We start from the raw sequence: 271,492 nt of genomic DNA on the forward strand, positions 1-271,492 counted from the left end.
AAATGTTAAATACTATATCCCTATCTCATTTAGCTGATAAGTGATCAATTCTCAATGTTTTTTTAAGGGCTACTAATGGGCACGGTTACATCCGTCTAATAGGATGATAATGAAATAAAAATATAATATGTAATATTGTTCTAATTATAAATTGTCACATCAATTTATACAAAAGAAAAAAAAAAAAAAAAAAAAAACTATAGTAAAGTGTCACCCTCATTTGTTTTAAGGGGGCATATGAAAACAACAGGAAGGAACTTAATCCTTAGCAGCCGCTTTGCATTTTTAGCATGAATCAAACGCTAAAAAATATCTTTAGGTCGAAACAAGCTTAAGCGGATAAAAGTCCCATTTTATTGACTTTACAAAATCCTCACACGCTTCTTAGAGAAGTGGTACTTTGGGAAGGAAGGTTGGGGTTCTGAGACTTGAACAGGCCCTTATTTTTCTTCTGCTGTAGGTCAAGCATCGTCTTCAGCTGCCTCCCTCGTTCATCAATCAGCAACAGTAAACTCCTCTGAAACTGATCCAGTGAAGCAAAGAAAGTCTAGTCAACGGTAATAATAACAAAGTCAATTCAATTCTTGTGAGATCAAAATCACATTTGGAGAAACAGAGACAAAATGATGAGCATATGGATGATGCAGAGGGCTTCTTATACTTCCAAGTTCAGAGAGAGATACCATACATAGAGTTGCATGCAGCAAAGATTCATTTATTTAATTATAAAAAGGAGAAGAAAAAGAGAGAGAGAATTGTTATATATAAACAAAATTAAGGCAAGGAAGCTATTGAGACATTTGAAGGTAAAATAGTTGTTTTGAATATTGAGACATTTGAAGACAAAATAGTTGTTTTGAATTAAATTAATGTATTATTTACTTTCATAATTCTCATATGTTACATATTTATTATGTAACTCTCATGATTCTTATAAGTTACATATTGATTATGTAACTCTCCTAATTCTCATAGGTTATATATTGGTTATGTACCTCTTCTAATTCTTATAGGTTACATATTGATTATGTACTTATTGTATTCTTGGCCTCATTCAACTATAAATAAGCCATTTTATTGTACAATTTCAATCAAGTAAAAGAAAGATGTAACCAAGAAAAGACTTTGACGTGTGGATGTAGGGCATAGGCTGAACTACCTTAATCTGTATCTTTCTTCCTTCGGAGTCTCAGACAACGATTTTTCTAAACTCAATTTTTCCTCAGCCATTTTTATTCATTTGCTCATTTTGCAAGGGCTGAAACATCATCTAAAGCGATTTCTTTCATTTGAGAGCAATGATTCACATGGGTCACTTAATGATCCTCATTATGTTCATCACTCGGATAGTCCAACAATGGTGCTTGTTGCAACTCTTATGTCCGGAGATAATTATTGCACTTAGATTCGTGCTATCGCTATGGCTTTATGTGCCAAAAACAAAGTGGGTTTTGTGGATAGCATCTTGATGAAGCCAATTTCACCTAATGATCTTCCTCAATGATAAAGATACAATGATATTGTCTTTTTATGGATTCTCAATTCTGTTACAAGTGACATTTGTAATAGTATTTTATATACAGGTTAAACAATCGTCGATGTTCAAGTCCCAGCCATAATCGCCGTTGTCGGCCAAAGAAGCCGATGTTCATGTTCTGGCCATAGTAGCCAATGCCGGTTAGAGTTGCCAAAGTTTAAGTTTTGGTTATAGCAGCCGATGTTTTAATATAGGCCATAGTAGCCATTTTTTAGCCCCTTTGATGTTCAACACCAAACCTCAACGTATGTGATCTACCGTTGGGTTTGTGGGGGCATATTGAGACATTTGAAGGTAAAATAGTTGTTTTGAATTAAATTAATGTATTATTTACTCTCCTAATTCTCATATGTTACATATTTATTATATAACTTTCATGATTCTCATAAGTTATATATTGATTATGTAACTCTCATAATTCTCATAGGTTACATATTGGTTATATAACTTTTCTAATTCTCATAAGTTACATATTGATTATGTACTTATTGTATTCTTGGCCTCATTCAACTATAAATAGGCTATTTTATTGTACAATTTCAATCAAGTAAAAGAAAATTGTTGCCAAGAAAAGGCTTTGACGTGTGGATGTAGGGCATAGGCTGAACCACCTTAATCTGTATCTTTCTTCCTTACTTTTTCTCTTTATATTTTTTTTATATACTTTAACAGAAGCATTGCCTCAATTTTGCATGCGGTAAGATTTGTTAATCACATTTCTCCCCATGATAATCTAAAGAGATGAAAGGATGAAAGAAAAATACAAAATTAAGGTGGTTCAGCTTATGGCTTACGTCCACATGTTAAAGCCTTTTCTTGGCTACATTCCATGATTATTTGATTGCATACAAGACTCTATTTATAGAGATATAGTTTGAACGTTACACGTTTCTTTTACTTCAATTCATGCTATCGCCAATAACCATCATATGCAAACCCAAACGATACAGTTTGGCAATAAAGTGATACAATACCTCCAACTGTTCATGAAGAAGCCTTTCAACATCAACTTGCCATTGGGGTGCCTTGTTGATTTCCATATTAATGCTGCAAGAGAAGTTAAGTAGGGTTAAGACACATTGGAGTGCCCTGTTTCACAGGTTTGCATGTGCTGATTGAAAGGAAAGACTAAAGAGGAGAGAATAGATGAATAGTAAAGATTATGAAGAGAAATTTAATTTATTTTATGACAACTTATTGAAATGATGATGGCTGTTGGTTAATTAGGAATTTTACACATTCATGTGAAGCTTAGGCATGCCATTTGCACTAGCTCTCTCAGATTTTTCTGCAATCGAAACAGGTAGTATTATCAGTTAACTACCTAGAAAACTACTTTAATTAGAGAGGACACAACATAATAGTAAATTTGAACAAACTTACATGAAAAATTGATAAAAATAAATTGCTAAAGACAAAAACAGAGACAAAAAGCATATACCGACGGCAGATTCTGGCATGTATTGTGTGGTTCGATATTTCTGCCATGCAGATGCAAAAGAAATGGTAAAGAACACAGTACAAGGTTTCAAAATAACATCCATAGTTGTTATTTAAGAAAGCACTTATACCTGCAAATGACTTTTCACATGTGAAATGGTCAATATATTTGAGTCCATCAACTTCAGAATTGCTTTTGGAGTTGCCTCTGTGGTCGATTGATGAATAAATATTGCATGATTACTATTATTATGGGTGTCTTTCTCTTTGTTTTTTCTTTCTTTTTCAAATTAGAAAAAGCTCAAATCAAATTACTTACTTTCAGCACCACCAAGGAGATTGACACAGCCGACAAACTTCTCATGAAGATCTTGGGTCCATCTGATCCGTTTTTTACTTGAAATACCTGCCCTGGATGATGAACTTTTGCGACCCTGTTTGGAAACATCATGCAACATGTTATGATCATGCTTAAAAAAAACATGATTGCCACACAAGGGAGATTTTACATGTGATTGCAAGGTGTCTGTCGTGTGAGAGTGGGAATCAAGGGAAAATTTATCCCCAGAAGATTGATAGAATGGGATTTGTGGAAGATTGCAAGTGCTGGGAAGTTGTGAGCACAACAAAGGGGAATTGTGTACTTCATGCTCATGTTGTTGAAGGGCTGTGTAACTTTCAGCTCCATAAAACGCAAAGGCCATTGATTCTAGAGGATGCTCAAAGTTATGCCCTTGTGATCCTTCCCTCATGGCTGGAATATTACTGCAAACCTCCATGTTCCATGGCTGTAGATAATCATTTTGTTCAGACGAATAATCCATGAAATGGGTGAATTCAAGCACTTGGAAATGAATCTTCCCTGTCCTCTTTGAGTGATCTACAGCTGATAGAAGAATCTTCCCTGTCCTCTTTGAGTGATCTACAGCTGATAAAACTAATATATACAGGAATGGCAACCGGGGTATCCACAAACCACTTAAATAATGTTCTCTCACTTTAAGATTCCAGTTTTGCGAGTACGAGGGAATAAAAAGAAATTGGTTAAAGTAATGAGGATAGGCAACTTTTTTGTTAAATCACTTATTATTCCTTCTCATACGTGACTTCAAACTCTTGGTAAGTGTTTAAAGCGTAGAGTTAAAGATTCAACTTCATGACCGCGTTATTCCCAAAATTTAAAACTAGACATAAGCATGTTTGGGATTGCATTAAGGAATTTAGAAAGTATACGTTTAGTACCTAATAAGTTGTATCAAACAAAAAGTTGATACTGTTTTTTACCATTTGAGCTTTGTTGTTGGGGTGCCCTACCCTTTTGTGTTTATTTATGTGTTGTTTTAGTTTGTTTTAGGTTTATTGTTGAGGAGTCCACCCCTTTTTCGTTTCTAGGATCTCTCACTTCTTCTGATCCGAACTGGGAAAGATTCCTTCATGTAACCCTTTCCTTATTTAATTAAAAAAAAAAAAAAAAAAAAAAAAACAAAAAATTGGTTTGTTTGGTAAAAAACTCAAAAAATATTTTTTTTGAGTTTTTACTCTTAAAAAAAAAAAGAAAAAAAAAAAGGCTAAAACACACTTACGAAAAAAAAAAGATTTAAAATGAAGATTTTTCTAAAAAGTTTTTTCTAACTTTAAAAAGTTATATTTCCTATCGTAATCCAAAATAGTTTGGGATTTGTGTCAAGGAGTTTAAAAAATATTTCTAGTACAGAAAAAGATGTGTTAAGCCAAAATGGATCGGTTTAGTAAAAAGACTGCCTTTTTTTAAAAATATATATATATATATATATATATTTTTGTTCTAAAAAAACTTAAGGCTACGTTTTGAAGGAAGCTTAAAAATGAGACTTTTTCTAAAGAAATTTTTCAAGCTTTTTCTATAGACAATAATTATATTTTTTAACTCAATCTCAAACATGCTCTAAGTCTATTATATCTAGGTTTTATCAAAAAATGTTGGTCTTAGAAGAAAAATCATCAAATGTTTTTTGAAGACACTGTTACAATTCTACTTATCATAAACTTTGGATCTCAAAGCATTTTAGGACGGTAAGTGACTTAGGTTAACACTAAGAGATGACCTTAAGTACTGGTTAGATTGGATCTCCACAAAACTTATGATCAATTAAGTTGCGAGAGTAGAGAAATGAATAGTTTTTAAACTTGAAAAATAGTTACCTTTTACGAAACTAGTCATGAGCTTTCGTTTGAATTGTGAACCCAAAATGTTACTCCTGAGAGCTTCGTTTGAATTACCTTCTTCGAAGCACGTTCGATAGTTCAAAGCACGTTTAAGGGTGTTATTTTGTTGGAATAATCTGTTTTTAAATGAAATTGCAATTTGTGGAGTATTTGGGTTTGCAATTTTAAAAACACAAGTTTAAAAATTGTGAAAAAATCCCTAGTCTATAACTAAGTTTGTTTGTTTGTTTTTTTTTTTTTTTTCTAATCTATAACTAAGTTTGTTTGAATGCAAATAATCTGTTCCCACACGACTTGGAAGGATTTTATTTTATTTTATTTATTTATTTTGCACAATTTTAGGGAAATTTGTGTCACAAATTTCTATAAATTCATGTCATTCTCATGACTGAGATCAGGATCTTTAGAGATTTCTCTACACATTTTTCATTGAGCCTATAGGTTATGGAAAGAGAGAGCCTTGAAAGATCCTAATGAGAGAATTTGAAAGACAATATTGTGTTAAGAGAAAAAATCATTGAGTGGGTGAAAGTGTAGTGCTTGTATTTTCTAATAGTGATATATATATATATATATATATATATATATATATATATATATATAATTCATTCTTGAAAACCTTCTTAGAAAAGAGGGAGTAATTCTATATATATCATTTTATCATATTTTTTATCTCCACAAAGTTGAAAACATAAATGATTTAATATTTAAAAGACACAAGTTTCTTGCAAACCAGTGTCTAAAAGTAACATGCATTCTTAACACGTGAATTTTTTTTTTTTTTTAATAGCATGTGTTCCTCAAGTAATGTTAAGGACCTTCTTTTTATTTTTTTAAAGTTGATATAACTTTAAAAATCATTATTGAATTTGAGATAAATTATTATTGGATCAAAAGATAAATCAACTTTGAGAAGATAAAAAGATGAGAAATGTTACAGTTTCTTTTAGTGTTCTCACAATCCTACATGGATATTGTTTTCTTTAAAAAAAAAAAAAAAAAAAAGTCTTTAACATTACATACTTTTTTTGATAGGTTAAAAAACATATATCAAAAAGCAGATCTGTAAAAGTTTTCTAAAAATCCGTTTTTATGTAAATTGAAAAGAGAGGATACCAGTACGGCAGTACTCTCAGATTGTTGTTGCTTGCACCTGTACAATCACCCTGCCCACTTCAACTTATAAGTTGTACTAACTGGTAGGCGGCCAGTACACCTTTAATGGTCAACCACATTAGTCGTACATCACGACCCAAGAAGAAACACTCGCAAAGTGCTGGATCGGACCAGACCTAAAAATTAAAAAAAAAAATTCTCAAAATTAATTATAATATTCTTATTTTTAACATTACATTAATTATTTTTTTATTATTATTTAAATAAAAAAATCACTATAAAACAATTTTTTTTTTTTTACTTTTTTAATGTAAAACATTCTTACTTTTTTCTCTCATATCAATCAAATCTGCTACAATATCGTTTCATTCTCTTTTTTCCATTCTATTGCCAACCACAACCTCAAAGCACATCTTTTCCATTCTATATAAAACATTCTTACTTTTTTCTTTTTTTTTTTCTTTTTCGGTGTTTTTCAGATTTTACATGTATATTATTTTTTATAAAATAGAAAAACTTACTGTATTGGTCTGTAAAAAAATATAAATAAATAATATTCACGTAAAATTATAAAACTATTAAAAAAAGAGAGAAAATGTTAGGTATTCTTCTAGTATTTTCCTGGTATCCTCCTAATTGTGATGTGAATTTTAAAATCACCAATAGATTAAAAGACAATAATGATAATCTTAATATAAATTCAACGATAATTTTAAAAGCCACGTCATAATTGGAAGAACACTAAAAAAAACACCTAAATTTCCCTTAAAAAAAATAAAATACCAAAAAAATCGTAACATTTTTCTATATTAAAAACGGTAACATCCCCTCTGGGAAAAAAGAAAGAAGCATGCATGTATATGGTGGATATTGTTGAGAACGCACGCATGCGAAGATGGAGCAAAATTAAGTACACAACAAAACGACATGGAACCAACGGTCACTTGCACAGTTTGAGGAATCTAGTAAATAAACTATATATATATATATGTACGCACACAACTCACCAATCCACTCACACACTGGAGTCAAACGTGGATATGTTGGTGTGTGACCATGCTATTGGTTGAGGATCTAAAGAGGAAATTGGTGCTCACTGCTCAATTATTTGTTTACGTATTTTAAGACATGGAAAAGCACAAAACTGGCTCTTCGTTTATCTTATAAGTTGATAAGAATGAATGAATTTAATTATTTTATTTATATTTTAACCTATACCTGATTTATGTTGGATGTCGGTTGAGCCTAGGGGCAGTGGTGTACCATATTTGGATGCATCATAATGCTCTGAAGAAAGGAAATACCATTTTATCCAAGGAGCAAATTTTGAAGAAAGTTAAATGGGAGGTACATATAATAATTAATAAGAAATGTTTAGCTTCATTAAAAAGTTTATTTTTTGGCCATTTTAATCTTAGGTGGCATGGTCAATTTTAAAATTAATAGATTTTAAACAATAAATTAATAGATTTCTGAAAAATAGATCATGCTACCTAAGATTAAAATGACTAAAAGATGGACTCTTTAATGAAGCCAAACATTTCTCTAGTATATATATAGCTAAAGGGAATTAATTTCAAGCTTTTATGTCATAACTCTAAAGATCCTGGGAGTTGTGGCTTGCTGATTTTTTGGCTACTGTATGTGAAGCTAGCTGTTTGGTTTGTTGTTGGGCAATATGTCTGCTGTGGGACTTTGCAGGTGGTGTAGGTTGTCTTTGGTTAGTGTTTCATTTACACTTTAGTTCAGTTGTTTGTCTCTGGTTCCTTTATTTTTGTTCTTACTTCCTTTTTAAATCTTTAAAACCACACATACGTTTTTAAAAAAAGGGTTTTGGTTCGAGGTATTACAATGTGACCCAATAAGGTTGGCTAAAAGAGAGGCTGTGGGTGGGAGGAGATCCATCAATTGGAGATACTGTCGGGGAAAAAGTCGTCAAATGATAGTGATGGAGAACGGAGAAAGAATATTAGTTTAAAGTTAGTATTATTTTGTAATGGTTTTTAATATTTAATTAGGTTAAACACTAAATATTCCATGGCGTTTCATTACTTTATTTTTTCTCCCATAGAGTTTGATTTTTATTACAGGAGGTTCCTGTGGTTTTGATAATAGACCAAATTTGACTTAACAGAAATCCACGTAGACCAATCAAATGTTGACACGTGGCACTTACTTAAAATTTTATTATTATTATTATTTTTAAATTTAAAAAATGTATATTTTTTTTTAAAAAAAAGAAACAAAAAATTGGCCACCCCCTTGGCTCCAAGGGGGTGGCCAAAACCACCCCCAGTGGGTACCGAGCCACCCCCTTGGAGCTTAGGGGGTGGCCGAGCCACCCCTAGTACCCACTAGGGGTGGTTTCGGCCACCTCCAATTATTTTTTCTTTTTTTTAAAAAAAAAAATATATATATATATTTTAAATTTTAAAAAAATAAGTGCGACGTGTCAACATTTGATTCGTCCACGTAGATTTTCGTTAAGTCAACTAACGGTCAACTGACAAAAGGACTAATTTGGTCTATTATCAAAACCATAGGGACCTCCTGTTAGGGGTGGACAGATTAACCGGTTACCAATTACTGGCCGTGTACCGGTTTCAACCGAACCGATATTAACCGTAACCAATATACTGATATCCTTATCGGTTAAATTTTTTATACCAGTATGCTTATCGGTTTGGTTCGGTCCGATTAGAAATTTCATATCGATAAACCAATATAAACCGTTAAGTAGAGATGCCAAAACGATGTAGTTTTTGGATTATATATATACCTATGTAACCTTATCTTAATTTGGGATTTGGTAGGTTTGACTTTTTTTCTACTGATGGCATTGGATGAGATTTCTTTGCCTTTAGTGAAAGCATTTTTCATTAATTAGTTTTGTTAGTTTAATTAGCATTCATTATGTTAATTAGTCCATTTGCTTTGGAAAAATGTATTTTATAATATAAAAAAAAGTTGTAGTGGATCAATATAAAAAAGCTTCAATTTTTAGTCAAAAAAAAAATATTTGGGTCCCAACAAAAAGTATTTGGGCTCTCAAAAGTCAAAAAAACTCATTTTTGGCCCAACAAAATAAATCAATATAAAGCCCACAGTTAAATCGATTAACCGGTTTAACCGAACCGTTTAACCGTGTACCGTTATAATCGATAATTTCGGTTAAAATTCTTATTGGCTCGGTATCGGTTAATAAACCGTTTAACCGAAAATTATCGGTTAATAACCGATAAGAGCCAAAACCGGACTGTTTTGACCGATACTCAGGCCTACCTCCTGTGATAAAAATCAAACCCTATGGGGGAAAAAATAAAGTAATGAAACCCCATGGGGTATTTAGTATTTAACCCTATTTAATTTATTAAATATTAGAGTTCTTATTTAATAATGATAGTTATTTTGTTCTTTGAGAATTGTGATTACTCTTTTATGTGGTGAGATGCCAATCATTTACCTTTATTTTATTTTCCTTCCGTCCTGCTTCATATAGAGTTCTCATTAATTTGAGACGGTCCTTGTTACGGGTCTTTCCATATTAGGCTAGCCGTATTAATTTTATGTATTGGGTTTATATTATGTTAGCATAAGTCGGCTAACCCTAGTCGTATTAGGTTTATGATATTGTCTTTATTTTATTACATGCAAGAGTCTTGATGACTCAGCCCTAAAAATATTGTAATAGTTTGCCTATTTAAAGGTCATTATGTTATGAATAAAATAACCAGAGAATTAATCACAAACCTTGTGTTTGAAAGGTCTAGGTTCCCTTAGAACCTAATTTATCCCGTTGCGAACTTAGGTTCGTAACAGTTCTGGACTGGCAGCATCATGGTTAGTTTTTTTATTGCCACAGGAATGATCCCAATTTGGTGGATCATTAGGACGAGAAAATGAAATGGCTTATAAGCTTTTCTATATTTTCTCTCTACTTTGTTTTATAATACAGACAGACCCCATGAATTATGAGCTGAGAAAAAGAAGAAAGAAATGCCACACACTAGTACTCCCACTTTCACTCACACACTTCCTAACATGTCGGTGAAAATTGTCATTTGATTCAAAATTTAATAGTAATCTATATCCAAAATTTAATAATGATTTTCACTATCACATTGTGCACTTGAGAGTGTGTGTAACATTTCTTAAAAGAAAATATAATTTGTAACATGAACGCTAGTAATGACAAAATCATTATAAGTAAGATGTAGCATATATAACAAAATAAAATTTGGTTGCTTTCAATGTTAGTAAAGATTATTTAATCGTGCGAGGTTTCATTTTATTTTATTTTTGCCGTTATTACTTCATCCGCAGTTAGTATTAGAGCTAAACTACATATCTCAGAGAGAAGCGGTATACTTTTCAAAAATTTTCTTTAAAATATGGTCCTTTAATAATGTGTTACAATCTTATATAATCTATTATTTTGAAAAATTGGTCATTATCTCATGAAATTGCGACACATCATTTTGAGAATATATTTTGGAAAAAAAAATTTAGAAAGTGTAACATTTCTCTATCTCGTATACATGTATAATAAGTATTCCCATAAACTTGTCGTATCAAAACCTAATTAAACATCTTCAGAACTTGTTTGTTGGTCAATTTGGGACAAGAGTACTTCTGAGTTGTGTCTCTTGAACATGCTCTTATATCTACTTTGTAGTTGGTCAAACATCATCTTGAGCTGCCTCCATTCTTCTTCAATCAGTGACTGTAAATTTTGTTGAAGCTGATCACCCACAGAAGTAAACAACAGTAATATATCAGTTCTACAAGCACTACAAAAAAGTATTATTTTTTGACTACCCGTTTTTGACATGTTAGGAAGCCCGACACGTCGCTAAACTTTAGTGACGTGTCAGTATTGACGTGTGTCGGACATTAAAAATAAGGGTGTCACTAATGAGGATTTTTTGACGTGTTACTGTTTGACACATTACTAATTGGTGATGTGGCAAAAAGTGGATTACAGTAGACACGTCAAAAAATCCTTTTTTCTTTTTTTTTTCTTTTTTTTTGTAGTGAAGGAATTTCTAAACCGTGGTTACATTAAACATTAAGAGGCTAATTAAGGAAGTTGCCCAATTTTATTAAAAGACGTTAAGTAAAGAGAGACAAGGTTTATTTGAGCATTCAGTAGAATCAGTACAATGATATTAGAATCTGTTCATGATTGTGGAGGAAATATTTGATTTTGTTTTTTTAGCATTTGTTATGAATCGAATGGCGGATGACTTATCGAAGAGGTGGGCAAATTTCTCTCTAAACGGTTGAGGCGTGTGATTTTCAAGAGTTGACTGCTAGAGGGCGGGATTGTGTTGTTGGGAAACTGATTTCAGATCGGTACGTGAGTAAGGAAATGGTCAAAAGTACTCTGCAACGATGGTGGAGAGCAACTGGGAATATGCTGTTCAAAGTCTTGGGAGAGAATCTATTCATCATTGAATTCGAGCATGACAGGGACAAAAGAAGGGTTTTGGAGGGCCGCCATGGGTCTTTGAGGACACTATTTTTCTCGTGGAGGACTATGATTACTGTATCCCGCCAGCCGATTTCAAGTTCGGCAGGGCCTCTTTCTGGATCCGAATGCTACACTAGCTGCTGGGGTGTATGGGGAGAGAGGTTGGATTAAAGATCGGATCGACGGTTGGAATTGTGGAGGAAGTGGACACGGATGCGGGTGGGGTTGGTTGGGGGAATACCTAAGGGTTAAAATTTTCCTGGATCTAACAAAGCCCCTCTCAAGTGGACGTAATCTTTCAATATGAAAGGTTACCCAGAATCTGCTTCTAATGCGAAGTAATTTGTCATGGCCCCGAAGGTTGCTTGAAGAGAAGTGAGATGAGAAATATGAACGATACTACACAATATGGCCCTTGGCAGAGAACCCGATCACCGCCAAGGAGAACGGTGCGGAATATAGGCAGTTTTGTTCCAAAACATGGCAGAACCTTTGAGGAACCCCAAGCTTCAAAAAGACACTCACGGCGAGGAACTAGCGGAAGTCGGAGGGGGGAAGAACGGAACAGGGGCAGAAACCACGCCGACGATAAGGAGGAAGGTGTAGGGGTATTTCGGGAAAGAGACCAATCTCTACAAAAAAAAGGAGAGAGGCGGATATTTAGGCAAAGATCGTGGAGGGGGCGATGGATATTCCCAATGTGAAACCCAAACTGAGAAGGAAAGATTCTCATCAACAGATAGTCAACGCATGGGTTTTCAATGGGTGCATGATGGACAAGAGGACTCTGAGAAGGGGAACAGGATCCTCTCCAATCCATTATGGACTGGAGAATATCCAGTTCATGGCTAGGATTTCATCTCAGAAATCCTATCGCCACAAATGGGACACATATCCCACTAATAAAAATAATAATAAAATATTATTTTAAATTAATAAAAAAAAAAAAGAAAAAAAAAGAAGGAGGTGGCTGGCCTCCTCCATTTTGGGTAGGGTGCCACCCCCAATGGCCGGCCAGGGGGTGGCCAAACCACCCACATAGGCCATGGGGTTGGTTCGGCTACCCCCAGGCCGGCCATTGAGCCACCCCCTACCCAAAATGGGGGTGGGCGGCCACCCCCTATGGTGGCCAGCCATCCCCTTCTTCTTCTTTTTTTCTTAATTTTTTTTTTAATTTAAAATAATATTTTATTATTATTTTTATTAGTGGGATATGTGTCCCATTTGTGGCCATAGGATTTCTGAGATGAAATCTTAGCCATAAACTGAATATTCTCCAGTCCATAATGGACTGGAGAGGATCCTGTTCCCTGAGAAGGAAGGGAAGATGAATATGGAAAAGGATTTTAATGCCAAAGATATGCCCAAATTTAAGACAGCTACATGGAGGGGGGATAATTCAAAAAATAATAACAAGATAAATGAGGATGGTTTGGAGCCTAGAGTGATGCACGATCATAATGGCAGCCTAGCTGTAAATGATGTGGGCCGAAAAGGGTATGGGGACAAAAGGGCCAACACTGGAGGAGTATACACGGGCTTAAGTTTTTTTTGAAATAGAAAAAACAGTAAAAGAAGCCGAAGCCAATGCTTCTACGGGTATTGAGACTGGAGATATAGCAAAGGCCTTGGTGACTTAGAAACGCAAGGAAAGGGATTAGTTGGAGGGACCAGTAGAAGGAAAAAAAAAGACAATGAGCTAGGTGACAGTGGCAGAAACGCGACGATACCGAAAAAGGGACGAAAAATAACAGTGGAGAGTATTGTAACAATTGAATCGGGATTGGCGGTGGCTGATGTTCAGCCCCGCTGACCGCAATGATCATATTCAGCTGGAATTGCCGGGGGCTTGGGGACCCCTGGACAGTTCAAGATCTTTGCCGGATGGTGAAGGATAAGAAGCCCGACTTGGTGTTCCTTATGGAGAACAAGCAACGTAAAAGCAAGATGGAGACCGTAAGAGTGAAACTGAGCTTCTCCCATATGTTTGTTGTGGATTGTGTAGGGCGAAGTGGGGGATTGGGACTGTTATGGAGAGAAGAGATGAACACCCTGGGATTGTTTTGGAAATTCACAGGGTTCTATGGACACCCTGAGACTCTTAAACGATATGAGGCATGGGGTTTACTCAAGCATTTGGCCAAAATGGACCCGACTCCATGGATGTGTATTGGCGATTTTAACGAAATTGTTAATGGAACGGAAAAATGGGGAGGGAGTGTAAAACAAAGGCACCAAATGCAAGCTTTTCATAAAACATTGGAGGAGTGCAATTTGTTAGACTTGGGTTTTTTTGGACCCAAATTTACCTGGAGTAATTGTAGAAAGGGGAGAGCCTTCATCAAGGAGAGGCTTGACAAAGGAGTAGCAAACCTGGAATGGCAAAACTGTTTTCCGGAAGCTATAGTGTCGGTTGAAGCTGTAATATCGTCGGATCATTCTCCCCTAGTTTTAAGCCTCCAAAAAAATTTCTGGCTGCATAAAAAAATAAAAAGATGGCGGTATGCAGATGGTTGGGCAGGGGAGGATGGCTTTAAAGAAACTATCATTATGGCATGGGAGCAGACCATGGGAAATCAAGTGCGGTGGGACCGCTTGGAATATAAGTTGAATGTATGCATGCAAAACGTAACTGAATGGAGAAAATTAGCTCCAGGACTGAAACAAGGGACAGTTTCAGGTTTACGTGATAAATTAGTTGAGCTTCAGGGGAGCGAAAATATGGGGGCTCATGAGGAAATAACACGTTTGAAACGGGAGATCCAAGTGCAATTAAATAAAGAGGAGTTATGATGGAAGCAAAGATCAAAAATGGACTGGCTCAAACATGTGGATAGGAATATTACCTATTTTCATGCATGTGTCAAGTCTAGGAGGAGGAAAAATAGAATTGAAAAAATAAAGGATGCAAATGGGCAGTGGTGGCATTCTCCAGAGGAGGTGGGTAAGGCCTTTACAGATTATTTTGATCAATTGTTTACAGCCGGCAGTGAAGGGGATTTGGATATATGTCTCCAACATGTAGAAGCCTGGGTTCCTGAACACTTGAATGGAGAAATTATGGAAGAATTTACAATGGAAGAAATCAGCTTCGCTTTATTTCAGATGGCGCCCTCAAAAGCCCTCGGACCGGATGGGATGACTGCTGGCTTCTTTCAACAAAACTGGACCATTATGAGGGAGGACGTTTGTAAAGGTACACTAGCTATCCTCAATTCTGGAATTATGCCGAATAATTTGAACTTGACGCACATTGCACTTATCCCAAAGACACTTAACCCGGAATGTGTGACTGAATTCCGCCCTATAAGCCTTTGCAATGTCTTATATAAATTAGTCTCTAAGGTGCTGGCTAATAGGCTTAAAAAGGTACTTCCACATATTATTTCCCCGACCTAGAGTGCCTTTATTCCAGGGAGATTGATTACAAATGACATCTTAGCGGCATATGAAACCCTCCACACCATGCATACTAGCATGTGGGGAAAAAAAGGGTTTTATGGCTATTAAGTTGGATATGAGTAAGGCTTATGATTGGGTGGAATTGAGGTTTCTAGAGGCAGTGATGAGGAAAATGGGTTTTGGTGCGAGATGGATTCAATTGGTGATAATGTGTGTCTATTCGGCCTAGTTTGCGGTATTGATAAATGGAGAACCATGTGGCCACATCACTCCTACGAGAGGAATCAGGCAAGGAGACCCTATTTCTCCTTATTTGTTCCTACTATGTGCAGAGGTGTTGAGCTCTATGGTGACTGCTGCAAATAGGGTTGGGCTATTATCCGGGGTACCTACTTCTAAAAGAGGACCTAAGATTAGCCACCTCTTTTTTGCAGATGATAGTTTGCTATTTTGTAGGACTATTATTGCATAATGGAGTAATTTGTCGGCAATCTTGAAATTATGAGGAGGAATCGGGGCAAAAAATGAATAGCAACAAAACCTCTATTTTTTTTAGTCGCAATACTCCTGTGGGGGAGAAGGAAATTATAATTGAGTTTACAGGAATTCCCACCACAACTAGGTATGACAAATAGCTGGGACTGCCAGCTTTGGTGGGTCGATCTAGAATGAAAGCTTTTCGGAGTTTAGCAGAGAGGGTGTGGAAAAGACTCCAAGATTGGAAATTACGTTTTCTCTCCTAAGCTGGGAAATAAATATTGTTGAAGGCGGTAATACAAGCCATGCCCTCGTATTGTATGAGTGTATATCTTCTCCCAAAGTTTTTATGTTTGGAGATTAACTCTCTTATGACGAGATTTTGGTGGGGACATAAGGAGAGGGATAAAAAAATTGCTTGGATGAGTTGTAGTCGTATGGGGATTTCGAAGGCACAAGGTGGTTTGGGTTTTCGGGACCTAGCTTGTTTTAAAAACGCACTCCTAGCAAAGCAAGTCGTATGCCGGAAAGCTTAGTAGCCCATATAATGAAAGCCAAATACCATCCGGATTGCTCGATACTTGAGGCCACTTTACAGAAGAAACCCTCTTATGCATGGCGTAGCATTCAAAGCTCCTGTGCGCTCATTAGGGAGGGATTGGTTTGGAGGATTGGGGACGGAAAATCAGTGCGTATATGGGAAGATCGTTGGCTCCCCACCCCCATCAACATATAGGGTGCAATCTTACCCCACTCTGCTTGATCGGACAGCCACTGTGAGCCAATTAATTGATGATGATGATATGCATACTTGGAAACATAATTTGCTGAGACAGCTCTTCTCGGAAGAGGAATGCAATGTGATAAAAGCGATTCCTATCAGTACAACAAATCAAAAGGATTAGCAAATCTGGAGAAGCACTAAAGGGGGTGTATTTTCTGTCAAGAGTCTTTATTATATTCAAATGGACTGGGAAGTCCTGCAGAGCGCTGGGTGTTCTTCTCAGAAGGAAAACAACAAGATATGGAAAACCATTTGGAAGCTCCAGATCCCTCCGGTGGAGAAAGTATGGTTGTGGAGGGCATTCACGATATCTTACCTACGCAGGATGTCTTATTTCGACGTAAGGTGATATCCGATTCGAGTTGCCCTATATGTGGCCTTGAAGCAGAAACTGGCTTCCATATTCTTTGGCAATGCCCGTTAGCGCAAGATGTATGGAGTTGGGGATGTATTACTTTCCAAAAAAGTGTGTTTGATGGCCCGGACTTCTTCCAAGTTGCAGAAGGAATGTTGGCGAAATGTGACCAGGTGGGGTTCACGGAATATGTGGTAACAGCTCGACAGATTTGGCTAAGACGAAATGCCTTCTTGCATGAAGGAATCTTCTCTCATCCAGATATTATCATCAGACAAGTTCAGACTATCATAAAGGAGTTTCACCAGGTGCAGCCAGGGGACCACTGAGCTGGGCAGCCGGAAACATGGTCGGGTTTGGGTCAGCGGAGGCCTCCTCCACCAAGCTGGTTTTTGGTGACTTGGGACGCTGCGCTAGGAGAACAAACGGGAACTGCAAGTTTCAGAGCCATTATTCGAAACCATCAAGGCGAGTTGCTAGCTGTGCGAAGCCTTACACGGATAGGGCTGCTTGAACCAACTGCAACTGAGGCGGTAGGGGCTCTCATGGCACTCCAGCTTGCTCGGCAAATGGGCTTCGTGCAAATCCACCTCGAAGGGGATGCTAAGGTGGTTATAGAGGCTGTGAATTCTAATGCCCCAGACTAGAGTAGGCAAGGACACCTCATTGATGACATCCAGACTGTTCTTACGTCCTTCACCCAGTGGAGGATGAACTATATCCAGCGAGATGAAAACTGGGCAGCACATCGGTTGGCACGAATGGCAACGGCGCAGTCCATGGACAAAGTGTGGATTTCGGATTATCCTGAATGTATTCGTGAACTATGTGTTTCTGAGTAAATTGCTCGGAGCATGTTCTAATTGTATTGTTGGAGATTGCAATAAGAAAAGCCACTTTTTACCAAAAAAAAAAAAAAAAAAAAATCATATATCTAAATAAGGAAGTGTAGAAACAAGTCAAACAACAATTATGGGTGTGGAAATAGAAATTTCTACCAAACATTTTTAATTTGTCAAAAAAGAAACAAATGGTGAAAATAAAATAAACAAAGAAGCATTCATTACAAAAAAAAAAAAAAAAATGATGAATTAGTGACGTATATACTATTCATCTTTTTTTTTTTTGCCGCGTCACAAAATGTAGTAGACATGTCACCAAAGAAAGGTAACATGTCAGTTTTGACATGTTACTAATTCAAAAATTAAAAAAAAAAAAAAAAAACAAAGAAAAGAAAAAAAATCGAATATGGTGTTATTTTTTTGACGTGTAAAATTGACACATTACTACTAGGGGACGTGTTAAAATGACACGTCACCTAATTGGTCACGTGTTAAATTGACACGTCACCTAGTGGTAACGTGTGAAAATGCCACGTTACCCAAGGGTAACCTGTCAGTCTGACATGTTACCAAAAGGTAACGTGTGAAAATGTCACGTTATCTTTTGGTAACGTGTAAGCAGCCTTAACACCTCACTAACGGTTTGTTACAAAAAAAAAATAAAATTCTTGTAGTGATTACCTTCTTAAGTGCGACCAATATTACTGGATAACTGCTTTTTTTTTTTTTTTTTTTTTTTTTTTTATTTAAATGTAAAGAAATAAGGGCTGTATTGAACCTCTAATTGTTGATGAAGACGCCTCTCCACTTCAAGTTGCAGTTGCAAGGCCTCCTTCATTTGCATACTTCTGCAAGTAGAAATAAAAATATCAAATTAAAGAAAGATGGAATATTAGGTAAATGCTATTAATTAATATTACAAAGAAAAAGGCTAATTTCTTTGACGGCAATATATCAAAATAATGATGGAGTAGTAGCTAGCGCTTAATCAGGAATTTTACATTTCCATGGGGAGCTGAGGTATGCCATTTGCGCTACTTCTCTCAAAATTTTCTGCAAGCGATATCAAAGCTTAATTAGTTAGGCAACAAATTTAAAAAATGAAAAAATAAAATAAAATATAAAATAGATTTAGAAAAAAAGAGGCCACCCTTCATTGGTGTGGTTGTACCTCCCATGTGAGAGGCGCGTGGCCTTCTCTGTGCTCAACCGTCCCTCACTAGATGAGCCACCCCCAGTAAGAGGAGGCCGCCCTTCACAAGAGGAATTGCCGATTACCTCTAATATAAAGGAGGTTTCTCCTCATAGTTGAAGGTCACCCTATCTTTTTTGTTTTCAATTTCAATATCTAAAAAAACATAGAGGAGGAGGAAAGAACGGGCCATTCTTCCCTCCTCCCTCTCTTCCTTCCTTCTCCTGATAGCTGTGCTCGGTATCTTCTCTGTAGTCTCTTATAGTCTTCGATTTTGGTGGTTTTGCTTTAGATATAGTTTTTAGATCTAGATTTAGATCTAGTTCTTCATACTCAGATCGATCTACTCGTCTCGTTCGGCTTCTCCACTTTCCACCGAGCTAGGTCAATCAACCAACAGAGTCTCGTATGTCAGAGCGTAGTTCTCACAAGCCGACGCAGGGATATCTACAATACCATGCTCCTCTGCTAATGCTTATGGCGGGGCTTTTGTTGTTTTTAGATTATTTGCTTTGATTTTGATTTTTGTTCTTTTTGTCCTAGCCTTTGGGTCGAGGATGTGTGCTTTCTCTTGATCTTTGGGCCGATGAGGAGTAGATTGGTGTTAGGAATTATCTCTCACAACCGAAAAATAAGATTTGAAAAAATGGGTTACTTATGTCTTAAATTTAGTTTGTCCAAAACAGATCTGTTTCATAACTAACATGTTGTACATGGGTTAGCGAAAGTTGATGTCATAAATAGTATTTGAGTGTAAGAATTTTCTGATTGTTCCTATAACTTTGTAATTTTATAGTTTTTTACTATGTTATATAAGAACTATATAACATATATAGTAATTTCATAGTTTTTTACTATGTTATATAAGAATTATATGCTCTGTGATGTTAGAGCTGTTATATTCTTGACCTTCTATCAATGAAATCTGAAAGATTTCCTTCCTAAAAAAAAACCAAAAGACTCATAGGAAATTATGCTTAGCTAGCCGGGAGTAATTCCCATTTGTCCCTTTGATTATGCCTAACTTGCTGTCATCCAAGTAAAATGTTTGTCCATCACAACTTTCCATTTTCGTTATTAATAAAAAGCTCAAACGAGTTAGCTAGTGAAATGTTTGACTTCATATCATCATCCAAGTCAAATGTTTGTTCATCACAACTTTCCTTGAAACCTCACATTATTTTCTAAGGAAAATGAGAAATTTTTAGTCTGATGAAAATAAAACATAAAGATTATCGCTTCCAAAGCATTCAATAAAACAAAACAAAACAAAAAGACATACCCTGTAAAGATTGTGGCATGGACCGTGCAGTTCGATATTTCTTTAAGACAGAAGAAAAAGATATGGGAAAGAACAAAAAATCAGAAACATATAATTGTAAGCATATATATCAGAAACAAAGTTTCAACAAAATGACATCTGCAGAAGAAAGAATCACTCATACCTGCAAATGACTTTTCACATGTAATATGGTCAATAAATTTGAGTTCATCAGCTTCAGTATTGCTTTTGGTGTTGCCTCTATGATTTTTGATTAATAAATGAAAGGGATAGTTAAATCAGTAAATCATACGTATTCTTTTTTCCTAAATCAGCAAATTAAGCTGATATCAAATTCCTTACTCTCAGCACCACCCAGGAGACCGACAGTCTTGACGAATTGGTCATGAAGATCTTCAGTCCATCTGATTCGTTTTTTATTTGATGGAGTTGGCCTGGATGATGAACTGTAGTCACAAACCTGCAGTTTGGAAATGAAAAATGAAAAATCCAAAAAAAAAAAAACAAGAAATTTAAGAATGGAAGGCAAAAGATTACATTAAGACCCGGATGATTTGCATCAGAAGGAACCGAAGGTTGCCTCCTGACCAAGGCATCATTCTCACCAAGCAATAACATGTTGTGGGCATGGGGAGAAGGCTTAATCATATTGTTGCATGGAATTTTAGTGGCCTTCTCTGAGGAAGAAAAGCATTGGCTGCTGCACAAGTGAGATTTCACAAGTGATTGCAAGGTGTCTCTGAATTCAAAGTTGGAGCCAGCTTTTTCATGAGCTGAAGAATCAATGAAAAAGTTATACTGGGAAGATTGACAGAGTAAGATGTTTGGATCATGGGTGGGAAATTGTGGGCACAAAGGATGAATATTGCCAACTTGATTCTCATGTTGTTGAAGATCATCCATGTAAGTTCCAGCAGAATGAAAGGCTGTGGCTGGCGATTGGAAAGGCTCTTTTGAAACTCCCATCTTCTTCAATGGCGGTTCAGTGCAATATAGGTGGGAATAATCATCATCCATGGCTTCCTCGAACTCCTGCTTGGAAATTAATCTTCTCATCTTCATTTACATCCTGACAAAACTAAAATCTTGTTGAACAGCGTACCGTTCGTACACCCAAAAACTGCTTCCGGTTAATGTTCTCTCTCTCTCTCTCTAAATTCTTGAGAAATGTTGGTATCAATAATTTGTTTATATATTTTTTTTAATATTCTCCTACAAATTTAACAGATTAACCATTAAATTTGTAAGGTTTATCGACTTGTGTAGGATCTACATAAGTCCACAAATCTAATAATTTATTTATAAAATGAGATAAGAAAAATATGAAGAAAAAAAAAATTATTGACAATAAACATTTCTCTAAATTTTTTGAATTGACAACATATACATTATTAAATATGTAAAATACATATTTTGACAGCTTGAAATGGAGATAACGGTGATCCAATTGTATTTAATTTGATGACATTGCTTTTAACTTATATATATATATATATATATAAATAAGTTATATACCATATTTTTATTTATCCTAGTTTTAACTAATATTTGAATATATATATATTTTTTAAAAAAAAACAATGATCGATGCAATAATTAGTTTGAACTTAAAATTATCACATTAACATTGTGCGATATTTATAAGATAAAAATGTAATTTAATTTTTAACATTACTCTTTAAAGTAAATCATCGAATCCAATGCCATTAAATATTAATTACATTGAAAATTTCCAGTTCAATAATGTTCCTCGTATAACCCATATATCCACATCCACAGGTTTACTTAACATACAAATTGTACTACATAGATCGACAGTACAGCTTTTTTTTTAAGGTTGATGGAGTTATATATATAGTAGTACATCACGACCAAAACATGAAAATAGTGATCGTACATTAAAATTCTGAGTGAATAAAAGTTGTGGTACAGGTAGGGAAAACAAAGATGGAGCAGTAGTAACTTGTACGACCTTGCCAAGGGATGAGATTCCAAGAGGGGGAATTGAAATGATGGGAATCACAACGATAAACAAGTTTAATATTTATTAAAAAAGAGCTCCACAAGATGCTGTTCCATAACAATTCAAGTACAATGAATTTCTTTTTTCTTTTACTCCATCTATTTATTTAATACTAACAATTCACGATGGCTGATTAACTTATGATGATTCAATTAATTTTTGGGTTAAATACTTAATATTCTTTAGGGTTTTATTTCTTTATTTCGTCCATTGACCGTTAGTTGACTTAACGGAAGTCCATGTCACTAACATGTAGACCAATTAAAATTCAACACTTGGCATAAGTGGCTACGTCATTAGTTCATCACTGATGACGTGGCCACTTAATTAAATTTTTTATTTTATTTTTTTTTAAATTTAAAAATATATATATTTCAAAAAAAACAAAAAATTAGAGTGGCCGGTCATTTGGGGGTGGCCGAGCCACCCCCTTGGCTCCATGGGGTGGCCGAGCAACCCCCAGTACCCATTGGGGGTGGTTTCGACCACCCCCTTGGCATCTTGGGGGTGACCGAGCCACCCTCATTCGGCTAGATGGGCCACCCGAAATTTTTTTCCTTTTTTAAAAAATATATATGTTTTTTAATTTTGTTTTAAAAAAATAAAAAATTTAATTAAGTGTCCACGTCATCACTAATGATGTGACTACTTATACCATGTGTCAAATTTTAATTGGTCCACGTGTCAATGACATGGACTTCTGTTAAGTTAGCTAACGGTCAATGGATGGAATGACCAATTTAGTCTTTATTAAAACTACATGTACCTTTTGTGATAAAAATTAAACCCTAAAGGAGAAAAAATAAAGAAATGAAACCCTATGGGGTATTAGGTATTTAACCCTTAATTTTTTATTATCAGTTTAAATTTTCGAAATAAATAGTAATTTATTAACAATGTTTTTTTAACAGCTTCGAGTGGTTGTTGTTGTTACCTTGCAAGAGTTTGGATAGGATTACTCATATTTTTTTTGTTGTATTGATACTTAAACCGCTTTTTGTGGCCCCCTTATTGAAATGACCCGCACTACAATTTTCTACTTGTTTTGATGCATTTTATGACTTATTTTCTACTTTTTACTTGTATTTCTTTCACTATAATTCTTTCTTTGGGTTTGTTGTTATAAGGGAGCTCACATCTTTTTCAGTATTTTAATTTTTGTATCCCTTTCCTTATTCGCTTAAAAAAAAAAAAAAAAAAAGAGATTTCAATTTAACTCCAATTGTCTTTTTCTTTAATGATTATGAGTAATACTACGTATTTCACCCATTTATTAATTAGACCCATGTCACATCCATCAACATTGTGTGTTTTAAGGATTTTTTTTTTTTTTTTAACAAAAAAACTAGTATAAATTAATTTTGGTAGATTTTCCCAAAAATCAATTGATGAACATAATCACAACCTAGGGATTCAAACTCTTCGCCATATCATATGCCACGTCACCATAAACGACCGTTAATCTATGTCATTTAATTTATAAAACATAAAAACAAAATCGTTATCGGTCTCAGTTTTATTGGGCCTTTGACCCATTTTTCTAAGTCCATTAACCCAATTAAGGACCATCATCCTAGGCGTTACAATAAAATATATATTCCAAGGAATAATTAGTTGTGGTATCAAAACCTAAGCATTCTAGGAACTTGTTCGTTGGTCGTTCTGGGACAAGAGTTGTGAAGAGTCTTTGTCTTGATCAACAGGCTCTTCTTATATCTATTCTGTTGTTGCTGGTCAAACATAATCTTGAGCTTCCTCAATTCTTCATCAATCGTTGACTGTAAATTTTGCTGAAGCTGAGTAAACAATGGTAGATATGTCAGCTCAATATATAAAGAGGCCAAGAAAGTTGGCCAATTTATTAAAAAAAAAAAAAAGGAAAGAGAGAAGACGATATTTTAAAATAGCTCATACAATGAATGCTAAAATTAAATTCTTTAATTTAATCATATCTATTTAAAAATATATTCTAAAAAAAATAAGACACACATGGAAGCACAATATGCAATTTAGGGCTGGCAATTTAACCCGCAATTCGAGAACCCAACACGTAATTTTAGAGTTAGGGTTTAGGTTAAACGGGTTCGGGTCCGTTTATGACCTGTTCAATAAACGTGTCGTGTTCGAATTTGACATAAACGGGTTCACTGGTTAACTGGGTTCACGGGTTGATATGTTTATACAATTTATTTATTTTTTAAAATTTTTATTTTTATTTTTTTGAAGTAAATTTTAAGTTTAATTTAATTTGGTGTTAACAATTTAATTCATGATCCTACAAACCCAACACGAACACGACACATAGTTTTAGGGTTATGATTTAGGTTAAACGGGTTTGTGTCATAAACATGTTCGTTTTTGACTTGTTTAATAAATGTATTGTGTTTGGGTTGGCGGGTTAACACGAACCAGACATGTGAACCCATTTTACCAGCCTCAAATTATACGTGCTGTTGCCATCAACATACACAGAAAGAGAAATGCTTTTTTTTTTTTTTTAAAAAAAAAAAAAGCAAAATCAAAAACAAAAATTGCCACATTTATGATCCATCTCCGTGTATATATATATATATATATATATATATATATATATATATATATATATTAAATTAACCGTTAGATCTGTATGGGAGATGGACCATTCCATAGATGTACATGTAGCAGGTCTCTAATGAAAAAATTTAAAAATTTAGAACCCTAGCTACTTAAGTGGGACAAGTACTGAATAATGACTTCTTTTTTCTTTTTCTTTTTTGAAAAAAGAAATGTAAAGAAATAAGGGCATATTGAACCTGTAATTGTTGATGAAGACGCCTCTCAACTTCAAGTTGCAGTCGCATAGCCTCCTTCATTTGCATACTTCTGCAAGTAGAAAGAAAAATATCAAATTAAAGAAAGATGGAATATTAGGTAAATGCTATTAATTAATATTACAAAGAAAAAAGCTAATTTCTTTGATGGCAATATATCAAAATAATGATGGAGTAATCAAGACTTTTACATTTCCTTGGGGAGCTGAGATATGCCATTTGCACTATTTCTCTCAGATTTCTCTGCAATATATTGAGATGGATAGCGATATCAAAGCTTAATTAGCAAGGCAATAATTGTGCATGACAAATTTGAGAAAGTAAATGAAAATTATGAGTAGTATATAGCACAAAACTGAACTAAAGTTGTCGATCTCAGACAAGAAAAATATCAAACAGAACAGGAAATAGTTAACCATGGATGTTATGTCACACACAAAAAAAAAAAAAAAAAGGAGTTAAACTTTGTATTTCTGTCTGATGCAAAACTATAGTAGAGTGAATTGAGGCCGGACAAATAAGAAAAATACAATCAGAATAAAATAAGACAATTAATTCAAACTAATATAACACAATTAAGGAAAAAAAATATCAGCATTTGATAATGTTGCATATATGGCAAGAGATTCTGATATCGAGCCAATTATAACGTAAAGTATCTAAAATATTCCAACATTGCACTTCAAACTTAAGGCGGTAGTGATGAAACCATCTGTAGTTTAGAGATTATAAGATCATGGAGATGTCATGGTGAATGGGACTTGGTAAACAGATCAACAAGCTAATCAGAGGAAGCAATGGAGCACAATATGTTTGGCGCGCTCATGAAAAATATCATTGCAAGAAATATGTATATGGCCCCCTCACAATAACTAGGATCAATTTAGTAATTTTTCCTTATATTAACGAGAAATTAGACTCATATGAAATTATGCCTAGCTAGAAGTAATTCCCATTTGTCCCTTTGATATACACTTGCTGTCAACTTTGATCTCATAGTTCATATCATCCTAGCCAAATGTTTGTTCATTTATTACAATTTTCCTTTCTGTTATTACTAAAAACCTCAAAGAAACGTAGCTAGGCAAATGTTTGTTCATCACAACTTTCCTTGAAACCTCACATGTTTTCTAAGGAAAATGAGAATTTTTTAGTCTGATGAAAATAGAACATTAAGATTATCGCTTCCAAATCATTCAATAAAAAAAGACATACCCTGTAAAGATTCTGGCATGTGCCGTGCAGTTCGATATTTCTATAAGATAGTCATGGGAAAGAAGAAAAAATCAGATATATATATATATATATATATATATATATATGTCAGAAACACAGTTTCAAAATGACATCTGTGGAGGAAAGAATTACTTATACCTGCAAATGACTTTTCACATGTAATATGGTCAATAAATTTGAGTTCATCAGCTTCAGTATTGCTTTTGGTGTTGCCTCTATGATTTTTGATTAATAAATGAAAGGGATAATTAAATCAATAAATCATACGTATTCTTTTTTTTCTAAATCAGCAAAGTTGATATAAAATTACTTACTCTCAGCACCACCCAGGAGATCCACAGTCTTGACGAATTGGTCATGAAGATCTTCAGTCCATCTGATTCGTTTTTTATTTGATGGAGTTGGCCTGGATGATGAACTGTCACAAACCTGCAGTTTGGAAATGAAAAATTAAAGATCCAAAAAAAAAAAAAAAAAAATTAAGAATGGAAGGCAAAAGATTACATTAAGACCCGGATGATTTGCATCAGAAGGAACCGAAAGTTGCTGCTTCTTGACCAAGGCATCATTCTCACCAAGCAATAACATGTTGTGGGCATAGGGAAAAGGCTTGTTGATCATATTGTTGCATGGAATTTTATTGGGCTTCTCTGAGGAAGAAAAGCATTGGCTGCTGCAGAAGTGAGATTTCACAAGTGATTGCAAGGTGTCTCTGAAGTCAAAGTTGGAGCCAGCTTTCTCAGATGAATGATCAATGGAAAAGTTATGCTGTGAAGATTGAGAGACTAAGATGTTGTTTGAATCATGAGTGGGAAATTGTGAGCACAAAGGAGGAAAATTGGCAACTTGATGCTCATCATGTTGTCGAAGATGATCCATGTAATAATTAGTTCCAGCAGCATGAAAGGCTGAGGCTGGCGATTCATCAAAAGTTTCAAAGATATGCTGCTCTGAAACTCCCATGTACTTCAATGGCGGTTCAGTGCAATAAAGTTGGGAATAATCATCCATGTTTTTGTCGAACTCGTGCTTGGAAATTAATCTTCTCACTTCATTTAGAGCTGACAAAACCAAAATCTTGTTGAATAACACCCAACAACCGCTTCTGATCAATGTCCTCCTCTCTCTCTCTCTCTCTCTTATATTCTGATTCAAAATTGTAATGAAAGGCGACCGGTGTTTTTTCTCTCTGACTTTTTTCCTTTAACATTTTCTTAAGCTTTACTCTTTATGACACCATATGTAACATTTTCTGTACTCATACTGAGCACACACCCACATGTACGCCGGTTGTAATTCTCTATTGTAAATGTCGGTGTGTATTTGGGTAAAGCAGGCCCGTGGGTATTTAATTTGATGAAATTGCTTTTTCTTTTTCTTTTTTTTTAAAACAAGAAAAAATAAGTATTACAATTTTTTTTTAGGTGTGACAATTCGCATTAGCATATCAGGTTTGCGTCGTGTATGGGTATAAGTATAAGATTACATAGGTTAATTAACCTTAACCCAATAATATTATGTTGGCTTCGTGTCGAACTTACGAGTCGTGTTAAAAATTGCCAAACTTTATAACGCTTATCGGATTCAGGTCGATCGTGTCGAAGCATAGGTATAAAACTATATAGGTTAACCTTAACCCAACCCATTTAATCAAATGGGTAAAATCGTTTTACTTTAACTCATTAATTTCATATTAGATTCGTGTTAAATTTGCGAGCCGGGTCAAAAATTGTCCACACTAATATTTTCCTACAAGATTGCTAAGGGTGGGCAGATTAACCGTTTACCACCTACCGATTGCCACCGAACCGTCATCGATTGACAACCGACTTCCGGCAGTCGGTATGCAGATAAAAAAGTGTTTCGATTCTGTATGCGGTAGAAAAAAAAAAAAATTGTTAGAGTTAACCGACAATTAACCGAGTTAATCTATTTTTCAAGTAAATTTTTAATTTTATATGGTAGGCTTCCTTATTGTGTGTTGTCCAATTGATTTGTAGTTGTCCTTTTGGTCTGTGTTCGATGAAATTACTTTTTATTTTCATTTATAGAGCATACAATTTACTAATTTTGTAGTTACGATAAAAAAATTGATAAATCTTCATATAAAAACTTGTAACCGACTAATCAATTAACTGAAAAAATTGAAAATATTTCTTATCGGCTTTCACAAACGGTAGGCAAAAATGCCTCTATCGAACTGACTGAACATATACCCACCCTTAAAGATTGCAAATTGCAAACGGAATTATATGAATTAAATCATCAAATCCAACGTCACCACTTCAGAAAATTCCATCCACATTTTGGATCAATGATAAATAAGGGCGGCTGATTTCTATATTCCACATGTTGCAAAGATAATATCTATCTCTTCATAATCGAACTTATATTTAAAAAGGAACCATGCATCTATATATGCATGTATCGGATCCTGATTCAGGCCTCTATACATAAAGCATGGCCACGCTTACTTAATTTATTCGTTATACTATGCATAAATCCACTGTCCACATTCTCAATCTTATAGATGTATGTATGTGACTCTAAATCAGGCCCTATACATTAAGCATGCATGGCCACGCTTAGTCATGTACTTCTTTATGATGATCTTTTTTGAGATTCTCTTTATTTTAGGATATTGCCACATAGAAACCCAATAAACCTTGCTTCTTCTTTTTTTTTAAAAGGTAAACCTTGCTAATTAAGTATCAAATATAACATTGAACATCAATATTAATTTCATGGTCTAAAATTTATTGAACATTTTGATGAATGATATGACATGTGCTAGTCTAGGTACACTCCTCTCAATTTAGTTGTATTTTATGAATAATACTTCACTAACTTTGGTGTTTTGGCATCATCGAAATGGTCAAGTTTAAACCGACCCATGTTAAAATATTAAGATTAAATCTTCAAGATAACAATCATTAGTACATTTGTCACATTAGCAGAGCTAGAATTTTCGTTCACAGGTCCCAAATGGGTAGCTCAATCGGTTGAGGACCACGCCTCATGAAGCGAATGTCGCTAAGTCAAATCTCTCTTCCCCCTTTCCTTCCTCTTCTCCTCTTGAGAGAAGATTTTTTCTCCTCTTTTGAAACCAATCCACCTCCTTAATGAGGGCCTCCCACCACCTTTGTGCAGGTTTTTCCGGGGAGGAGGGAGAGTTTTCTCCTTCCTCCCCTTTTCCCCTCTTTGTTATTGGTCTTCTTTTTTGTCTTTCTTTTTGGCCACAGAGTAGCAGCACCGTCATTCGTCCTTCATTAGCCTTCCATCGTCGTCATCTGGCCATGCTCAACCCCCAGTCGTCGCGCCGTTCATAGTTCTACGGTGGATCTTAGATCCGAATCTCTTCAAGTTCGATCTGTCACCTTCCGTTCCTACAAAGCTTCGACGCGCCACTCCACTGTGTTCATCAACCTTCCAGCTTTCCGTCACTGCCGCCATTTTCTTGTTCCGGCCACCACGTATCGGCGCATGGTGGTCAAGCGCCAGCGCGTGTCCTTCAAGCTACTGCTAGAAGCTCTCCTGCAGGTCTCCATCCGCTCCGTTTGAGTTTTTTGCTGAGGGTTCTTTGCCTTCTTTATTGTATTTTGCTTTGTTTTCTATCGTGTATTTTTGGTTGTTGTGTTTTGTTGTGGGTTTTTATCTCCCTGAGTTACTCTAGATTGATCTTTTTGTAGAGATTGCTTCATCAACTGGAGATCGGTTCTCCCCTACAACAAATCCAAATAGGAATTCAGTGCCTCTCCTTCAACAGCTTCCTTTCGAAAGGTGCTATTGCTTCAAATCTAGTCAGATCGTTGGCTTGCTCAAAACACCATTTTGTTGGTGCCATTTCTTGGTCTGTTGACCAAGATCCAGGGGACCGGGCCATTTTTTGTCCCATTTCTTATTTGTTTTTATTTCCTGCATTGTATTGTTGTTTTGGGTTTGTTGTTGGAGAACCCAAACCTTTTTCGGTTTTTTGATTCCTTGTACCCTATCCTTATTTGCTCAAAAAAAATAAAAAATAAAAAATAAAAATTGGTTCACATGAGACGAGATAAAAGATTGAGTCGAACAAAAATTTATTAAAAATATTAAATAATATAACTAATAAATTTAATAACAACCAATTCAATGAAATTTAATAATCATTTAAAACATATAAATATAACTTATTTTTCATGCCTAACGTTAATTTATTCAGTTGCCTTTGATGGGTTTTCATATTTTGAAATTGCTGCATGATTTTTTCATTACTGATAGTCTTAAATATATCATTATGTAATCAAATTAACAATCATTCGTCCACCGGTTCAACTGTGTAATCAATTTGTAATAAGAATATTCATTATTGAAAAAAGTATTTCAACAGTTATTGCCACAACATGTAGAATCAATATATGCCAATCTCATCAATGAATGAACTGATTAATTGAAACACAATATCGTTTTTCATCTCTACCATCTTCTTAACAAATTGTCCAATCATTTTGAGTGTTGTAAATTCTTCACTAGAATGCATGTCAAAGATGTATATTTCAAGCTGGTTGTCCAAGGTGATAAGTAGAAGTGCTAAAAAAATTATTCAGGATTATATTTATTAGAAAATGCAAAAAATAAAGGCAAAATTTCACACTTTTCATTGGGATGGATAATTCAGTAAGGGTGTAAACCCGGTCCTGATTTTTTGTTTATTGGCCAAAACCAGGAACAAGAACCGGGGTAACCGATTTTTCAGTTTTGAAAACCGGTTAACCGATTATACAATAATCGGCCAGTTACAGTCAGTACCCGGTTATCCGAACCGGGTAACCGGTTTTTTTAATTTTTTAACATTTTGGGCTTATTTTAGGTATTAGGCCTATTTTTTGGGCTTATTTTAGGTATTGGGCCTAACTTTTAGGCTTAATTTAACCATTTTATGCCCCATTTAAAAAAAATAAAATAAAAAAAAATTCAAAAATATTAATTTATATACTAAATTCAAAAATATAGAAGTGATTTACAAAATATATATATATATATACCCTGTTATAACCAGGTATTTAAAAACCTCAAAACTGGTAACCGGAATTGAGCGCCCCCGATTACTGGATTTTCCCAACTAGTTTCAAATCGGTTTTCCGATATTTTTTACACCCCTATAATTCAGCAATTTATAGGTTTTTTTTGAAATGAATACAACTTGCTACTTTCGTTAATGGTTTTGTGCTTTCCTTTGCTTTTGTATCCCTGGATGAGTTAGATTTCCATTAAGAATGAAAGAAAGAAAGAAAACAGCTATGGCGGCAAATGACGACATTGGTACTAAGAAGCTGAATGGAGATGGCAGGGAATGACGACACTGAAGCAATAAAGAAAGAATGATCACATGATTACCAGATGATTTGGCTATTTCTAAAACAGGACAAATCTCATGATTATCCTTTTTTTTTTTTTTTTTTGGCTTCACATATGATGCCAAGATGTTTTGTTTTGTTTTTTTGTTTTGGCTTCACATATGATGCCAAGATTCTCTAAATATTTTTTTCTAAAAATAAAAAAAAATAAAAATAAAAATCGTTGGATATCGATTGCTAATACTCTTAGATCTTGCAATCGTTTAATGGACAAGCATAATAAATAAATAAATAAATAATGTAGTGGACTTTGTATGATGGGGCCTGAGAGTTCCAACAGTGGGTCAACGGTAGGTAGGGTTATACCTACGTATCTAGTTACTATATATTTTCTTAATTTTAGGATTGCAGTCGAGTCAACTGAGTTGATTATTAAAAGTTTAGGATTAGTTTGTTTAATTTTGTATCGAGCAAGAGTTAAGCTCTTGTCATCATCAAGCTATATACAAGTAATTCTTTTTTTTTTTTTTTTCAAATAAATTCCAACATGTTCATAAGTGGTGAAGACAATTTATATTAAAGTTGATACCCTAGCGATGGATTGGTCCTAGAAGTGATCGATCGGTGATACTGATAGACACAACGTGTATTTAATAAGTCCAAAACTTGCAGAAACAATTGAAGGGTTATTTAAGGTGCATTTAGGGAACCCTAATGATCATTTGGTCAGTTAAAGCTCCTAGAAAATGTCCAAAGAGGGAGGAAGAAAAGGGTGACATTTCTTGAAATTTTAATTGTTGAAAGCCCCAAGAGGTAAATCTCTCAACCTAATCTAGGGTTTCATTCATTTTACTCCATATGCGTAATTGTGTGTGAGGAGGGTATTATTGAGAATTAGGAGAGGTAATTTGGAGGAAAAACGTTTATGCCGAGTTGGCAAAAATTCGGCAAACATCAAAAATTGAAAAATACTAAAGTCGTAAAGTTGGGAGTTGGAATTCATTTCATTAGAATTTTCATGTCTCAAATATTAATAATTGTTTTGATACCGAGGAAATCACGAATGACGTGATGGATAAGGATGATAAATTGTTATCCTTAGTGAGCGAAAAAAAGAAAAAGAAAAAGAAAAAAAAAAAAAGGAAACTTCACTTTGGCACCCTGAACTTCCACCCAATTTTACAAACCCCCTGAACTTTCAAATCTCTCATTTTGAACCCTTGAACTTTTAATTACTCTCAATTAGAATCCTTCCATTAATTTTAGCCGTTAAAAATACAAAAAAAAACAAAGAGACCAAAATGTCGTTGATTTTCATTTTAAAAAAAATAAAAAAAAAACGTTTTGAAAGTTGAAATTTTATACAAAAGTCAATGGTATAAACGTCATGTAACGTTTAAAATCTGACGGAGGGGTCCACATTAAGAGTAATTGAAAGTTCAGAGATCCAAAATGAGAGATTTGAAAGTTCATGGGGGGTTTGTAAAATCGGATAGAAGTTCATGGGGTCAAAGTGAAGTTTCTCAAAAAAAAAAAAAAAAAAAACAGTTGAAATACTGTCAGTATAATATGATAAAGATGCAAATTATGATCAAGTTTGTTAAGGCTTAATTTGTTGGAAATTAAGGAATTGAAACAAGGTCCAATGACTACAATGAAATGTTTGCTCTAAATTGTGAGGGTCGATTACATGATGTCTTAGAAGGGAAATGCAAATTCAAAAAAATTTCTCTAGTTTTTTTTTTTTTTTGATAAGTAAAGGGGGAGGAGAGTTAAATTTCTCACTAGTTCTTCTCATAGAAAAATTAAAAATTAAAAATTAAAAAATTAAAAAAAAAAAAAAAAATTGTTCACCTTCTATTGTGCACGGTTCCTGAGAACATGGTGACACCATGGGATCAAAGACAGGATTTGAGACATGCTTCATTAATAATCAACCTTGAGGATAAGATTGTCGTGAAGGGCTAAGGAATGTTAGAAAACCCAATATTTCCAATTTATTTTGTGATTACATTTTTATTTATGTCCTGATTTATTTTATGTTATGGACTTTATTTCCTTGATTTCCTTTTATGTTGTCAAACATATATATATATATAGGACACAAATTTCCTTGAAATTAGTTTTGAGGAAATTTCCTTCTACCTACTCTAATACGTGACAAGTGTCATTCAACATTTTGGGTTTTTAAAAAAATAATGTTTGGATTCCTAGATTAGTAAAATAACAATAAATGATTGTTAAAATATTAAAGAAAATATATAAGATATAACAGTTGGTACTTATTAGACTAGGTTGAAGGAAATTTCCTCCAAACAATTTCTGTACATATATGACTTATAGACTAGATTTGAAACAGAAAATCAGTATTGTATTTACTGTCCAAATTTGGCTTTAAATCTTTCTTGAGCAACTTATCGAAATAAAAATTCTCCAACTTCTCATAAACAGTTTCGAAGTTATTTTTTCACCATGCATTTGCATCAGAAATCTCACATTTTGTTACATTATTAGCTCAAAGGAGAATTTAGATCCAATTCCAGTCGGGTTCCCTGAGTAAATTTTTGTTTACTTCATTTACAAAAGGACATGAAAGTAGACAATTCATTAGACAACATTATTCTTACAACAAGACAAGAACTCTAAAGGAACATCAAAAGAACAATGCTGAGATATTTGTGCACGGGTTATGCGCAATGGATATGAAGCATTTCTTTGCAGAAGTTCATTGTGGATGAGTGCACTCACATGCACATTTCATAACTAGAGATTGGCTGAATTCACTTTGAAGGATTAAGCAAATACACTGCTGTTCTTAATTAGGCCTCTGCAAAATTCTTGTATCCTGTTTGCAGGAACCTCATGACTTGTTAACTGCTGATATGCAAAAGACCCCAAAGCTTTCCAGGTGACTGTATATATATGGAAAAGATCAAATGGGGTGCTTTGAGGAGCTAACTTATCTTTGATGGGAAGTTGGAATTTCCATAACCTTCAGAAATTGAAACCTCAACATCTTTAAGGCTTATTGATGGTTCAGCAGGGGAAGTATCCAATTTGTGATTCTTGAAGAGGCCACTGGTTGTTTTCTGTTGCTCGTCAAACATCATTTTGAGTTGCCTCCCTTGTTCTTCAATTCGTAGCTGTAAATTTCTCTGAACCTGCCCCAAAAAATGAACATATGAATAATATTTTGAGTGAAAGTTTACACATGTTCCCTGGGTTGCATCCCTTACCCTTTCTGTCTATGAAATTTTCTAGTCAATCAGCAGAGTCATCATTCTAGGAAACTATTTTTTGGCATGTGATTTTATATTGTTGCTATGTTAGATAATTTTACTAGAACAGATTTAAGAAACTAAATTACTTTCCACTAAAGAAAGTCTCACTTCCAAGTGGATACTTTCACTTTCTAACGTAGCAGTAAAAGTTACTATTGAATCCAAAATTCAATGGTGATTTATCCAAAATCCAATCCTTAGCTGATGTAGTGTGTGCAGATAAAAGTTCAAGTTCCTAAATAGTTCTTTCAGTAATTGATGGGAAGTTGATCATCTTGTGGAAGATAAATGTAAAAGCAAACAACAACAAAATGTCATTATCACCTTGGAAGAGAAATTATTGGTGAAGGATAGCTGAAACTACATTTATACATTGAAAAAGGAAACAAATGTAGAAAGAAAGGACCATGTGGGAAAGTCCTCAAACAAGAGGATATATATATAGACATAAACTAAATTACTATCTGATATGAATAAGAAGAGCCCATGAGTGCACCTCTAATTGTTCATGAAGACGCCTCTGGACATCTAACTGCACTTGCAGTGCCTCTCTGATTTGCAAGCCACTGCCAGACAGTTCACAAGGTGGTGTCACACTAAAGCTCTTAAGTGTACATAGCAATGAAGATGAAAAGGAAAATTAAATTAAATACCAATTTTAAAGAGATTTTTTTTTTTTTAATAGAATGACTAAAAGATAGGATGAGATTCATGAACTTTACGTTTTAACATCAAGCTGGGGCGCATTATTCATGCTGTTTCTTTTCTCTAATTTTCCTGCAATACAAACACAATCAAGTCATTATAATCTTATTGAGAGATGAGTACAGTAAATTGACAAAGTTAGCAAAGCTAAACAAACACTTTGTGCATCACCAAAAGTGATAATGCAACAAAAATTGCTGCTGATGACACCAAGAATGATAGTTTCCTTCGCATGAAAACTCCGCAAAACTAGAACTGCTAAGGTCCTATAGACGGGGGCTTAGGCCTGTTTGGGATTGTGGTAAACAGCTTAAAAAGTACTTTTTAAGCTGTATCAAACAAAAGCTGGCATGTTTAGTAAAAAATTTTAAAAGTACTTTTTTGACTTTTTTTATTCTAAAAATTGCCAAAACGCACTTTTGGCAAAACCTTAAAAGTGAAGCTTTTGCCAAAAAACGTTTTTTGACTTAAAAGCTCTATTTCTCAAATACAATCCCAAACAACACCTTTAGACAAGCTATGTCTACCCCCATCATAATAAAAATGAACATAGACAAATGTAGATAGACAGCACAGTTGATGTAGTGGATCCTATATGAATTTTCAGACACTACCTCAAACTAAGTAACTGAAAATCTAGTGCATGTCTGTTGAACATGGATTTATAGAACCTGAAGACAAGTTCTTAAAATAAATTTAGTGTCGGTTGAACCTGATGTAAATTTAGTTCTAAGGACAAAAACTATTACAGTCACTTTGCATGGATGATGTTGGTCTGTTCATTTCAGGGTATTAACCAAACAAACATGACACGTGAAGGATCCTTTTGTGATGACTAGTGCCAAGCTAGTTGTTGTAATAGAAGGCAAAGAGGGGAAAAGATAACCAGTAGCATGAATACAATTACAAATTACTGTAGAGAAAAAGGAAAAAAAAAAAAAAGGAATCTCCAGTAGACCTCATGAATCAGAGCAGAGTGACACTCTTTCTTATACACAGTGCAAAGCAAAATCATAATTACTCCACTTTTCTGAATAATATATAAAAGAGTTCAACCAGCTAAGAGTAGAGGAATCAAACACAAGAAATCACTCAGATAAATACAACGATTAAAACAACAATCACCTTCTATTGAGTCTGGCATGTATTTTGCAATTCGGTATTTCTACAACATAAGAAAGGGGACAAAGAAAATGAATCAAGATCTGTGCAGGGAAAATAAAACCAGGTTGGTTACAAGCAACATCTAAACTTGTTAAGAAAAACTTTAATACCTGGAGATGACTTTTCACGTGAAAAATGGTCAATCCATCTGAGTCCATCAGCTTCAGTATTGCCTTTGGCGTTGCCTCTACAGTCAATCATTAGAGAAATTGTCAGAAAACGATGGTTTTCTTTTCTTTTCTTTTTTTTTTTTTTTTTTTCCTTTTTTTGAATATTTTGACAAATCCTTTATCAAATTACTTACTCTCAGCACCCCCAAGGCGACTAACACACTCAACAAACTTCTCATGAAGATCCTGAGTCCACCTTATTCTTGTTTTACTTGAGAGTGCTGCACTGGTTGAAGCAGAGTTGCCAGAAGTAACAGATACACTGTCAGCAGAAAATCTTGGAGACTGCTTCTCTTGCTGAGAGGAGAAGCTCAGCTGTGGAAGCTGGGAATTATATGAATTGCAATTACCCTGCAAAAGTTCCTACCCCTAATCAGCATGATTTATGCTAAACTTGAATTAATGCATCTAGAGAATTAAAAAGTACATACCATATGATCCTGATTTCCTTTAAAAGGTATCAAAAGGTGCCCCCCACCATAGATTGTATCATCATCATCACCAGGCAACTTATTTTGTTCATGTGGAAGAAGAAGCTTACACCCAGATGATGAAATTTTATTGGACTTTTCAGAAGATCCATAGTATTGATTACTAGAGAACTGGGATTTCACTATTGCCTGAAGGGTGTTTCTCAAATCAAAGTTGTAGCCAGCTTGGTTTGCTGAATCAGTGGAAAACTCTTCTCCAGAAGATTGATAGGAAGGCAACTGAGAATCATAAGCCCTGGAAAATTGGGAGCATAAAGAGGGATTATTCTCAGGTGGTTGACATTCATACTGTGGAAATCCCATGCACTGTTCGGTTGCATAAAAGGCAGAAGCTGGTGATTCAAAGCGGCTCATAATGGTGGTGGTGGATGATTTTGTAGGCACATTATATTGCTGCTGTGATCCTCCCTCCATGGGAACACAAGTTCCCATCTGCCAAGGTTGTCTGAATCCAATTAATTGGGAAGAAGAAGAAGAAGTACAATCATTGGTGATCAGTACTCCATAGTTCTGATTAACTGGTTCTCTGCAATCTATCTTATGGGTGTTCATCTACAGATGATGATGATGATGATGATCAAGGCTAACAAGAATAGCAAAGAGGGAGCTGATTTCTACTCAACCTTCCTGTCTACCATCCAAAACTAGATCAAATTTTTTTCTTTTCATATAGTTTTCAGAAAGCAAAAGCCACACGCAAAGTAAGCGCAAAATGGAAAAGGGTAGAAGAGATGCAGATTAGATGGGTAAACAACAACAACAACAACAGTAGTGGTGAATTATATTCTGAAAAACTTGAGGTGTAAGATATGAATATGATTGTATAAAAGCACTATGCAAGGCCTTTATTTATTCCCATAATGGATAGGAATGAAACAATGATCCATATTTGACATAACCAAAGCCTAAAACGAGTATAAAAATAGAAATACCTCCAAATAAATTAACAGAAGCTTGTCCTTACATAAAATCAATAGGAATGTTAGCTGTGTCTCCATCATCAAGGAAAACAAAAAAGAAAAATTCTAAAATATCAAAGTTGTATATGTGTCTCAAGAAGTTAAAAGAATTTCCATAGTATTGGTAATTCATCATCTAAATATTGGAGAATAGTGTTATGGGCATCTCTAGCTTACTAATCTAATCTGAGATACGGGCATAAATTCCCTATATATCTATAATTATTCCTATATCTTGGATTCTGTTGAAGTCAATTTAGCCACCATAGAAGATGGTATAAATTTTAAAAAAACTAGATCTTTTCTCTCACAAGAGATACGAATCATCATCTCTTCCCTTGACATTGCATCTTGCAAAGTGGTTATATGAAATTACCAGAAAAGTTCATGAATGTTGTTGTACTGCACAAATCTAAAAGCACAGTGGAATTTGTACTATATTATAAGATTCTTAACATGTTGAGAAAATGATGAATAGATATAAAGATTACTAATTCCATCCACACCAGTGACCTATCAAACAAATATTAAACTAATATATCGGGTAGATATATTGATCAAAGATCTATTATATATATTACTATAGATCAAGAATCTAGATGGGGGTTTCTAAAACCAGAACACTATAAATATGTTTAAACTAATTAAACCTAGTATGGGACATAATATATAACTTATGATTCAACAATTTGAGTATATATATGTAGATCTATACGGCTTTTCTTATCCCAACCATTCTCATACCAATTACGTTGGTGTACTACTTGTTAGAATATTAATTAAATGATTAAATTCATCATTTTTTAGTAATTTAAGTAAGCTTTTAGAGATAAGTGATTCATGAGTTTAATTATCTCCTAACCCTAATAGTGCATAAATTAAGCACAATAACGTATCGATCACTCAACAACATTTGGATCTATTATTCTAAGTCGTATGTTTAACCCGTTTTACCAAACAAAAACTCAAAATCGGTGTAAGCTAAATTAAGAAAATATTTTTTTAAAAAAAAAAAAAGCATCCTTAATAATTGTTTTGATTAGAAAATTAAGAAAATTAGAACATCTTTAAAGGCAATATATTCATTTCATTTCAGTCAAATCGAATCATCACAAAGAAAATTTGAATAAAAGCAGCCATCACTCAATAGAGACAGGAAAAACAACAAACAAACAAAACAAGACAACATAAAATAGAAAGGCCACCTCGATCGCATTTGCAGTAATTCTCTGAAATGCATCTGATTTAGGTAAAAAGTCAAGATGTGTGCATGCGAATCTTTAAACGGCCTATAATACTATTCTAAATGAGGATGATGATATCAGCCCAAATATCAAAACATTATGGTCTTTCTTAGTAATGAATACAATTGTTTTGTTTTATATCATATTATATTCTTGTCTTGCCTGCATGTCTTTGTCAGAAGAAGTGCTGGAATCAAATGCTTTTTAGTGTTTTAGGCGGAAAGCTTGATTCCAGACTAAATTTTCAGCCCCTTGTGGATGACAAGAAGAATATTTTGGGGTTTTTCTTTTTTTTTTTTAGTTTTAAATTAGTTAAAGGTATTGTAATGCTTGCTTGAATTCAAATTGTTCGCCTATATACCGATTGTGACATGCATACCAATATACCATTAGATATGGACTTTGTTATGCTGACCCCAAATATAATACCAATTTCTTTGTCTGACTTGGTCATTAATTAAATTTGTATATATGGAATTTTTTTTAAGGCTATATAGCCTATATTCTTATGGTTTTAGGGTGTATTTAAGATTATAGAGTTCGAGAAAAAAAAGACTATCTTTTTCAATTTTGTTAGTACCCTTCATTAGGGTTTGGTATGTGTGAAAAGACGGTTACAGTTAATGGTTATTAGCTAAAACCGTTAACCGCAACTGCCTAGGCGGTTAGTAAAATCGGATAATCAATTGCTAACGGACGCACCGCTAACAGCTTTTTAAAAGAAAAAAAAAAAAAAAAAAAAAAAAAAAACCAAAACAACGTTGTTTCAATAGTTAACCGCACCACCCTAGGCGATTAGCGGTTTTTTCTAATGGCCTTCAAAAGCAGTTCTGCAGGTAGCGGTTAGCGATGAGTTATTGCTATTTCAGCCCTAGGGTTTGGCATTAAAATGGGTGAAAAATGCCCAACATGCAAATTTTTTATTTGAAATATCCAAAATATCTCTATTTTAGGAGTTACAATGTCGCATTTATGCTTCAAATAAAAAAAAAATAATAATAAAAATAAAAAATAAAAAAAAACGAGAGAGAGAGAGAGTGAGAGATCATATGGGGGCCAAAACTGACTAACCCTGGATGGCTAAGCTAAGGGATAGTTCGGTCACTCGAAAAAATAAAATTCAAGAGGTGGCCAAACAACTCCCGCCTTACACTCCTATCCATTTTTTTTTTATTGAAGAATAATTGGGGCGTTCACATAAAAAATTTGTACGTGTAAATCAAGTGTGCAAGTTTTTGTCCATTTTTAACGTCAAATACTAATGGAAGGAAGGTAGCAATTGAAAAGAAATAATAATTTAAGGGAATCAATTGTCACAAAATGGTACATGTCAATTCAAAAGGGATAAATAAGTGTATTTTATCTTTCTTTTCTTATGATATGAAATCCCCAGTTGAGTGTGCTATCTCTTGGAATTATATATTTCCTACCAAATTACCAATCCTTGTTGAGAGTCCATCCCCACATGCAGAAACAACAAATCTTGGGGAAGGTGGCTACCAAAAAGGTTGGCACTTATTCAAACACAGGCCAAATGCTTCATCAGCTACCAGACAGATCTCTTGGACATACACTATAATAAGACTCAAAATATATTTAAATTCCTCCGTCTCTACCATTATTTGTTTGCATAAACAAAGGATTAGAGTTTGGCTTGATCTGTTAAACTCTCAGGCTTCTACATGAGTCCCAATTGAAACCATGTTGTAAGAACTAATTGCAAGTTAGAGAATAAAGAATTGTTAATATGTTGACAGAATCTATAGAGTGCGTTCGGGTGCTATTTCGTAGACTAAAATTGAGATTTTAAACCAAATCGTAAAAGATGAATCGTTTGAAAGCGTGTTTTCTTAAACATTGCTAGTTAAAAACATAGAAAAATCTATGTTTTTGAGTTGCAGGCAAATGGGTGCGATGTTTTTAAAAAACACACAATTTTAAAAGTTTAGTTACATTTTTAAGAATCACACGTTTTGAAATCTCAAACAGAAACAGACCACAAGTTAAATTCTCGAAAGCTTATACTGATAGAAAATTGTGAACACATAACCTTTGCTTGATACAATGTTAGAACATTGGTTGTCCTAAAAGTTTAAGCTGATAGAAACTAGTAAAAGTTAAATTGCAATTTTAAAGGTCAAGCTGTGTTTTTAAGAATCACACGTTTTGAAATCTCAAACACAAACGACGGACCACATATTAAATTCTCAAAAGCTTATGCTGATAAGAAATGTGAACACATAACCTTAATTTGCTTGATACAATGTTAAATCATTGGTTGTCTTAAAAGTTTAAGCAGAAAGAAAATAGAAAATAGTAAATTTAATTATTTAATTAATTAATATTCTAACGGTCTAAATGGTAGTTTAGTGATCTAGCTAGGAAAACAAAACAAAAAACAAAATTAATGACAATTTACAATTCATATTCCTTTGGTTGATGATTAACTGAAAGCTTGGTGCTTGTGGAGACTGACAAGGACACTGTCTGTTGAGAGGAAGATAGCCAGCATGTTTATTTCCTTTTTTGGGCAACCCCACTAGAGATTTGAGAACCTTGTTCCATGTCTTAATCAACTGATGAATTTCAAAGGCATAGAATGATGGCCTTTAAATAGAGTACAATAAAATTATACCTAAATTGATAAGAACTTCTAATTAATCCTAATACTAACTTGAAATAATTTAGTCTTAATTTAAATAATTTAATTCTAATGAGTTGGAATAGAATCCAACTCAACTATTCACCCTAATCTTATCCCCATAGAAAGATGAAACACTTTCTAGATCTCACTGCAAATATGGGCATCATATGCATGGATGCATGTTCCTTTCCAACTTATTTGCCTCTTTTTTTTTCTTTTTTTTCTTTTTTTATCAATATATAGTTAACCCTCTTAAAAATGGAGTTTTTGAATTTTTTTTTTTAAAAAAAAAAGTGAGGGATTTTTCTTCAAAATTTGAACTGGAAAAATAAAATAAAAAACCATTGGAAATGCTTTAGCCCAACTTTTTTTTTCTTCTTATTTTCCTTATTATTTTGTGAAGAGATAGGATTGTTTGCCGAAATGGATCAAATATTTACATGATAATGAGCCGAACTTAGGCATTTCGTGAAAAACATAAATTGTATTGCTGGATTTGTCTACAATATAATTAACCTCGGCTAGTTGTACGTAGGCTGTTGAATTTGTTGTAGCTTGTCAAAAAAGCCACTAAAATGAATTGAAAACAACAAGATTTGGGGAAAAACAATCGATTTGAGATGGCTATATGTAGGATGGCGAATGGTGAACAATTTTTTGGAATAAAAATTGTTGGATACTTCACTTTCCTTGACAACTTGTGTTCTTTGACTCTTTTTGGGTAGGGTTGCCCTATTTTTTTGAATTTAAAAATTAACAAAAAAAAAAATCCCATTTAGCATATAATTAGAGTTTTATTGAACAATTCAATTCAGATTCTTAGCAATTCGGCAGTAAAATGTGAGAAAGCTTTTATGAAGTCTAGATGGCCAATCCTAAAACGTGTCTGGATATATATGTGAGTCTCATAACATGATTACTAAGAATCTTATCACATTTGCTATCTGAAGTGTTAACAATAGAGATAACAGATTACTGAAAATCTCTATCCTCCATCGAACAAAATCAAATGTACTTTTGAGCAAAATATTGACAAATAATGTTGGTTCAAAATCTTTTTAACTATTTTCAAGCCAAAAAGAATCTATATATATATATATATATATATATATATATATATATATATATTGTAGCTAGGTCCAACTTTCCAAAAGTTTATTCTTCATTTTAATGTCGTTAATAGGGCCAAAAGAAAACTGACGAAATAAATCTGCATTATTTAAACCAGATGGGCATATTGGTATTATTTGAAGGATAAGAGTAAATTGGGGCATTGTTTGTTGCTACATCTTAGTTGGCATTACCATAGAAGCGACTTTTGGAACAATGAAAGGACATTTCAGCCTCTCATGCCCTACTTCCCAAGAAATTGGAAACATGTGTTATTCTTCCACTGGCCCAAATTAACAATTATCCTTTGTAGAATTCGCTTATCCTAATCTTCTCATTTGTCCATTAATTTTCTTTTGGCTAAATAGAAGTTAATAAATTTAAGTATGCATGCCGCTAGTGTGTCGGGATCAAACTCTTCATGAGATTCGTAGTTGCATTATTTATAGCTTTTTTGTTCGTAAATAAAGAATTATGAGTTCAATACATCTTGTTTAGCAGAAAGACGGTTTAAAATAACACTTAAAAAAAATGGGGAGGAAAGGAAGATATCTTCAACTTTCAAGGCTTCAATGAAAGTAAAATCCTTAATGGATTCAAGTCCGCTAAATTTATAGAGTAATGCTACAAACTTAACTTTTGTATAACTCTTGTACAACTGGGCTGATGTGAGGTGCTTATAAACCATTTGATCAATCTTTATTTAAAAACTATTACAAAACCTGCGCTATGCGCAGAATTCTTCATTATAATTTAATTTTAAAACTTAAAACGCATTTTCATTGTACTTTTTATTACATGTTAAAAAAAATCTTGCAAAAAAATGAATCACGGCTCTTTCAATAAAAGACATACTAAAGGTTATATTTAAATACAAATAAAATTCACATAATTCTGAACATTTGAAAATAAACAAAATATTTTTAATGAGTACAAAATAAAACAAACTCTTTTGATTAAGATTTAATGCAATCAAATAAATCATCTATCATATTTCAATACAAAATAAAACCTATATAATTCCAAACATTAAAAAATAATAATAAATAAATAAAAAGTAACTTCACTTTAGACCTCTGAATTACCACGCGATTTAACAAGCCCCTCCAAACTTCAAAATCTCTCAATTTGAACTCCTGAACTTTCAATTGCAGTCAATTTGAACCCATCCATCAGATTTTAAATGTATTAATATATAATAATTTGATTTATATTATGTGTTTCCTTATTTGATTCAAAAATTAATAATACTTAATTTATTGAATAATTTATATAAGGAAAACTCTTGAAATATATTTAACGCAATTAATTACGCTAATTAATGACCGGTTAAAAAATTATGCTTTAAAAAATCGGTTTAGGCTTAAAAAAAAAAAAAAAAAAAAGAGTTCATGCCACATGTCACAATTTTAAGACACTTCTGGGAGGTGTTTCGGCTATATATATACATGATAATCATAAATCCAATAGTTTATAAGCACTTCACATCAATCTAGTTGTACAAGAATTGTCTCTAAGGAGTGGCTCAATTGGCTAGGGACCACGCCTCATGAAGTAGAGGTCACTAGTTCGAATCTCCCTCTTATGCGGACATGTGAAAAAAAAAGTTGTACAAGAATTATATAAAAGCAACTTTATAGTATTGTTCAAATTTATATGAATGACGTCATTAGCAAATCTTGCTTATGTTACATCCATTATGGACCTTAGATTGTGCACCCACTAAAGCAAGAATAAATTCCACAATTTGACTATATGTATATACATATGTGAGAATAGGATCCTTCCTATTTCACTTGAAATGGAGATGAAATATGTTATGGTTCAGATTTTGTCTTATTTTATTTAACGGGCGTACATGATGCCACACAATTTAAAAATTTTAAATAACGTGACAACACATTATTCACCATTTTTTTTTTTTTTTTGAGAAAAACATAACATTTCATTCAATAATACCACGAGCATAAAACTCTTACATCACAGAGCAAAGCTCTAAAACAACCATAGCATAAAGCTACAAGATTATTAGGTTTAGTACAAGATTCGAGACCAATCTACTAACACATGACTAAAATCAGATTTAATACTAAATCTGTGACAGACAGACTCAACCAAATGCATGGAGCAATTATTCCTCGACCCTGAGAGCGGAAAGACTCTCATGCCGAAATATTATCACCATTTAATAACATATACATCACTAGATGGAATGAAATTAAACCCATTGGCTCTATAAATCGAAATTGAGTCATACTACTCTCAATACTGACAAACGTCATGTGTTTTAAGTGAATTTTTTTTTTTTTTTTTTTTTTGGCCTTTTGCAAATGACCGACATTAAAAGCTATTGAAAATACGTCACGTCAACTAATACGATACGAATGTGATAAATAAGTGTGAATGGCATCCTCGCTCTTACAAATTTACTAAATATGTAGGGACAACATAAGTTGAGTAGATCGACTATACCCACTATCAAGCCGACAGGGACTTAGAATTGTGCTCACTATTATTCTTGATAGAATTTCATGGATGGCATTTCCAACAATTCCGCTTAAAGGGATAGTTGGTTGATAATGGATGGGAGAGGCCATGACATAAAACATTCCAAGCATGTGCCAAATTTACATAGTTTAAGAATAATTACAAGTACATATGATGAGACTGCTTGGTTGCCAAGTTGCAGGAAATAAGCACCACCACAGTCCACGGCCCTATCCGGTTGTGCTTTATTGAGTTATTTTGAGTCTGAATTGAGAGATGGGAGAATATTGGGATGCGGTTCCTTCTTCATCCCAAAAGACATTGTGTTCATACCTATGATGTTCTTTATTCTCTTTTGTCTTTCTTAATTACAAATCTATCTTTTTTATAAATTAATGGGAAAATTACAGTTTACCCCCCCAAAGTTGTCAGCGATTTGCAATTCCGCCTCCAAAGTTTCAATTTTTGCAATCCACCCCCCTAAAGTTTCAATTTTTTGCAATTCAGGCAATCCGTCAGTCAAAGCGGCTTTGACTGACGGAACAGTGATCATGTGCGCCACACGTGATCACTGTTAGCCTTTTTGTACCCAAAATACCCCCATGCTTTTCCATCACGCACGCACGCCCAACCCATGTGACCCATGCCCAACCCAACTCACGCCCAAAATACCCCCATGCTGGAGTTCGTTGAATCCCTAAAACCTGGCTTTGAACTTGGTTGGCTTTGCTTAGATCTGGCTTGTCTGTGGGAGGAGAACAAGGTGTGGGGCAAGCACATGGAAGAGGACAAGGCGTGGGGCAACGCGTTAGCTTTCTGGGATGCTCTCATCTCCCAACATCTTTCTTTGAGCTTAGACTTAATTAACCAATCCAAATGCAGCACATGGTTTTCCTGAAGATCTGTATGCCACCAACAAACAAAACATACAAGCAACAAATTGACTTGTGCGATCCCTTTAGGAAGACTGTCAACAAAATGAATAATTAAAATTTGAATTAATTTTGTAGAAAATGACATTCAAAGTTTGAATTAATTTAGTGTTAAAGGGGACTTTGTCTTTGAACGCCAAAGGGGGCAGAGGAGGAGATTTCGATCTGTTGCAGGAGATTCCGTCATTTGGGTTCTCCATCTTGTTGCAGGTAAAGGCAAATTTTCGAGCAATGACCCATCAACGAACTCTGGCGAAGGAGCAGCATCAAATGACGCCGTTTGCTGTGGGTAAGGTGTGGGTGAGGGCATTTTGGGTACAAAAAGGCCAACAGTGATCACGTGTGGCGCACATGATCACTGTTCTGTCAGTCAAAGCGGCTTTGACTGACGGATTGCCTGAATTGCAAAAAATTGAAACTTTAGGGGGGTGGATTGCAAAAATTGAAACTTTGGAGGCGGAATTGCAAATCGCTGACAACTTTAGGGGGGTAAAGTGTAATTTTCCCTAAATTAATATACACAATATCAATGTCAAACCCTTTGACATTGTAAATTTTGTTTGTCTTTTGAAAAATACTTTGAGTACTATAATTTGTATTAGAAACTCAAGAAACAGTTTATAATTGGTGAAACTTTTTGCTCACTAAATAAATTTTTTGCTTAGTTGTTTCACCAATTAGGAATTATCATGTCAGTTTAGTGTTCCTAGTTGTGACACCCTAGCTAGATGGATACTGCCCATATTTTTTTTCAAAGGAAGAAAGGGAAATAGTTACCGGGGAAGTCTTTTTCCACCCCTAACACTAATTGAAAAGAGGACTGGGAGAATGATTGAAAATTCCTCCAAACACTAAGTAGGAAACGGCTCATTTTGTAATTTAGTGTGCACGGAAATTTATACATCTAGATATCTTCAAAGCAATCCAATTCTTCAGAAGAAGTTGATATATGAAATAATAGAACTGGCCCATTCCGAGAAGAGGTGAAGCTTATTGATAGCGAGGATGGTTAGCAGTGAACCACTCTCGAGAGGATCAAGGAGGAGCTACTCAAAGAGGAGGCCAAATTGACTGCAAACAAGGTTGCATGAGTTTTACAGGTATTAACTTCTATGGGAGAGTTTTTTTGGAGCAAGTAGCTATGATATTATCATTGTGGTCACTAATGATTGAAGAGCAGTAGCAAAGAGGAGTAGAATGGAAACAAGAAGAGTATCCTCTTCATTTTATTTGAAATAGAGAACATTCATGCAGTGTAAAATGTTGGGTAATATTGTAAATTTTATTCTTCAACTTTAATATTAAGACAATATTACCCCCTCATTTTACACTAAGGGGTGCGTTTGGGATTGCGAGTTCTCAATAATAATTTGCGTTTTTAAAAGATATAGCAAAAAGTAAGGCGTTTGATATTGCGATTTAAAAAATATTTAATCTAAAATAGGAAAAAAAATGCAATTTCTAAGCAGGTTAGGGGGTACTTATTTGAAAATGCGTGAATTTAAACCCAAATCACAATCTCGCATAACAAATATTTGATAAAAAAAATTTTAATATGTTTTACCAAACGTCTTTGTAATTTTTAAAAGTAGTAATTTCAAAAATGCAATTTAAAAAAAAAAAAAAAAAATCACACTTATTGAAATCGTAATTTTAAACCGACCATAAATTGATAATCTCTATTTCAAATGAAATGGAGACGATCTTATTCTATGGAAACAGATCATCTCCATGGAGAGGAGTCAATCTCTAACTTTAGAAGGAAAGTGAAAGTAATATTGTCATTTCATTTTCTTTGAAGTTTGAACAATATTATCCCTCTAGAATAAGCAATCGGTTCCTCTCTATATCCTTCTTCGGGTGGAATGGGCCCATATTGATGGGTCCACCCATTTTGTGAGGTTTTGCAGTAATAAGCCTTGTCAATAGAATGAGAATAACTTATATATTGAGGTTGTACAAAAGTCCTCTTTTATGCCAACCATTCATCATCTGCCACTTCAGCATAAAACACATTACCAATATAAAACCAAACCACCTATTATATCAGGTTTAATCATTTTTTTAAAAAAAAAAATTATATAAAAAAAAAAATTTTGCAATGGAGAGGGGTGGCTGGCCACCACCCCTAGGCCATCAGGGGTGGCCGCACTGCCACCCCCTGTGGCATGGGGGTGGCCGCAAGCCACCCTCTGTGGCCTGGGGGAGTGGTCGCGAGCCTCGTTTTGGCTTGGATCTCTCCCCTCTCTCTCTCTCCGCCAGATCTCTCCCTCTCCGCCGGTGGCTCCCTATGGCATGGGGGTGGCTTGTGGCCTGGGAGGTGGCTGCAAGCCGCCCCCGTGGCCTGGATCTCTCCCCATTCTCTCTCGGCCGGGACTCTCTCCCTAGGCGAGGCAAGGGGTGGCCGCGCAAGCCACCCCAGTCACCACTTCTAATTTGTTTTTATGTTTTTAATTAATTTTTGAAGTTTTTATTTCCTCAAACCTGTTATAATTTAGTGCAGCAGAATTTTTTTTCTAAAATTAAGTCTAGTAAGATTGGCTTAGGTGTCACATTTTAATTGGTGGCACAAAAGCCACCTTTTGTGCAACCTCAGGACCGACGACGCTCTCCAATAGAATATAGGCAAGGCCGTATGGCTGAAAAGGGTGCTAGCAAGCCTTCAAAGTTGAACACTAGAACTTTGTTCGTGGGCCGTATGCTCACAACTCATGCGGCCTCTTACACTTGTTGAGAGTTGGGTTGTTAAGCCCAAATTGACACCCATGGGTCACCATATCTGAATTGAATGACACCCATGGTCCTATTCTATGAATTTGGCTTATATGTGTTGTAGTTATTTCAATAGTCTAGATTAAACTCGTTTTTTTCATAAAAAATTAAATTAAATTTGAACCATTTAAAAAACTGCATCGCATATGTTATAGTTTTCTTTAGAACACCTAATCAAATCCCTTTTATATATATATATATATATATATATATATAAAAGAAGCACTCCCTCAATCTTTATGAGTAAAGTCAGAAAACTCTTGAATTCTATTACAAAATGGACAGAATTTTTTTTCAAATTAGATTGGAAGAATTTTCTTCAACCTAATATATAATAATAACACGTGTTCTTTGAACATGTGAAAGTCACATATTTTTTTAATAGAAATGACAAATTTGAAAGAGATTTTATTAAAAAAAAAAAAAAATGTGCATATCACGTGTTATTAAAAAGTTATGTGTTTGTCACATATGTCCTTTGAGCATATGAAAGTCTAAGAGTTTTTTTTAATAATGATACTGTGAACTCAACTATAGCTATAACTTTTGTTATAAGTCTCTTACAAAGTCATAGTGTGAACACGACACATTAACTATTAAACAATTAACTCGTCAAATTTTCTAATCCATGTGGGCATGCATTAGATGTTGTCTTCTAATAATAAATTCAATACATTGGATGCTCCTTGTTCTGGTGTTTTTATTTGGTTAGGTATTGGGTTGACTTTGACCCAGTTTATATATATATATATATATATATATATATATATATATATATATACACGAGTTGAGAAATTTACATGAAATTACTTAATCATGACACCTTTTTTTTCCCCCCTTCTGTTTACTAGTAGACTCTATGTGTTAATAATTTTTAAAAATTAAGTTTAATTAACTCAAGGCAGCATATCCTTTATTTGTAGTACAATTCTTCATTATCTTATTTGTTGCTTCATTCATATTAACATATAATTTTTTTTTTCTCCATTATTATTTAAATTGCTTTGATTGACCACGTCCTTTCCTGGGTAAACGTGACCAGTGTCAATTCGCCCACATATACATATAGATATCCCACTTCTTTTTTTTTTTTTTTTAATAAATGCACATATAGCTCCTTGCCGTTGAGGGCAATGGGTTACCATAGCCTAATTTTGGGGATTTGGGTCTCCTCTAATTAGGCTCCCAATCTCTTAAAATAAGGTTATCTAAACTTTATTAAAATTTAGACAGCCTGAAAAAAAAGAGAATTGTGCAGCTCACCTACCCGAGTGCGAACCCAAATGTTGCTTGTGAGGGCGTTGGGTTACCATAGCCTAATTTTGAGGGACTATGATCCCTTTATTCCTTTGGGCAGTCTAAAGAAGCGGGTTATAAGAGGCGGAGTCCAATGGGTTACCATTTCTAATTTTGGTTGACCAAATTTTACTCAAATTCAAACCATTATCTAGTATTAGAGTAATTATAGATATATAAAATAATTAAATTGATAGTTGGTAGTTTAACTTAGTATTAGAGTAAATGTCTTGAATTTGAAACTTGACTCCACAATTTATCTTTTATTTTAATTAAATATTATACGTATTAAGCATCTCATTAGAATATCAATTAAATAATTGAATTCACAATTTCTTATTAACATATGTTTTTAGGAAAATGGGAATTTAATAAATATACACATGCTTAATGTAAGAGCTAAATAATTATGCAATCTCTAGTAGCAAGGGTCTAGTAATGCCCTGAAAATGTGAATTTACCTAGAACATAAACTATATATTTGTATAGTTTTTGTGTTGAAATGATCACTTTAGACTTAGGTAATTGATTTGATTGGGCCAACATGGGTAATGCCTTAATTTCCTAGTCTAAGAGCACGTATTAAGGAAGATACCCCCTATGTGCTGATGACACATGAGCACTCTAATCACACATTTACATGCATGAGAGTCTGAGACCATCAAATTCATAGATGAAAATGATATTGTTAGATGATTAATTAAGGGATATTTAATACAAATAATTACTACTTTATTAAGAAAATTAATAAATTATCTCTTTTGTATGCTAGACTAGCAGGCCCTAGGTTTTCTCCTAGAGATAAAAAACCTAGAGATAAAAGACCAGACTTGTGGGGGAGGAGGGAGCTCCCTCCTCCTTTCCCCTCCCCCCCTTATTCCCCTCTTCTTTCCTTCGGCCATCCATTTACTTATGTTGTGCTACCTCCGTCCGCCATTCACTGTGTTGCACCGCTCTTCGCTTCCCTGGAATCGGTTGGGCTTTAGATTTAGCTTTTCAAATCTAGATCTAATCTCCCCAACTGGTTTCGCTAAGTCACATGCTGGCTCACCGTGCTCCACAGCTCCTCAATTACCCATCGAAGCAAAACGGTTCCATCTCGTCCATCATGTGCCGGCCAATGCGCTTCGCCTCTCTTGCCCTAACTGTTGTAGCTGTTTGCTGGTTTTTTATTGTGTTTTTGTTGTTTTTTTGAATAAGTGTTTGACTTCTCCTTAGATCTGCTTTCATGAGCAATCTTTGGGGTTAAGGTTTTTGTCCTAACCTTTGGGTCGATGAGGATTAGTTTCGGTGTGAAGGTTTTACTCTCATGGCCGGGAAAATTAAAGTTGAGAATATGGGTTACCTATGTATTAGATTGAGTCTGCCTGGAGCAAATCTGTTCTGTAACTAGAGTTTGGACATGGCTTAGCGGATGTTGAAGTCATAGATAGGACCTGATTGTAAGAATTTTATGTTTTGTCTCTATAACATTGTAACCTCATATAGCTTTAACTATGATTTATCAGAGCTGTATGCTCTCTGATAAGAGTTTTATGCTCTTAATATTTTTTCAAAAAATGAATATGAAAAATTCTCCTAAAACAAAATATTAAGAAAACGAATAGCTATTGTTGTAATGAAAGAAACTATAATGAAATAACTATTAATATTATTTAGAATGATGGTAGCATTGGAATAAAATACTGAATATAGATTGTTTTACTTGGTACAATGCAATACGCAGGTGATCAGAATCATATTGTAATCGAATTTCTTAAAACATCCTTATAATACAATTCTAATTTATATTATTAAGGACATTTTTTCTTTACCTTTTACACATAAATAGTTATATTGTATATCACATTAATATGGTGTGTGTGCCTAAAACACACACACACACACACATATATATATATATATATATATATATATATATATATACCCACATAAATAATAATAATAATAATAAAAGAACGTAACCCAAATAGAAAACTTGCAAGAAAAAAATGATTTAAATAAAAAAAGAAAAAAAAAAAAAGTCAGAGATCGAAGAAAGGCTAGATTAGATACATCGAAGAGAATATTATGAGATGGTACGAACAAAAAATGCAATGAACACATAAATATGTTATATACCATAATTTTATTACACTTTGCTGATATGACATTGACAAACAACCATTGTTAAAAGAAAATTACAAAATTTAAAGATAAATTGACAGTGCCACATTAACAAAAGTAAAAATTAAGATATTTCAAATTGGGTAGAGTTAGTGAAGGTGTGGAGTAATGCCCAAAATGTGAATTTGTCAAGAGGAGAAACTATTAGTCGTATTTTTGTGTTGAAATTGATTACTTTAAACTTGGGTAATTGGTTTGATTGGGACAACATATATATGTAACGCCTTAATTTCCTAATCTAAGATCACGTTTTTTAAGTAGTCTTGCATGCGTACGTCGTTGTTGCCTCTTGCTTGCTGCAAGGAAGATACCTCCTATGTGCTGATGCAATACATATGATCAGCACTCTAATCACACATTTACATGCATGCATGATGAGGCCATCGAATCCATACATGAAAATGATGTCCGATTTGGATCATGTCATGCATGATTTCTCCTTAGCTTTTCCATGTGCATGCATGCAATTCATCATTGGAGGTGAAGTCATAGAAGTTGTCAATGATTAAGAACTCCTTCCATCTTAGGTAACATTTCCCAAACACATCAAAAAGAGTTAACAACTTCTCTACACTCCATCTTTCATTTTGCAAAGAAGAAGAATGTGCAATATACAAATCATGACTCAATGCATGCGATTCTTACCGTGTAGGTCTTTTTTGTTATTGGTTTTCAACGAATATGTGCTACTATATATGATCACGTCCAAGTAGAGTAGTAACTTTGATCGTCTCTTTCCGTCTTTTTTGAATAGTAAAAAAAAAATAATCATTGGAGGTGAAGTCATAGAAATTGTCAATGATTACAAACTATTTCCATCTTAAGCAACATTTTTCAAAACACAAAAAGAGTAAACAACTTATTTACACTCCATCTTGCATTTTGAAAAGAATGAGATTGTTCATTGGATCATGACTCACTGCGATTCTCACCATCTAAACCTTTTTTATTATTGGTTTTCAGCATTGGTAGGTACTATTTTGATCACGTAGTTGCCACCTCCAGCCTTTTTGAATAAAAAATAAAAAATTTTAAAAAAAAAATCATCATTGGAGGTGAAGTCATAGAACCTATCAATCATTAAGAACTTTCTTTTTTACGTAACATTTAAAGAGTGAACAAGTTATATACATTCCATCTTGCATTTTGCAAAGAAGGAGATTGTTCAATAGATCATGACTCACTGCAATTCTCACCGTCTATGCCTTTCTTGTTATTAGTTTTTAGCTGGCAAGTTCTACTTTGATCATGTTATAATAGAATAGCCTCTAGTCACCACCTCCTACCTTTTTGAATAGAAAAAAAAAATTAAAATAAAAAATCATCGTTGGAGGTGAAGTCATAGAAGCTGTCAATGATTAAGAACTCTTTCTGTTTTAAGTAATATTTTTCAAGCGCATAAAAAGATTGAACAAGTTATATACATTCCATCTTGCATTTTGCAAAGAGGAAGATTGTTCAATGGATCATGACTCACTGCAATTCTCACCGACTAAGTCTTTCTTGTTATTGGTTTTTAGCAACCAGGTGCTACTTTGATCACGTCATAATAGAATAGCCTCTAGTCGCCACCTCAAACCTTTTTGAATAGAAAGAAAGAAAAAAAATAAAGATCATCGTTGGAGGTAAAGTCATAGAAGCTGTCAATGATTAAGAATTCTTTCCTGTTTAAGTAACATTTTTCAAGTGCATAAAAAGATTGAACAAGTTATAAACATTTCATCTCGCATTTTGCAAAGAGGAAGATTGTTCAATGGGTCATGCATGACTCACTGCCCAAAGGAAAAGGTAAGGCCTTTGATTTTCTGACCAAGTACATGTTGTAACCAATTTCTTTGAGTGCACGTATATGTTGGTTGTTTCTTTAGTATTAAAACCAAGTTGGTAAAATTAATAACCGAGTGGGTAGATTTGGGTAAATGTGATAAAACTAAATATATTCTTTGATCTATAGTAAAATAAAAAAGAGCTATATTGTAACAAATTTCAATTAATGTTCTAATCTTTATATTCTTTTGGGTAAACTTGGGGGGGAAAGAATTGACAATAAGAGTGCAACTAGTTGGATCTTAGAAAATACTGTTTACTACAATTTTTATACAAATTGATGTGATAATTCATATTAGTTAATTAAATTGACAAGTCAAATTTTTTCGTTAATTATTTCATCAATTATTGATTGTCACATAAGCTCGTAAAAAGACTTATAGTAAAAATTGTAGTAACCTTAGCCACACTTAAATAATTAAGAGTATATAGTTGATAAGTATTTCATAATTAATTAAATTAACAAGTCAACTTTTTATTTAATCATTTTACTAATTATAAACCGTCACTATTAAAAATTGTAATGAAAATTGTAATAGCCCGAGAACCAGTACCCTTGCTATTTATTCCACTACTTATTATATATATAAATATGATACACACATGGGTAGCTCCCACCATAATTTTCTCCGCCATATTCATAACTCAAGAAACGAGAGGGAAAGTTCATGTGCTTCGACTACCCCATTAACATACTGGTAACTTACATGTGTAAATCTATACTACCTTTGCAAAAAGGAAAGGAATATGGAAAAGATAAAGAGAGCACCATATATTATCACTGGCCCACCCTTGATGGAGCTAGCATGTATATATATATATTGAAAAAATAATAATAATAAAAGGAAACCCACAGTGATTAACCACTTGCAGCGCAATTTCCAAAATTCATCACCCTTGAGTTAAGGTTCTAGAATGCTGAGAGTAATCAAGAAAAAAGATTGAGTTTAATATCATGTATATGTTTACTTATTCATAACTAATCCCTTCTCACCATTTTGGCTCTCAATCAAGGTCACCTCTTCACCGATCCTATCATCAAAGACTACCACAATTTTCATATTTTTCATTTTGAACTGCTTTAAAGCTTTTTAGATGTGTCAATTCCCGGGCACACTCGATTGCTAAATGGGCCGCTTCCCATTCAATGTTTGGAAGCATTCCCAACGATTCCCCATTTTTTTCTTCTCTTAGGATTAGGAGCAGCAAAGGACCCTCCTTTGTAATTTTGGTTTTTTGTTATTGTTCTTTTGGTTGTTGTTTTCCTCCCCTTTCCTTTTCTGTTTTCCCTATTCTGAATTGTTAAAAAAAAAATAATAATAAAAAATAAAATAAAAAATTCACTTTGGATTAATAATCAAATTAACTAGTTAAAATCCAAACAAGAAGAAAATTGTATTCAACAATTGGGATCGAAATTTTTTGAAAAAAGTTTTAGATTCAACCTTTCTATTGACCCTTTTTTTTTATAGACAAATGTCTTGCCCGAAGAAAAATTATCAAAGTGTGACAAAGAAATGTGAGCACAAAATTTATTCTTCTTCCTCTATTTTTTTTTTTTTTTTTGGGGGGGGGGGGGGGTGGGCGCAAAATGATTCTTGCATTCGAATAAGTGGGGTGTTTGTGGATATCAAGCTGTTCTTGCATTCTCCTGTCTGCATCCCTTTGGGAAATCGGGTAGGATTGAAGAGTCTTGAGATTGTCATGCTTTTACCCATTTATTATGTTTTGATACTTAAACCGCTTTATGTGATTTTTTTTTTTTTTTCTTGACATGTCCGCACAAGAGGAGAAATGAGAATTTGAACTAGTGAGCTCCGCTTCATTAGGCGTGGTCCTAGCCGATTGAGCTACCTTTTGAGAACCGCTTTATGTGATTCTTATTGAGAGGACCAGCCGGGTCATTTTATGACCATTTCTTACTTTTTATTTGTATTTCTTGCATTGAGTGTATTGTTGGAAAGCTCACCTTATTTTCAGTGTTTTAATCCTTCTAACCCTTTCCTTATATGCTTAAAAAATAAAATAAATAAATAAATCTCTTGGGTACAACTAGCTAGGGACAAGAGGAAGGGGGTAAGAATTGAAGAAGAAGGTGTTGTTGCATTAGGTGATGATATGAGACAAAGTGATTTTTATTTGTGGGCGATACGTACAAGAAGATGAGTTTGTGTTCAGAGAAGATATGATGGAAAGTTGAAAAATGTTAAATTTCATGGGACTTTCCCTGACAATGACAAGTGATTCTGAGGGAATATATTAAAGGGTCGTATTCCAATCTTCCAATGTGATTGATTGAAATTGTATCTTTTTGTACGCACTACTAAAGTTGGCTAAGTGTTTTACCAACTGTTTACCTCTCCATTCACTTTATTTCCTTTCTCCTTCTTCTATCGATTCTCTCCACACCTGCTACTGCTTTCTTTTTCTTTTCATTTTTTTCCACAAATTTTTACTATGTCATACTTATACCAATATTCTCTTTAAATTCTTTTTTTTTTTCTGAAAGAATTTTGATAAAGTTTTGATTATTTTCATGTAGCAAGTTGTTTGATTCATTTGTACTTTGAATTTGTAAGGATAGAATTATGTAGTTGTATGCTCATTTAAAAATTCCTTAAATTGATCGAATCATTCCTCTATACAAGTTTGGCTCGTCTTCAGTGAAAATATATATATATATATATATATATATATATATATATATCATTTGGAGATTCTCCAATAAATAATAGAGATTATATTTTAGAGTGCGGTTGGAATTACGATTTTATAAGAATAATCTGCGTTTTTAAAAGATATTGCAAAATGTAAGACGTTTGGCACGATTCTATTAGTAGGTCAGGGGGTGCTTATTTGAAGAAATGCGAATTTAAATAAAAATCACGATTTTGCATAACAAATATTTAATAAAAATGTGTTTTTTAACATGTTTTACCAAACGCCTTTGCGATTTCAAAAACGCAATTTTTAAAAACGTAACTTTTAAGATCGCACTTATTGAAACCACAATCTCAAATAGAACAGTAGAGTAGTATGTTTGGACATGTGAATTTGCAAGGCAAAAGTGTGTTTCAGAAAGTATCTTGTTTGGAAATGCATTTTAAAAAAAAAACGTAGATAAGAAGGTGGGTTTTTAAAATTGCACGAATTGAATGATAAACCACGATTTTTTACTAAACTTTTAACTGTGTTTTTAAAAATCCCATTTTTATACTTATTTTTTAAATCGCGGGTTTCAAAATTACAAACCCAAAGGTGCCCTTAGAGCATTCACAATGGAGGAACCAAATTTTTATGCAAAATGGCTCTTCAAAACTCACTTTTATCTAGTGTAGCTAATGAATTTTTAAATGCCTCTACATCCGATTAGCTATATTTCTATCTATTCTATTAAAATAATTTTTTTTAATTTTTTTTTAATTTTAATTCAAAAAAACTATTCCTATGAAGAAAAAAAAACACCAAAAACGACCAATTGCCCCTTGAAAAGTGGGAAAAGATTTGGGGAAAAGAGAAAACATGTCAAAAAAAATAAAAAATAAAATAGCTCCCTTGAAAAGTATTGCTACATTTAGCTTCTTTTTTTTTTCTTTTTTTTTTTACTCTTCCAATCAAATATCCATTTTGCATATATCTTTTTTGGCTAATCCAATGCGTTTTTTGCAAATTTAAAAAGTCATTTTAGATAAAAGTAACATTTAGCTCTTTCATTATAAGTGCTTTAGGAAAGCAAAAGACCATTTGATCACTGCATGAAATACATAACTACTCCCCATATTTGAATGATCAACACAACTTATCCAGTAAAGCAAGGTTCAAACATCAGCACTATGGAAAAACTTGTGGAAAACATAATTAATAAGTATCTTTTATCACTAGCAAAGCAATTTCCATTTGTCATTTACTACAACTTTAAGGAGCACAAGTTGCATATATATATATATCCATGCATTTTCTCTCACTTGCCCAAGTTTGAAGGTCAAACCCACCTTTAGAGTGTGGAAACACAAGACCATCTCTCGTAATTAGAACGAAAGAGTTGGGAATTTTCTAACATACCAAACAACCTTGACGTCTTATATTTATTCATTTTGTTTGTCATCATCAATTGTTTTTTCTTCAATGGACTAGTCAATGGTTTTTTAACCAAAGTCTACATGTTAGTATTTTTTTTTGGCTTCTTCTTTTGAATATTTGGAGGATATACATGAAGTATTAGGATTATGTTTAATTTTTATCTATCTTGGTGGATTACGTTTCTTCCTTATCGTCTTAATTTGGTCTGTCGTCATATATATCGCTCAAGTAGTCAATGAAGCTTTGCTAAAATCTGCAAGAAAGTTAGTAACTTGGGCTTTGGAGTTGATTGAACATGTGTACAATGCTTCATAGTAAAATATTTATAGGAAAACTTCACTTACTCCCAATGTCACGATGTGTCATGGGTGTCGTAGCGTACGTTAATCTTGAATTACTAAAATTAATTGCAGTGTTGTTAAGATTTTTTGTTAAATACTTGTGAACAAAAAATTATTTCCTAGTCATCAGTAATTTATTAATATGGGGATTGTGTCTTTCTGGAGGCATAAGTTTTTTTTTTTTTTTTTCTGAAGCTTATCTTCTACTCGCTCTTCCCAGCTCTCATGGCTTCTTTCCCCAAACCATAGTTACACCCACCCTCATAGAGAAACACTGGTGAGCTCCCTACCATTTCGGGCTCTTGCCCGCCATCCCCTACCTTGTTATGACTCTCCCATGTCGTGACCCCAACCCCCACAAAGGAAGTCTATGTGACGTGGTACTGGTTTTCTAACAAAAAAATCAATTTTCATGCACCAAATATTATGAAAATCACGCCACATAATTTAGGAATAATAAGATGATGTATAGCAATCTTACTCATATTAGCAATCCCCTTTTCCTGTTTGTGGGTGTTTTTTAAAATAAAATAAAAACTGTTCAGCAGTTTTCAGAGTTGCGTGATAATTCTAAATGGTTTGATCTAGTTGGTTTCTAGTTAGTGTCAAAATATCTTTCATATCAACCAAACAGCATAAACCATTTTAAATTCAATATGATTTTTCCAGAGACTCAACCAAAGAATAGCAAATTAAACCAATAATAATTTTCCCGGAAAATATTTTTCTTCATATTTCCATCTCGTTCTTTGATGAATTAACTAGGACCAAATTTGAGAGGAAAAAGGTTGGCGTTTTAATTTCTCGTGAGATTGATGAGTGTAGCAGCAAATTCTGACAGAACTTCTCGGGCCTTGAGAATTTGAGTTTGTTTACACAAAATTTGGAGCCTCGATATGCTTATCAAAACGCCTGGTTAATTAATTAATGAAATTTGGTGCCTAGTGCTGCTGTAGCTAATATAAAGCTATGCCTTAAAGGATTATATATATATATATTCTAATTAATTATTGACCCATAATATATTCTTAATTACAATATATCTCCATCTCCATTTTTATAATCCTTGGGCTTGTAATTTTGTCGAAGATTATGCCTTATAAATCGCCGTTCTCGGGTCGATTAATTTAGTATTTAAAAACCCACTGCCCTTGGGCCTTGGCTTGGCGCCAGACATGGTCACGATTCACGTAGACGTCGCTGTGGAAATCTTATCCCACTTTATCCTTTATTCCCAAAAATAACCTTTATTTATCTCCAAATTTTGTCATAAAATTCAAATAATGTAAGCGGGTTTTCGGGTATCCGACTTTTTGAATGGCTTTAACATTTTTTTTAAGTCCCAGACTGGTAGTCAATTTCAAATCCAAAAAGGAAAAAAAACCACGACACCAATAATCCACAAAGGTCGTTGGTTCATTCCTAAAATAACGAAAAAGTCGAGGGGCAATTTGGTAACCAGAGCTCTTTATATATCGATTTCAACCCGATCCCCTCCTGTACACACACACTCACACTCACACACACATAAACATGATTGGCTCAATATCCTATCCCAAAACCCTCCACCCTCTCCAAGTTTTCTCAATGAAATTATCTCCATCTTCTACCCTAAGCTTCACGAAGATCAAAACCCTAATCCACACGCTCATATTCTCACACGTGTGCCGCATCACCCGCGCTCTCTCAAAAGCCAAAACCATCCTCATTGAAGTCGTTAAGGAAATCCAGCCCGTCCATTTCATGTACTCATCACAGAACAAGAACAAGAACAAGAACAAAAAGCTCTTCTTTGGCTCGTTTAGGCTGCACTATAATTGGTGCTCTTCGCATGTTGTTCCGGTGCCGGCGCCGGTTTTAGGCGAGACCCATTTGTACTATGACTCCACGTGGAATTCTTTACTTTCGACGGAGCAAACAGGGGAGTCTGCCGCCGCCGCCGGGGAGTCGTCGCAGCTCTCTGGGTACCTCCAATGGCTTGAGGAAAAGGTTCACGATAATTCAGACGAGGATATCAATGACATCGATAAGCTAGCGGAGATGTTCATAGCAAGCTCCCACGAGAAATTTCAGCTGGAGAAGCAGGAATCTGCGAGGAGATTCCAGGAAATGATGGCTAGAAGCATGTGATCATATTCCAACAGACTCTGGGTAGAAAGAAGCATGTGAAATATGATGGTGTTTTGTTGTACAATTCCTACCTTTTTTTTCTTCCCACTCTCTTAATTTCTTATGTCAATGATTGGTTGGATTCGGTTTTTTCCTTTTTTTTGTAATTTGAAGTTCTTCATTCCTCTCCTTTTTCCTTCTTCTTACTTGGTTTCTGTGTTTCTTTCCAATTAACTGACGGGATGTGGTGTGGGGATTTGTGCAAGGACAAAATAATTTAGTTTCTGAAAATTTTGTCCATTTTCGTTGTCTTTGACGTTAATTAGAGACACCATAGGAAGAAAGAAAAAAAAATGTTACACCACGTAATGTATGTACACAAACTGCATGACTTCTTACAATAAAGGACGACACCTTGCTCATTTTTCAGCTTTTGGGTTATGAGATTTCTTATAAATATTTGTGAGTCGAATATGATGTGAGTTAAAAGATTTACGCTCCTATCAATTTTGATGTGGATTTACTTGGTCTAAATATGTGCTTAATCAATTGGATTTCCCCTGATTGGTTTATCTTATATATATAAATATATATATTTGTTATTTCTTGTCCAAGTAGAGATATTTGAAGTTCCATAGTCGAGGAATCTTGGTTTGGAGATCTATATATCTAATGCTGATTAGAAATATCTTTGGGACATGTTACTTATGATATGGTAAATCATTTGACATGTGTACTAAGGTACGTTGCACACGACCAATGTGGACTGCGTCAATATATTTGATATTTATCTCTCTCTCTCTCTGTCTCTGTCTCTCATGTGGTTAGCTGGCGATCACATTAGATCCAAGATTGGAGTAGGTTTGGGGTCCCTCTCGCTTTGTTACCTGATGGGTCACAACTCACAAGTGGAGCCCAGCTTCTAGATTCTTCTTTGAATTTAAAGGCATTTCCATTCACTGATTTACGAGGCCTAGATTAATCCTGGTAGACCATCTTAATCAATCAAATTAAGCCCCAGTTAAATTTCCTGGGGATTCACACGAAGAGGGTCCTGTGAAATGATTTGATGGTTTTTTTTTTTAATTTTTTATTTTGAGTGAGAAGAAAAAATGGGGGAGTGATAAGGACGGATTCATCCCGCTGTGACAGGAAGATTTAATAATAATAATAAAGAAAGAACACAGAAAATGAAACAATTCCTGAAAATCTGGAAGATTCGATTCCTCTTGTTAATTTCAATAATAAATCTAAATTATCACTCATTTAAACCATTCATTTGTACTATTACTTATCATTAATTATCTTTGTTTCTTTTATGTTCAGAGCACTAATTAAGCCTTCCTTTAATATTACTAATTTTTTTACTGAAACCAGCATGTAGAAGCTACAGTAAATTGGAAAATGTTTAAGGCATCGCTCATACGAGACATAACCCGTGAATTATTACGTCAATTTGTAAAAAAAAAAAAAACTGTAATTTTGCTAACTATACAAAGTCAGCAGCATCAATTGCCAATTCAGTATAAGAAGGTGATCACTAAAAAAGTAAGCAATTATTAGAGTTCGGCAGATGTTTGTTTAAGTCTTCCACCCAACTTCGCTACAATTTCTGAATTCTACTGCAAAAAGTCGCAGCAAAATTTGGCAACTTCCTTGTTTTTCCGAGCAAGACACCCAGATATCGAATAAAAAAAGACCGGACAATATATATATAAAAGAAAAACCTCTTCATGAATCTCATGCAACGACAAGCACTAAATGCGCTTGGCCGGAGAATCGAGGAAGCCGATGATGTCACGCCGACGCACATAACCACAAAGGCATACTTTCTCCGAAACCAAACAACATTAATGTTTATTAATCTATACATGTCATGACTTGGGATCTCAGTTTTGCTGCTTTGTGTGCTTAGCTTAGCTTCCTTCTTTTATGGTTGTGATGCATCTTTTCATCAACCACACCCATTTATATATTCCTGCCCGGTTCAATTACATAGGGCAGCCATTGTCAAAATTCTTACATAAATTGACAGTTGATGCTGCTATTGAACCTTTCTTTGTCTTATATGTATTTTCATATAGCAAATTGATCAAGGATGGCAATTGGTTCACCTAATATCACATCTGCCTATTGCTTCGTCTGCGGCACTCGATGAACTGTATAGTTAGAGTTCGAACTCAGAATTTTTGATCTGATACCGTGTTAATCACCTGGTGTTAAAAAAAAAAAAATGTATTGAAGTGAGGGAGATTGGTAAGACTGGTCAAGAACACTTTTTTTTGCATGTACATGGAGAGACTGTAGGACGCACTGTAAAAAGGAGGAGGGTGAGGCATCATTGATGCTTTTCTTTATTCCAAAACTTCTTTTGGCTGCTTTTTTATTTCAGAGAGAGAGGAAGCTTTAGCAGGGAGATGTTGGTTCCTTTGGTCTCCTTGTTTCCTTATTTATGGACTAGCCTTTACATAAAAGTGAATGCCTGGAACTTCTTGGAAGATTTTATTCTTGTATTAGGATAAGATAGAGGAGCTGTTGTGTTTCTCCTGCTGCTTTATCATTTCAAACTAATTACCTCTTGGATCTTCAGTAATTATCTGTCTAAATTGGTAGCAATTTAGAATTCACCTATCCAAGTAAGTAATTAGGCATTTTAAAAAATTTATTTTAATAGATAAGTCTCATATAATTAGCAATTCAGATAAATAATTAGCGTGAATTAGCATAAGTAGCTCAATTTCCCATTTAATCAAGGTTGTGAGTTTAAGCTGAAATCTGCAGAGACTAATTACCAATTTACCATTACTGGCTTAGTAATATAGGATCAAAAAATAAAAAGAAAAAGAAAAAGACCTTGAAAGCTTTTTCTTTTTTTTTTTTTTTTAAGTTGAAAGTTTGGTTGTCGGTTTGAACCAAGTTTGGTTGATCCATTTTTTGTACGTTGTGGGCCATATTAGTTGAAATATAATGTATATATATTGGAATTTATGTAATTTTTATAGTGTTGGGCTTAGGAATTTTATGATGCAGAATTAATGTTAATTTGCCTAAACAAAATTAGGAATGTAACTCGAGTTCAAGCTTAGTTTGTTTAATCAAACGGGCTCGAGCTTCGTTTGTTTAATCAAACAGGCCAAGCTCGAGTCAAAGTCTTGATTTTTGGTAAGTTGAGCTCGAGACTTTGTAATTTTTTTTAACCAAACTTGAACGCTTAAAAACTCGACTCGATTTGATTACAATCTTAGTTCCTTAAATACCTTGAGTGTTGTAAGAGACATGCCAAGGCCAAAATTGACTTGGGCCACAGCAAATATCTCGTCTAGCCCATTATAATCAACTTTGCTTTTCTTTAATTAAAACAAAATTAAGCTATGGTGCGCTCCCTTAAGATTTTAGAGAAATGTTATTACATCTTTTTGGAAATGACGCTTTACCCCTTGAGTTCTTGATCCATCTAACATAACACCCACAATACACTAGAATTGTATCCTCTCATGTTCAAATGAATTGGAGAATATCTATTTAGTTATATTTTAAGGGTATTTTTGTCTTTTTACTTTTTGAGGAACAAAAATACTCATCCAATATAACTAATTGGATATTCTTCAGTTCTGAAAAATATACTAATTCCAATATACTTACATTGACATCCCATTACAAAATGTATTAAATTATTAATATATTCTTCTTTAAAATAATTTAGTTCAAATCACAAAAAAAAAAAAATAAAAGGGAAAAATAAAAAGTTTAGTTCAGACCGAATCAAGATCTGATCAAATACAGGACCTGCGACTATCATGGCCTCATGAGAGGAACCCAATATAATATAAGACCCCCTCCTCTACTGAGGCCCAATACATCCAAAAGCAAAGCCAACTCCAGCTAAAGCCCAAGAGGGGCCCAAAGAAGTTTGAAATGAGGCCATAGTCACAAGAGCCTAAGACAGCCCAAAAGACCCAATATAATGTCTCATTTTCTCCCCATTTTAGGTATCAAAGCTCAACCTAGCTCAACCTGGCTTTGATACCACTTGTAACAGTTCTGTTCTTATAACAGCTGTTAATGAATGCAAATATGAAAAGAAAAGAGAGAAAGAATAGAATGAATAAATTGATTATTGAACTAAATATTTTGAGGATACCTAAACCTGCTTGAGCATTCGAGGACTCCTCCTCTAAGTTCACAATGAACAATTGTCTACAAAGTTATTGATTATATTCCCATTTAGGCTATTTATACATTCTCCCCTAGCTAACACTTCAACTAACTCTCAACTAACTAAACTATATTATAACATTCTCAACTAACTAAATTATATTATAACAATACCTATTACACTCTCATACACGCAAGACCTCCCTTTTTCTCCCCAAGTTAGAGACATTAACTTAGGCGTCGAAATGCTTTTGGTCTCATGATCGGAAGTATGCTGACACCATTTTCTTATTTTACAAACCTTTGGGGAGAGAAATACAAAAAAAATGAGCCAAATAATGGTAAATTAATATACATATTATGACACTACTTTTAGCTCAAAAGCTTAAGCTAATGAATTTAAGTCCACTTAAGTATATTAACCACTTTTATTCTTTATACTTTCTCAATATGAAACACAAACCTCACAAGTGCATGCACAGGATAGCTAAATGACCATTCACCTCTATGCGTATCTTACAACTATTAGGGGCATTAATTTATATATATATATATATATTAAGAGTGACACACCAACAAAATCCGCCAAGTATTTTGACAAAATTTGACTGTAAGAACTAAATTGTTATTTTGGCCTATCTTGAGGAACTCTAAATTATTTGTTATACCGCAATGAGCGATTTGTAATTTAGATCAACCACATGAACTGATTTTGCATTTATCTCAAGAAATTATTCCAATTGACTTACTAAATTATGTAAGCATACCGGATTTATTAAAATAAATATTATTTAATTAATATTTAAATATAATAATATGGCCCCACTTAAAGTACAAATTTCTACTTTAGCTACTCATTTTTTGTACACACTCCAACATATTTTTTATTCTACTCTATATTATTTTGTGTGGAAGAGAGTGTAAAAGAAAGAAAGGGAGATAGAAAAAAATTGTAGTGTGAATAATAAATCTTTTGCCTATTTACGGTTCACACTATAAGAAAAAATGTTAAAGTATTCACTTTGCTTGATAATCAATATAAAAAATAACTTATAATAGTCAAATTTAACTATTATGAGTCACTTGCAGGCCTCAAAATTTATCGAGCTAGCACAAGAGATTTAGAAAGCATTTACTTTTAAGACTAGAGACCAACCCAATTGCACACGTTGTCTTTGTTAAATAGAGTTTACGATTAATAGATAGCGTAAGCAGAGGCATAACTAAGATTTTAGATGTGGGACGATACTTTAAAAAAAAAAAAAAAAAGAATTAGGAATAATTATTTGATCTTAAAAGAATTATAAAGGTGTTTTTATAAAATTTTGAAGAACATTTTGGAGTTTGAGAGGAATTGAAACCCCAAGCCCCTTAATAGTTTCGCCTGTGAATGTAATTATGTAAGCTGTCATATCAGTAAAATATTGACATGGTAAAACTATTATGTCAAAAAAAATCTCTTTGACGTGCCAATTTCTAACACGTCAAAATTTACTGACATGTCAAAAAATTAAAAATTTTGACGCTCGCCTTTTTAACCTTTGATACATGTTAATAATGATACATCAGAAAAAGTTTTTGACGTGGACACGTTAGAAACCTTTGGTAAAAAAAAAAGTGTTTTTTAAGTGAAGGCACATACTGACATACATCTACATTTTCAATTTCAAAGAAATAATCTTAGGGTTTTAAAAAAAAAAAAAAAAGAAATCAAATAATTTTTGCATGGAGATTCATCGTAAAGTTTTAGCTAGGTCAAAGCATCACCACCGTACCAAAAATGTTTCTTAGAAACACTCAAACACACAAATTACAAACATCACTCTTTCTTAAAAAAAAACACACACGAATTGGACAGACTGTCAGCAGTGCATATGAGGAGGGTGGGCCAGGGGGGCTTTCCAACGAGAGCGGAACACAACAACAGGCCAACTATATATATCAAAACCTTTGTAGTCTCCCTTCCCTCTTCTTCGAGCCCTCTTCCTCTCTCTCCCTGTCTCGCGCTCGATAACTGATTTCTCTTTCTCTTCTTTGCATCGTCTCATCCACCTTTGCTCTCTCAGCTTCGGGTTTCTTCAATCTCCCACAGGAGTCCTTGCTGCGCTCTTCTTTGGTTTCTGGTTTTCTTTGGGCCCCCAGAAGAAAATCCCACTTCTTGTCATGGACTACGAAGCTTCCGATAGTAGCGGTGAGTGAGTTTACCTTTGCGTTTCTTGTTGAAGTGGAGAAATTTCCGCTGATTTGATTTCTGGGTTATGGTTTGATTCGGGTGATTGGGTTTGAATCGAGTATGGTGATGGCAATGCTGGAGAAATTAGGGTTTTAGGGCTTTTGTTTTGGGAAATTTTCTTTCTTTTCTGTGGAGGGTTTTGGTTGGGTTCTTGGGTTAGGGTTATAGTGTGTTCCTGCTTTTGATTTCTTGTGGGCATGACGTGGAACAAGAAATTGTTTCCATTTTCTTTGCTTGGATTTTATGAATTGTATAAATATGGTGGTGCTTCTTCATGGTGTGGAACTGGGTTGGCAATTCATAGCTTTTTTCACATTGGGGATTGTGTGAATATGGGGATTAGACCGCGAAAAATGGTTCTGGTTGTTACATGTACCATCTACATCTACGATTTATGTTGTTATATTCATGTTTGTTGACCATATCTCATTAAAGAAGGAAAAGTCCCATTTGAAAATCCTTGCAAGATTTGAACTTTATATACGTTTCTTTTGCGTGGATTTCTACTCTCTCCCGTAATTAGCCTAACTAAATTATTACAGAATTGTATGCATCACGTGAAAGGGTTATCTGTGATATGAAACTAGGAAAAGTAGCACTTGTCAGAAATATTAAACTAGTAAAAACAATGAAATACTAAGATGTTTGTTTATTGGATGAGGAAATTTGGAGCAAACATTTCTAGCAATAGATCAAAAGTTAACTAACTCACTTTGTACATGGGAAGTGGTGCTCTATGCCATGCCAACATGTGTGTGTATGCTCGTGCGTGTGCGAGCAAGGAGAGAGAGATAAATTAATTATCCAGAACAAAAGATATATTCTTTTATAAGATCATGTATGTTCCCAATGAAAAACATGCAGATACCGATGACGATCTTCCTCCATCTCACCAAAACAGAGTTCCAAGAAGGAGCCACGCCACAGGAAATGGAAGGTCTGCTGTAGGTTCTATCTCATACCTTAGGATGCATGGTGACATGGAGGCTGAAATTCATCACCTTGAGCAAGAGGCATATTATTCTGTACTGCGTGCTTTTAAAGCTCAGTCCAATGCCATTACTTGGGTATTTACTTTTTTTTGTTCACAAAATTTTTATTAGCCTTCCTCTTTATGTTTTCTGCCAAGCAAGTTTGATTGCTTCATTGTATGTTTATCCATCAGGAGAAAGAAGAAATGATAACTGAACTTAGGAAAGAATTGAGAGTATCAGATGATGAACACAGGGAGCTTCTGAGCAAGGTTAATGCTGATGACATCATTCGTAAGATAAGGTCCGACTGTTTGATGAACTCCTTGGATTAGGAAAAAGTAATAAAATTGCAAGGATTGATTTAATATTTTCTGTTGGACATTGCCATCAGGGAGTGGAGACAGTCAGGTGGGCAGCAACCTGCCAGGTTCAACACATCTCAGCTTGATCATGATCTTGTACCCAGTCCTACTGTTTCAGCATCCCGCAAGAAACAGAAGACATCCCAATTGGTACCTTCTCTAGCATTTGGACCCATTACTTGCTTTGATTGCTCTATCAGTAGCTCTATTGTCTTCTGCTGCAAAGCAAGAAGCTGTTTTGGAACTGCTAAAAGGCCTAATCATAGGCATTATTGATTGCGATAGAAGCGCTAAGAAATATTTTAGCTTGACCTAGATTTTTGTTGTTTCCCTTGTATTCCAATTTTCTTGGCAGGTTCAGCCATTGCCTGCTTTATCCTCAATGAAGTCCATGCAGTACCGTTCCACAGGTCCTGCTGGAAGTAGGCATTTCTTGAATCGCAGCTCTTCTGTTGTCCTTTCGACAAATGAGCGTACTGAAGCGACAACGTTTGAGCCATTAATTGGAAGGAAAGTGTGGACAAGATGGCCTGATGACAACAATTTCTATGAGGCTGTCATAACAGATTACAACCATGCTGAGGTATGTTGGATGTTTTGAAACTTGTTTCATAGTGAGGCAATTATAAGATGTTCTAATAGGGGTGGGTACACAAATTGGCCCTGCCTTGGAGGGGTTCCTCGTTATAAAAAAGAAAAAGAAAAAAGAGATGTTCTAACATAATTGAAGATGTGATATGAAACAAGCTTGTTTTGACATATGAAAGGCTATTTCAGTTTATTGGTTGTTATTATTTGATCTTTTAGGAATTTGCCTATGCAACATCATAACTTTAAAACTTTTTTTAATTCTCTGGGTGTTCTGGGGTAATGTTCTGGAAGGATGAGGTGCACCCTAAGAAGTTGGATGGGATGGTTGAGTGTCAATGAGACAACCTCAGGCTAATAGTAGTAACTTGGTACCAACAATTAGACCTCTAATGGTCTCTTGGCATCATCTTTTCCAAGAGGGTCTGCGATTTTGAGAGAATGAAATGAAATGAATAGTGGTTTTGATTTATGAATGTTTGACTTCATGTTTATGCTAAAGTGAGAGAGTTTAGGTTGTCAACTTTCTCAATAAAAATTTGACATTTCATTATATAGTAAACAAGAGTTTCTTAGAATGCGACATGCTAAGGGAGATGAGTTCCAAGGAAAAAGGTTTCCTTGGGGAGCTTAAGAGAGTGGTGCATTTACCTAGGGCTGGTGGAAGCTATTGCACCCTCCCCTAGCACAACCCTCGCCAGCCAACACTCAAGACCTACAAACCATCTCTAGTTTGGTGCTCAACCAGAGACTCCTTCCCAGAGGGGGATAAAGAGCATATAGCATATGACCAGCATCAAGGAAACAGAAAAAATGCTCCAATGGTCTTTGAGGTTTCCCCTTTTATCAAATTAATTCTTGAGGTTTAAATGGTTTGCACTGTTATCAAATAACCCTGTCCATTCCCTTTGCGTTAATTTTTTAACAATGATGAGTAAAACATGGTCATTAGGGCATGTCATGTCCAATAACAAGATGTGTGTCCAACCACTCAGCTAGCTTACATCAAACACACTCCATGCTGGATGTGCCACGTCATTAACACATTAACCCAATACTAAAAAATCGGAAACGTTGGCTAGAACAAAAAAGAAAACCCTCCATCATAGGAGGGGGTGGTCGTGCGGCGACCCCATCTATTGTGGGAGGGTGGTCACTTAGCCACCTCTTTGATGTGGGAAGGGGTGGCTGCGTAGGTTGTGGGAATTGGTGGTTGCTTGGCCATTCCCTCTGTTGTAGGAGGGGGCGGTCGCCTGGCCAGGGAGCGCTAGTCATGCTGCCACCCATCTGCGTTTTTTTAAAAAAAAAAAAAAAATTGTAGCATGGTTTTTTTTTTGGTTCTAGCTTACACGTAAGCTAGCTGATTGGAGGGTATGTACACATGCCTTTTTTTTTATTGGACATAAAATGGCTTGATGGCCACGTGTCACTCGTCATCGTTAAAAAGTTAACAAAAGAGGAATGAAGAGAATTATTTTTAAACAGTGTGAATATTAGGGACTGATTTGATAACTTTTAAATTTTAAGAAGCGATTTAATATAAGGTGAAACCTCAGGAACCATTGGAGCATTTTTTTTCCTCAAGGAAAAGCTTAGTAGTATGGTTTAAACACTGATTATTCTTCTTCTTCAGGGACTAACATATTTATGTTTTGGTCTCAGTTTGCTTGTTTTATTTATTGCTGCCTACTCTATCTATATTATATTATATATTGATTTCTGGTGAAATATGAACAATGTCTATATTTCATTGTTCTTTTCTTGCCTTACAAGTATTTAACTGGAACACTTTCCACTCTCTCATGGATTTTCAAACATTTTATAACTATGGATGATTTGTTAAAAGTTTGCACCTAACACTTTTAAGGCTTAAACCTCAGTTCATGGGAGTAAACTGGCTAGCATGTTAAAATTAACTGGTTTTCTAAATATTCCCTTATGTGGCATATTCTTCAGCCATGCTCACTAAATATCTACAAATTACAGGGCCGGCATGCTTTGGTATATGACATGAATACAGCTAGTGAGACCTGGGAATGGGTTGACCTCAAAGAGGTAAGTTTGATAGCCCTTTCTTTTTTTTTTTCCTTGTGTATGTGGGTTGGGAAATTTTTTTTCTCTCTTTTTTTTTTTTTGGGGGGGGGGGGGGGGGGGTGGGTTTAATGTTCACTTCTTTTTTTATTGATCTGCTACTTCTCTATTTAATTACAATAATTCTAAGATATCTTTAGAGAAATCCAAAAGCTTGCAAGCTTTGTATACTAGGTTTAGATTCCTTGTTTGGTGGTACCCTTAATAATGCCATACATCATTTTTTGTTTAACTTTGGGCCCTAGAACAGGCCATGTATGATCTAATGAAGTTGATGATTTTTGACGAGGAATTTAGTGCACGTCTGGTTGCAATGTTTAATTATTATTATTTTTTTCGCTTTTTAAACGTTGAAAACACTTTTCAGACATTGTTATCCAAACTAGTTTTCAGATGTGATCCCCACGGAAAACACATTTCAGTTTTCGTTTTTTGAAAACACTTTTCAAAACACAAAAGACTGATTAAGAAAACGAAAAATCACTCTTGGAAAATTTTTCCAGCCTTCACATAAGAATGTTTTGAAAACACGAGCTCAAATTTTCAAAAACAAGTGAATAACACCTTTAAAAACAGGGCTCAATCTTTCATGCACGGCAACAAATGGATGCTGGCCTCCATTTAGAAAAGAACAGAAAATAATATAAAAGTGACCCATCACTCCGGTGGAGGTGGGTCTCCCCTTCCCTATTGACAAGGAGGTGGCTTGCGGCCACACCCACTTAACAAAGGGGTGGCTCACAGAATTGGATGGAATGATCAATAATGGGGACCATCTTAATGGGCTAAAAGATAAAAATAGAACCTCATTGAGTGGTTCAATAATTTTTCCTTTTTGCTTCGACTCTTTATGTTTTGAAAAATTGTTTTCAATATTACTTCCAAGCACTTTTTTTAGTTTTCTTTTTTTTTTCCTTTCAGAAAGAGTTATCCAAACTTGTTTTCAGATGTGGACCCCATAAAACACTTTTCAGTTTTCAAACACTAAAACCGCTTTTAAAAAATTCGTCCAAAATGTAACTTCCAGACCATTTACCTCAGCATACTTCATCTCATATTCCTCTTTAACCTATTAAAGGAACCATAAACTTAATCCCCGTCTTTCTCTCTCTTTACTGAGTTATCAAACACATACACACACTCGCTGTCCCTCTCCCTCCCCAGTTCAACTGTAACTTGTACCATCCTCTGGTAGACATCGATGTTAACCTGTCATCAGGTATCAGTGCCATTCTCATCATTTTCACCATCCTGATGTTAATTTCATCTGTGTGAATGTGTTATGCTACTCATGTGACTTCTGGCGTATTGGTAGAGGTGGATTCTTTAACAGCATCTTGTTTAGCCGACAATCAAGTAAGAAGAGGAGAGTCCCATCTAATTAGGTGGTCTTTTTTCCATCTAGTTATAAATTCCATCTAATAGGGTAGGATTTTATCTCATATCAATAAAGGCGAAAGCTTAGCTCTGCTCTGATCAAGTGATTTTGTCAAAGCCACAGAAAGGGGACAGGCTTTTTCAGCAGGCTGATACATGAATGTGAATAGCACCATTAGAAAATAATTATGATCGTTAGAATGCCAAAACAAGATCTTAATCTTTCTCCCATTCCTTGTGAGTCAACAACTAACCCAAAAGCGCCATTTCACCCCTATTCTTGAAAGCCTTCTTCCCTTCCCTGATTCTGATACCAATTAAGGAAAGATGGTCAACCTCTCTTGCCTGATATTCTTCTTTCAGATAGTATTCTACAATCTGAGTAGTGGACTATCTTGTGTCTTAATTATTTGTACCCTAAGATAGAAATGAGATTGGTTCTTGGGCTATAGACTAGTTTGGCAAAATTGAGGTTGGTTTGAGTGCTACCTAGCACTTAGTCTGGAATTAATTGAACATTGGGGTTAGGTCTTTTTGGCTTGGCATAAATTCTCAATTCTTGACTTAAGTTTATTCCTTCCCCTGTTTTAGTGTTATAATAATTATAATATATATCTAAACGTGGCCTGTGTATTAAATTCATTAACCTTCCCGGTGACTGTAAGAAGTTCTCGAAACACCCAGCACCAGTGTATTTTGGACTGAACATAAATTTCACATGACCCCTCCTACTTTTGTGGGGATATAGGGTTAGGTTCTTAATGATTGTGAGAAAAAAATGGAGTTATAGAAACTGCAGCCAGTTTGGTAGTAATATTTTCATTTTTGCCGTTTCTAGATATGCTATTAAATAACAAAAAACAATGCACACCTCTCAAATTGTATGTGGTCTTACATAATATAATTTACTTGAGCTGTGGAAGGTTTTGGGCAAAGCCCTTTGCATGGGAGACCAAGAGGAATAGGAGGTTAGGCAAAGGACCAGTTATATGGAGCTATAATCTTGGAGTAATTCTAAAAGTCCCTCTTGAGTCACTCCAAGAATGATGTGGCTATTAAAATCACTATTTGATCAAAATTCAATAATGATCAATCACAAGCCCAATGGTGAATTTAATAACCACATCATTCTTATAAGGACTCAAGAGGGATACAAGAGGGACTTGTAGCATTACTCATAATCTTGGCTTAAATCTGCATATGTACTTGGTAGGCATAATTTGAAGCGCTGGTGCCAGTCTTATCTATTTATTTATTTATATTGAGGGTAATCCTTTATTCTAATGCATATATTATGTTCGAAGATAGGTGATATCATTTAACATGTTCAACTCTTGTTTTGTCCTGGGTAGAAGGATAAATATCTTGCCTAGATTACCAACATTCTCTTAGATATATATTGATAATGTACTTATTGCAGATATCTCCCGAGGATATCCGATGGGAAGGTGAGGAGCCAGGCATAATGCATAGAGGGGGCCACGGTGGGCAAGCCCGTGGGGTTAGAAAACCCTTGAGCCATACTGGTATTATTTCAAGTGTCGGAAGAGGGAGAGGATCCACAAAGAGTCACTCCAAAAAAGAATTGCTTCCAACACAAAATGGTATTGGGAGGAAAGTTTCTGATGATCTAGAATTGCTTAACACTGATTCATTGGTAAAGGAGGTATGTATGACAGAACTGAGCCAAGTTGTGTAAATCTGTTCTTTATTGATGCCCTTACCATATTATATCAACAGGTTGAGAGGGTTTTCAGTGCTAGTCATCCAGATGCTTCTGAGCTTGAAAAGGCGAAGAAAATGCTTAAAGTGAGATAAGTGGTGCATCTTGCTGCATTTTTCTTACTTTTCTCCTCTCTTGACATTTGCAAAGTTGATTGATAATATATATATATATATATACATGATGCATGCAGGAGCACGAACAGGCACTCATTGATGCAATTGCTAGGCTTGCATATGCGTCCGATGGTGAAAGTGGTAATAAATACGTGTGTACATAATAGTATGCATTGCATATTTCTTTTCTTTCGAGCTGATTATAGCCCATTGTTGTACCTGTATAAATATATATCAAGGGGTTATTTTATTAGCATCCTTGATATTTTTTGGGGGCTTTTTGGTGATCTGAATGAGGGAAAACTGTTTATATGTTTTTCTGACCAAACTCTTGTGCTTATTGGATCATAAGATCACCGATAATGTGCACATGGATATGCCGATTAAGTAAATGATTGTTGAGTTTTATAACAGTACTGCATGTTTGACTTTCAAGAACGTTTTCATATATGTTATTATATATAGCCCCATCGCATTCCATGTGGAAGGGCATTATTTCCCATTTTTCTTCTTTGTTTTCTTTTTGCCCAATTTAAGAAAGCATACACAATGGTTACCTTTTATGATGAAGAATAAATTTGGTAGCATAATTGTGAATATAAATTGGTGGGCCTAACTCCATGTAATATTCTTTTTGCTTCAAAGCAGATGGAGAGCAGCCCCTTTTGAACGGGCAATCTATTGGATGAGAATGGAGAAAATAGAAATATGTTGGAAACTATCATTATACCAACTGCAAGACTGGGTGGGTGAAGGATTGATTGGTTGCTTTCAAGGTAATTGGTCAAATATCAAGTGAAGGATGGGTAGCATGAGATTACTAGCAATTTGTTGATTTTGACAGCATCTGATTCCTTTAATTTTTGTGGATTTTTGCCTCCCAAGGTTATTTATGGACACCTACTTGGAAACCACACTACCTTGCTTTGGTCATTTGGATATATCAGAGACTCTGAAAGAAAGAGGATGTTTTCATTCGTGAAGTAAAATTTCCACCAGCCTGGTCTCGGTTTAAATATTTATGTAATGGCGGTGGATAATATGTAAGTAAAGATTCAAAGATTTTGTTGGTACTAATGGCCTGGCTGGCTGTGCCTTCTGATGTTGTGGGTTGCACTTCTAATGCCCTCCCGGAAACCCGCTTTTTCTTGTTAAATATTCGGACTTCTTTTGGTTGTAGCTGCAGAATTTTGAACCAAAACACCAAACCTGCTAACCAAAGCAATCAAACAAAAAGTATAAATTCGACATTATTTATCTACAGGAGAGTAGTCAATGACATTCTGTTTGCATTCTAAGTTAAAAAGAACAAAATCACTGGACAAACAATTGTTACATTTGAATACCTTAGTTCATCGAGTTACTGTCATGTTCATTTTTGCACCGACATCCAAGCGCAGTGATGAAATGATTATATAAATCCAGTGATCCACAATCCCACCATGAGCAATCCTTTGCAGGACCTTCCATTTCAAAGTGACACCGTCAATAGAACATGGGATGAAAACTCCAAAATGGCATTCTTAATAAACGAGCATTTTGAGTTACAGTACTCAAAAAACTGAAAACTAACCACCGACACAAGCACAGTTTTAATCCATGTACATAAAACCAGAGAAATGAATAATTAACCATTAAAAAAACAATTATCAAAAACACCCTAAAACTTTCTTACATACAACAACGCGATTAAGCACAAGATTTCTAAATCTGCATAAACAAAACCTCCCCATGTACTTCAGAAAGAGAGATGGCCTCTTCCGAAATGGCCTTTCAGCAGTGTTCCTCCCATTAAGTTTTCTTAAAAGATACACACCTAGAGGCTAGAAGAGGCCAATAATTATCTCCAGCAGATAAAATAAAGATTGATAAACTCTTTTAATATGGCCTTTCCAAACTCTAAATTAAATATCCCACCTAGTCCAAGGAGCTCAATCTTTTCTAAACTGGTCTTCAAAACTTCAACCAACAAAATAAAACTTTATTGATGTGCAAACTGGTAAATTTTATAGGTTTTCACTATGAATGGGCAAATCTATCATTCTCTTGCATATGCCAAAATTAGGGTGGTTCTCCAATGCCACCATTAAGGAAACAAAGAGGAGGAACAATTCTCAAAGCTGATGTTCCTGAAGCTTATAAACTGCCAAAAATATTGCATAAAAGTACAAGAAAGGTAAAATAAAACACAACCATAAATCTTCTTCTTCCATCTATAGCCGACGCCTATCTCCTAGAATCATCATTCATGAGTGCCAAAAAAAATCTAGTTTATATTAATCATTAAGACCCAATACATCGACCAACCACTCAATTTAGTATTTATGAGGTAATATAGAAGATCAAATTGAACACAAAATGATACGAATCCAACTGTAAAGATTGCTGGATTGTCTAACTCAAATATTCATGTATACAACTCATTATTGATCCATATTTAACATCCTATTCCCATCGAATGAAAAAGAACACAATGAATATTGTATATGCATCCAAAGTTGGTCTCTATGAACATTTGCAACAATTAAGCACACAAATCAATGATTATCAATCAAACGGAAAAGAAAAAAAGAAAACAACTCCAAAGCATCACCACCCAGTCAAATTGGATAAATATAAGGATCCATACCAGTAACTGCAATAAAGGCTACAAATCAATGATCATCAATCAAAATCAAACCAAAAAATATTAACTAAAAAAACACCAAAACCCATGTAGAGTACACAATCCTAAAGATTCGATCGCTTCCAACAAAGCATATAAATCAAAACCAAGACCCTACCAAAAAAAAAAAAAGGAATCCCAAACCACCCAGAAGAACAAGAGGAACAAAACCTTAAAGAAAAACACACCTGCTACAAAATGCGATTAGCGGACAAGTTGAGAGAGACCCAGTTGCAGACAGCAACAACATCGTGGATTTGAGAGGAGCCCGACTGCGCCGGTCCACGCCTCTCACGTCGAAGGTCACCGCTCCAAAGCGTCCTTCTACCGAGCACAGGTGTGATGAGCACTGTCACGATGCCGTTTTGGGATTATTCTATGGGCTCGAAGATCCGTGCGTGGAGGGTCGTAACTGTAAATGACCCGATTCAATTCCTCGTTGTCATACACAGACTTGAGAGATAGAGAGAGAAAGAGAGGTAACTCTAGGAGTTAAAAGTGTAGCAAAGGTCGAGAGGTTGGGCAAAGAAAGGGACAGGGCATGATGATGAGAATGACTTTCTTTAGAAGAAATGGGCAAAAAACCAAATTGGCAAATTGCTGTCTTCTACAAGGCTACAAGCTACATCATAAAGCTAATTGTTGTATTTTTGGCAATCCCATCGCATATTGACTAAATTATTAAAGAATTAAAGGTTCTCATTTGGCATATTTTCATGATGTTTTTTACTTTTTACTGACCCCCCAAAAAAAAAAAAAAAATGTTGTAATGTTGTTTTTGTACATACTCACAAAAACAATTAATCTATGAGGCTTACAAAATAATTAATTAGAATTCTTGAAATGGGAGTTACTAAAGAGAACAAAAACGGTTGGAAACTTGTCAGGAGTACCAGCTGGAAAAACCTTCGGTGATTAAGTTAAACAGTAGTGAATTGTAAAAAGTTAAAAAAAAGAAAAAAAAAAATAAAAATTGTCATGCGAATGCAATGGAAATGTACCTTAATTTTATTACATGTCCACCCTTATGCACAGTGTTTACCGACGAGCAGGCTTTAGCCACGTGTTGCCCTTTTAACAGGACACGTCTTTGATCAGGCATTAGTTGGTTCTATGTCAGATGACATGCTTCATTGGCAAATTAAGAACGTTCCCAGGTTTCCTGTTAAGAATAATGGGACAATTGAGATGAAATTGTTAGGGAGTTATTTTCTGTGTCACGTCCCAATCAAATTATGTAAACACTGGTAGTGTTAGTACTTCAATTCCAATATCTTAGTCGGAGCTCATAGTTTAAATTAAGAGCATGTTTGAAATTACGTTTGAGAAATAGAACTTTTAAGTCAAAAAAAAGCTTTTAGGTAAAAGCTTCATTTTAAAGTTTTTGTCAAAAATACATTTTTGTCATTTTTAGACTTTTTGAACACTTACAAATGCTTTTAATTTTTTTACTAAACGAGTACTTTTTTTTTTTTTTAAATGAATTTTTTAGTGTTAAAAACACTTTTAAGCTCCTTAAACGTAATCTCAAACATGCCCAAAGTTACACCAAACCAAACTGAGAGGTTTCGAGCTTGCATTTCCAAACTGAGTTAGCCCGATGAACATAGGCGCTTTGGCCACTAGTAAATTTGTTTGAATTTTTTCATCCAAACTTAGAAACCTTAAAATTTGCTCATGTTGTCTAAGCAGATTTGTTTGCATTTTGATCTATAGAGCTTGGAGCCTTTTAATGTTGGTGGTTGCCATTAATGTAACTATCGAAAACTAATTCCCTTGGTAGGAAGGCTAGCTAGGACTGTCGACCAAATTGAAGATGACATTAATCGTTTTCTTTTCTTAATTCTTTCCCTATATTAAGATTGCCCTGGTAATTATCACCCATTTCTTTTAGAAAATGGAACTATTTGTTAAAGATTGGCTAATTAGTTTTAACTTTCAACACAAACACCCAATTGGGTAGGGCAAATATTCAACCAACAACATTAGATACAATTAGAAAAAAAAAAAAGGAAAAAAATAAATAAATCAATTGTCATGATTTGTAGTCTACCACCCCCCCTATAATATATAAGTTAAAAGGAAATAATTAAGAAGAGAGTGGCGTGGAATAAAAAAGAAAAAATGGGAAGAAACATATTGTTAGAGAAACTACCATCATTTCCTTGAACGTTTCTTTGAATGCCGGGAAGCAGCCGCCTCAGTTTCAACAGCTTCCCTACCCCTTTTAGCCGGAACAGGTGGAGATGGTGCTGCCGCTTTCTTTGGCGGCCGTCCAACGCTCCTTTTTGCCGGGCTTTCTTGCTCCTTCACTCTTTTACCACCTGAACCCTTTCGCGAGGCTTGATGTCTACGTGAATCGCCCTTTCCGCTGCTGCCATTGCCGTTCTTCTTCTGCTCAGCTCTTCCTTTGCCATTATCAGAACTCTTCAATGTCTCTAGCAATGACGGCCCGTTGCTGGACGACGAGCACCGCTTCATTCTATTCAAGAAATTCGCAGCGCCTTTCTTCTTCGCATTAGCATTCGTGGTGGTATTCTTCTTCGCCTTCTCAGGCTTAGACTCGGAATTCTCGCTGTGCGACTCTCTGCTCGAAAAACCAGAGTGGGGAACGGCATCCGAATTCTTGTTTGTGCTAAGATTAGTACGGCCCTTGTTGCCATTTTTGTTCACGTTTCTTGAATCGGCTTTAAATCTTTCTCTTGTCCTCTTCTTTGTGACGCGATATTCCTCAGTCTTAGGAGAGGATTTATCATTCTGCTTCCAATCTACAACTGGCTTGTCATCAACCAACGAGGTCGTCTGCTCTCTTTTCTTGTCCGATGCTGAAGACGATGCTAATGCTTTCGCAGTGATTGAGCTGCGTTTGCGACAAGCAGTAAGAGGGACAGATATTTTCGTTTTAAGTAGCAAAGAAGCCGATGGTTCTGGATCCGATTTCACGACCTTGGGCACAGGAGGCACCGACTTTTGTTCTTTTGGCGCTGGATCCGGCTTGAGTGCCTTGCAGGCCATTTCTTTAAGAACAATTCCTCGAAGCTCAATGGCGGCCATGCATTCTGAGGACTTCTTGCCAAAGAAGACGATTGCATTGTTGAAGAGAAGCAACAGATCACGAAAGAACTTGCTGTCACCAACGGATGAATACCAACCTTCTTCAAGCCTCGTTCGAATTGTTTCGAGGTCTATGTGTTGCCGAATCAAGCTCATGTAATTGGGTGTTTCCTGCATCATTCCACACGTCCAAATGAATTTTCATTACCTCAGCAGTCAGCGACAACAAAACAGCAAGTGATCTGGATTTACCATTATTGCCATTCGACTCCTACGGATAAAACTTGGACCCTTTATAATAATAATAATAATAAAATTATGAAAGACAGAAATGGATTAATCCTAACAATCAAGTCCCGTGTAAATACCGACTTTTGGGGCACATCCAGTTTCAATGGAAATTTTGGGTCTATTAAAGCTCCCGACATTATGACATGGCCCATTACAAATAAAATGAACCCCTATGCCATAAACGTAGTAAATAGGTGACACAAAGGCTACCAATCAATGACGTTCCTATTCATGGACATATCCCACTAACAGAAGATGTTCTCCACAAAATGATAAGGAAAGATCCATCGAGCTGACGTGGAAACCTAATCGGAAGGTCTAAAGAGATATTTGGTGCATGAAAAACGCTAGAAATTTTTTTTTTTTTTCCTTCATAAGTCAATGTCGATCCACATTTATAAAAGAAGAAAAAAAAAAAAAAAAAAAGTACAATGCCACGTGCACTTGGAAGTGCACCTAGTACCGTGACAAAAAAAATTTACCATTAATACTAGTAAGGCCTTAGAAGTAACCAAAACCCCAATTGTTGGCAGGGTTGTTTTAGTCATTTAGGCGTTACGTAGAGATTATGATTCAAGCAATACCCATTTCCTTTAAGAGAGAATTGGTCCAACACATCTTTGGTAACATTTGGCTTGGGATTCCTCTTTCTTTCGGACACTTTCACGGGGCCAATATTAAACCCGTCAATGGCCACAATCGTTGATCGTATCCATAAGATCAGGATGACACGTCGGCATACTATTGGCTTATAATTGCTTGAACGGTGATATGTCACTCTCACTGAATCAAAACCCTTTTTTTTTTTTTTTAATTTAATAAAAGAAATTATTGAGATTATAAAAATAAAATGAATAATTTATAGCACTAAACTAAATCATGTTTTTACCTGGCTCTCGAGCCGGCGCTCGAAAACGGCCCCAAACCTGTGAGACCGGAGGATCTCGAGGAGATCAACCAACGGCTGAGATTTAACGGGGCTTCGCTTGATGGCGGGAGATTGATCCTCATTTCTTGGCTCGTTCCCTTTCTTCCTCGGCAAGCTCGCCGAGCTTTGCACGTCACTGTTACTCTCTTTTACCTCCTCCTCCTCTTTTGATTCGGCCACCGATTCCCACATCCCGGCCGAGTCACCTGCTCCCCTCTCCGACCCACCCTTCTCCGACTCCCTAAACGGCGAAGCCCCCGCCGATCCCTTCGCTACCGTATCGGAGCTCCCGTTAAACGAGTCCTCGACCGCCGGTCTTGTAGACACCACAGCCGGTTCCGATCCTCCGGCGACCGGTTCCGGTTGTTTCTCGATCTCTTCGGATCCGGTAGTTGGAACCTCACATTTCGGATCTGTTGAATTCGATTCGTTACATGACCGATACTCCGGGTCGGAATCTTCCCTGGAAACCTCTTTCACGGCGACGTTTTCTGGCGGCGTAGTCTCCCTTTCGCCATCGTGATCTTTCTTCTCCTCTTCCTCCTCTCCGCATTTCTCTACGGTTCTCTCCGGATCCGGTTTTTCCTTTACTTTCTCATCGTCTCTCGAACTCCGTTCATGCTCTTCCGTCAATTTCTTCACCTTCAATTGCAGAGACCTAAACCATAACAATAAATATAACTCCAAAATCCACCAAAAATACCACCACTCGTAAACTCAAAATTCTGAGGGCAAAAATGAATCAAAAAAATCGTGAAGATTTACACTATGGAGAGGTCGTAACGTTCGACTTCGCGTCTGAGCTCGGCGACTCGGACCTTCCTCAACTCATCGAGCCAAGGGATGGTAGGAGTAGCAGAATCGTCTTCGGTCCTATTGTTATCGTCGTCGTCGGGTTCGGGAACGTCCTGGTTTTGGCTGAAGCGGCGTTTAAGGTCGCGGTACTTTTGCTCGCAGTTCTGAGGTGTGAGAAGGTGGTGGAGCGTGGAGCTCCGCTTCTGAAGTTCCAAGGCAACCGAGTCCCAGCTCTCGGTGCCGTACCGATGGACGGCGCACGCTAGCAGCAGCTCCTCCCACGTTCCCCATGTTTGTTTCTCGGGAAAGTCGGACTGTTTTTCCATGAAAAAGTAAAGGAAAATAGTTCGTTTTAACCTCTCTGCAATTCGTACATTTCCTCGGGCTTTCCCAAAACCTAGGGGTATTTTATTTCTTCCTTTATTATTCTCACTCTCTTTCCTCTCCGTTTTATTCGACTCGGCTCGCACGAAGAGGCGCCCATCGATACGATTCAACGAGGACTTGCTTTTGTCGGCCAAATTTCATTTTCACGCCTGATTTTTTTTTTCATAAAAATTAGATTTAAGTTACATATCATTGTTGTTCCAAATGACGGATGTGCCCTTTTCGTCTGACGTTTCGTTCTCTTTCGGCCTTTTGGGTAGGTATGGTATGGTTACAAATCCATAAGGACATAACCTAATCTTGGTGGTAGTGCTTGTAGTGGCGAGTCACACGTGCCGTTTATCAACAAGGGAAATATGACACGTGCCCAAAGCATAAGCCTTTTGCGACTTTCTGAGCACTTGTTATGCCCATCTTTAGGCCCAAAAACGTAGCACGTTGGATTTGTGATTTAGTACAACCATGGGCCGTTGTGACATCTAGAATATCATATACGCACATAAAGGGCCCATGATTGCTCCTTGGCCCACGAAGGAGACAAAGGGAATTTAAAAGGGGGAGAAAATGGAACGCTTTGTCTGGAGGAGGAGGAAAGAAGAAAGTCGAGATAAGAGGAATAAATCTAGGATTTCGGGTGAACAAATCGAGGGCAAAAACTCGTAAGGCTTACTAACTCAGGCTGAAACTAATGGGCTGCTGGGTTTGAAAATCAAAAGACCTAAGAAGTGGGTGCAAGGGATAAATAAATTTTACAAAAATACTTTTACAACATAATTGAAAATATTATGAGATAAATTATGTCACATCATGTTATAAAAAAAATTTAAAAAAAAAAAATTCACATATAAGCCTAGTTTTGTTTTTTTGAAATTATGTGAGAGAAAGTTAGGTTTTAAAAAAGGTGGAGGGTTTTTTTTGAAAAATTTATGGTGATTTTAAAAGGTATATCACCTTTGGGATGATAAAAAGATTGGCCCCTAAATTACTAAGCATTATCAGGCGCATGGAGCCGAGTTTCGATCTAGCCTTACAGCACAAGGTAGAGTGGGCCAAAAGCCCTCTATACCCATGCAAAGGCTGTCTCTAGCCCAATTAAAACAAAAAATAAACAAAGGGCACTGTCTACGCGCGTTTAAAAATAGGGTCCAGGCCACAAATGAAAAGGCCCAGATTGTTTTTGATTGAAAGAAGTGACGATGAAGTGGCTGAAGCCCGAAGGTGAGAACTTGGGTAAGGGAGATTTGATAGATCCGGCAGATCCAATGGAGGCCGTTGATAGAAAGTAATGGGCCAAAAAATGTCATTTCATGCAATAGTGGGAACTCCCAACCTCAGGACTATGAGATTAATTTTGAAGATAAATCACCATCCATTGGTAGATACAGGAAATACTCATAACTTTCTAGATCCAATTAATGCAATTACAAGCCCCTTCTAGATTGTGGTTTTAGTCACCTCGTTGTCTTTTACTCGAAAGACAACATTCAGGGAGGGGGGTCAAAACATATCTGAAACTGAAAGAGATTGCCTTCCATCCCTCGGCACTGAAGTCCGGAACAAGGCTAAAACAACTTCAAATTATTATCATTTTTTTCTATAAATAATATGATATAAAAGTGCAAGCCCAAAAGAAATAACAATTTATATATGCAAGTTTCTCCCTTGCGACATGACTAAAGAAACAAAAACAAATACTAACAATATTCAGAACCAACGAAGCAAAACTCACAAAATTTTAGTTGCCATTTCGACGAATTCAAGCACCGGTAGCGCCCTTCAACGCCTTTTTCAGCTCCTCATTCTCGCCGTTTCGGCGGTCTGATTTGCCGCCTGACCCTTTATTTCCATTTCTTTCAGCGTCCCGGTATTTGCCGGGGCTCGATTCTCCCACCGGCGAGAACGATTTAGCGCCGGCGGCGAATTCTCTCCGGAGATCCTCCACGGCATTTTTCAACAACCCATTATCCGCTTGCAAGACCTCCAGCTGACGCTTAACACCAAAACAGGCCTCCGCCACGTCAACATTAGCAGGGACAGGGAGGGCCGAATCCGGGCCCGCCTTGGATGTGGTCTTCTTGGAATCCCCTCCGTCCACGTGTTCGATCCCGATTTTGTTCATGACCAAGAAGGGGATCTTCTGGAACGGAATCCCGGCCGTTTGATTATTACCCCCCGTCTTCGATTCCGCTGGAACCCTAACCCCCCACCGGAAGTTAACAACGGCGCGGCTTCTCACCGGTAAGTTCGTCCTCGCCGCCACCTCCATCCCGGAGAACAGGCTGGATATCGCTCCGGCCGGCCAATCCGGTGCCAAGGCCGTAATTTTCTTGCCGTAGAACGCGCCGTTGATTACCGGGTTCTCCACCACCTCAATCGACGCATCGTCCTCCGAAACAACGCCATCCCGAGGTACAACCGCCGTCCTATCGAAGACCGAGGACTGCGATTTCTTAACGGAGAAATCCCCAAATTGAGGCTTGAAGTGCAGCATAAAGCTAGGGTTTCCTCGGCCAATCAGATTGAACTCGGCGCTCATCAGCATGGAGCTCGAGATGGGCGAGCCATAGGGCCCCGTCCCGGTCTTGACCACGAGCGAGAACGGGTTCCACGTGTCGTTGGGGCGGTAAGCGATCTTAAAAGACGGCCCGGATTCGAAGAAGGTGCCGAGATTGAGCGTGAGCTCCTTCGACTCGCCGGCGACAATTCCGGACTGGAACGGCAAGCCTAAAATGCTGAGTGGGACTTTGGCTCTGAGAAGCGGCTTCTGGTCCTCGCGAAACTTGAGAGAAGCTTTCATCTTTGTTCAAAACCCTAGCCCTAATTCTTTTTTTCTGATTCAGAGTAGGCAGTGAGGTGGGTTTAGATTTATATAATTCTTTAAGGGATTTTTGAATTTGGGAGAAAACGCTGCGCAAGACGACGGGTATTCCGTCAAAACTTGGCTGGATTGGGGGTTTCAGTTTCGGTGTATGGGGCGGACTCCAAGCTGGGTTATTTATTTTTTATTTTTTATAATTTGGGGCTCTTCAACAGTTGCCCCTAGGTTTCTCCAAAATGACGAAGGAATTATAGGTATAGCCACCGAGGGTGCTGTGGTCTTTGTGTAATTGCGTGAAGCGATGAAGCGTTTAAATTTGGTAACAGGTGGCAATATGAAAGCCGTAAATTGTTTTGAATTTGAAATACAGCGACAAACAAAACAAAACTAAAAAGGGATAAAGTTTTAAATTTCGCTGATTCCACTCAGGATTCTGGCGCGGATGCCGCTAGGCGCTAGCGCTTGGTCTCCATTTGGTGGTGTGATAACGTTCGGGGCCGGTTATGGAAGATATTTCACAGGCGCACTGGTATGATTCACGTGTTCCCCGTGAAGAGTAATGTCACGCTATGACACTCATATCAGATCTGATCGACTTATATGAAATATTTTTGAAAAATTTTCCTTTAGATCCATGATGTATTACGCGATCTGACATATCCCAAACTTTGTAACCTTTCAATTTGTATCTTTGAACTTTCAATTACAATTAATTTGAACCCCTCCATCAAATTTAAACATTTAAAGTGATAAAATAACGTTTATACCACTGACTTTATGCTATGACACTCATATCAGATCTAATCGACTTATATGAAATATTTTTGGAAAATTTTCCTTTAGACCCCTGAATTACCATGCGATTTGACATACCCCCAAACTTTGAAACCTCTCAATTTGTATCCATGAACTTTCAATTGCAATCAATTTGAACCCCTCGATCAAATTTTAAACATTTAAAGTGATAAAATGACATTTATACCCTTGACTTTTTATAAAATTTCAAATTTATCTTTAATTTCAAATTTAAAATTACTAAAAAAAAAATACAAGGTGACCCACGGTTGGGCCACCTTGTGACCCTTTTTTTTATCAATTTTTTTTAATACAAAGAAAATTTAAGAGTAATTTTATCTTTTTAGAGGTTTTAACGACAAAAATTGACAGAAGGTTCAAATTGATTGAAATTCAAAGTTTAAGGGTTCAAATTGAGTGGTTTCAAAGTTTGGGGTATGTCAAATCGCATGGTAATTCAGGGGTATCAAAATGTTCTAAAAGCTTCTTGGGATATGCATAAATAACAAATTATTTACTGCTATTAAATTTTGTAGAAAAAAATATATCTTAAATTTATTGACGGAAGTACTATCTCGGCATTTAGAGTAATTCTAGAAGTCACTTGTGTGTCACTTCATGAATGAGGTGGCTTTTAAATTATCATTTAATCAAAATTCAATAATGATTAATCACAAGTCCATTGATAATCTTAAAAACTACATTACACAAAAAGAATATGTAACTTCTAACATTACTCTAGTATTTATTTTGAAACAGGAGTGTTCTTTTGTAAATTTGCTTACCACATGTACTAAAAAAAATATATAACTCATAAAATATTAACCCAACGTTTGAAATGTGATAAGGGATTCATGAGGATCATAAAACAAACAACCTAAGAGCAGTCAAATCTTACTAATTTCAATTACAAGATTATTTATAAAATTCTCTCAAACAGATTTAAACCTTTATTGAGCAAGATCATTTCTCCTTATCAGTCTGCTTTTCTTAAAGGGAGGTCTATTCATGATAATACCATTCTTGCTCATGAGGTTTTTCATTCTATGAAGCAAAAAAAGGGGAATGGTGGTCAAATGGCTTTAAAGTTAGATATGGAGAAAGCCTTTGATTCTATGGAATGGGAATTTTTGCTTAAAATCCTAGAGTTGTTGGGTTTTAATTCTACTTGGATTCAATGGATTAGGCAATGTATTACTACTTCCTCGTTCTCTATTCTTCTTGATGGTGCTCCTTTTGGAAACTTCACTCCCTCTAGGGGTTTAAGGCAAGGAGATCCTCTTTCCCCTTTTTTGTTTATTTTGGGAGCTGAGATCTTGTCCAGATTAATTGAAAGAGAAGAAAGCTTGGGTCTTCTTCATGGCATCAAAATGGCTAGGAGGTGTCCTTCTATTTCTCACCTTTTGTTTGGTGATGATGTCATTATTTTTTCCAGGGCTAATGAAAGTGAAGCTAGGGTGATTTTAAAGTGTCTTAATACTTATTCCTCTTGGTCAGGACAGCATATTAACATATCCAAATCTGCTATGTTCTTTAGTAGGAATTGTAGTTCTAATGCTAAAAATGCTGTCAAAGGGATTCTTCACTTGGCTTTGATCCCCTCTCGAGCTAAATATCTAGGTATTCCTCTTTTTATGCATAGGAGGAAGAAGGACTCTTTTATTGAACTTAAAGACAGAATTCTTGCTAAAATTTCTGGTTGGAAAGCTAGGTTGCTCTCTCAGGCAGCGAGAACCACTTTGGTGAAGTCTGTGGCCAATGCTATTCCTACTTATCTAATGTCTTTGTTTCTTCTACCTAAGTCCTTTTGTGCTTCTATCAATTCCAGCATTCGGAAGTTTTGGTGGGGTTATCCGCAAGAAAAGAAGCATTGTCTTTTCCTTTTGGCTTGGGATAATATTTGTAAACCTAAGTCTTTGGGTGGCTTAGGTATCCGGTCTATGGAAGCCATTAACAACTCTCTTCTTGCTAGGCTTAGCTGGAAGTTGACATCCAATCAACCTCTTATTTGGGTGGATTCTCTTAGAAGTAAGTATCTCAAGCATGGTGTTTCCTTTTTGAATGCCCCCTCTAATGCTCTTTCTTCTTGGCTTTGGAAAGGGCTTCTTAAGAATAGAAAGGTAGTGGAGCAGGGAGCCTGCATTTCTATTCTAGTGGTCAGAATATTGATATTTGGAATAACCCATGGATCCCCTTGATGCCTTATTTTAAGCCTATTCCGAATGAGAATTTGGTGGGGCTTCCTTCCTATTCAGTTGAGGATCTTATTTGCCCTATTGGTCGTGATTGGAACTCCTTATTGCTGCAGGATCTTTTTGATCCTATCACAGTTCAGCATATTCTTAGCATCCACTTGCCTCTTTCTCCTCAATTTGATAAGTTGTGTTGGGTTCCCTCTCCTTCAGGGATGTTTTCGGTGAAGTCTGCCCATGAGCTCTCTATTTCTTTGGGGGGCAGGGTTTCTCCCTTATCAACTGATGCTTGGACTTCCCTTTGGGGATTAAAATTGCAGGCTAGGTTGAAGCATTTGTTATGGAAGGTTGCTTGGGATATTCTTCCTTCTAGGGCAAAGATTGGTAGGTTTGTTGCTAGTGTGGATCCGGCAGCTTGGCTTTGTCCATTTTGTAAAGGACCCCCGGAGACTCTTTCACATATTTTTTTGGAATGTGATTTGGTGGGATTTTTGTGGAGGTCCTCTCCTTGGCATATTTCCATTTCCGATTTCTCCTATATGTCTACTTCAGAATGGATTCTTGCTATACTCTCCCCTATGGCTATTTTTGGCATTACCAAGGTTGAAGTTAGGAAGTTTCAACTTTTTGCAGCACTTATTTTGGATATTGTTTGGAGATGTAGGAACCTTCTTATCCATGAAGGGGTGCAGCCTATCCCTAGTAAAGTCTTATTTGAAGTCTCTAGCTCTTTTAATAAGCATCTTTCAGCTTGGTCAGAGATGGCTCTTCCCTCTTTGTGGATCCCTCCTGCTGCTGGTTGGATAAAAGGCAACTTTAATGTTGCTGTGAATGGATCTTTTGCAGTTGCTGCTGCTGTGCTTAGTGATGAAAAGGGTGCTATTGTAGGTGCTGCCACGCAAAGGTTAAATTGTCCAGATGCCCTTCAAGGAGAGGCCCTTGCAGCCTTGCTGACCACTCGACTGGCAGCCTCTTTTGGTTGTAATTTTCTTTCTTTGGAAGGAGACGCTCTTCTAGTGGTGTTAGCTATTAATAACCCTTCCCTTTTCTCTTCTTGGAATTTTGCTAATTGTATTTCTGATATTAGTGTAGTTTTAGCTCATTTTCAAAGTTGGAATGCTTTGAAGGTTTCACGTAGTGCCAACTTTCGGGCACATGCTCTAGCTAAATGGGCCGCTTCCCATCTTGTTTTTGGAAGCATTCCCACAGGATCGCCTATTATCTCTTCCATCCGGATCAGAAATGGGAAAGATCCTCCCCTGTAGTCCTTTTCCTTCATTCAATTAGAAAAAAAAAAAAAAAAAAAAAAAGTCAAATGGCTTATAAGAGTCGAATAGTCGATTGACAATCATGAGCCAATTTTTGCCATCTCCAACCGACTATGCTTTTTAACTTTTTATTTAATTTAGAAAAAAATAAAAATAAAAAATTGCTATTGCGAAAAACATCCCTCGATTCACACGAGATTCACGAACGCTAATTTATTCCCAAATTCTTGTGCCATATACAAAACCCACCAAACGATATAAAAAGTTCAACTCAACCCAAAGGAGAAAAGGCAAAATCATCACCCTTGTTTCACATGAGATTTACAAATGCCTTCAAACCCATAAGTTATACCGAAAAATAGATAGTTTTTTTTTTTTTTTTTTTAAAGAAATCACTTTAGTCTTATTTGTTGGTAAATAAGCATAAAGCTCAAATAACACAAAGCAAAAACTCTGAAGCAACTATAACCGAAATTATGAGGTTACAATCGTTAAAGATGACCTATAACTAATTTTCGAATTAAACAGCAGATCTACACCAAACAGATTCAAAATTAATGCATAAGTAGCTCTTATTCCTCGGCACTGAGGGTAAAGAAACCCCAAGCCAAAGCCCATCCTCCTCAACCCGAAAGCTAAGATAATGTTCACATCCACAACTCAAATGTATGAACCAAAGCAACAAACCAGAAGGGCATCAGGTGGGCAGATCGAGAGAGAGGACCGAGCATTATTACAAGTAAAAACAAAAACAATTACAGAAAAACAAAACAAGACAGGAAAAAAAAAAATGAAAGCCAGACAAAATTACAGGAAAATAAATAACATAAAAAGCACACCAAGAGGATTACAACAGCACAAAGGAAGAACCGATTGCGCGCTCGTTGAAAACCAAAAACGGAAGTGGCCTTGGAAGCTCATCGCAATGGGGCACGAGAAAAGGCCCAGTAGAGGATGATGGGCGGCGGAGCACACAGAGGAAATCGGCAGTGCACTCAAATGAAGGGGGAAGTTTGAGTGAAACCCCAAGAGCATTACCCACAAAATGTACCTAAACAAGCAAAAAAAACAACAAAAGCAAATACATAAAGAAACAAAGACAACTAAGGACCAAAGAAGGGGAAGAGGTGGAGAGGAAAGGAAAGGAAAAAAATCGCCCAAAGAGTTAAGGGTATCAGGTAAATAGACTAGCTCGATAAGCTAAAGAGGGTGATGAGACGGGAGGGGGGAGGCAGAAGAGGGAGAGGGGAGGAGCACCGGAGGGGGAGAACAAAGGTTTTCCCCCTCCGACGACTGCTAGAGATGAAACCCTAGCAGAGAGGGGAGGGGGCTAGAGAGAGAGAAGATAGTTCTTTAACTCTTGTGACATATACAAAACCCACTTACCTATAGCAAAAGTAGGGATTAGTATTAGTTAAATCAATGATGATAAGGGCATTTTTGTTGACCGAACTGCCTGCCGTAATAATTTTCAACTATTTTGGTTAAGTCAGATTAATGCTCCGTTTGTTTCGACGTAAAATATTTTTCGTAAAAAAATACTTCCCTTAAAAATGATTTAATGAAAAACATTTTACGGTATTTGGCGCGTATTGAAAATCACAATTATATATATATATTAAACTCTAAATTATAAAAATGTTTCGACCAAGTCTTCAACCAAGTCTTTGAGGTGTCCTAACCGAGTCTCGCAAGGACCACACTACGACTCACTTGGGACCCACTTGGACCCCCCTAGACCAGATCGGATATATCATTAAATAATATTAAACTCTAAATTATGAAAATGTCTTGACCAAGTCTTAGAGGTGTCCTAACCGAGTCTCACAAGGACCACACTACGACTCACTCGATACCCACTTGGATCCCCTAGACCATATCGGGACTCAGGTGGGTCCCGTTCAAGTCCCCAACGTGTTCTTGGGCGAGTCTCGAGCAGGTTTGGTCAGGTCCTGGGCGGGTCATAGTCAAGTCTCAATGAGGTTTCGAGCAAGTCCAATCGGGTCTTAGCACGAGTCCCGGTCAAGTCCCGTCGGGGTTTTGAGCAGGTCTTGGCATAGTCCATCGATTTGAAAATGAGATGGTCAATTTTGAAAAATGGTTTACGGTTTTCAAAAATAAACATCATTTTCTGAAAATTAAAAAATAATTTTTGGTCAATGGGAAAGTATTTTCAGTTGATTATTATTATACGTCGCACCAAACACCCGAAAATATGGAAAACATTTTCCAAAAATAATTTTACGGCAAAACAAACGGAGCATAAGTTGGTTAAATGTCAAATGGTTAATTGGTCAACCTTGAGTTACTTATCCTATTGGGGGCCAAAATTATCATTTTATAGGCTTTTTTTTTTTTTTTTGCTTAAATGATTGTTTTTTGGACATATTTTTACATTGGATTTGACAATAGATTTGCCCATCCGATTTCAAACGAAAAACAGTGTTGTTTTCATTTCAAATAATAATAACAATTAACATGGTTCGATTGAAGTGGTTTAGTTTGGTTTGATTTGGTTAATTGCCTATAAAAAACTATCTATCATCGACCAAGTAATATCGGTTTTGAAATAGTAGTTTTATTCTGCATACCAACAGTCGAAAGTCGATTGTCGATTGGTGACGATTCGATGGCAGTTGACAGTTAATTTGACCACCCTTAAGAAAAAACTCAACCAAACCCAAGGGAAAAAGGCAAACCATCACCCATGGATGGTGGTGGAAGACTATTGTGATGGGGGGCTAGTAGCTTGCAACACCGTTTCTCATGCCCATTTGTGAAGGTTCCACCAATTAACCCAAAGAAATAACACAAAAAATAAAGGATATAAAACCATGTTTAAAGCAATTTTCTCATTTTTAAAAAATTATTATTATTACTATATTATATATATATCTTGGGTATTTTAGTAATTTTGGTATAATTATAATGAGAGCAAATGTGTTATCATATTTTAGGAATATGATCAGTTATTTTATTTCACATTCTCTCATTCCCAATAATGAATATTCATTTTTCCCTATGATATAGTAATTCTGCATACTAAACAAGGTTTCAAAAATTCAAAATTTCTTTCACCTTTATGTGGTATCAAAACATTTACATTTATATAATTCCGCATAACAATTTTCGGTAAATGTTTTTATTTTTTTGAAGTCTTCAAAAATAAATACTGATCAAATTTATTTATTGAATTTTAACTCATATGATAGAAATATGTCGAAAAATTATATAAAAAATTGAACTCAATTAACAACCAAATATAGAGTTCTACTATTTAAAAAGTTATGGTAGATTTGAATGGAAAATTACAGTTTTTTGAAGAGTAATGAGTTTCAATCTCTCGAGATTTATTGTGTCGATAAGGTTGTTCCCAACACGGCAACAAGTGAAACTTTTTTCGCGTTGTTACAACACTCTTGTTACGTCGACTTAATTTTAATATCGGTCGCTACAGACTTAACATTAAATAAACGCAATCAAGCTAAGCGTTCAGGCTAATTGTCAGCCGTAGGATCATCATTATCCAGAATCCTCAGTAAAAACAGGAAATAAAAAACAGAAAGAAACAGAGAAAGCAACCAAACAAGGGCCAAAGAGGATCTTTAGACATTTTATACTCATTTTCGTCAAGTCGGATCTCGGGCTTCGCTTGTCGGACCTTAGCCTGCGCTTAAACCCGACTGAAAACCCTAGCGCTACGCCCAACGGCGACGACCGCCACCACCACCAAAGATCTCTCTCTATCTATTTGTTTAATTTTTTTTTTTTTTTTTGGTTCTCATATTCTTTGTGAAAACCATGTGGTTTATACGCTTTTGAGTTTTCTTTTGAAAGATCGGCGAGAACTGCGAGAAGTGAAAAGCGAAAAAGCACGCCCGCAGCTTCTACCAGGTCAGTTTTCGGATTCTGCTCTGTTTGGTTTCCGAGAAAGTCGCGAGAAAAAAGAAACAAATATGCAGGAAATTTGTTCTGGTTTTGATTCTAATTGGTTCCGACTTTCGATACAAAAGTTTCCACTTGCTGAGCTAAACACAGCTCTTTGGTTTAGTGTTTGCTCTCCCTCCCTCCCATTGTGGTTTTTTGGGAGAAAGAAGCAGAACACCGCTTACGCTCTCGTTTATATTTTTCAAGGTTTTATTGTCTCTGTTTTTTTTCCCTAACTAATTTTAAGCTTTCTCGGCAACCAACAACGGGTGAGAGATTAATTTTTTTTTTTTTTGTTATTTAATTTTGTAGAACCTTATAAAAAATTTAATGTTGTAGAGCCATTTCTGCTACATGCTGCACATTTGTGTGAGTAATATACTCCTTTTGGGCATTCGAAGTGCATGCTAATATACCGGTGCTCTTAAAATTGGAGCTTTACTTTGAGAGAGCTCCACCAGTGCCAAAAACTTTAGGTGTGACTTAATCCAGAAGACCCCAACGTAGTTTACTTAAGAAATTACAGACTTCCGCGAACAAGTGTTTTAGTATCTGTAAATATATAATTTATATTTTGATAGCTTTTCTTATTCTATGGGTTATATTAACATGAATTTTGAGAATCAGATTTAGTGTGCTTTGAATTTATTATGGATGTTTTTATTTCCTTTTCTGTTGCTTGTGTGTTTGATGGGGCTTGTCATTTTGACGAGTCTGATACCTGCAATGGATGTTTGGTTTCAGGTTATTCATTGATCTTCAGCCATATTATGATGATCTAGGTATTACAATAAAATCATGGCATCCAAAGGTCCTAGGTGTAAGCTCGATCACGAGACAAGAGCTAAGCGTCAAAAGGTTAGCTTTTGTAAATATTTTATTTGTAGATTATCTTCCTTGTGCTCTCTTTTGGGGAACAAATCAATTGTTATATCTGTCATTTATTTTTTGCTGTGATTTTATACTTTTCTGTGTCCTTTAGAAGCTTTTATCATTGGTGCTAACTGTAATTAGCTGTTCAATTCAGTTTTGGGATCCCCAATTTTCTTTTCTTTTTGGGCACCCTTGCAAACTTCTTGAAGCCTACGAACATGCATTGTCTGATTTTAAAGGGAATTTTAGACAATGTAAAAATGGCATTTCTACAAAATTTGAACTTTATACTGTTATTTATTATTGTTCAGAGTTTTTTAATTTTTTTTGTTACTCAAGTGTAAATGATGGATTTACAATTAGAATAAAAAATTGCAGTTGTCAATATATTCATAAAGCTGTCCAAGCAATCAAGCTCAGTGTACAAGCTTTTTGCTTTTCTTTTGATTTGTCAAACTGGAACAAACACTTCATTTTTAATCAAACTTTTGCGTGGAGCCCGAGCCTCAGGAAACTTAATTAAGCAGTTAAAGGTACTTGCAAAGGGAAAAAAATGTTGATTGAGCCCCAGAAAAGTTAATGAAGAGAAAAAACTCAAAAAGAAAAAAAAATAAAAGGCTTAGTTTTCATGCTAAAATGAAAAAAAAAAGAAAAAGAAAGATGAAATGTGTTTCCTTGGTAACAAAAATAAGAATATGCTTTGAGAAGAAAAATTGAAAGTTTCACATACATATCTATTATTTGATTTTGTGCGCGTGTTGAAAAATTTCTTATAATATTGAAGAGGAAAGGATGTTTGACCTGAGAAACAGAACATGCATTTTTACTACCATCAATGTATAGAGAATCTTTAAGTGTTGAAGCAAAATAGTCATCTCGATTCACTTCATTTGATCTAAACCAAATCTATGGAAATTTCCATCCCAACTAGAAGCGTGCCAACTATGCTCTCTTGGTTGTTACCTTCCTACTTTGACTCTTGATATGGGAACATGTTGAGTGGCTAAGTTGTTGCCTTCACAACTTCTCTCTCTCTGATGTTACCTTCCTACTTTTCTCTTGCCTGCCAATTTAGCCACATTTCACAAAATATTGAATCTTGGAATTATTCAAATCTCCTCTTTGCACTCTCGATATCTCCTCATTAATTTATCAAATTGGACATATTTTAGGATAGAACAAAAAGGAAAGGAGGGTAATGTATTTGGGATGGAAAGAATATGACATACGAAAACATGTGTTTTCTTTTTTTAATAAGTAATTGCAAATTCAATAAATAGCACAAAGGTGCAACCCAAGTACACATGAAGTATACAAGAGGGAAACCTAGCTAGAAGCAGCAAATATATCTACAAAAAATACATGACAATTCGAAATACTAAAATTTGAGGCAGCAACCAAAGAAAAAGTGTCTTAAAGAATAAAACCTTTAATTTCATTGAGGTCCTCTCATGGTCCTCAAAGTTTTGATCGTTTCTTTCCCTCTAGAGACTCCACATATGGCAAGGTAAAATCATCTTTCAAATTGCATTAAGTTGAAACCTATCCCCTGGTGCTCTCCGACAGGCAAAGAGATCTTCCACATTCTTAGGTATAACCCAAGCCAGTCCTACAATATATTTTTTTTTTTGATGACGGGGAACCTCGACAAGGCAGGGCCCTTCGGACTTTCCTCTGCAGAGTAAACCTCAGACTTGTGCACCGCACCCTTGGAAGTTTCCATACACGGATCAGGGTAAATTGCTGGCTTTTTACACTAGGGGGTATGGCCCCAAGGGGGACTTTGCACCTAGCAACTCTTGAACTTGGGATCTAAGGGGTGATACTCCGTAAGACCACAAATCTCAACCACTAGGCCAACCCCTTGGGGTTTACATTATTGAAGATAGTATTTCAAAGAACACGTGTAATCTCATATTGGAGTAGAAGATGATCCGCTGACTTCTCATTCTTCTTCACGTGCAACACAACTTGATCACAATGATATGTCATTTCTTTATATTGTCTCTTGTGAGGATCTTTCCTAAATCAGCCGGCCAAGTAAAGAAAGCTACTCTCAAAGGAACCTTATTCTGCCAAATGCTTCTTCAAGAGAAGTAAGTATTATCATGGGAAACAAGAACATTATAGTAAGATCTAACATCAAATAACCCTCTTCTGTAAGGAATCCAACAAAGTCCGTCTTCACCACCCTATCTCACTCTAAAAGAATATAGCAAAGTGAAGAATAAGGTAAAGAGATCCATCTCCTAATCATGAGCCGCTTTGAGAAAATTAATATTCCACTGATGGGAAGCACTAGAAAGCTCCAAATGGTCTTGCAACTGCAGCTTCTTTAAAACAGGCAATGCTAAACAAGTTTGGAAAAGTTGTTTGGAGATTTGATCCTCACACCAAACATCATGCCAGAGTTGAATTTTGGATCCATCCCTTATCTCAAATCTAGTATGGCTAGAAAGCCCCTCCAACCCTTCTAATATTCTTCCAAAGCCCCACCTCATACGATGATACCCTTGATTGGATGTTGCGTTAATTCTCATATTGAGTGGCTAAATTGTAAAGGTGTTACATGGGCACATGGTAAGTCTTATATTGATTGCAGACTAGATGAAACTGGATAATATAAATAATTTCAAAGAGCTCTAATAGTGATCAGGTCTTTTGAAGTATAGTGTAAAAGTGAAATGATATTGGAGGCAACTTAGTAATGTCATGTGGTATTAGGGTATTCCATCATAACATGGGGGTTGATAATAACTTCATAGATTTGAGTGGGAAAGATTGTGATAACTTGTATTGGATATTGTTTTAAAGCCAGTATTGGATGAGCAAATTATGATGGTGTTGTATGGGTATGTCCTAAATGCCAAATTGGTTGTGTATTAGGTAGAGTTGGGCTATATAAATAATTCCAGAGAGCTCTAATAGTGATTAGTCCTTTTAGGCATTACACAAATGTAACTAGTGCTTCTTTGGATTGTGACGTATGTTCTTGTCGTCCTTAACTTTCCACAAAACACTTCTCTTCACTTGAACGTATTTTACAAGATCCTTGCTTGTAAAGATGATCTTCCTTTCCCCTATAAGAGTATTTGGTGGACCAAGGTTCCTTCGAAAGTGGTTTTTATTTATTTATTTATTTTGCTTGATTAGCGGCTCTAGGGAAGATCTTTACTATAGACAATCTTAGGAAGAGGTATGTCATTGTGGTCGATAGGTGCTGCTTGTGCAAACGAAATGTGGAGTCCATGGGCCATTTTCTTCTCCATTGTGAGGTTGCTTGTGCCTTATGGAATGCTATCTTTAGTCGCTTTGGGATTTCTTGGGTTATGCCTAATTGGGTGGTTGATTTGTTTGGTTGCTGGTGGACTGGTGGTCTCTCTCGGAGTGTTGTTGTGTGGAAGATGGTGCCTTCTTACCTTATGCATGTGGTGCCTGTGGAGGGTATGTAATGACAAAAATTTCGAGAACGAAGGACGTTGGAGGAGCTCAAGTCATTTTTTTTGTTTTTTTTCCTCTTTTTACTTGGACAACTGCATTTTTAGCTCCCTTAGTGATTACTTTTAATGATTTTCTTGTGCTTTTTTCTTCTTCTATTTAGGCGTTCTTTTATATATTTTCTGTGTATTAGAGTTGCAACCCTCACTTTTTGATATGCATTACATTACTTGTTAAAAAAAAAACGTATTTGACATTAAAAAGCAAGAGCCTGGTGAATAAGTTACATCTACTAGATTGACAACAATATCTATTTCTTTGGCGAATAGTAGTCTGCAAATTGGATCAGGAGTTAGTAGTCTGCTGCTACGTTTTTGCTCATACAAATGGGTTATAGCTATATATGTAGCTGTCAGAGAGTGACCATCCTTGTAATCTTGAACCTTTTTTTTTGTCCTTTTAAAAAAAAAATTTAATTGTGAGTGGAACTTTCTTATTTCTCACTCCTTTACAGGGATAGCATTCTGTGTACAGAGAAATGCCAGTAATTTGAATTTTCTGCTGTGATTTTCTTTTTTCCAATTATTGACACTTTAAATCTGCTTGGTTATTTCAGGCACTTGAAGCTCCCAAAGAGCCACGTCGCCCTAAAACTCATTGGGATCATGTTTTGGAAGAGATGGTTTGGTTGTCGAAGGTAACATACTATTGCCCCAAAGATCTCATCTTTTGTGATGTAGGAAACCTCTCAGCTATCTCATTTGCTTCACATGATCATACTATATTCATTTTCTTTTGATCAAAGTTTAGTGAACTTGGTAAGATATTCCTTTCATCCCCTTTTCCAGCTCATTAAACTAGTTGTTAGCAGGACTTCGAGTCAGAGAGGAAATGGAAATTGGCCCAAGCAAAGAAGGTTGCTTTAAGAGCGAGCAAGGGCATGCTAGATCAGGCTACAAGGGGAGAAAGGAAAATGAAGGTTGGGTTCTTCTTACTTATATAAAAAAAGAATCTTTTACTGCACCAGGGGTAGAACAGAATTATTTCATGTTGCACAAAACGGATGATGATCATGGGATCACTATAACTAAAATTTTGTACAGGAAGAGGAACAGCGGTTGAGAAAAGTTGCACTTAATATCTCAAAGGATGTGAAGAAGTTCTGGATTAAAATAGAAAAGCTGGCAAGTGCATCTATGATATTTATTCTTCAAAACTTATTTTTTCCTCTTTGTTTATATCTTTAAAAGCAATGTTGTAATTGCAGGTTCTTTACAAGCATCAGATGGAGCTGGATGAGAAAAAGAAAAAGGCACTTGATAAGCAACTTGAGTTTCTTTTGGGACAAACTGAGAGGTAGGGTTTTTTTTTTTTTTTTTTTTTTTTTGGTTTAATGCATTTGCCTCTAGTTCTTTGCTGTGCATTGGATACCACTTCTGAAAAAATTCTCATTATGCATCCACATGTAATGTGAAATGACCTATCCTTCTGTTGTATATTTTCAGGTACTCAACAATGTTAGCAGAAAATCTCGTGGATACTCATAAACCAGCACAACAACATACTACACAAGATCAACTGACTATTAAATACAAAGAAGTGGATAATGATGTAAATGAATCTCTAGAACTAAATTTTGGTACGTGGGAATTTATGGTTTCGTTGTTATTTACTTGATAACCTCAAAAGGATGACATACTTTTTACTAATCAAAAATATATTAAACACATTCTGACAGAATCTCAGTCAAATACCGCAGACATGGATGACGATTATGATATACGATCTGAAGATGAGTCGGTATGTTTTTTAATATTTATAGTTTGTTGTCATATATATGGTAGTATATGCCTCTCATATGCAAATAAATGTTGGGAAATCTTATGCCTTTGCTGCTTGTTCCACTTGTTGCTTTCAAAAAATTGAAAATAATTGGGGTTGGTTTATGTCATATATCATGTTATTATCAAGGGAGAGTAGCAATTATTAAGAGCTAATCTTGTCAGGCAGTAGCTGAAGTGGTTTCTTATCAATTTTGTTATTATTTGATTTAGAAAGAATATACTTGGGAAAGATTAGATGGCAAAGTTGGCTACAGAAGGCAATGGCAGTTATGTGCATGCTTTTTGTCTACAGTGAAATAAAATTGTATGATGATCTTAAGCTTGTCTTGGAAGATAGTGGAATAAATAGGATTGGAAAGTACTGCAGACCAATGGAATTCAGTCATTGTCATGGTCCCTGTATCTACCAGCTTAACGAAGCAGCTAAAGGAACACAGATTTCTGATGGGAAATTTCAAATGACAGCTTAATAGAAAAGGAGGAATAAAAAGAAAGGATGTTGACCACAATAAGGGGACAAGTTTTTTTGATAAGTAAACCAATTTCATTGAAGGCGTAAGGTGCTCCTAGGTACACAAGAAATATATAAAAAGAACCTCCTAACTAGAAAGAGCAAAACGAACAAGGAAGTCATTATAGCTAATCAATAGAAGAGACGCAAATGCCGCCGTTCAAAGATACAATATTTCGTAAAATTAAAATAAAATTCCCCCTAGCATCCTCTCTCTATCCTCAAAGTTTTTATCATTCATTTCCTTCCATAAACTCCAAAACAAGCATGTAGGCACCATAGCACTCCTTGGCCTGCCAAAGGACCACCAATAGTCAAACAAATCAAAACACGTCTAGACATAACTTAGGGCATCCCAAAACGACTAAAAAGAGCACTCCAAAGGGCGGAAGCCACATTGCAGTGAAGAAAAAGGTGGTCCACAATTTTCCCATTCTTCTTGCACATGCAACATTTTTCCATCACGATGACGTGCTGCCTCTTGAGATTTCCAAGGTGAGGATCTTGTCTAGCGCTGCCGGCCATGCAAAAAAGGCCGCCCCCGAAGGAGCTTGAGTCCGCCAAACACTCTTCCAGGGGAAGCAACTACCTTCAGGAAAAGTCAGAGGGCAATAGAAGGATTTGACCTTGAACAATCCTCTTTTGGAAGGAGCCCACCGCAGCTGATCTTCACATCCTCTTCTCACACTAACTGAATGCAACATCTGGAAAAAAGAAGCAAAGACATTCACCTCCTACTAATGCGCTGCTCTAGCAAACCCAATAAGGGGACAAGTATAATCCTCTTTTGCTGATAGTTATAGCTTATAGTTGCAGGCTTGCAGCATAATATTTCATAGGTGTGGTTAATAATGTCGTGGTGAAGGTTATACCTCAGAAAGTTCAATTATCATGTTGTTGAGACAGTTACCTGCATTTGTATATTCCCCAATATACAACTTCTCTTGCACACAAGTCTGTATTGTAGCCTTCTCTTCATTTGTATTCTTAAAGATTGGATGCCATTGCAGTTTTGCACCTTATGTGATTTCCATAGATCTGTATCATTGATATCCTATGTTTTCTGTTCTTTTGGTTTGTTAGTTTTTGCATGCTTAGAATTCTTTTCTACATAATGTTACTGTTTTAGGAAGATGATGAGCACACGATGGAGGAAGACGAGGCCCTTATAACTGAAGAAGAAAGGCAAGAAGAATTGGCAGCTTTGCACAATGAAGTAGATCTTCCACTTGAGGAGCTTCTCAAACGTTATGCTGTGAACAAAGGTGAATTTTCATCATGATTTAAATTTGTTTTTCATAATGGTTTATTTGGGTCTCCTAATGGAGTGACCACAAATTTGAAGCAGATCTACATCTACGCAAAAGTAAGCTGAGTAATTTTTGGCTTGCATTCCCCCAGCTACCCTTCTTCTATCCCTCCCAAGCCCTGGATGAGACATGATCTTGTGTGTAAAGATGGACTACCACACTTCCTTTAGGCACTTACCAGATTGCAAGAGTTTTCAGGGTCAAGCCTTGGCCTTCGGTGGCTAGTTTTTGGGTTTTCTCAAACAACCCCATGAAAATGGAGTTTTCATTGCACTACTCTCCCTACCACACTTCCTTAAGGCACTTTCCAGATTACTAGAGTTTTCAGAGTCAAGACTTGGCCTTGGGTGGCTAGTTTTTGGGTTTTGTCAAACAACCCAATGAAACTGGTGTTTGCATTGCACCACTCCCTTCATGCTATCCTCCATAATATTTATGTTTCATGCAATACAAATTACTTATATACATGTAATCATAACTATGTAGCAAAAAATTACTGGTAATAGATCTCTTGCTGTCTCTAATGTTGGTTTAGTGGACAATTTCCTTTTTAATTTAGCACATGATAAATTTTGATCAATATGAGCATATTTAGTTGGCGGAGAAAGTAGTCCGGAAAATGATGAAGACAAGGCTGAGCCTCGGAGCAGAGAAAGCACTCCAGAAATGGATGGAGATAGGGCTGAACCAACACCCATGGGGGAAGATCGTGGAAACGGTAAGAAGCAGTTAATAAACCATGTTATCTTCTGAAATACGTGACCGTCTCTAATGTGGCTGTGGGGCTGGGCGTTAAATGTGCTGTAGGCAAAGGAAATGATCTTTCTGCTGTCAATGAGATTGACAGAGCCAACTCAGTCATAGCCACTGGTCGTCGTTGTGTAAGTTGTATGTGTTTGTTGTTGTGACTAATGAATTGTGAAGCAAGATAAGACCTCAACTTAATACCTATTTTCTAATTACAGGGTGAAAGTAATGGTGACTTGCCTGTTTTAGAAAACCATCTATTAGGAAGTGAGACATGTCAAGCTATTGATCTGTCAAAAGTTGCTGGGGAGTCGGCTAAACGTCATGTGCTATATGATTTTAGTGATGAACAGGTAACAATAGAAGTTCTAATGTTTTATTTTCCTTTTTTATTTTTTAATAAAAATTATAGGGCATATTTTGCAAAAGGGCTTCATCAGATTTTGCGGTTAGACTCAAATTTATATGGGATTCAATTGAAATCATGGTTCTAGCTCTGATTATTGTTACGGTGTAGGAGCTTGCAAATTGCAACTATTCATGTTTCATGATCTCATTATGTGCAAATTTTGGATTTCTTACATCATATTGTAGAAAATTCTTTATTTTCAATTAAGGTACTTGCGTCTCAATGTTGTCACGTATGTGTGCAAATTATTTATATTGACAAATGTACATGTAATTAGCATGTACATGTAAAGTTACATAGTGTGCATTTTGTTTTCTACATTAGTTGTGATACACCTTCCTTTTGGTACAACTTTTGTGTGTATGAAGAAAAAGAAACAAAGAGATATGTGCTATGTGCATTAAACAACTTGTTTTTTTGTTAGTTAATTTTATATAGACTAGCAAGAAACTGATGGACAGGAATATGTAGGAGTTGAATATTAAGTCTAAAAGTTGGAGTAAGAACATTTAGTACGAAATTGTTGACATTTAAATGGATTCTGATGTGATGTTTCCTTTTCTATGGTGTGCCAATTTAATTTTAGGCCTTTTTTTAATATTAAATGTTCAACCACTATTTGTTTCAAAAGCTAACTAATTGAAAATAGTGAATTTAATTAATATTCTCACACTTTGTTTTTCACATGTTGGCTTGGACTTTACCTCAATAAGTGAAGCCCAACACATGGAAATATTTAATTGGGGGGGGGGGGGGGGGGGGGGGGGGTTGGTAAAGTATGGAGTCAAGGAATTCATGAAAAAAAAAAAGTATGGAGTCAAGGAACTTGGGATTATTACTTTGGTACAATGTTGAATTACCAATTATCAACTAATGGAAAATAGTGAATTTAATTATTTAATTAATATTCTATTATCAAACATATGTAACATATGTCATATTGCAATGCAATGCATAACTGCAGTTGGTGAAATGTATAACTTCCAAATATTTTGTTTTTTTTGAATCTATTCATTTGTCATTTTTAATAATATAATGGTTCCATGGATTTGTTTTTTTGTGTTATCTTTGATTAATATGAAATCTAAATGCAACAATTTGTTTGTCCCCTATATTATTTTGTATTTTGTTTTTTCTTTTAATAAATATTTATAAAATCAATGTCACGTTCTTGTGCTGTTTGCCTGACATGTGTCTCAAATTATGTAGGAAGATGCTGACTTTGTTATTGCTGCTGGGGAAGAAAAGGTATTGAATAAAGTGAAGCATACTTCTTATCATCTTCCATAGGTTTCTGTTTCTGGTGTCCTTTGTTATACAGGAGGCATGCTCTTTTCATTATAAGGATATCGGACAATTCCATTGTTGAGACTTTGATGTCAAACAAGTTGCTGCTACAGATACATGATGTCCAAAATGCTTTAAAGAATTCTCTGCGCTCAGTAGTATTATTATTTTCAAGTTCTCTTGTCGATCATTGAGCTTTACTAAATATTCTGTGATTTGTTTTGTCTTTAGTTTTTCCATTTTTGTTGATATGATCAGAATCTATAAGCTTGTGGTTGTGCTATAGCATATTATTTGATCGAAGGCACAAGTTCAGGCTTACATTTTGTAACTTAAGGGGCTTTCCATCGTTGTTTGTTGAGTGGTTGAATTAGTAGGTTGGTGATGTGGTTCCATTGATATGGGAAGTTTTTTTATGCTGTAAACAGCAGATGAGGCCAGGAGCGATCTTGTGACCATTTATCCCTAGATTCTACTTGAAAGCGATGGGTTCAATTATATGTGCAAGGTGCAAACCTGTGATTGGGTTATTCTAAGTCTCTGGTCTGAAGCGACAATAAGCTATACAGTAGTTGCTAGGCTGCTAGGTCTCTCCAACTCATACTCCCCCTTATGCTGTAAACAACAGTCTTGTCGGCGTGCTTGGGTGGCGCAGTCCGTGCGATAGGTTATGTCCTGGTCGTTGGCTATAGTGCGGGGTGGATTCCGCTGGGCTGGCTGTGGGATCTTCTGTAAGAGGTGTGTTTGGTTGGTTTTGTGTGGTTGATGAAATGTCCTGTGGTCGGCTGAAACAAAAATGGTGCAGGGGTGCAACGAAATTGTTCTGGCGATGGAGTCGGTGTTTAAACACGGCGGTGGTTGCTCAATTGTTATGGAAAATAATCAAACCTTCTCTGATACCAATTATGGGAGACAAAAGTATGGAGAGAGAAGAGAAAGAAGAACCTAGAAGGACAGAACCTAGGGGAAGAGAGAGAGAGTTGGGGGGGGGGGGGAGAAGAATGGAAGAGAAGAGAATCAACTTGTCATAAATTTTATTCCATCAAACTGCTTCTGTTGGAGTACAAAAGACATTTAAATAGACTAATGACTAAATCCTAGGGCAACGCCCATTTATTGACTTACCTAACATAATCTAGTGCAATCATCTACTTGGTGAATTACCAAAAACAGGATTATTGGCTCTTTAAATTAAACAAAACATAAAATTAAATATTAATACTCAGTCAACTAATAAGACTTGATTAACTTCTTATATTGCATCCCCTCCTCCCGGCACACAAATAGACCCATCATAAAATTCCTTTGATGCCAACCACAAGGAGGCTAGCTTGGCACCTTCTAAGGGATGCTCTCTTGTGAAACTTATATTTTAAGCAATTTGTTTTATTATTGAAGATAGCTAGATATTAAATTTAAATTATTTGAAGTGACATGATTTGGTAGTCTGACATAAAGAGTGCTCCAACCACTTTATCTCTGCTATCTTGGGTGTCTTTTTTTTTTTTTTTTCATTTTGATTTTGGTATTTATTCCTCATTAATACATTCTTGATGTGTTCGGCTCATGAAAGTTCAAGTTGTGAACGTAAGATTAATCATTCAAATAAACTTCTCCTCAAAGCATCTTTTACTAGTTATCCTATGATGTAGTTGTCTTCCTGGGTTCGTCCATAAATTGTCAAAGTTCTCATTGTTTGTGAGCAGTTGGTTCATACAGCAAGACCAGTGTGATATATATTTCTTATTTATGACCTATTGATTTGAGCACACAACATTCATGAAGTACATTGTTGCTTCAACTACCTGGTTTATATATCAAGAGCTAAAGTATTGAAAGAGGGTTCATGCGGCATTTGCAAAGTATTTTTCTTACTTCCACTTGTGAAGTCGTTGATTTGATGTACAAAAAACATAAATGGGTTGTCATAGTATTTGAATGTCTTTTGTGGCCAATTTTTTCATTGTCATTCATATGCTGGGTTTTCACATTGTTTATTGGTATTTAGGTGTAGACATCATGAGTGATTTACTTCCCCAAAAACGCTAAGAGGCTCTCATCCTTTAAACCTTGAGTCTTTAAGCCATTGAATACTGTTTTTGATGATCTTAATACTGTTCATTGTTGTTATGGAGGCATTAACTAGAATGATATATGCTTTAACGAATGGGGGTCTATTATCAGGTTTTTCAGTGAGATCTAGGCATGTTGGTGCCTTCTACATTTCCCACCTTTTGTTTGTGGACAATACTTTGATTTTTTGCAAGGCAAATCCGGATCATTTTCGTAACTTGCGTTGCTTGTTCTTATGCTTTGAAGCGGTTTTAGGTTTGAGGATTAATCTGGCTGAATTAGAGTTGGTCCTTGTTGGCAATGTCATTAATATGGAAGTTCTGGCCAGCATCTTGGGTTGCAGGATTTCATCTCTTCCAAAGACATATCTAGGCCTTTTGCTTGGAGCTTCGTTTAAAGCCGAATCTATATGTGATGGCATTATTGAGAAGATATTATGTTGTTTGGTTGGATGGAAGATGATGTATTTGTCTAAGGGTGAGTGGGTTACCTTGATTAAAAGTAATTTATTTAATTTTGCTTACTTCTTGTCTCTAGTTTCCTTCCCGGTTGGTGTTGCCAACCGCATAGAGAAGTTGCAGAGAAACTTTTTGTGGGGTGGTATCAATGAAGAGTTCAAATTCCATTTGGTTCACTTACCTAAGGTTGTTCTTTGGTCTTAGAAGGAGGGTTGAGGGTTTGTAATTTACTTTTGTTCAATCGAGCTCTTTTGGGGAAGTGACTTTGGTGTTATATTTATGAGAGAGAAGCTTTGTGGAGCGTGGTAATGGATGCTAAATATGGTAGTGCGTGGGGTGGATAGTCTTCTAATGTGGTTTATGGGTTATATGGGTGGGGCCATGGAAGAATATCAGGAGGGGTTGGAGGGAGTTCTCTAGTCATACTAGATTTGAGGTCTGTGATGGCTTTAATATTAGATTCCGACATGATGTGTGTTTGGGGATCAAGTCTTCAAGGCAGCTTAGGCAGCTTTTCTAAACTTGTTCATTTTGGCTTGATGTAAGGATGCCTCCGTGGCAGACTATTTGGTGTTTTTGAGCGACTCTTATTAGTGGAATATTAATTTTCTCATAGTGGCTCATGATTGGGAGGTGAATCTCTTTACTTGGTTCTTTAATTTGTTGTATTCCATCAAATTGAGAGGGGGTACCTTCCAAGAGAGGGTTGTTTGATGTTAGATCTTACTACAATGTTCTTGTTCCCCATGACAACACTCCTTTCCCTTGGAGGAGTATTTGGCAGAATAAGGCTCATTTGAGAATGCTATTCTTTGCTTGACCGGCTGCCCTGGGAAAGATCCTAATCATGAATAATTTTAGAAAATGGCATCTCATCGTGGTTGAATGGTGCTGTATGAGTAAGAAGAGTGGTAAGACGCATGTAGAGGTAAGACTTTGTGATGATCGTGAAGGATGGAGATACGGTGTTGAAATTGCAAGAGCGATGTAGAGGTAAGACGCATTCGTTACGGCTGAATTGGAAAGAAGCGGTCTGGCTATTGAATATCTTTGATGAGCTGATGGCGGTGGAGGACTCAAGGGTTTTTTGGGACGATTCTACTCGTAGTTTTCCACATACGTTAGCCCAGAAATGTTTCAATAGGCATGGGAACTTTCTGGTTTTAGAGGAGCTGGATGGAAGAGAGAGGAGAGGCAGAGTAATGGTGCCAGAGGGTAGGCACAGGAAGGGTTGGGATCAGTTTCAGTCAGAGTTGCGAATTGCCATTGATTTTGCTCAACCATACGTTGGGGAAATAAGGAAGGTAGTGACAGGGAAACAGAGAAGGAGCTTTTCAGAGGTCTTGCTTTCATCTTCTAAGCAGGTAGAGGAACCGTTTGGGTCTTATGCAGAACTGGTTGTGAGAGTTCCCAATGGATGTTAAGAGGTAATGCAGATACCAGCAAATTGTCTGGGCCAAGTTCTCTTGCTAAATGCTATGCTGGTTGTGAGGTACAGGTAGCTGCTCCGGCGAAGGGTCCGGCGGTTAGGTATGTGGGGAATAGTGGAGCTAGCTGTGGGGTACTGCAGATGAAGGCTTCAAGTTTCGAGGAGAAAAACAGTAAGGAGCATGCTTCTGGAACGTATGGGCAGGGTTGCGTGTGTGCGGGGGGGAAAGAAAAGATGAAGATTTCCCTGTTAAAGTTACAGGAGGAAATCAGGATTTGTCTCGAAGGGTTAGGCGTTCGATGCTCTTGTAGTTGTGGGTCTGGCCCTCGTGGGCCTAAAATTTTCCAGGTGGCCCATCTAAGTGGACTGCCCAGGAACCAGCCCATGGTCCAACCCAAGCTTTTGGCAAGTCAGAAGGATAAGGCCTCTGTTGCGGATATTGGATCCGACAAGGTTCTTAAGTGTTATAGCCGGAAGGTAGCGGGTAAGGCGGGGGATATGGGGGCCTCATCTTCTAACATTGGGCATCGGCCTTCTTCGATTTTCACTAACTCAGATTTTTCGGCCATTTCTGGGCTGCCGGCAGAGGCGACGATGACGGTTGCGCCGTTAAGGAAGGGGTCGACGATGGAGGTTGCTGATATAGCAGCTGCTCTCTCTCCGGCGATAGGTCTTGTCGCTCTAGCTCTGGCGTCGACGTGGGATTGCGACTCAGGCCTGGGCATTCTGGGTAAGGAGCTGACGTTGATTCCTGGTGTTCCAGCTATGGCGTCGTCTGGTGTTGCTCTGTCGGTTCCTTCCGGGTCAGCTGTTGGTGTTCGTGCGGCAAGGGAAGGCGCTATGGGCGCCGAAATAGTTGCAGTGCTCTCTCCGGCGATCGGACCGGTCGTTCCAGCTTCAGCGTCGACGTGGGTAGGCGACTCCGGCCTGGGTATTCTGGGTAAGATGCCGTTAATCCTTCAGGCAGGGGACCGAAAGGAGGTTTCATCTTGTGTTACTTTGTCGGCACCTACTGGATCAGTTGGTGGTGTTCGTGCGAAGCTGAAGAAGCCAGTTTTGGGACAGCCGGAAGTTATGATGAAGTGTGGGACGGATCTGGTTCAGCCGGCAAAGCTGTCGGAAAAGGAATGGAGTGATCTTCAGGATGAGCTCCCTCCGGGTTTTGAAAGATGGGAGATGCCGGACATGAGTACGAAGAAGACGGGTGAGGACTTGGGGGAGGGTAATGGTGTTGAACAGAAGCTGATCGAGTTGCAGGGGGAGATCCATCCGGGTTTGGAGAAGTGGGAACTGCCAGGAGTGGATAATTTTGTGGGGTGGAAGGGGGCTATGGTCAGCGTTTGTGATGAGAGTTTTTGCTCAGTGGGAGAAGCTTATTCTGGAGATAAGGACAGCAGTTCGCAAGGTGAGTCGTTGGTTCCAGACTCCTTATCCTTGGTTCCTATTGAGGTTCAGGAGCCTATTACAGTGGAGTTTGTTACACAATTTAGCAAGCTTGTGGGTGTCTCTTGTGATGGAGAAGCAGAGAAGTTGGAGGAGGCTTTTGGGCTCATCATGGCTGGTAGTGAGGATAGTGGTAAGGATGCGGGAGAGGCATTGAAAGAGAGAGGGGCTGCAGTAGCACAAACGGGGAAAAAAGGTAAGAGAGAGCTTAATAACCTTAATTCCTCCATTAATTATGAGATGCATAGTGGAAGTTCTGTGAGGGACTGCAAAAAGGGGAGGGCTAATCGGATTATTTTATGAAGCCGAAAATCCTTTATTGGAATGTGAGGAGTTTGAATTTAAGGGATAAAAGGCTGAGGGTAAGAAATTTGCTTAGAAATTGTAAGGTGGATATAGTGTGTTTTCAAGAAACTAAGGTGGACTTTGTCACAAACAATTTTGTGAGGAGTTTGTGGGGGTGTCCTTATGCGGAGTGGTGCTATGTCCCTTCTAGAGGGGCGTCGGGGGGTATTTTGGTGTTGTGGGATAGAAGAGTAGTTTCGAAGGTGGAGGTGGCTCTGGGCAATTTTGTGGCGGCTTGCTCATTCAGAAACGTCGATGACGGTTTTGCTTGGGCTTTTGCAGGGGTGTATGGCCCTAATAGAGACAATTTAAGGCGTTTCCTTTGGGAGGAACTGGTGGGCCTTATGAGTTGGTGGGATTTGCCTTGGTGTATTGGCGGGGATTTCAACGCCACTTTGTTCCCTAGTGAAAGATCCAGGGGGACTTATTCTCGGGCTGCGATGAGGGAGTTTGCTGATTTTATTTCGGAGCAGGGTCTTATGGATCTCCCATTAGCTGGGGGGGTCTCTACTTGGTCTAACAACCATTCCTGGTCACTAGACCGATTCCTAGTCTCTTTGGAATGGGAAGCTTGTTATCCAAGTATGCGACAAAAGAGGTTGCTTCGGGTGTGTTCGGATCATGCTCCTATTATTCTTGATTGTAGTTGCTTATTGGGAGGCAAAAGACCCTTCAAGTTCGAGAATATGTGGCTTAAAGCGGAGGGCTTTGTCGACAAAGTAAGAAGTTGGTGGGAGTCCTATCATTTCCATGGTACTCCAAGTTTTAGTCTGGCAAAAAAGATGCAAGCTCTTAAGGGGGACATTAAGAGTTGGAATGACCAGGAATTTGGCAACGTGGGAGGAAGCATCAAGGCCCGTATGGATGATATAAAGGCTCTTGATAGGGTGGAGGAAGAGAGAGGGTTATCTGCTGATGAGATTGAGAGGAAGAGGTTGTTAGCCAGAGATTTGGAGACTCTTTTGTTACAGGAGGAAATTAGCTGGAGGCAAAAATCTAGGATTCGTTGGTTGAAAGAGGGAGACAAATGTACGAAATTTTTCCATCAGATTGCTAATGCAAATAGAAGATATAATTCTATTGAGTCTCTGATTGTGGGTGGCTCTACTACTTCAGATCAAGGGGTCATTAGCAACCACGTTACCAGTTTTTACGAGTCTCTTTTTTCAGAGAGCCTCAACTGGAGATCGAGGCTGGATGATCTTGATTTTGATATGTTGAACTTTGGTGAGGCTTCTAGGTTGGAAGCCCCTTTCAAGGAACAGGAGGTATGGGAGGTGGTGAAAGGTATGGATAGGGACAAGGCGCCAGGCCTGGATGGCTTTTCTATGGCTTTTTTCCAGGATTGTTGGGATGTGATTAAGGTGGACATTATGGCGGTTTTTACGGAATTCCATGAGCGAGGTAAATTTGAAAAAAGTCTTAATGCTACGTTCATCTCTCTCATTCCGAAAATACATGGAGCTTCCGACATTAAGGATTTTCGTCCGATTAGCCTTGTGGGAGGGACTTATAAGATTGTGGCAAAGGTCTTAGCCAACAGAATGAAGAAAGTGATGGATAGGGTCATTTCTAAACCCCAGAATGCCTTTGTTAAAGGTAGGCAAATCTTGGACTCAGTTCTTATTGCCAATGAATGCTTGGATAGCCGCATCAGATCAGGGGAACCTGGCTTGTTGTGCAAATTGGATATGGAAAAGGCCTACAACCATTTGAACTAGAAGTTTCTACTTTACTTATTGAGAAGGTGCGGTTTTGGAGAAAAGTGGTGTTCCTGGATCGGACATTGCATTTCGTCTGTGCGTTTCTCGGTTTTGATTAACGGTTCTTCTTCCGGTTTCTTTGATAGCTCACGGGGAGTGAGGCAAGGAGACCCTCTTTCTCCTTTCTTGTTTGTTCTAGTCATGGAGGCATTTAGCAGGATGATCAATGCCTCGATTAACAGGAGTCTCATCTCTGGTTTTTCGGTGGGAAGTAGAGAGTCAGATCGGGTTATTGTCTCTCACCTTCTCTTTGCTGATGATACTTTGGTTTTTTGTGGGGCAGATCCTAATCAAGTTAGAAACATTGGCGCTTTACTCGTTTGCTTTGAAGCCGTTTCTGGGTTAAAGGTGAATCTGGCTAAATCTGTCTTGGTCCCTGTTGGTAGTATGAATAATGTGGGCATTTTGGCCGACATTCTTGGTTGTGGTTCAGCTTCTATGCCTTTGAAGTACTTAGGTCTCCCTTTAGGGGCCCCGTTTAAGGTCAAGGCCAGTTGGGAGGACATGTTGGAGAAGTATGCCAGAAGGTTGGCTCCATGGAAACGCTTGTATTTGTCTAAAGGGGGGAGGATTACTCTCATTAAGAGCACCTTATCCAATCTTCCCACCTATTTCTTGTCTCTGTTTCCTATCTCGGCTTCAGTGGTGAAGCGTATGGAGAAGATTCAACGGGATTTCTTATGGGGTGGGATCAATGACGAGTTTAAGTTCCATTTGGTTAGTTGGAACAAGGTATGCTCTCCGATCTTTGAGGGAGGGTTAGGGATACGGAATTTGCGTTTGATGAATAAAGCTTTGTTGGGGAAATGGCTGTGGAGATTCGCACTTGAAAAAGAGGCTTGGTGGAGAAAGATATTGGTGGCTAAGTATGGTGCGGTTTGGGGTGGTTGGCGTTCTAGGGTGTCCAGTGGTTCGCATGGGGTGGGGTTATGGAAGTACATTAACATGGGGTGGAGGTCGTTTCATTGTCACATTAGATTGGTCCCTGGATGCGGGTCCAACATCAGGTTTTGGGAGGATGTTTGGTGCGGTGACACGTCTCTCAAGGATGCTTTCCCTAGTCTCTTCAATATTGCCACCAATAAGGATGCGTCTATTGCGGATAACAGGGAGTGTACAAATGGCTCCGTGCAGTGGAACATTTCTTTCATCCGCAGGGTTCACGATGGGGAAGTGGAGGTTTTGGCATCGTTTTACACTCTCTTGTATTCGCACTTGATGCGTGGGGTAGGGGAGGATAGGATGTGGTGGACTTCTTCACGTAAAGGAAAATTTGAGGTTAGATCTTATTACAGGATCCTTGCCTCTAAAGATCCTTCCCCTTTCCCTTGGAGGAGTTTATGGCGCACTAAGGTTCCTTCGAAAGTGGCTTTTTTTGCTTGGACGGCTGTGCATGGGAAGACTCTAACCTTGGATAATGTTCGGAAGAGAGGTATTGTTGTGATTAACCGTTGCATGTGTGAGTCGGATGGGGAGTCAGTTGATCATCTCTTTCTTCATTGTGGGGTTGCGCGGATGTTGTGGAATGCCGTCTTTGCTCGTTTTGGTTTGTGTTGGGTGATGCCTGATAGCGTCAGGGGGTTGTATGCTTCTTGGTGGGCGGGAGGCAGTTCTCGTAGCGCCGTTGTGTGGAAGATGGTTCCTCTTTGCCTTATGTGGTGCATTTGGATTGAGAGGAATGCTAGAGGCTTCGAGGACTCGTCTAGGAACATTGACGACCTTAGACACTTTTTCTTGTACACCTTTTTCACTTGGACTACTGGTTGGCTAGCGCCCTTAGTGTTTAGCTTCCCTGACTTCCTTTTTATGTTTTCTTCTTCTTTTTCTCCCTCTTAGTCGCTCCTTTGTATACTCCCTGTGTACTAGGGTTGCGCCCCTCTGCGCTTTGTTTAATACATCTTTATTACTTATCAAAAAAAAAGAGTGGGGAGTTGGTGGACCTTTTACTCTATTGAGATGGCTAGTGCCCCTTTGGAATACATTTTCTTAGCCTTGTAGGGTTGGCTTCTTCCTTGTTCTCTTTCTTTCTATGCGTTCTCTTGTTTACTTCATATGTACTAGGGTTGCGCCCTTCTATGCTTTTGATATATACAACATTACTTATAAAAAAAAAAAAAAAGGTTGGCTTGGGTTATGCCTAATCGATTTGAAGACTTTTTTGCCTGCTGGAAAGATAATGTGGTAGGCTTCGGAATGTTGTTATGTGGAAGATGGTCCCCATCGTGCCTTCTTTTAGTTAAGTGTTTCTCTTGTATACTTTTTGTGTACTTACCACTTGGGTTGCACCCATTGCACTTTTTAATAAATTGCGTTTAGTCATGAAAAGAAAAAAAATTAGTGATGTAAGTTGGAGAAATTTTATTGTTGTCAAATCATGGAGAGGAGCGTTTTCGTATTTTCGAGTGAAGTTACTGGTAATCTGTGGTGGTGCTTCCTTTAGTCAGAATTGGGTTCAAAGTGGCTGAATGATTGACTAACGTATATTTAAGTTATACTCGTGATTTCGAGTTGCCATGCCCATTTCTTATTTAACTTCGATGTCCAGGATGATGAGACAACCTTGGTAGAGGAGGAGGAACTAGCAAAAGCAGATTCAGGCAGTCCCATGGATGAGGTAAAGAGCAAGCAAAGCTATTTTTTGTCTGTCAACTTTGAATATCCTAGGCCAAAAGTTTCAGGGTTCTTTGCTTCTTTATCCTTAAGATTTTTGTCCAGCCTGTTGATTGCTACCATGTTTTTGATTTTTTCCCTTAATTAATACCTTGTGAATGATTCTGCTATTTTGCAGATTGCATTACTACAAGAGGAGAGTGAAATACCTGTAGAGGAATTGCTTGCAAGGTATAAAAAGGTATGTTAAATGTTTGCTTCTGCCTATTGTGTGGGTGGTTTGCGTTATGTTCTGATTTTTTTCTGTTATCAACATCTGTTTATTAGGGCTTCAATGACAATGAACTTACAGACGAGGAATCCGACTATGCGTCTGCTTTATCAGACAATCTTGTGGATTCTCCAGCCCATGAAGACATTGAACCTGAGCAGCAAGCAATGTCTATGGATGAAGATGTTGAAACTGGTAAAGTTGCGCATTCTCCTGCAGAAGAGCAGCAAGCGGGACCACATGAGAAAACAGAAGAAGGGACGGACAATGAGAATAGAATTGCTGATGCAGCAGCGGCTGCAAGATCGGCACAGCCGACGGGGAACACCTTTTCCACAACTAAAGTGCGTACTAAGTTCCCATTTCTTCTGAAGCTTCCTCTTCGTGAGTATCAACATATTGGCTTGGATTGGCTTGTTACAATGTATGAGAAAAGACTGAATGGGATTCTGGCTGATGAAATGGGGCTCGGAAAGACAATTATGACAATCGCGCTGCTTGCTCACCTAGCATGTGAAAAGGGAATATGGGGCCCTCATCTCATTGTCGTCCCCACGAGTGTCATGCTTAATTGGGAGACTGAATTTCTGAAATGGTGTCCTGCTTTTAAAATTTTGACTTATTTTGGAAGTGCAAAAGAACGCAAATATAAAAGGCAAGGCTGGTTGAAACAAAACTCGTTTCATGTATGTATAACGACCTACAGACTGGTTATTCAAGATTCAAAAGTTTTCAAGCGTAAGAAGTGGAAATACTTGATCTTAGATGAGGCTCATTTGATTAAAAATTGGAAGTCACAAAGATGGCAAACCCTTTTGAACTTCAATTCAAAACGACGTATTTTATTAACTGGGACACCTCTGCAGAATGATCTCATGGAACTCTGGTCTCTAATGCATTTTTTGATGCCCCACATCTTTCAATCTCATCAGGAATTCAAGGATTGGTTCAGTAATCCAATATCAGGAATGGTTGAGGGACAAGAGAAAGTAAATAAAGAAGTTGTTGATCGTCTTCATAATGTCCTTCGTCCTTTTATACTGCGTCGGTTGAAACGAGATGTGGAGAAGCAGCTCCCTATGAAACATGAGCATGTCATTTACTGCAGACTGTCAAAGAGGCAGCGTAACTTGTATGAAGATTTTATTGCTAGCTCGGAAACACAAGCTACTCTTGCCAGTGCAAATTTTTTTGGGATGATTAGCGTTATCATGCAACTTCGCAAAGTTTGTAATCATCCTGACTTATTTGAGGGTCGACCAATTGTCAGTTCTTTTGATATGGGTGGTATGGATATCCAATTGAGTTCTTCTGTTTGTTCAATGCTTTCACCAGGTCCATTTTCTAATGTAGACCTTAGGGGTTTGGGGCTTTTATTTACTCATCTTGATTTTAGCATGACTTCTTGGGAGAGTGATGAAGTGAAAGCCCTTGCTACCCCCTCAAGTTTAATCAAGGAGCGCGCTGACTTGCATAACATTGAAGAAATTGGGCCAGGATTTAAACATCGAAAAAAGTTGCATGGGACCAATATTTTTGAAGAGATAAGTAAGGCAATCATGGAGGAGAGACTAAGAGAAGCAAAGCAACGGGCAGCAGCTATAGCATGGTGGAATTCCTTGAGGTGTGAGAAAAAACCCATATACTCAACAACACTAAGGAAAACTGTTAGTGTAGAGCATCCTGTTTATGATATTCATCATCTGAAGGCCAACCCTTTGTCCTACTTGTACTCCTCGAAGCTCGCGGACATTGTCCTCTCACCAGTGGAACGCTTCCAGAGAATGTTGGACCTTGTTGAAAGCTTCATGTTTGCAATACCAGCTGCACGGGCCCCAGCACCTGTTTTCTGGTGCAGTAAATCTGGGACTTCTGTGTTTCTGCACCCAACTTATAAGCAAAACTGTTCTGAAATATTATCACCGCTTCTGTCACCTACCAGACCTGCAATTGTCCGGAGGCAAGTGTATTTCCCAGACAGGCGACTGATACAATTTGACTGTGGTAAATTGCAGCAGCTTGCAATTTTGCTCAGAAAATTAAAATCAGAAGGCCATCGAGCATTAATATTCACCCAGATGACAAAGATGCTTGATCTCTTGGAGGCTTTCATCAATTTGTATGGTTACACTTACATGCGTTTAGATGGATCAACTCAGCCAGAGGAAAGGCAGACCTTAATGCAACGCTTTAACACAAATCCAAAGATCTTTCTTTTCATTTTATCAACTCGTAGTGGGGGTGTTGGTATCAACCTAGTTGGGGCAGATACAGTTATTTTCTATGATAGTGACTGGAATCCTGCTATGGATCAGCAAGCTCAGGATCGATGCCACCGGATAGGACAGACACGTGAAGTTCATATTTATCGGTTAATCAGTGAGTGCACAATTGAAGAGAACATTTTAAAGAAAGCAAATCAGAAGCGTGCTCTTGATGATCTGGTTATACAAAGTGGAGGCTACAACACTGAATTCTTCAAAAAGCTAGATCCTATGGAACTTTTCTCCGGCCATAGAACACTTCAAATCAAGAATTTGCCGAAGGAAAAGATTAACAACAATGGAAATGAGAATTCTGTATCTAATGCGGATGTGGAGGCTGCTTTGAAATATGTAGAAGATGAAGCAGATTACATGGCATTGAAGAAAGTTGAAGAAGAAGAAGCTGTCGACAACCAGGAGTTTACAGAAGAAGCCATTGGGAGGTTGGAAGACGATGAATTTGCAAATGAAGATGATCCAAAGGTTGATGAGCCTGTAGATCAGGGTGGCTGTATCACAACTTCTATTAAAGAAACTGGAGTGATTTTGAATGGGAGTAATCCTAATGAAGATAGAGCTCCTGCTGTTGCTAGCAAAGAAGATGATGTTGATATGCTGGCTGATGTTAAACAAATGGCTGCAGCAGCAGCAGCCGCTGGACAAGCAATCACATCGTTTGAGAATCAGCTACGTCCAATAGATCGATATGCAATTCGATTTCTGGAAGTCTGGGATCCCATTATTGACAAGGCAGCAGTGGAATCTCAAGCTAGGTTTGAGGAGACAGAGTGGGAACTGGACCGCATTGAGAGGTATAAGGAGGAAATGGAAGCTGAGATTGACGAAGATGAGGAACCCCTTGTATATGAGAGTAAGTGTCCTTTCATTTTTTTATTTTTTTTCCTCAATTGGCTGGCTCAAAGTGACTTCTATTAGGTCCTTACTTCCCCCCCTCATTCTCTCCTCCCCCCTTCCCCTCCAACCCAAAAAGGAGAAAAGAACAGACTCCATGTGTAAGTACGAAATAAAAATGCTTTACATTGATTTGGCCTTCTGTTGTAGTGAACTTGCAATATTGTACGTGAAGCTTTACTAACTGTCAATTGGTGGTAAAATAATATGAAGAATGCCCAGAGAATTTTGTAGTTGTGGTGAACCTATTACTCCATGATAGTGTGTCATATCTATTAACTCAGTGATCTCTTGTAAATTTTCATGGTTTGTGTATTGAGACTAATCTCAAAGACTGTTTACTTGTATTAGGATGGGATGCTGATTTTGCAACCGAGGCATATCGACAGGAAGTTGAGGCCTTGGCTCAACACCAGGTTCATAATAGAAACTTTATGTTGCATACTCTTCAGTGGATGTATTTCAATTCAACTTGTTGCTTTTTCTTTTTCTTTTTTGTTACAGTTGATGGAGGAACTGGAGTGTGAAGCTAAGGAGAAGGAAGCTGCAGAGGATGATAATGGTGATTCTATGAAGTAAGACAACACTATTGTCACTGAGATAATGATAGGCTGACAAGTTCGTTATTTCTTATTTTTTGGGGAAAATTTCTAGAATCATACTAGGGCAATTAGTGGATGAATCGATTATATTTATTTTTATTTTTAAAATTTATTTCTGGCTCTATAGAATAACTGAAAAATTGTGGTGAGAAGCTAATTTTCTGGTTTTATTACAACACCATCAAAACAGTTGATTTGATAAAAGAAAAAATAAAAACAAAACAATAAGACAAGGTTTTTGAACTGTCATTTCATCTTGTTCCTAAAAAGCCTGTTTGTCATCATAATGAAACTAATATGAACTTGACTGGAGTATTGACTGTCCTTAACTAGAAGCTTGGGATCAATTATGGATCTCAAAAGCCAGCTTAACATTAGATGGTCATTTCAGTATCTATGGTTCATAGTCATGGATTATTTCATAGAAATTGACCAATTCCTTCATAATAGGGATAGTGACAATGGTCTTGGTGTTGGACACAATTGTAAGTCATCTGAGATGGTGACTTTAAAATAAAATGCTCATTTGAAGAGTTTGCAAATTTATCCCGATTAGCCAAACACTCTAGTATTTTTTCTTAAATCAGTTACTTGTTGAGCAAATCTAGAAATCTTATTTATTAATCCAAGTAAAACGGATGTCAACTCTAACTCAAATGATAGTTCCTCCCCCATAAATGGAGTGAAAGGTGAAATCATAGGCTCAAGACTTACTGGGTGCGTGAATAACTTATCAAACACCCCCTCCCCCCACCCCCCCCCCCCCCCCCCAAAAAAAAAAAAAAAAAAAAAGAAAAAGGAAGAAGAATGTCTACCAGAAAATAAGGCATGAAAATTTGATCATTTTGTTGTAGTATCCTTAATGCCGGAATGTGAATGGTCCTTTTTTGGTATTGGTTATTGGTATTTGATGTTCAATGTCTAATCTATTTCTGTTTGCAGGAATGTAATGTCAAGTGATCCTAAACCCAAGTCTAAAAAGAAGCCGAAGAAAGCCAAGTTCAAATCTCTGAAGAAAGGATCTTTAGCGTCTGAATTGAAACCTGTGAAGAACGAGGCACCAACAGAACCTATGTCAACAGATGATGAGATTAATTTTCATGAGAATTTCTCCTCTTCAGATATTGTCTCACCAATTTCAAGTGTGCAGAAAAAACGTAAAAAGGCTGACTCTACACTGGATGTTGAAGACGAAAAGACTTCGAAAAAGAAGTCTAAGAAACTCAAGAAGCCTCGCCCTGAAAAATGTTCTTTAGATTTAGATTCAAACTTGTCAGGTGTGCAGCATGATGAACCTATAGATTCAAAACCATGTGAGAGTGTGGTGGAAATTGAGCAAAGACCAGCAAGCAGGAGCAGGATGGGAGGAAAAGTATCCATTACTACCATGCCGGTAAAGCGGGTTTTAATGATAAAACCAGAGAAACTAAAGAAGGCAAACATTTGGTCAAGGGAGTGTGTTCCGTCTGCTGATTTTTGGTTGCCACAGGAGGACGCAATATTATGTGCTGTTGTACATGAATATGGCCCTCATTGGAGCTTGGTTAGTGAGATTCTGTATGGGATGGCTGCCGGTGGGTATTATCGGGGAAGATATCGCCATCCTGTTCATTGTTGTGAGAGGTTTAGAGAACTCATCCAGAGATATGTTTTGTCTGCACCTGACAATCCTAATATTGAAAAGGTCAGCAATACAGGCTCTGGAAAGGCTCTTCTCAAAGTAACAGAGGTAGGCATAAAAATTTCAAACTTGTCGTGAACTTACTGCATCGCACATCTGCATGCTGCAGTGTTGACTTTATGTCAATTATTTGCTAGTTGGTTCACTGCAAACAAAACAAATAGAATAAGTTTGATAATACTAATTTGAAATTTTTTTGTGATAAAGATTGAATAAGGAAACCTTGGTTGTCAATTTTCTTTTCTGGCAGGATAACATTCAAATGCTTTTGGATGTCGCTGCTGAACAGCCAGATAGAGAGTTACTCCTTCAGAAGCACTTTACTGCCCTGCTTTCTTCTGTCTGGAAGGTGACAACACGTGTTGATCGCAGGCTAAGCATCTCATCACCTCGAAATGGTCTCCACCTTGGTGGAAGGTTCTTTACTTCTTCTGTTAGCCGGATTTCTCAGAATTTCATGCCGGGACATGCAGAAAGGATTAAATTCACTAATTTAGGACAGACTAGCAAGATGCTAGCAGCGGCACTCCATGATGCCCATCATAGAAGACAAGATGAAGATGAGAGAGTTTCATTTCCCAACCAGGGAGATGACACTTCAGCCGGAACTGAACAATTAGAGATAACACTGGAATTCCAGAAAGAAATGGTTGATGCCGTGGTTCCTTTGCCATCTGTTATAAGTTTATCAATATTTGGGGCAGATCCTCCTCCGTCTGTAAGCAAGGATTCTGGAGAAGATCGTCATCTTAAGGCTTTCCGAAATATGGCTGAGAAGCGTTTCAGGTATGGCCTGATGCAACCATGTGGTTTACTTGTTTCATAACTTAGATTTGCCAACAACCGTTTATAATAAAAATTCCCTCTTATGACAAAATTGACCAGAATTTATTTCTTATCCATAAAATTTGTTGTCTTTAAACTGAAATATTGTCCTTTTCGTTTACTAATCAATATAGAAATTTCTTGTAGTAGTTCGCTAGGTAAGAAATTTGTTTGGTCCACAAGTTCTTGTGGAGAATTAGCTATTGAAATTCAGCATTTGCTCATTTGGCCTTTGATAGTGGAATTGTCCCCTTCACCTCTTCATTGTGTGTAATCATGGTTTCATTCCTTTGGGGGTATCTTGGACACACCTAATTTTTTTTTGGCAACACCATTTGGAGATAGAAACCCGATAGGTCATTTTAAGTCATTGAGGCAAAAGATTATGAACTGTTATATGTGTGGCAAAAAATATGCTGTGGTTGCTAATAGAGTTTACTTCCTTCTTCTCAGGACTTCTGCAAGAGCTTGTGTTGAAGATAGTCTGGGATGGGCATCCTCTGTCTTCCCAACAAATGACGTCAGGTCTAGATCAGCGTCAAAGTTACCATTACTGGGGAAGCACAAGCTTTCCATCTCTGACTCGATAAAGCCTTCTAAATCAAAGTTCAAAAGAACTTCAATGGAACATGGCGAGATGTCCGACCATACTGCTGAGCCACTGCTGGGACCATTGCCGGCAGTTGCACTGAAGGATTCTAATATAAGGTTTGACTTGACTCAACCTCTCATCCCGGATGTTGGGATTGACAATGTGGAAGGTATTTTACCTTCTAGCATCGATACGGGGCTTTTAATGGAAATGGGGAGTTTTGAAGTGGTCCCACATGACTATGTTCCTGGCTTAATCTCTGGCCTGGATGATTATCCATTATTGTTAGAATATACTGACATTGGCTAGGGTTCATCTCGGAGCATGAACCAGAAGAAATCATGACTTGGACCTCATTATTATTGGAGGCCAGTGATCTTAGTGGAATCCCAGTCGGTGAATTACTGACCATCAATTCTGGGCGTTATTACTGTGCCTTCGGCGGCGTGTGGTACGTTGGAAGCACCTTTTTTTTTTTTAATATTTATTATTAAAATTAAAAAAAAAAAAAAAAATCAAGAGCGATTTAGCATGTCTGCCTGCACACATGGAAGTTATGTTTTTGCAGGGGGGAATGGAAGCAGCAGCCTGTAGGAGGGGATCTTGGATAGGGAGTACATAATGTAACATAAAAAGTTTTGTTTTGCTAGTTAGTTTCAATTTCTTGTTGGGGAATCTGTGCAAATTTTGTTGGGGTTTCAATTGAAATGTTTCTGCGCGCACATTTTCCCCTGGAAAAGTCATTAATGAAAATAGAAAGTTGGTACAGCTTTGAAATCTCTCCCCTGTGCATGACATGTTTATGCATGACTGGGGTCGCATCTTTCTTAAAATAATGGTTGTGTTAACACTGTAAGAGGAAGGATCCTCCAATTGCATGGATCCCTGTTCTGCTAAACACATGCTTATGCATGTTGAGCGAGCAGCCTTGCTACAATAGCGGGGATCGAGATTCATGCATTACTTTTTTTTGGTTGGCGATTCATTTTAAATGAGTTGTTCAGATTATGACTAGAAAGCCAATATAGAAAAAAGTGACTGTTTGAAGGTATTTTTTGAGAGGTGGCTGAAGCACCCCTCAAGCCGGCTCAAGGGCATGGGGTGGTTTGGCCACCCACTTTGGAGTTACAACTATCTCACTCGGAGGGGCTTTAAGGGTGGTGCGACTATTTTTTAATCATTATTACCATATATCTAACGTCTCAGCTAACACGAATTTGATTGGATGATCTTTCTGTTCGGGTTTGGCGAGGTGGTTTTTGGTCTTTTAAGTTTGGGCTGATAGGCCTGTGAACGTTGTTACAGCCTAATATACTGAAAATGTGCGCCTTAAAATTTGGTTAAAGCCCATTAACATGTTGTGGCCCAGTTAAAGAAAAAAAATCAGCTACCATCACAATCCACTCCTCAGAAACCGCCTTACACCGCGGCACAACATTGCTAAAAATTGGCATGAAACACGGATGAGAGTGTATAGGAAATTCAATTAAAAATTAATTAAAACCACCACGTCATCATTATAAAATTACCAAAAGTCTCTTTTCTTCCCCCACTTCATAGGAACGGTTAGGTTAGTGAAAGACGACAAGTTCCTTAAGGTACAAGGATCCCTCACCTGTGGAATTACACTTTTACCCTATACTTTTAGTTTGTTTCTTCCTCGAAACTCAAACTGCGTCAAATTCTAGCCGTTCATTTCTTTGATCGCCGACCCATGAACGGTACAAAAATATAACCCCCCCCTCCCAGAAAAAAAAAAAAAACACATATATATAATATATACAGCCGTGAAGAGCGAGAGCGAGAGAAAGAGAGATGCTATGACGAGGGAAAGCGACTCTTCAAATTCTCATTCTAGGGTTTTTGTTTTATATATTCGTGTATTTGAATTTTTAGAATTTGAATTTAGGGTTTACTGTTGAACACCGCTCTCTGCTCTGAATTTTCCCGAGAAAGTGACAGAACTCCAAAATCTAAAAGCAACGGTTATGATCATGAAACGCGAATTGGGCAGCACTAACAGTAGCAGTACCCCCAGTGAGGGAGTTGACGAAGCCTGTGAAGCAGGCTCCAGCGACTCTGGACCTCGGGGCGTCGCTGACCGCCGAGTCCTTCGCTCTCGGTACCTCGCCGTGAAAAGCCGCATTGGTGGTATATTTCGATTCGTATATATTTATTTATTGCCTTTTTATGGTCTCCATTTGTGTGATTTTTGGTTTTGGCGCAGGTTGGCGCCATTGGGGTTTGGTCAAATCGAATTTCGAGTTTTGTGGAGTTTTTATTTTTATATTTTATGTTTTCTCGGTTCTTGTAAAATGAGTAATTTGATTAAGCATTAAGCATCTAAACCAAGTATGTTTATTTTAGTTTTCTTGGACTTCAAGAAATAGAAAAGGTTAAGATTTATATAGTCAATTAGCTTTAAAGATGGCGCAGATTGCACTGATCGGATTCCGATTTATCTTTGATTATGGCTTCGAACAAGTTGCTCCATTTGAATACTTTCTCTTTTAATTTCTACGAGAAAAGGTTTAGGTTTTACCTTTTGGTTTGTTTATGCTGAATAGTGTTTTTGTGTAATGGTTATGCAGATGAAAGCGATGATATGATAAGAGTAGATTCTGATAAGTTTCAGTCAATCATCGATGAAGTGGAAAGCTTGCATAATCTCGGTATTCTCCCTAATATTTTGTATCTTTTTTATTTTATTTTATTTTATTTTTTTATTTCTTCCTTTTAATTGTATATTACCCAATTGTTTAGCCAATAAGCTGTAGTTCAATTGACACACACTCTTGCACATATAAATTGTGTGGAATGTGAAGTTGCGAGTTAAAGACCCATTTGGCGCATGTGTAAGTTATCAATCATGAGAAGAAATTCTCACAACTCTTTATCTTTGCTAATGCTTCATTGGGGCCACGTCTATTGATTTCTATTTTCTTGCTTAATTCAGAAAGTGTGGCATGTTTGGTGGCCAAAATTAAAACCTGTTTTAAAACCCAAAAAAAGGGTGAAACATGCAAGTGGGGTTGGGTGGGTAATGGTATTGGTTTTGGAGGTTGGATGTTGTGCTGGTAATCACAAGCTTGTAGTACTAGAAGTAGTGGTAAAGTGAAATGAAAGAGAGCAGATGATGAAGAGGTGGTGGTGGTCTGATTGCAAGTGTGCTTCAAGTAATGGCCTGATGCAGTATAGTTTTTGTTCATTAAAAGCTTTATACCCTTTCCTGGTTTTTGCTCTTATAAAAAATGTGCCATGTTTGTTAAACTTTTTGTTTTTTGTTCTCAAAACCAAAACATTAACAAACAATCAAAAACACTCATAAAAACACAAAAACAGCTTTCACCTTTATGTCACATCAAAAATATATATATATATTTTTTTAAAAAAAAACCCAAAACACACTAACAAACATAGCCGTATTATTTGTTCAGTTTTGAACATTGCGCAAAAAACATGCATATTCTATGAGATTTTATTTGGTTGTGTGGAAGTGTTATGAAAAATGCATTTGACGAGCTTTGAGTGCATTCAAAATACTCCTAGATTGATTTCTTTAGATCTTGTTCTGAACAATGCTTGTCTAGTATCACAATAATTATCATTTTATATCCTTGCCTACTGAACAATTTTCCCCATTTAAGTCATCTTTTTGAATTATGGGGTTGAATCTTACTATTTGTTTTCTTCCAAATTTATTGCTTCTATGTTATTTACTTATAATAAGAATGTCAACTTTGGGGTTTTGATTTTGCCCTCTTTTTTGGGATATGACATTTCAGTACAAAAACCAAGAGAACAAGTTGCTGATGCAGAGGCTCTTTTGGATATTGCAAACAGATTGGTATCTTCTGTCAAGACACATAACAGTGAAGGAATAACACCTTCAGATTTTGTAACATGTCTTCTCAGAGACTTTGGGCAGCAAAGTGAACTGGGTGGTAGCACAGAGGATTCCAGGAACACTATATTCTGGAAGGATATTGGTGTTGCAGTCTCACATGTTTTCAGGAGATGTCCAGGATGCTGTACTATGTAATAAATATAGAATTATTTTTCTTTTTAATATATTCTTTATTCTAAATCTCTCAGATAGTTCTATCTGGGAAAAATGAATAATCATATTTTTGTCATTGTTCTTCTTTCAGGATTGGGCCCATGAACACTGAGCTGAAGCAACGGAAGAGTTTTGTCCGTAGAAAACATGTGAGACCCTCGGAGAGTGCTCGGCCTGAAGAGGTATGCATTCTTCATCTAGATGCAGTCTTTCTTTTATTCAAGAACCTAATGATTGAAGGATTTGTTTATATAAAGATCCTCGAGAAGTATACCCTTTGTCCCCCCTCTTTTCTGTGGTTTGCCACATTATAACTGTTATGATGCGACAGGGCTTCTATTACAGTAGAAAAGATTTTTCTTTCTTCTATTTTGATAAGGGGAAGAGACATTTTCATTCTCAATAGAATAACATGCTTCGCTTCCTTTTCCTGGTTGGCGACTGCTATGTCTACATAAGATGATTTGTGTTTACTTTTTCCCACCTTGGAACTCTGACGGTTACTTAAACTTCCCTCTATCTGTGCAGTTTGATGATGCTGTTGCACAAGAGAGAACAGATACTGATAAAAATATGTCAACTATGTTTGATATCTTGAGGAAGAATAGAAGTGTCAGGCTCGAAAATCTTGTATTGAACAGAAACTCTTTTGCACAGACAGTTGAGAATTTATTTGCCCTAACATTTCTGGTTAAAGATGGGCGGGCTGAGATAAAAGTCAATGAGAAAGGCTGTCATTTTGTTTGTAAGATCCTCTGTTCAAATGCCACATTTTGGTGTCTGTTTGTCAGCTTAATTTCTTTTTCTTTTCGTATTCATCTCTTTAACACCCCCCCCCCCCCCCCCCCCGCCCTTTATTTTTGTTCATGTCAGCACCAAGGAATGCTCCTTCTGCAAGTGCTGTTGCCAAAGGCGATGCTGCTTTCAGCCACTTTGTTTTCAGATTAGATTTTAAGGATTGGAAGGTAATTGGACTTTAGATCTCTATACTACCCTTCATAATTACTCTAGGAACATTTATTTCGAACGTGTTTCTGGGATAAGCAAACATAAAAGCATTATGTAATTTCCAATTGCTGGTATTATTGTTTTTGGTAAGTTTTATATGAACCTGTGCCTCTGGAATTTACAGTTGATGACTTGTTCTGTTGGGGTTGGGGAAGAGCTGATGCCGCACAGGAATCAAGCAAACATATCAAGCAATTCGGAAGTAGATCCACCATCTGGAGAATCTCAAGCACCAGTCTCTACAACGCCTATATGGAAGTTGTGCAGGAATCGTGGCCTGGTTTTACAAGAACAGTCAGTTGTGGAAGACTCACCGCAAGGCGACCATGTTGAAGAAAGAACTGCTGCGATTCGAAAGAAGCGTAGGACTTTAAAATGGTCGGATGCAGAATTTTCAGTAGCATCATAACTTTTTTCTAGCTGAAAGTTAGGATTTGCTTGTAAATTTGTTTTTTCGATAAGTAATTAACCCAAGGGAAGGGAGAAAGGGAAGATTTTTCTTGTAACTTACAGTCATTTAGCTCTGTATATCATAGAAATATATGATCAATTCATTAGTTTGTATATCCTAGAAATATAATCATTCCGGTCCCTTCCCATGTGCTTGCCTCTGGCATATTTTGTGGAGTTCTTTTTTACACAATAAATTTTCAGTAGTCATTCTTTTTACCCTTGTTTCCTTATTTCGTTATACAGATTCATCAACATTTGATGCTTGTATCCGTTTGGCAAACCCTTTCCTCCTTTTTTTTTTTTTTTTTTTACTGTTCACCTCACGTTTCTTCCAAAAAAAATCATCATAAAAACATTTTTACTTTTTTCCACTTTTTATATCATATTATTCACTTTTTATTACTATTCAAAAAAAAAAATATCATTATAAAATAATTTTTATTTTTATTTTTATTATTATTTTTACTACTTTTCAATACAAAAAAAATTAAAATTTTATACCACATCGATTCACGTTAGCTGCGTAATCTAGGGCAAAAAGGTTTGCCCAAAAAGACAGATGTCGTTGAATTCATAGAATCTCCAACATGGCATCAAAAAAGCGGATGATTGGTTAAATTCTTACTCATCGATCTCTTTATTTCTTCTTCTATTTGCCATGACTCTCTCTCTCTTTCTCTCTCTCTCTCTGTTCACTTAAATGTAGGTCAAACTGAACCTACCTCCCCATTGTAGCTGATAGTAGTTGTAGCAATCTTTGGTACTAAAAGTGCTCATAACATGGCCGTTACCTTTAAGTTTATCCATGACACAGTATTAGTTGTTGCCAATGAAGAAACTTACCTTCATCCTACCATTACCTACCCTTTTGCGGGTGTACTTTTTTATTTTTTTGAATGAGTGCTTTTTGGCAATCCCCTATATTGATAGCCCAGTGAGTTTTATGTCACGTTCTGTTTCATCCATAGCAGTCTTTTTTTTTTTTTTTGAAAACCCGGAAAGACAACACATGAGCAGAGGGTGCATGTCACACCCAGTTGCTTCACAAAAATTGAAGCAGTACATCAACCCATGAGCCGTACACTTTTTGTTTTAGTACACGCACTAGTATTTCAAACACCCACATTTGGATCTTCTCCAGTCCGGTTCTTGTTAAAGTAGGGGCAAAAGTTTTTTTTTTTTGGACAATTCTACTCCTATGCTAAAGAGAACCGGCGCCCCTCCAATCCAAATGAACTGGAAAGGATCTCAGTCCCAATTTGACAGTTCACCATTAACAAAAGGACACAATGTCAGTGCAAAAAAAAAGAGGGATTAACATATGGCGTTGTCAAACATTTCCCTTTTATCAAAGTTCATAATGTTATTCTTCATATCCATTTACCACACTTATTTTACACTAGTTGATTTGACATATTTCAAGTAACTTTTAATGTCATGCGAAGATTAGCTTATAAGTAATCACGGAAACTAGCGAAAAGAACCCATGACACAAATGAATTCCAAATTTGTGGCTTTTCATCGAAATAAGCCATTCTAAAATGAAACAGAATAACATACAAGAAGTAAGAAAACAGCTGTTGTTTTAGATGGATCAAAATTTTCAATAGAAACCACCATTGGATACATTTAACACAACTTTGTAATCTCAATCTCTAGCTCTAGTTACCTTTCGGAATATCTAAGTTCTCAAATATTGGGCTGTCGACTCCAACTCCCATTGCATTTAGACCATTGTCAACATACACAACAGCACCTGTGATAGCTGAAGCCAATGGAGAAGCCAGGAAGGCTGCGGCATTCCCAACCTCCTCTGTTCCATTTATGTTTCAGGGTCAGTAGTTACAATGTAAAACATAAAAGAGACTGCCAGAAAAGTTGCATCTTTATTGGAAAAAAATCACAACAGGCTAAAGTGATACTGACTACAAACTAGGATAATCTTTTCAATTCTAAAACTTTCTTGAATTGTGCTTTCTTGTTATGCAGAAAGTAGCTAGTAACGATTGTTTTAAAACAGAACCACTTGTAGACAAAGCCGTGGAGAAGTTTATGACTCACCTGCGGATAATTCTTTCTGTAGGGGAGCATTGGCCGAGGAGTAATCAATCATCATATCAATAAAACCAATTGCTTTTGCAGCACGACTTCTTAATGGACCTGAAAATATTATTGTTTGTTAGAAAAAACGTTTGAGGAAATATATTCTATCTAAGAAAAATTAATTTATCTAGTGGAATTTTATAATCTGAATTTGCCTCTATCGAAGTCAAAGATAATCTTAACACCAAAATTTGATTTTAAGGCCATCACAGGCCAGGGTACAAAACTGAGATTGCATTATCTTATAAAGGAATGCTAAATGTCTTCTTGGAGAGATCTTCATAAAACTCATTAAATCATATTATCTTTTACTTGGAATACAGAGGAAAGATGAATACATCATCCCTAGGCCTCATTTCAGATGGCACACCCATAGCAAAATGTTACTCCGGCACCAGGACAGTAACTAGACCATGAAGTGACAAGGATGATTATGCTCATGTTTTAAGTGAGAATATGACTGTCAATACAAAGTAAATACAATACCAGCAGATATTGTGTTGACTCTGACTTTGTGTTTTCTTCCAGCTTCAAAAGCCAGCACCTGAATCAAGCACAAAAGTTGATAGATGTTATGCTCCTCATCACAAACATGAGAAGAACCTGAAAGACATCAAATAAAAATAGCAAATAAATAAATTAATTAAAAATATGACTTACACGTGTGTCACTCTCCAGAGCAGCCTTTGCCGAGCTCATGCCTCCACCATATCTGCATGTAGAACAGTCAAAATGAAAAAAATTTGTTCCTTGGTGAATCACACACCAATGTTCAAAATGCACAAGGACATACCCTGGAATGATCCTTTCAGAAGCAATGTATGTTAGGGAAATTGAAGCGCCGCCTGTAAAATCAGCACCCAAGATTAAATTCCAGCAACACTTGGGAAAATGGGGATGAAGAGAAAAGGTGGGATGGGGAGGGGGAGAAAAGAACATTAAGATAAAAATTAAAGAAAAGCAACAGAAGAAATGAAGTTAGAAATGTGCCTGGATTCATTATTGGAACAAAATGCTTGAGTAAAGAAACAAACGAATAACTAGATGCGGAGACAGCTGCAAGGTATCCGTTCCTTGAAGTCTCCAAGAGAGGTTTGCTAACCTGAACTTGAAAAGATAACTACTTAATTACCATTAAGATCTTGAAAGAACAGCATAAAAGGATAAAGTGTCGAACACAACACCTCTGGTCCATTGGCAAGTGAGTGCACAAGGATGTCAAGGCTCCCAAAATCCTGTTTCACAGCTTCAACAACTTCCTGCAAAACATTAGAACCAATTTGGTTAACAGTGTTCAGTAGGGTCATTTATCCCAACTGTATGTCTTTTCCGGTAAAGAGACCTTTAGTTCCTTAGCAGAGGAAAATGAAAGGAACATGACAAGAATTTCACATCTCAAGGTTTGCAATTGGACGTGAAGTTCAATGATCGGCAAAATCAGGATTGGAAGTTAATGAAACAAATGCAACTTGATCAGTAATAGGAATGAGTTACACTAAACCCATTTTCTATGTAAAGGAAAAGAAATTTGACCATGGGGCGACTTAAGTTCGGCACTTGATTAATAATGTTGTTGTCTCCCAAAGTAGAGAACAAAACATTTGTAATTAGATCAAGTCAGAGGCACTGTTGCAAGTTGGTTTGCTTGATTTGAAACTAATGGATGCACCAAGCAAGTATAATGAATCTGGGCAAGGCTGAGAGACACGATGTTGAGATACACCTTTGTTTCTAAGTTGTGTTTAGAAAATCATTTACAGACAAGAGAATTTATAAGGCAACTCCGTATTCTGAGATAGTTCATCACACCTAACGCCCACGTCACTAGGAGATTTTAACCTAGTAATATTTAATGTAAGTGGAATTAAATTTTAATTCACTAATGACAACTTCGATTAAAGAGTGACTATTTTGCAACAAATGATACCTGAACGGTCCAATTTGAGGATCCTGAATAACGTTTGTTTGCTTTTACCTGCATAAAGTCACCAAGAATATCAGAAAGAATACAATTTGACATTATGCAGATTATTCCAGAAACTATATGTAAAGCTTTTTATTACATCCTCAGGAACATCTTCAGGATTGTCATAGACCGCATCCAATGGATACACTTTAGTAATTTCCATAAGAGACCCATCTGGTAATCTGAAAAATCATATTTCATTTAGCAGTTAGCAAAGACTTGGAGAAAGAACAGTGAACATAAATTGATTTACTCATACTGCAAAAAACACAAAATCTGCACTTACTTGCGTGATTCGTCAAATTTCCCACGCCGTAAACTGGATTCGAAAATATTCAGTGTCTACAAAAAACAAAAGTTTACATTGGAAATTCCACAATCTTGTCAGTACTATAGACTCTAGAATCATATATAAGATTTAGTTAGATTAATCTTATGATAGATCAATTTACATACCGGCACCCATGTACCAACAAGAATTTCAGCACCCGCAGCAGCGAGAGATTTTGCTATTGCCCATCCATATCCATTGTCATCAGAAACACCAGCGATAAATGCTCTCTTACCTGCTAACATTTGTCCCAGTGTTAGATATAGTGGCAGGTGTTTTGTGCTCATACTGTTTGAACAAGTATCATGCAACTTGGCAGACTGCGCAAGTTTACAATGACGTTCATTCCTACCACGCAATATCCCAATCATTTTTTATGCTCTACTTATTTGGGTTTATTTGATATGCATGACAGAACCTTGGATAAGAAACTAAATGGGGGCTGGGTTAACGTAGTTATCTTTTCAGGTCAATGAATAAAACCACATAGAAAAGAAGAGAAAGATATTCACCCTAATCTATACAACTATGCCCAAATTGAAACTATGAGGTTAAATACCATCTTACGAGCAATACATCTAAGCTTCTGGGTAAAACCTGCTTTAACTTGCAGTATCAATAGCATGAAAACAAAAAAAAAAAAAAAAAAAGGAGGAAATTAGTCTGGGAAGCTGCTCTTGGTAATTTCATATTTCTTATTTTTGGTTTGTATGTCATTTGATATAGGGAAACCAGTGAAGGGGCTAATGAGCAACTGCCATAGTGATGAAAGAAAAGACCAAAGGATGATATTGGCATCTCATAATGAAAGGAATTCTGATACAATTAGGAAAAGAGATAGATGTCGGACCTCTCAAATCAATAGGCAATCCTGACAGAGGCTTGCTCTCATCAGCACCGGACATTGCTCTTGTAATGACCTTTCGGGATTTTACATGTCCTGATGTGAAGCTCTGGAAGAGTGGCTGCCTTGATGAGATGTGAGAAGAGCTTGTAAGCCTTGTCCAAGATGACTCTTTAGATTGGGTACTGAGATTTGCTGTGCATGTCATAATTCTTTTGTGGGATGAAGATATGCAAGGATTAGTTGTGGTCATAAACACAGCAGGAGTTGCAGTTACAGCCATTTTCAATCACTTCGACCTCCAGATATCAGAACAAAATTCTGCAAGATTAGACTTATGTAATCAACAAATAAGATTTTCCTTGTTAGATGGTATGTCTGTATCAGGCTATTTTCAACATCCTCAGCATAAAAAGTAAATAATGCCTATGTTTTTTGTTTTTTTTCAGAAGTTCCTACATATTAACGGATCAACATACTGGGTTGCAAAAACAGGTATTACTCAGTCCAAAACAGGATGTAAAGACACATAATATTTGAATTTACCTCTGAAATATAGGCCAAAATTAAATATCTCAGAATGAATAAAAGTTAACTATGGCGTTCCTTTTCCTTATGTAAAACTTAGCAGCATTAATGCGACCAAGAAAATGGTGCAGATGTTTAGAATCATTGACAAAATCATGCTCGTTCCGGTAAAGATTATTTTAGTATCTTTTTTGGTCACAGACTCACACGTTGGTCGGCAATAAAACGTAGCATATCAAACCTAAACTAACAGTCAACCTGTCAACTATACTAATTGCAACAATTAAGTTAAGTTGAGATTAGTTTCTGGAAAGCAAAAAATACAGAAAATGATATCCAATATCACCCAGAAAATGAATACAAAAGTCAAAAGAGATTAGTTTCTTTGCTTTTCTTTCATGAACTTTCTGAGCAACCAAACAGGAATCAACAATCATCTAGTTTCTCTCTACAACTTTCCAAAACGTAAACAAAATCATCATTTCATTCAAGAGAATCAGAAACATTAAAAAAAAAAAAGCAAATCAAATCCAAAACTGTGAGAAACACAAATGCGAAATCAACCCACATCTAAGGTGCCTAAATCCAACCGCATTAAGCAACAGACAGATCATAACAACTCAATAGGACCCGAATTTTCGTCCCAACATTCACTGAGAAAATCATATACATTCATAGAAAGATCCGAAACACACCTTAGCAGCTATGATGATTGTGATGCCGAGACTTCAGCGAGAAAGAAGGGTGGCTGGGAGAGAAGGACTGTGTTTTTGTGTGTATATATATTTATTTGTGTGTTTTTGAGTGTGGGTTTCGATGAAACCAAAGCTGTGTTTGTTTGATGGTTGTTGGTGACGGTTGGGAACTTTGGAATTGCCGAGTAAAGAGACTGAGGTAGCGAGACGGTTATACCCCTGTTTGACACGTTGCAAACCTTTTTTTTTTTTTTGGCAAATTTATAGCCAAATTAATTACCATATTTCCTATGATTTTTTATTATTATTATGTAAAATTCAGGAAAATCACTAGTCATATTTACGTTATCGATTCAAAATAATTAGTCATTCTAAAATAATTAATCAATTTGGAGCTTGCTATTAATTACTTATAAAGTTCAATTTCACAAAGTAAGTAAGCAATATGATACTTAGCACACATGGGCATATCTTATAAACTATACACTCTACATAGATTACTTATCTCTTTTCAATATAAGATTGGAGTGTTAGACTGAAAATATAATTTACATTCAAAAAATTTTGAACTATTGATCTTTGGTGGCGTTTGAGATTGCAACTTTATACGCAAAAAGTGCGATTGTAAACAAAATTGCAAAAAATAAGTTGTTTGGAATTGCATTTTTAAAAAATTGCGTTTTGAAAATGCATATTTCTTCGTTTTCAAATAGCAGATAAGAGAGTACTTTTTTGAAAAACGTACAATTTTAAATACTAAAGTGAGATTTTAAAAGGTCAAACAACGATTTTATCAAACCCTTAGCTGCGTTTTTAAATGAGGATCGATATACATTGCAATCATGTCACCAATTGTGAAGACAGAAGCCTAATTAAATGAGGATGGATTAGAGGCAAGCGTGAAAAGGGGAGAAATAAAGAGAATCCTGTTAATGTTTCCTCTTAAATATGCTAACCGGATTCTTTTCATTTTAACATGCATGCAAAAAAAGGGAAGGAAATTTCATTTCTTCATTTTTCTCCCATTAGACAGAGAGGGAGACGCAGAGTGAAATGTACATAAAAAGAGAGATTTTATTTTTTTATTTTTTTTTTATTTATAATTATAATTTTATAATTCTTTTTATATTTTATATTTTATGTTTTAATATTTTTTTTATTTGAAAAGATATATGTCAAATTCTGATTGAGAATGATTCTTTCTGTCAAAATTTTAAACAAGTTGACATTAGTAGTTGAGTCATGATACAACTTACGCCGGCGTGCTTCAACAGTGAAGCACGCCAGGCTAAATTTTTTTTTTTTTTTTTTTTTTTCAAAAAAATTAAAATAATAAAATAATAATAATAAAAAAAAATCACGGCCGGCGTGCTTCACTGTTGAAGCACGCCGGGTGTGCTCTATATCTTTACCCTTAGTAGTTATTTGTTATTTATGTTACACATAGAGTATTAAGTATTTTTTAAATCTTAAAAGAAGCTTATTACAGATTAGTGTAATTGCAAACACTGATTTTATATTTAAATAATAATATTTAATAAATTATTATATAATTATCGTACAACTAAAATGAGGTGTCCCTAAAATCCAGATACTTAAATTATATTACATTTGCATACGAATCTATTAAATAATAATACTTTTACTATAGTGGCTCGTGCAAACTCATTGGGCTTTCACGATGGGCCGGGCCAGCACAACGGGCTCCCAAGAAAAAGGCCGAAAATATTACGAACTTGTACTAGCTTCCTTAAAAACAGTAGTAAATTTCAGCTCACGCAAGCGCACGTGACGTAGCCTAATTCGTGTTTTTTACCGAACCTCGCGGAATCTGAAGCTGCAAATTGCAATCAATCCCTCCGTAAACCAAATTATGGAAGAAATTACCAGCACACAAAGACAGATTAATTTTTGCCAGTGGTTAATAAAAGTTAAAAATAAATAATAATTATAAATAGCCGTTTTATTAATTAATATCCCACTCCCGACCTTTCCCACTTTCTCTTTTGGCAAGCCCACCAAGCCAAGCTTCTTCTCCGCCACAAAAACCCTCGTCTAGGGTTAGCGTTAGGGTAGGGTGGTTTTTGCTCGTTAGTTCAACCGTTTTTGCTTGGGGTTGTGGCTTCTTTGTGGTTTCTTTGTGGTTCTTGAAGTGTTCTCTGTGGACTTTCGAATTGTTGTGTCTGGATCTGGATCTGTGAGGTTCACCGATGGATACTCGTAAGAGAGGGAGGCCTGAAGCTGGGTTGAACGCTAATGGCGGCTTCAAGAAGTCCAAGCAAGGTTCTTGACGCTCTTTCTCTTCCTATTTTGGCTTTTTTTATGTGCTGGTTGTGCTTCTGGTTTGTTATGCATTTGCTACTCTGTTTGGTTGATGAGAAACTCTTCTGGGGTAGTAATGATTTCTTTGTCTTCGTGCGCTAAGCTGCTTAAAGTTTTTCAGTTAATTAGCTACATGTATGTGTAGTGGTATTTAAGAAGTTGGCAGCTATATTTGTGCGGGTTTTTACTGAAAAGATTGGCGTACAATTTTGTATGTATATATGGGGGCTATTTATACAAATAAAAATTTGTAAGTTAATCGTGTTTACCAACAAAACAAATCCGGTTAAAACTCATTTGGGATTTTGAGTTTTTCAAGACTGAAATAGCAAAACAGTGAGAAGAGAACTTCTTATGAACAACTTCCTCAATTATTGGAAAAATTGTCAACTAGGTCTTATTCTAGTTGATAATTACGGTTAGGCTGCCCTAAATTTTAAAGCACTAGCACTCCCTCTTTATTGAGGGTATTGGAAAGTTAAAACTACCTTTTCTCACCTTTAAAAAAAGAAAATTAATTTGCTTATTACCTTCATTTAACTTAACGAATGCTTTGTCATGGATTATTTGGACATTTGTTGTAGAAAGGAACTTTCTTTGTCAGTGAAATTTTACGGTATTAAGATTAATGAGTTTGAAATCTCCAGAACAATTAGAGGAAGAATCCAGAGGAATATTAACTGAGAAAAAGTAACTAATTTTTTGTAACAGAAATGGACTCAACTGGTGTAGGAAGCAAATCGAAGCCATGCACCAAGTTTTTCAGGTTCAAATCTTTTCTCATCTAAAGAAACTTTTTGAGATTAGTCTTATCTTCTAATGTTTTTAAATTTCTGTAAGAATGTAATTTATGATTGTACAAGATAAGAATTGTGAACCTTCACTAATGAACTGGGCATTCATAGCTTTTATACAGGTACATACTGTGCAGTCTAACAGAATAGCGCTGTTATTAATGACGTACAAAAGATAACCATTTGCCAGAATAAAGTTGGCATTAAGGAAGTTACATGGAAATTGATATTTTTTCTTGTAATTCATTTATACTGCTACCTTATAGCTAAATTGAAGTCCAAGAACTTCCCCACCAATCCGGTGGAAATAATCTAATGGTATTTCTCCATCTTTAAGTGGATTGTTACAGAAATTGAACCCACAAATTCCCTTGGTAAGATACACATTTTAATATGTTGAAGTGTGATAAATCGCTTTCAGGTATGTCAAAATAATCTATCATTCCATGCACAGCAAGACAAACATTTTTGTCATTAAATACGCCATGAAGATATGTCTATTGGTCTCTCATTTTTATTTTTTAAAGTAACCTTCAATACATTTTTTTCTCCCGCATGTCGGGATCTTTTTTCTTTATTTCTATGAGAAGAGAGAAGAATTAAAAAGGGGGGGGGGGGGGGGGGAGAAGATCCGGCAGTCCTTTTCAGCAGCACTGTGTGCTAATATATTGGCTTTTCTTTCTCAGTATATATTCTTTTCTTTATGTGTTATGAATGTCTTGTGAGTAGCAGGTGTTTAAGTATTAATTAGATAATTAAATTCATGTTTTCTTACAAGCTTAAGTTTTTGGGATAAGTGGTAGTTTAATAGTAGGCAGCCCCTTTTTTTCCCAAATACTATTGTAACATTAAATTCACGAAAATAGATATGCTCAAATTATTAAAAACCTTGGGCTAAATTATCTCAGAAAAATAGGCTAAAAAGTTCAGATGCACGTTGTGGATTTTTTTTTTTTTCTTGTATTAATTGCTAGATATCTTTGTGTGGGGTACCTCTTGCATTATGTAATTTTTGTTTTTTCCATACATTTTCAGAGAGGGTTGTTGTCACTAGATCTGGATAACAATAGAACCTATATCTTCTGTTTTGTTAGTATCTTTTGTGGGTTGATTCTCAAAAAATACAATAAGGAATGGATTCCTTAAAAGAAGACAGAATCACATTTAGGAAGAAGAGGATTAGAATGGGGGAACTCACTATAATTTTGTATCAAGAAAGGAGATAGATTGTTTCCTGTGGTTTACTGAATTTCAAACCCTTTTGTCTTCTGAGAAAGTTGTGTGTGGCTCCCTAAGAGTAGTCGATGTTTCCTTTATATGCATAGATATCACATTATCCATGCTTAACTGCCTTCTGTTATCTGTATCTGTCCTAGAAGCCTAGCAAGGCATAACCATGTGCCTTTACCTAATTCTCTGTGCTGTCTTACTGTAAAGAAGTTCATCAATGAAGGTTAAGTCTTCATGGGGAAAATGCTACTTACCAAAAAAAAAAAAAAAAAAAAAGGTCTTCATGGGGAAAATGCTGGACTAATCCTTTGGTTCTATTTTCTAGTGATATCAGTTATAGCGTCTTAGATCTATTCCATTTGACTCCCTGCCCGGTGAAACCAAGCTAGATGCAGTAACCTTCAATTTGTATTATATGAATAATTTTTTAGAATTTTCTCATCCACACCATCCAAAGTTTTGTGATAATACTCCCTCGTAATAATCCTATCTTCTCTCCATAATCTAGAGATCTCTTCCTGATAGAGAATAGAAAACAATATCCATAATCTATCGATATGGCCTATGCTCGTACTTGACCCCTGTTTTTTCCTACAACAATCTGAAAACACAGAAAGGAAGTAGTGCACATAGATTGTGGTTTATTTACATTTGCAGCACTACTATTAGAACCTTGGTAGGCAACATAATATTTTAGGGAATAAGCTACCAACAGTATAGTTTGACATCTAATAAATTATGAAACTGCCTTAATAAAACTTTTTATTACTTATCAAAAAAAAAAAAATTATGAAACTGTGACCCAACTTTTTTATTTTTTTGTGGGCTTCTAGTCCAGTGGTAATTCTTGGCCTTACTTGTTTCAGTATCCAAAAAGTCAGTCGGATATAACAATATTGTGCATTATTGTGATGGGATTTGATCTTTACTTTGCTTCAGATGCAGTATCTTGCTATCAATTGTTTAGTGTGATCAGACTTGTGAAAAAAAAAAGTGTAGTGTGATCTGACATGCTATACTTTGAATTGCAGCACTGCCGGCTGTCCCTTTGGTGAGAGCTGCCACTTTCTGCATTTTGTTCCTGGTGGTTATAATGCTGTGGCCCAGATGATGAATCTTGCCCCGGCTGTTCCTGCAGCATCTAGAAACATGGCTGGGCCACCAGCCATTCCTAATGGCTCTACACCTTCAGTTAAAACTCGCATGTGCAACAAGTATAATACTGCTGAAGGCTGCAAATTTGGTGACAAATGCCATTTCGCTCATAATGAGTGGGAACTTGGTAAGCCTATCGCTCCATCCCATGAGGATCCGCGTGCCATGGGATCTATGCAAGGCCGTATGGGTGCTCGTATGGAGCCACCCCCACCAGGCCCTGCTGCTAGCTTTGGTGCCTCAGCTACTGCAAAAATCAGTGTTGATGCTTCCCTTGCTGGAGCCATCATCGGGAAGGGCGGTGTGAACTCCAAGCAGATATGTCGTCAGACAGGAGCCAAGCTTTCAATTCGAGAACACGAGTCTGATCCTAATCTAAGGAACATTGAACTTGAGGGGACTTTTGAACAGATCAAGGAAGCAAGTGCCATGGTGAGACAACTAACCGTGACCGTTTCAGTCTCTGGCCCTCCAAAATCCCATGGAATGCCTGGGGCAGCAGCTCCGCCAGGAAGCAACTATAAGACTAAGCTGTGTGAAAATTTTACTAAAGGATCCTGCACTTTTGGAGAAAGATGTCACTTTGCTCATGGTGGTGCTGAATTGCGCAAGGCAGGAGTTTGAAGAAGACTTAGTTTGTGGTTTTCCCTTAAGTAGTTCATGGAATTAGTTGTTATGAAGCGTTGTATTAGTGGGAGGTCTGTTTTGAATTGTCGTTATGCAATGCAACGTAGTGGATTTGATGAGGTTATGACGTCTGAGTTTTTGTGATTCTTGTCTAGGCTTTATTATTCATAATTGTCCTTCTAAAAGTAGATTTTTTTTTAAAATTTTTTTAATGTTAATGCTTAACGTGGTATTGTGACTTTATCTCCCCGCCAATACTACAACAATCTTCAATTATCTTGTGCTCCAAAGCTTCTGTTTGATGATTTCCCTACTCATGTAATAACAAGGTACTATGAGAAAGTTCCCTTTTCCCTCTCTCCCGCTTTGAATAAAAAATATTTTTAAAAAAAGAAAGGTTTTCTTGCCCGCAGGATCCTTGGAATTAGACTCTTACCCAAAAAGAAAAGGATAGGAGTAAAAGAAAATATTTTAAATTGTAGGGAATCTTGATCCTCGATTATAATAGTTATGGGTTTCAGTGCAATCCAAAACAAATGGACGGTTTAAGAAATTCACAAAAAGATAGTAACATAATAATGATTGATCAATAAATATACTTGCACGAGTAGCTTGAATGAAAGCCTCAATTATGTTATACCTTCGGGGATCTTGTGTTCAAGTCTGTACTATATATATATATATATATATTAAAAAAAGCCTACAAACCATTGGTATCGCTTCAGTGTAGACTTGAACACATGACCCGTATATATATATAAATTTTTTATTTATTTATTTTTTATATTTTATGTTTTAATATTTTTACTTGAAAAGATATATGTCAAATTCTAATTGAGAATGATGTGTATCTGTAAAAATTTTAAACAAGTTGACTTCAGAGTTATTTGTTATTTATGTTATGCATAAAGTGCAATTGCAAACTCTGATTTTATATTAAAATAATAATATTTAATAAATTTTTATATGACGAGCATACAATTAAAATGAAAATGATGTGGGAGGAGGGTTGGCCGTTTGGCTGCCTCCCTCCTCTCCTTGTTCTCCTCACTTCGGTGTTAGTTATTTACCTGATGTCCTAGTCCCGGTGCCTCCTTTCTTTCCCTTCCTTGCCGCTCATTTCCCCCTTTGTTTTTCTACGTTTTTGCCCCTTCCCTGCCGCTTTTCTTCCCATCTTCATTTTCTGTAGCGGACTTCTTGGCTTTGTTTTGGCTCTTTGTGGATTCGGATTTTGTCTGTGGTCGCCGCTGACCTATGTTGCCGCTTCGCTGCTCGCTATTAGGGTGTTATTTCATGCGTCCCCATCGCGTCGAGCTCCCATGCCCCTTACGCGGCGGTTTCCGGACTGCACAGGTCTGGCTCCCTTCCGGCTCACTTTGTGCTCATTTTTTTTTTTTTGGTGGTTCCTTGTGTTTTTCCGTTTTTTTCTTGTTTGTGGTTGTTTTCAGGTCCTGTTTTGCCGGTCTTCTCTGCGCCTGTTCGCCGCCCACCGCCCACTGTTGGGCCTTTCGACAAGTCCCCGCCGAGATGAGCTTCCAACGCCCCTTCGGTTTTCGGTTCTCGGAGTGTGCGTGATCGGAGTGTATTGTTTCTTTTCTTGTTTTATTTCCTTGTTCTGTTGCTTCTTTAAAATGTATTTGTGTTTTTGCGTGTGTTTTTTCTCTGTATTGTTTAATTTCCCTATTTTGTTAGGCTTGTAATAAGGCTCGCCTTCGGGTTAATTAGTTTTAGTCCAGACCTTTGGGTTGTGGATGTGATCATTATCTTGACCTTCGGGTCGAAAAGGAAGAGTTTCGGCATGAGAGTCTTTCCACTCTCAGGGTCGAGGAATGATTGCTATCCATGCATTTGGTTGAGTCTGTCTATCACAGATCTAGTACTAAATCTGATTTTAGTCATGGGTTAGCGGATTAATCTTGAATCTTGTACTAAATCTAGTAATCTTGTAGCTTTATACTATGGTTGCCTCAGAACTTTGTTCTGTGATGTAAGAACGTTATGCTCGTGGTATTATTGAATAAAATGTTATATTTTTCTCAGGAAAAAAAAAATGAAAATGATGTGTCACTAAAAACCAGCTCTTTAAATTATATAAAAATTGCTTAAGAATTTATTAAATAGCATTCCTTTTATTATAGTGGCTTGCAAACTCAATGGACTTTAATGATGGGCCGGGCCAGCACAACGGGCTCCCAAGAAAAAGGCCGAAAATATTACGAACTTGTACCAGCTTCCTTAAAAACAGTAGTAAATTTCACCTCACGTCAACGCACGTGACGTAGCCTAATTCATTTTTTACCGAAGCGCGCGGAATCTGAAGTTGCAATCAACCCCTCCGTAAACCTAATTACGGAACAAACCCGCAAACAAAGACAGATTAATTTTTGCCAGTGGTTAATAAAAGTTAAAAATAAATAATAATTATAAATAGCGGTTTTATTAATTAATATCCCACTCTCGACCTTCCCACTTTCTCTTTTGGCAAAGCCCACCGCGCCAAGCTTCTTCTCCGCCACAAAAACCCTCGTAGGGTTAGCGTTAGGGTAGGGTGTTTTTTGCTCGTTAGTAAAACCGTTTTTGCTTGGGGCTGTGGTTTCTTTGTGGTTCTTGAAGTGTTCTCTGGGGTTCTCTGTGGAATTTCGAATTGTTGTGTCTGGATCTGGATCTGTGAGGTTCACCGATGGATACTCGTAAGAGAGGGAGGCCTGAAGCTGGGTTGAACGCTAATGGCGGCTTCAAAAAGTCCAAGCAAGGTTCTTCACGCTCTTTCTCTTCCTATTTTGGCTTTTTTATGTGCTTCTGGTTTGTTATGCATTTGCTACTCTGTTTGGTTGATGAGAAACTCTTCTGGGGTGGTAAAAATTTCTCGAGTGTAATTATTTCTTTGTCTTCGTGCGCTAAGCTGCTTTTGCTTTCTTCTGGGTTTGTTAAATTTTTTCAGTTAATTAGCTACATGTATGTGTAGCGGTATTTAAGAAGTTGTCAGCTATATTTGTGCGGGTTTTTACCTAAAAGATTGGTGTACAATTTTGTATTTATATATGGGGGCTATTTATACAAATAAAATTTTGTAATTTAATCGTGTTTACCAACAAAACAAATCCGGTTAAAACTCATTTGGGATTTTGAGTTTTTGAAGACTGAAATAGCAAAACAGTGAGAAGAAAACTTCTTATGAACAACTTCCTCAATTATTGGAAAAATTGTCAATTGGGTCTTATTCTAGTTGATAATTACGCTTAGGCTGACCTAAATTTTAAAGCTCTAGTACTCCCTCTTTATTGAGGGCATTGGAAAGTTAAAACTACCTTTTTTCACCTTTAAAAAAAGAAGATTAATTCACCAAATTTACTTATTACCTGCATTTAACTTAACGAATGCTTTGTCATGGATTATTTGGACATTTGTTGTAGAAAGGAACTTTCTTTGTCAGTGAAATTTTACGGTATTAAGAGTAATGAGTTTGAAATCTCCAGAACAATTAGAGGAAGAATCCAGAGGAATATTAACTGAGAAAAAGTAACTAATTTTTTGTAACAGAAATGGACTCAACTGGTGTAGGAAGCAAATCGAAGCCATGCACCAAGTTTTTCAGGTTCAAATCTTTTCTCATCTAAAGAAACTTTTTGAGATTGGTCTTATCTTCTAATGTTTTTAAATTTCTGTAAGAATGTAATTTATGATTATACAAGATAAGAATTGTGAACCTTCACTAATGAACTGGGCATTCATAGCTTTTATACAGGTACATACTGTGCAGTCTAACAGAATAGTGCTGTTATTAATGACGTACAAAAGATAACCATTTGCCAGAATAAAGTTGGCATTAAGGAAGTTACATGGAAATTGATATTTTTTCTTGTAATTCATTTATACTGTTACCTTATAGCTAAATTGAAGTCCAACAACTTCCCCACCAATCCAGTGGAAATAATCTAATGGTATTTCTCCATCTTTAAGTGGATTGTTACAGAAATTGAACCCACAAATTTCATCGGTAAGATACACATTTTAATATGTTGAAGTGTGATAAATCGTTTTCAGGTATGTCTAAATAATCTATCATTCCATGCACATCAAGACAAACATTTTTGTCATTAAATACGCCATGAAGATATGTCTATTGGTCTCTCATTTTTATTTTTTAAAGTAACCTTCAATACATTTTTTTTCTCCCACTTTTTGGGATCTTTTTTCTTTATTTCTATGAGAAGAGAGAATAATTAAGGGGGGGGGGGGGGGGGTTCTTTTCTGGCAGTCCTTTTCAGCGGCATTGTGTGCTAATATATTGGCTTTCCTTTCTCAGTATATATTCTTTTCTTTATGTGTTATGAATGTCTTGTGAGTAGCAGGTGTTTAAGTATTAATTAGATAATTAAATTCATGTTTTCTTAGAAGCTTAAGCTTTTGGGATAAGTGGTAGTTTAATAATAGGCAGCCCCTTTTTTTTTCCCAAATACTATTGTATCATTAAATTCACGAAAAAAGTTTATATGCACGTTGTGGATTGTTTTTTTCTTGTATGAATTGCTAGATATGTTTGTGTGGGGTACCAATGCATTGTGTAATTTTTTTTTCTATACATTTTCCGAGAGGGTTGTTGTCACTAGATCTGGATAACAATAGAACCAATATCTTCTGTTTTGTTAGTACCTTTTTGTGGGTTGATTTTCAAAAAAGGAATGGATTCCTTAAAAGAAGACAGAATCACAATTTAGGGAGAAGGGGATTAGAATGGGGGAACTCACTTTAATATTGTATCAAGAAGGAAATAGATTGTTGCCTGTGGTTTACTGAATTTCAAACCCTTTTGTCTTCTGAGAAAGTTCTGTGTGGCTCCCTAAGACTAGTTGGTGTTTCCTTTATATGCATAGGTATCACATTATCCATGCGTTACTGCCTTCTCTTATCTGTATCTGTCCTAGAAGCCTAGCAAGGAATAACCATGTGCCTTTACCTAGGTAAATGCATAACCATGTGCCTTTAGTTGATGTTTCCTTTATATGCATAGATATCACGTTATCCATGCTTTACTGCCTTCTCTTATCTGTATCTGTCGTAGAAGCCTAGCAAGGCAATGAGGCATAACCATGTGCCTTTACCTAACTCTCTGTGCTGTCTTACAGTCTTCATGGGGAAAATGCTGGACTAATCCTTTAGTTCTACTTTCTGGTGATATCAGTTATAGCGTCTTAGATCTATTCCATTTGACTCCCTGCCCAGTGAAACCAAGCTAGATGCAGTAACCTTCAATTTGTATTATATGAATAATTTTTTAGAATTTTCTCATCCACCCCATCCAAAGTTTTGTGATAATACTGCCTCATAATAAACCTATCTTTTCTCCATATATGGGTAGTCATCTGGTTCTCTATCGATATGGTCTATGCTTGTACTTTACCCCTTTTTTTTCCTACAACAATCTGAAAACACAGAAAGGAAGTGCACAGAGTGTGGTTTATTTACATTTGAAGCACTACTATTAGAACCTTGGTAGGCAACAGAATATTTTAGGGAATAAGCTACCGACAGTATAGTTTGACATCTAATAAATTATGAAACTGTGACCTAACTTTTTTAGTTTTTGTGAGCTTCTAGTCCGGTGGTAATTCTTGGCCTTACTTGTTTCAGTATCCAAAAGTTCTGTCGGACATAACAATCTTGTGCATTATTGTGATGGGATTTGATTTTTACTTTGCTTCAGATGCAGTATCTTGCTATCAATTGTTAGTGTGATCAGACTTATGAAAAAAAAATGTTTAGAGTGATCTTGACATGTTATGCTTTGAATTGCAGCACTGCCGGCTGTCCCTTTGGTGAGAGCTGCCACTTTCTGCATTTTGTTCCCGGTGGTTATAATGCTGTGGCCCAGATGATGAATCTTGCCCCGGCTGTTCCTTCAGCATCTAGAAACATGTCTGGGCCACCAGCCACCCCTAATGGCTCTACACCTTCAGTTAAAACTCGCTTGTGCAACAAGTATAATACTGCTGAAGGCTGCAAATTTGGTGACAAATGCTATTTCGCTCATAATGAGTGGGAACTTGGTAAGCCTATCGCTCCATCCCATGAGGATCCGCGTGCCATGGGACATATGCAAGGCCGTATGGGTGCTCGTATGGAGCCACCCCCACCAGGCCCTGCTGCTAGCTTTGGTGCCTCAGCTACTGCAAAAATCAGTGTTGATGCTTCGCTTGCTGGAGCCATCATCGGGAAGGGCGGTGTGAATTCCAAGCAGATATGTCGGCAGACAGGAGCCAAGCTTTCAATTCGAGAACACGAGTCTGATCCTAATCTAAGGAACATTGAACTTGAGGGGACTTTTGAACAGATCAAGGAAGCAAGTGCCATGGTGAGACAGCTAATCGTGACCGTTTCAGTCTCTGGCCCTCCAAAATCCCATGGAATGCCTGGGGCAGCGGCTTCACCAGGAAGCAACTATAAGACTAAGCTGTGTGAAAATTTTACTAAAGGATCCTGCACTTTTGGAGAAAGATGTCACTTTGCTCATGGTGGTGCTGAATTGCGTAAGGCAGGAGTTTGAAGACTTAGTTTGTGGTTTTCCCTTTAGTAGTTCATGGAATTTTAGCTGTTATGCAGTGTTGTATTAGTGGGAGGTCTGTTTTGAATTGTCGTTATTGAATGCAACATAGTGGATTTGATGAGGTTATGACATCTGAATTTTTGGGATTCTTGTCTAGGCTTTATTATCCATAAATTTCCTTCTAAAAGTGGATTTATTTTTTTTAATGTTAATGCTTAACGTGGTATTGTGACCTACAACAATCTTCAATTATCTTCTGCTCCAAAGCTTCTGTTTGATGATTTCTCTACGCATATAATAACAAGGTGCTATGAGAAAGGCTTTATTGCCTGGAGGACCCACTCTTACCTAAAAAGAAAAGGACAGGAGTAAAAGAAAATATTTAAATTGTAAGGGATCCATCCTCGATTATAATGGTTGTGGGCTTCGGTGCAATCCTAAACACATGGACGGTCAAAGAAATCCACAAAAAGCTAGTATATAACAATGATTGATCAATAAATATACCCCTCAATTATGTTATACCTTGCAAGGTCTTGTATTCAAGTTTGCACTTAAGCGAGAAAATATTTTAAATTGTAAGGGATCTCGATCTTCGATTATAATGGTTGTGGGCTTCGGTGCAATCCTAAACACATGGACGGTCAAAGAAATCCACAAAAAGCTAGTAATATAACAATGATTGATCAATAAATATATCCCTCCATTATGTTATACCTTAAGAGGTCTTGTGTTCAAGTTTGCACTTAAGCGATACCAATGGTTTGCGAGCGATTGCAGTTTGCAGGTATCCGAATGGGTTCCACTTTAGAGAGGTTCCACAATATTAATAATAATAATAATATCAATAATAATAATAAATATACATTTGCAAGAGTTTTATAGTTAAGAAGTATTTTTTTTTAAAATATTTATAATATTCATTTTTGCATATATTAACCAAATGACTCAACAATAAGGATTTGATTGCGCTGTCATAAACCCCACATCCAATTTAATTTTCTCAGACTATTAGGAATGCCAGAATTATAAAGAACAAGTTTAACCATAACCAATACTTCCGACACCAGTGTTTTCTTCTCTTTTTGACATTTGAGATTCGTTGACTTTATTTGTTGACCTCAAATATCAGGGCCCAGGTCTAATTCCAAAAGTCGTGTACTAAAATACCCTTTCTTTCCAAATATCTATTTATAGGTACTCAATTATGGCACCATACTTATCGAGCCCATAAAAACAGAAGCCCGAAAGAAATGAGTGGGTCTCTCTTAGCCACGTGCCACCTCTATATGCAGGCCTTGAAATTGATTAATGAATCTTAGAAGCTTAGAGCACTCACAACTAGGTTAGCAAATATTTAGCTGAAGAATTATTATTATTATTTTTATTTTAGCTATTTATTTTTATCTAAATACCTATTTCCAGCTAGCATTTTAACCATTTATTTTATTATTTTATTTTTTTAACAACCTTAATTATCCACTTTCATTTTTTTCATTTAAAATATTATTTTTTAATCTACTTTTCGTATTCTCAAAGAAGAGAACATGATTATTTTTTTTTATTATTTGTTGATTATTGTAGTACTTCAGCAAATCTTTAGCCATTTTATTGAATCGGATGTGAAGTTTTGTTGAGAAATTCTTGCTACAAGATTAGTCGGAATAGCTTTTTGGTTATTTTGTTGAGCTGAATATGAGTATTTTTAGGACACTAACAACAGCTCTTTCTTGATTTTTTATTTATTTAAGGAACAAAACCTTTTTTTTTTCCCTTATCCAAATACGTTCTACCATAGTTTTTCTAATCTTTGCATATATTATTAAAATATTATTTTTTATAAAATACAAATTCCTTTACTACTTTGATTGTGGATTGTGTTTAAATGTTATAAAAAAAAAAAAAGAAGGAAACTTTACTGAACACTCCTAAACTTCCACTCAATTTGATAAATTCTCCATAAATTTCAAAATCTCTTAATTTAGTCTCCTAAATTTTTAATTGCTCTCAATTTGGATCAAATGTCAAATTTTAAACGTTACATGACATTTATACCCCTGACTTTGTATAAAATTTCAACTTTTAAAATGTTTTATTTATTTTTTAAAAAAAAATCAGTGATATTTTGATTTTTTTTGTATTTTTAACGGCTAAAATTGACGAAAGAATCTAAATTAAGAGGAATTGAAAGTTCAGAACATTAAATTGAGAGATTTTGAAGTTTAAAAATGTATTTTAAATTAAGTGAAAGTTCGAAAGTTTTGAGGAAAATTTTCCTAGAAAAAAATTGGGCAATGAGATAGGGAAGAGAAATATTTGTATTAAAATATAAATAAAAAAGCTATTGCAAAGCTAAATTTCTATAACATTCCCAAACCCCAATGCTTCCCGATGCATAGAGAAGAATAGAAAACCTACTGCATTATACCTCTTGTTCTTTTTGTTTTTTTGTTTTTTTTTTTTAGAATTTTTCTTATATCTATAAAAAAAAAAGGGAGAGGGCTATTAAATATCTATTGATAGTACTCCTAGACCTAAGAGGCTAAGACTGACTCTAAGCACTTTAGAGCCGCAATATTGGACCACTCATGTGCTCATGTACGAAGAATAAGTTAAAACTACGGGATAATTATCTTCCGCCCATTAACTACAATGGTATGTCATTATTTTTTCTTATTGACTACCAATTATGATATTTCATCTTATTATAATTTTATGATAAAAAGTCATCTTTTATTAGTTAAATGTATAAGTTATGTGTTATTTTAAATTTTTTTTCTTTCACTTTTGTCTTCACTTTAGACCAAAAACAAGACGTTTATCTCTAAACATAAAAACTTTATTTGTTTGAAGTAAGGGCAAAAGTGAAAGAAAAAAATTTAAAATAACACATGACTTATTCATGACCGTTGACCGTCAATTTTAATCTCTTTAACTGATGAAAATGAGCTTTTTATCATAGAATGATAGTTTAATGAAATCATATGTCATAGTTGATAGTTTATGGATCGAAAGTACCATGTAGTTTATGTGGGGAAAATATAATTACCCCTAAAACTATAATTTCTTTGGAGGAATGCTACAATGCATTCTCCCCACCATCTTTTCACCTTATTACCTTGATTTAAAATAATAATAATAATAATAAATGTCGGTAGAATGAAAAAAAGCATATATCAATTTCTTGTGATTGAAACGTCAGCCATTTAAAAAAAAAAAAAAAAAAAATTAAATTAGTAGCAGCTTTAAAAATCTTTTACACTTATAACACAACATGTTATAGATTACTTTTTTAAAATGAACATAGAACGTCTTTAATATTATCAAATTAAGTTGACAAAATTCTACCTAACAACAAAAAATCGGTCCGGTTATAGGGATTACTGACCGATAAGTTATCGGTTAATTGGTTCCTAACCGATTACCGATCAATAAGGAATGATACCAAAAATTATCGGTCATATCAATAATCGTTAAATCGGTCGGTTAAACCGGTTTAATCAATTAAACCGGTTTCGTTTTAAAGTTATGTCAATGGCATTTGAGAAGTTGTGCGAGAGAAAACGAAGCAGGCCAAGAGACAAGTCCAGGATGAGGAGGAAATCATCTGCCAACATTGTGTGAGTAGTGTTGAAACTGAGGCAAAAGAACAAGGTGGAAGTCAAGAAATCAGAAATGGAAAGATGGGATATCAGTTGTGGGTAGCAGGAAATGATGGTCCAGTTTCTAATGGTGGCCAAGATGCAACGGGTTTTTAGGGTTTAATTTGAGATTAAACCTAGAATAAAATGGGACTGGAAGAAGAAGGGTAAAAGCTGTGTGGCTAGGGCTTCGGAAGAGATTGGAGAAGTGAAGTGTGCGTGCAAGAGGAGTTGTGAAAATATCTTGCATTGGGGGACACGTGTATGGCCATCGTCAGTTAGAAGAGATAGTTGGCAAGCATTCTCAATAATGATTAACAGCTATACAAAACGTTTCAGTTTCGAAGACAAGTTGTGAATCATAATAGAGTAGATCTTGTTTTGGGTTGGGTTGTTAATAAAGGAGCTTGTTTGTGGGCTGTATATTATGAAAAATAAAAAATAAAGAATTATATTTATGCCTCCTTATGATCTATCAGTTTTTCGATAATAAATTATTAATCAGCTGATTAACGATCAACCAGTTTATCGGTATAAACTTTTTAGCCAATTACCAAATAATATCAATTCGTTTAAATTCGATGATAATCGATAATCTGTCACCCTTAATAATATCCAAAGGATGACCTCTTTTCTTTGTTCCTTTTTAAAGAGTACTGATTAAAAAATTTTAAGATTAATTGATAGTGACATGCATGTCCGTGAGACAGCTTTACAAACCCATATGCACTTTTCAACATTTCATGATCATTGTTTTCTTATTCAAATGGAACGAACACGCAACTACAAGGTCAACTAGCAAGTAAGGTCATCCAGAACACAGACCTTAAATGCGGGAAACACAAAACACAGACGGAGAAAATAAGAAAACAAGCATAGATCGAACAATAATAATGAGATATGTTGGTCCTTCCAGTACTGCCGGTGCCGGTGTGGGTCACAACGGGGTGCGACCCCACCACACATTGGGTCAGTCATCAGTGGCCGGTGCCCTGTCCAGGCAAGCCTGACGTCGGGTGGATTCCGGTGGGATTGCCAGCCTTTCCCGCCTCTTTGGTAGCGGCGTTGCGGGCATGCGCCTCCTTCTCTTCGTGACTAGCTTGAGTGAACCTCTCCTCCTTCTTTTTGGTCGCCACTTCTTTCTGCGCTGGATCTTTGGCTTTCATCAGTTCCAACTGCACAATAACATATGATAAATTCCTTTGTTAAAACTTCTACTGTATAAAGAAAACACACACACACACACACACACACACACACATATATATATATATATATATATATATATATATATATACCTTCTCATCTATGGTGGCCTTGGTCTTCTCCAAGCCAGCCTTAGCGGAGGCCGTAAAGTTGGCTGCCGTTTCCTTCCCTGCGTCCATTTTCACTATTTTTCTCTTCTTCTCTTCTCTGTTTAATTGCTTTGAGGATACACACACACTAGCAATGGAAAAGCTTGTGACTGGCTCCTGATTAAATAGGCTTTCAGGACCTCTCACGTGGAGACGCGTGGCAACTCTACAGAACGTTCGGGGTTCTTCTTCTGTGACATCACGGACGCGTCACGGAGATATTTTGATTCTCTATCTGCCGCGAAGGGGGGGAGTAATTGCTGTCTCTTGTCCGTTTCTCTGCCATGAAAGGGGAAGTAATTGCTACGAGTATTGTGTCCGTTGGATCGTCATCATTTAACCCGCCCTTATCTCGTTTCAACTCAGAGTCGACAATATCCTATACCTATCTAACAAATATCTTATCCTATAAAACATCCCATAAAGTTGCTCAAATTTTTTTTACGAAACTTAAGGTCGATAAATTTAAATTATTTATTTAAATAGATCGAATTAGGGTCCACACGACCCGAAATAGAATTAACAAGTATCGTATAAATATCCGATAACGTTAGTATATAGGCTCAGGTTTAGACTTTTTTTTTCTTCTTTTTCTAAAGTACATTAAAAGCAAACAACCATACGAATCTTTCACAATTTACTAATTGGTACATAATCATAGAGAGAGGGGTGAATGAGTAAAATTCACACTTTTGAAATTTTAGCTATCTTCTAATAACCATTGGAGAGTCGCCTTCTAAAATGAAAACTGGAAGGAAGCTTTAGGGTGACTGTCAAGGAAGCCATCAAAAATGCCTGTAGTGGCTCCCATAGGCGGGATAACAAGGGAGCTAATATGAGAAATAGCCTTGATAATTCTGCCATCAGAGCCATGGAACACCGCTGCTTGAACAGAAAAAACACCCTGCTTGATCAGTTGAGCATGAAAAAGAGAGAGAAGCCATTTCGCAACTTCTGGACTTAACTTGATCGATTTTGCCCGCCAAAATTTGGAAACAAACTTTACTACGTTTTAGTAAAAGCTCCAGTATACATAATATCCAAGGATGTCATTGTCCTCTATTCTTTAATCCTTTGCTAGAATATTTAAAAGCTAAAAATGATCATATTTTTTTCATTTTAAGCAACGAATCGTAATAGAGAATTTGTGGAATAAATTATCAATCTACCCTTGTCAGTTGTCAATATAGTAGTGAGATTGTGGTGTAATATAGCATTACAAACCCATGCATATCATATTATTCTACTTCAAACGTCGGAACACCCAACTACAACGTTAGCATAATAGCATGTAAGGTCAGCCAGAAAACACACCTTAAATGCGGGAAAAACACACAGAGACGGAGTAAAAAAAAAACACAGTACAAATACATTAAACTTAGTATTTGTCGGTTCTTCCTGTGCCACCAGTGCCACCAGTGCCAGTGCCCGTGCCAGTGGGTTGCGACCCCACCACATGCTGGCCAGCGCCATGTCCAGGCAAGGCTGATGAAATCGGGTTGGTTCCGGTGGGATGGCCTGTGCCTGTGCCTGTATCAGTGCAAGTGCCAGTGCCAGTGCCAGTGCCAGCCCCAGCCCCCGTTAGGGAGGCCTTGGTCTTCTCCATGCCAGCCTTAGCGGACGCGGTTACGTTGGCTGCCGATTCCTTCGCAGCCCCCACTGCATTCTTCCCACTCTGCATTTTCACTCTGTTGAATTGCTTTTAACTTCAATTGCTTTGAGAGGATACACAGACACTAGCAATAGAAGAGAGTGTTAATTGCTCTTGACTAAATAGGTTCTCAGGCCGTCTCGCGTGGAGACACGTAGAAATGATCAATAGCAACGTGGCAGCGCCTGCAGAATGTTCGGGGTTCTTCTGGCACATCATATACGTGTCCCAAAGATATTTTCATTCGCTCTCGTGTGTGTGGGTGGTCATTATACGTTTAAGCCGCCCTCAATCTCCTTTCAACTATAAGAGGAGACAATATCTTTATCTCTTTATACTTAAAAAGCCGCTATGCACATGAAAATAGTCTCTTTTGTTTGACAGTGAAAGACTCTTTTACCCTTATTTCTTTTATTATTATTATTTTTTAAATACTAAATAACCCTCGAGTTTTCTTGCTTTATTTTTTCTCCTCTAAAATTTGATTTTTATCACAGAAGATCCTTGTAGTTTTGATAATAGATCAAATTAGTCCTTCTGTCAGTTGGCCGTTAGTTGACTTAACGAAAATCCATGTAGACCAATCAAATGTTGACATGCAGTATCTATTTAAAATTTTTTTAAATTAAAAAAAATATATATATTTTTTTTTTAAAAAAAAAAAAAATTGGGGATGGCTCCTAGCCATTTGGGGGTGACTCGGGGTGGCCGAGCCACAGCCTTTGGCCACAGGAGTGGCCTGGCCACCCCCATCTGGTCGAATGGCGGTGGCCGAAACCACCCCTAGTGGGTACTGGGGGTGGCTCATGGAGCCTGGGGGTGGTTTTGGCCACCCCCTTCCAAATGGCCAAGGGAGCTACCTCCAATTTTATTTTTATTTTTATTTTTAAAAAATAAATAAAAAAATTTAAGTAGGTGCCACGTGTCAACATTTGATTGGTCCATGTAGATTTCCGTTGAATCAACTGACAGAAGAAATAATTTTGTCTATTATCAAAACCACAAAGACCTTCTATGATAAAAATCAAACCCTATGAAAAAAAAAAAAAAAAACAACAACAAAAATCCCATAGGGTAATCAAGTATTTAACCATTTTTTTATTTTTATTTTTTATCATAGTGAAATCAAGGAGGGGTTTTTTGTCTTTTTGTATTTGAAATTATTATTTTGCCCCTGTTTAACCCTTGACCGTGTACTAAATTTGTTGGGCATTATTGTCTTTTAGATAAAATTACTTTTTTGCCCTTTGTATTTGTAAAGAGTCCAGTTTTGTTTAAGGAATTTTGAGGTCTTTTCCTTGTTTTTGTCTTTTCCTTTTCTTGTGAACCGTGTAATTGATGTTTTATTTGATGATCAAAAGACACTTAACTCCTTCTTTAATGAAAGAGGTTGGAAATTTATGTGGGCTTTTTCGTCTTTTACGGAGCTGTTTTGTCTTTACATTAGAGTTATATAAAAAGTGGGAAGGTGCCAAGTTACTATTTTGTCCCTGTTTACCAGCTAAGAGTATTCTCAATGAAGGAGCCAAATTTTTATGTAAAATAGCTTCTCAAAACGCACTTTATCTAATTTAGTTAATTAATTTTTAAAGGTCTCCTACATTCAATTAGCTATATTTTTATCTATATCATTTAAATATTATTAAAAGTGAAAAAAGTTTTGAGAAAAAGAGAACATGCGAGAAAAAATGAGAAAAATTTTGGAAAAAATAAAATATGCCAATAAAAAGTTGAAAAAGATTTGAAAAAAAGAAAAAACAGATGAGAGAAACAATAAAAAATAAAATGGCTCCCATTAAAAATGCTGCTACATTTAACTTATTTTTTAGCTCTTTCAATCAAATATCTATTTTATATTTTCTTTTGACTAATCTAATATAAGAGATTTTTTATACATTTAAAGAGTTATTTTATATAAAAGTAACGTTTGGGTAATCATCTGGGTAGTTTTATCTTTGTTCCCATTTTTTTTTTTTTTTTGTTTCTTTCTTTCTTTTCTCATTTTTTTTTTCTTCTTCCTTCTCTTTCTCATTTCTCACCTCTTCTTCCTCACCTCCTTTGTTTTCTTTGAGCGGAAGAGAGAAACAACTCAACAAGCACCTTTAGAAACCCAAATTAAAAACTCATCTCAAATATACAATTAAAGCTCACCCAAATTCAGCCAAGAACAACAATCAGAATAACCCAAAAAAATCAACAATTCCCAACCTTTGATAATAACCAAACGGCTAAGACCAAAAATCAACACAAAATCCTCCACAATTAGTACCTAGAATCAAATACCCACAAGAATTTAAGGCTACTAAAATCAACACAATAAAACCCAACTATAATCAATAATTAAGAACAAATTTATCCCTTTGAAGAACCCATTTTTCTACAATTTCTCTCACAGCTCCGTCTCTCTCTCTACCCTCTGTTTCTCTCAAAATCTTGCCCTCTCTCCCTCTCGTGCTGAGGAAGAGAGAGACAGAGACGGAGAAGAGAGACACAGAGACGGAGAGCACGAGAGGGAGAGAGGGCAAGCTTTTGATTCTAGGTATTATTGTGTTGATTTTAGTAGCCTTAAATTCTAGTGGGTATTTGATTCTAGGTCGTAATTGTGGAGGATGTTGGCTGATTTATGAAAGGAAAATTTGGGTCTTAAGTTTGGTGGTCTGATCGATTCATATCTCCTTGAGCTGCTCCTCTACTTGGCTAGATGCCTATATGCTTCTTACTCCTCCATGTGCTTCCCTTTCAAACTATTTGCTCTTGCTGAAGCAGATGTGGCCAGGTTGAAGCAGAAAGTTGGACAACTCCACCATCAACTAAATCAGCAGAGCCATCAACTAAATCAGCGGAGGCAGCATCACTATGGTTCCCTCTCTGATGCATGTGACCTTAATCAACATGGCCAAAATAATAATCCCCAACAGTGAGTTTGAGAAATCATGCTATATTTTCTTAACGATCAACTTATGGTGTCAAGTTATAAGCATATTTAATTACTGGAGGAGATTACTTCAGCAAGAATTTGATGCCACCCTTGCTTATTGTAATTATGACAGGAAAGTTGAACAGAGGGCCGAGGTATGTTTTATAATGTTTGGGGCGCACGAGCTGGTTATCTCGGTCGATCTTGAAAATTGCCAGATGCAGGGAAGATTTCAAAAAGTTATTCTTTGAATATGGTCAAAGATTTCGTATATATATATAAAAAAAAAGAGGGCTTTTAAATATCTATTGCTAGTACTCTTAGACCTAAGACTGACTTGAAGGACTTTCAAGCCTCGATATTGGACAACTCATGTACTCTTTGGTATCAAATTAAGTTGACAAATTCTACTTAACAACAAAGTAAAACTGATCATATTCCAAGATCTAGTGTCTCTTACAGTCAAAGAGCAATTAGGAAATAATATCGTTTTCGCAAAATTTGGAAACAAAACTTTACTGCTTTTTAGTAAAATGTCCAGTTTATAATATCCAAAGCTAAACATAAATACATATGCATGTCCATGTCGGTGACATTGTTTTCTTATTCAAATGGAACAACTAGTACTACAACGTTAGCATGTAAGGTGATACATAAAACACACATTAAAGGCTTAAATGCGGGAAAAACAAAACACAGAACAAAAATAAATATACCAAATTATGGTTAATCAATACGATCCAAACTCGACATAATAATTTTGCACTTTTTAAGATAACCCTTGAACTCGACACAAATTCGAAACAAAATTAAAAAATTATGATTGAAGAGTTAGATTATTTAATTAAATAAGTTGAATTAAAATTGACCCACTAACCTTGAGATAATATCTTATATATAGATATCTAACAAATATCGTATAAATATCCGATAACGTTAATAGGCTCAGGTGTAGACTTTCCAGTACATTAAAAGCAAACAACCAAACGAATCTTTTACTGCTTACTAATTGGTATAGAGTCATACAGAGAGGGAGGAATGACTAAAATTTACACTTCTAAAATGAAAACTGGAAGCTTTAGGGTGAGTGTCAAGGAAGCCACCAAAAATGCCGCTAGTGGCTCCCATAGGCGGGATCACAAGGGAGCTAATATGAGAAACAGCCTTGATGATTCTGCCATGATCAGAGCCATGACACACCGCTGCTTGAACAGAAAAAACTCCCTGCTTAATCAGTTGAACATGAAAAAGAGAAAGAAGCCATTTCGCAACTTCTGGAGTACTTAACTAGATCGATTTTGCCCGCCAACATTTGGAAACAAACTTTACTACGCTTTAGTAAAAGGTCCAGTACATAATATCCCAGGATATTGTCATTGTCCTCCTATTCTTTAATCCTTTGTTAGAATATTTAAAATCTAAAACTGATCATTTTTTTTTTCATTTTAAGCAACGAATTAATGACTTTACCCATGATTTTTATCAGATACAACCATTACATTGTTCAACTTTTCCCGGCTACATAGTAATTAGAGAGAATTTGTGAAATAAAATACAAGAGTTTATCCCACGCGACATTATCAATCTATCCTCGTCAGTTGTCAATATAGTAGTGAGATAGCATTACAAACCCATATCATATATTCTACTTCAACATTGGATAATCATTTTTTTTTAATTCAAACGTCGGAACACCCAACTACAACGTTAGCATAATAGCATATAAGGTCAACCAGAAAACACACCTTAAATGCGGGAAAAACACACACAAACGGAGAAAAAAAAAACACAATACAAATACATTAGACATAGTATTTGTCGGTTCTTCCTGTGCCACCAGCGGCATCAGTGCCAGTGGGGTGCGACCCCAGCACATGCTCGCCAGGGCATTGTCCAGGCAAGGCTGACATCGGGTTGGTTCCGGTGGGATGACCTGTGCCAATGCCGGTGCATGTGCCAATGCCATTGCCAGTGGGATGGCCTGTGCCAGTGCCAGTGCCGGAGCCAGTGCATGTGCCAGTGCCAGTGCCGGTGCCAGTGGGATGGCCTGTGCCAGCCCCCGTTAGGGAGGCCTTGGTCTTCTCCACGCCAGCCTTAGCGGAGGCGGTTACGTTGGCTGCGGATTCCTTCGCAGCCCCCACAGCATTCTTCCCGCCCTGCATTTTCGCTCTCTGTTTAATTGCTTTTAACGTCAATTGCTTTGAGGATATACAGACAATAGCAATGGAAGAGATTGTTAATGGCTCTTGATTAAATAGGTTCTCAGGCCGTCTCGCGTGGAGACACGTAGAAAGGGTCAATAGCAACGTGGCAGCTCTGCAGAATGTTCGGGGTTCTTCTGGCACATCATGGACGTGTCCCAAAGATATTTTGATTCGCTCTCGTGTCCGTTGGTGGTCATCATACGTTCAAGCCGCCCTCAATCTCTTTTCAACTCAGAGGAGACACTATCTTTATCTCTTTATACTTAAAAAGCCGGTATGCACATGAAAATAGTAACTTTTGTTTGATTGTGAAAGACCCTTTTGGCCTTATTTTTTTGATCATATTGAAATCAAGGAGGGGTTTTTTGTCTTTTTGAAATTGAAATTACTATTTTGCCCCTGTTTAAATCCATTGCCGTTTACTAAATTTGTTGGGCATTATTGTCTTTTTAACTAAAAATTACGTTTTTGCCCTTTGAATTTGAAAAGAGTCGAGTTTTGTTTAACGGATTTTGAGGTCTTTTCCTTGTTTTTGTCTTTTCCTTTTCTTGTGAACCGTGTAATTGAGCGGATGTTTTGATTGATGATGAAAAGGCACTTTAGTCATTCTTTAATAAAAGAGGTAAAGAATTTATGTGGACTTTTTCGTCTTTTATGGGACTGTTCTGTCTCTACATAAAGTTATATAAAAGTGGGAAGGTGCCAAATTACCATTTTGTCCCTGTTTACTAGGGGTATAAAAAAACACTAAGAAACCATAACCGAAACCCAAAAAGGGGAAAACCGGAGAGCTGATTTTGAAACCGGATACTCCGGTTCCAGTTCCAATTTTAGGCACCCCGGTGCATATATATATATATATATATTTGACTTTTTTTTCTTTATATATAATAATATTTTTTGTATATATTATTATATTTTATATTTTATATATATGGCTTTAATGGACAGTGGCCCAACGCAAGGCAAAGGGCCATTGCCTTGCGTTGGGCCACTATCCACTAAAGCCGAAAATGGCCACTGAAGCCAAAAACTGTCCCACTTCTTTTTTTTTCTCTCCTTAACAATTGTCCCACATTGCTCAAAATATAGAACTCTCCAAACTTGTTTTTCTATAAAAGGGAAGCATATCTTCTCCTTCTAAATCTAATTCCAACCCACTTGTTGAGTCCTAAGAGCCCAAAATACGAAAATTTTGGGCCAAAATACAAATTCTTGGCCCTCAAAGCTTCTTGTTAAATAAGTCCAAATTTTTTTTAGAAGAAAAATCAGTTACTTGGTTTTGAAACCGGTACCGGAACTGGCAGTTTTCAAAATAGTCAAAATCGAGGACTCCGATTTCAGTCCTAGGTTTAGCAAATTTCAGTTCCGATTTTAGCTAATAACTATGAACCGGAACTGAATTTTCACCCCTAGTGTTTATCAGCTAAGAAATCATTTGGGTAGTTTTATCTTTTGAAATAAAATTACCTTTTTTTTTTTCTTTTTTTTTTTTTTTTTAATTTAAATTTTTTTATTCTTTCTTTTCTCATTCTTTTGTTTTCTTCTTCCTTCTCTTTCTCATTTCTCACCTACTATTCTTCCTCACCTCCTTCGTTTTCTTTGAGAGGAAGAGAGAAACAAGCACCTTCAGAAACCCAAATTGAAAACCATCTCAAATCAAATATACAATTAAAGCTCACCCAAATTCAGCCAAGAACAGCAATCAGAATAACCCAGAAAAATCAACAATTCCCAACGTTTGATAACCAAACGGCTAAGACCAAAAATCAACACAAAATCCTCCACAATTACGACCTAGAATCAAATACCCACAAGAATTTAAGGCTTACTAATAAAATCAACACAATAAAACCCAACTATAATCAATAATTAAGAACAAATTTATACCTTTGAAGAACCCATTTTTCTGCAATTTCTCTCACAGCTCTGTCTCTCTCTACCCATTAATTTGAGAGGAAGAGTGAGACACAGAGACGGAGAGCAGGAGAGGGAGAGAGGGCAAGATTTTGAGAGAAACAGAGGGTAGAGAGAGAGACGGAGCTATGAGAGAAATTGAAGAAAAATGGGTTCTTCAAAGGTATAAATCGTTCCCTTTGTTCTTAATTATTGATTATAGTTGGGTTTTAATGTCTTGATTTTAGTTGCCTTAAATTCTTGTGGGTATTTGATTCTAGGTCGAAATTGTGGAGGATGTTAGCTGATTAATGAAAGGAAAATTTGGGTCTTAAGTTTAGTGGTCTAATCGATCCGTATCTCCTTGAGCTGCTCCTCTACTTGGCTAGATGCCTTGATGCTTCCTACTCCTCCATGTGCTTCCCTTTCAAACTATTTGCTCTTGTTGAAGCAGATGTGGCCAGGTTGAAGCAGAAAGTTGCAGCAGAGGCAGCATCACTATGGTTCCCTCTCTGATGCATGTGACCTTAATCAACATGGCCAAAATAATAATCCCCAACAGTGAGTTTGAGAAATCATGCTATATTTTCTTAACGATCAACTTATGGTGTCAAGTTATAAGTAGTTGCATGTGTTATTTCCTTAATTAAGGTCAAAGGAACTGTTTCTCATGCAACAAGGCCAAGGAGGAGGGCCTTATTAGGAAATTTTCAGATTTAATTTTCAGTATCTTTAACCTTAGCCAAAAAGGATGTTTTGGGAATTGTATAAAAATCTGGAATGGGACAGATTCGTTTCTTTAGCTTTAATTGTTGGGATTTTATGTTTTGTAATACGATTTGGGATTTTTTGCTTGAGTTTAATTAGAGCCGAAGGTAAATTAGGAACCGAGTTGGGAAATAGCTTGTAATAAAGGCATAAGGTTTTTTTATTGTTGGTTATGAATTTGTTTGGAGTTTGGTGCTCTTTGATAGCTATAGGCCCATAAGTTTGGTTCACACGGAAACTCTTGTGGAAATGGATTTGAGTTATTTTTCGTATATGTTTTGTTTATTATCATACAGTCTAACTCATCTCATCAAACCGATTTTATAGAATGAAGATTACACATTCCTTATAAACATGTCCAAAGTCTTGTTCACATGAAATTATTCCTCAACATATTTGTCATTGCATAAACTATTTCAAATGTATATAATAATAAGAACAACCCTTTTATAAATCAATATCACTCCTTATTTAACATAATTTTTGAAATTATGTAGGCTTGAAAATTGGCAAGTTTACATGCTATATTCATCAAATGGGAAGAGGTGTCAAATGTATCACATTTTTCTATGAACTTCAACCTGTATGTTTCTCTTTTCATTTTTGTTGAATACGGGAGAGCGTAGCAAAAACTAGGGATCGATTCGAGTATTATTTGAATGGAACTTGGAATTTGCATGAATTTTGCTAACTTGCATCTTCTTTTACTATATAAGCATATTTAATTACTGGAGGAGATTACTTCAGTAAGAATTTGATGCCACCCTTGCTTATTGTAATAATGACCGGAAAGTGAAACGGAGGGCCGAGGCATGTTTTATAATGTTTGGGGCGCGCGAGCTGGTTACCTCGATCGATCTTGAAAATTGCCAGAAGCAGGGAAGATTTCAAAAAGTTATTCTTTGAATATGGTCAAAGAATTCGTATATATAAAAAAAAGGAGAGGGCTTTTAAATATCTATTGCAAGTACTCTTAGACCTAAGACTGACTTTAAGGACTTTCGAGCCTCGATATTGGACCACTCACGTACTCTTTGGTATCAAATTAAGTTGACAAAATTCTACCTAACAAGAAAGTAAAACTGATCATATTCCAAGATCTAGTGTCTCTTACAGTCGAGCAATTAGGAAATAATATCGTTTTCGCAAAATTTGGAAACAAAACTCTACTGCTTTTTAGTAAAATGTCCAGTTTATAATATCCAAAGGATGTCCGCTTTTCTTAGTTCCTTTGTTAAGAGTACTAATTAAAAAGCTAAACATAAATACATATGCATGTCCATGTCGGTGACATTGTTTTCTTATTCAAATGGAACACCTAGTACTACAACGTTAGCATGTAAGGTGATACATAAAACACACATTAAAGGCTTAAATGCGGGAAAAACAAGACAAAGAACAAAAATAAATAATATCAAATTATGGTTAATCAATACGATCCAAACTTGACATAATAATTTTGTACTTTTTAAGATAACCCTTGAACTCGACACAAATTCGAAACAAAATTAAAAAATTATGATTGAAGAGTTAGATTATTTAATTAAATAAGTTAAATTAAAATTGACCCACTAACCTTGAGATAATATCTTATATATAGATATCTAACAAATATCGTATAAATATCCGATAACGTTAATAGGCTCAGGTGTAGACTTTCCAGTACATTAAAGCAAACAACCAAACGAATCTTTTACTGCTTACTAATTGGGATAGAGTCATACAGAGAGGGAGGAATGACTAAAATTTACACTTCTAAAATGAAAACTGGAAGCTTTAGGGTGACTGTCAAGGAAGCCACCAAAAATGCCGCTAGTGGCTCCCATAGGCGGGATCACAAGGGAGCTAATATAAGAAATAGCCTTGATGATTCTGCCATGATCAGAGCCATGACACACCGCTGCTTGAACAGAAAAAACTCCCTGCTTAATCAGTTGAGCATGAAAAAGAGAAAGAAGCCATTTCGCAACTTCTGGAGTACTTAACTAGATCGATTTTGCCCGCCAACATATGGAAACAAACTTTACTACGCTTTAGTAAAAGGTCCAGTACATAATATCCAAGGATATTGTCATTGTCATCCTATTCTTTAATCCTTTGTTAGAATATTTAAAAGCTAAAACTGATCATTTTTTTTGTTTTCATTTTAAGCAACGAATTAATGACTTCACCCATGATTTTTTTCAGATGCAACCATTACATTGTTCAACTTTTCCCGGCTACATAGTAAGAGAGAATTTGTGAAATAAAATACAAGAGTTTATCCCACGCGACATTATCAATCTACCCTTGTCAGTTGTCAATATAGTAGTGAGATAGCATTACAAACCCATATCATATATTCTACTTCAACATTGGATAATCATTTTTTTTTATAATTCAAACGTCGGAACACCCAACTACAACGTTAGCATAATAGCATATAAGGTCAACCAGAAAACACACCTTAAATGCGGGAAAAACACACAAACGGAGAAAAAAAAAACACAATACAAATACATTAAACATAGTATTTGTCGGTTCTTCCTGTGCCACCAGCGGCATCAGTGCCAGTGCCTGTGCCAGTGCCAGTGGGGTGCGACCCCAGCACATGCTGGCCAGGGCATTGTCCAGGCAAGGTGGGGTGCGACCCCAGCACATTCTGGCCAGGGCATTGTCCAGGCAAGGCTGACATCGGGTTGGTTCCGGTGGGATGGCCTGTGCCAGTGCCAGTGCCAGTGGGATGACCTGTGCCAGCCCCCGTCAGAGAGGCCTTGGTCTTCTCCACGCCAGCCTTAGTGGAGGCGGTTACGTTGGCTGCCGATTCCTTCGCAGCCCCCACTGCATTCTTCCCGCCCTGCATTTTCGCTCTCTGTTTAATTGCTTGTAACTTCAATTGCTTTGAGGATACACAGACAGAAGCAATGGAAGAGAGTGTTAATGGCTGTTGATTAAATAGGTTCTCAGGCCGTCTCCCGTGGAGACACGTAGAAAGGATCAATAGCAACGTGGCAGCTCCTGCAGAATGTTCGGGGTTCTTCTGGCACATCATGGACGTGTCCCAAAGATATTTTGATTCGCTCTCGTGTCTGTTGGTGGTTATCATACGTTTAAGCCGCCCTCAATCTCCTTTCAACTAAGAGGAGGCAATATCTTTTTCTCTTTCTTTATACTTAAAAAGCCGCTATGCACATGAAAATAGTATCTTTTGTTTGATAGTGAAAGACCCTTTTGCCTTTATTTATTATTATTTTTTTTATCATAGTGAAATCAAGGAGGGGTTTTTGTCTTTTTAGTATTTGAAATTATTATTTTGCCCCTGTTTAACCCTTGACCGTCTACTAAATTTGTTGGGCATTATTGTCTTTTAGATGAAAATTATTTTTTTGCCCTTTGTATTTGTACATAGTACAATTTTATTGAAGGGTTTGGGTTTAGGTTTAGGGTTAAGGTTTGGTCTTTTATGGGGTTCTTTTGTCTTTACATTAGAGTTATATAAAAAGTGGGAAGGTGCCAAGTTACCATTTTGTTCCTGTTTACCAGATCATCTGGGTAGTTTTATCTTTTGAAATAAAATTACTGTTTTTTTTCTTTGTCATTTCTTTTACTCCTTCCACGTTCTTTGTTCCCATTTTTTTTTTTTCTTTCTTTTCTCATTTTTTTTTCTTCTTCCTTCTTTCTCATTTCTCACCTACGTACCCTTCTTCCTCACCTCCTTTGTTTCCTTTGAGAGGAAGAGAGAAACAAGCACCTTTAGAAACCCAAATTAAAAACCCATCTCAAATATACAATTAAAGTTATAAATCGTTCCCTTTGTTCTTAATTATTGATTATAGTTGGGTTTTATTGTGTTGATTTTAGTAGCCTTAAATTCTTGTGGGTATTTGATTCTAGGTCGTAATTGTGGAGGATGTTGGCTGATTTATGAAAGGAAAATTTGGGTCTTAAGTTTGGTGGTCTGATCGATCCGTATCTCCTTGAGCTGCTCCTCTACTTGGCTAGATGCTTCTTACTTCTCCATGTGCTTCCCTTTCAAACTATTTGCTCTTGCTGAAGCAGATGTGGCCAGGTTGAAGCAGAAAGTTGCAGAACTCCACCATCAACTAAATCAGCAGAGGCAGCATCACTATGGTTCCCTCTCGATCTGATGCATGTGACCTTAATCAACATGGCCAAAATAATAATCCCCAACAGTGAGGTTGAGAAATCATGCTATATTTTCTTAACGATCAACTTATGGTGTCAAGTTATAAGTAGTTGCATGTGTTATTTCCTTAATTAAGGTCAGAGGAACTGTTTCTCATGCAACAAGGCCAAGGAGGAGAGCCTTATTAGGAAATTTTCAGATTTAGTTTTCAGTATCTTTAATCTTAGCCGAAAAGGATGTTTTGGGAATTGTATAAATCTGGAATGGGACAGATTCTTTAGCTTTAATTGTTGGGGACTAGAGAAAAATATTTTTATTCTCTCCTAGGGTTTTCTCACTTTCTCTCTAGGGCCACAGCCTCAGGTAAGCCCCCTCCCCCATGGTGAGGGGAGGAGGGAAGGCCGCTTGTTGCCTCCTCCTCCCCCTTGCTTGCCCTTGCACCGGATGCCAGTAGTTTACTTGATGTCCCTAGCCCAAGTTGCCTTCTCCCTACCCTTTCTTTGCTGCCCCTTCCTCTTTGTTCCGCTTTTGTCCTTGGTGGGGCTTTCTGGTTGTTTTCTGCTCCTTTCTTTTCTGTTTTTTCTCTGTGTTTTTGGTGTGATGTTCTTGTAGCCTTGCTTGTGTGCCACTTGATCTGGGTGTTGATTTTGGGGGTTTCTTTCAAACTCCCCCCAGTTTTGTTTTGTGTTCGCTGCCGATCTCCTCAGCCCGCTCTGCCGCCCACCATTTGATGCTGGGTCTTTCCTCGTGCCCCTCCAGCGATGAGCTTCAACGTCTCCTGCGGCAATGGTTTTCCGGCCAGTTGGCGATCGGTTTCGCCACCCTCCGTCCATTGTTTTGGGCTTTTTCCACGTGCACAATCGGCATCCATGCTGCGTGTGCCTGTTCCCGTTTGTTTTATTTTCCTCGTATTGTCTTTGTTCATGTTTTTTCCCTGTATGCATTTCATTCCTGTTATTTGCTTGTAATAAGGCCCTGCCTCTTTGGTTCGCCCATGTTTTATTTAGGTTTTCTTGTTTCTGTTTTGTAATAAGGCTTGGCCACTCGATCTGCCTGCTTGGATGTGAACTGAACTTTGGTCCAGATCTTTTAGGTCGTGGATGTGAATTTTAGTCCAGACCTTCGAGTTATGGACGTGAACTTCATCCTGGCTTTTGGATTAAGGAGGATTTTGCGCTACCTATGCATTGGATTGCGTCTGTTTTATGCAGATCTGTTATTTCAACTGAAAACTAGTCATAGGTTAGCGGAGGTTTTAAGTGATGTTGTATCCTAATAGTTTCGGCTATAATTTGCATTTTCAGAACTTTGTGCTCCTGCGATGTAAGAGCTTCATGCTCGTGATTATTATCAATGAAATTGGAATGTATTTCTTTAAAAAAAAAAAAAAAAAAAAAAAGATTGTTGGGATTTTATGATTTGTAATACGATTTGGGATTTTTTGCTTGATTTTAATTAGAGCCGAAGGTAAATTAGGAACCGAGTTGGGAAATAGCTTGTAATAAAGGCATAAGGTTTTTTTATTGTTGGTTATGAATTTGTTTGGAGTTTGGTGCTTTTTGATAGCCATAAGTTTGGTTCTCAGGGAAACTCTTGTGGAAATAGATTTGAGTTATTTTTCGTCTGTGTTTTGTTTATTATCACACAGCATAATTCATCTCATAAAACCGATTTTATAGGAAGAGAGTTGCACATTCTTTATAAACATGTCCAAAGTCTTGTTCACAAGTAATGCTAGATTATTCTTCAACATATTTGTCATTGCATAAACTATTTCAAATGTATATAATAATAAGAACCACCCTTTTATGAATCAATATCACTCCTTATTTAACATAATTTTCGAAATTATGTAGGCTTGGAGATTTATAAGTGTGAAAATTAGCAAGTTTACATGCTATTCATCAAATGGGAAGGGGTGTCAAATGTTTCACATTTTTTCTATGAACTTCAACCTATATGTTTCTTTCCATTTTTGTTGAATAAGGGATCAGTGCTTAGCAAAAACTAGGATCGATGCGAGTATTATTTGAGTGGAACTTGGAATTTGCATGAATTTTGTTTTTACTATATAAGCATATTTAATTACTGGCGGAGATTACTTCAGCAAGAATTTGAGCCACCCTTGCTTATTGTAATCATAACAGGGAAGTGAAACAGAGGGCCGAGGTATGTTTTATAATGTTTGGGGCGCGCGAGCTGGTTATCTCGGTCGATCTTGAAAATTGCCAGATGCAGGGAAGATTTCAAAAAGTTATTCTTTGAATATGATCAAAGATTTCGTATATATAATAAAAACGAGAGCTTTTAAATATCTATTGCTAGTACTCCTAGACCTAAGACCGACTCTAAGGACTTTCGAGCCTAGCTCGATATTGGACCACAAATGTACTCTTTGGTATCAAATTAAGCTGACAAAATTCTACCTAACAAGAAAGTAAAACTTATCATATTCCGAGATCTGGTGTCTCTTATAGTCGAGCAATTAGGAAATAATATCGTTTTCCCAAAATTTGGAAACAAAACTTAACTGCTTTTTAGTAAAATGTCCAGTTTATAATATCCAAAGGATGTCCGCTTCTCTTAGTTCCTCTGTTAAGAGTACTAATTAAAAAGCTAAACATAAATACATATGCATGTCCATGTCCATGTCGATGTCGATGTCGGTGACATTGTGTTCTTATTCAAATGGAACACCTAGTACTACAACATTAGCACTTAGCATGTAAGGTGATACATAAAACACACTTTAAATGCGGGAAAAAACAAAACACAGAACGAAAACAAATATAGATCGAACAATAATGAGATATGTCGATCGACGGTCCTTCGTGTGCCGGTGCCGGTGTGGGTCACAACGAGGTGCGACCCCACCCCACATTCGGTCAGTGGCCGGTGCCCTGTCCAGGCAAGCCTGACGTCGGGTGGGTTCCGGTGGGATTGCCAGCCTTTCCCGCCTCTTTGGCTGCGGCGTTGCGGGCATGCGCCTGCTTCTCTTCGTTATTAGCCTGAGTGATCCTCTCCTCCTTCTTTTTGGTCACCGCTTCTTTCTGCGCTGGATCTTTGGCTTTCATCAGTTCCATCTGCAAAACAACATATCATAAATTCCATTATTATATTACAATAAAAATAATATTATTGTTCGATCTACTGCATATATATATACCTTCTCATCTACAGCGGCCTTGGTCTTCGCCATGCCAGCATTAGCGGAGGCCGTTAAGTTGGCTGCAGTTTCCTTCCCCGCGTCCATTTTCACAATTTTTCTTTCTTCTCTTCTCTGTTTAATTGCTTTGAGTATACAGACACAGTAGCAATGGAAGAGCTTGTTACTGGCTATTGATTAAATAGGTTTTCAGGACCTCTCGCGTGGAGACACGTGGCAACTCTGCAGAACGTTCGGGGTTCTTCTTCAATTCTGTGACATCACGGAAGTGTCCCAGAGATATTTTGATTCGATCTATATCTGTCGTGAAATAGGGGAGTAATTGCTGTCTCTTGTCCGTTGGATGGTCATCGTGTCCCAAAGATATTTTGATTCTCTCTCTGTCGTGATGCAGGGCGTTACTGCTGCTAGTCTCGAGTCCGATGGATGGTCATCGTATAGTATACATATCTAACAAATCCTATACATATCTAACAAATATCTTATCCTATAAATATCCCATAAAGTTAATGGGATAAGGTTAGGACTCATAATTATTGACATTGGGAAGTGTTAAGAGCTAAACAAATGAACTCAAAATTTTTTTCAAATTAACGTATTAGATCGTGAGTGACAAACAAGGAAAAGATAATTACATTTTTTAAATTTAAAAACTCTTGTTACATCAATTTGAAAATTTTTCTAGGTTTATTTGTTTGGCTCCTTAGAGCATTTCCAATAGAAGAATCAAATGTTACTTTTATCTAAAATAACTCTTTAAATGTTTAAAAAAAGCTCATATATTGGATTAGCAAAAAAAAAATGTAAAATAGATATTTGATTGAAAGAGCTAAAAAAAAGCTAAATGTAGCAGCACATTTCAAGTTATTTTATTTTTCATTCTTTCTCACCTGTTTTCTCTTTTTTTTCAAATCTTTTCCTTTTTTTTCTCAGTATGTTCTCTTTTTCCCAAATTTTTTCTCATTTTTCCTCACATATTCTCTTTTTCTCAAAACTTTTCTTAGAGCATTCCCAATGGAAGAGCTAAATGTTACTTTTATCAAAAATGGCTCTTCAAATGTTTAAAAAACCCCCTATATTGGATTAGCCAAAAGAAAATGTAAAATAGATATTTGATTGGAAGAGTTAAAAAAAAAAAAAAAAAAACTAAATGTAACAGCACTTTTCAAGTGAGCTATTTTATTTTTCATTGTTTCTCACCTATTTTCTCTTTTTCCCAATTATTTTCCTACTTTTTTTCTGCATGTTCTCTTTTTCCCAAAACTTTTCCCATTTTTCCTCTCACATGTTCTCTTTTTCTCAAAACTTTTATTGCTTTTAATAATATTTTAATAGAATAGATAGAAATATAGCTAATTGGATGTAGAGACATATAAAAATGGCTTAGCTAAACTAGATAAAAGTGAGTTTTGAGAAGCTATTTTACATAAAAATATGGCTCATCCATTGGAAATGCTCTTAGCACTTCTCATTGACACTACCCATAAATTTGACACGAAATTAAAAAATTATAGATAATGAGTCTGATCCGTTTAATTAAATAAATCGGATAGGATTGACATATATTTGTAGTCTTACTCATGTATTGACATAACTCGAACCCGGCATAATGATTTGTACTTGTTAACATAACCAGCAAATTTCTAACACGAATTAAACACAAAATTAGAGAATTATGATCGAAAAATTTAACCCATTTAATTAAATAAGTTAAATTAAAATTGATCCACTGAGATAATTATATATTAGATATAGATATCTAACAAATATCGTATAAATATCCGATAACGTTAATAGGAACAGGTTTAGACTTTTTTTTTTTACTTTTTTTAAAGTACATTAAAAGCAAACAACCAAACGAATCTTTTACTACTTACTAATTGGGATAGAGTCATAGATAAGAGGGGTGAACGAGTAAACTTTACACTTCTGAAATTTTAGCTATCTTCGAATAACCATTGAGAGTCGCCTTCTAAAATGAAAACTGGAAGCTTTAGGTTTAGGGTGACTGTCGAGGAAGCCAATCAAAGATGCCGCTAGTGGCTCCCATAGGCGGGATCACAAAGGGAGCTATAATATGAAAAATAGCCTTGATGATTCTGCCATGATCAGAGCCATGACACACCGCTGCTTGAACAGAAAAAACTCCCTGCTTGATCAGTTGAGCATGAAAAAGGGGAAGAAGCCAGTTCGCAACTTCTGGACTTAACTAGCTAGATCGATATTGCCCGCCAAAATTTGGAAACAAACTTTACTACGTTGTGGTAAAAGGGCCAGTATATAATATCCAAGGATATTGTCATTGTCCTCTATTCTTTAATCCTTTGTTGGAATATTTAAAAGCTAAAAATGATCATTTTTTTTCATTTTTAAGCAACGAATTAATGACTTTCACCAATGATTTTTGTCAGATCCAAACATTACATTGTTCAACTTTTCCCAGCTAGATCGTGAGAGAGAATTTGTGGAATAAATTATCAATCTACCCTTGCAGTTGTCAATATAATAGTGAGATTGCGGTGGAATATAGCATTACAAACCCATGTATATCATATATTCTACTTCAACATTGGATAATCATTTGTTTCTTTATTCAAATGTCGGAACACCCAACTACAACGTTAGCATGTAAGGTCAACAAAAAACACACCTTAAATGCGGGAAAAACACACAGACGGAGAGAGAAAAAAAAAAAAAGCAGTACAAATACAATAAACTTGGGGAGTTATGTGGGTCCTTCCTGTGCCACCAGTGCCAGTGCCAAAGGGGTGCTAAGTCTAACCCAGCTTATGATGGCCAGTGCCATGTCCAGGCAAGACTGAGGTCGGGTGGGTTCCGGTGTGATGGCCTGTGCCAGTGCCAGTGGGGTGCGACCCCCCCAGCAGATTATGGCCAGCGCCATGTCCAGGCAAGGCTGACGTCGCGTGGGTTCCGGTGTGATGGCCTGTGCCAGTGGGGTGCGACCCCCCCAGTACATTATGGCCAGCGCCATGTCCAGGCAAGGCTGACGTCGGGTGGGTTCCGGTGTGATGGCCTGTGCCACCCCCCGTTACAGTGGCCTTGGCCTTCTCCACGCCAGCCTTAGCGGAGTGGGTTACGTTGGCCACTGCATTCTTCCCGCTTTGCATTTTCGCTGTGTGTTTAATTGCTATTAACTTCAATTGCTTTGAGGATACAGACACAGTAGCAATGGAAGAGAGTGTTAATGGCTCTTGATTAAATAGGTTTTCAGGCCGTCTCGCGTGGCGACACGTAGCAATGGTATATTGCAACGTGGCAGCTCCTGCAGAATGTTCGGGGTTCTTCTGGTACACCATGGACGTGTCCCAAAGATATTTTGATCCGCTCTCGTGTCCGTCGGTGGTCATCATACGTTTAAGCCGCCCTGAATCTCCTTTCAATTCAGAGGAGACAATATCTTTGTTTGACAGTGAAAGACCCTTTCGCTTTTATTTATTTATTTATTATTTTTTTTTTTTATCATAGTGAAATCAAGGAGGGGTCTTTTGTCTTTTGCCCCTGTTTAACTCTGGACCGTCTACTAAATTTGTTGGGCATTATTGTCTTTTACATAAAAATACTTTTTTGCCCTTTGTATTTGTAAAGAGTCCAGTTTTGTTTAAGGAATATTGAGGTCTTTTCCTTGTTTTTGTCTTTTCCTCTTCTTGTGAACCGTCTAATTGAGCGTATGCTTTGTTTAATGATCAAAAACACTTTATTCCTACTTTAATTAAAGAGGTAAAGAATTTATGCGAACTTTTTCATTTTTATGGGGCTGTTTTGTCTTTACAATAGAGTTATAAAAAAAGTGGCTAGATGCTTCTTACTCCTCCATGTGCTTCCCTTTCAAACTATTTGCTCTTGCTGGAGTAGATGTGGCCACGTTGAAGCAGAAAGTTGCAGAACTCCACCATCAACTAAATCAGCAGAGGCAGCATCATTATGGTTCCCTCTCTGATGCATGTGACCTTTATCAACATGGCCAAAATAATAATCCCCAATATCCTATACATACGTCACATATTAACAAATATCCAATAAATATCCGATAACGTTTTAGTAAGGACAAGTTAGACCTTTATTTAAAAAATAAAAAAAATTATTTAAGTACATTTAGAGCAATCAGAAACAGCCAAACTATGGGGTAAATCTTTTACTACTTGGGAAAAATAAATGGGTGAATGAGTGTGAATGCAACTATGATGAATGTAAAGTTTACACTTCCGAAAATTTTTATTCCAAGAATAAAAACGGAAAGCTTTAAGGAGATTGTGAGAGAAGTTGCCAGAAATACTGTTAGTGCCTCCCCATAGGCTGAATCACAAGGGAGCTAATTTAAGAAATAACATTGATGATTCTGCCATTAGAGCCACGACACATCGCTCTTCAATTGAAAAAGAATCTTTGATAGCTGTATCAAAATTGATCTTGAACAAAGAAGTCACCAGAAGAAGTAATTTCTTCGTTGGAGTTGAAGATAAAATTTTCCAAACAAAGGTGTTTCAAAGAGATCTTTGATAAGTTAGCTTTGAAGAATATTTGTCATTTGTTTTATATATATATATATATATATATATATATATATATATATAATATATAATTTAATGATAAAAGTTAATCCTAAGATCTAACCATTAAATATCTAATGTTAGTTGAATCAGCAATTTGAATTGTTATTCATATGATTGAATGAAAACTCATTATATTTGATCGTATCATTAATAAAATTTCTTTATTCTATTTCTTTGAAAAAAGCAAATTATACTTAAATACAATTAAAATTTAAATAATTCGATACAAGTCAAGTTTGAGCTCGGCAAAAATTTCTAAGCTCGAGCTTGGACAAGCCCACAGGGTACCCACCCTAGCGAGCCAAGCTTAGACACAAGATGGGGCTAGTGTCAAGCTCAAGCTCTGGCAAAAAATTCGACGAGCGGAACTTGAGTGAGTAGTTATTACACCCCTAAAATTAGACTTGGATCACCTATTAAAAAAAAAAATTCAACCCAATAAAGGGTGATTGAGCTGTTAATTAACATATCTAACACCAAATTTAAAAATATATATATATATATATATATATATAACTTTTAGTATTTAACCCAATTATTTTATTATTCTTCGATCTTGTAAGACTAAAAGTTGTCGGTCGATCTCAAGTTTATTGGGTACATAATTTAAAAAAAAATATATATATATATACTTAAGAAAGTGCCGTCCATGAAGTGTCAATGCGACAAACTAGAGGAAAAAAAAAAACCCATCCATACCTTAAAATGATGAAAAAGTGGTTACGAGACAACTTTTTATGTCCAAGAGCCAACTAGAAAGTTCACAACTTCACATGTACGGTCCAGCCCGAAAAAACACCTTCGCTTATATGCGGAAAAGCAAACACAGACGATATATATATATATATATATATTAATTACACGAACATCAAACTAACTTGACATTTTTTCGGGCTGAATTTGTGTCAGATTCGTGTCAACAAACCGACACGAATCTAATACAAAATTGAAAAATTATAGTTAAGAAGTCCGATTTAATTAAATCAGGATAAAATTGACTTGTGCTATAGATGCCTTGATACGTAATATCCGGTAGATATCTAACAAATATCTTATAAATATCCGATAGGGTCAGGTTTAGACTATTCTTTTTTTCTTTATCTTTTTTAAAGTACATTCAAAGCAATCAGAAACAACCAAACCAATCTTTTACTACTAATTATATGATAGGCATATAAATTTACACTTGTGAAAAATTTTCTATATATCCTTCATCTTAATTAGGAGTGAAAATATAAGTGGATAATAACCGCCCACATCTGCTATCCGTACTTGTCAATAATCCGCTATCCACATATGTGGATAGCAAAATCTAATATCTGCAAATGCAGATAGCGGTTTAGGGTATGCAGATGCGAATATTATCCGCATCCTCATTCCTTTATATATATAATATTTTTTTAATTCATGTTTCTTATATTTGCTTAACTAGCTCGACTTTGCCCACCAAAATTTGGAAACAAACTTTACTACGTTTTAGTAATAAGAGGTCCAGTACATAATATCCAAGGATGTTATTGTCCTCCATTCTTTAATCATTTGTTAAAAGGATAAAGTTTTCTTTCAAACTGGATTAAAAAAATTTCCTTCAACCTAATCTATAAAAGTGATATGTATCCCATTTTTTAATCTCATGTGAGATACACATGAATTTTTAATAAAATTTATTTCAACTTTGTCCCTCTTATTAAAAACAACATGTGCATCTCACATGATAAGGGATACCTATAACTTTTACCGACTAGGTTAAAAGAAATTCTTCAAATCTAGTTTGAAAGAAAACTTTGTCCTTGTTAAAATATTTAAAACCTAAAAATAATCCTTTTTTTTCTTTTTTTCATTTTAAGCAACGAATAATGACTTCAGTTCACCAATGATTTTTGTCAGATCCAAACATTACATTGTTCAACTTTTCCCGGCTAGATCGTAAGGGAGAATTTGTGGAATAAATTATCAATCTACCCTTGTCAGTTGTCAATATATTAGTGAGATTGCGGTGGAATATAGCATTACAAACCCATATCATATCTACTTCAACAATGGATAATCATTTGTTTTTTACTCAAACGTCGGAACACCCAACTACAACGTTAACATAATAGCATGTAAGGTCACCCAGAGAACATGCGGGAAAAAAAAGAAGGTACAAAAACATTAAACTTAGTGAGTTATGTCGTTCCTTCCTGTGCCACCAGTGCCAGTGCCGGTGCCGGTGCCAACGGGGTGGAACCCCACCACAGGCTGGACAGAGCCATGTCCAGGTAAGGTTGACATCGGGCGTGCTTTCATGTTTTCCATCTGCATATGCATGCACAACCACATATCATAAATTCCATTATTACAATTAAAAATAATATTTTTCCATGTAAACGAAAACGATAAAGCAACAAACAATATATATACCTGCCCATCTACGGTGGCCTTGGTATTCTCCACGCTAGCCTTAGCGGAGGCGGTTATGTTGGCTGTCGATTCCTTCACAGTCCCCGCTGCATTCTTCTCGCCCTGCATTTTCACACTCTGTTTAATTGCTTTTAACTTCAATAGCTTTGAGGATACGTATACTGTATACACACACACTAGCAATGGAAGAGCTTGTTCATGGCTCTTGATTAAATAGGTTCGCAGGCACGTCTCGGTCTCGCTTAGAGACACGTAGCTAAGGCTATATAGCAACGTGGCAGGTTTGCAGAATGTTCGGGGTTCTTCTAACACATCACGGACGTGTCCCAAAGATGGATCCGACTTTCACGCCGTTATTAAGAAAGATTTTGAAAAATTTTATATTGACCGTTGATAAACTACTGTTAGATATTTTGAGTCTTTCTCTTCCGGGAAGCGGGGAGTAATTCCTACGAGTCTCGTGTCCGTTGGACGGTCATCGTTTAAGCCGCCCCTCATCTCCTTTCAACACAGAGGAGACACTATCCTATACATATCTAATAAATATCCTATATATAAATATCCGATAACGTTAATGGTGTCAGGTTTAGTAATGATCATTTAGACCTTTTGGTTTTAAAAAATATTATTTAAGTACATTCAGAGCGATCGGAAACCCCCAAACTAATTGGGATGAATTTTTACTACCACAAATTGGGATCAATTTGGCCAGCCACCCCCAAATCCCCAAATCTCCATAAAGCGACCCCCAACTTTTTTGGCACCCAAAAACCCAGTTTTCACACTAGGTGCAAGGTGACGTGGCACTCGGTTAAAAAGATTAATAGAGTTTTGACGGAAGTATTAAGTTAATTTATTTATTAATCACAAGTACCATTTATGATATTTTAAAAAATTTAAATATCTGTTTGATTTTGGTACTAAGCACAAGTACCTTAAATGCATTTAACCCATTTTTAAATCCAAGTTCACTATTCACACATAAGTAATTAGTTCACTGTTCACACATCTTTAATTATTGACGTTTTACTGTTTAAACGACACTATAAGAAATACTTCAGTGCAATATAATGTCTATATTTGACTCATTTTTAATGACGTGGTAGATGGACAATCACATGAAAGAAGATTAAAATTTAAAATTTGAATTTTAATCATCTCTCTCACTAAATATAACCCAAATGTAAGCATTATATTACACTATACCATACCTCTTTAAAATAATATCGTTTAAACAGTTAAACATCATTAATTAATGACTTTTTTTTATAAATCCAAACTGATTACACGTCACAAACTCTGGTTTGTGTATATATATATATATATATCACTGACAAATCCAATAATTTTATTATTCTTCTATCTTTTAAGAGTCAAAGTTGTCAGTCGATCTTAAGTTTATTGCCTTTTAAAATATATATCTATACTTACGAAAGTGCCGCCCATGAAGTGTCAATGCGGCAAACTACCAAACTACCAAAGTGGCTACGTGACCACTTTTTATTCAAACAACAGAGTTCACAAGTTTTGAAAAATTTTCTACCCTACCTCTTTGTTAGAGTATTCTTAGCAGACTCCCTATAAGGGAGTCTGTTCCCTATGTATAAGGAATATGTCTAAAAAATTACAAAAATTCACTTACAGCAGACTCTCTATATGCTTTCTCAAACCTTCAACTGCTACAGTAAAACCCAATGTTTTGGGTTCTACTGTAGCGATCCATATGCTTATTAAATTGAAAAAAAAAAAAACTCTCCTCTCACATCTTTTCCTGCACGTCTCTCTCTCGCCTCTGTTTCTCTCTCTCTCGCACTTCACCAAACGGCTGACACAGAAACAACCCTGCAACCAAAAACAATCCTGCAAACCCAGATTTTCAATACTTCAATTTCTTTCTTAACCATTCCTGGCCGAGGCAAACCACCTCATTAGATACGCGCTCGGCTAAACCCGAACGCATAACAACACCGGATTCTAGCAAAGCAAGCTCCAATTTGGGAACCCTCAAGTGGAATTTCTTTAAGATTCTATATACCTTTTCGACATCGGCGGCAAATTCGTCGTGGCTCTATTTGTGGGTCTGATCGTCTGGGTGATTTTGAAGGCGAACTAGCCCAAACCCAATTCTTTCAGCGTCTGATAGATGATTGCAGTTGCTCTGGCCGGTGGGTCTTCTACGGCTTGGATTGAATTGTGGTGGGGTTTGGGGAAGACCCATTTGAGAGTGAGGAATGGGATTGGGGAATTTCATGGTGTGTGGAGTGTGATACCGCGTGAAGGAGGTTGAAGGGCTGATTTGATTTGGAGGAAAGGAGGAAGTGAGGGTGCTTATTGAAGAAAGTCATGGAAGAAAGTCATGGTTTTTTAAGATAATCTCTGCATTGTCGTTTGTGGGTTTGCAACTACAGATCAGCTTGAAGACAAAGACGGAGACATGAGAGAGAGAAGAAAAGAGTTTCAAGAAAAAAAAAAAAAAAAAGTAAAAAATATTATTTTAATTATATAGTGAATGATTAAGGGAAGCTATTGTGGTGTATTTCGACATAGGAAAGCAAAAAGTAGTTTGGTTCTCTAAACTTAGGGAATATGACAGGAAAGCTGCTAGGAATGCTCTTAAATTATAGGAAAATATCATTTTTCGTATATTTCATAATTATGTTAAAATCAACTATTTTTTATTTATGAATTGATCATAATCAAATATTATGATTGAAATCAAATCAATGAAATTTGATTGCCATATTTATATTTAGACAATATAAAATAAATATAAACTTTTGTATTGTAAATAAATTAAGTTAATGAACATAATATAGTTCTTAGGAGTATTTCTAGTAGTGGATGTAAATGTTTAACGTTGAACTATCCGTAAATTATTTGTGTTTATTTTCTATATATATATTTATATATATTAACAGTATTAATGTGAGCTATCTTCCAATTTTGAATAATGAAGGGTGCTGCAAACCCATGATAACCATTTGATGATTCTGGCATAAGAGCCATGACGCAGCGCTAGCTGCTTGAACAGAAAAAGTCTCCCTGCGTGAGCTCAAAAAGAAGCCACCGAAGGAAGCCAATTCACAACTTCTGGACTTAACTAGATTGCCTTTGGCCGCCAAAATTTGGAAACAAACTTTACTACGTTTTAGTAAAAGTATGTCATTGTCCTCTATTCTTTATTCCTTTGTTAGAATATTTAAAAGCTAAAAATGATCATTTTTTCATTTTAACCAACGAATTAATTATGACTTCACCCATGATTTTTTTCAGATCTGAACGTTACATTGTTCAACTTTTCCCGGCTAGATCGTAAGAGAGAATTTGTGGAATAAAATACAAGAGTTTATCCCACACAGCAATATTGTCAATCTACATTAGATAGCGGTTGAATATAGCATTACAAACCCATATCATATCTACTTCAACATTGGATAATCATTTTTTTTTTTTTTAGCATAATAACATGCAAGTTCACCCAGAAAACACACCTTAAATGCGGGAAAACACAGATGGAGAAAAAAAAAAAAAACACAATATAAATACATTAAGCTTCGTCATAATATATATCGGTCCTTCCTGTGCCACCAGTGCCAGTGGGGTGCGACCCCACCACCTGCTGGCCAACGCCATGTCCAGGCAAAGCTGATGAAATTGGGTGGGATCCGGTGGGATGGTCTGTGTCAGTGCCAGTGCCAACGTGATGCGACCCCTCCACAGGTTGGCTAGCGCCATGTCCAGGCAAGGCTGAAATCGGGTGTTTTTCGTCGGGATAGCCAGTGCCAGCGCCAACAGGGTGCGACCCCACCTCAGGCTGGCCAGCGCCACGTCTAGGCAAGGCTGAAATAGGGTGATTTCCGTCGGGATAGCCTGTGCCAGTGCCAGTGCCAACGGGGTGCGACCCCACCTCAGGCTGGCCAGCGCCACGTCTAGGCAAGGCTGAAATAGGGTGGTTTCCGTCGGGATAGCCTGTGCCAGTGCCAGTGCCAACGGGGTGCGACCCCACCTCAGGCTGGCTAGCGCCATGTCCAGGCAAGGCTGAAATCGGGTTGTTTCTATCGTGATAGCGTGTGTCAGTGCCAGTGCCCGTGCCTGTGCCAACAGGGTGCGACCTCACCTCCGACTGGCCAGTGCCATGTCCAGACAAGGCTGAAATCGGGTGATTTTCGTCGGGATAGCGTGTGCCAGAGCCAGTGCCTACGGGGTGCGACCCCACCTTAGGCTGGCTAGCACCATGTCCAGGCAAGGTTGAAATTGGGTGGTTTCCGTCGGGATAGCTTATGCCAGTGCCAGTGCCAGTGCCGGTGCCGGTGCCAACTGGGTGCGACCCCACCTCAGGCTGGCCAACGCCATGTCCAGGCAAGGTTGAAATCGGATGGTTTCTGTTGGGATGGCCCGTGCCAGCGCCAGTGCCAACGGGGTACGACCCCACCACAGGCTGGCCAGCGCCCTGTCCAGGTAAAGCTGAAATCGGCTGGTTTCCAGTGGGATCGCCTCTGCCAGTCCTTCCCGCCTCTTTGATTGCGGCATTGCGGGCACGTGCCTGCTTCTCTTCGAGTTCAATCTGGGTGATCCTCTCATTTTTCTTTCTGGTGGCCATTTCTTTCTGCGCTGTATCTTGGGCTTTCCTGCTTTCCATCTGCATGCATACACAAATCCACATATCATGAATTCCATTATTACAATTAATAATAATATTTTTTCCATGTAAACGAAAAGGATAAAGCAACAAACATTATATATATATACCTTCGCATCAACGGTGGCCTTGGTCTTCCCTATGCAAGCCTTAGCTGAGGCCATTATGTTGGCTGCCGTTTCCTTCTTATTCCCCGCTGTATTCGGGCTGCTCTGCATTTTCACTCTCTGTTTAATTGCTTTTAACTTTAATTGCTTCGAGGATACACACACACTAGCAATGGAAGAGAGTGTTAATGGCTCTTGATTAAATAGGTGTTCAGGCCGTCTCGCGTTGCGACACGTAGCAAGGGTATATAACAACGTGGCAGGTCTGCAGATTCAATGTTCGGGGTTCTTCTTCTAACACATGACACGGACGTGTCTCAAAGATATTTTGATTCTCTCGATCTCTGCCGGGGAGCAGGAAGTAATTACAACGAGTTTCGTGTCGGTTGGATGCTCATCGCTTTATAAGCCGCCCCATCAATCGACCTTTCAACTCAGAGGAGACAATATCCTATATATTCCTTTACATATCTAACAAATTAATATCCTATAAATATCCGATAACGTTTTAGAAAGAATCATTTAGAACTTTCTTTAAAAAATAAAGAAATTATTTAAGTACAGTCAGAGCAATCAGAAACAGCCAAATGTTTAATTTAAGAAATAACTTTGATGCTTCTGCCATTAGAGCCACAACACATCGCTCTTGGATTGAAAACGACTCTTTGATAGCTGTATCAAAACTGAAGATAAAATTTTCCATACTGACGTGTTTGCGAAGAGATCTTTGATAAGTCAGCTTTTGCCTTTGAAAAATATTTGTGTCCTTTGTTTAATTTGTAACGTTACTAGTTTCTTTTACGTGACAATGTTTAATAACTACTTAATTAGCAATTTAACATGATATTAAAAATATTATTAAAAACAAAGATTTTAAATTAAAAATTAAAAATGTAGTGGCGATTTAACATAAATTTGTCTTTCATTTAAATTAAAAATGTCAAGTATCAAATTAGATAGGGTTGTAAACGAACAAAGTTACGTACCCATGAACTCGCCCGAATTCAGCTCGATAAAGCTCGGTTTGTGCGCGACTCGGTTATTAAATAAACCGTTTGTAAACATGAAACTATACTCGATTATTAAACTATACACACCGTATAAAATTCAACTCACTCGTTTAAAATTCATGAACATGCTTGTAAAAGGACTCTGCTCGCTTATTAGCGTTACTTGTATATATTTATATATTTACATATTAATTTATATATTAATTTATACACCGTGAAGCTAATGAGGTGGCGCATAGACTTGCTAAGGCGGCTATTACAGATGTCAATGATAGAATATTGGGAAATGATTCACCAGATTGTATTAAAGATATTGTACTGAGGGAGCAAGTAGCTCTCTCTCTTGATTGTTGATGAAGCTTTACTCCACATTTGATCTTTGTTAATGATAATCATCAAAAAATTTCTCAAAAAAAAAAAAAAAAAAAAAACTTATATAGTATATAATTTAATGATAAAAGTTAATCCTATGGTCATATCTTAAATGCATGATCTAACCATTAAGTATCTAATACTAGTTGAATCAGCAATTTAAATAGTTGATCATATGATTGAATGAAAACTTATTATCTTAATCGTATTATTAATAAAATTTGTTTATTCTGTTTCTTTTAAATTTTTTTCTTGTCCCCACCCTGATGAGCCAAGTTTGGACACAAAATGAGGCAAAAAAATTAATAGTTATTGCACCCCTAATAGACTTCGAGTAATGATATAATATAAAGAGGACTAGAGTCCTTCTAGAGTCATCACAAATGTGATGTTGCATTTAAAATCACCAACAAATCAAAATTTAATAATGATCATCTCAAATTTAATGATGATTTTAAATGCACTATCACATTTGAAATAACTATAAGAGGACTCTAATCTTCCTTATTACTCATAGAGTTCGGGTATTAAAAGAAAAAATAGGCTTCGCATATTAAAAGAAAAAATTTAAACCCAATAGTGATGATTTAACTGTAACATATCTAACACCAACTGGTTTTTTTATATATATCACAACCGACAAATCCAATAATTTTATTATTCTTCTATCTTGTCATCTTAAGTTTATTTAATATATATCCTTAAGAAAGTGCCGTCCATGAAGTGTCGATGCGACAAACTACCAAATGACGAGGAAAAAACAATCCATACCTGAAAATGATGAAAAAGTGGTTTTTAGCCTGTACCCACTATGTGATGCACATGCACAACACAGTTAAAACATAAGATAATGAACTTAACAGTATTCTTTTAGTTTTCAACAACAATCATAAATTCAATATTATATGAGCTGAGTGGCAATCAACTGAACCCAATCATATCTAACCTATCTCAAATATTTTGGGTTCACTGCTCCAGCTCCTGCATATCCAGGCCCACTTCATGGAACTCAATTATCCAGGCCCAATTGTCCTTTCCCATTTCTTTATAATGCCTTGATGCAATTACATGCTTGAAAATTTATATGCTATACATATTTGAAAATATTTGAGACACAGAAAGTAACTGTTCCAATGGTAGCATATGCCAAGATAATGAATGCAAAAAGAAAGTTGAAATACTCTCCACCCATCCAAGGATAACATGACAAAAAGTAATGTCAATGAAATCCCATAAACATTTTAAGAATTAAAGAAAAGTAAAAAGGTAAAACCAGTAAAAAAATGACTTTACAGTGAACAACTTCGCCAAATTGAGAGAAAGCTTCCTGAAGTTTCTCTGATGTGGTTGTCTTGTTAAGCCCTGTAAGCACAAATGTTGAATGATTCTATCAGGCCATATATAATCATGCATATATTACTCCAACAGCACAAGGAAATTTCCTGCTAATACAAGTAGCTGCCAAGACACTAACCACAGTTGGTGGCAGTCCCAACAGTATACCTTGGTCGATCCCCTTATCAACAATTGTAATAGAAAAAGACAACCTCTTTCCAACAATCCATTTGCATCAAGGGGAATGAAGGAATAATGAGACATGTCTATGAAATTAACTTAAAAGAAGATAGACGCCAGGGAACCTATTCTTGATCCATCAATAAGGTAACCGACTAAGCACTGGAGCTTACTTATCTATTTGATGGAGCATAGTTCAAAGAGAATCTTTCTGGGACTATATATATTTATTCATTTATTTTGCCACAATATACGTTTTGCAATAATTTAAAAATCCCAAATTCAAACTTACTTAACAAGCCCATCCCATTGTTTTAGAAGACCCCAGAATCTAAATCAAAATCTGAAACAAAAGCTCCCTCATGAGTCATGAAAAAGATGGCCTAGAAAATAAACACCAGCAAGAAATAAATAGAGCGCTCTCTAGGCTTGCTAAAAATCTCAAATATAGAGATAAGAAATTAACAATCAAAACCCATTCATGGTAAACGACAACTAATCGTAATTTCAATTCTTGGTGAGGCAAGTATTACCGTGGACAAATAGGGTCGTCGAAGGAGAAACAGCAGGCTTATCACTAGCATTAGCAGCAAAGGCCGAAGCAGAAACAGAGGATTTTGAAGAGAATACTGAAGTGGATAGAAATCGCCTCACAAGTCCGGGCCTGAGCGCCATTTCTAGTCAGCTTTCTCCGATACAGTGGAGCAAACAAACCTGCTTTTGGGTGTGGCTAACGGGGGGAAATGAAAACGAACCATAAACCCTAAACCCTGACTTGTTTTTGCCTTTTATTACTTTACCCGGGGGTGGCTTCAGGGTTGTTATTTAAACCGAAATAAATGTCAAAAAAACTAATTTTTTTATTTAGTTTTCTAAAATATTGCAGGCCTACAAATCGTGACATTGAAAAAAAAAAAAAAAAAAAACAAACAAACAAACAAACAAAAACAAACAAACAAATTGCATATATTTTAATTCTTAAAAAAAAAAAATTCTTACTTATAAAATTTATGGTAAATATATTATAAATCTTTAAGTCAATCCGTCAAAACTAAAAATATATAAGTTTTATTCCCTGTGTCAATCAAAATATCAATAAAATTCCTACTATCAAAATTGTGTAACCGCCGTTAGTCTAAATGTAACCGTGCATTTACAATATGTCATATCAATCAAAATACCAATGTCAATGCCACGTTACCCCACGGCAACCCCCAAGGATTTAATTTATTTATTTATTTATTTTAACCCACGGCAGTACAGCACACTCAAAATTAAAAAAAAAAATTATTTTTACAATTTTACCTACCCATTACCCAAGACACAACAACCCTTCTCCCACACCCCCATTTAACCCACGACAATTTAATCCACTGCAAGTCTGCAAGACTGCAACCCTTCTCCTGCACCCAAAAAAAAAAAAAAAAAAATCTCTAAGACGCTCTCTCTCAGACTCTCTCTAGTCTCTTCATAAAGTGCAATTCTAGACCTTTTTTTTTTTTTTTTGTATTTTTGATATAGTGTCGGCATGTTACATTTCTAATATATCAATTTGAGCACATATTTATGAATTTTTATAGATATTTTTTGTGATGCATATATTATGCATGTGAATTACCAAATTTTTAGGGTGGAAAAAAATTTTAAGACGCCAAAAAAATTTTAACGGCACCCCCAATATAAAATGATTGGCTCCACCATTGCCCCCAGCTCTCTCCCTCTCTTCTTTTCTCCATTTTATCTCTCTTCTTTCCTCCATTTTCAAAAATTCAAACCCAAAAAATCTTCAAAAACTCAAATTAAAAAATTAACTTGAAAAAATCAAAAACCGAAACGACAAACCCAACAAATCTTCAAAAACCCAAAAAAATCTTCTTTATCTTCTCTTCTTTTTTTTTCTTTTTTTCTTTTTCTTCTGCTTCTCTTCTTCTTCTCTTCTCCTTCTCCTTTTCTTTTTCTTCTTCTTCTTCTTCTTCTTCTTTTCTTCTAGTTCTGCTGCCGTGCAGAGAGATTGAGAGAGCTTTTGCTTTTTTTGATCAAAAGACGAGGTATCTTTATTAATACTCAGCAAAAAACGAATCAGGATTCCAAAGCTAGTTGCTCTGCTACAATACCACCAGAAACAACATCAGGTGGGTCGTGGAACCACAAACGATCCTCCTCCTTCCACGTAGCCAACCGAGCCAGAGCAGAGAGAAGAGGGAGATTGAGAGAGGGAAAGAAGATCTGGAATTAAATAAGAAAATAAGATCTGGTTGAATGAATAAATGATAAAAGAGGGAAAGAAGAGAGAAAATTAAAGTTGAATGTTTCGCTATTTTTTTTTTTTTAACGTGCTAGTTTTAGCTCGTCAGAAATTTTTGACGTGCCAAATTATCACGTCAGAAATATTATATATATATATATATATATATATATATATAAATCTGATATTAAAAAATATATATATATATATATTGACGTCAATAAATTTTGATGTGTCTAATTTTAGCATGTTAATAAATATTTAAATATTAAGTTATTTAAATAAAATTTTCATAAATTAAATTGAATTTAAATTTCATGACGTGTCAAATATTGACACGTCAGGAAATCCTAACGTGTTGAATATAACACATCAATAAATATTGACATGTTATATTTAACACATCAAAAAAAAATTTGTTGACGTGCCACTTTTGGCACATCAATAATTACTGAGGTGAAAAAATTTAGTTACCGTTTACCATGTTAGCAACCATCCTATTTTTTTTTTTTTTTGTAGTGCCTATACATATCTAATAAATATCCTATATATAAATATCCGATAACGTTAATGGTGTCAGGTTTAGTAATGATCATTTAGACCTTTTGTTTTAAAAAAATATTATTTAAGTACATTCAGAGCGATCGGAAACAGCCAAACTAATTGGGATGAATTTTACTACTACAAATTGGGATCAATTTGGCCAGCCACCCCAACATCTCCAAAGAGCGACCACCATTTTTTTTTTTTTAATTAAATATAATTTTTTAATATTTTTAAACATTTTTAATTTTTTTAATTAATTATATAGATACGTGTCAAATCGTGATTGGTGCTGACATGACATTCTATCAAATTTTGAACGAAATTTTGACGTAGATACTATTTCCGTTTTTATGCAAATCAAAGGTATCTCTTGTAATAAAAAGTAAACTATAAAGAGTAAAAAATAAAGAAGTTAAATTACATAGATGTATAACGAATTCAACCCTATATTATATAAGTTTAAAATATTAATTTTTAAAATTTTTAAAGGGTTAAATGCATTTAAGGTACCTATGCTTAGAGCCAAAATCAAACAGATACTTGGGTTTTTAAAAATATTACAATTGATACATGTGGTTAGCAAATAAACCCACTTGGTACTTCCGTCATAATTTCGTTAATTTTTTTAACGGAGCGTCACGTCACCTTATACATGGCGTGGTACTTGAATTTTTGAGTGTCATATCATATTTTCTTTATAAAAAAAAAAAAAATCAAAAAAAAAAAAACAAAAAACAAAAAACAAAAACGAAAAAGGTAGAACTAAGGTAGCTGGCCACCCCCAATGGCGAAACCCTCAAAAAAAGGCCGACCCTTTTTGGCTCCGGTTCGAAGCTATGCGCCGCTCTACTCACCTTCTTTCTCCTCTCCTCGCCTCGCTTTCTCCACCTCTCCATGCCCTCGTCTTTGATGTGACTTTGATTTCCTGTGTCATTCCAGTTACTCAAGCCCTGCATATCCCTACCTACATCCTCTTCACATCATCAGCCAGGATCTTATCTTTCATTTCCTACTGCCCACCTTTACATCCAGTGCTACTCACGATTCTGCTCAAATTCTAGGCCTTACGCCAATACCCAGATCCTTAATCCCTCCCCTGCTTCTTACCTCGGATAGTCTCTTTGCTAACATAGTCAAGGAAGACAGTCCTAAAGTTCCAAAATTAAATGGGATTGTAATCAATTCCTTTGAAGGGCTTGAAGCAGAGTCACTAGAGGCTCTTAATGGCGGAAAAGTAATTTAGGGTTTGGCCACTGGGGTGGCCACCCCGTTTGGCCTGGGGGTGGTTCGGCCACCCCAGTTCTACCTTTTTTTTTTTTATTGGTTTTTTTTTTTTTTTTAAATGATGTGGCACCAAAAAACCCAAGTATCACGGCACATGGCACTTTGAAAACACAAGTATCACGCCAAGTGTAAGGTGACGTGGCGCCCCGTTAAAAAAAATAACAAAATTCTGATGGAAGTACCAAGTGGGTTTATTTGCTAACCAATGTACTATTTATGATATTTTTGAAAATCTAGGTATCTGTTTGATTTTGGCTCTAAGCACAGATACCTTAAATGTATTTAACGAGTAATTTTATGTGGCCTACTTGTGTCCTACTAAGAATGACATGGCTGTTAAAATCACCATTTGATCAAAATTCAATAATGATCAATTACACGTCCAACGGTGATTTTAATAGCCACATCATTCTTAGTATGACACAAGTAAGTAGGTCACCTAGAATTACACGCATTTAACCCATTTTTAAATTCAAGTTCACTGTTCACATGTCAGCAATTAGTTCACTGCTCACACGTCATTAGTTAGTGACGTTTTACTGTTTAAACGACGTTATGAGAAATGCTTCAGTGCAATATAATGTCCATATTTGACCCATTTTTAGTGACGTGGTAGATGGACAATCACATGAAATAGAGGATTGAAATTTGAAATTTGAATTTCAATCATTTCTCCCTCACTAAGTATGCGCCAAATTTGGACATTATACTGCACTATTGCATACTTCTTAAAAAAATAATGTCCTCTAAACAGTTAAACATTATTAATTAATGACTTTTTTTATAAATCCAAACTGATTACACGTCACAATATATATATATATATTAACAGTCTTAATGTGAGCTATCTTCCAATTTTGAATAATGAAGGGTGCTGCAGACCCATGATAACCATTTGATGATTCTGGCATCAGAGCGATGACGCAGCGCTAGCTGCTTGAACAGAAAAAGTCTCCCTGCTTGAGCTGAAAAAGAAGCCACCGAAGGAAGCCATTTCACAACTTCTGGACTTAACTAGATTGCTTTTGCCCGCCAAAATTTGGAAACAAACTTTACTACGTTTTAGTAAAAGGATGTCATTGTCCTCTATTCTTTAATCCTTTGTTAGAATATTTAAAAGCTAAAAATGATCGTTTTTTTTTTTTTTTTCATTTTAAGCAACAAATTAATGACTTCACCAATGATTTTTGTCAGATCCAAACATTACATTGTTCAACTTTTCCCGGCTAGAACGTAAGAGAGAATTTGTGGAATAAAATAGAAGAGTTTATCCCACAGGGCAATATTGTCAATTTACATTAGATAGCGGTGGAATATAGCATTACAAACCCATATCATATATCTTCAACATTGGATAATCATTTGTTTTTTTTACATAATAACATGTAAGGTCAGCCAGAAAACACACCTTAAATGCGGGAAAAACACAGGCGGAGAAAAAAAAAACACAGTACAAATATATTAAACTTCGTCATGAGTTATATCAGTCTTTCCTGTGCCACCAGTACCAGTGCTAGCGCCAGTGGGGTGCGATCCCACCACAGGCTGGCCAGCGCCATGTCCAGGCAAGGCTGAAATTGGGTGGTTTCCGTCAGCATAGTGTGTGTCAGTGCCGATGCCGGTGCCTGTGCCGGTGCCAGTGCCAACGGGGTGCAACCCCACTTCAGGCTGGCCAGCGCCATGTCCAAGCAAGCCTGCAATCGGGTGGTTTCCGTCGGGATTGCTTGTGCCAGTGCCAGTATCGGTGCCCGTGCCCGTGCCAGTGCCTTCGGGGTGCGACCCCACCTCAGGCTGGCCAGTGCCATGTCTAGGCAAGGCTGAAATCGGGTGGTTTCCGTCGGGATAGCCAGTGCCAGTGCCGGTGCCGGTGCCAGTGCCAATGCCAATGGGGTGCGACCCCACCTCAGGCTGGCCAAGACCACGTCCAGGCAAGACTGAACTTGGGTGGTTTCCGTCGGGATAGTGTGTGTCAGTGCCGATGCCGGTGCCAGTGCCAGTGCCAAGTCCAGGCAAGGCTGAAATCGGGTGGTTTCCGTCGGGATTGCGTGTGCCAGTGCCAGTATCGATGCCCGTGCCCGTGCCAGTGCCTTCGGGGTGTGACCCCACCTCAGGCTGACCAGCGCCATGTCCAGGCAAGGCTGAAATCGGGTGGTTTCCATCGGGATAGCCTGTGCCGGTGCCAGTGCCAGTGCCAGTGCCAACGGGGTGCGACCCCACCATAGGCTTGCGAGCGCTATGTCCAGACAAGGTTGAAATCGGGTGGTTTCCATCGGGATAGTGTGTGTCAGTGCCAGTGCCGGTGCCAGTGCCAACGGGGTGCGACCCCACCTCAGGCTGGCCAGCGCCATGTCTAGGCAAGTCTGAAATCGGGTGATTTCCGTCGGGATAGTGTGTGTCAGTGCCAGTTCCAACGGGGTGCAACCCCACCTCTGGCTGGCCAGCGCCATGTCTAGGCAAGGCTGAAATCGGGTGGTTTTCGTCGGGATTGCGTGTGCCAGTGCCAGTACCGGTGCCCGTGTCGATGCCAGTGCTAACGGGGTGCGACCCCACCTGAGGCTGGCCAGCACCATGTCCAGGCAAGACTGAAATCGGGTGGTTTCTGTCGGGATAGCGTGTGTCAGTGCCAGTGCTTGTGCCCGTGCCTATGGGGTGATACCCCACCTCAGGCTGGCCAGCGCCATGTCCAGGCAAGACTGAAATCGGGTGGTTTTCGTCGGGATAGCCTGTGCCAGTGCCGGTGCCAACGGGGTGCGACCCCATCTCAGGCTGGCCAGCGCCATGTACAGGCAAGGTTAAAATCCGGTGGTTTCCGTCGGGATAGCCTGTGCCAGTGCCGGTGCCGGGGCCAGTGCCAACGAGGTATGACCCCACCACAGGCTGGCCAGCACCATGTCCAGGTAAAGCTGAAATCGAGTGGTTTTCGGTGGGACGGCCTGTGCCAGCCCTTCCCGCCTCTTTGGTTGCGGCGTTGCGAGCACGTTCCTGCTTCTCTTCGAGTTCAATCTGGGTGATCCTCTCATCTTTCTTTCTGGTGGCCATTTCTTTCTGCGCTGTATCTGGGGCTTTCCTGCTTTCCATCTGCATGCATGCACAAATCCACATATCGTGAATTCCATTATTACAATTAATAATAATATTTTTTCCATGTAAACGAAAAGGATAAAAGAACAAACAATATATATATATATATATATACCTTCCCATCTACGGTGGCCTTGGTCTTCTCCATGCCAGCCTTAGCGGAGGCCATTATGTTGGCTGCCGTTTCCTTCGCATTCCCCGATGTATTCTTCCCGCCCTGCATTTTCACTCTGCTTAATTGCTTTTAACTTCAATTGCTTTGAGGATACACACACTAGCAATGGAAGAGAGTGTTAATGGCTCTTGATTAAATAGGTTTTCAGGCCGTCTCACGTGGCGACACGTAGCAAGGGTATATAGGAACGTGGCAGCTCTGCAGAATTAATGTTCTGGGTTCTTCTTCTAACACATCATTCGGACATGTCTCAAAGATATTTTGATTCTCTCTCTCAAAGATATTTTTCTTTTCTTTTTTTCCCCTCAATCGCCTTTCAACTCAGAGGAGACAATATCCTATTCCTATACTTATCTAACAAATTAATATCCTATAAATATCCGATAACGTTTTAGAAAGAATCATTTAGAACTTTCTTTAAAAAATAAATAAATTATTTAAGTACAGTCAGAGCAATCAGAAACAGCCAAATGTTTAATTTAAGAAATAACTTTGATGATTCTGCCATTAGAGCCACAAAACATCGCTCGTGGATTGAAAACGACTCTTTGATAGCTGTATCAAAATTGAAGATAAAATTTTCCATACTGAGGTGTTTGCAAAGAGATCTTTGATAAGTCAGCTTTTGCCTTTGAAAAATATTTTTGTCCGTTGTTTAATTTGTAACATTACTAGTTTCTTTTATGTGACAATGTTTAATAACTACTTAATTGGCAATTTAACGTGATATTAAAATAATCATTAAAGACAAAGATTCTAAATTAAAAATTAAAAATGTAGTGGCAATTTAACATAAATTTATCTTTCATTTAAATTAAAAATGTCAAGTATTAAATTAGATAGGGTTGTAAACGAACAAAACTATATACCCGTGAGCTCGCCCGGATTCGGCTCGATAAAACTCGGTTTGTGCACGACTCGGTTATTAAATAAGCCGTTTGTGAACATGAAACTATACTTGATTATTGAACAATATACACCCGTATAAAATTCAACTCACTTGTTTAAAGTTCATGAACGTGCTCATAAAAGGGCTCGGCTCGCTTATTAGCGCTACTCGTATATATGTATATATTTTCATATTAATTTATAAATATATGTATATATATTAATTAATAAAAGTAAGTATATAATTTAATGATAAAAGTTAATCCTATGGTCATATCTTAAATGCATGATCTAATCATTAAGTATCTAATACAAGCTAAGTTCGAGCTAGTTAAAAGTTTCCGAGCTCGAGCTCGGACAAGGTACCTACCCTGACGAGCCAAGCTTGAACACAAAATAAGGTAAAAAATTGAATGAGCCAAACTTGAGCGAATAGTTATTACACCCCTAATAGACTTCAAGTAATGATATGATAGAAGGAGGACTAGAGTCATCCCAATTGTGATATTACATAACAAATTAAAATTTAATAATAATCATCACAAATTTAATGATAATTTTAAATGTCACTATCACATTTGAAATAACTATAGGAGGACTCCAATTTTCCGACTCTAATTTTCCTTATATCATAACTCTGAGTTCGACTATTAAAAGAAAAAATAAATTCAAACCCAATAGTAATGATTTAACTGTAACATATCTAACGTATACACCAACTGGTTTATATATATATATATATATATATATATATATATATATAAAACAACCGACGAATCCAATAATATTATTATTCTTCTATCTTGTCATCTTAAGTTTATTGGGTACATAATTTTTGTTAATATATATACTTAAGAAAGTGCCGTCCATGCATGAAGTGTCGATGCGACAAACTACCAAATTACGAGGAAAAAAAATCCATATCTGAAAATGATGAAAAAGTGGTTACGTGACCACTCTTTAGGTCTTTTTATTCAAATGAAACAGCCAACTACAAAGTTCACATGTAAGGTCCAGCCCGGAAACACACCACACCTTATATGCCGAAAAACAAACCAATAAATAAATAAAATTACACAAACATCAAACTAACTAAATATTGCACACGACATTTTACTATAATATGCCCATGCTCAAAGGGGTCTACCGGTGCCATAACCTGGGGCGTTCCCTTCGACACGGGGGTCATGGGCAGTGGTCCTTCCTGTGCCAGCTGTGTGGGTCCCAATGGGTTGCGACCCCACCACACCTTCGGTCACTTGTACTGCTGGCTGGCCAATACCATGGCCAGGCAAGGCTGAAGTCGGCGGGTGGGTCCCCGTGGGGTGTCCTGTGGCCCCTGTGGTTGAATATGTGCCGGTGGTTCCTGTACCAGTTGGATAATGAGTGCCAGCTCCAATCCTTTCCGCCTGTTTGGCTGCCGCGTTGTGGGCACGCGCCTCCTGCTTTTCCAGTTCAGCCTGGGTTTTCCTCTCCTCTTTCTTTTGGGTCGCCATTTCTTTCTGCAATGGGTCATGGGCTTTCATCTTTTCCACCTGGACATCATAAACTCCATTATTCCAATGATATCCTTTTCTTTTTCTAATATTCTCCGCCTAATATAATTATATCCCTATCAAAGTAAGATGATCCAAAGGACCATGTCCCTATCGACATGAAGCATGTTTTCCATTCAAGTAAACATCTCCCATCAACTTTAGTTGCCGGTGGTCAGTTACAAGGAAGCCCAAAGAAACTCTGTAAATACACGTAGAAGTTGAAAGGTGAAGAACAACTTTCCAAAAACAAAGCCACGTACATGATTGAATGCAAACTGCTTTAAAGTAAAGAGTACATAAATCACCCACCACACCACGTTATCTTTATACCCATAATAAATAGAAAAAATTTTCTCTAGCCTTAAAGGAGCAAAACCTTGTAAATAAAGAAATAAAGATTGATTTTTACGGTTAAACTTCTACTGTATATGTGGATAAGGAACCAAAGAAACAAAACAAAAACATATATACCTTCTCGTCCACGCTGGCCTTGGTCTTGTCCATGCCAGACTTAGCGGAGGCCGCTACGTTGGCCGCCGCTTCCTTTGCGGACGCCGTTGCATTCTTCCCTGCCTGCATTTTCACACTTAATTTCTTCTCTTCCCTCGTTTAATTGTTTTTCACTTTAATTGCTTATGGATAACACACACTGTAGCGATGAAGAGCATGGAACGGACGTTTGATTAAATAGATTTTTAGGCAGTCTCCCGTGGAGACACGAAGCACGGGTAAAAACGCAACGTGGCAGCACTTAAGGTTTTTTGGGTTCTTCTTCTGACACGTCGTGGGCACGTGTCCGATTGATATTGATTCTCTCTCTGCGGTGACAGTTGTGGAAGTTTAGACCTACGTGGCGACTTGGTAAGAACTGTGGCGACACGATGCGGGAGTTGCTACGCGTGTCGTGTCTGTTGGATGGTCGTCGTTTAAGCCGAACTTATCTCCTTCGAACTCCTCTATTTTAGTATTTTTGATGGATCAATTTCTTATTTTTATTCCTTAAAAGAAGAGAGAAATGTTTGGTTTTTTACTTTTAGTTTGCTATTAAAATTATTGAATCACATGTAAATTCTACAAATTTATTATAATAAAAAATAAAATGAAAATTTTTAAATACAAAATTGATCCTTGTGGTTAGCCTAATTATAAATCACTCATTGTGGTATAAAGCCTAATTACAAACAAAATCTATTAATTTGTCAGGTCATACCTAATAAAAACGTCACTCGTGTTATTTTTAATTTATGACTTTCAAAAAATGACAATTAGGATTTTTCACATCATTTTGCGATGCCAGCTAAGCTAAGATTACACAACAACCCTTACTCTACGTCATACAACTACAGTAAATTAACCTAATCTCTTCTATTCTCAAAATTTTACCCTGTGTGTAACCCTCCCCCATCTTCATCTTTGTCAGCCGCTTCACAAAATACGATCGTCAAATCCTCGCAAAATGCTCCCAAATTGTGGTGAGGAAGATGAAAATAAAGGAGGATTATGCACGGAGTAAAATTGTGGGGATGAAAGAGATTAGGTTAATTTACTATAGCAGCATAACATGACAAAGTAACAGATTCTATTAAGTTACTTAATGGAAATTGATTTTAGGGAGTAAACTGTTATTTTGGCCTATCGTAAGGACTTAGAAATTTTTTTTTTTTTTTTTTTTATAACAATGAGTGATTTATAATTTAGGCCAACTACAAGGGCCTATAAATTATTTGTTATATCATAAAAAATAATTTGTAATTTAGGCAAACCACATAGATCAATTTTACATTTATCCCAAAAATAAATGTAAGACTAAAAAGTGTTGGACAATCTTAAGCTTACAATGAGAATAGAGACAGTTGGTATACGAAACGAGTAATGGACTTAGGCTGCCTTTTAGGGAGGAGATTTGCCTGCAAAATAAGTAAAAGGTGTTAGAAGCTCTTCGGCCCTAGAAAACTAGAGGGACTCCAATGTCAAGTCAGTATGGGATGAAAGAGGAAGAGCTCTCTCAGCTAAGGAGAGCAATATTCATCGAGTGCGTAGAGTAGGTCGAGAGTTGTGTTTAAACCTTATATACCGGCATATAGAGCATCATAGAGCCCTCTAGAGTAGGAGTCATTGTGTTTCGAATCGAGTCTAGATAGGTGTCTTCGAGTTGTTAACTACTTGGATCGCCTAGGGGCTTAGGCCCGTTGGGTCATAGATTGGTTGGGCTTAATATGGGGGGGGGGGGGGGGGTGGGGTGGGGTGGGGTGGGCCTTTTTCTTAGTCGAGTGTTTATTGGGCCCTCAGGAGTCCTCCAATTCCCTATAATGATTAGTAAATTCATCCATAAGAATTTAAAAATGTATATCCTTGATTTCGCCATTGGGCCTTCCATCAATTTTCTATTGGCAAAGTATCTAGGTCGTCCAGAAACTAATCAAACTAACATAGGAATAATAAAATTAAGCACATATGATCTTAAGCTTTTGTCCTTTTGGGAGTCATCTTTTATCATGTTTTATGGGGTAGGATCCTAATTCTAAATACAATCAATTTTCAAATGAATTTTTTATTTTTATTTTTTACTTTTCCGCACAAGAGGATAAATACAATTGAACCAATTAATTAGCTGCCTCTTAAAAACAAGTGAAGCTTCCTTTGGTTGGCTTCTATATTCCCAAATTTGCCGATGACTAAATTTCACTGCCCTAGAGCCATCATAATGGCTTTTTAATTTGTTGCAAAGAACAAAGGCTGGAGAGCCCAAGTAAGTGACAAGGATGCACGTCCTTCCCAAGTTTGAGCAATTACCACGAAATTAGTAGATACATCACGCCACTCCAAAATGCCTCAAACTTGAATCTTTTTGGCAGAGAAAGTCCATCAACCCATATATTTAACATAATCTTGTCGTGATCAGAAGAGTTTGGAAAGAGTAAACCCCCATCATTATTACCAATCCCCCTGTCCATATTTTCTTTAATATTAATTACCAAGACCGGCGCGCCAATTGGACCAAGTAAAGTCTCCAAGGGATAGTTCAATCGGCTAGAGACCACGCCTTATGAAGCGGAGGTCACTAGTTCGAATCCAACCTCTTGTGTGGACATGTCAAAAAAAAAAAAAAATGGACCAAGTAAAAGGGTATATATATATATATATATATATATATATATATATATATATATATATATTTTGAAGAAGGGTAGATATATACTTTAGATTTCATTTAAAAATCAATATTTTCTTTTGATCATTTTACTATCCAATTAAAATTCAACTTGAAGCAGGTTTTATACAAAGAGGACTGAGTCATTTGTTTATCCTAATTTTTACTGTTTATATTTCCACACACCCATTTTTTGAGTTTTTATTGTATTTTCTTATGATTCCACACTCTCTCTTCTTTCCAATCAAGAGTTTGAAAGATCTTGGATCAAATTGAGCTAATTTCTTGCTATTCAAATATAATAATCATGAAAGAGGGGAAAAAGTTCTTGCGTTTGACCAATTACTTAGTCGGAAAAATTGACCTATTCAGCTGCTACCAAAATATACTTGTGAAAGAGGTTTTTCTTGTTTGTCAAGGGGGAAAGTTTCAAACTAAACGAATTTAAAGTGTGGGGTTTATATTCAATACGTATGGTTTTCAACAAATGAAAAAAAAAACTCGAGGAACACATGAGAAAGATGAGAAGAAACTTTGGCATCTTATTGTACCTTTAAATGGGATTATTTTTATAAATTTCCACACGTATTAAGAGAAACAAATTACACCAAAGAGATAATTAATTTTAGGAAAAAACATATATACTACGAGAAATAATTTGTGTATAACACGGGTTTGATTTATGCTTCTACAAAGGTTATTGATGAAGTTAAGATGGATCGGAATCTCTTGCAATCTCTATGCTTAGATTGCACAAAATTCTTTATAATTGTGAAAAACTCTTGATGCAAACTTATCTGTTCGAGAAGCAAATATTTTATTTAGACAAATAAATTTCATCAAAAACATCTCACAATTGTTTATCTAATTACAATTGCGGGAATCCGGATATATCGAGATAAGATAGGGAAAGATTTCTTGCAATTAATTTTGGAAGGAAATCTCTTAACCCATGTCCTATAATGAATAGGTTGACGTGGAATTGCCATTTTTTCAGCTAATGTATCGGTGCCGTACACGAAATAAATTTCTTCTAGAAGGGTCCATGTGCATGTGCATGTGACCAGGGGTGCGGACGAAAGTGACGAATGTCCTCAAATTTTTACAATTCTTTATAAAATATTCATATTTTATGAATTCGTCTCTCAAAAAATAATATATTTATCCCCCAAAATTAATATATTATGAGTTATTCCGTTTATATTTTTCTTTCTTTTTCCCTACATCTCGTTTTACCTTGTATTTATTTGTGTTTTTTTTTTTTTTTTTTTTGGTGCAAAAGCTTGGAATATGATGAAAATGTCTGTTTTTATTTATTTTTTGAGTAATTATTCTGCAGTCATTTGGGTGTACATATTTATTTTTTGGTACCATTTTTCTTGAACTCTATAAATCGTGTTTAGCTTATTTTGCTAATTGTTTATATTATTGTGTGTTTGTGATGCTATAAGATTAAATTTAAAAATTCTATGTTTTTTATTTTATATAAACAAGCATAAACACATACAGATGAATTATATTATTTATGTCCTTTTGTATTTATATAAGTCAATATTCCTAACTTATCAAAAAAAAAAAAAAGTTCGTCCCTTACACCAAAAATCCTAATTCCTCCCCTGCATGTGACCAACGGAAATGGATGAAGAAAATGGGAAATGACCATGATTATCACAAGTCAATTACCATTTATAAAGTACGAGAAATGCTATCCATCTCAAAAAAAATCTCCAAAATTTGTTCAACAAATAATGTGTCATAATTTTATGTAATTTATTATTTTAAAAAATATAACATCATCTCATGCAATTGTAACACATTATTTCAAAAATAAAATTTTAAGAAAGTGTAGCATTCTTGTAAAGTGCATAAATGTGTCATCAAATTTGGCTAGGCATGATAGCAAGGTGTAGTTGAAGAAGGATGCTTCTAAATACTTCCTACCCAGATCCATTTTTTCCGTACACAACCAAGATTTTGTTCGTAACTCGTTTACGCAACCAGATCGCCAAAGCCCGGGGAACAAGAACTCCATAACAAACGATAATTTGTTTTGACTTAATTTAAATTAATATTCTAACCGTTCTTTTATATATATATATATATATATATAATATGATTTCTATTTCAAGCAAAATAGAGAAGATTTTAATTCGATTGGAACCGCGTAGCGACCACAAACACACTACACAACCAAATTTAGTGCCATTCATAAACACGAAAAAGAAAAAGAAATCCACAAAGAAAGCCTATCCATCTAATTCTAACACTAACAAGAAAAATATTATGGTAACTTCACAAAGGTTTTTTGAACTTACACGCATTTTAAGAAGACTCTAAAAGTTTAAAAACTCTCAATTTAACCCTCGACCTTTTAATTTGATGCAATCTAACTTTCTTCGTGAGGATTTGACCTTAAATCTTAATAGAAACTATGAAAAATACTAGAATACCTTCAATTTTTTATTTTTTATTTTTTTTCAAAAAAAAAAAAAAAACTTTACATAGGACTCCTGAACTATCACACGTTTTGAAAAAACCCTTAAAATTTTTAAAAGCTCTCAATTTCACTCCCTTGAACTTTCAATTTGATACAATCTACCCCATTTCCATCAAAAATTAACGTTAAACCCTAACAAAAACGAGTAAAAAGACCAAATTACCCTTCAATTTTTTATTTGTTTAAATTTTAAATTAAGGGTCACTTTTAATTTTTTTTTTAAATTACAAGGGTATAAAAGTCATTTTATCACTTTTAATGTTCAGAAACAGATGAAGGGAGGTACATTACATCAAGGTGGTGTTTGGTAAATGGGTTGGCCTAGACACTGTAGTTGATGTAGATTGATGTGAAAAAAAAAAAAATGTTTGGTATAAAAAAAATGAAAAAGTGAAAAAAATTTGTTTTATAGTGATTTTTTTATTTGAATAATAATAAAAAGTGAATGATTTTATATAAAAAGTAAAAAAGTTATAATGTTTTTATGTTGATTTTTTTGGGAAATGGTGATGAATAGTGTTTAGGCCAACTCCAACCATTTTACCAAACAGGGCCCAAATTGAAAGTTCAAGGGGTAAAATTAAAATTTTTTGAAATTTGAAAGGGTCTTTTCAAAACATGTTGTAGTTCAGGAGTCCTAAGTTAAGTTTCTTTTGTTTTTTTTTTTTTTTTTATAAATAATAAATAATGTGAAATTAAGGGTAATTTGAAATTTTATAAAAGTTTCAAGAGTATAATGGTTATTTCATTCATTTTAACATATATTTAACACCTAATTATAACTGAGTGGATATATTATATTAAATTAGAAGTTCAATGTATGAAATTGAAAATTTTAAAATCTTCTCAAAACATGTGTTTGTAAAGTTCTCTAAAATATAAAGTCCTGAATTGGTTTAAGCAAATGGTGATTGATGACTGCCAAGTGCTATGGAGGAGGACAAATAGAGATAGGGCTGGCAATTTTGACACGACCAGTGAACCCGACACGAACACGACACAAAAAAATAGGTATTGGGTTTGGTCTTATTGGGTTCGGGTCTTAATCGAGTCTACCCGTTTAAGACTCTATTAATTCGTGTCTGGTGGGTCTACCCGGTGGGTCTGGCGGGTCGACCCGCCAGACACGGTTACTGTTCGGGTCTGGCAGGTACCCGTTAGACCCGGTTACTGTTCGGGTCTGGCAGGTACCCGTTAGACCCGGTTACTGTTCGGGTTTGATGGGTACCCACCAAACTCGGTTAAAAAATTAATAATAAAAATAAAAAATAAAAATTAAAAAAATTAAAAATAAAAAAAAAGGGTCAAAAAATGAGCATATTTGTAGTGTTTCATAATTTATATATTTGATTATATGGGATGGATCATGGATCCTTCAAGACTTCAAGTGGACAAGTATTTTGTAATGAATTATGAATTTAATGTTGATGCAATTTTGAGTTTTGTTTCTTTTTTATTATTATTATTTTGTTTTTGTTAGCTTTTTTTTATTATCTTTTTCTTTATTGCTATGATGGAAATGTTGACACATTTTACCGATCAGTCTCATTCATATTTGGATCATTTTGAAATAGAAATTTTAGGTTTGTCCCTACTTAGACTTTATGCTTTATGAGGTATCGATGATGGCCAAGTGGCTTACTAGTAACCAAGCGTCCAAGCGAACCCCTTGAGTAGGTCCGACTTAATAGATTTTGAGGCCTAAGACAACAAATTTAGGTAGGCCTTTTTTATATTTAAATATTTAATTAAATTATTTTAATTTAAAAACATTCTTCTTGCTTTTTGCCCTTATTATTATTATTATTTTTTCAAATGATTTGCAAAATTCATCTCTGTAATGAGACATTTAATTTCAACAGGTTACAGATATCATATTTTGTGTTGAAGTATACATAATTCTTTTTTAGTGGAATGTAATTTGAGCAAAATTAAATTTCTTTATACTAAAAATTATTTTAATAAATGAACTTAGTATGGTTGCTTATTTTAAGTTTAGGTGAAATCATGAGTTTAGTAATTTCTTTTTGAGTACAATTACGGTCACTTTCCATTTTTTTTTTCTTATTCTTTATTAAAGCCATTAATATATTGGAACTCAATTTTTTGCATTGACAGTGTATGGATGTATTATTATTACAATTTTTTTTTTTTAGGGATTTTCACGGGTCGTGTCTACCCGATTAGACCTAGTTATTTTAAACGGCTAAAACGGGTCATGTCGGGTTACCTGACTATTTTCGTGTTATAATCATGTCAGACCCGATCACCCGTTTAGCTAAATGGGTTGTGTCTGTGTATAGGCTAATCGTGTAATAGACACCTGCGAGTCATAATCAAGTCGTGTCAGATACTCATCTTGCCACCCCTAAATGGAGATAGGCGAGCTAGGAAGGTTACATGTGAGGATAACGAGGAATAGAATTTTCACAAACTATGTCAAGAATTTCCATAAACATTTAATAAGCACAACCACTCAATTAAACGAAATCAATTTTTTCGCTGAAAAGATGTTTTGACATTTGACTTCTACCCAAATGCAGGATAATAGCCGGCAACCTCTAACAGCGGCTAAAAATAGTCAACGATTTCTGAGGAACACTGGTGGTAGATTAGGCAGTAGCGATAATGAATTGTAAGAGTATATATATATGCAAGAAGGAGAAGTTTAAGCCGAAAAATGGTTTGTAGTTTTAAAAATAGAAATCATTTTACAGAAATTAAGAACTTTTTTCCTGATTAACCAAAAATATTTTTTAATTTTACAACGTTTAGTTTATGGTTTTAAAAATAGAAATTACTTTACGGAAATTTAGAGCTTTTTTTTTTTTTTTTTTTTTTTTCTAGTCAACCAAAAATATTTGTAATTTTACCACGTTTTTCAGTTGTACCAAACACTTAAAAAGATGAAGAAAGTGCTATTCAAAATTAGAAAATCAAAATAAAAGTTAAACAAAAAGGAGGAGGGGAAGTTTGACTTTAATTTTATTTTAATTTTTTTTTTAAAAAATCATTAATTGGGTGTTCATCATTTTAAAAATCACTTCATCCATCAGCTTAATTAATTTTTCGTACAATTCCCTAACGAAATTTCTAACATGTTAAGCAGTTGTCAAGTCTCTTCCAACTACGTAACACATCAAAGCAATGCCCATCTTTTCCGAGAGTTGTTATGTGAGATTAAAGAAATTGGAAAAAAAAAACACACACACACACAATTATAGGCAAGCAAAAGGCGAAAACTATGTCGTTTTCATAAATAAATAAAATGATGTAGAATATGATGGAGTAGTAAAAGTTATGTGTCGCATACCTGTTATGCCTCTTGATTATAACACATTTGGCACGCCAGCTCAAACCACTTTAATTGATAACGACCTTTTTAAAATGATGGAGTAATAAAGGTTATGTATCCGTCTTGTGCCTATTGGCTATGAGGTTTTTAGCATGCCACCTCAAACCGCTTTTAACTGGACTTTTGTGCCAAATTAAAGCATGAAATATGATGAAAATATCTATTTTTATTTATTTTTTGAGTGATTATTCTGCAGTCATTTGGGTTTACATATTTATTTTTTGGTACCATTTTTCTTGAACTCTATAGATCGTGTTTAGTTTATTTTACTAATTGTTTATATTATTGTGTGTTTGTGAAGCTATGAGATTAAATTTAAAAATTCTATGTTTTTTATTTTATATAAACAAGCATAAACACATACAGATGAATTATATTTATTTATGTGCTTTTGTGTTTATATAAGTCAATGTTCCTAACTTATCAAAAAAATAAAAATTCGTCCCCCACATCAAAAATCCTAGTTCCGCCCCTGCATGTGACCAACGAAATTGGATAAGGAAAATGGGAAATGAACATGATTATCACAAGTCAATTACCATTTATAAAGTACGAGAAATGCTATACATCTGAAAAAAAAAATCTCCAAAATTTGTTCATCAAATAATGTGTCATAATTTTATGTAATTTATTATTTTAAAAAATGTAACATCATCTCATGCAATTGTAACACATTATTTCAAAAATAAAATTTTAAGAAAGTGTAGCATTCTTGTAAAGTGCATAAATGTGTCATCAAATTTGGCTAGGCATGATAGCAAGGTGTAGTTGAAGAAGGATGCTTATAAATACTTCCTACCCAGATCCATTTTTTCCGTACACAACCAAGATTTTGTTCGTAACTCGTTTACGCAACCAGATCGCCAAAGCCCGGGGAACAAAAACTCCATAACAAACGATAATTTGTTTTGACTTAATTTAAATTAATATTCTAACCGTTCTTTTTATATATATATATATATATATATATAATATGATTTCTATTTCAAGCAAAATAGAGAAGATTTTAATTCGATTGGAACCGCGTAGCGACCACAAACACACTACACAACCAAATTTAGTGCCATTCATAAACACGAAAAAGAAAAAGAAATCCACAAAGAAAGCCTATCCATCTAATTCTGACACTAACAAGAAAAATATGATGGTAACTTCACAAAGGTTTTTTGAACTTAACGCATTTTAAGAAGACTCTAAAAGTTTAAAAACTTTCAATTTAACCCTCGACCTTTTAATTTGATGCAATCTAACTTTCTTCGTGAGGATTTGACCTTAAATCTTAATAGAAACTATGAAAAATACTAGAATACCTTCAATTTTTTTTTTTTTTTTTTTTTAAAAAAAAAAACTTCACATAGGACTCCTGAACTATTACACGTTTTGAAAAAACCCTTAAAATTTTTAAAAGCTCTCAATTTCACCCCCTTGAACTTTCAATTTGATACAATCTACCCCATTTCCATCAAAAATTAACGTTAAACCCTAACAAAAACGAGTAAAAAGATCAAATTACCCTTCAATTTTTTATTTGTTTAAATTTTAAATTAAGGGTCAATTTTAATTTTTTTTTTTTAAATTACAAGGGTATAAAAGTCATTTTATCACTTTTAATGTTCAGAAACAGACGAAGGGAGGTACATTACATCAAGGTGGTGTTTGGTAAATGGGTTGGCCTAGACACTGTAGTTGATGTAGATTGATGTGAAAAAAAAAAAAATGTTTGGTATAAAAAAAATGAAAAAGTGAAAAAAATTTGTTTTATAGTGATTTCTTTATTTGAATAATAATAAAAAGTGAATGATTTGATATAAAAAGTAAAAAAGTTATAATGTTTTTATGTTGATTTTTTTGGGAAATGGTGATGAATAGTGCTTAGGCCAACTCCAACCATTTTACCAAACAGAGCCCAAATTGAAAGTTCAGGGGGTAAAATTAAAATTTTTTGAAATTTGAAAGGGTCTTTTCAAAACATGTTGTAGTTCAGGAGTCCTAAGTTAAGTTTATTTTGTTTTTGTTTTTATAAATAATAAATAATGTGAAATTAAGGGTAATTTGAAATTTTATAAAAGTTTCAAGAGTATAATGGTTATTTCATTCATTTTAACGTATATTTAACACCTAATTATAACTGAGTAGATATATTATATTAAATTAGAAGTTCAATGTATGAAATTGAAAATTTTAAAATCTTCTCAAAACATGTGTTTGTAAAGTTCTCTAAAATATAAAGTCCTGAATTGGTTTAAGCAAATGGTGATTGATGACTGCCAAGTGCTATGGAGGAGGACAAATAGAGATAGGGCTGGCAATTTTGACACGACCAGTGAACCCGACATGAACACGACACGAAAAAATAGGTATTGGGTTTGGTTTTATTGGGTTCGGGATCTCTTGCAATCTCTATGCTTAGATTGCACAGAATTCTTTATAATTGTGAAAAACTCTTGATGCAAACTTATCTGTTCGAGAAGCAAATATTTTATTTAGACAAATAAATTTCATCAAAAACATCTCACAATTGTTTGTCTAATTACAATTGCGGGAATCCGGATATATCGAGATAAGATAGCCAAAGATTTCTTGCAATTAATTTTGGAAGAAAATCTCTTAACCCATGTCCTATAATGAATAGGTTGACGTGGAATTGCCATTTTTTCAGCTAATGTATCGGTGCCGTACACGAAATAAATTTCCTCTAGAAGGGTTCATGTGCATGTGCATGTGACCGGGGGTGCGGACGAAATTGACGAATGTCCTCAAATTTTTACAATTCTTTATAAAATATTCATATTTTATGAATTCGTCTCTCAAAAAATAATATATTTATCCCCAAAATTAATATATTATGAGTTATTCCGTTTATATTTTTCTTTCTTTTTCCCTGCATCTCGTTTTACCTTGTATTTATTTGTGTTTTTTTTTTTTTTTTTTTTTTTTTTTTTTTGTGCAAAAGCGTTGAATATGATGAAAATGTCTGTTTTTATTTATTTTTTGAATGATTATTCTGCAGTTATTTGGATTTACATATTTATTTTTTGGTACCATTTTTCTTGAACTCTATAGATCGTGTTTAGCTTATTTTGCTAATTGTTTATATTATTGTGTGTTTGTGATGCTATAAGATTAAATTTAAAAATTCTATGTTTTTTATTTTATATAAACAAGCATAAACGCATACAGATGAATTATATTATTTATGTCTTTTTGTATTTATATAAGTCAATGTTCCTAAATTATCAAAAAAAAAAAAAGTTCGTCCCCCACACCAAAAATCCTAGTTCCACCCCTTCATGTGACCAACGGAATTGGATGAAGAAAATGGGAAATGAACATGATTATCACAAGTCAATTACCATTTATAAAGTACGAGAAATGCTACACATCTCAAAAAAAAATCTCCAAAATTTGTTCATCAAATAATGTGTCATAATTTTATGTAATTTATTATTTTAAAAAATGTAACATCATCTCATGCAATTGTAACACATTATTTCAAAAATAAAATTTTAAGAAAGTGTAGCATTCTTGTAAAGTGCATAAATGTGTCATCAAATTTGGCTAGGCATGATAGCAAGGTGTAGTTGAAGAAGGATGCTTATAAATACTTCCTACCCAGATCCATTTTTTCCGTACACAACCAAGATTTTGTTCGTAACTCGTTTACGCAATCAGATCGCCAAAGCCCGGGGAACAAAAACTGCATAACAAATGATAATTTGTTTTGACTTAGTAATTTAAATTAATATTCTAACCGTTCTTTTATATATATATATATATATATATATATATAATATGATTTCTATTTCAAGCAAAATAGAGAAGATTCTAATTCGAATCGATCTAATTCAAACACTATCATGACAAATATTATGTTAACTTCACAAAAATCTCTTGAATTTTCACGCATTTTAAGAAAACTCTAAAAGTTTAAAAACGCTCAATTTAACCCTCAATCTTCTAATTTGATGCAATCTAACTTTCTTCGTTAGGATTTGACCTTAAATCTAACTATGAAAAATACTAAAATACCTTCAATTTTTTTTTTTTTTTAATTTCACATAAGACTTCTGAACTATCACACGTTTCGAAAAAACCCTTAAAAATTTCAAAAACTCTCAATTTCACCCTCTTGAACTTTCAATTTGATACAATTTACCCCATTTCAATAAAAAATTAACGTTAAACCCTAACGAAAAACGAGTAAAAAGATCAAATTACCCTTCAATTTTTTATTTGTTTAAATTTTAAATTAAGGGTCAATTTTAAATTTTTTAAAAAAAAATTAAAGGGGTATAAAAGTCATGTTTATCACTTTTAATGTTCAGAAAGGGACGAAGGGAAGTACATTGCATCAAATTGAAAGTTCAGAGAGTGAAATTAAAATTTTTTGAAATTTGAGAGGGTCTTTTTAAAATGTGTTGTAGTTCAAGAGTCCTAAGTTAAGTTTTTTTTTTTTTTTTTTTTTTTTTTTAATAATAAATAATGTAAAATTAAGGGTAATTTGAAATTTTATAAAAGTTTCAAGAGTATAATGACCATTTCATCCATTTTAACGTATATTAAACACCCAATCATAACAGAATAGGTATATTACGTCAAATTAAAAATTCAACGCGTAAAATTGAAAATTTTAAAACTTCAAAAAAATCTTCTCAAATCACGCGTTTGTAAAGTTTTTCCAAAATATAAAGTCCTGAATTGGTTTAAGCAAATGGCGATTGATGACCGCCAAGTGCCAAGGAGGAGGACAACTGGAGATGGGCGAGAAAGGAAGGTTACGAGACCAACAAATTTCCACAAGCTATGTCAAGAATTTCCATAAACATTTAATAAGCACAACACCTCATTCAAACGAAATCAATTTTTGCGCTGAAAAGATGTTTTGCCGTTTGACTTCTACCCAAAATGCATGCAGGATAATAGCCGGCAACCTCTAACAGCGGCCAAAAATAGTCAACGATTTCTGAGGAACACTGGTGGTAGATTAGGCAGTAGCGATAATGAATTGTAAAAGAGTATATGCAAGAAGGATAAGTTTAAGCTGAAGAATGGTTTATGGTTTTAAAAATATAAATTATTTTACGGAAATTAACGACTTTTTTTCTGGTTAGCCAAAAATATTTTTTTAATTTTACCATGTTTGGTTTATAGTTTTAAAAATAGAGGTCATTTTACGGAAATTTAAAACCCTTTTTTTCTGGTCAACCAAAAATATTTGTAATTTTACCACGTCTTTCAGTTATACCAAACACTTAAAGAGATGAAGAAAGTGTTATTCAAAATAAAAGTTAAACAAAAAGGAGGAGGGGAAGTTTGACTTTAATTTTTTTTTTTAATTTAAAAAAAAAAATCATTAATTGGGTGTTCATCATTTTAAAAATCACTTCATCCATCAGCTTAATTAATTTTTCGTACAATTCCCTAACGAAATTTCTAACATGTTTAGCAGTTGTCAAGTCTCTTCCAACTACGTGACACATCAAACCTATGCCCATCTTTCCCGAAAGTTGTTATTTGAGATTAAAGAAATTGAAAAAAAAAAAAAAATTATAGGTAAGCAAAAGGCGAAAACTATGCCGTTTTCATAAATAAATAAAATGATGCAGAATATGATGGAGTAGTGAAGGTTACGTGTCGCATACGTCTCGTGCCTTTTGATTATAACACATTTGGCACGCCAGTTCAAACCGCTTTAACTGATATCGACCTTTTTAAAATGACGGAGTAATAAAGGTAACGTATCCGTCTTGTGCCTATTGGCTATGAGGTTTCTAGCATGCCACCTCAAACCGCTTTTAACCGGACTTTTGTGCCAAGTTAAATTTACGATTGGCAACTAAATAAGTGAAAGCCGACGCTTGAATACTACTAACAATAGTATAAGACTCGTGAGTCATGAGGCATGCTTCCTTCTCTTGGAGCCTACCCTTCAATTGACTGCTTGAAAGTTGAAAATGAAGACTTCTTGTGTTGGACGCCTTCTTGTGATGATCTTCATATTTGTTTAACCAATGAAGGCTAGGTTCAGGTGTCTTCCAAAGTTTGAAGAATAATGATTAAAGTATTCAGGAGCCAGGAGGGGCGGCCATTACCCTTCACATATTTTTGTCGTTGGCTTTGTTTGGTAAGCATTGTAATCAAAAGAAAAATAAATGGAATTATTTTATTTGCATTTAGGGTCTCAAATTAGTACTAATTTAAGTAAGTAATATGGAATAGTTTATACGAGATTTATTTACTCAAATAAAATTTATTTATATTTATTGTGTAAACTATTAATAATTTAAATAATAAGTGGCAGATATCCTTATCGTAGAGCGCCTGTCATGAAAAAGATTCTAGGGCCAGGAAAGATTGGGCAATCTCCCACTCACATGACTGATGACACACCCTAGATATTTTTTTTCAGAACGTACGGCTCATATTCAATCAGCTTCAGTCATGAGCCCGAGGCCAGCCATTGATTAGGTCACGGGAGCACTCGGAGCCAGCCAATCAGGCCACTGTCAGATTGCCACGTAGGCAGAATATGATTGAAACTACTTAAATTAAATTAAAAAGACAAATGTTAAAGGTTAATAAATTTTTATATATTTAGCTCATATATTTTGGAAATCCTAGATGTATTTCTAACGTTCTCTCAATTATGATATAATTTTTAAAATTATCGTTGAATTTAAAATTATTATTATTAACTTTTAATCAATTGATGATTTTAAAAATCACATCACAGTTAGAAAAACACCAAGAGAACACTAAAAGAACATCTAGCATTTTCCATTTTTTACAATCAACAATTGAATTCGGGGTTGATCATTGATTTATGTAGAATATACGTTAGTTTACAAAATTGTAAAGAAAAATAAGCCAAATATGAAGACCTTATTGACCCCTAAGATTTCTCCATCTTACATTTACAAAAGTGGACCCACATAGATAGAGAGACAGAGAGGGTTTGAGGAGGGAAAGGAAAGCTTAAATATCGGCATTCTGGAACGCCAAGAGAGAGGCCGGCTATTTATCGGCCAGCGTCTCCACCATACACAAAATCATAGAGAGAGAGCGAGGGTGGTAGAGAGGGAAAGGGAGATTCGGTGAAGGTCGAGAGCTGCGTTATTTTCAGGTAATTCCTTTGTGTTATTGTTAATCTTTGGTTCGGTTCGTGGAACTTCGATTTTGTGGTTGAATGTTGAAGATTTTATGCAAATCAAATTCGGAAATTTTCCTTTCCTGGTGTACCTTGTGTAGATCTAAGTATAAATGATCGGTTTTGTCCCTGAATCTTCTCCAAGATTGAGATCTTTGCCTTCAGGTTATAGTGTTTTTGTTTCCAGCTCTGATTTTGAGCACAATCACAGAATGCATGCATTAATGCGATGAGCAAATATTATTTGTTTTTTCCTTTGTTTATAAGGGCTTGAAATTTCATTATTAGATCTAAACCTCATCTTTTAGGATCCTCATACTGTTTTGGAGTTTCCCCAGTCTGTTATGCCTATAGATTTAATTTATTATATTTTATTTTTAATTTTAGTTGTTAATCTTGTTTCATATCTAACCTTTGGATCCGCCAGCACAGCAAAATCTCTGTTTTTTGTGTACTAATTTTCTAAGATTCGTATATGCTTTATTTAATTTCTTATTCGTCGAGCACCTTGCTTTATCAATCTGCTTCTGAGTTCTGAGGATTATATTGCTGCGAAAACTTCTTTTTTTGTATCTGTGATTATAAACTGTAATGTATCTTAGTTTCTGCTTTCATGGTTGTTTATTGTTTTTTGAATGCATGAAACACATAATATTGTTCAGTTTCCCCTCTTTTCGTACGAGCTCCACTTTGATAGAATTATTTTCCAATAATTCATTTTTTTTCTCCTTTTCTGATATTGAGTAATAAAAAACTATTAATTGTGGTTCAAAACCAAGCCTCGAGTCGTTGCTAAGACGCCGTCACGCCCGCCAAACTTTTGGGCTGACCTTTCAGTTCTACCAAACCCCAAGTTTATCAATAAAACAGCAGCGTTTGATCTGAACTGTTGTTGCAGTCGATAAATATTGAAAATTCTCTTTAGAATTGAGTCTTGGATTGTTGCCGCTAGAAAAAAAAAACTATTTTGTGCATACCATAAAAAATCCGATAAAAGTGTGATTCTCTGTAGGAACGCTGGCCCAATTCTCTAAACGTCATCTATTGTATCTGGGCATTTTAAATCTTTATTTAAATGATTTTTTTTTTTTTTTTTTTTAATGAAAAAAAAGCATGAAAAATGCTAGGGGTTCTTCTACTATATTTTTAGTATTCTTTCAATTGTAATATGATTTTTTAAATCGCTAATAGATTAAAAAACAATAATAATTTTAAGTTTAATAATAATTTTAAAATTACATCATCACATCACAGTTGAGAGAATAAAGAACATTTCCCAAAAAGCATATTCCTCATAAGTGTTCAGTGTAGCAGACAAAAATAAGCAAGTTGGTAAAGGTGGCCACATGGGGGTGATGCTTAAAAGAGTATGTTGGTTCAGGATCAGTTGGTGGGTCTATTTGTACGTATTCAGAATATTTGCAAAATTAGAAAACGATTTTGAAAGTTACAGCATGGCATTTAGATCCCGTACAATTATGGTCCTGTCCACATAGGAGTGGGCAAAGAAAGTTGGGGCGGTCTGTAAGAGGGCCCTGTTGCTCGGGCAGATTGATTTCTACTGCATTTACACTTGATTCCCAAATTAACTCAATATACTAATGATATTCTAAGTTTTAAAAACCAACTACTTTATTCGTCAAATTATTTGTTATATTAGAAATTATTTTATATATATGGTAATTATTTTGGTAATATCATTGTTGTAAATGAGTTTAATTTTTTGAGTAATTTTTTTTTTTTTCAAATTTTCTAGAAACTATATAGGAATTGCTGGCTTAATAAAAATAGAAATAAAAAATATCAAGAGCAATAAGGGTAATTATGGTATAAAACTTTTTTGATGAGATGTTTTTTGGGGTGAGTAAGGTGGCTGACTTGTTAGAAATTGTTTTGAAAGAGTCCTGGGAAAGAATAAGTGATAATCCACGAAATGGTCCCTCTTTAGATCAAAAACTAGCTATATATTATTTAGTAATAACGGAGTTATGGCAACAAATTAAGTAATAGTTTTTGTTTTTGAGTAAAAGTAACAAAAAAAAATCTCTTAATATTTTATTAACCAAAAAAATCTTATTCTTCTCAAGAAACGGGCTCTCGTGGATGAGAAGTTCGCAATTGGCTTCTCATTGTGGTAGGGTCTGTCGCGCCAAAAATCTAAACTTTTAGCCTACTTTTGCTTTGTAGATTACTGTACCTTGGCCCTACCCTCATATAGTTATGAACGGGGCTTACCCGTACCTAGAAGTCTTAAGTTATGTTTCACGCTTGCACGTGGAGACCCTTGACCGAGCTACTAGTCTCGTCGATGAGTCGCTTCGGGTATACTTGTAGTCTTTGTTCCGCATTTATTTTATGCGCGTGAACGAGTTTGGTAGATCAAATTACTCGAATATAAAACCCGAGTTGATTTAGTACCCACACGAAATCCGCGAGTCCCTCAGAAAAATTATCAAAATTAGCGGTGTCAGTTTCGTAGACGACACTAGAATCAGGGCTGACCTAGTGTTTTAGCTTTGGAGGTTGAAGTCACGGATGGATTATATTATATGTATTAAGATTTGGAAGGATAGTATATAAAAGGTGCTGCTGTATTTTGGTTCTTACAATATTTCTTATTTTAGGCTGGCATGTTCTCTACAATATCTTATATGACGGAGGATTTGGTGTTTCCTTAAATTAACATTTGTCGTGGCGATATGGGCCAATGTTGGGGGACAATGACTCGTATTCCTTTGGTGATGATGCAGTCACACCTTTAGTCGTTGAGTGGACCCATTGGAAATTTAAAGTTGCCTTTTGCTTTTGGAGCTTATATTTCACCTTTGTTTTTGTGGTAGTGAGTCGAGCCTCACTTGGCACTAATAGTTATTGTTCCTACTTTCCTTTGTGCCTTTTCTTTTCTGTTGATTACTTGGTCCAATCCCATTTAACTCTAATCTCCTATATGAACTAGTTTCTTATTTAGTTTCACCTTTCTCCTTCCTTTACTTTGCATGAAGGGAATATCCTTAGGCTTTTCGAATATAGCCGATATTTGTGGCCAAATCAACCAAGACTTGCCCCCCCTTCAATTATGAAAAAATAACGATGAATAACCAAGAATCTACGACAACCTAAGTACATAAAAAGTATACAAGAGAGACCGCAAATTAGGGAGAAAAATAAGTACACAAGCCAAAAATGTATGCAAAATTAGAAAAGCAAAGGCTATTGTACACCGCCATCTAAGCATAAAGTGATTTGAACATAATAGCTTTTGTCTATACTACCGATCTCTCACAATCTTCAAAGCTCTTTGTATTTCACTCTTTCCAAATGCTCGGCATTAAATACATAGTAGTTGTCCTCCAAGCGTCTAACCTGCAACGACTTCCCAATTGACCTCCAACAACTCTACCACCGTTTTATGCATGTCCCATTGTACACCAAAAAGTTGGATGATCAAAACTCACAAATCTCTAGCCTTTTCACAATGGAAGAAAGGTGATCTATGGTCCCCTCGTTTCTCTTATACATGCCACACCAATCTACAACTATGACATGTTGCTTTCTCAAGTTATCCAATGTCAAAATATTTTCTAATACCACCATCAACACGAATAATGCCACTCTTGAGGGAGCCTTAGTTCTCCAAATTCTCTTTTAAGGAAATGGGGAGCCAGTCAGAGTGCAATGCACCTAATAGAAAGATTTGACCTCAAACTTCTTCCTTTTGGAAGGGACTAAATAGAGTCTATCCTCTTCAACTGGTCTGGCAAATGTAATGGTCAACTAAAGATTGCTGTCAGAATATTGCATATGATCAGCTACTAAAGCCTCCATACATTGAAAAATTCTAAACAAATTCGAAAATGAAACCAAAATCTAAGTGGAGAATCCCTGCACAATAAGACTTGTAGAATTCCTGCACAATAAGCCATGCCAAAAATTGATCTTTAACACATCTCTCACTTCATATATGACAAATCTAGAAAAGACTCTGCACCCCCTCCTAATGTAACCACTACCCTACCTCGGAGGGGCCAACAACCTCCTTAGAATACCAATCTCTCTTCATGGCATCATATTTAGTTTCTACCACCGATCTCCACAGAGCCTTCCCCTCCCTAGCGAAATGCCATAACCATTTTCTCAAGGGAGCTCAGTTAAATGGAATCAAGTTTCTAACCCCCAAACTTCCGGTACACAATGAAGATCAAATCTGAGACCAATTGACCAGATAGAATTTGAACTAATCACCAATTCCACCCCATTCAAAATCTCTTTTGAAGTTTCTCAATCCAATTAGCAAAACCTACGAGGATGGGAAAAAGGTGTTGTTGGGATATTGGTAAGAATGCTTTTAATTAGTGTCAACCTACCACCCTTTGTCAAAAACAACTACATTCCATTTTTTAAACAATACCATCCCATATTGATTTAGCCTTATACGAAGCCCCCAAAGGAAGTCCGATATACTTCATTGGCGAAGAAGACACCCTACAACCAAGTATACAAGCCAAGCCTCCGGGGGCTAACTTTGATTTGGATAATAAATTAGTCTTCAACCCCAAGACAACTTTAGAACCAAAGAAGAGACAACATATATAATGGAAATAATCCAGATTTGCATCTCAAAAGCTCAAGGTATCATTTGCAAACAGGAGATGAAACACAAATAGCTTGTCAGTATACTTCAACCCCATTGAGAAACAAGGTAAGAGCCCTTTTTCTATTGTGGCAGACAACATTCTGTTTAAAGCATCCATGACAATCACAAACAAGGAGATAAAGGGTCCCCTGTCTCAGGCCACAAGAGCTGAAAAAGAATTCTGAAGGAGATCCATCAATCTGCGCAGAAAAACTCACCATAGAAATATAATGAGCTATCTAAACTCTCTATTTCTCCCAAAGCCACATATCCTCAATAGAGACAACAGGAACTCCTAGTTAAAATGATCCTAAGCCTTCTCAAAGTCCAATTAACAGAGAATATCAGGTCCCTTTGATCTAATTCGCCTATCAAGACATTCATTAGCTACAACAATCGAATCTAAAATCTGTATCCCCCTAATGAAACATTCTGAGACTTAAAAATAACCTTCTCTAACACCGTTTTCTGCATGTTGGCTAGGACTTTAGAGATGATCTTGGAAACACCTCCTTCAAGACTAATAGGACGGCTGTCCTTAATATCCACAACCTCAACTTTCTTAGGGATAAGGGAAATAACAGTTGCATTGAGACTCTTTTTAAACTTCCCTTGAAGATTAATTTCTTTAAAAACATTCATGATATCCTCTTTAAGAACCTCCCAACAAGTCTGAAAAAACCCTTAGGACCCAGGGCCTTATAGCCATTAAGAGCTCTCACCACCTCAAGAACTTCACTCTTCTCATAGGCTCTTCCATCCAGGTAGCCTCCTCAACACCAGTAGAATTGAAGGGAAAGGCCATCTAGCTTTGTCTGCCAACTATGTTGTTCTAAATAAAGTTGATTTAAAACTGCACAATATGCTTTATTATTTTCCTAGAATCTGAAGAGATGGACCCATTAGCTAAGAAATCAACTATGATGTTTCTTCTGTTCGAATTAGGTACACGGTGGAAAAATTGTGTTCTTATCTCTCTCTCCCAACCAAAGAGGCCCTGACTTCTATCTTCAACTCACTTCCTTTTAAAAGAATAAACCTAGTCCCTAGAAATCTCTTCCTTTTTCAACTTTTCATCATCAGTTAAGGATCTTCCTTCTCAAAATTGTTTCTCTTTTTCTTCTCTCAAGTACATGCACTTTCTTTTTTATCTCCTTACTAATAAATTATGCATGCACCTAAATTGAGAACAATAAATAAAAAAACAATTCTAACGTTTATATTTAAACTTAACATTTTGCTTGAAAGAAGCATTGCATTTTGCATTTAAATTCATATAACAGTGAAATAACAATCATTTATTAATTTATTAATAGGCTGATAATGGACTCAGAGAATATAAATGAGCATAAAAAAATAAAAGAGAAGTTTAGCTGTATTCATTTTCCTCGATACTATGCGAAGATATTTTGGGACTTTGCTTGAATCTAATTACCTGAGTCAAGGATTGCATTTTTTACCCGATTGGTTCGGTTTCCACCCTTAAGGTCTAGGGGAATATGGTCATGTATCTGACATAGTTGGTACTCCAGGTAGTGGAGCAAATTGTCCTTATGGTTGTCTGATGGTGAGTAGAGGTGGGTTTCAACCTTAAAAGCATTGCAGAAGCCTTTGTTATTATTCTGATTCTTATTCTGATTCCTATTTATAGTAGCAGAATTTTCCAATAAAATTATTGAGCTGAGCACTTCTTAGAATAGCTATTTGACCTTAGGTAACTTACTGGAATCTGGTTTTCTTTCTTAAGTTTCCTTAGAATACAGTCTAGATAACCACATAATACTCACTATTTCACTGTTTTTTACAGGTTGGAGAACAATGGGTGCCGGTGGTCGAATGGCTGTTCCCCCGACTCAGAAGAAGTCTGAATCCGACAGTCTGAAGCGAGTTCCGCACTCAAAGCCCCCATTCACTCTTAGCCAGATCAAGAAAGCTATCCCACCTCATTGTTTTCAGCGATCTGTACTCCACTCTTTCTCCTATGTCGTTTATGACCTCATTATAGCTTTTCTCTTCTTTTATATTGCTACAAATTTCTTCCACCTCCTTCCTCAGCCTCTCTCTTACCTGGCTTGGCCAATTTATGGGTTTGTCCAAGGTTGCGTCCTAACTGGCCTTTGGGTCATAGCTCATGAGTGTGGCCACCATGCCTTCAGTGACTACCAATGGCTTGATGACACTGTTGGCCTAATCATCCACTCCTTTCTTCTTGTTCCTTATTTCTCTTGGAAGTATAGCCATGGCCGTCACCATTCTAACACAGGTTCCCTTGAGCGGGATGAAGTCTTTGTCCCCAAGAAAAAATCCAGTATCGCATGGTACTCCAAATACCTTAACAATCCACCAGGCCGAGTCCTGACACTTGCTGTCACACTCACTCTAGGCTGGCCTCTGTACCTAGCGTTTAATGTTTCAGGCAGGCCGTATGATCGGTTTGCATGCCACTATGACCCTTATGGGCCGATCTACTCGGATCGTCAACGACTCCAGATATACATTTCTGACGCTGGTGTTCTTGCTGTCTGCTATGGGCTTTACCGTCTTGCCATTGCAAAAGGACTTGCTTGGGTTCTATGTGTTTACGGAGGACCATTGCTGGTAGTGAATGGGTTTTTGGTGTTGATCACGTTTTTGCAGCACACTCACGCTTCATTGCCTCATTATGATTCCACAGAGTGGGACTGGTTGAGAGGAGCTTTGGCAACTGTTGATAGAGATTATGGGATCTTGAATAAGGTTTTCCATAACATCACAGATACTCATGTGGCACATCATTTGTTCTCGACGATGCCTCATTATCATGCTATGGAAGCTACAAAGGCAATCAAGCCAATTTTGGGAGATTACTATCAGTTTGATGGGATGCCGGTTTATAAGGCAATGTTTAGGGAGGCCAAGGAGTGCATTTATGTTGAACCAGATGAAGATGGCCAGACCAAAGGTGTCTTCTGGTACGGCAATAAGCTCTGATGATTAGAACTGGCAAAAATGCTGGTTGGTAAGTTTCAGATTCTTGTTGGGATATTTGCTTTCCTTTCTGGGTAATTTAGGTTGTTTGCTTGCTTTGGAATTGGACCTCTAGTCTGTCTTGTGCTTTCCAATCATTTTGTTGGTGGAAATGGACACAAGCAACATTTGATGTCTGGTTTGTATTGATTTGTCTGAATGTTGGTTTCTTTCTTGAACAATGTGCATAGAGCCAACACATTTTACTCTATTTTGCAATTACTCTATATCGTACTTTTCAATCAACTACAGAGGTTACAAACTTCTTTAATGATACAACTTAGAATGCGTTACGATACTAATTCATCTTGACAAAGTTATTTTGTAGTGCCTCTTTGTGGTGGCTTTAAGTTTTCTTTGAAGTGTCATATTAATTGAAGGCTATTATTTTGAAATATCATAATCTAGTGCTCCAAGCCAGTTTTAGATGATTTTTTTTTTTTAATTATAAAAAAAAATTCATGAATGATTCAAAATCTATGGCAAAAAAAGCTTTTAAAGACACTGTAGTCGTTAGATTGACATCTGTTCAGAAACCATATAATCGAATATAAAATACATGTAGAGCCACAGATCTTGAGATCATGATCAAATTATTTAATCTAATTAAAAAAAATGAAAAAGGATTTTTGTTTTCCTCTTTCTTAGTAGCCGTACGTTAGAACGTATAAAAGAATTTGGCGAAGGTGGTTATCCACCAAGTCATAGATTATACAAGGAAAGATGTCATTCCTAACTATATCCGTGATGTAATTTTGATGAAGCAACTTGCTCTATTTACTGGAATTTGGGGTAGAGTCCTCGTAATACCTTTAAACTACCACCCTAATGAATTTTTACCTCCAAACTATCAATTGCGATAATTTATTTTCCAAACTATCAAAATAATGACAACATGCCCTCTAATGCTAGCAAAATGACGAAATTATCTCTTTAGAATTTTCATCAAGACAAAAATATCCTAAAAATTTGAAGGAAAAAAAAATTTTAATTTTAAATTTATATATTTTTTTATAAATTTTTGTATTTATTTTAGTAAGGATAATTTCATTATTTTGTTGGAATTGAGAGTATATTGTCACTGTTTTAGTAGTTTTTGGAGTAAATTGTCACAATTGATAGTTTGAAGAATAAATTATTTTTGGAGTAGTAGTTTAAAAGAGTAAGGACTTTACCCAAGAATTTAGATTCCTTACAATTAGGCAATTCAATTGTCCAAACAGGTGGGTTCCATATTCCTCCTCTCTATAAACCGCTCAAAATGTAATTCAGGCGGCCTATTTGTATGCAAGTACTCATCCCTTATAAAGCACCCAATTAAAATGGCCAGCTCACAAATGAAAAAAAAAAAAAAAAACACTAAAATGGCCAGTCCATCAAACCACCCCAAAATGGCCTGGGTCCACTAGACTGGACGCGGCCTGGTCCAGTCTAGTGGCCTTTGCCAAAAAAGGCCCAACTACATCTACATGGGCTAATTTATTTTGTTGATGATTTGGACCATCTGCTACCATGTCACAGATTTCAGCACTAGCCTTTTATGCGTTTCCAGTTCCCCTAAGCAGAACAGGATAATCAATTTCACAGTCCATATTAAATTTCATAAATTTAATGGTATATATATATATATTATAACATTATTTAAAATTTTAAAATGACGTAACACCATCTACACCATTAAATACAATAAAATAAAGTCGATTATTTTCATAATTTCATTCCAGAGGATTCTATTCCCCCCTCCGATTGACCGGTTTTAATAAAAAACAATATCTCAAACAATGTCATAAATAATATGTTCACTCGAAGGTAATCAGTGAACATCATGTGGTGTGGGGTGTGGTGACGAGAGATAATGACCTGTTAAAGGCAATTTGGTGGTTGCACAAGAGCATCCAAACAAGTCAAAATCAGATTTTAAAGCATTATCTCAACTTGTGTGATTTAATTACTACAAAAATAGAAACTTAAGTGATTTGATTAATGGGCATCATATGTGTACAATGCATTCACCTTATATCACTAAGGGTTGAATTAGCATTTAAAGTACTCAATCTGACCAATAAAAGAAATGACAATTATAAATATTTGTGCTGATAATCAACCTCTTAACAATCATCTTACTATAATATTTGAATCTCACTTTCCTTGCTTCCTTATCGACAAAGACTTTTGTTACAAAAATTATAGATTAGAGAGTTGCTGGGTCGGATGTCTTGGATGGGTTCATACAATGCTTCATTCTTGCAATATATATATATATATAGAGACACACATGTACACACCACTATTTACACTTTTAAATAAGAAAAATAAGGAGAAGAAGGGGATTTTTTTTTTTTTTTTTCTCCATGAAGTTTCTCTCTTTCACACCTCCTCTCTTCCCTGAGGATCTCTCTCCCTCTCTCGTATATCTCTCTTTGACGATCCTCTCTCCTCATTTTCTCGCATACCTCTCTCAACATGTACCGACTCATGGACAACTAAAGGAAAATTTTTATTATATTTTCTTATCCACGAATAAAGATGTTAACTTAAACATCAGAGAGTCTTCGGCTCCAATCGAATACCCTTTGGCCTTGTTTATGTTTTGCAGAGACCTCATTGCCGTTCATGGTTTTCTTCACAGCTTAGCCATCAAGAAAGTCACTAGGTATGTAGTAAATTCTTGGACCGAAAAAATGCTCAAATGTATACTATGTTTAATCATCACTTTTCTCAAAAGTCTAAATGGATAGAAAACAATGATCAAATTTGTTAGAATATATAGTTTATATAAGTAATGATTAAACTACTAAACGATTGACATACAATTAAGACAACATGACAGTGAAAATCAATACTTTTTATTTTTATTTTTATTTTTTACAAGTTTTAATTTTCAGCGTCATGTCATTCCAATTGTATGGCAACGTATAACAATCTACTAAATTGCATTATTCATTCCATATTAGATTGATTATGTTTTCTTGTAAGAATATTCTCCATTTAGATTTGTTGTTGATTATCATATTTGTATTCTTTCACCTACCACAATTTTCATTTAATATGGGTCTTTGTATTGTAAATATCAATCAAGTCATGTCAGCACAATGTAGCCCTTAAGACAATTCACAGTGGTAGACTTTGGTGTTTAATACCAAACCACCCCAAAATTCTTCTATCTAATTCTTTTAATTCTCATATTTGATATATATATATATATATATATATATATATATATATATATATAGTATTTTGACAGAAATAAAAAGAAAATTAGAAATCTTTGGATAAGTGTCCATCATCCTGAGACTTTTAAGCAAAATTAAAGATTAGAAATGAAACCATAGACCATTACTTTAATTACGAAAACAAGTTTCAACAATAAAATGGTTTAAGCTTACTGTAGTTCTCAATTGAGAACTCTGATGGAGATGGTTACACAAATATGACGAACTCGATGCTTTAAATAAAATTCAAAGCAAAAGTTTAATATTATTAGTACGAAATAATTAATTTTCCATTGTTATCTACACATTTGATTAATTATTTCAATTATTATTATTTTTTTCTGTCATGTTGCTGGGAAAAGTTTGATGATAGCTTCACCCGTTTGTCTTCTTGCCCACTTGGCGATTGATCAGAAAAAGGGCAAATTTGCGAGTATGCAGGAATATTATTAATAATAAACTACTTCTTCTTTCAATTTTTGGCTTTTGCTGAGATAATAAGCCAATTTTTTTTGAAATGCACTTCCAAATGCAAGATTTTTTGCACAGTTTTGTTTAAAAATGCATTTTTAGCATACAAAATCGTCGAACGCACTCTAACTTTCACAATAAGCGTGTGTTTGAGATTGTGAGTTCGTAGATAAAAGATGTGATTTTCAACCAAATCATAAAAAATGGATCGTTCGGGGTTGAGTTTTAAAAAAATTGTAATTTGATAATCTGCGTTTTGGAAAAGCAGGTAAGGGGTGTTTTTTTTTTTTTTAAACGCACAATTTTAAAGGTTAAACTGTGATTTTAAGGGTACGTTTGAGATTGTGATTTTACAAGAATAATCTGCGTTTTTAAAAGATATCGCAAAACGTAAGGCATTTGGCATTGCGATTTAAAAAACACTTAATTTAAAATAGGAAAAAAAATCTACGATTTCAATAAGCAGGCTAAGGGTGCTTATTTGAAAAAAGTGCGAATTTAAACCAAAATCATGAATTCGCATAACAAATATTTAATTAAAAAATAATTTTTAACATATTTTACCATACGCCTATGCGAATTCAAAAACGTTATTTTTAAAATCGTAGTTGTTGAAACCGCAATCCCAAATAGATCTTAAAAGCCAAATGTTTAACTGCGTTTTTAAAAATCATATTTTCAATCGCACTTTTTAAAATCGCAAACTCAAATAGACCCTAAGAGATCTAAACGCAGGTGCTCTAAAAATGAGGGCTACCCAAAAATTGGTTTGCCTTAGTGATCTTAATTTATGAAATTAAATGTGACTTTGTCGTGCCTAACTGTTGTGGAGTCATCTAATTTAAACAAACATGGATATCATCTCTAAACTTTAGAAGGACCCACAAAACATGCTTAATTGTCAGCAGCATAGCATTAGTTTGCAAGTTGCGACGTCTAAAGAAGAAGAAGAAGCGTCACAATTGTACGTATTTCCAATATTTAATATTTCCACATGGCTGCAATGAGTTGTTCATGATTTATACGATTACCCAAAACAAAGGCAAGAGACAAAGCATTCAAATCAAATATATATTTGATAATCATGCCAACTATAAAATATGAATTGTCATGTCAAGAATCACACAAATTAATGCATTTATAATGGTTAACATTTGCAAAAAAATTCGAATTTTTAACTGGTTCTGTTAAGAGTACTGTAACTTTTACTATAAGTTATTTTCAAATTGGCAAAGCAAAAATGTGAACTACTATGTGAGAGCTTGTAAAAGATTATAGTAAATGTTGAAATAGTATTTTTTATTATTAAATGGTTAAGTGGAGTTAATTAAATTTAAATAAACTCGTGTAATTCTTTAGAGATATGTTTGTTATGCAATAATTTAGAGGATAAATTATTGAGTAATTTTATTTAGTCCATTACTATATAACTTAATGATGTGATGGTACAAATTAGCAAAACAGGTGACGGTTTGACTCGTTTATGACCTATAATGACCAACGACTCGTTTAGGGTAAACCCAAACACGACTCATTCAACTAACGGGTTGGCCCCCTCAAACTCAAGACAAGATACGATAAGTTCGACACAACCCGCTTAACCCGTTTAGGTTTTTTTTTTTTATAAAAAAAAAAATGAAAGTGATGGGTCAGGCCGTTTATCAAAATAAGTGGGTCATAACGGGTCAATGAACCCTGTTTATGACCCAAACCCGTTAAGGGTAAACAAAAGAAAAAATAATAATAATAATAATTGTGTCTGGTGGGTGACCTATGCACGACCCATCAAGAGCAAAATAAATGGGTCATAAGACCCGTTTATGACTCAAGCCCGTTTAGAGTAAACCCAAACCTTGTAATTTAGTGTCGTGTCAAAATTGTCAATCCTAATTTTAATTGTCACGTCATCCAAACTTAAAAATTAATCTCATAGATTACCATAAATGTTTTTATTTTTCTGAGTAACCCCCCAACAAAAAAAGAAAAAGAAAAAAACTCCTAAAAATATGTTTATCAAAGCAATAAAAGGCACTTTATCATGTAAAATTATTGATAAACAATGTAGCATTGTCTAAAAGTTCAAATTCTAAACCTGTTGGAGGATAAAATATTTTAATCCCTAGGAATTCTTATTCTCTTGAGAGTTCATTCTCATTATCTTTAGATTTCCCAAATCCCAACAACCGAACATTTCTCATAAATTTTTGATTGAAATGAATTAAGACTTAAAAATATATTGAAAGCCTGTTTAGAAATTAGAATGTAAACATTTAATAATCAGAAAACTATTTATTATTATCAAGTGCCTGCAGTCAACCTGGGTCACCACAAAGATTTTTCGAACAGATTGTAAACAGAAAATAAAAATAAATAAATAAATAAATAAAATAGAGGGAGAAGAAAGAAACGCAAGAAAAAAAAGCATCAAAAGAATCACAGAGCCCAGCAGGATCCAGCGCAGAGAGAGAGAGAGAGAGAGAGAGAGAGAGGGAGAGGGCGTCGTGCGAGCCTGCACCCCAACCACTTGGAACCACGTCAACGGGTTAGCTTTTAGTTGGCTGGAGTGGGGCGTAGTGGCCGTTAAGATTCTCTGGTGTACGAACCTTTTTTGATGTGGGCCGGACCGGCCCAGCCGGCACGAGGCTCGTGTGCCTTTGGTGACGCAAACACGTAAATGATATCTGCGTGGCCCGTGGGTGCGGTCTGGGCGTAATGATCTGATGGCGTCCCACTTCACGTGCGGATCTGACGGTTACAATACAATCAGAAGCACGGACGATCTATACGTATCTCTTTTATTCCTTTGCCGGCAATCATGCTCTCCACCCTTTATATTTTTACCTTTTTTTTTCTTTTCTTTTCCTTGTTTGTTCTAGTGGTTTTCATATTGGCCATTTTATTCTCTAATACTAAAGATATAGGTTGTTCTTTTTCTTTTTTGCTAAGAAAAATTAGTCAATTAAAAAAATTAATAATTAATTATGGCTGCCATATTAGTATTATGAGATAACTGTGAAATAAAAATACATTATATAACATTACTCATTTTTAATTGGATTAACAAATCTGAATCATATGATTTGTAAAAAAATTTAAAAGAAATGTTATGGGTTAATAAGTTTCTTATATTTGATTCATATTCTTATACAGCTTAAATAAATCGACTATTAAATTTGTAGAGTTCATCATTGATTTATGTAGGGTTCACATAAGTCCACAAATTTAATAGTTGATTTGTAAAATAAGATTGACCAAATATGAGAAAAATATTGATCCATAGCATTTCTTAATTTTTAACAAGGTCGAATAATGTTAAAAGAAAGACCCATGTCTTCTTTATATCATTTCAAAATTAGCGTAATTCTTAAAATTATTATCGAATTAAAATCTAAAACATCAACTTTCTAAAATGTTTGTGATATATATATATATATATAAAAGATTACAGCTTGATAACTATATGTCCCGTTTGATTGATTTGATCAGTGCTTTTCAACAAATCTGTCTCACCTTTTTCTGCTCCCAAAAGTCATTGTCTTGAACAGAACGAACGGCCAAATAGGTCCACTTTTGCAATCCCCACAAATGGCGAGATACAACATCTTACTAGCAAGTTTATTTATTTATTCTTTATTTGGTTGTTTATTTTGTCGTATCCAATATATATATATATATATATATATATATATATGGGTTAACTATTCTAAACCCTCTTAAGATTTTTCAACTTTATTTTTTTTTCTCTTGAGGTTTCATTTTTATCACATGATATTCTTGTAGTTTTAATAAGTGACCAAATTAATCTATCCGTTAGTTGACCGTTAGGACTGACACTTGGATCAATCAGACGTCGACACGTGGCACATATATTAATTTTTTTAAATTTTTTTTTAAAAAATTAAAAATATATATATATTTTAAATTAAAAAAAATGTATTTAAAAAAAAAAAAAGAAACGGAAAACATTGGCCGCCACCCCCTTGGCCATTTGGGGGTGGCCAATTGTTTTTCTTTTCTTTTTTCTTTTTTTTAAAAAAAAAAACATTTTTTTTTAATTAAAAAAAAAAATTAAAAAAATTAAATAAGTGCCACGTGTCAACATCTGATTGGTCCACATGTCAGTCATAACGGTCAACTAACGGATGAACTAACTTGATCCTTTATCAAAACCCCAGAGGGGTCCTGTAATAAAAATGAAACCTTAAGGGGGTAAAAATGAAGTTACCAAACTCTAGGGGGTATTTGGTATTTAACCCTATATATATATATATATATATATATATATATATTTTCTAAATCTTCTCTAAATTTTGTTTATTTTTTTTTTAAATATTATCATCCTATATAACGTGCTACTTTATGAATAAATATATCAGACTGCAACGCTATCATGTTTTAAAATATATTCATCAAAAAACTCAACCGTCTGTGTCTATTAATTATTTGTAGAATTACCCAAAAATAAATAAATAAATAAAAGGCATGTGTGGCTTGAAGAGAAGAAAAGAGAGAAAAAAAATATTAAGAGATCGAATATGCTTTTAATAATTAGGCAAAAACCCATCACATACAAGATTGCATGAATGTTTAATGAAAATAATACAACCCAAAGCAACATCTACTAATATATTATGGGATAATATACCTTTAATTAGGCAAAAACCCACCAAAAGCCCATCGGACCCCTCAAGCAAGAAGTCTGAGACATTGAATGTTGCTTGTGTCCGCAAGGCCGGAAAGTGGGACTGGGATCCTCTTCAATTCTTGTAAATGCAGGGGCATAATTGTCTAAATTTTTTTTTGGAGATAATTATATCCCTACAATAACAAGGATTGGATCCCCTCTAGTCCAAACAGACCGGAGAGGATCCAAATGCCGGAAAATGCTAGTGGGAGGGACCATAATTCTCAACCTGAAAGGTGCTCTGCCTCGGCCTATGCTCTACCTAAAGACTACTATATGATTCAACCCGTGAGATGATTGTCATGTCACATCGAAGGTTTAGTCATTGTTGCAACCACATAAGAGCGGGAGCCCAATTTTGATACTCTCCATAAGTTCATGCCCTACTAAGAAAAAGGCGATAAAAGGCGGTCTATAATTAGAAGGGAAGTCACTCCTTAGATATGACCTCATTCACTCATTCACTCTTTTTATTCTGTTCTATAGGTACCTTTCGCCGGCCCTTCGACTTGTGATCAACTGTATCAAAAAAAAAAAAAAAACTTAAACGAGAATACTTTTTATGTTGAACTATTTCAACCGATATTGCTGAATTATAAAACAATTCAAATCATGTCTAGTAGGAGTTCTCAAATGTGAAAAATCAAAGAATATTATTAGATTTATTAAGTAATTATTTAAGAATATTAGTAAAAAATAAAATAAAATAAAAAAAGGCGAAAGCAGGAAAAATATGATCTCCTCCAGGGCCTGCAACGCGGATTACGTACGGCTGTCGTTTGTGATAGCCATGACATGATTTTTATTCCTGCTACGCGGATTTGCCATGCTTGGAAGTGGTACCCAATATTCACAATTTAATTTGTGACCAAAATACCCATCCTATATTTAGCAAAACTGCTTAATTGGATAAAGTGATTGTGAGAAAGTTGTGTTGAAGCTTATTGATGCAGTTTTTGGTATGAAGTGATTTATGATGGGCTATTTGAAAAATAATAAGAGCGTTAAAAGATCAGTCAGTTCAAAGACTGAAAAAACTCCGATGCTTAAGTTAGTATTCTTAATTGAAGTGAATTGAGTCCCTCTTTACGTGGAATTGTGCTACATTTTATAGAGTTTTATGTAACCGTTATTTTCCCTATTGAAAATCGCTCGGCTAGAATATCTGGAGTATTTGCAATAATTGGGATATCTAAACTGAAATATCATAATCAGAGATTTTGGTGGATGCATACATTATCCATGTGATTAATGCTATGAGTATAACCCATATGGTGGAATTTATTTTTAAGAATGTTCAATTATGACATGATGGTAAATTTAGGTTTTGTTTTCAAACCAAAAGCCAAAAACACATCCCAAATATACATTAATTAAGGGTATGTTTGGGATTGTGTTTGAGGGACATAAAAATATTTTTAACACTCAAAAAGTCCGTTTGAATAAAAGAGTACTCGTTTGGTAAAAAAATTAAAAGCGCTTTTAAGGGTCCAAAAAGCTTTAAAATAATCAAAACGTACTTTTGGCGAAAGTTTAAAAATGAAGCTTTTGCCTTAAAGTTCTTTTTTACTTAAAAACTCTATTTATCAAATACAATCCCAAACAGGCTTTAACAAATAAAGCCCATTATTTTGTTTCAAAGGGGTGTGCTTAATTAATAAAAATAATCCTCCATGGTTAATGTGTAATATTGCATTATATATGGTTAATATAATGTCATGGCTCAAAATATGGCATTGTTTGAAATAAGGGTTAGAATCTTCATTTTTTTTTTCATTCCTATTATGAACAAGAAATGAATTCATGGACCACATAAACAGCTGGTAAGTACGTACAAAATGGAACCATTTAGGGCCTGTTTGGGAGTGCGATTTCAATAAGTGCGATTTTAAAAATTGCGTTTTTAAAAATTGTGTTTTTAAAATCGCTACTTTTTAAAATCGCACAGACGTTTGGTAAAACATACTAAAAAGTACTTTTTTTATCAATTGAGTGTTTGGATAACATTAGCATATAATTGCGGTTTCATGACCAAATTACCAATAAGGATGAACAAGACAGAGAGGATGAAGAAAAAAATAAAAAGAGAAAATAAGGGTTTTAATATATTTTAGGTGGGTATTCTTGGTATTTTTTTCATTCCCGTTCTAAAAAAGGTAACTATTGCGCCAAATATCTTTTTAATAGAAATCGTGATTTTGTTTTAAATTCGCACTTTTTCAAATAAGCACCCTCTAATCAGCTTATGGAAATCGCAGATTTTTTTGCGATTTTAAAATTTGCGTTTTTAAAATCGCAATCCCAAACACCCTAAAATTGCGATTTGGTTTAAAATCGCAGATTATTTTTTTAAAAACGCACTCCCAAACGCACCCTTACTCATGAAATGTGCTTGGTATATGCTTAGCATATTAAGGATTTTTTTTTCCCCCATCGAAAAAATTCTTCTTTTCCATAAAATCAACTTACAATCAAAAGTGTTTTTGACATGGCAGATTATTTAAACTAGAACCACAATCGAAGAATCATGATCCTAACTTCTTTTTCATTTTGGCTAAGCTGTTAAGAAGATTGATCCTATCATAGAATAATATCTTCTTCTTTTTTTTTTTTTTTTTTTTTTTTTTTTTTTTTTTCCTTTATATATATATATATATACATCTAGAGTACAAGAGAATAGGATCAAGATCAGTCTTCTTAACTACTTAGCCAAAATGAAGTACAGTTTTTGAAGGATCGAGATTCTCTGTCATTAGGTTTTTGCGAGTAATCTAAAAAGTCCGGTATCGTAGGTCGCCCAGGGCAGATGAGTCTTGTAGCTAGCCCTCCTCTCTTACACGGTCCAAATTTAAAAAAATTTAGATAACTTAAGAGCAAGAAATGTTCATCAATTTTTAAAGGCCTAGCTAGGTGGAAAACTACCAAGGGTTTTTAGATAACCTAAGCCGTTAGAGTAATTAATTGTATCATAGAATTAACATCTAAATATCTTTCTTTTTTATCTTTAATTTAGAGTACAAGAAAACAGCAATATTTAATGCCCAACTTGACTCATAAAATAATAATAATAATAATAATGACCAACTTGAACCATGATGTTTGTTGGCCTAGCTAGGGGGAAAGAACTACAAGAATCTTGCAAGTAGCCTAAGCTAAAAAAAAACTAACTAATTATTCTTCAAAAATTTAAAAAATATATATATATATACAACACACACACACAAACATGTATTATATATCATCCAATGGAAATTAGGGAAATTTGGGGACCATTGAAGCTCTCTGTTTACTTTATTGACTCGCTTGCAATCTGTCAGACAAGCATTCATCCAATACTTGCTCCCAAAAGAGCTTCTTCTTCTTTCCTCTTTTTTTTTTTTTTTTTTTTTTAATAATATATATATTGTCCTTCCCCATTAAACAATCTCAAACATTTCTTGTCCACCTATATAAACAACCCCCTTCCTCTATCTCTTCTAAACAAATACACCAACTTCTCCGCTCTCTCTCTCTCTCTCTATATATATATCTGTTGGAGTCGCAGTTTCCATGGAGGAGATGACAAAGAAACAAAGTTGTAGAAGGCCCTGTTCGAATTTATTGCCTGGTCTAGCCATGCACCAAGATTCCAAGCAAATATCAAAGCCCAAGCCAAAGATACGCATAATTCACATATTTGCGCCAGAAATCATCAAAACCGACGTGGCGAACTTCCGGGAGTTAGTGCAACGGCTCACCGGAAAACCCACCGAGAAGGGCGGAAAAAAGAAACCGAGAATTCCCAGAAGAGAAGAGCCCAGAAGTGCTAATTCGTCGACCGACAAGCCGGCGGCGGCGGCGGTGGCCAAGAAAATGGAAGGGATGTGGAATGGTGAGAATTCAGGTGGGTTCTTGGGGGGATTTGCAGATTTGGAGGGTTTTATTCAAGAGCTTGGTGAATTGCCGTTTCTACCCTTGGATGCTTCTTCCCACATGCATGGCTTTGGGGAAGCTCAACTTGCCTAGCTAGCTAGATACTGAAACAAATCAAATGGTTTTTTCTTTTTCTTTTTTCTTTTTCTTTTTTAAGAATGTTTGATCGTTAAGAAATTTGTTTTGTTGGTGTTTAGATGGTTTAACTGATGATTTTTCATCTTCTCTCTCTCTCTCTCTCTCTACTTTAATTTTCTGATACTCTGAGATCTCTCTCCTGTGCTGTAAATAGTTTAAGGATTTCTTTTATATTCTGGATGTAATGGAAGCAACTGAAAATCTTTTATAATTGATTTTTTTTTTTCCTTTTTCCTGAGAAAATTCAGTTTATAGGGTTTTGTCTCTTTCTTTTGGACGTGGTGGGCTCTTGTCTTCCATACGTGGCCTCTCTCTCTCTCTATCTCTCTCTCTCTGCAATTGATTTAGGATATATATTGTTTGGCAAACCAAACAAGAACGTGCAGAATTGTATAATTGATCTTAATGTATTACTTTTCTTGCAAGACTTGATATATATATATTTTTCATTTATATGATCTTTAGTCGTCTCCCACTTATCATGTTGATGTGATTCACAAATTTAAGGCACATCTTATCCCAAATATAGTAAGGCAAGTTGGGTTTTAATGAGAGGGGAAAATGTTGTAAGCTTTGTGTTTACACCAAGCTTTTCATCATGCAATTTCGTATATTTAATATTTGAGTTTATAAAGATTTAAAGTTTCTTGACATTTTTCTCTATACTAAATAAAAATGAAATAAAAAGACTTCTTATATACCTATTTTCATTGCAAAAAAAAAAAAAAAATCATCGCTTTTGTGGCGGTGAACGATACCCTTAGTTGGCGGTGGACGCCAACCACCCCCTTTGACATGGGGTGGCTCGTGGCCACCTCTATGATTTTTTTTAATGAGAACTGTATAATTGTCTTTTCATGTTTTTTTTTATTATTTATTCGAGAAAAAATAGCTAGATAACTTAGGTTCAAAATCTTTGTAAGCTTAGATATTAAATTTTATTAATAATTCTAAGTTGAAATAAATTTTATTAAAAATTCATATGCATCTCACATGTTATTAAAAAAATGAACACATATCATTTTTATAGATTAGGTTGAAGAAAATTCCTCCAACCCAATTTAAAGGAAAACTTTGTCCATTCTTGTACGTTAAGCCAAATCCAAAAGCTCCTAGCTAGGCCATCCACCAAAATTTCCAAAAAAAAGAAATCATAATATTGCCAGCCCCTTAATAAGCAAAATTATATATATAATGACATGCACTTTTTCACCTACTCACTATTGATCTTCTCTTCAGAGCTTCAATTCCTTCCCTCCTCGACAGTTTGACTATTCTCCTATTTTTTCTTTTTTTCAATTCTCCCTTCTTGTGCCCCCACTTTCTTCCTTTACTTTCTTTCTTTTTTGTGCAAGCAAAGAAAACAAAAGCATAAAAAGATCGATACATATTAAAGAGAACTAAAGCATGGAGAAGACTCGATCAGTAATTGATAAATCCTCTTCTTCTTCTTCTTCTTCTTCTTCTTCCTCCTCCTCCTTCTTCTTCTTCTTGATCTCCCCCTCTTAGTTAATCTCATTGTATTGTTATTTTTGCCCGGTTATAAATAGAGTTAACTACTTTAACTACCATCTTATAGCTATTAGGCCTATGTACATTGACCGACAATACAAAACTTACGTAAATTGCTAAGCTGCCTATGTGCTTTATTGTTGGGTGTAGGCATGTGATTAAGTGAGAAATTAAGCAAATGACAAGTCTCGTTAATTTATGATATTGATTTTTTTTTGTAACACATTGTGTTGATTGTTGATGCAATGGCTTAATAACTTTAATTTGGTATATACTTATTCAATTTTTTTTTTTTTTTTGGCAAAATAAAAGAGAGAATCGGTTACTGTTAAGTTGTTTTTCAAAGAAAATTTTCTGACGTTTAAGAAAATTCGCATAATTATTTAATTAAACGTATGCATAGAATTTTTAAGAATATATATATATATATATATATATATATATATATATATGACATAAAATAATTTATTAAAAAATATAATATTGTTTTATTAATTCGATCGTCTCCTCTTTACACTTACCCTTTGTAAAAATGATTAACCTAAAACTGTGGGTTTAATTTTTACAATCTGCTCTTTTGGCTGAGATACAGTTATGTGCTCACCCATCCGAAATCCTGTTGAAACGACAGATTTTATAGTTAATTACTTATAACCAAAGCATACAACTATGAGCCACATTCATGCATGAAATCAAAGAATAATAATAATTATTATTTTTTAAAAATATTAGGAGATGAAAGACATATTTACTTGAGTTTATAACTCTAATGACATCTTAAAGGTGTAACGTTTGGGGCCAGAAAGTTTTAAATTGGAAATTTCGAGGATTAAATCGTAATTGGTGCTGATTTTCTTCGGTTCCAAGTTATTTTGGAAAATTTATTTATCTTAATTTTTAAAAAAGAAAACCCAACAAGTTTGCAAGCCATTGGTTATAAACATTAACAACATTAATTCACTTGGAAAAAAACAGGCATGAAGTCAACACATTTGGTAAACTTTATTTAGCAAATTGCAGTATTGATTTGATTCGTTGGGCGGTGCTTAAATGGGGATTAACTTGGTCATTAGATGTTTGACACTTGATTAGGATGACATATTAATACAACTATATATGGTGGTGTAATAAATTAATGTGCTGATTTTACTTGGAAGCTCTCAAGTCGATCTCAAGGGCAAAAATTAAAAAGACTTGGGAGTTTTATTGATTTTGCACAAAAAATAAAAAACAAATAAAAATGGAACGACATAATTTGTCTCTATGTACACATGTTTCATGCATGATTGTATACTATATACAAGTATTGGATTGCTTTCAATCATGTTTCTGGGCCTTGTAGCCTACATCAATAATAAGGTTGTAAGGTAAGGACAATACTTTTGGTTAGTTTTTATTGGTTTAGAAAATGCTAAGCGTTGATTAGTACTATTACATCACCATAATAAAATTGGTCGACTTGGCGGTATCAATCGATTTTTAGATTGTTTATTTTTTTTAACAATGGCTGATCTAAGGGTAGATTAATACTGTCACATCACCATAATAAAATAGTGATAGGATAGTGATGTTGTATATAGTATTACTCATAAAAGAATGTTGTTTATAATTCTTTTCTAGTGACAGATTCAGATTCAACACCAACTAAATTGATTAGTTATTAACGTCTATTTTGTTTTCTTTCTAGGGCTAACGATCCACTAGTCATTACTCTTTATGTTCATTTATTACACCCATACAACGTCGGCTGAAATTATGTGTTATAAGTGACTTACAAATTATAATGCTAACCATTAAAAAAAAAGAAGAAGTGTGAACCATTTAAAATAAGTCATGTGAGACATGAGTGTAATAAATGTGCATGAAGTAAAATCATTACTTATTTGTTTTAGTGTTGCTAGTGATACTACAAGTTCCTTACAAACTGTCTTAGTAGTCCATGTAATACTTACTACATCAGCTACTAAACAATTAAATTTACTTGTCAAATTTTGTTGCTTAACTCTTTTTACCCACTTGACACTTATGTGAATTGCTTAATTTTATACTAAGTCATAAGTCATAACTGTATACAAAAGTTATGTCTATAAAATCATCCTTAAAAATAACTTCAATTTCGGATACAAATTTTTTTAGTTTGTTATAAACATGTACAAGTGTACTATAGAAAGCTAAATCATCTAGCCATCTAGGAGTTAAAAAGTCATTGACAGGGCCGTGGTATAAAAGTAACATTTTTATAAGAATTTCATAATTTTTTTGAGTTGTCAAAGACACTGCAACTACTAAGATAGTTCCGCCCCTAAATATACTCTCCATATTATTAGTGAAAAGCTCAAGTCCTGACAGAGAATTTTGAGTTTACTCCTATACATTAACACATTATATTCCTTGTGTGATCAATTGTATATATAGAATTTTTCCTCATTATCCTAAAGACGATGAGTTGATGCCTAGATGGCATTGGATAGCAGATGCATTTCATACTAAGGCCACTTAAAAAACATGTGCTCAGCAAATTGGTTTTTTATTTCTTTATTTCTTTATTTATTATTTTTTATTAATAGAGTAATGTTAGAAATTATATTTTTATCCCACAATTGTCTCATAATGTTAACATGACACTTCCACCCAACCATTAAATCAATCTTAATTAAAAAAAAAAAAAAAAATTAAACAATTTATTAAAACTGTCACATCAACATTATAAGATAAAAGGTGTCATAATTTGTCACATTCATCTCTTATTCATCTTTTTTTGTTTTTCAAATTCATTATTGAATCTATAATGCTTACATGTAGTCCCGCGTATTTAATGGTGAATTTGCCCATCTCTCTCGTATGAAGATGGGCAAAAGATAAAAACCAAAGATTTCTCTTATAAGATAATTATATAACAAAAATGTAATCTTTTCCCCTAGTCTTTTCACTAAGGTCTTAAGGAACAATGGAGAGAGAACCTTGAATCAAACCTTCTAATTTGGATAGTTTTCCTTGTCCGCTTCTGTAAAAGTCAAGACTACAAGGAGACCAAGCCAAGGGGTCACGACTCAGCAGATCAAAGGGACCGCAAACAAGAGGTCTATGGATTTTAAAATGACAGAAAGAGACAGAACAGGAAGAACAGAAACAAAAAACAAATTAATAAACAAGTAAACCGTCAAGTGGGAGCGATTTATCTCTGCTGTCATCGTGGCGGCGAACACTTATGTCAAAGTAGCGTGGCACATGTTAGTCAAGCAAGTTCACACTTAACATCTCACACAATCAAGGAATGGTTCCCCTTTCCTTTTCATGTCTTGCTCAGAAAATAATAATTTTTTTTTTAAAAAAAAAAATATCCTTAAACCCAACCACTCCCTCCCTCCCTCCCTCTTATGTGAATCACACCTGTCGAAAGTGTACGGACATATCCTCAGCCCATTGACTAGAGTTTTAGTCCCTGATTTTTATAACAAAATCCCAAGAATATTCTATGGCACAGAAGATAGAAGAATGGTCTTTCAACAAGAAAGTAATAGAAGCAGCTCAGAGAGAGAGAGAGAGAGAGAGAGAGAATGACATTCTTAAAGCAAAATGGTAATTGTGGAGAAAATTTTCAGTTCTCATACATGTACAATTCCTAACTCTCATACTCTGTGGGTTCTGCCATGGGAGACGGGGAAGAAACCAACCTTGTCAAAACTTCAGGCACTCCAGCTGTATCCCTAATTATCTGTGTTGAAAACCAGCAAAAGAGTTCAGATTGTGAGAAAAATCAACCCCTTTTGGTGCCAATTCCCATAAATCATCCTTTGAGCAAACTAGTAAGTATTTATTGTTATACTTTGATGTGATGATAATAAGAGAAAATGGTGATTACAAATGCTACGTCTACTGCGCATCCATCTTTATGACAAGTGAGAAAGAAATTGCCACCTTTCAATATGATTTTGGAGAAGCAAAAACAGTTTAAGGTTGTAATGTTGTGACTTTGAGCCATGATAACATCATTAGATATTATTAGTTTGATTGAATTTTCAACACTAAAATAACACAGTTAGTTCACTAATTAAAAAAATACCAAAAGAAATAGTGATGAACTTGTAATTGAATCATTCGTTATTACTATGGTAGAAGTTGGTTCAGACCTCACCATAAAGAACAAATCAATTCGAAACTGCAATTAACTTCCATTAGTAAAACAGACAAAACATGAAAGCTAATGAGGTTAATTTATACTTCTTATAAAGTAATAAATCAATGATAATCACAAGACAGATGAAAAGCCCACCATGATGTTGTTAGGAATTTAACATTGACTTGATTAAGGAGTACCTTTCATACGAAAGCCATTGCAATCAATTGAGGATGTAGGGTTTTAGGTTCTTCTCACATTTTTGCTATATCAATCGGAATGTATTAAAGCTCTCTTGAGAAAGCCTTGCTACACTGCACTTGGGGTCATAATCACCTTGCCTGAAGGGCAGGGCCATGTACATGGCAACTAAAGATACATGTGCTTCTACATAGAAATTGGGTTTAGCGTTTAGTTAGATCATGGACAAGGAATGCAAGAGAAGGAATGTTCAAGTCAAATTGTTTGATGGTGCTGAAAGGATAAGGAGAAGACTACATGAAAAGTATGTAAATGTAGCAAGGGGAAAAAAACAACTTTTGAGTAATGACATTTTCCCTATCAGCCAAAAAATAAAAAGGCGCCTCCACTGTTCCTTCAGGAATGATTCCATAGAAAGGGATGTTTGGCGCCACCAAATGCAAGAAAAGCAAATGAAGCATTTTTATCCAAACTTTCCCAGAAAAAAAAAAAAAAAAAATCTCAGTTCCACTTCATCATTAAAGAAAAGGTTATTTAGGAATTAGAACCCTAACGCGTTATTTTAATTTGCACCAAGGGTACCACAATTTAAGATGGCAGATTTATTTTGTCCACGTTGTCATCTATTTCTGCAGCAGCATCAGTGAGACAACCTTTTAAGGGCAACACATTCATAAATACTATTTAAATTGGTCCAAGGAGAATATGCTCAGTAAAATACTTACAAGTATTTCGTCATCAAGATAAGAAATCATATATAGTCTTTGGAAAGTTCCACCTGTACACGTAAAATATGATTAACTCGTTACTGGATTTCCTAAAAATCTGAAATCTTTCCATATATAAACTAATAAATAATTTATCATATTTAAAGAGGCATTTGCAGGGAGTACCGCTCACTACTACAAAGAACAGTAAAGAAACCAAAACAGCATCATTTCATAGGCCAGAAACAACCTCATTTAAGTGTGGTAGCTTCTTAGGACTTTCTAGTGTTAAAACTCCTGAAGACAAATGTTACGTGACCAAGACCGATCAAGACCAAGAGGAGGCATGCATGGGTAGAAGACCAGCAGAGGCTCAACGTTAGCGAAAGTCTAATTTTTAGGGTTATCTTATATCTATAATATTTTATCACTGTATCTTCCATTAGGATTTGGAGCCTTAAGGGATAATAAGTTATCTTAGAATGATATTTTTCAATTACATATCAAAAAAAAAGTTATTTAGAAGATAATATTAGGTTTGTTCTATCTTGTACTTTATTTAAAGAAGTAGAACTTGAATAAAAAAGGAGGAAACAGATTAATGCCAAATGATTGTCGTTTACAAGGAGGCTTAGGGTTCTTGGAATTACCCTACTACCCTAAAAATCCCCCAGTTACTTTATCTTTTCTTATCTAGTTTCCTCTTTCATTGCCCATATAATACATGTGCAGCACATGTTCAGTTATACGAAAGGTAAACAATTGGTATCAAAGCCAGCCATGTTCCAACAGAATTTGGAATGCCTCAAGCGACAACTTGAATAAGAAATGGATTCCTTGAATTTGGGGCAACAAAGGATAATGAAGGACATGCAAGAAATGTTTCTTGTGATGAATGTAAGATTTCCTTACTTTGCCCTTGAGGACAAGGGCCATATTAAGAGGAGGGCATGTTATGTGACCAATACCGACCAAGACCAAGAGGAGGCATACATGGATTAGAAGACCACCAAAGGCTCAAAGTTAGTGAGAGTCTAATGTTTGGGGATATCATAACTTTATAATGTTTTATCACTTTATCTTTCATTAGGACTTAAATTCATAAGGGATAATAAGTTATCTTAGAAGATAATACTAGGTCTGTTACCTCAAGGGGTAGCTCAATTGGTTAGGGATTACATTTCATGAAGTGGAGATCACTAGTTTGAATCTCTCCTTCTCCCTCCTCTTTGGGCCAATTACTTATTAAAAACTATTATCTTTGTTCTATCTTTTTCTATCTTATACACTATTTAAAGACTTGGAGCCTGAATAAAAAAGGGAATGATGGATTATTGCCAAACGATTGTAGTTTGGCTAGAAGACTAGGGTTCCTCAAGTTACTCTACAGTAGAAGGTTAGGATTCTTCAAATTACCCTACTACCTTAAAAATCCTTTAATTATCTCTTTTTTTATTTTTTTATCTAGGTTCTTCTTTCATTGCCTATGTTATGTGTATTGTATGTTAAGTTTAGCGAGCACATAACAAAAAATTGTCAAGAAGTTTGCTTTATTAATAGTGTGCATTTGTGTATGCCTATATGTGTGTACTCAAGGGTGTATAACACTCTAAATGAAAAGCTCGGTGGGTATCTTACCAGTCTGACACCTCAGGTAGGTTTTGCATATTCAATTGAAGTCTATATTTACAACCCAGTCAAGATTACTTGTAGCCTCAACGGATGCATGAAATGCATTAACAAACATTTTCAATCATAGTGATATAAGTATTCAAGTCAATAACTCTAGACAGAAATACTCAATGTATTGATAGAAGTTTAGGGCTTATTTAGTAAAGTATTCAAGAAGTGTCTTCGGTTTTATGTTCTAAAAAGTGTTTTCAAAAAAGTGTAATTGAAAGTATTTTCTATGGGTGCCACATTTGAAAATTCCTTAGGATAACTGAAAAGTGTTTTTGAAAAGAAATTTTTTAACAAGTAAATCAATCTCATTAAAAAGCGAAATGGCAGAAGGGCACAACCTGTGTACATTGGGAGTATAGGATAGATCCCCTACGATGGAAAAAGAGAAGAACAAAAATCTAAAAAATGAGGACTACTATACGCTGCCATCCAAGAATAAAGGGATTTGCACATAATGAATTTAAGTTGTTCCACCGATCTCTTGCAATCTTCAAATCTCCTAACGTTTCAGTCTCTCCAAATACACCACATTAAGCATTGTGGAGCCATCTTCCAAACTTCAAAGCGTAAGGTGCCCCCATATACACAAGAAGTATATAAGAGAAGCCACCTATGAATTGGGGGTTAAAAAAAAAAAGAATTTCATGATAACTAATCATTAAAGGAAAAACATAAGCAGCTGTTCACAGATACAAAGTTTTGAAAAATAAAGATTTCAATTCCTCTAATGTCCTCTTGCAGTCCTCAAAACACCTACATTCCTTTCCCTCTATAGACACCACAAAAGGCACCATCTTCCAAAAGATGGAACACCGTAACCCATAACTCTCTTGCCACCTCACAATGAAGAAGATTATGGACATACAACACTAGTTTACCACTATAACTCTCCTCTTCCTTAGGTTATTCAAAGTTAAGATCCTCCCAAGAGCCACCATCCACACAAAAAATGCCACTTTTGAAGAAGCTTTACCCCTCCAAATACTCTTCCAAGGAAATGATGAGCCTACCAGACTGGACAACACATGATAAAAGATTTTTATGTGAAATTTTTGCCTTTTAGAGGGAATCCAACATATTTTATCCTCTCCTCCTTGTTTCAACCTAATAGAATACAAAAGATGAAAGAATGATGATACCAAATCCACCTCTCAATCCTGCACTGATCTGATAAATGATATATTCCACAGAATATTTCCATTAGAGAATTGCAAATGATCTGCCACCCACGCCTCCTAACATCATGAAATACTAAATAATTTAGGAAAAAGTAACCTTCAAGAGCTAGTCCTCACACCACAAATCATGCTAAAACCTGATTTTTGATCTATTGCCTACCTCATATCTAACAAATCAAAGAAGAAAAAAAACTCCTCACCCCCTCCTAATATATTTCAACACTCCCACTCCAAAGGGCGCCACTACCTCCCTATAGCACCAACCTCCCATCATGTATATTTAGTTTCTACCACCAACCTCCTCAAAGCCTCCCTCTCGGTAGCATACCGCCATAACCATTTTCCCAGAAGCCTTGGTTACATTGAACCAGATTTCTGACTCCCAACCCTCCGAAAGACAATGGATCACAAATCTTCGACCAACTAACTAAATGGAACTTAAATTTGTCACCAACTCCTCCCCACAAAAATCCAATTGAAGTTTCACAAAAAAACCCTTTAATATAATTTTTCAAAGCATAAAAGAAATAAAAATTAAAAAAAAAAAAAAAAAACAAAAACAAAAATAAAAAGCATATGTTAGAGGCTAGCCGCCATCCCCTCGTATGTGAGGGGTGGAAATCTCTACCCCTTCACCAAATGAGGGAGGAGGGTCTCCCCCTCCCGACTCTGGTGGTGGACAAGGAGGTTGGGAGGGAAGACACACCTCCAAAGAAGGGGGCAGCCTTCACCCAATGGAAGCTAGCCTCCTTTTCTTTTTAAAATTTTTTAACCCTTTTTTTTTTTTTTTTTACAAGTAACAAGACTAGCCTCCACATCTAAAAAAGTGAGTGTTTTTTCAAAACATTTTCATAAAAAGGCAGAGAGAGTTTTCTGAAAGTGTTTTGTGTTTTGTTTTGAAAAGAGTTTTAGTGGTGGATGCCACATCGGAAAATGAGTTTGGGTAACTATTGTTTAAAAAGTGTTTTTCAGAGTTTAAAAAGCAAAAAAATATTCTATACAAGTTTGCCAAAACAGGGTCTTAGACTTTAGAGGTTCATTGGTTCAACTACGATAGAAATGAATTATAATTATAAAAAAATAAAAATAAAATAAATAAAAAAATAAAATAAAATAAAAGATTACCTAGAGGAATTGTCAACCCACTGGTAATGACATCCTGAATAGGAACCGGTAGTTGTTGCATCGTGTTAGTTGCCTGGCCTAGTGCACCTTTTAGCTGTTCAGGTAGTGTTTCTTCAATTATTGTTGGAGACTCCATAGTCCCTTCAACATATTCCTCTTTCATTCGAAGAGGTCCCTCCACAGATAACTTGGTGGACAGAACAAATTTGCTTTCTATCTGCATTTCATCATTTTTTTTTTGGGGGGGGGAGGGATAAGTCTATATGCATTTCATCATAAAGCACCCTCTACAATGAAAGCTCAAAAGCTCAAAAATGAGAAAACTCGTACACAATGTAAATATTTACAGTGGCAAGCAATAAAATGCCCGCATTAATTATATCTCTTAATCATACTTCTTTCCCAATTTAAGTAATAATAATTTCGAAGAAATACACATGCCCCCCTCAAACTATAAGACAATTTGTAATGTCCCTCCAAACTTTCAATTGAAGCAATGTCCCCCCAAAACTACCAAAAAATTGTAATGTAATCCACTTCACTAGAATAATATTTCTTTTAATGAGATTATCTGCTTTCTCCTCATTAGTCGTTACCAAAAAAAAAACCAAAAATCTTCACTCTAGAAATCAAGACTCTGAATATTGGATTATATACAACCTTGAAAATTTTACAACCAATGAATTGACAGTCTTGTATTCATTTAAAGTTTTTCTCTGCAAGAACACAAGAAAATGTGGAAGTGAGCTTCCTAAAGTTAGAGTGAGGAAAAGATCTTAGCCAAACGTGGCCAGCCATCACAAAAGCAACTTTGGCTGATAGTTTCTCAATACTTTTAACAGCTATTTGAACGGAGTGGCAAGCCATTTAGATTTAGCCCTTATATGACATGAACAACTGCTCATTTGTGCTCAAAAGAAGAAAGGCTAAATAACCAATCCATTTTTCCATTAACTAACCAGTTAATCTTGCAAAACAATCAAAGAAAGTAAGCCAAAGACTTATTTGGAATTTAACCCAATTAAGTATATTCCTGCTTCACTATGCCAGTCAAACAGGCTTGGTTCCACACATGCATATCAGAAAACACTTAAACAAGGACACATATAGGTTTCTTTTGTTTTTCATGTCTCATTCTTTTGGAATCAATCACAACAGCCACATTACAGGGCACAAGGGAACTTCTACTTTGTTGGAGACAAAGAAGTATAACCTATAGCCTAATTTAGCATTTATACACACAAAGAAAGATGATTTTTTTTTTTTTTTTTTTGAAAAAAAAGAAGGTTCCCAACTATTGAAACTGTTATTATTACTTAGCAGTTAGCACTGCATGAACCATAACCTATATCCTAATTTAGCATTTATACACAGAGAAAGATGAAATATATATATTTTTTTTGAAAAAAAACGAAGGTTCCCAACTATTGAAACTGTTATTATTACTTAGCAGTTAGCACTGCATGAACCAGTTGTTTGCTCACCAGAGCATATTTATGCCCCCTCTCATGTAATGGCATACTTAATAATTTTAATAGCAATAGAGGCCCAGGCAAAGTCTCACTTCAATTTATAATCTATGTAGCACAAGAAAAAAGTTCCCAATCCCACTCAACTCTAGGAGTACAACCTTGAGCCATCCACCCATTCTTCCCCCCCCCCCCCCCCCCCCCCCCTTCAGGCATCACAATGCCCTACAAATATTCTCTCTTCACATAAATTATTGAGATCATCTGAATGCCGAGCCACGTCCATATTATTTCATGGCATACTTGCTCTTAAAATTTGTTAAAGTTTTGAGGCATATCAACTGGAAGCATAATTTATGCCCATAACCGGAACACGCATCAAAAACAAAGAGATGGGCCTAGCCCAGGTACACAATTTGTTTACAACTTAGGTGTCTCCAAGCAATTTCAGTAAAGACGTCACATTAGAACTGTGTAGTCACTTGTAATACAGTTTGCATAGAATTAGTTTCCTCAGGAGTAGGCATAACTTACATAAAGTTCAGCAGTCAATTATGAATTAAGCTTGGCATCAGTTTTACAATTGGAAGCAAAAGTTTTTGATTTTTAGGATATTGATGGCAAAGAAATTTCCTTGCATGAATAAAACATTTTTGCAAGCATCTATGGCAAGGACATATAAATATGCTCTGAAGTTATTACCGAGTTCAGAAATTTCAACTTTGCAGTAATCTTTGCATATCCATCCTTGATCACCACGTCCATTTTTGGCAAATTAGCCAAAGTTGAAGGAAATCTCCTACAATGATACAGATATTGAACCAGTGCTATTAGCCACATTCAATTTGACTAAATTTTTAAATGAAAACCCAAGATTTTTATAATCACAATCAACAACATTCCAAAATGGAGGAAAAAGGTTGAAGAATACTAGAAGTTGAACAATAAACAAAATACTCACTCAAATATAAATCTGGCAGCAGCGAATCCTGGACTTCCAGACCCAAACCACTCAAAATTCCATCTACCTTCCAGAAAGGGTGACCTGGATAGCTGAGGAAACGGGTTAGCATCTCATAGTAAATAGACAAATATGGTAATTTTTTGTTTGAATAGGCACCTACGTTGTTGGTCTAGGAGTAGGATTGAGCCGTTCCAAACCAGTTATCCTCTCATTCACATCAATTCGCTGCATATCGGTTGTCTTACCAGTTACTAAAGCCTCAAAACCCCCAGAATCTTTAAACTGAAACCATGGATCCACAAACAAATACCAATGAGCTTGAGCTTGAGCTTGAGAATTTGTAAAAGAAAATAAATGCACTACATGAACCAAACCATCAAATAGAAAATTATACCAATCCAATGTACGGAGGTTGAAATAGAAACAATTAGACTAAAGGTTATGACTTCTTGCTCTCCCACATGTTTTAGACTTAAAGCAACAAGAAACAACTAATGAATCGATTAAATTATATATTATTAGGTCGCAATGTTATACTGTATAACTTGTGCATTTTGTCAAATCAATGGACTACGACTACCGAACTTAAGATTTTCAAGTGGTTTCCATTTCCAACATTTTCTCAGGAACCAAGCAGAGGGTAAAGCTAAAAATTTGTCTCTACTGAATGAATTCAAAGTTATAACTAATAAAACAACAAATTACACACAAATCAGCTTGAAGAACGAAAGGAAACTATAACGAAATAAGGGAACAAGTTTGAACAGTAAATTAATTCAAAAAGAAAGTAAACAAATTTTAAAAAATAAAAATAAAAGTGGGACTCACGGCGAGAAGAAGGGATTCTTTGGCGGAAAGCCTCTCCATTTCCTTGGCATAAGCTGCCGGAGCTCCGTGTACGGCCTGCTGAACCATTGCTCTGAGTACGGATCTCCGGCGAAGTCCCGGGCGTACGGAAAGTTGGCGGTGAGTATCCGGCGACCTAGCTAAAGAAACAAGCGGAGTAGCCGTGCCTGGGGAAGAAAACGACAATTCACGACGCGCGCGGATTGCGGAGAGTGCAGGAACCGAACCTTGTACGGAAGCCATTGAAGGAGGAGTTGAAGAGGGAAGGTAGGGACTCTGGAGCAGCGAAGTGGACAATACCCGTCAGTTGGCGACTGGGGGCCAAGGACGATAGGGATACGGCCACGTCGCTCCGAGGGTAGTTTCGTCAGGGAGGAGATTCTGTGGTTTATGCAAAGAGTTTGTTTTTTTTATAAAAAATAAAAAATAAAAAAAACCTATCCTTTACTAGTTTCAAAAAGTATGTCCTCTTTTTTTTTTTTTTTTTTTTTGAAGAGTATGTCCTCTTTTTAAAATTAAATATATATTTAACAAACAGTTTATTTTAAAATTAATAAACTGACAAATGATATAAAATTACTTTGAGCCCGTTGAGTTAAATATTTTATTTAATCCCTGCCACCAACGGCAGGCGGCACGTAGCGGAAGAAATACGGTTTTTTTTTTTAATTGTTGGGTCAGTATGCGGAAATGATAGAGAAGTCGGGGTTTTTCGACCCAACTCCACCCGTCAACAAAACCAAAAAATTTAAGATTATTTATTCAAACGGTGTCATTTTGTACTAAAAAGAACCATTGCGGCTTTAGCTGCGAATGTATATAATTTAGGGTATACAACCGGTTCCGATAGCGGCTATTTCTTTGTAATATTAATTGCAATTGGCAGTTATTCGGTTATTAATTGATTTTCATAAATAATTTTATTTTTATTTTTTTTTAATATAAAACTTCAAATTTGTTATTCAAAAGAGAATCAATGTTCATATTTTATAATATATTGTAATTCAAAGTACTAAAGTATTAATGCCATTATTTATTTATGATTTATCTCATATCTCAAATGTGATATGATAATTACAAATCCAAAATCAATATAAAACTAGTTCCTCTACGATTAAAAAAAAAATTACAAATCCAAAGGAAGAAGGCACAGTGGACAATTAGGATATTGGAGAAGAAAATGAGAGATTAAGAGGTGAGGTGAGGTGAGGCGTGAGTCACTGATAAATGAAAAATCATGCGATTTAATAGTATTTTTAATTTTATATATATAATTAAAAAATTTGGTTACCAGTTATTAACCGGATTTTTAAAAGCCAATAACCGATACAGTAATTGGCTTAAGTAATTATTCGGTTAACAGTTTTATGCAGTTATTTAACGCTTAATAAATGTCCCACTTGTACAACCATATAAAGAATCATACGGCCTCATTTGAAGATTCACTTTCTCTTTCATTAAACTTTTAAACCTTCTCTCTCTGGAGTAAATGATATAGAAACTTCACTCACACCGCCAAGCTTCTTCACACCACTGCCCTACTCTCACTGTTGCCATTGAATTGTTCTTTACAAATGCGGCGGGGAGGGCTCAAATATTGACAGATCACAAAGACAAATTCTCATGAATGACCACCGGCCCAAGTCATTTAAGGAATTGAAAAATTATTAGAGGACCATACTACGCCATTAAGGCCCAACTACTAAGAAAGCTCAAGGAACCCTTAAGAGAAGCACACATACTAAGGCTACCACACAGCCAAATGCTTTTTTTTAAAAAAAAAAAAAAGAAAAGATTGATTTCATTCATTAAGAATAAAAAAAAGCCAAAAGCTCTGCAAAGAAAGAGCTTTAAATTACTCTAAATTGACAATGTCAAAAATACTGTTTGAGGTTTTTTTCGAGTTATATCTTATTTATAACAGTTTGAATTATCTCTTTTTTGCAAGTTCAAGCGTCGCCGTATTAGCTTATTGTTTGAGATAGCGCACTTCTCATCCATGGAATGTGTTTAGCATTGGCTTGGCATCATCGATCACCTGCCCATACTGACACCAGCTTGATCCGTGCCATTAAGGGCCATAACCACTGTCTTCGAATCCCCTTCTAGCAACACCTCCTTCAATTATGAATCATGACTTAGTTCAATAGCATATAGTGACGCTACTGCCTCTACTGTGGTTGGATCATAGGCTGCCCAGATAGTCTTGCTTTGAGCAGTGAAAACCAGCCCCCTATGGTCACGGATAATCACCCCAATCCCTATCCTCTTCTCTTTTAAATCTATTGCCGCATCCCAATTATCCTTGCAATGATTAGGTGGAGGGTTGGACCAACGAACTGGGATCGCCATATTTGATTCAGCCACCTGAGTGGGAGAGTTATCATTCACTCTCTTGTACTGACGTAGCAATTCCTCAGCCTCTTGGACAATTAGCTTCGGATGCACGAAGACCCCCCCCATGCAACACTGAGTTGCGTCTCGTCCAAATTCCTCGTGCAATAACAGATGCCAACTCCAGCAGACCACACACTGAAATATACTTTTTCACCCATTTTTATCTATCTTTTGCTAGCTTTTATTCTTTATGTGTGAAGGTTATACTAATTTGGGCACCAACACGACATCCTCTCATTTAAAAATGGGAGGAAATGGAAAAGAGAGGAGCAGCTCCCCCAATTTGTCTTCTCGTAAAATTTAATTCCGAGCTAACAGGATGTAGATCCATTGAAATTCCTCTAGAATTTCAGTTTCTAGAATTTTAAATTCTGGCAATAAATTTTTCATTCAAAAGTTATTGTTCTACCACGTGTTTTACTACTAATAAAATAATAACCTTTGGATGACAAATGGACGGTCAAAATTTTAGTAGATGATCCCAAAACATGTACTAAATAAAGTCACATCTTTTATTAAAGGGATAGAGATTTTCTTTAAACTGGACCGTTTTATACTTTATACTAGTTTATAGGGCATTTTGTTCAACAAGAATAATTTGTTTTATTTGTCAAATAACTTTGTTTTTTTATGGCCGTTGATACGTTGGAGACTTGGATTTGCACTAAAAGAAAAAACCCATAGATTGGAGATGCGGGGTATCGAACCCCGTGCCTCTCGCATGCAAAGCGAGCGCTCTACCGTTTGAGCTACATCCCCATGCTGTTGACCTTTAACCAACTATTATATTGTTCTACTACTAACTATGAGTAAGTACATATGGTGCTTTGCCGATGAGCAAGTAGTGAAATTTGGTGGTACTTTCTGGTTTCCCGCCATGGAAGCAATGGAAATGGAGTCAGAGAGGAGTCTCCAGAGAAAACAAGCTACCTATACCTCCCTAGTAACCACCCTCCTCCTCTTTTTTGGTTTTACTCAATTTTTAGCTCCTTCTACCTCAGTATTTCCTCCCTTGCCTTTCGTTTGGTTGCTGAGAAACCGTGGAAAACACAAAAAGAAAATCGAAGTCTTACCCTGGGCAACTATTGATGGTTCTTAAATCTCCAGCCACTCGTAGCTATTCTTATGGTTTCTCAGTATCCAGATGGTTATTCGATGACGGTTTTGACTAAATATTATTATAATTTTGTGATTTTGAGTTTGGCATTGTCGATTGCAGGACGAGCAGTTTGAGATTCAGAAGGAGACGTACAGGGGCCAGCAGTACAGCCAGATTTACTTTGCTCGTCTCCACTTGATGCGAACCCTTCTTCATTCCCTCGTTCCCAATATGAAACCCCATTTACCGGGTAACTTTTGCTTCAAAATCTTCCGGAAGTTTATAATTTTTGTGCAATCAAAGTTGGTTTCTTACCTTTTTGTTCATTTTGGTATTCTGGGTTCTCGCTTGTTTTAATTTTTCAGTCCAATAATGTACATTGTTACTTTGACTTGGGAGTTGGGGTTTTAAGTTTTTGTTAAGACTGAAATTTAGGGTTTAGGTTTGGGCACCTCGTGACTTGTGAGGGTTTGGGTTTCGTTTTAATAACCCTCTGTTGGTTTTTGTTAGTAATGGATGTGTTATGTGGTTAATGTTAACGTATGGAATTTGGGAGTGCTAGTTGATTCTGAATTTGATATATGATGACTTGGAAGTTAATGTATAATTGGCACTTTTGTGGCTTATGATTTTGGGCTTTATAGTTATAAATCACGATGTTTTGGATTATTTGGTGAATATTGTGTTTTCGAGAGGGGAATTTGTGATTGAAAAATTATTGCAGTCTTAGGCTTTTAGGGTATTAGGAAATATAGGATCTTGACACCTGCTTTCTGCTTGGCTCACAGTAGCTAAAATTTATCAGGTGAGAATCGAGGTCAAGGGTTTATTTGTTCATTTTCTGGTGGTATATGAGAATTAGTTGTTTAGGTTCTGATCTGGTACTAAGTCCATAATCTCAAAATGGTTGTTTGTGGGGTTTGACAAGGTACTAATTAGATAAAACGGAGAGTAATTAAGATGTCTTTGGTTTTGTTGGGTTGCAGTTTGCACAGTTTTGCAATTGGAACAGGGCAAGGAATGTGTCATTGTTGGAACTTTGTACAAGCACATGAAACTCAAACCTTGTGTTCTTGATGAGTACTCCAAGGAGGTATTATGGTTGTCAATAAATTAGTTATATTTTATATATTTCTTTTTCATGATTGAGATTGGAGTTTTAGAAGCAAAAGCTTTTAATTGCAATCTGCAGAGATCTGTGACTCCGCTTGTCAAGCCTCATAATTTTATGCACCCAGATGATAAACTCATATTAGAAGATGACAGTGGAAGAGTTAAGCTTGCTGGGAGTGTGCTCTTACCATCAATATATGTAACAGGTTTGTATCATTAAAGACATATTCTATAAAACTAAGAAAATTCTTGTCAGGATCTGATGGTAGTTCACTAATTTGCTTTTAAGTTACTGGAGAAAAAAAGAAAAAGGAAGAAGAAAACCACATTTTGTATGGAAGGAATTGCTTGAGCTCCTTGGACCCAGAGTGGTTTATTTCATCTTTAGTTGCATTAGGGTCAGTTTTCTGGAATTCGGGTTCACTTTTTGGTGGAGTCAATCTATGTGGGGCTTAACCTATGAGGTCTATCTTATTTACTCCCTTTGAATGCTCCTTATTGCTAGCCTAACGGATGCAGCTTTTGTTGAATGTTCTCTTAAATTATCATATACTTCTACATGGTCTAGGAGTACAAATGATTGGATGGTTATGATCAAACTAGGCGTAATGTATAATCAAGTTCTTAATGCAATTTTGACCTCTCTACTTATTTGTGTTTGGGAATAGCATTGAGGGATCTACTCTGTTTATTCTCATTTTCTGTGCTTTGTATAAAATTTGAGCTTTTTTTGTTTTTTCTTTCAAAAATACAACTTGTTTGACTGAAAACTTTTACATCATTATGTTCTAAAGCATGTTTATTTGCATTAACACGATACATGTTATAGGCATTGTTGTTGCTTTGCATGGAAAGGAAACTGGAGCTGGTGACTTCTTGGTGCTAGATGTCCTAGAAGCTGGCCTAGCACCCCAGATAGAGCTTCCCCTTAAACCAAGTATGATCTGATTTAACTTCCACCTTTTTTTTTCTTGTGGTTTCTACCTTTAAGTAAATTATATGTATTGGTGACTTGTTTGTCGGTTAGACACATTCTTCTCCACATACTTCTGGAATGATAAAAGCTAATAAAATCATGGAACTATTGTGCATTATGTATCAAAGATCAAATATATGAACAGGCATTACTTTGTGTTAGTTATTTGTTATACAAGAAAAAATCCACAAAGAAAATCAAATTTGAGGGCAAAAGAGAGCAATCCGGGATTTTAATAGTGAATTTAAAACCAAACTCATACATTTATTAACTATAGCCATCACCTATAAAATTAATCATCTCAGCAGGAAAGATTCACTGACATTCACGGATGAAGTATTGAATATGTGTTATTTCTGTTTACTGGAAGTGATATTCAGGCCTTTTGCTCCTTATGTTATATTATGCGAAACTAGTCTCTTTTGAATTTTATCATTATCTGAGTACATTGCCTGGCATGTGTCTTACTATTGGTTACTTTGACGAATTGGGAATTGTGATAGCATTGGAGGAGGTTTGTGCAGGTATGTATATGGTTGGAACTCAGATATACTTGACAAAAATTTGGCTAGTACACACATGAACATGCCCTTCTGTTGTATTCCTAATTGAAGCTATCTGAATTGTATCTGCAGAGTTAGCACATCCTTATCTCTAAGATTTGCATTGATTTCATTAATTTTGAATGTACAGGAGAAGACAAGTATGTCGTCTTTGTGTCGGGGTTAAGTGTTGGGAGCAGCACTTCTAATCCACTCCAGTTTCAGCTTCTTGTTGATCATATAACAGGACATTTAGGAGATGAGAAGGTTCATTTTGTATTTTCCTTCAAGCTGTTATGCGGTTGATTTGTTGCTTGCTTTTTAAGTGACTGACTGTTGTAAATGGCTAATTTCATAGAATTATCAACTTGACAGGAACAAAGCATTGCAGCAGAAATAGTTCACATCATAGTTGCAGGGAATTCTATTGAAATTCCTAGTGGCCTTCTTAATGGACAGGTAATACATTTATTATTTTTGGTTTCTTCTATGGATAAGCAGCTTCAACATTTTCATTTTCTATGATTCTGTTCTGTAATAATCACTTTCTATGGTGCTTTCTGTTAATATCTTTGTTATTATTCTTGTGATTGTTAGAAACAATAGATGCTAGCATATGTGCTTGAATTATAACTATGCTTTTTAAATTATTATTTTTTAATTTAATTGTTTTTGGGAGACAAATAAACGATGACCTCTTTTCTGTTTTTTAGAAGCTGCAGTTATCCGCCTCATATATATATATAAGTAATCAGAAAATATCATTAAAAGCGTAAAGACACTTCTAAGTACACATGAAGTCTACAAGAGGAAGCGCCTAACTAGAATTAGTAAAAAGAACAAGGAAATCACTATAATTAATAGTTTACAAGAGAAAAAAAATCAGCTGTCCAAGGATACAAAGATATAGTATCTTCCTGATGATTTGTGATACAATTTGGCGTTTCTATAAGTTCTGCATAGACTTACACCAATCTCTCTTCGCAAGGTTTTCATATGATTTTCTATTTTAGTTAAAATTGACTAGTATGTCCACTAAACAGATTAGAGGAAAATAAAAATTAGATGGCCATATCACATAATAATTTATGGATGGAAATAGTGTTTATACCAAGACCTAAAAGCTTGTTAGAATTATATCTTAAAAACCTTAGGAAAGGCCGTTTTGATTTGTCCCTTGGCGTTTTTTCTTCTTTTTTTTTTTTGTTCCTCTCTCTGTCAGTCTGTCTGTCTGTGGCTTCTTCAAAAATGTTGAAGGCTAGGACAGGATCTGTCCTCCCTCGGCCCTACTTTGACATGTTCATCCTTGGTTATGGCCTGTGTCTATGTCTGTTGTTTTTGCCACCAGAAGAATTATTGTTCTAGAGATTTAGTTGCTTGATAACTTGCAGGAGAAATGTCTTGCATATGAATTGATAAATTAGTTATATCCTTATTTGTAATTAAAAAATTATGAAAATGTCTTCTAACTTATTTTGATTAGACTAAAGTACGAAAAATCCAGGTTTTCTCAGTTTTGTTTCTTAAAATGGTCAAGAGTGAAAGTTATAATCTTGCTAAGATTCTTTGATACACAACAACAATCCATTATTCCAGTTTCCTTAATGGTTGTTTTATTCAATACATGCAGAATTTGGCTTCTAAGGATCAATCAAGGCTGTCTGAGCCAGTTAAAGAGCTAGATATCTTGCTGACACAGGTTCTTATCAGTAGTTTCACTGTTAAGTTAGCTCCTTTTCTGTCACCTCGCTGTGAATGAAGTTTCTTATATATTCACTTATTCCTAGATTGCTGCAAGTGTGCCTTTAGATATCATGCCAGGACCAAATGATCCGGCTAACTTCTCCTTACCTCAGCAGGTTTATTCTATGTCCTTGAAAGCATATATACATTACTATCATCTGCATCAATTGATTTGTTTCTAATGTCTTTTCTTTTCAGCCATTGCATAAATGCCTCTTCCCTGGGTCTTCAGTGTATAACACTTTTAGGTCTTGTACTAACCCTCATTGCTTTGAGCTTGAGAATATCAGGTATTGGTCATGGTATGGTAATAAAGCATCCCCCCTCTCCAATAAAAACTGAAACAAAACAAAAATGACATATTGTGTTGTGGTTTTCAGATTTCTTGGAACATCAGGACAGAATGTTGATGATCTTGAGAAGTATTCAGAGGCAAAGGATAAAATTGGATTCATGGAGAGGACATTAAGGTGGAGGCATTTGGCGCCGACGGCACCTAATACTCTTGGTATATCTAGAATACTTTCTGCTACATGTTTATTCTTTTACTCTAATAATATGCTTGGTTGTTTGATTGCTTGGCTCCAATAATTTTTATCGGCTGAACAATTGACCAATTTGACAAAATTATTCACTGAAGAAATCAGGAGAATTGATTGATTGAATTTGAACTTTTCATGAAATTGTGTTTGAGTTTCTGTTTGTATAGCTAAATTAGCATTCATGTTGATTTTCCAGGGTGTTATCCTTTCACAGACAGGGATCCTTTCTTCATTGAGAGCTGTCCTCATGTTTACTTTGTCGGAAATCAGGATAAATACAAAACTGACTTAATAAAGGGTAACTTGTATTCAACTCATAATTATCAACTAAATCATTACAATTTACTACTATGTTACTTGTCAAGACCCTGGAAAAAAAATATCCATTAAATAATAACTTCGATCGCAACTTCCTAGTGCAGGATCAGAAGGGCAGTCGGTAAGACTCATATGCATCCCTAAATTCTGCGAGACTGGAGTTGCTGTTGTGGTAAGCTTTTATATTAGTATCAGGGTGCTGAAAATTTTCAGTGGCCCAGCACTAAACTAGAAGCTTTAAACATGTTGGACTCACATGCATTCATGTGCATGTGAATTTATATTGTCTCTTCTTATTATTCAATTCCTTTTAATACCTTTGATAATGTAAAGATAAAAACCATTTCAAAGACAATAAGAGAAATGGAACTTGTGCTTGATGTCAATCCATTTTGCAAGATAGAAGCATTTTAATAGTTCACCCTATGAGCTAGGTGCGTCTCTGTTCGTCATACATCCATGGTCCTTTGACTGAGCCTATGTTTTGCGTGAAATACTGCTTAAAATATTAGAGGACCGATTAATTGATGTGATTTGAGATTATGCATTACACTATAGGTTTCACTTCCCCAGGAGTTTCATTTTCTCCTGGATATTAGTATATCAAATGTCAATGAATTATCAAAATTATGTTGGGAAACCAAGGTTTTTCTTTACTTACAGTTTTGCTGGAATTGCATGATACAAATGTGTGATTAGAAGGCTTTTTATGGTAATATATATCGTGCATACATGCTTACATTAATAATTTTCCCATTTTGCAGCTAAACTTGAGAAATCTTGAATGCCATATTCTTAGTTTTGGGACTGAGTTGTGCTCCTAAGAACATGGTATGATGTTTTATTTGTATTTAGAGATGTAGATGTACTACAAATGTTCAAAGAGATTCATTTTATCAAACCACACACTGCAATCCTTCATGTCACCATGTTTCTTCTAATATTATGGTTTTGATGGAATGTCACAAGTGATCTGAAGGAGCATTTGACCACATTGACTTTATTATGATGATATAAATCAAATGTTTTTCCATCCAACTTTGTAATTTGACACATAACTAAAAATACTACAACGTTTTGTGCCGGGTGAGAGAACTCACCGTTCCATTGAATGATCTGGGACTTATTCTCAGTCATCTTATGGGATAAGGCAAAATAATTACCATGGACAGAAATCATATGCAAATCTAATTTGTTTTGTTAATTAGCTTCTAACGTTCTCTATTCAATACCTCACAGGTTCTTACAACGTTAACTTCTTACTGCAACCACCTTTGTGGAACCCTCGCAGTGAAAGCCAAGGAGATAGATACCTGAAGTTCAAAGCCCCAAGCAATTTTCTTCCCCTTACCCATTTATATTTTTCGTTATCTTCTGTAAAATATTGTAGAATTTCCTTTATATTTCTGGCTTGTTCGTGTATCGTAGTATACCATTGTCCGCCAATGATACTATAATTTTTTTTTTCTTCATGAAATCTGCATTAAATATATATTTTTTCTTACCATATTCCTAATACTAAACGTGAAAAATAAAAAAAATGATTTTCAGATTAAAAAAAAAAAGAAAAGGCATTTGTAAAAATTTACAAGAGAAAAATAAAAGAAATGATTTTCAGAAACCCGTAAACCATAAGAGAAGTACAGGAAGCCAAACAAATGAAGTCAGAAAAATTTTTAAATTGACGTGGCTAACCGTGAGTGACAAAGGAGAGAGAATTGCATTTTTTTAATTTAAGAATTCTTACTACGTTAATTTAGAAATTTTTTTGAGTTTATTTGCTTGACTGTTTAGGATTTCTCAAACCATCATCGTGTGGCCAGGCCCAAAGTCGAAGCACATGTGTCAGCAACAACATGGGCGGTGTGGCCAGGCCCAAAGTCAAAGCACATGTGTCAGCAACAACATGGGCGGTGGGCGCCATTCGGCGAAAATAGCAAAATGGAATATGTTTGTATTCTTCCAAACATTGTCGAGCTGTTTAAATCCTGTGCTCTTCCCAACGGCTATATTTTCCGCATTCTCATTATTGAAATCATTTAGCTTCCCAACGGTCCATTTTCCACGCTAATAAGACACAAACCCAGCGTACTAATCTTACCCGTATATTTTGCCTTTCAGCTTTCACTATCAACCTCACACTGACATTTCTCTCTCTTTCTACAATGGACTCTGCTAGCGCTGCCAACGTTCAACATGTGAACAAGAAGTCCTCAGATGAGTTGCTCAGAAAGTTTGCCGAACTGGGTTCGGATTCCGGCGACGATGCACCGGTGAGGAAGGACTTGTTAAGGGTGTCGAAGCGCCAGAAAATTAGGAGCAGGGTAGTAAGAGACGGTGATCAATGTGAGAGCCCATCGAATGGTAGTAGTACCAGGTTGTTGGAGAGGCGGTCGCTTCTTCCTCTGACGGCGACAAGGAGGTCTGCATTACTTCGGCAACTTGGCATTGGGAGGTCACAGTTCAGGGACAAGTCCCTCTTAGGAGCCCTTGAGAAGGTGAGATTATTATTATTATTATTATCAAAATTGATGCGACTCTTAATATTACTATTAGATTTGTGATAATTTTTTCATGAATTTTGATCAAATAATAATTTTAAAAGTTACATCAATTTTGGGAAGCCACAAACATATATATATATATATATATATATATATATATATATTAGTTTAGATGCTATTTTATTTTTGTTTATGTTTGTTTACAATTTAGTTAGTTGTTATATGGTATTAAATTACCAATTATCTTAAAAATTTAAGCAACCGAAGATGGTAGACATAATCATTTAAATTAATATTCTAGCACTGAGATTTGACACAACTCATACAACACGTGAAATATTTAACTGAAATGAGATGAATGGCAGAGAAAAAGTTTGAACTCAGAACATTTACTTTGACACCATGTTAAATTATCAATTGTCCAAAAAAACTTGAGCTTATAAACTTAATTATTTAAATTAATATTCTATCCATAAGAAATCACTAGAAACACTTGGTGTACAATAGATCTAATTGCTTTTAGTTAGCATTCCATTTGTCGATATTCTATGTATTGCTTGGAAGGAAGAAACACATGATTTCAAATGTTTTTGAATACTAAATAGTAAATACATTAAAAATGCTATGATTAGATGATTAAAGAATATAGAATTGTCTAGTTAATCAATTCAAAACGTCTAGAACCCAATAGCATGATTAGATTTTTGGCCTTTATATCTATTAAAATAAGAAGAAAAAAAAAAGAAGAAGAAGATGTTTGGCTATGAAAATGATTAAAGAACATAGAATTGTCTATTTAATCAATTCAAAAAGTCTAGAACCCAATAGCATGAAAATGCTTGGCTATGAAAATGATTTTTGGCCTTTACACTCAAGCCAATGTCCAAAGTTTAACCCTATATTGGGGGTTTAACAACTCTACCTAATTGTGTTGGCATAGGTCATTATTACCATTTGACCTTCTTCCAAAATATGCTAAGATTAACTTGTACCATTTATCAATACACCTTTTATGTAAAAATTGCCCTTTTTGGCTTGAAAGACTATAAGTTGGTTCCAGCCTAAGCTTGATTAGAAATGGTTATTTTAATGCTTGAGATATCATAGATTTTACTACGACCCCATATAAACTCGCGTGGATGTCATGTGATAAAATATGGGCGGAAAAGATTAAACAACAAAGTTGACTGATAATTTTTTTTTAAAATTGTTTGGGACTACAAAATCATTTACAAACCGACATGATAATTCATAATTAGTAAAATGATTAAGAGAAATTGATAAGATAAGTCTTTTTACCTTTTTAGCCTTTACCTCCTTTTACTTCTTTATTCTTCCTCTCTAATATATGGTAAATTTTGCAGACATGGCGTAAAACTGTAGAAGGGGCTTCAAAAGTTTTTATTGAGAAGCATTACCACCGGCATAAGCGTCTGATAAATGACATTGTCTAGATTGAGCTGTCTCCACTACTTCAGATTTTGAAGCTTTTTGCTAATTAATTACCCTTTGTAAATTGGCATTAAATTTACTTATAATATATATATAAGTATTTATTTTCATCTATAGCGAATAAATTATGATGTTTACCCAGAAAATAATAAGTTAATTAAATCTCTCTCTCTTTCTCTCTCTCTCTTAAGACAAAGAAAAAGGTGGTCTTGTTTGAGATGATAAAAGGGCATCTTTTCAAAGGTTGTAAAGTCCAATTGTCGACGGAGATGGGTTTGGGGATTGGAGTATATATAATTACGTGGTTGAAACTTGAAAGATTTGCAGAATATGCAAATTATTTTACAACAAACCAAGTGGTTTTTGGCGTGGAAACCAAAATGAATCGAAACCTCAAAGGCTGATAATGGTAGTACTATGAAATACCAACTCGTGCAACACAAACAATAAGTGTGAAAATAGAAAAGGTTTCTAGATGGACTTAAGTGCCTAGGGGAATATTCTTTTCCCCATATCTTATATATTCATCCAAAAGAATAATGGATGAAGATATCCTATAATTTTTTCTTTAAAAAAAATATTATTAAAGAATTCATGCCGTTTATTGTATTGAATGGTTTAGAAAATGTCGTCTTCTTAACTATTACTTTTATGTTGTAAAAAAAAGCGTTTAGCTAAAAGTTGTCTTTTAGTTTTTTGAATTTTTTGAACAACTTGAATTTTATAATTTTAGAATTTAGGAAAAAATTCTAAGGGATTCTGATAAGATAACAACATTGGTCGCCGATATTTACTCTTTTTTGTTGAACTTTTTTGGTACACGCATCTGGGATTCACACTATAAGTAAGATAAAGGAAAGAGACGACATTTCAAAGAGATTTTGATTGGAAACACTAAAAGGGAACTATATAGTATATAAAGACAATAAGACATGGTTGAAGAAAACTAAAATAGGTCGCTTTTGGAAAAGATGATGATACCTTAAACTTTTCACAAGTCTTCTTTCTTAGACACGGTTTTTGGTGACAACCACTTCAAAGTTTCAAACTGCTTTTTGGTGAGCATTCATCAGCACCCCCCCTCCCAAAAAAAAAAAAAAAAAAAAATCTGAAATCTACATCAATTAATTATTAGTAAATTTAGCAATTAATATGAGAGAACACATATGAGACCTGCCTATTCAAATAGGTGATCGAACAGTTTAAAATTTATTTAAACATTAGCCGAAATAAAAGCTGTGTAAGACGGATGAAATGTGGACGGTGAAGTCAAATATTTAATGGGTTGGCAACAACAAATCTTGACTGCAACTGTACCATCTGTACCCCCGGTTTGGGATTAGATTAGATAATGGTAGGTAAAGTGGATAGTGAATGCAAGAACAAGCTTGTGATATATTAAAGGTTGCTTCACGGGTCGCATGTGTTTTCCCCTTTGGTTTGCCAAAGGAAAACAACAAACCTCAAACACAACCACATAGAAACACAGGATGTTTAATTGATAAGCCACACCTACTCAATCACACGTGTCCTACTTGATTCAATGGTTATCAGATTTTGCCACGTCAAACTTTTTAAAATGTTTGAGTGGTATGTAATGTTACTTTTGTGAATATACTAAAGAGTCATGCTACCTTCGCCAAAAAAATAAAAGAAAAAAAAAGAAAAAGTAATGCTACCGTACATAACATTTAGGTACACCTCCTTACACGTTAACATGGTATGCCACATTGGCAAAAAAACATTTGCACTCTTTTTTCGTTGGTGCCGCCGCCCTAACCATCATGCAAGGGTGGTTGTGACTACCGGAGTCGAAAGTATGAGACCATCTTTAATCTTAATATATTTATTATTCATGTTTTGTCCTATCAATAAGAATTTATAGTTTTGTCCCTATATATAATTACGTGCTAATGTGGCGCTACCATGTTAGCCAAAAAAATTTCACAAATCCTTTCTTAATCATTGCCACCTCAAACACCACTTGCGTGGTTGCGATCACCTTGAGGTTCAGTGAGGGCGATCGACTACCCCCTTACCTTAGAGTAGATAGTCGGTTATCCATGAAAGAGGCAAAACAATATATGTTTAGATTGATGTGCATGTTAGCGTCATGTCACATTGACACATCAGTATGTAATATTTAAATTAGTGAAAAAATTGGTGTCCATATTTTTTCTATATCATCTGACAAATCAATTATTTTATTTGTAAACTTATTTGAACCTCACATAAGTTAATAATAAATTTCACAAATCTAATAGTTAATCTATTAAATTTGTAGTAGAATATGAAAAAAAAAATGAACAAATTATTAACACAAATTATTTATCTTTAAATTATACTGCTAACATTTTTCAATACTAAATATGGGAGAATTGAAAAGAAATTTTGATTTTAATTTTAGTTTTAGTTTTCTATTTTAAAAATCATATAATATTATGAGGTTTCTTTAACAAAAGGGGTCCATAGCTCAGTGGTAGAGCATTTGACTGCAGATCAAGAGGTCACCGGTTCGAACCCGGTTGGGCCCTTTCTTACCCTTTTTTTATTAAAAAAAAAAAAAAAATCTTTTTTCTGTTCGGACCCACTCAATCCGATACAATATTGGCGTTAGGTGTAATCAAATAGTTGCGTCCCTGAGCATTTAATTAACAAAAGCATATATATAAATGAGTAATGATGCTAAGCACGCCTGGCGTGCATCAACAGTGATGCACGCCAGGCACAAAATTTTTTTTTTTTATTATTTTATTATTTTTTTAAATATTTTTTTCCCAAGAAAAAACTCAGTTAATTACCATCTGCTCACGCGGTTTCGTCAACTTTCCCTTCTCCCTTCCGTCCATCACTTCCTCTCCTTCCTTTCCCTCCTCTGTAAAACCTCTCTTTCTCTCAAACCCGAAACCTAGAATTTCACACTTCCTCTCTACCACAAAGACTACAACCACAGATTTCTCCTTCCGTGTTTTCACACACAGTCTCTGTCTGTTCAGGCTGATCTCCGAACTCTTTGGTATCATATTTTCTTCACTCTCTTTCATCAAATTTGCAATATTTAATTTGTCTCTCTCTTTATGCACTTTGATCCATCATCACTCACTCTTCAGTACCATTTTCCACAATTCAAAACAAAAGAACAAAAAAAAAAAGAAAGTGTTCTGGGTCTATACCATCTTCACAAAATTTCCAACTTTTTTTCTACAAAATCTCATACCCATCTGGTTCTTTTGCAAAATCCAATCTTTTTTTGCTCCTGAATTCTCAGAGCTTTGCTGGTGAGGGAAATGAGGGATGCTCTCGTGGCTGGCAAGGATGGCCTCGGCGTGTTGGAAGCCAGTAAGACGGTATGCCCGTATGAACAAGGATGATAGTAATGACGGTGACTCTTCTCTTGGAGACTCGCTCCTATGGTCCAGGGACCTTGAAAAGCACTCCTTAGGCGAGTACTCCTTCGCCGTAGTCCAGGCCAACGATGTCATCGAGGATCAGAGCCAGGTTGAGACCGGCCAAAGCGCTACCTTTGTTGGCGTATACGACGGCCATGGCGGTCCCGAGGCATCTCGCTATATATGTGACCAACTTTTTCTTCATCTAGTCAGTGAGTCTTTTGGGTTCCTCTAGAATTCTTTGTTTTTGTTTTAATTTATTTGTTTGTTTAGTTGACAGTACCTTTTTGTTCTTATTCTAGATTATATTGGTATTGTGATCTAAGTTATCTTAGTTTTGAACAATTTTGCTGGAGGAATTTGAATATTGCTGGTTTAATAATATGTTGTATTTTTTTTTTTTATGATGGTTCAATGAGTTTTGTAACGGGATTAGGTGGTTTTGGTATGAATTTTTAGCAAATCCAGTGTATGGAATTTATGGTGAATGGACAAATTTGCAGGATGAATCTGAATATTGGTTGTTCGATAACATAACGTCTTTTTGTTGGCAGGTCAATTGAGTTTTGTACTGGGGGTTAAATGGTTTTGGTAAGAATTTTAAGCAAATCCAATATATGAAATTTATAGTGAAATTGCATGTGCTTGCTTGTCTCCTTGCTTGGTGTGTGATGCAAGGTTGTTGCGTTTGTAAGACTGAGTTTTGGCGGTATATTAGTGGTGACTGGAATGGAGGACTTAAGTTGTTGGGGGTTGGTAATATGGTTGTGCAAAAGTAAATCATTAATTGGTTTCCAATTTTGCAAAATTAAGAAGATCTTGTTTTCCCTGTAGAATTGTTATAGTTTATTTTGGCGGTATTTGGAATTTAATGCTGAGACCCTGGTCCACATGCACAAATTGTAGTTCAATTCAATATTTCTTGACATTTTTTAAAGTCACTGTTGTCAATTGATGGGTTTGGAAAATAGGGTGGTGATTTCAATATACTGAAACTCTTTCCATGCATGCTAACACACTTTTAGACTTGTAAAAGTAAAGTACGTGCTGAAAATGTTGAAGAAAGGATCTTTTTTTAACCCCATGTGAAACACTTCTTTTATTGTGTTGGTATATACAAACCGGAGAAAATGATAGGAAAGAACAGAAAATGCTTATCAGGTATGTTAGTTTTGTTTTCATTCTTTACGGTACAAAAATTGGATGTGCACCTGCTTTTTTCTTTTTGGTTTTTTCATCCAAGTTTTCAGTCTGGCTTTCTTGTATCCATTCTACTCAGGAGGTTTTTCTGTTATTGAAGGGTTGGATTTAATTTCCTCTATAAAAAACACGGGTTTCCTTATAACAGGTTGTTTGGGATATTAAGATGGTGTTGCATTTGCTCTTTTGGAAAGAAATCTTCTTGACTTCGACACACCTAATATGAGGTCTAGAGTAAAGCATGTGTTCCTTTTTTTATTATTTTTTATTTGATCTGGATTGATATGGTTTACATAATTGAATTTGCTTGATTTTGATTTTTGTTTGCTTGGTATATCTTTTCTGATGATAGTAACCACTATTTTCTGCCACCTAGCATTATTTAAACAAGGGGTTTCATGTAAACATAGACAGAAATTTTGTCAACCGAGGCAGTTTGTGTTCCAATGTTCTATCAGAAACCTTGGGTTGCATTACATGTTTATTTCTTTCATAGTTTCTGGGGGTCACCCTTTGTTTCCTTCTTAATTTTAGGTAGTTCTGAATGTCCAGTGGTGAATCTGATTTATTTTTTTACAGGGATTGCTCGAGAAAATGGAACCGTATCTGAAGATGTTCTCAGGAGATCTTTTTCTGCAACTGAAGAGGGGTTTCTCACTCTTGTGCGTAGGACATGTGGAATAAAACCACTGATTGCAGCAATTGGCTCTTGTTGCCTGGTTGGGGTCATCTGGAAAGGAACATTATATGTTGCCAATTTGGGTGATTCTCGAGCTGTTATTGGTTCTTTAGGTAGATTTAATAAGATAAGTGCCGAGCAATTGACCAGGGATCACAATGCAAGCATGGAGGAGGTTAGACAAGAACTCAGGTCCAGGCATCCGGATGATTCACATATTGTTGTCATGAAGCATGGAGTGTGGCGTATCAAAGGCATCATTCAGGTTTGCTCTTACTTTCTCTTGTTACCTTCTTAAATGGATTTCTTTTTGCCGCAGTAAATGTGCATTACTTGTTATTTCTGAAGATATTTTATTGGAAGGATTCCTGTTTCTCCAGAGTGACTTTAATTATGAATTTTTTTAAGTTAGTAGTTTTTCCAATTACCTTGGCAAGACTGTTTGCTTACTTAAACATTGCAGTTCTGTATAGCTTGCACACATGCTCCCATAACACACATGTGTGTTTGTGTGGATGAATATTGAGATGCACCCTGTCTAAATCAAGCCTTATTATTGACTACTTTGAATCTCATGCATGAATTATAGTTCGCAGCAATATAAATTATGATGTTGCCTTTAAGACATTAAACTGTAATTATGTTGTTATACTTGTGTTTTAACTAAGGAGCACGACATCATCATTGTGCACCCTGGGCATATCTTTCAGTTTGCGGTGATGCAGATTTTATGGACTGGCATTTTTCAATGATGGACATTGATCAGTTCAAATAGATCACAAATTGAACTAGATTTGCAGAGAAAACCCTTTCTCTATTATAGCTTTCTACCTTTTATGGGGTTTAGAAAAGTAATTCTAGAAGTCCCTTTTGTGTCCTACAAAAAATGAGGTAGCTTTTAAAATCACTATTTGATCACAATTCAATAGTGATCAATCACAAGCCCAATAGTGATTTTAGAAGCCACATCATTCTTAGAGGGAGGGACACAAGAGGGACTTTTGACATTACTCGTTTTAGAAAGCCTATTTATAGGTTTTATTTCTATTATTATTCTTTTTCTTTTATAAGTCTATATTCTATGACATTTGGACATACATGAATAGCTTTTTAGGATTTTTTGAAGGTTAGTCCGAATAGATTCTATGGTTATTGGAGACATCAGTCATGTAAACAAAAAATCATTAAAAATTGCAAAGGCACAACCTAGATACACGGCATACATAAGATATATACCTAACCAGAAAAAGAAAAAAGATCAAGAAATTATGAAAGTTAGAAATATTAAAGTAGTCAAAGGCAACTATCTAGTGGTAAAGAGTATGGAAGAAAAAAGTATTTAGTTGTACCATTGTCTTCTCTCATGCTCTTCAAACTTTGACTTTTTTTTCCCTCTAAAGACGCCACATTAGGCAGAACAGAACCATCTTCCACACTGCTGCATTTTGAAGACATGCAAAAATGTTACCACTCTTCTAGGCATAATCTAAGCTAGCCCAACACAGCTGAATATAGTATTCCATAAGGCACTAGCAATTTCACAATGGAGTAAGAGATGATCCACGGTCTCCCCACTCTTCTTACACATGGCATGATGATTCCTTAGAGTAGCCGACTGAGCAAAAACACCACTCCATGGGACCTTATTTCGCCAAATACTCTTCCAAAGGAAATGAGTTTTATGACACTTGAGCGATTTTCAGTACATGGTTATGTCGATTGTCTTTTTCTGCTCCAAACATCATTTTACTCCCATTTGAGGATTTTTTTTTATTGTTTTTCCTTTCTTTTTAATTGGTTAATTCTGTTTCAGATGTTATGGGAGCTATGTGAGATTTGTTTTGAAATTAATATTCACCTGCAAGCATAGGGAAATTTTTGCCTTTTTTATTTCTTTGATTAGCGGCCATTTATGAAATTATTTTCCTGCAACATTGATAAGTGACAGCTACTTTTCTTGTAACTATTTAACTTGGTACCAGGTATCTAGATCTATAGGTGATGCATACTTGAAGAGGCCAGAGTTCTCTCTCGATCCTTCATTCCCACGATTCCACCTTCCTGAACCTATCCGTCGACCTGTGCTGACATCAGAACCATCCATTTGTACAAGAGTTTTGCAACCAAATGATAAATTTATCATATTTGCATCTGACGGACTTTGGGAACACATGACAAATCAGGAAGCTGCTGAGATTGTGTATAAAAACCCACGAACAGTATGTTTCTCTTTTGATGAATTTCTTTCATCATGTTTTTCCTGTTTATCTTTGCGACGCTGATATCTTTTTTTCCTTCTCTTCCTGAAATGTCAGGGAATTGCAAAGAGACTTCTCAAAGCAGCTTTAAATGTGGCAGCTAGGAAAAGGGAGATGAGATATGATGACCTTAAGAAGGTTGAAAAGGGGGTGAGGCGGTTCTTTCACGATGATATTACAGTTGTTGTTATCTTTATAGACCACGAGTTACTGGGTAAAAAGATATCTGTGCCAGAGCTGTCGGTAAGAGGGTTCAGTGACACAGTTAGAGAATCGAATTTTAATGTTCTTCAAGGATTGATGTGAATGCATGCCAGGTCCATTAACTTAAATAAGTACCTGGTAACTTGAATGGCTCAATATGGTATAAGAAGACAGGTTCAGCTAGTTTTTTAATTTTTCATTCAACATTTTTGCAACATCTTATAGTTGTTTCTTCAGCCTTCATTTTGTCCTTCCCAAGTTTCTTTTACGGCAAGTTTGAATCTGATTTCCCATAGGATATGCACTCTTTGGATAATCTTTATAAGGAAAGCTACTGATTTTTCTTTTTTGGGGTTCTTAAGTTGGGAGTCTGTATACACTCAAACGTTGTGCAATTATACAAATTGTTCGAATAAGTTTGTTCTTATTGAACGTTTATAAGGTCTTTTGTAAATGTTGAACAGATCTTAATATTTGAGCCCATCTTTGTGTCATTTTACAATGCAACAAACCAAGTTACTAAAACCTGTTGATAGGAAACAGGTAAACGGGTTATTTGAACCAAGTTACTCAGTTTTGGCCATCTACATTTAGGGTTTCAATTTGGTTTCATGGGTCAGTTGATCTCGTGACAAGTCTTAGGTATACGACTATATGGGTTGACACAAACACATCTTTAGCTAATCGTGCTAGGCTCCTTAATCTTGGCACAACTTGTTTTAACTAAACGAGTAATACGACATGACTTGTTAATTGTTTCATTGGGTCGATTTGTTTTGATTTGATTCCAATTATACTGAACTCTAACCATATTCGTATATTGTCTCAAACATTATAAGCCCTATACGATATGTTCTTTCACCACTCAAAACTTGCATTCTTGATAGGGTGAGACCCAAACGTCCTTTTCTCTGTTTAACCAAGTACCCTGCATTCATCATATATATATATAATGTTCTATTTTATTTCTTCACCTTCAAAATGAATCGATGTGAGGCCTTTGATAAAGAAATGTGTCTTGTTTTTTTAAAGAAATTTTTCCGTTTTATGTCTTCAACCTCACAAAATTTCACTTATATGGGGCACACTCACTCTCACAAAGTTGGCTACAAGCAAATACAGGTATTTTTCTTCTTTCTTCTTTTTGGTTTTTTTGGTTGTTCCATTATGCAAAAAGGAAAAGGGGATGTCCTTGTGATATTATTTAAAGTGCAAAAGGGGATGTCCTTGTGATATTATTTAAAGTGCAACTTCCCCAACCACCTTAATGTTCCTATCGGCAAAGGAACATCATTAAAACGCTCAAATCAAATTTTCCCGTGAAATGTTCCTTTTCAAGACTTTCCCAATCGAAGTTTCTAATATGTAATCCTTCGTTCTTTCTGTCTTCTTAATATCTTTTCGGACCAACATTTGTGGTTCTATGTTTGTATCTTATGCAGTTCTAACCACTCTTAGGACTGTAAATGAACATAATTGCTTGCAAACAGGTTTAGGCTCGGCTCGAGCTTGATTCATTTATTAAATGAATAGACTTCGAACAAAAATTTAGTAATAAACGAACTAAACTCATATAAGCTCAACTCGACTTGTATAACCTCGTATAACTTATTTTTAATGAGAATACATTAAGTATTTAAAAGATAAAAAGTAATTTCCTTTGTAATGTAATAGATATACCTTGAATTATTATAATTGTTAGTCTCGATTATATCCAAGATTGTTTAAGATTTTTGTTAATTTTTCTAGTTACTCAAATAATAAATCATAGCCATATTAAATAACTAATAATTAAGTATGAATTTACAAAAATATAAAATAAAATAAAGCAATCAAAACATTTACTTTATATACGGATTGAATAAGTAAATTGAGTAGATCGTAAATAAGCTTGAACATATTGTCTACCTCAGTGATAAGCTCAAGTTAGGCTCGTGTTCGAAAAAAAATTAAACGAACTGAACTTCAACATTCAATACTCGACTCGGCTCAATTATGACCCTAGTCACTCTTTTCTTTTGTCTCATGGTAAATTGCCAGCACTACAAAACGGATGCAATGCAAGTCTGTTGAAGACCTTGAGGTTTAGGATTCGACCGTTAAAAACCCTAAACATATGCTGAGATAATTTTTTTTTTGAATAGCAGAAAACAATGCACATAAAAGGTATAGAGGTTATTATAATTAATCAAAAGAACCCTCAAACATAATTTATCATGAAAAAAGAATTTCTGTTTCAACCCAAACCAAATCAGTAACAATACACAACTCTTCCTTCTACAACGTAGTATTGAAAAAATTGAATCTTAAACTTAATTTGCTTGCCTCCATGTTCAATGCCCCAGCATACCAAAAGAAAGACACAGAAACAAACATGAATGAAAAATGGGAAAGAAAAAAAAAAGAAAAAGGGAAGTCTGCAACCACTTGATTAGAAGCCTCTCTTCTCTGTAACACAAAATGTATCGTGTAAATTCTTTGTCCACCTCTTTCTTTGCATGACTAAAAGCATTTCCTGTGAACAATTGATGGCCCGGATTCGTCATACTCTGCCTTTGCAATCCACATCTGCACTCAAAAAAAGCAAACTTTTGTTTTTAGTCAAAAATACTTTTAACAACTATCATGCCAGCAATGTGCAAAAGAACACTATGTTGGCTTTTTTTCACAAACAATAATAAACTTTAACACTCATTTTGTGCTGTTTTCATCACAACTCACAAGTACATGGTTGTATTTGTAGAAATGCGCAATACCTGTTGGAAGGTGCTGAGAGATGCCAAAATGGAGCCTCCAATCCAGACACTGTACTTCCTCTCTGGTGGTGCAACCACTTTAATTTTCATGCTACTTGGGGCTAATGCTGTAATCTCCTTGCTCATCCTATCAGCAATGCCTGGGAACATAGTGGAACCACCACTGAGGACAATATTACCATAGAGATCCTTCCTAATATCGACGTCGCACTTCATGATAGAATTGTATGTGGTTTCATGTATGCCAGCAGCTTCCATCCCAATCATGGATGGCTGGAAGAGTACTTCAGGGCAACGGAATCGTTCAGCGCCGATGGTGATCACCTGCCCATCAGGTAGCTCATAGCTCTTCTCCACAGCTGAGCTGGTCTTTGCCGTCTCTAGCTCTTGCTCATAGTCAAGAGCAATGTAGGCTAGCTTCTCCTTCATGTCCCTCACAATTTCACGCTCGGCAGTAGTGGTAAAAGAGTAACCACGCTCGGTCAAGATTTTCATTAGGGCATCTGTGAGATCACGGCCAGCCAGGTCCAGACGCAGGATGGCATGTGGGAGTGCATAGCCTTCATAGATAGGAACTGTGTGACTCACACCATCCCCCGAGTCCAGAACAATACCTATAAGACAACAAGCACAACATAAAACACATTAAGATGCAAGCTTTATTGAATTTTGGTCTCCCTAAAGTTCAATAATCAGCAGAATATACACACATTTAATTAATTTGTGGGGAAAAAAAAAAGGCAGCCAGAAGAGCAAATTATGTCATAGAAGTGCTTGTGATGTATGTTCTTTTTCATGAATTTGACTTTTTTCCCAATTCAATTCCAGGAACATATTTCTTATCACAATTTATCAGATATTAGAAATGAATGATATTGCCTTTTACCAACAGTTTCTCAAAACTATCTGAAAACTTTCACTGGCAATGGTGTCACATTAAGAAACAAATCAAGTTGAAAGTTAATAAGTACACACCAGTTGTACGGCCGCTAGCATAAAGGGAAAGGACGGCCTGAATAGCAACATACATAGCCGGAGTGTTGAAGGTCTCAAACATAATCTGAGTCATTTTCTCACGATTGGCCTTGGGGTTGAGAGGTGCTTCTGTGAGAAGAACTGGATGCTCTTCTGGAGCCACACGAAGCTCATTGTAGAAGGTGTGATGCCAGATCTTCTCCATGTCATCCCAATTGCTAACAATCCCATGCTCGATTGGGTATTTCAAAGTCAAAATACCTCTCTTTGACTGTGCCTCATCCCCAACATACGCATCCTTTTGGCCCATACCAACCATCACACCAGTGTGACGAGGGCGCCCTACAATGCTAGGGAACACAGCCCTTGGGGCATCATCTCCAGCAAATCCAGCCTGACAATTTCAGATCATTCAGAGCAATTAGATTGATTGCAAGCTATGCAGAAACCAACTATCATCAGCTTTGGAGAAAAAAAGTACTTCAAAAGAAACAGAATGAAATTGGAACAAAAATGATCGACACCATGATAGATCTTGGATTAGTACCTTGACCATTCCAGTTCCATTGTCACATACAAGAGGCTGAATATCCTCGGCTTCTGCCATTTCCTATTGCCTGCTCCAGAAATACACCACCATTACATACATATTACGCATTGCACAAGTACCATGAGCTATTCGATTCAACGTCTTATGATGTCTAATTCAATCAACCCAAGTAACAATATATGCAGATGTTTGATGCCAATTCAAGCTAATAGCTAGTTTCTATCATCTTCCATTACCAGATTCTCTCGCACAGCCAAAATCAAAATATGCATCAGACAACATAAGTGTATCCAATGCTAATCCATTATGACAAAACTAAAACGCTACTAGGAAATTCACAATCTTTACCCCTACCAATTGGCAAAAACTCAACCTATGATCAAAGGATCCCAAAAAACATTAACTTGATCTAGAATCTACAAGCCATCAAGGGGAAATGTTGTATATTTACAAAATTTTCAGCTCGATCAAAAGCAATGAACTTTCGTAGATCGAAATCAGAAGACTGAAAAAAACCCACCATGGATCCAGCCCCCATCAACCCATTAATTGCATTCCTAATTCATCCATGATCGAATTCATCGAATCGCAAATTCATTAAAATGATAACAAACAACAAACGCAAATCTAGCATCCAACAAAGAACAAACAAGCGAACATGTTTCTAAGATGATCAATCAAAACCCAGCAATGTTGTCAAGAATCTGAAACATTAAACTCATCAATGTTCTACGCCAGCAGAAAAAAATTTTAATCGGATACCTTTGAAATGAAAATCTCTCTTTTGCTTTGCTTTGCTTCTCTCTCTCTCTCGCTCTCTCTCTCTGTGTGTTTAACAAACTGTTGTGTCTTAGGTACCCGCCCTCTTGTTTAAAAAAAGGGAAGCCTGTGCAAATGAAATTCAGCTTAAATGAACCTCAAATGCGCTCTGGAGAAATCCTGACCGTCAGTTCCGTATATCTGATCGGACGGACCCCATGGCGTGTCACGTTCGTAGTGGAAACAGCTGGCTCGCTTTCGGTTGCTTCGTGAGGACGGATATACCACCTCGCATTTGTGGGAATGGCCCCCCAGTCCCCGCTGTTTTCTGAGTTTTGACCCGAGGGGCATATTAGGAAAGCACTTTTTTTCTTTTTGAGTATTTTTCTAATTAATGTTATTCTCTTAACCTTTGAAACTAAGATTAGTAAAATAGTCGCATTAAACTTATGTGTTTAAAAGGCTTGGCAATGAAGATCGTTCCGAAAATTACTTATAAAATTTAATCTCATTTAATAAGGAATTTATATAGGATTTAATATTCGTAAATATCTGCCACATAAAATTAATAAAATTTTACTTTTATAATGTGTAATTTTGATTGTTTTTATGTGTGTTTTGGGTTTACAATAATAATAGATATGTAAATGTTAATTCATTCTTAATTAGCCCAAAATTGTGCACATTTCACATACTGCCCTTAATTCAATCAGGGGATATTCCACAAATGCCCTTGTGTTGGTTGAATCATCTATTTTGGGTGCCGTTGTTAAATGCCAACATGAAGAGGGGCAAATCCGTCTTGGTGGGAGGTCCCTACTGAAAAAGGTAATTTTTCTATGTTGGATGCCTCTTTTTCCTTTTCGCTTTAAGGCGGGGGGGAGGCTGAGTTGGGTGGGTGCGAGTAATTATTGCCAACTCAGCATTCCGTTTCCAACCGCCGAGAGATCATGTCGGCGTGTTCGTTCACGTGCAGTCACATCCACTCACACCTGTCCACTCCCGCTATGGTTTCGACGCTGAAACCGTCTCGTTATTGACCGATGGAACCGGTCAATGATCTAACGGCGCATGAGGGTTGGAATCGCATCATCGTGCTATGCATAACCACCACAACGTGGTCACCTATCTCGGACATTCATGTCTCATATGTTGACCAACCTTAAAATCAAAAATCCTCCCTCACTCTTCTTTTATTTATTTTTTTTGGCCTTTTAAGATTAATTTCACCCATCAATAGAATAAAACTACAGTTTTAACCACAATTGTTTTATAAATTAACTTCAGTATTGTTAAAAATATTTTTGTAATTTATATATGAATATAAATTTGACATAGCAGTCCATAATTGATAAAATAATTAAGCATTTTGATTGGCTCAAAGGGAGAATATATTACGGCTCTTTTTTTCTTTTTTCTTTTTTCTTTTTTTTTTTAAAAAAAGAGAGTTTGTTTTATAAAAATTAACCCAAAAGGTCACAATATGCTGGATACACAGATGACTATCATCAATCTAGACTTGTTCCAAATACTTATTAAGAGCTAATTTCTCTAAACTATGAGCTGTTTCATTCGCCTCTCTTTAAACGTGACCAACAACCCAACTCTGTAGGCTACTGAGGATAACTCAAATATCTTCTATTGAGTGCCCATATCGATTCCAACAGAAATCTTCTCGTCTCAAATGGTTCACTACTTTTAGTACATCTCCCTCCAAAAAAATCCATTGAAATCTCAAGCTGAATGATAATATTTTGATTGTTTTTTCTCATTATTTTAATTAGGCAACCGTATAATTTATTAGATATACACGGCGAGCAAATAACAAGAGAAAGTATAATTTAAATTGGATTAAAGAAATATATTTTAATGTAAAAACATCATATTCCATTAAAAATACAAGTGAAATTATTGGGTCTAATCAATACAAACTTCTTTGTAAGAAAAGAAAAGACTAGGAGAAGTCAAAATTGGCTTTAATTATATTGACATGGCTAAATCATGATTAAATTAATGAGCGATTGGATCTAGTTGGGAGGGAATATATTGCTTTTGGGTGGTGTTCATCATAACATGTTTGGTCCCGCACGTACGTTAAAAGAAACTTCTTTTAGAGTATGGTCGGCTACAGATCCAGCTATATGCCTATATGTATCCAAAGTAATTGGAACTTTTTAGCCACAACTTCTTTACCGTCCATGACGCTTGTTTCATATGGACGACGAACGCATCTTAAGGTTGCTTTCACTAATATATATATTGTTTTAAAGGGTTGCGATTAGTTGAGGATCACGTTCCATGAAGTACAAATTATTAGCTCGAATTTCTATTTTCTTGTGTGAAAATGTTAGAGGAAGGCATTGTAAGGTTGCTTTCACTAATATATTAATTTATATTGTTTTGAAGGGTTGTTTAATCTGCTGTGGATCATGTTTCACGAAGCGGAGGTTACTAGTTTGAATTCCTATTTTAGATAAGAAAAAAAAAAGTAAATCTCTTTGAGTTCCGCTGTAATGTGGGTATTTTAATAATTTTGGTTTAATTTCAATGAACATAAATAGTTTTTTTTTTCTAATGGAATAGTAAGTTCGCGTACCAAACGCCTTCTTACTCTATGATTGAGAATTTGGAAGAACCCCCATCATCAACAAGCCCTAGATATTTGACTAAGTATGATTTTATTTTTATGTGACTAGACTCCGACACTAATGTTACGTTTAATACAAGGAACAAATATTTTATTAAGAAAATAGGAAGTGACTATGGGGCCTTTTTTTCATTCGAACTGTAGACTTCAACTTTATGAAACATAATTTTTAACTGATTGAACTATTTATTGGAGATGACTTTGGGGCGGTTGAGCACAGCTATTTGTCAAAATTTGAATTTCAGCTTTGGACTAATGCTGTATATTTGTAAAAATAGAACGGCTAGTTTATGAGTAACAGTAAATATAGGCCAGGTCCACTAAGGAGCATGGGCCACGTTTGAATTTCAGCTTCGGACTAATGCTGTATATTTGTAAATATAGAACGGCTAGTTTATGAGTAACAGTAAATATAGGCCAGGCCCACTAAGGAACATGGGCCACGGCTGAACGTGGGCTGTAAAGAGATGGGCTAACCGAATCATGTTGCAATATGGGCTTCCCCTGAAGTTCGAAGAATATGGAGCCACTTTATCTTGTACGATTTGCAGGCATTTTTAGGATAGCAATACAAATTTTTAGGCTAGCTATCAATTTTTACAGAGTGAGGCCAGAAATGATATATATATATATATATATATATATAAGATCCCTACCAATTATCTTGGATCGCTGGTAATTTGGATAAATAATTATTCAGAATTTAGACTAAATAATGTCTTTTTAGATTTTAATTTTTTAATAATTTATTTGTTAATAAACTACAAAAAATTATTTTTTGTAATTTAATGTGGTAAAAATGCTGACATAACACCAACGACATCAATTATTTAGACAGAAGACATGAATGACCCAATAAAAAAATTGTGAAAAACTTAAGGTTTTAAAAAGAGAGAAAGAAAAAAACTAAGA

General features: G+C 35.7%; 28 protein-coding genes, 1 long non-coding RNA gene and 2 other non-coding genes across 35 annotated transcripts; 12 read left to right on the top strand and 19 right to left on the bottom strand.

The window, feature by feature from the left end:
• Positions 1-373: 373 nt before the first annotated feature.
• LOC132162195 (myb family transcription factor PHL13-like) lies at positions 374-3,801 on the bottom strand. Its single transcript, XM_088511067.1, has 6 exons — positions 3,297-3,801; positions 3,109-3,185; positions 2,979-3,018; positions 2,774-2,825; positions 2,512-2,584; positions 374-523 (listed from the first exon to the last, which is right to left on the bottom strand). The coding sequence occupies exons 1-6, from the start codon at positions 3,799-3,801 to the stop codon at positions 374-376; spliced, it is 897 nt and encodes a 298-aa protein (XP_088367193.1).
• A 7,079-nt stretch (positions 3,802-10,880) lies between these two features.
• Positions 10,881-21,161, bottom strand: LOC132162198 (myb family transcription factor PHL5-like). Its single transcript, XM_088511068.1, has 7 exons — positions 20,643-21,161; positions 20,448-20,565; positions 20,269-20,345; positions 20,106-20,145; positions 18,633-18,684; positions 18,410-18,479; positions 10,881-11,039 (listed from the first exon to the last, which is right to left on the bottom strand). The coding sequence occupies exons 1-7, from the start codon at positions 21,159-21,161 to the stop codon at positions 10,881-10,883; spliced, it is 1,035 nt and encodes a 344-aa protein (XP_088367194.1).
• A 2,589-nt stretch (positions 21,162-23,750) lies between these two features.
• LOC132162199 (uncharacterized) lies at positions 23,751-29,627 on the bottom strand. The gene is made up of 8 exons (XM_088511069.1): positions 29,552-29,627; positions 26,679-27,235; positions 26,489-26,603; positions 26,313-26,389; positions 26,154-26,193; positions 25,130-25,181; positions 24,921-24,990; positions 23,751-23,924 (listed from the first exon to the last, which is right to left on the bottom strand). Exons 1-8 carry the CDS (start codon positions 29,625-29,627, stop codon positions 23,751-23,753), a joined length of 1,161 nt encoding a protein of 386 aa, XP_088367195.1.
• Positions 29,628-34,160: 4,533 nt separating this feature from the next.
• Positions 34,161-37,927, bottom strand: LOC132161965 (myb family transcription factor PHL5-like). Its single transcript, XM_059572192.2, has 7 exons — positions 37,259-37,927; positions 36,962-37,178; positions 36,768-36,844; positions 36,619-36,658; positions 35,511-35,565; positions 35,285-35,354; positions 34,161-34,668 (listed from the first exon to the last, which is right to left on the bottom strand). The coding sequence occupies exons 1-7, from the start codon at positions 37,868-37,870 to the stop codon at positions 34,462-34,464; spliced, it is 1,278 nt and encodes a 425-aa protein (XP_059428175.1). The 5' UTR covers positions 37,871-37,927; the 3' UTR covers positions 34,161-34,461.
• A 22,758-nt stretch (positions 37,928-60,685) lies between these two features.
• On the top strand, positions 60,686-61,471 carry LOC132161678 (uncharacterized). The gene has a single exon (XM_059571851.2). The coding sequence runs from the start codon at positions 60,710-60,712 to the stop codon at positions 61,304-61,306; it is 597 nt and encodes a 198-aa protein (XP_059427834.1). The 5' UTR covers positions 60,686-60,709; the 3' UTR covers positions 61,307-61,471.
• A 5,920-nt stretch (positions 61,472-67,391) lies between these two features.
• On the top strand, positions 67,392-76,083 carry LOC132191661 (protein EMSY-LIKE 1). Of its 3 annotated transcripts, none has more exons than XM_059606753.2 (11): positions 67,392-67,631; positions 68,538-68,740; positions 68,839-68,948; positions 69,039-69,159; positions 69,365-69,592; positions 71,584-71,652; positions 74,486-74,731; positions 74,806-74,874; positions 74,982-75,045; positions 75,550-75,680; positions 75,790-76,083. In XM_059606753.2, exons 1-10 carry the CDS (start codon positions 67,604-67,606, stop codon positions 75,591-75,593), a joined length of 1,182 nt encoding a protein of 393 aa, XP_059462736.1. In that variant the 5' UTR covers positions 67,392-67,603; the 3' UTR covers positions 75,594-75,680; positions 75,790-76,083. The 3 variants fall into 3 exon arrangements, with proteins under 3 accessions (XP_059462736.1, XP_059462737.1, XP_059462738.1); XM_059606754.2 differs by having other exon boundaries at positions 75,553-75,680; XM_059606755.2 differs by having other exon boundaries at positions 68,575-68,740.
• Positions 75,888-78,119, bottom strand: LOC132191662 (uncharacterized). Its single transcript, XR_009441296.2, has 3 exons — positions 77,758-78,119; positions 76,251-76,367; positions 75,888-76,113 (listed from the first exon to the last, which is right to left on the bottom strand). It is a non-coding gene; the product is annotated as an uncharacterized LOC132191662 (long non-coding RNA).
• A 1,356-nt stretch (positions 78,120-79,475) lies between these two features.
• On the bottom strand, positions 79,476-83,144 carry LOC132162529 (DNA-binding bromodomain-containing protein). Its single transcript, XM_059572763.2, has 3 exons — positions 82,608-83,144; positions 81,804-82,500; positions 79,476-80,794 (listed from the first exon to the last, which is right to left on the bottom strand). Exons 1-3 carry the CDS (start codon positions 82,961-82,963, stop codon positions 79,727-79,729), a joined length of 2,121 nt encoding a protein of 706 aa, XP_059428746.2. The 5' UTR covers positions 82,964-83,144; the 3' UTR covers positions 79,476-79,726.
• A 1,443-nt stretch (positions 83,145-84,587) lies between these two features.
• On the bottom strand, positions 84,588-86,034 carry LOC132191901 (uncharacterized). Its single transcript, XM_059607028.2, has one exon. The coding sequence runs from the start codon at positions 85,819-85,821 to the stop codon at positions 84,781-84,783; it is 1,041 nt and encodes a 346-aa protein (XP_059463011.2). The 5' UTR covers positions 85,822-86,034; the 3' UTR covers positions 84,588-84,780.
• Positions 86,035-93,689: 7,655 nt separating this feature from the next.
• PIE1 (SNF2 domain-containing protein / helicase domain-containing protein) lies at positions 93,690-122,479 on the top strand. Of its 2 annotated transcripts, XR_015909305.1 has the most exons (22): positions 93,690-93,991; positions 94,769-94,882; positions 98,952-99,032; positions 99,207-99,314; positions 99,439-99,519; positions 99,603-99,691; positions 99,841-99,974; positions 100,074-100,135; positions 101,820-101,955; positions 102,596-102,718; positions 102,808-102,881; positions 102,966-103,100; positions 104,366-104,404; positions 114,500-114,568; positions 114,743-114,805; positions 114,892-117,970; positions 118,363-118,427; positions 118,516-118,586; positions 119,556-120,342; positions 120,545-121,080; positions 121,573-122,162; positions 122,280-122,479. XR_015909305.1 is itself a non-coding variant. In XM_059606266.2 (21 exons), exons 2-21 carry the CDS (start codon positions 94,823-94,825, stop codon positions 122,018-122,020), a joined length of 6,240 nt encoding a protein of 2,079 aa, XP_059462249.2. In that variant the 5' UTR covers positions 93,690-93,991; positions 94,769-94,822; the 3' UTR covers positions 122,021-122,479. The 2 variants fall into 2 exon arrangements, 1 of the variants encoding a protein (XP_059462249.2); XM_059606266.2 differs by having other exon boundaries at positions 121,573-122,479.
• Positions 122,480-123,499: 1,020 nt separating this feature from the next.
• LOC132192245 (non-structural maintenance of chromosomes element 4 homolog A) lies at positions 123,500-127,448 on the top strand. Its single transcript, XM_059607521.2, has 7 exons — positions 123,500-123,862; positions 124,303-124,383; positions 125,497-125,749; positions 125,863-125,953; positions 126,300-126,516; positions 126,645-126,736; positions 126,904-127,448. The coding sequence occupies exons 1-7, from the start codon at positions 123,700-123,702 to the stop codon at positions 127,186-127,188; spliced, it is 1,182 nt and encodes a 393-aa protein (XP_059463504.2). The 5' UTR covers positions 123,500-123,699; the 3' UTR covers positions 127,189-127,448.
• Positions 127,449-128,721: 1,273 nt separating this feature from the next.
• Positions 128,722-133,852, bottom strand: LOC132192133 (enoyl-[acyl-carrier-protein] reductase [NADH] 1, chloroplastic). 2 transcript variants are annotated; one of them, XM_059607370.2, is made up of 13 exons: positions 133,700-133,852; positions 132,483-132,797; positions 131,758-131,867; positions 131,588-131,643; positions 131,399-131,483; positions 131,263-131,310; positions 130,520-130,594; positions 130,326-130,437; positions 130,129-130,180; positions 129,996-130,047; positions 129,822-129,879; positions 129,294-129,392; positions 128,722-129,045 (listed from the first exon to the last, which is right to left on the bottom strand). In XM_059607370.2, the coding sequence occupies exons 2-13, from the start codon at positions 132,757-132,759 to the stop codon at positions 128,894-128,896; spliced, it is 1,176 nt and encodes a 391-aa protein (XP_059463353.1). In that variant the 5' UTR covers positions 132,760-132,797; positions 133,700-133,852; the 3' UTR covers positions 128,722-128,893. The 2 variants fall into 2 exon arrangements, with proteins under 2 accessions (XP_059463353.1, XP_059463354.1); XM_059607371.2 differs by having other exon boundaries at positions 132,483-132,810.
• A 1,831-nt stretch (positions 133,853-135,683) lies between these two features.
• On the top strand, positions 135,684-139,946 carry LOC132161843 (zinc finger CCCH domain-containing protein 14). The gene is made up of 3 exons (XM_059572045.2): positions 135,684-135,982; positions 136,733-136,787; positions 139,077-139,946. The coding sequence occupies exons 1-3, from the start codon at positions 135,910-135,912 to the stop codon at positions 139,822-139,824; spliced, it is 876 nt and encodes a 291-aa protein (XP_059428028.1). The 5' UTR covers positions 135,684-135,909; the 3' UTR covers positions 139,825-139,946.
• Positions 139,947-142,296: 2,350 nt separating this feature from the next.
• LOC132161844 (zinc finger CCCH domain-containing protein 14) lies at positions 142,297-146,519 on the top strand. The gene is made up of 3 exons (XM_059572046.2): positions 142,297-142,580; positions 143,368-143,422; positions 145,624-146,519. The coding sequence occupies exons 1-3, from the start codon at positions 142,508-142,510 to the stop codon at positions 146,369-146,371; spliced, it is 876 nt and encodes a 291-aa protein (XP_059428029.2). The 5' UTR covers positions 142,297-142,507; the 3' UTR covers positions 146,372-146,519.
• Positions 146,520-150,737: 4,218 nt separating this feature from the next.
• LOC132162107 (18 kDa seed maturation protein) lies at positions 150,738-152,487 on the bottom strand. The gene is made up of 2 exons (XM_088511120.1): positions 151,311-152,487; positions 150,738-151,187 (listed from the first exon to the last, which is right to left on the bottom strand). The coding sequence occupies exons 1-2, from the start codon at positions 151,395-151,397 to the stop codon at positions 150,990-150,992; spliced, it is 285 nt and encodes a 94-aa protein (XP_088367246.1). The 5' UTR covers positions 151,398-152,487; the 3' UTR covers positions 150,738-150,989.
• A 91-nt stretch (positions 152,488-152,578) lies between these two features.
• Positions 152,579-158,151, bottom strand: LOC148583281 (uncharacterized). The gene is made up of 4 exons (XM_088511072.1): positions 157,744-158,151; positions 156,989-157,159; positions 155,764-155,886; positions 152,579-153,066 (listed from the first exon to the last, which is right to left on the bottom strand). The coding sequence occupies exons 1-4, from the start codon at positions 158,095-158,097 to the stop codon at positions 152,746-152,748; spliced, it is 969 nt and encodes a 322-aa protein (XP_088367198.1). The 5' UTR covers positions 158,098-158,151; the 3' UTR covers positions 152,579-152,745.
• A 4,968-nt stretch (positions 158,152-163,119) lies between these two features.
• Positions 163,120-168,257, bottom strand: LOC132162108 (18 kDa seed maturation protein-like). Its single transcript, XM_088510980.1, has 3 exons — positions 168,096-168,257; positions 167,879-168,012; positions 163,120-163,541 (listed from the first exon to the last, which is right to left on the bottom strand). Exons 1-3 carry the CDS (start codon positions 168,180-168,182, stop codon positions 163,304-163,306), a joined length of 459 nt encoding a protein of 152 aa, XP_088367106.1. The 5' UTR covers positions 168,183-168,257; the 3' UTR covers positions 163,120-163,303.
• A 6,436-nt stretch (positions 168,258-174,693) lies between these two features.
• LOC132162109 (uncharacterized) lies at positions 174,694-175,281 on the bottom strand. Its single transcript, XM_059572366.2, has 2 exons — positions 175,070-175,281; positions 174,694-174,964 (listed from the first exon to the last, which is right to left on the bottom strand). The coding sequence occupies exons 1-2, from the start codon at positions 175,175-175,177 to the stop codon at positions 174,827-174,829; spliced, it is 246 nt and encodes an 81-aa protein (XP_059428349.2). The 5' UTR covers positions 175,178-175,281; the 3' UTR covers positions 174,694-174,826.
• Positions 175,282-178,414: 3,133 nt separating this feature from the next.
• On the bottom strand, positions 178,415-180,001 carry LOC132191535 (uncharacterized). The gene is made up of 2 exons (XM_059606608.2): positions 179,819-180,001; positions 178,415-179,708 (listed from the first exon to the last, which is right to left on the bottom strand). Exons 1-2 carry the CDS (start codon positions 179,924-179,926, stop codon positions 178,617-178,619), a joined length of 1,200 nt encoding a protein of 399 aa, XP_059462591.2. The 5' UTR covers positions 179,927-180,001; the 3' UTR covers positions 178,415-178,616.
• A 1,896-nt stretch (positions 180,002-181,897) lies between these two features.
• Positions 181,898-183,461, bottom strand: LOC132191536 (uncharacterized). The gene is made up of 3 exons (XM_059606610.2): positions 183,246-183,461; positions 182,491-182,559; positions 181,898-181,968 (listed from the first exon to the last, which is right to left on the bottom strand). Exons 1-3 carry the CDS (start codon positions 183,385-183,387, stop codon positions 181,937-181,939), a joined length of 243 nt encoding a protein of 80 aa, XP_059462593.2. The 5' UTR covers positions 183,388-183,461; the 3' UTR covers positions 181,898-181,936.
• Positions 183,462-188,103: 4,642 nt separating this feature from the next.
• On the bottom strand, positions 188,104-190,156 carry LOC132162201 (uncharacterized). The gene is made up of 2 exons (XM_059572466.2): positions 189,984-190,156; positions 188,104-189,865 (listed from the first exon to the last, which is right to left on the bottom strand). The coding sequence occupies exons 1-2, from the start codon at positions 190,089-190,091 to the stop codon at positions 188,249-188,251; spliced, it is 1,725 nt and encodes a 574-aa protein (XP_059428449.2). The 5' UTR covers positions 190,092-190,156; the 3' UTR covers positions 188,104-188,248.
• Positions 190,157-191,862: 1,706 nt separating this feature from the next.
• Positions 191,863-193,121, bottom strand: LEA4-5 (Late Embryogenesis Abundant 4-5). The gene is made up of 2 exons (XM_059607463.2): positions 192,941-193,121; positions 191,863-192,466 (listed from the first exon to the last, which is right to left on the bottom strand). The coding sequence occupies exons 1-2, from the start codon at positions 193,046-193,048 to the stop codon at positions 192,065-192,067; spliced, it is 510 nt and encodes a 169-aa protein (XP_059463446.2). The 5' UTR covers positions 193,049-193,121; the 3' UTR covers positions 191,863-192,064.
• Positions 193,122-208,439: 15,318 nt separating this feature from the next.
• Positions 208,440-216,504, top strand: FAD2 (fatty acid desaturase 2). The gene is made up of 2 exons (XM_059606470.2): positions 208,440-208,595; positions 215,060-216,504. The coding sequence occupies exon 2, from the start codon at positions 215,071-215,073 to the stop codon at positions 216,220-216,222; it is 1,152 nt and encodes a 383-aa protein (XP_059462453.2). The 5' UTR covers positions 208,440-208,595; positions 215,060-215,070; the 3' UTR covers positions 216,223-216,504.
• An 11,578-nt stretch (positions 216,505-228,082) lies between these two features.
• Positions 228,083-228,808, top strand: LOC132162518 (VQ motif-containing protein). The gene has a single exon (XM_059572749.2). It carries the CDS (start codon positions 228,175-228,177, stop codon positions 228,628-228,630), a length of 456 nt encoding a protein of 151 aa, XP_059428732.2. The 5' UTR covers positions 228,083-228,174; the 3' UTR covers positions 228,631-228,808.
• Positions 228,809-233,582: 4,774 nt separating this feature from the next.
• Positions 233,583-242,864, bottom strand: LOC132162526 (Plastid-lipid associated protein PAP / fibrillin family protein). The gene is made up of 7 exons (XM_059572761.2): positions 242,460-242,864; positions 241,792-241,913; positions 241,629-241,712; positions 241,370-241,466; positions 239,199-239,415; positions 235,231-235,283; positions 233,583-233,902 (listed from the first exon to the last, which is right to left on the bottom strand). Exons 1-7 carry the CDS (start codon positions 242,718-242,720, stop codon positions 233,810-233,812), a joined length of 927 nt encoding a protein of 308 aa, XP_059428744.2. The 5' UTR covers positions 242,721-242,864; the 3' UTR covers positions 233,583-233,809.
• A 2,696-nt stretch (positions 242,865-245,560) lies between these two features.
• On the bottom strand, positions 245,561-245,633 carry TRNAA-UGC (transfer RNA alanine (anticodon UGC)). The gene has a single exon. It is a non-coding gene; the product is annotated as a tRNA-Ala (tRNA).
• Positions 245,634-245,721: 88 nt separating this feature from the next.
• POLD2 (DNA polymerase delta small subunit) lies at positions 245,722-252,690 on the top strand. Its single transcript, XM_059607054.2, has 15 exons — positions 245,722-245,817; positions 246,094-246,223; positions 246,960-247,066; positions 247,166-247,292; positions 247,916-248,023; positions 248,756-248,871; positions 248,980-249,063; positions 250,235-250,303; positions 250,392-250,463; positions 250,546-250,637; positions 250,728-250,855; positions 251,086-251,187; positions 251,312-251,379; positions 251,972-252,038; positions 252,447-252,690. Exons 1-14 carry the CDS (start codon positions 245,752-245,754, stop codon positions 252,029-252,031), a joined length of 1,329 nt encoding a protein of 442 aa, XP_059463037.2. The 5' UTR covers positions 245,722-245,751; the 3' UTR covers positions 252,032-252,038; positions 252,447-252,690.
• Positions 252,691-253,264: 574 nt separating this feature from the next.
• Positions 253,265-255,318, top strand: LOC132162085 (uncharacterized). The gene is made up of 2 exons (XM_059572333.2): positions 253,265-253,705; positions 255,076-255,318. The coding sequence occupies exons 1-2, from the start codon at positions 253,373-253,375 to the stop codon at positions 255,163-255,165; spliced, it is 423 nt and encodes a 140-aa protein (XP_059428316.2). The 5' UTR covers positions 253,265-253,372; the 3' UTR covers positions 255,166-255,318.
• A 2,307-nt stretch (positions 255,319-257,625) lies between these two features.
• Positions 257,626-257,697, top strand: TRNAC-GCA (transfer RNA cysteine (anticodon GCA)). Its single transcript has one exon. It is a non-coding gene; the product is annotated as a tRNA-Cys (tRNA).
• A 260-nt stretch (positions 257,698-257,957) lies between these two features.
• On the top strand, positions 257,958-263,238 carry LOC132192184 (Protein phosphatase 2C family protein). The gene is made up of 5 exons (XM_059607440.2): positions 257,958-258,179; positions 258,432-258,764; positions 260,332-260,696; positions 262,414-262,650; positions 262,747-263,238. The coding sequence occupies exons 2-5, from the start codon at positions 258,458-258,460 to the stop codon at positions 262,993-262,995; spliced, it is 1,158 nt and encodes a 385-aa protein (XP_059463423.1). The 5' UTR covers positions 257,958-258,179; positions 258,432-258,457; the 3' UTR covers positions 262,996-263,238.
• Positions 263,239-265,300: 2,062 nt separating this feature from the next.
• LOC132191492 (actin-1) lies at positions 265,301-268,028 on the bottom strand. The gene is made up of 5 exons (XM_059606528.2): positions 267,937-268,028; positions 267,172-267,241; positions 266,625-267,018; positions 265,650-266,263; positions 265,301-265,461 (listed from the first exon to the last, which is right to left on the bottom strand). Exons 2-5 carry the CDS (start codon positions 267,229-267,231, stop codon positions 265,396-265,398), a joined length of 1,134 nt encoding a protein of 377 aa, XP_059462511.1. The 5' UTR covers positions 267,232-267,241; positions 267,937-268,028; the 3' UTR covers positions 265,301-265,395.
• Between the last annotated feature and the right edge of the window lie 3,464 nt (positions 268,029-271,492).

Source organism: Corylus avellana, chromosome 10 (assembly GCF_965113065.1).
Source record: "Corylus avellana chromosome 10, dhCorAvel1.hap1.2, whole genome shotgun sequence".
In the NCBI taxonomy this organism is placed as follows: domain Eukaryota; kingdom Viridiplantae; phylum Streptophyta; class Magnoliopsida; order Fagales; family Betulaceae; genus Corylus; species Corylus avellana.

What these genes read in the sequence shown, in the direction of transcription:
- LOC132162195 (XM_088511067.1), bottom strand. Translation starts at nt 3,801, where the DNA reads ATGGATTATTCGTCTGAACAAAATGATTATCTACAGCCATGGAACATG. An exon ending in TCTCCTTGGTGGTGCTGAAA is followed by an intron (nt 3,186 to 3,296) that starts GTAAGTAATTTG and finishes AATCGACCACAG; the next exon opens with AGGCAACTCCAAAAGCAATT. An exon ending in ATGTGAAAAGTCATTTGCAG is followed by an intron (nt 3,019 to 3,108) that starts GTATAAGTGCTT and finishes TCTGCATGGCAG; the next exon opens with AAATATCGAACCACACAATA.
- LOC132162198 (XM_088511068.1), bottom strand. Translation starts at nt 21,161, where the DNA reads ATGAGAAGATTAATTTCCAAGCAGGAGTTCGAGGAAGCCATGGATGAT. An exon ending in CAAATCATCCGGGTCTTAAT is followed by an intron (nt 20,566 to 20,642) that starts GTAATCTTTTGC and finishes TCCAAACTGCAG; the next exon opens with GTTTGTGACTACAGTTCATC. An exon ending in CATGCCACAATCTTTACAGG is followed by an intron (nt 18,685 to 20,105) that starts GTATGTCTTTTT and finishes TATCGCTTGCAG; the next exon opens with AAAATTTTGAGAGAAGTAGC.
- LOC132162199 (XM_088511069.1), bottom strand. Translation starts at nt 29,627, where the DNA reads ATGGCGGCAGTGACGGAAAGCTGGAAGGTTGATGAACACAGTGGAGTG. An exon ending in AAGCTTTGTAGGAACGGAAG is followed by an intron (nt 27,236 to 29,551) that starts GTGACAGATCGA and finishes TGGTTTTGTCAG; the next exon opens with CTCTAAATGAAGTGAGAAGA. An exon ending in CATGCCAGAATCTTTACAGG is followed by an intron (nt 25,182 to 26,153) that starts GTATGTCTTTTT and finishes AATATATTGCAG; the next exon opens with AGAAATCTGAGAGAAATAGT.
- LOC132161965 (XM_059572192.2), bottom strand. Translation starts at nt 37,870, where the DNA reads ATGAACACCCATAAGATAGATTGCAGAGAACCAGTTAATCAGAACTAT. An exon ending in ACGTGAAAAGTCATCTCCAG is followed by an intron (nt 36,659 to 36,767) that starts GTATTAAAGTTT and finishes CTTATGTTGTAG; the next exon opens with AAATACCGAATTGCAAAATA. An exon ending in GTCTTCATGAACAATTAGAG is followed by an intron (nt 34,669 to 35,284) that starts GTGCACTCATGG and finishes TTTTTGGGGCAG; the next exon opens with GTTCAGAGAAATTTACAGCT.
- LOC132161678 (XM_059571851.2), top strand. Translation starts at nt 60,710, where the DNA reads ATGATTGGCTCAATATCCTATCCCAAAACCCTCCACCCTCTCCAAGTT.
- LOC132191661 (XM_059606753.2), top strand. Translation starts at nt 67,604, where the DNA reads ATGGACTACGAAGCTTCCGATAGTAGCG. An exon ending in AACAGAAGACATCCCAATTG is followed by an intron (nt 69,160 to 69,364) that starts GTACCTTCTCTA and finishes TTTTCTTGGCAG; the next exon opens with GTTCAGCCATTGCCTGCTTT. An exon ending in TGCGTCCGATGGTGAAAGTG is followed by an intron (nt 75,046 to 75,549) that starts GTAATAAATACG and finishes TTTGCTTCAAAG; the next exon opens with CAGATGGAGAGCAGCCCCTT.
- LOC132162529 (XM_059572763.2), bottom strand. Translation starts at nt 82,963, where the DNA reads ATGGAAAAACAGTCCGACTTTCCCGAGAAACAAACATGGGGAACGTGG. An exon ending in CGTTACGACCTCTCCATAGT is followed by an intron (nt 82,501 to 82,607) that starts GTAAATCTTCAC and finishes GTTATGGTTTAG; the next exon opens with GTCTCTGCAATTGAAGGTGA. An exon ending in AGCGCCGGCTCGAGAGCCAG is followed by an intron (nt 80,795 to 81,803) that starts GTAAAAACATGA and finishes GGAATGATGCAG; the next exon opens with GAAACACCCAATTACATGAG.
- LOC132191901 (XM_059607028.2), bottom strand. Translation starts at nt 85,821, where the DNA reads ATGAAAGCTTCTCTCAAGTTTCGCGAGGACCAGAAGCCGCTTCTCAGA.
- PIE1 (XM_059606266.2), top strand. Translation starts at nt 94,823, where the DNA reads ATGGCATCCAAAGGTCCTAGGTGTAAGCTCGATCACGAGACAAGAGCT. An exon ending in AGATGGTTTGGTTGTCGAAG is followed by an intron (nt 99,033 to 99,206) that starts GTAACATACTAT and finishes AGTTGTTAGCAG; the next exon opens with GACTTCGAGTCAGAGAGGAA. An exon ending in TACGATCTGAAGATGAGTCG is followed by an intron (nt 100,136 to 101,819) that starts GTATGTTTTTTA and finishes TTACTGTTTTAG; the next exon opens with GAAGATGATGAGCACACGAT.
- LOC132192245 (XM_059607521.2), top strand. Translation starts at nt 123,700, where the DNA reads ATGATCATGAAACGCGAATTGGGCAGCACTAACAGTAGCAGTACCCCC. An exon ending in CGTGAAAAGCCGCATTGGTG is followed by an intron (nt 123,863 to 124,302) that starts GTATATTTCGAT and finishes ATGGTTATGCAG; the next exon opens with ATGAAAGCGATGATATGATA. An exon ending in TAGATTTTAAGGATTGGAAG is followed by an intron (nt 126,737 to 126,903) that starts GTAATTGGACTT and finishes TGGAATTTACAG; the next exon opens with TTGATGACTTGTTCTGTTGG.
- LOC132192133 (XM_059607370.2), bottom strand. Translation starts at nt 132,759, where the DNA reads ATGGCTGTAACTGCAACTCCTGCTGTGTTTATGACCACAACTAATCCT. An exon ending in CACTTGCCAATGGACCAGAG is followed by an intron (nt 130,438 to 130,519) that starts GTGTTGTGTTCG and finishes TTTCAAGTTCAG; the next exon opens with GTTAGCAAACCTCTCTTGGA. An exon ending in TGTTCCAATAATGAATCCAG is followed by an intron (nt 130,181 to 130,325) that starts GCACATTTCTAA and finishes CTGATTTTACAG; the next exon opens with GCGGCGCTTCAATTTCCCTA.
- LOC132161843 (XM_059572045.2), top strand. Translation starts at nt 135,910, where the DNA reads ATGGATACTCGTAAGAGAGGGAGGCCTGAAGCTGGGTTGAACGCTAAT. An exon ending in CTTCAAGAAGTCCAAGCAAG is followed by an intron (nt 135,983 to 136,732) that starts GTTCTTGACGCT and finishes TTTTTGTAACAG; the next exon opens with AAATGGACTCAACTGGTGTA. An exon ending in CCATGCACCAAGTTTTTCAG is followed by an intron (nt 136,788 to 139,076) that starts GTTCAAATCTTT and finishes TTTGAATTGCAG; the next exon opens with CACTGCCGGCTGTCCCTTTG.
- LOC132161844 (XM_059572046.2), top strand. Translation starts at nt 142,508, where the DNA reads ATGGATACTCGTAAGAGAGGGAGGCCTGAAGCTGGGTTGAACGCTAAT. An exon ending in CTTCAAAAAGTCCAAGCAAG is followed by an intron (nt 142,581 to 143,367) that starts GTTCTTCACGCT and finishes TTTTTGTAACAG; the next exon opens with AAATGGACTCAACTGGTGTA. An exon ending in CCATGCACCAAGTTTTTCAG is followed by an intron (nt 143,423 to 145,623) that starts GTTCAAATCTTT and finishes TTTGAATTGCAG; the next exon opens with CACTGCCGGCTGTCCCTTTG.
- LOC132162107 (XM_088511120.1), bottom strand. Translation starts at nt 151,397, where the DNA reads ATGGACGCAGGGAAGGAAACGGCAGCCAACTTTACGGCCTCCGCTAAG. An exon ending in AGGCCACCATAGATGAGAAG is followed by an intron (nt 151,188 to 151,310) that starts GTATATATATAT and finishes GTTATTGTGCAG; the next exon opens with TTGGAACTGATGAAAGCCAA.
- LOC148583281 (XM_088511072.1), bottom strand. Translation starts at nt 158,097, where the DNA reads ATGCAGGGCGGGAAGAATGCTGTGGGGGCTGCGAAGGAATCCGCAGCC. An exon ending in CCAGTTTTCATTTTAGAAGT is followed by an intron (nt 155,887 to 156,988) that starts GTAAATTTTAGT and finishes CACATGCATCAG; the next exon opens with AGAGGGAACCATAGTGATGC. An exon ending in TGCTTCAGCAAGAGCAAATA is followed by an intron (nt 153,067 to 155,763) that starts GTTTGAAAGGGA and finishes TGAAGTTAAAAG; the next exon opens with CAATTCAACAGAGTGAAAAT.
- LOC132162108 (XM_088510980.1), bottom strand. Translation starts at nt 168,182, where the DNA reads ATGGACGCGGGGAAGGAAACTGCAGCCAACTTAACGGCCTCCGCTAAT. An exon ending in AGGCCGCTGTAGATGAGAAG is followed by an intron (nt 168,013 to 168,095) that starts GTATATATATAT and finishes GTTGTTTTGCAG; the next exon opens with ATGGAACTGATGAAAGCCAA. An exon ending in GCAGCCAAAGAGGCGGGAAA is followed by an intron (nt 163,542 to 167,878) that starts GGCTGGCAATCC and finishes CTCTCTGACGGG; the next exon opens with GGCTGGCACAGGTCATCCCA.
- LOC132162109 (XM_059572366.2), bottom strand. Translation starts at nt 175,177, where the DNA reads ATGCAGGGCGAGAAGAATGCAGCGGGGACTGTGAAGGAATCGACAGCC. An exon ending in AGGCCACCGTAGATGGGCAG is followed by an intron (nt 174,965 to 175,069) that starts GTATATATATTG and finishes ATGCATATGCAG; the next exon opens with ATGGAAAACATGAAAGCACG.
- LOC132191535 (XM_059606608.2), bottom strand. Translation starts at nt 179,926, where the DNA reads ATGCAGAGCAGCCCGAATACAGCGGGGAATAAGAAGGAAACGGCAGCC. An exon ending in AGGCCACCGTTGATGCGAAG is followed by an intron (nt 179,709 to 179,818) that starts GTATATATATAT and finishes GTATGCATGCAG; the next exon opens with ATGGAAAGCAGGAAAGCCCA.
- LOC132191536 (XM_059606610.2), bottom strand. Translation starts at nt 183,387, where the DNA reads ATGGCGCTCAGGCCCGGACTTGTGAGGCGATTTCTATCCACTTCAGTA. An exon ending in GACGACCCTATTTGTCCACG is followed by an intron (nt 182,560 to 183,245) that starts GTAATACTTGCC and finishes TTGTGCTTACAG; the next exon opens with GGCTTAACAAGACAACCACA. An exon ending in ATTTGGCGAAGTTGTTCACT is followed by an intron (nt 181,969 to 182,490) that starts GTAAAGTCATTT and finishes CATCATTTTCAG; the next exon opens with GTATGGATTGTTTTTTCCTC.
- LOC132162201 (XM_059572466.2), bottom strand. Translation starts at nt 190,091, where the DNA reads ATGCAGGGCGGGAAGAATACATCGGGGAATGCGAAGGAAACGGCAGCC. An exon ending in AGGCCACCGTAGATGGGAAG is followed by an intron (nt 189,866 to 189,983) that starts GTATATATATAT and finishes GCATGCATGCAG; the next exon opens with ATGGAAAGCAGGAAAGCCCC.
- LEA4-5 (XM_059607463.2), bottom strand. Translation starts at nt 193,048, where the DNA reads ATGCAGGCAGGGAAGAATGCAACGGCGTCCGCAAAGGAAGCGGCGGCC. An exon ending in AGGCCAGCGTGGACGAGAAG is followed by an intron (nt 192,467 to 192,940) that starts GTATATATGTTT and finishes TATGATGTCCAG; the next exon opens with GTGGAAAAGATGAAAGCCCA.
- FAD2 (XM_059606470.2), top strand. Translation starts at nt 215,071, where the DNA reads ATGGGTGCCGGTGGTCGAATGGCTGTTCCCCCGACTCAGAAGAAGTCT.
- LOC132162518 (XM_059572749.2), top strand. Translation starts at nt 228,175, where the DNA reads ATGGAGGAGATGACAAAGAAACAAAGTTGTAGAAGGCCCTGTTCGAAT.
- LOC132162526 (XM_059572761.2), bottom strand. Translation starts at nt 242,720, where the DNA reads ATGGCTTCCGTACAAGGTTCGGTTCCTGCACTCTCCGCAATCCGCGCG. An exon ending in AGTTGAAATTTCTGAACTCG is followed by an intron (nt 239,416 to 241,369) that starts GTAATAACTTCA and finishes GATGAAATGCAG; the next exon opens with ATAGAAAGCAAATTTGTTCT. An exon ending in ATCTTGATGACGAAATACTT is followed by an intron (nt 233,903 to 235,230) that starts GTAAGTATTTTA and finishes TTTTCAACACAG; the next exon opens with ATAATTAGGGATACAGCTGG.
- POLD2 (XM_059607054.2), top strand. Translation starts at nt 245,752, where the DNA reads ATGGAAGCAATGGAAATGGAGTCAGAGAGGAGTCTCCAGAGAAAACAA. An exon ending in ACTTCTCCTTACCTCAGCAG is followed by an intron (nt 250,464 to 250,545) that starts GTTTATTCTATG and finishes TTTTCTTTTCAG; the next exon opens with CCATTGCATAAATGCCTCTT. An exon ending in GACGGCACCTAATACTCTTG is followed by an intron (nt 250,856 to 251,085) that starts GTATATCTAGAA and finishes TTGATTTTCCAG; the next exon opens with GGTGTTATCCTTTCACAGAC.
- LOC132162085 (XM_059572333.2), top strand. Translation starts at nt 253,373, where the DNA reads ATGGACTCTGCTAGCGCTGCCAACGTTCAACATGTGAACAAGAAGTCC. An exon ending in TCTTAGGAGCCCTTGAGAAG is followed by an intron (nt 253,706 to 255,075) that starts GTGAGATTATTA and finishes TAAATTTTGCAG; the next exon opens with ACATGGCGTAAAACTGTAGA.
- LOC132192184 (XM_059607440.2), top strand. Translation starts at nt 258,458, where the DNA reads ATGCTCTCGTGGCTGGCAAGGATGGCCTCGGCGTGTTGGAAGCCAGTA. An exon ending in ACTTTTTCTTCATCTAGTCA is followed by an intron (nt 258,765 to 260,331) that starts GTGAGTCTTTTG and finishes ATTTTTTTACAG; the next exon opens with GGATTGCTCGAGAAAATGGA. An exon ending in TGTATAAAAACCCACGAACA is followed by an intron (nt 262,651 to 262,746) that starts GTATGTTTCTCT and finishes CTGAAATGTCAG; the next exon opens with GGAATTGCAAAGAGACTTCT.
- LOC132191492 (XM_059606528.2), bottom strand. Translation starts at nt 267,231, where the DNA reads ATGGCAGAAGCCGAGGATATTCAGCCTCTTGTATGTGACAATGGAACT. An exon ending in ATGGAACTGGAATGGTCAAG is followed by an intron (nt 267,019 to 267,171) that starts GTACTAATCCAA and finishes TGAAATTGTCAG; the next exon opens with GCTGGATTTGCTGGAGATGA. An exon ending in TGCTAGCGGCCGTACAACTG is followed by an intron (nt 266,264 to 266,624) that starts GTGTGTACTTAT and finishes GTTGTCTTATAG; the next exon opens with GTATTGTTCTGGACTCGGGG.